The sequence below is a fragment of the Apteryx mantelli genome, chromosome 16, assembly GCF_036417845.1.
Source record: "Apteryx mantelli isolate bAptMan1 chromosome 16, bAptMan1.hap1, whole genome shotgun sequence".
NCBI classification, from domain to species: Eukaryota; Metazoa; Chordata; class Aves; order Apterygiformes; family Apterygidae; genus Apteryx; species Apteryx mantelli.
This window is the reverse complement of record NC_089993.1, coordinates 13534125-13822482: the sequence shown is the minus strand read 5'-3', so window position 1 is coordinate 13822482 and position 288358 is coordinate 13534125. Positions and strand designations below refer to the sequence as shown.

At 40.8% G+C, this 288358-nt stretch overlaps 6 protein-coding genes and 1 long non-coding RNA gene across 8 annotated transcripts; 2 read left to right on the top strand and 5 right to left on the bottom strand.

Moving 5' to 3' along the window:
• Positions 1-59208: 59208 nt before the first annotated feature.
• Positions 59209-70757, bottom strand: NPTX2 (neuronal pentraxin 2). The gene is made up of 5 exons (XM_013950865.2): positions 70108-70757; positions 68465-68681; positions 64546-64790; positions 62694-62873; positions 59209-60865 (listed from the first exon to the last, which is right to left on the bottom strand). The coding sequence occupies exons 1-5, from the start codon at positions 70549-70551 to the stop codon at positions 60638-60640; spliced, it is 1314 nt and encodes a 437-aa protein (XP_013806319.2). The 5' UTR covers positions 70552-70757; the 3' UTR covers positions 59209-60637.
• A 634-nt stretch (positions 70758-71391) lies between these two features.
• On the bottom strand, positions 71392-132106 carry LOC136993518 (uncharacterized). Its single transcript, XR_010885869.1, has 4 exons — positions 132056-132106; positions 131879-131972; positions 77629-77728; positions 71392-71585 (listed from the first exon to the last, which is right to left on the bottom strand). It is a non-coding gene; the product is annotated as an uncharacterized lncRNA (long non-coding RNA).
• A 1142-nt stretch (positions 132107-133248) lies between these two features.
• Positions 133249-177360, top strand: BAIAP2L1 (BAR/IMD domain containing adaptor protein 2 like 1). Of its 2 annotated transcripts, none has more exons than XM_067306437.1 (14): positions 133249-133428; positions 142815-142890; positions 146585-146671; positions 164877-164938; positions 165038-165109; positions 165429-165566; positions 166943-167095; positions 167574-167741; positions 168514-168574; positions 169849-170056; positions 170368-170445; positions 170808-170985; positions 176197-176237; positions 176776-177360. In XM_067306437.1, the coding sequence occupies exons 1-14, from the start codon at positions 133378-133380 to the stop codon at positions 176849-176851; spliced, it is 1449 nt and encodes a 482-aa protein (XP_067162538.1). In that variant the 5' UTR covers positions 133249-133377; the 3' UTR covers positions 176852-177360. The 2 variants fall into 2 exon arrangements, with proteins under 2 accessions (XP_067162538.1, XP_067162537.1); XM_067306436.1 differs by having other exon boundaries at positions 168514-168664.
• Positions 177361-178828: 1468 nt separating this feature from the next.
• BRI3 (brain protein I3) lies at positions 178829-196227 on the bottom strand. Its single transcript, XM_067306617.1, has 3 exons — positions 195921-196227; positions 194289-194403; positions 178829-179217 (listed from the first exon to the last, which is right to left on the bottom strand). Exons 1-3 carry the CDS (start codon positions 196084-196086, stop codon positions 179085-179087), a joined length of 414 nt encoding a protein of 137 aa, XP_067162718.1. The 5' UTR covers positions 196087-196227; the 3' UTR covers positions 178829-179084.
• Positions 196228-199766: 3539 nt separating this feature from the next.
• On the top strand, positions 199767-227742 carry TECPR1 (tectonin beta-propeller repeat containing 1). Its single transcript, XM_067306274.1, has 25 exons — positions 199767-199845; positions 202385-202617; positions 204306-204488; positions 204982-205104; positions 205770-205895; positions 207539-207713; positions 207811-207911; positions 209387-209488; positions 209885-210030; positions 210866-211392; positions 212315-212460; positions 213444-213599; positions 214137-214286; positions 214951-215108; positions 216405-216532; positions 216806-216908; positions 217598-217694; positions 218099-218178; positions 218505-218561; positions 220077-220251; positions 221455-221590; positions 222655-222747; positions 223496-223602; positions 224144-224263; positions 225595-227742. Exons 2-25 carry the CDS (start codon positions 202387-202389, stop codon positions 225793-225795), a joined length of 3621 nt encoding a protein of 1206 aa, XP_067162375.1. The 5' UTR covers positions 199767-199845; positions 202385-202386; the 3' UTR covers positions 225796-227742.
• A 5369-nt stretch (positions 227743-233111) lies between these two features.
• Positions 233112-233645, bottom strand: BHLHA15 (basic helix-loop-helix family member a15). The gene has a single exon (XM_013950863.2). It carries the CDS (start codon positions 233643-233645, stop codon positions 233112-233114), a length of 534 nt encoding a protein of 177 aa, XP_013806317.1.
• A 5597-nt stretch (positions 233646-239242) lies between these two features.
• LMTK2 (lemur tyrosine kinase 2) lies at positions 239243-283904 on the bottom strand. Its single transcript, XM_067306550.1, has 14 exons — positions 283772-283904; positions 269531-269655; positions 268348-268492; positions 266469-266542; positions 265849-265967; positions 264350-264437; positions 256779-256912; positions 253544-253628; positions 252771-252892; positions 251075-251224; positions 247908-250821; positions 246418-246553; positions 244470-244718; positions 239243-243319 (listed from the first exon to the last, which is right to left on the bottom strand). Exons 1-14 carry the CDS (start codon positions 283902-283904, stop codon positions 243291-243293), a joined length of 4503 nt encoding a protein of 1500 aa, XP_067162651.1. The 3' UTR covers positions 239243-243290.
• Positions 283905-288358: the final 4454 nt, after the last annotated feature.

The following is a 288358-nucleotide window of genomic DNA, read 5'->3' as shown; positions in this document are numbered from 1 at the left end:
CACACAAGAAAGAGCTACTGTATTACTTAGGGCTGCGCACGCCGATCCAGGCGCCTTTCAGCGCCAGCACTTTCATTGCCACTCTTTGCACCCCGGGTCTGCAAGAAGCCTCTTGCTGTAATTATGCATCGCCTTTTAGCTTCCCTTTCATCAGCTGGGAAGGATGACTCTGGCTGCCTAGCGCTTTCGCAGCCCGCTGTCTTCCAGCTCTGGTCACGTCCCCTGCTTTAGCGACAAGAGTGATATTTTGCCACGGCGCAGGTCATGTTCTGTGCATTAAATGTCAGCAGTGGGGTGTTAGCAGGAGGGGGGAAGGAGCACTGGGATTTTTATTACCCAAAGCCATCATCCTTTCAACAGCAGTAAATAGGGTACCTGAAGGCACTCTTTCATGGAGGTGATGATTTCGGCTGGATTCAGTCCTAGATTTTTTTTCTGTTTTTTTGACGGGGTCAAATCCACCAGTCTGGGTGAAGATAACAGTTGAGGCTTGGCATGCTCTCAGGCCCAAACTGCACGGGACCTCGAGGGGATCCCTCCATACACACCTACCCAGGCAGCAAGGGCGGTCTGGGCAATAATGCCCTGTGCCCTCATTCGTATTCAACATCACCAGCTCTTTCTAAAAGCAACTATCTGCAAAATGCCCTGTATTGCAATTTAGCATTTTTAACCTTGTGGGCGCTGAGGGGTCTTCTGGTGCTTCTCCAAAACCTCCCCCTTACCCAGCCCCTCTTTCTCCTCTTGGGGTCCAGAGAGGCTGATGCACACAGCGCCCTGGAAGGAGACCACCTGTGAGCGGAGGCCACGGTGGAAGACGTGCCGCAGCCCAGATCTGGTGGCCACACCACCACATTTACAGCGCTGCTGGAGCACACTTCAAGCTGCAGCACTAATTACACAGTCACATACCATCATGTCTTCAGCTGATGCCAATGCGGCTAATTTAAATCAGTTAGTCAGCCTTCCTGTTTAACAGCATAATTTAGTCGTCAGTATTTGCAAAGATGAACCACGCACTTACTGGAAAAAACAGATGTTATTTCAGTTCTTGGGTAATGATAATAGAGCACGTCTAAACCTCACATCAGTACCATATGCAAATAACACCTTTATGTTTAAAAAGCCCATAGAAGATTTAATCTGAAAAAATCTATGGCATTATAGCACCGTAAAGAACCTGAAAGCACATTGTTGAAGAAAGCTGCATTTCAATAAACATCAGCATTTTATGTACTAAGAACCTCACCAAAAATTTTCCATCTAAGGGGCAGGCATGGTGTAGCAAACAAATACTGTCGAGTTTAGGAGTTTGGGGTTCCCAAGCTGGGCAGTGAGAGACAACTAAATTCTTCGCAACCTGAATCAGAGGCAGCTTTCCATTGTGGCTCTACAGTGCTTATCACAAAAACAAAATAACGGTTGTACATAATGTTTCGAGTAGTTTTCTCAAGGACATCACTAATGTAAAGCAAGGATAAAAATTGGACAAAAGATTAAATTTTCTAAAATCTAACTATCAGTCAGATCTGTCAAAAAAGGCTAATAGGTAGGATGTTTTTAAGAAAGCCTAGAATATGTTCAGATAGAATATGTCTCTGTTTCGAATTATAAATACAAACAATTTAGAAATCCAGGAAAGGGCATTTTCTTTAGTGATCTAACACGTAACTGTTATGGTACCCTATACATTACAGTTATATTCAACAAAAGAGTATTCAAATACTACTTGATCCTCTGCTTATTATTCTTTTTATATATTAATGCATGAGATTTTACAGCAGACTATGGCTAAAGCTGCAGTTGAAGTATTTCTAGAGCTCTGCAAAGACTTTGAGTCCTTTCAAGAGGCATCAGAAAACATACAATTTACTCATCTAATTTCTAAGAGTGAGCCTAAGAGAGCTGCTGCAGCATGTAACGAAGAGAACAAAAAGACAAAGACCCAGCTAATAAGGCACAAAGCGTAACACAAAAACAGTCTATATTAGTAGGAAGAGGAAGGTCAAAGAAAGTTAATCTGCTGCTCAACAGGAAAGAATGTCTCAATAAATGATGTTGAGCAGGCCAAAACGTTTACTCCCTTTTCTACCTCAGTCCTTACTAAAAAGGTTAATTGTGAGTAGATGGGTAGCAAAATTGACCCAGGCTCACAGAGACAAGTGTGTGAACTAAAATAAAATCAGAGCTGGTTGGAGATTACTTGGCTAAATTGGAGATTTTGATATCTGTTGGTGAGACAAAAATTCAAAAGAGTATTTAGGGAACTAATTGTACAGTTTTCAAAGCAGAAAACAATTCTCCTGAGAAGTTGCAGATAGGTGAGAATCCAGACTGCTAAAAAGGAGGAAAGGATTTCCAGGGATTTATAGACCATTCTGTATGCAGAGAAATACTGGAATAAATAAACTTTGAGAAACTAGAAGATGATGTGAAAATGAGTAATAGCCAACACGGATTTGTGAAGAACAAATATGCAAGCCAAACATAATTTCCTTCTCTAACGTTTTTTAATATTGTTTTACCTGACATCTCATAAGCAACCTTGGGAAATGCAGTCCAGATATACCTGCTGTGGTCTGGACAAGAAAGTGTGCTCCAAGAGAAGCTGCCAGTGCTCCACAGTCCGAATGGGAGGATGCACTGAGCAGCCTTCCGGCAGACACTGCCACTCGGGGCTTTTGTAGCAATCGGATACCAGGCAGCAAGAAATGCTTCCCGGCGTAGATTCCCTGTCAGTGCTCAAGAACGCAGGAACACTTCATTAACTAGGAAATGTGCTTTCAAATTAATTGCCTGTCTTGTTTTAGTTGCTTGGCCTCTCTCAAGACCTGCATTTATGTCTTCATTTGTGAGTTTATTAGTCGCATGCCGAGGAGTTACCAGGAAATCTCTCAGTCCAAAAGGTTCCAGTTCATACAAGGAAATAATGTTCACCGTCTTTAAAAAACAGGCAATATTTCAATGTCACGTGCATGGATGTTTTCAAACATGTGATGTCACCTGAGGTCCTCTGCTTTGATGTAGGCTTCCTAACTGCAGGAATTTCCAAGGGAATGCAGAGCAGTCAGCGAAAGTCAGGAAACTATCGCTGAAATCTGCCATGCGGCAACTCCTCTAAAATAAATTCCCTTCATCTGATATCATCCTGCCATGATCTCAGGAGCTGTCGAGTGTCCTCAATTCCCAGCAAATTTAGCATCGGTTCAGGACGTTCAGCAGCTCCCGGGCCTGTGGGTCTGCGACTCACCAGGCTCAGCGAACGCGTTCCCAGTTCAGCACTGACACTGGCGCGGCGTTGCCGAATTGCTCGCAAAGAGCATCATCCCGCGAGACGCGGCGGAGCACGTAACCGCGAGACAAAGCAAGCTACGACTTGACGCGGCGCTTTGTGCTTTACAAGACGCGCTCGCTCGCAGGCCTCCGCTCGCTTGCCCTCGCCGCGGGAGCAGACCCGCTCGCAGGACCGGCAGCGCCCGCCGCACGAGGGGGCGGTTTTGCCCCGTTGCTCAAACCCCACTTTTAGCGGGGCGTTTCCAGAGGGCTCTGCCGGTTGCCCTCTGGCTTCCTCTGGAAACTGAGGAAAGTTAAGCTCCATTGATTTGTCTATGGTATTTAGGTTTACCAGAGATTTACAGGCTTTTGAAAATCCCATCTGCTAGCTATACTTTTCACAGCAGAAACTGCCCCTCTCCAAGTTTTTTTTTGAAGATCCAGCTTCTTAGATGAAATAGCGTTTTCTCCATTAAAAAAATTAATTGTACACAGTTTAAAAGAAATTTGGAATATTTATACTTTGGTTTCCCTATAGTATAATTTAGCACACCTATACATAATTTAGCCACGCACTAGACTCGCTTTAGGAAGTTTTTCTGTTCACCACATATTTTACAGCCCTTAATACATTCTCCATTGTTATACTGGTATTTAATATTAATATTCTTTTTCCCTCAGTTAGAAGGAAAACAATAACTCAAAGTGCCATTTCATCATATCATCGTGGCTTCTTTAGGCTAAATGCACTTAATTCTTTCAGTTTGCTCTTGCAAAATATAGCCCTAACCAAGTGGGTCTAGATTGGTGCAGCTCTTCTTGAACTTTTGAAGATAAATTTTATGTGCCCTCAAGTCTCAGACTCCTTTTCTTTTTCACAGATTTTCACATCAAACATCTCAGAAACATGGAGCGAGCAGAACTTCCAGTCTGCATTATAACACCTTACAAAATATGAACAGGTTTCCTCTAAAACATTGCTAGAACCAGTGACACAGTTAAACACAAACAGGCAAATGAAGCTATGTGGCAGGTAGAAGTAGCCCATACGGTTACCAAGAAGTTGGAAAGCAAAAAATATTTCCAGTACATATTAAAATAAATTCAAACAGATGCTTCTGAATACTGATCTCTTTCATTTGTAGCAAGACATGTAGAAACCATTTCTATTTTATTATACAGCAAAGGTTTTCACATAATTAGATTAGCTTTTTCTCTGTGTTCAAAATTCCTACTAATTGGTAGTGCTGGTTATTCCTAAACGAATGGCATCACTTTTTCTTCATATTTATCAGGATATAATCGTATTTTTATGCTGGGAACATTCCATTTGCAAAATAAATGAAGTCCCAGACACAGGTTAATGGAAGCTTCGGCACCAACTTCAAAGGCACCAGAACATTCCCCACAGATCTAATGCAAAATCCTCGGAGGTTAATGAGAGTCTGCCCACCAACATCAGCGCGGTTTGAGCAAGGGTAAGAGTTGCTCTAATTCACTGCTTTAGACCCTGATGCAGGGAAACACTTAAGCGTTCCTCTAAGTGTGTGCTTCAGTGCTTTCCTAATTTGGTCCATATTTATCAATGACAGAGAAGTGAACCAGATGCTTGCTTTCAGCAATCTTCACTTTGCTCTACGGGCTGAATATGAAAACATATTCTGGTCATATTATATTTTCATAAGGTTAGTTAGAAAGACAGCTGGGAACTTTCATTCCCAAGTGTTTTCATTTTATAAGAAATTCCTCTCAACTTATCTAGGTTCTAACACCCCAGCTGTCAGAATGCATCATTATATGTGCTGAAATAATAACTTATCCCCTGATTATTTCTTTTGGAAGGAATTCTTGCAGAATTGTCAAGGCCATGTAAAATTTAGCATTAATTACCCTAATTCATTTCAGACCAACACTTATTAAGTAGATCTATTAAAATCAGTGATGAGTTTTGAGCAAAACCTATGAGACATACATATATGGTCCAGTATCTATTTCAGCATAAAAATTTAAAAACCCTCTTCCTTTTTTTCCTCCCCCGATGAATATAATGTTTTCAAGATTCAGGTGGGGCGGTACTGACTGATAAAAGTTATCATGCTTAGTAGCATGACTAGCATGTGATAAATAGAATTGATCCCCAAAATGTTTTCTTATGAAAATTACATGAGGGATCTCATCACCGTCATACTAGCAGAACTGTCATCCTGTTATTTATTCGTATGACAGCAGCAAGCAGAAGTCCCAGTCATGACTGGGAAATCTGTATTGCCAGGTATTTTGCACACACATAATTTCCTGTCCATATTATGTATGATTTATACAGAGAAGACAAAGAAAGGCTAGGAGAAAGATCGGATTATTATCTGTGTTCTACAAAGGTGAATCAAGGCTTAGAGAGATCAAGTGACCATATCTAGTTTGCACAGGAACACGCCGGCTGAAGTGAGAATTCAAATCTTCAAACCCAATCCTAAATCCCTGAATCCTCCTAACCATAACAGCCTTCATCTTCAACCTTGCGTTCCCAGAAGCCTGCAGGGGTAAGTCTACTCAACAGCTGTAAAAGACTAAATATCTGAAACCCTGCTGAAGGGGCAGAGCCACGTCGTGAAGCATGTACAGAACGGTACCATGGTAGCAGCAGCAGTTTGCTGTGGTGGTAGGCTCAAATTCTTCCTATAATTTCTACTTATCTATAGGTCTCCAATGTTCTAGGTATCATTCATAAACATATTGCTGAGAAATGTTAGACCCTCAATACAGTTTGATTAAATAAGGCAGAAGCAAAGAACTCTTCAAAGGTAGTACGGCATGCAATATTTCTTTCCCAAATGAGGCAGGAAACACAATGGGAGAAACTCAGCTGGGCCTGGAGATGCTGCTTCTCTTGAATGAAAAGCCTCTGCTCAGCCAGGACATGTTATTTTGTCCCTAGGCCGGGGACAGTTCCCAGCTCCAAGCACCAGCTGAGTTCTGAAATCAGCAGAAACTCAAGGCACTAAGGCCCCGTTTCTGCCCTGCTATTCAAATCCACCCCACACGCCATCTGCCAGAGGTTGCTGACTCCTGAGATAAGTTTTATCTACCAACAATGCTGCAACGTCATTGCACTTGTCCTTTTGATTCCCAGCAGCAAAAGGATTTAAATGGCAGCAGTAACAAATCCCACAAAGAGCATTTCTGAAGCACTTGGGGACTTCTCAAGGTAAGACTAGAGCCAAGACATATCAGTAAGGAGAAAAACGGAGCAAAATTTAAGTGTAAACATCATCCTTGCCATCTCCCTGCTTCTGCCACCCAGTGTGGCAGACAAGGGACTGGCAGCAGTGGGAAGAGCTTTGCTACAAGAGAAGAGAAGAGACCTCGATCCCAGGCAACAGCAATGCACTGAAAACTCAGCACAGTTTCAGCAAGAGTTGTGATGACTGGTTGCCATCTTACAAAGTCATGCCTCATCCTGTGCACTGAGACATCTGGTCTTTGATGGGAGCTTCTAGACACTCCCGAGCTACAAATGGAGAGAGAAATGCAAGCCACAGTCAGCAACTGCGCAACACACTGAAGTCAATGAATCGAGTACTCCACTGGCATATCTTATAAGTCCCTTGGGTTACAATGCATTAGTCACGCTCCTAATGTAAGTTGTTTTTGTTTTAATTTAGAACAATTATCACATTTATTCCGTTGAGCAGGAGGGGGAAGCATTTCTGCCCTACTCTAACCTTATATAGTGATATGCAAAAAACAGAGCCATATGTCTGGGGGAGGCAGTTGGTAGGACGTGGGCTGTGCTGAGTATTCGACTGGATTTGTGAAGTCCGCGGGACACTAGGCACTCTGGGCCCCCATCCAGTAAGAGATAACTGGAGAAGAATCCAAGTGTAACTCAGAAGCTATTTTTTGGAGCTTCAGTGGTACAGAAGCTCTGTTCGGGGGATTTTTGTTTGCTTTTCCAAATCCAGGTCTGTCTAGAGATCTGTGCAAAATTCCAAAGGACTTGCAGACAAACAGTTCAAATGCTAGAACATGACAACCCAGTTTCTAAAAATAATGCCAATTATGATAAACGTAGCAGATATGGTCATTGAAGTATTTTCCAGAAGCTGGAGAAACACTGAGTTTCAGAATAGTGATATTTATCTCTATTCAACCAGAAATAATCTTTTGTGTATATTGGACTCCAGCTAGAAACTAGATACTTTGAGTATTTGGGCCTCAGCCCTGCTAAATGAAGCACAGATAAAGGTAGCATGGGGGTACCCATGCGTGCTGCCACTGGTACTGGTCCACAAGCCTCTTTAAATGGCACCTAAAGAGCCGCACACAGCTTAGCACAGAGTTTGGACCTGCTGCATACACTACTGCTGGTGATTCCCAAGCAAACTGAGCTGGGAACCCCAGATGTAGGAAATCAAACACTGAGCACTCTACGCATTGGCAGAAGATCGGCGCTTGGCATGCCAATAAACACATTTCCATTCTGAACTTCTGGGATTCTTTGCTTTGCAAGCACAGATTACATATATGGGGAAAGCATTATTCTTCTGTTCAAAGCTATTTCCATTAATTAATAAATTAAGCTAAACCCCCTGTGCATAATGAAACGCAAGTGTCGTTTAAGCGGGAAGCTAATTGTTTTGCAGACTCACTAGCAAGCTCTTCTCTCTATCCACCACATCCTGATTTCAGGTATATTTTCTGGTCAATACATTTATTTGTTTTTCTGATAATACAGCTCTGCAGAGATTTACATAATAGCATGATGTTTGCTCATAACATAAGCCCTGTGTTTCACTGCAATACCTCAAGCAATTTGCTGACAATTTTTTTCTGCAAAATTAGATATGGAATTTGGAGCAAAAAGCTGCTGCTTTGACAGACACAAGAATTCCCTTGCTGCTGAACAAAGGGTTCCACTTTATTTCATGGCCAATAATGAATCAAGAAGCTTTAAGGGAGGGAAACAACACAGAAAGATTAACAATGATGAACTGATTTGGAAAAACTCCAGAAGAATTCAAACTTCCTTCCCCCCCTCCATTATTATTAATGTGAAACAAAATGAAAAAAACAACCACAGAAAAAGGCTAAGAACTCCCCCAGGAGGATCCGAAACAACGAGACCGAAACAGCGGATCTGAGAGCGCGCAGCCGGGAGGAGGAGGGAAATGCCCAGGTGCATTTCAAGGCTCAGAGCGATCTTCTGACAGCTGGGAGAGCGTTCAAGCAGAGGACTCGGAGACCTCAGCTGCAAGAGCTCAGCGTGCCGCAAAGTGCCTTCCCTTCCCTTGCCTCTCCTCCTTTAAAGGCGCCAGAGAGTCCATGCAAAGGTGGCAGAGCGGAATGGGGCATAGGAGCCCATCCCAGCTCCCTGGGGTATTTGAGCTGCTATTTTCGGAAAGGAAAAGGGGGCTCCTGAAAATCTGGGCAACACTTTCCTTTTGAAGCAGAAATAGTCCAGCACAGTTTTAAATTTAAACTCACTGTAACGATGCAAAGGTGACTTTGTTTGGGTTTTTTTTAATAGGGGCACAAAGTAACCTGAAGGTACTTAATCCTGACTTGCACAGAGACACGTACAAGATAAGCCCAAGCATAACTGGCACATGTGAGAGCAGTGTCATTGCACCCGAATCCAAAGACGAGTGAAAACGAGTTATGGCCTATCATGTGACTCATGTGAAAATGAATTACGGGCCTATCCCTTGTCCCTCAGTCTCCGCACGTGTCCCACAGAAAGCAAGCTGCCATGAAGGAGATCACTACAAGGGAAACCACAGAACAACTTTCTTCTCTCCTATTTTTCCACCATAGCATACATTTTCCTATCATTTACAGTTTTCTTTTTGCTCTCTTCTCTCCATCTCTTGAAAAGCCTGATGATCCCTGCAGCTCTTCAGCAGACCCTGCTCCCTCTTGGTAGACCCACAGCTTGGTAACTTTGCTAAGACCAAATCCACCCATCACTTTCCCTGCAGCCTCCTCACAGGCTGGTTTTGCACCCATTGCCGCAGCTTCTTTCCCTGTCCCTCTCCCATCTCTAGGCTGCTCCTCCCCGATCCGGCAACCTTTCTCCGACTAAATTCCAGGGCCAGCAATCCCTTTGCTGTCTCACACAAGCTGGCTCCTCGCACTGCCCTCCCCAGTGAAGAAGTCCCTGTGGTTAAAGCACACACGAGATCACAGGCCTCTTCCCCAGCCCACTGCGAGCTTTGTAGCAGCTCCTATGGGGCTCGAGTCTCCCCTCTGACCACAGAGAGCCCCCCAGATACGGGCAGGTTTCCAAGCCTTTCCTTCATTTCCATAGTCCATCCTTATGCTTTGCTTCCAAGTCCAAGAGCTCAAAATTCAAGTTTGTGATGAAGTAAAACAATCAATGAAAATAGCATAACTGTGTTTTTTCCTTTGTCCTTCAGCTTACTCTTACACTTCTCATCAGCTCTGACCCTCAGAGCCCCTTGAGCCGACCTGCTCACTTCTACAGGATCGATGCTCTTCTCACCCTCTCTAGCCTCTGTGAATTGATGTGGCATTTGCTACATCTCCAGCCAAACCTGACCTGTTTACAGCTGCATCACTGAATTGCACAGACAACTTAAGGATGCCTTTTGGAGCTTTAGTTTCATCCTCCCATGATAATTCCCACGTCTCTTTATTAGTACATCAGGACAATCACATTTTGTCTTAGTGTTCAAGCAGCTTCAGCCCAGACAAGGCACTGCCAGCTGCAGCACAAAGGGGACAGGACGTTCCCTTGATCTCAGAGCTACAGCAAAACTTCACGGCTGACGTAATCCTCTATAAAAGAATTTGCAGAGCCCCGTGGGAAATCCCGGCTCTCTGCTTGGATTTACTTCTTGAGAGCAGCTATTCCCCACGCTTTTAAAGCTTAGTTTTCAATTATGGAAGGTTATTTGAACATCGCCCGTCCTTTTTTGTCTGTAGCTTTTACAGCAGGCGGGAAGGCTGTTTAGAATAATGCATTCCTGAGCACCCACACACTGAGCTGCGAGTACCTTCCTTGCAAGCCATCCTGATGAGCGCCGATATTGCAGTGATGTTCCCCCTTCTCCTACTCACTGTTTGTTCCCTCCATCAACATTTAACTCTTTTGCTTCTGTATCCAAAATTAACTGCCTTGGCATCGTGTCAGACAACACTGTAGAGCTCACTGGCTGACCAGAGCCCTCTGCTCCGCTCCCAGTCCAAGGCTCCCCAGCAAAACTGAACCCTGTCGTCCCACCACCAGAGACGGGGCCGGGCCAGGTCTCCCAAGGAGAGGGGGAAGGCACCGGTCTGGGACGAGGAGCCAAGACTGAAGGCTCCTGCAGCCCCCAGGGAAATGAAAGGCAGGGAGATGAGGACTGCTTCCTCAGGGAGACCCTGCCAACCCTTTCTCCAGAAATCACACAACTCAACTCATCCTCAGCTGGAGCAGCCATCAGCCTGGCTTCCTGGGGCTCTGTACAGGCAACGGTGGCAGTGGCAGAGCAGGGCGCCTTTGTCACCACAGGAACCTGCTGTCCTAAACCACTGGCTGCTGTGGTGATACCTGCAGCCACCTTTTCTTTGGGGGTCTTTAGCAAACCCGGGCATTTTCTTTTTCCACAGCATATGTCCAAAGCCCTTGCACTTTACTGAAAGGTTCTGCAACACACTCCTGCCGTCAGCAGTGAGCTCTCCTTGATTGGAAAGAGTTTCTAGCTTATTTCGAGTTCAAAAATTTCTAGCTCTTTCTTGGCATCACCTTTGTCAAGTAGAGCCAGTCAAAGCTGAGAAACTCAGTTTTGCAGAAAAGGGCTGAAAATTCAAACATCTCATTTTTTCTAATGGATGAAATGAAAACAATATATTTTCAAAAATTCCTACAAAACAGAATAGCAAAAATATAGAAAGTTGGATGTCCTAATTTCAACATTAAATCTATTTTATATTTTTGTGAAGTGTCAGTCTTTTTAACTTTTATTATTATCGCATTATGCTTAAGACAACCTGCATTGTCACGACACATCTATAATAGAATGAAGATATATCATCCTTTTCTTATTTATATATATTTTAAACAAATAGCTACTTAGTGCTGCTTGAAACCTCTTAGGTAGCTTCCAGTAATGATTTTTAAATATTTTGACTTGTACATCTGAATGATGTATCATACAAATGGTGTATCATCAAGTATTACAATATTCACAGAACATCACAGTAATATAGAACATCAAATGTAACATTTAATTCCATGAGAGCCAGAACTAACGAAAATTGGTTTTGAATGAACTTAAACTGAGCTACTTCAAGGGTGCAGCATAGCTCAACCCTTATACACTGGAGAATATATACAAAGAGAAAACCTTTGACTGCAGCCTGCAGTTTCACAATGAATCCTTTTCTTATCTGTGGGAAGTAATTTGGGTCTTGTTTTTCTCCTCAAAGATCTATCTTAATAGAATTCAGAGCTATCTCGTACCTTTGAGATCTCAGCCCCTCTGCCACACGTGGCTGTGACTGACCAACAGGTTCAAGAGTTATTAGTGACGCAGAGAGAAAGCTAGCGGAAGCTAGCCGTCACGCACACACACGCACACCCCAGGTGCGATTGCATGAGTCTCATTCCCTTTGGAAAGCAGGCTGAAATGTTCAAACTGGAATTTAATATTTCAAAGCAGATATATTAGGTCTGGATAATTTTCTCCCCTCAGGAAAATATGGCAAAATAGCTAAACTCGTGAAGAAAATCCCACAATTTGGGTTTCAGTGAAACAGTATTTTTCAGGTTAGCTCTGCTGCTAAGACTGTTCTTACTCCCATCACCTTCTGGAATAGACACTTTTCCAATTCCACATGAAACTATCCATGACGGATGCAGAAAACTCACACCAGACTAAACATACTCTGTTCCTATCTGCCTTCCAAAGCTCCTCTCCTTGTACCTTCAAAATCCTTAGCCCAAGTCTCTTCAAGTGTTCACAAGGCCAGCCAGGCCTGGGTAGACACTGCTGCGATTTTGTCAAAAGACAGGATTTCATTCAAGGTTCTTGCTCCTCAATGTCCCCTCGCATTCAGGCCTCGCATGCCTCTCAGCAGTACAAATACAGGCTGGAAAAATCATCCCTTCATTTAGCAACAACCCTAGCAATACCTGTACATTTTTGTGTTCTCCCCAACATATAGATGCTGCTCAAAAAGCAACAACTGTTTGCAGCTGAGGATTCATTGGGATGCTTTCTAGGGAAATGGGAGATAGAGGAGGGAGGGGGAAAAAACAAAAAGCTTAACCTTCTCAAGACACCTCTATAGAGTCATTGCCATATCACTCTACCAATGCCAGCACCGTACATTTGCTTTTCTAATTGCTGTAGTTATTGATAGCAATATCTGAATTAATTATGTCCTAATATTGAAGGTGACTGCTGCATCACCTGGGTACACTCCTTCTATTTTTGGTTTCACCATGATCATTCATTTATGCTGTGACTTCAGCAAATCCACTTAGCTTGTGCGGGGATATTAAAAATACCTGAAGCATATGATAATGGAACATTTTCTATTATCAGAGACTTTTCCCTGAACAGATTTTATAAATTGCAAAAATATATTGCACTTGCTGTAAAATACATTAGCTAAAAAGAACAAACAGACCAATTATTACACAAATGATTCAGCACAAAGTCACCTGTTACGCTATTAATGCTAGCAGTGCTGAGCTGTTCTGTGTAATTCCAAGAAGGTCCTTCCATTCACTGAGGTAATAACCTCATTTAACTGCTTATGACTGTTGCTCATGGTCATGGATATTTAAATGAGATTATGTAACTACGTGGCTATGTTTCCTTTTACTAATTGTGACCAGACGTGTATTACAGATTCCAAGATACATAGCTAACTAGCCAAAGACTAATTAAACCCTTGCTATCTAATTGTGTAACTGTGGTGGAATAAGCAAAAGAAAGTGAATACTGCAAAGCATTTTGATGAGCAAGCAACTGAAAGCAAAAGCTACGTGAACATGAAATACACATGCTAAACCAGCAAATTAATACTACAGGGGAGCACATGAATCTACCAGGTAGCACAGAAATAAGAAAAATGCCTCACCCAATGGCTGGCTAGAAAACAAGGAGAAAAAACAAAAGTGAAGCAAATAACCTGTCCCAAGCATGGGAAAACTCTGAAAGAAAGTACTGAAAGATGGATTGGAAGAACACCACTCAGCCCAATCCACATTACCTCTACTTGCTTTTCTGCTCCCGTCTGATCTGAAGACAGGATGGTCCAAAGAACAAGGCACTAGATTAGACTAGGAGAAGCCAGTTTCTGCTCTTAATTCTGCCACTGCATGGTTTTGCATCCCCAAAGAAGACATAACTTCAACTTTCTACTGGTTTTCTTTCCAGAGCAACTGCTCAGACTGCAAATGAAATAGAGACTAGCTCATGCAACCTTGATCTCCCTGAGCGCTCCTGAAATACAAACACAAATAATGCACAGGGGGGTTTTGTAGGACGGCCCCAAAATTTTGGTTCTAGAAGCAAGAAGTAGGATCTGACTTTCTCTAAGGAAATCACTACATTTTTTGCCCATGAAAGCAATAAGCTTGAGCTGATCACTAAGGCAAGGACAACTCCAGACACACGGGCAAGTCCCTCACCCATTCAAAACTGGGGTGCCTGGGGAAAAGAAGGATCCTAGGAAAACTTGAGTGGTTAATACAGGTCTGCCAGGACAGGATTGCTAACAACGTAAGGGTTTCTACTAACTAAGAAATTACAGAAACTCAGCTTCTTCCTGATGCTGTGTATCCAAAGACAGCTGGAGTGGTGGCTCCAGCAGCCAGGCTTACAGGTGCCAGTGCTTCCTGGCAAAGCACTCGCCCCGACATTGCTAAGTGCCCTTTAGTCGGCAGAGGGGGAGACCACTGCTCAAACCCCAAACAAACACTGCAGCTCTGTTTCTGGATAGAAACGAGACGGCAATTTTCTATGCTCATCTCTGTCTTTGCCAATCCTTGTTTCAGAGCCCTGCTTCCTCCTGCGCTGCTCAGGGGAGCCGGGAAAAGAAAAGAAAACATGCAGAGCCGCAGATATCACAAGATACACCGACTCATCTGTTTTGGTTATCAGGGAAGTCTCACAACAGTAGCAGAGGAGGATTAAGATAGGGAAAGGCTTGGCATAAACCAGAGCTAATTAGACACATGGCAGGGAGAGCTGGTCATACATAATTAACTCGCTGAAATTTGTTCAGCATAGTAGCACCAGAGGGCTACGAGCCAGGAGTCACAGTCCTGCAGGCTCCTCGGTTTACACCAAATTAGAGCGAGAGGGCCTGATCCTACTGCAGTTCCTGCCTTTCCTGCTGGTGCTTTAATGGCACCACATGCAGAATATCTCGGGAACAGCACATCCTGCACAAGGTTGCCAGCCCCAGAGCTGCTCTCCGAGAGGTGTTACCAAATCACATTAACAACGAGAGAACTTACAACTTCTTTAAAAAGGGCTGACAGAGTTGAGAGGCTTCGAGGCAGCAAAAGATTTTGAACTGTGGCAATTTGGGGGCAAAGACAGGGATGAATGAAAATTGCACTTTGAAGCGACAGCCATTGACAAGTGAATTTTTCTCATCCTCCATAACCTTTTTCCAAGACAGTCTAGAAAATTCAGCAGAAGTTCTTTGACTCTATTCTTTGCCCAGCTCCCATCGAACTGCCAGGATTAAGAAGAAACTTTCAAATTCCATATTGAATAATCTTATTTAAAAAGAAAAAGCACTTCAGGAACAGCTGAGTGCATACAGTGAACAGGAAAGAGATAACCAACCAAAGAGACAGATGTCTTACGAGAGGTCAAGAAGTGGAAAGATCCATGAGAGAAATGCAAAAAGTCAAGCTGAATCAGATCTTGCAAAAGATGTTAAAACAAGTAACTAAAAGTTGTTCTGACATGCAACTAAAAAGGGGAGAGCGGGGAACAAGGATATCAGGCAGCAAAGATAGAGATGGGAGACAATTCATCCATAGTCACTCGCTCCTTCCTCCTGCCTTGCTTGGGTGCTGAGAAGGGACACGGGTGGTTGCATCTGTTTAGTCAACCCAAGTGACCACAACGTGCTGCAGGACTCCTGAAGGGGCCCCATTCCCACTGAACTGGCTCACGCTGGGCTGAACAGTCCCACTGTGAGTTGTCAGGAAAGTGAGAAACACCTCAAATTCGAGGGCAACTTACATTCAGACAAATGCAGAATATACAGCGTGGTTGCTTGCAAGAGCAACATGCCCAACTCCTTTACCCAGGTGTCCTCTCCAGCCTGGAGCTCCTAACTTTGAAAAGCGACACCTACACTTTTAAAGGAAAGGAAAAAAAAACAAAACTTCATGACAGCAGAAGTTTCATCTTACACAGAATTACTGGTGTGCTTTATTTATATACTTAATTCAGCTACAAGTCTGCCAGGTGTCAGGAGACGGAATCGGACAGACCCCCAGGACTGCAGGGAAAAGCTCTTCGTGGCTATAGCGGTAAGAGGAGTGCTGGTATTGACCATTCACACCTGGGTGTGGTTCACACAGGCTTGCACCGGACAGACTACATAGTGCCGAATAAAAGCATCTCAACTCTTTTACGTACCAAAGAGCTTCCAAACTTCCCCAGGCTAAAGGCAGGGCGATAGCAATTTCAAATTCTCTGTCATGTTCTGCTTTTAATGCTAATCCTTCAGCGAGTTTTCTTTAGCCGCATCCACTGTAAAATGCATGGCATGTTCTTGAGAGTCTTTCAGCTCAGCTGTGCGTGCTCCTACTGCATCAAAAATAGAACCTGAAGTAAAAGAATCTAAAAAGATATAAACCTCCTTTATTGTGTCTGGTTGACTATATTAGCAGATGGCCATGCCTGAGACTATAAAACACATAACAACTATTCTCTTTACCGGGGGGAGGGGTGCCTTCCAAGATACACAGCATTAAAACAAACAGTCTTCATGCACCACCAGCACAAGCGCCCTTGGTAGGGACATCAGCTCAAAGAGCTTGGAGGCGGCAGATGTCCCCAGACCCCCAGCCCGCAGCACCACCGGGCACCGCTGGGTCCCGGAGCATCGGGTCCCGTCTTGCAGAGAGACCTTGCTGTCTGACCGCGGCGCGCACATGAGCTGCGGGCCCGCGCGAGGGCGGGGGACACGGCTCCGTTGGCCTGTGGGAAAAACAAACCCCCTGGAAAGAACGACGGTGACGTTTCTCGTGGCACTCGAAGGTCAGCTCATACTGCAGTACCCCTAAGGGCTTACTCACCTGCACGGGAAGCCAGGAAAAAGGGGCCGTTACTTGCCTGCGGAAACACGGTCCAAATCAGACATGAAATAAGTGTTTATGCCAATATAGACTTCCCCCAGCTCACAGCCGGAGGCAGGATCCTCTCGGCTTCGTTTTCAACGCCCACAACGTCACACCCCAGGGCCATAGCGGCAGCAGGCACCGAGATCGAGACCGCTGGGTCTTAACGAAGGAGATGCCACAAGACCTTCGTCGGCCAAGGCCACAGCAGGGCCGGAGGCCGTTTGCGCCCGAGCGGCAGCAGAGGGGACGCGGAGAAGGGGCAGAGCAGCGCAGCTTGCACGTACGTCACGACTCTCCATGGGAGAGAGGTGTAAACCGAGTTCCTCCCAGCTACGTACAGACCATCAGCGAAAATCCCTTGCTTCGTCTGCTGCGGCTACACAGATATTTCAGCTATCAAATCACATTCGTCTGGAAGTGCTGTCGCAGCATTTAGTAGTTGCAGTTTGCGCTTCATCCATCAGTCCTACCCTAAATATGCCGCTCCTTCCTGACGACATCTCCCACAGCGCAGGGTGCTGCCGGCAGGTGCGGAAAGCAGGCGGAGGGCAGGCGCGGAGCGGGGCAGGGGCGGCAAACACACAAATCACCCTCCCTTTGAGGGATGTCAGGTTTCTGCTGAAATATCCTGGGGGCTGTTTTATGCACTTTGATTTTTTTTTATTTTTATACAAACGCAACAACAGCATTTTTTCCTGGGGAAAAAAATCTTTCATAAAAACTAAGCAAGCTCATTTCTGATGAAAAACTACAACAAAACCTCCACTGGAAATGGAGAATTTGTATGATCCTACAGACAGGAGAGACGTGGCCAGACTTCCCCAGTCCCTCAGTAACAGACAACTGCACCGGTGAGCTTTCTGCTACCAAGCTTTCAGTGCCAGGTTCAGGTACCATCTAACCATCAAAAACATAAATACAAGCTTTGCATGATGGATTATTTCAAACAGATATCAATGTCTACATACTTCTCTACATACTGGCACTTTGCAAGAGCCCAGCTTCCCCATGCAGTTGAATAAGCGCTTAGGGGTATTATATTATGAAGTGACCTTTGAATGCCAAGAGAAATGTTATTGCCATTCTTTCCAGGGGTGTTTGCTTTTTTCCAGAAGGGATGAGGGAGGGAGAAAAGCTCATTCTGAAACAGTAACCTGTTTTCAAAATATAAATGCATCGTGATGAATGCAATTTTCATTACAAATGTGCCTGACCTTTTGTAAATAGACCTGCTCCTTTAAAAGCCTGCTCCAATATCTATTAAAGACAAGGGAAGGGCTCGCAGAGACTTCAGCTGTAGCTGCGTGAGAAAAAAACTGAACAGTGTTGGGACTTCAGATTGCTATTTAAGACATTTTCATTAAATTTTTATGTATTCTTAAACTTTAATATTATACAGTCAGTGCAAGCCACGTAGTAACTCAAATCTTTGAAAAAATTAAGTGTCAATAAAGACTATAGATTCACATAATTTTCCAGATTAATTTCCTTATCTTTTTCACAAGGCTTTATTAAGCCTGTATTCCTCAGCTATTTTTATGGTAAGTGGGGTAAAAAAGGAGCAAAGACAAAATCAATTCTTGCCACTCTTGCCGTGTTGGCAGATCCAGATTTTTTGCAGAAACACTGTCTCTTTATCTGAGGTGTTTGCATGCAAAATGGATTTATGCATGCAAATCCAGTGTCAGTCAGTAGGAAGGAAATGGGATCTTTTGCATAAACATTTGTAATTGTAACTGTCAGGTCTGGCAAATGGGGAAGGTTCAGTGTCACCGGATCTCCGTGATATATATGATGACAAGATCAGCAGTCGCCCTCCCTAGCACTTGGGTTTTATTCAGTAGGCATGCTCAAGCTCCGTTAACATTAGCTGGAATTAGCTGCATGCACTGAAGAAACACCGAACCCCTAAACATGTTTAATCTCAATTACCAGATATTCTCAAGTGATGTACCGATTTTCCAGACAAATTCTTTGTTGCTACTAAAGTATCATTAACTAACACATTCTGCTTCCTCCCAAAGCACAGATTTTGGAGAATGAGTAATTCTACCACTTTATGGGATCTACAGATTTTGTTCCAAACATTGACAGCTTTCACATAGTCATTGCCACTGAACTGCAATGTATTGCTCTTGAAACAGCATTTCCTTACCACCAAGAAATATTCACTAAGATATGCTACCCACATAAATATTTAAGTTGATATTTTATATCTTCATTCCTGTATTAACCAACAGAGAAAGATTATTCACAAATTACAACTGTAGGTAGCACTAAAGGTATCTGAAATCCTGGATCAACCCACTATTGCTGACAATCAACCTCTACTCAAAGAGGGCAAGACGTTGGCATCAACTTTCGTTATAAATCCCAAGGCAGCAGAAGTAAACAAGTAGCCAATATACATTTAGGATTCCTCAAACCAGAAATGGCTGAAGTTTTCTGAAGAGGCTTTTTCCTACTTTAGCACACGTCAACTTGTTGAAAATTTTCAAAGGGACCAATTGCAGTTTTTATAAATTTCTATTAGGAAATATTTATTTCATCTTGGATGATTCAATAATTAAAGTGGGATGGCAAAGCCTGAGCAGCCAATCCTGGGATAGAGAATAGGCTCAAACATCAGAAAGGGGCAAGGCACAGGCTTGGACTGAGGTCTCCAGTCCTCACGCTCCTATCGTCACCCTGCTCGCCAATGTCTTGTTCTTCTTCCACTGCCCTCTAGTACCCCCCACTGCTCCCAAAAAACACTTTTAAGAGGTTTAACCAAAGCAGGATATTTGCAGGGGGAGGACATGTGGTTTTGGAGCAGGAAAACCCTTTGCTACCCATCTCTATATTAAACTCTTAAAAGAAAGTTTTGGACGCAGTGGTTATTTTTATAGGTGGTAATAGTGATCCTACTTTGAATCCAATTATTCTGCCAATTATATTGAAGTAATTCCAAATTAATTCCACTAAACTTAGCAGAGTTGTTCCAGATCTAGGATAGTGCAAGTAACAGTTTCACACACCACGTGGTACCACAGACTTTGAAGCACGTTAGACCCAAGGGTGAGAGACTCAGTAGAGGAAGGCTGTGGCAGAGCAGTCCTCTGTGCAGCGCGTGCTCTCTCTGCCTCAGTAATCAGGGCACAATATTTATAAAGAAAGCAGTAAAACAACAACACACACATTTTTCTCACCAGCTGTCTGAGCCACCTCCTCACCTCTGCACAGTCACTTTGCCTACACATCTGGGCTAGGAATGGGACCCTGCCTGACTGGAGGAGACATTGCAAGACCTCCTCTATCGCCTAGTCCCCAAGTCTCCGCATCGGGCTCACTGGGAGCAGGACAGAGGGGAGCCTGGCTTGAACACCGGCTCATCGGAGGGGTGACAGTCTATTCACTCCCAAACTGTTAGGTGATGCCCGACAGAAGCTTTTCACCATGGAGAGCTGCTTTGCTCCCGGACTCCAACAGCTCCCCTTGTGCAAGCAGATCGGCTCACCTCCTCGATGCCCCTGCTGCCGAAGGGCAAGAAAAGATACCCTGCTCTCCTGCCAGAGCTGAAACCGCATCGGTCCAAAAGCCGTTCTCCAAGCCCTTAAAACTTTAGCATGGTCTGCAACAGTATCTTTTCCTTTTGAATATTCTCTTTCTCTGACTGACTTGCCTGCTCCAGTCAAGCACCCATGCAGAATGATAATCAGGGAGCACAAAGAGAAAAGCAAAGAAGCGGGTAAGTCTATCCCACCCTGGAAGGAATGAGAAACGAATCCGTGTGCCGAAGTCAAGCTGGATGTCACTGGCACGACTTTCCCCTTAACTTTTTTTTCCAGGCTGCGACTTGTCAGATGAGATGAGAAACCCTAGCACAGAATCACCTCCTCAGCCGCGGATACCCCGAGAAGACACTGGCGGCTCTCTCTGTACCAGTGGACATAATGCAGATATTCCTTTATGAAACAGGGACTTGTTTTCTGTGCCAACTGAAGTATGGTGTATCATGGAAACAGCTCGGATATTTTTAGATGTGAAAATGCAACAAAACAGTAAACTGGGGCACAGAAAAAGAAAGAAAACTAAGCCGGTGTCCAGTAGCATAGCGCCATGATTTATCATTTTGAACACAGTTTTTAAGGACTTGTATTAAGTAAAGTGCCATTAATTCTGCTCTAGCTGACATTGGTAGATGCATTCCTGAAAAGGTTCATCCTCTTTGCAATGGCTTGATGGTTTCTCTATGCCCCAGGAAAAGCAACCCAACTTAATTCAAATCAAGGCAAAACTCTAACAACATATTGCCTATAAAAACTGATTTTACTCCAGAGAAAAATCTAAACTGCTCAGGCATCAAACCGGACCAGACTCATCCTCAGAATGGCATTCTGAAGAACAACCAAACAAAAAAGCACTTTTATTTTTAAACTGTAACTGACCATGTCTAAGAGAAAAGCAGTTAACGATTAAGTATGATTTTACTGTGCTAATTTTAACCACACTTATTACTGTACAGGACAGCATTGTTATTTATTTGTATACAGTTAAGATTTGGCAATCAACTGTTAAATACCTTGCAAATTTTGTTAAGTACAACACAACAGCCATTGCAAACTGTACTTCAGTGTTAGTTAAGTGCTCCGAGATGAATTCGGCTCCAGGCACACGAGGACTTCATTTGGCTCCTACCACACGCAGTGTGATGACTTCCAAGGGAGCTGGAGCCCATCAGGATGGGGCAGTCAATAAACAAGCAAGAGGCCTCAAGAAAGAAGGGAAAATACTCGCAGTTTGCTTTTCTGAGATACTCGGTACTCGCTAGTCTCATGTCAGCTCCCACTGACACTGCTGAGGTCAGTAGGAGATGCCAGCACTAAGCAACTCCGAAAAATCAGGAGTTCAATTGACACACAAGATCTAAAAGAATGGGGAGCCCTTGTTCTGCCTGTGATCTCTGCAGCCCATTAGTTAACCCCAATTTAGGGAGAAGCAGAGTGCTGAGGGGATCAATACTTGCCTGTGTAGCCTTTTCCTAGTGAAATCCGTATCAGACCGGGACTGCTTTGTATGCTCAGGCAAAATCCTGGGCCATGAGCCCCATGAGGACCTTGATTTGATTTTAATGTTCACAAGATTTTACTTTCGGGCCCCTAAGCAAGCATGTTTGATTACAGATAACTGCACACAGAGGAGATCCCAATGTATGGGTAATGACGAAATAAGTACATAACTCATTTTAATTATACCATGTAAAGCACGAACAGAGCAAAGAAGCAAACACAATACTACACTATTAAAACGCACAGAGGACAGAAGAACAGAGAGAATGGAAGATTGGTGAATACAAAGCAAACAGCAATTTCTGCAAGATAATGTATTTTTAGATTTCCCTATATTTAAGGGCATAGCACTAAGGAAGACAAGACCTTTCCCCTCTCCGTGCCAGTGCCGCTTGCACTGCAGTACTGTGAAATCTCACCACAGCCAGGACCTGTATTTCTGTTCACAATAATAAGGAAATTTAATAATATGATCACCCAGGAGCAAAGCACTCATAAAACCTTCTCCTTAATTTCCAAATGTACAATCCTGCTCCCCAACTTGGTCCTTCGAACCATTAAAAAGAGCAATTATATGATAATGGCTCTGGATGACAGCTTGTTTTCCAATAGCTTTTAAAGCCCTAGATCAAAATTCTTTTGACAGCAAACGATCCCATCTTTAACCCCCTTCAACTTTCCTCCAGTCTTGAAACACCATGGATCACTTCGGAAGAGACGGGCTGATCTGGCAACGGTCTCATTGACCACCACAGAGATTTCCCTGAGGGATCAGCAGCAGCTGAGATGCTCATGACTGAGGAGCCGCCTTTGAAAGCGCAGCCGAGGCGATGCCCTCTGCTCTGCCTGGTCTCCTGGCCGCGCTTTGCTCCGGGCATTCGGCACCGGCCCGCGAGGGCGACGCCGGCACAGCGTGGCTGCCGTGCGCCTGAGCCCGCTGCCCGGCTGGGCACGGGAACGGCTTCCTCCCGGAGAGCCTCCAGGCAACGCTCCCGAAATTAAGCCTGTGGGACTCCCTCCTCGGGCTGTTCCTGAAGTCCGCAGCTTTCGACCTCCTGTCAGACACACACGTGAAACTGAAACGTGAGATTTCACTACAGCAAAACCTGTGGGCTCGGCCGGGCTTACCGGGGAGCCCCGCGGCAAACACGGCTGCCCGCGAAGCCCGCCTGGGAGCGCGGGAGGAGGCGCGCGCCGAGCGGCGCTCTGCGCTTCCCGGCGCCGAGGCAGACGCGGCTCCCGGGGCCGCTGCACCCGGATGGGGGACATCGTCCCCCTGAGCTGGGGACCCAGATTTGGGGGGATGTAAATACCTAACCTGACGGCGCTTTGGGGCCCGAGGAAGAGCACCTTGCTCCAGCTTCTGGGCACAACCAGCCGCTGCAGGAGGGTGCAAACGCTCCCTTTCGCTCTGCCTTGCACGTGCACCACTTAATGGGATCTGCAGTTTATAATCTGCTGAAAATCACGGACTGGACAATAACTGCTTCATATACCTCCAACATACAGTAAATGCTACAGAGCTCGCTATCTGCATTCAAATATAGGCCATGCCTAGAATTTATTCAAACTGAAATTTTAGTTGAAACTTTACTACATCTATAAATATCTCCTAGAGGCAGGCAAAGACAACTGCTCTTCTGTCCTTATGACCCTTTTTTCTCCAGCTCAGTGCATCTCGAATGTGACTTTTAGATGTTGCTGTTTCTTCCCCCCCACTGTAAATATTTGGTTTCATTATCATTACTTCTTGCCCCATATCTTTAGTATCATATAAATAGAAACCTGCACAATTTCTCCATTTACAAATACATCAAGATTAATTTGCACACTGAAAGCTTAAATCAAATATTTTAAGACCGGACATGGATAAAACAGTAATCCACTGCTGGGCTGAATTCCAAACAAATAAATAAAATAGATTTAACATCAAAGCAATAAACAACAGCATCACCAATTATTCATTAGAATTCCTGCTCTGCAAACATGACTGACAAATACTTTAATAGGAGCAACAAAAACAACAACAACAATCCCAAGCCCCCAAAATGATCATTATTCTTCAAACTTTGCCCCTTGTTTAGGCTACATTGGTGGGTGTTTCTCAAATACTTGGAGTCCTAAAGCAATTGAGGGTTCGAGTTCTCTTAAATACAGAAATCGGCATGCGATGGGAAGGGAATCAAAGCATTTCTGTTTAACTTGTAATTCACCTGTAAGACAGCAAAATGATGTGGCTCATTCACTTCCTGAGCCATGACTAACTGTTTTTAGAGTCATATCTGTGTTGCAAACACCAGCCTTTCTGCAGGGACGGACTGTGAGATTTTAAGTGCTGCCCTAAGCCAGCTATTACCAACCCAAGAGTCCCGGTGACTCACGCACGTCCACACGCCTGAGTCACAGCTCCTCCTCTGCTCTACTACTTGCTTCCAAGATTTGAGGGAGGCAATTCTCTCCCTAACAGTAATTACTGCCTGCCGGAAAACAGGGATGCTCAGGATAGCCAATCTGTAGTATTCAAATATTATGAGTCAGCCCCCCCAAAGTGATGTGGCTGGCTTAAAATGTCACGTAGTTTTAAAAATATTAAGTTTGTGGGAATATTTTTATTCACCTTCTGATTTGGGGATTTTTTAAGCCTTTTTTTGCATGCTGGCTTCAAAGCATGCTTTCCTCTACCACCTCCTGTCTCTTCTGCTCTCCTGCAAAATGAAAGTTGAGATTCTCATGTACTGACTTGATTCCATGCTTCCAAAAAGACATTTCATAATGTACCAAGCAGAGTCAGACCACGTGAGGTGGCAACACCAGGAGCAATGGTCCAATAGAGACAGTTCAAGCTAGGATGCCAAAAACCATCCCCAAATTTAACATCTTTAGATCCCATCCTTGACCCCTCTCCTTGCTCTGCTGAAGGAATAACGTTTAGCTGTAACAGCAGGGAGCATCCATCTCTATCAAAGTATTGTAGCGGGTTCAAGAATTTGTTTCAAGTCTGCAGAGGTTGGAAAACCTCCTGAGCCAACAGCTCTTATTCCTACCTGCAAAATCTCACTCGAACCTTAGGGCTTGCACAGGTATGACACAAACCTTTCAGCAGCATTTCCCCTTCATGCTTTCTGCTTGGGATGGCCCCAGTGGAGCCAAAATGCATTAAAACGATACCAATATCTCTAGCAAACTTGCTGTAGGAAGAGCTTCAAGCGCTGGGCAGAGCCAGCCAGGAACAAGTGACCATTTCAGGAGGCAGAGCGGAGCCACAGGGAGTTTGAGCATGCAGAGCCACAGGTCCAGCCCCAAAAAGTCCTGCGCCCTCCCGTGCTGCTGCTCGGGCCACCGAGAGATGCTGCTAACGAACCTGCAGTTACACGAGCCGAGATCAGGCGCTGCTCCGCGCTCCCGTGAAATCCCAGCAGCCTGCGGATCGGCACAGAACAGCCTTGCCAGCCCCTCGCTGCAGCCCGGTCACGGCTGAGCGGCCAGATGGAGCTTTTGGCCTAAGGCCTTGACTTCATCTCCAGCACAGAGAAGTCAGACCTAAACACTGCACATTATGGGGGGGGGGGGGGGTATTCAGAATTTATATGCTCCTGAGGGGAACGAGTACCCAAAAGAGCATCTCAGCAGTAGGTGACTGCCTTTTTAAGTGCCTGGCTTTAGGGCTTTTCTTCTTGAAGACAGGCATAAGGCTTCTGGTAGCCTAGTAATGAAAACCCTTCCCTTGCTGCTCGTACTTATCACGCTGCATGGCAGAGCTCAAAGCGAACCAGCACTGCCCAGGGCTTCATGAATACCGTAGCCTTGATCTCCTCATAGGCCCATGTGTATGTCAAAGAGGCTCCACGCTAGTGCGAGCGTGAGGATCTGTCCCTGTAGCCTGCAGGGTTGGGACACGTGGGGTTCAGGGAAGGAAGCTGCAGTGCGACCTGATATGGAAAATAAAGGCAAATGCAATCAAAGAAAGGGAGACAGGACATGCTGATGCTGTTGCAAATAAAAGGGAAGAAACCCAGTATTTTCCTGAAGTGGCATTTGTTTGCTTTTTCAACAAACCCAGGAACTGCAAAATCACTGCTTTTGTTCTGTGTGAAAGCTCCTGCCAGTACCCTGAGGCCCTCTGTCCTGAAATCCTGTTTGTGCCAGTGGATTGAAACCTTCAGTCTGGTTAATTTTCTGGCATTTAAACAAATAGTGTGTACAGGGGCTATGTAAGCACTCAGCAGCAGTTTCTTCTCCTCTCCATTCACAAGAAGGGTACAAAAAAGTCCACAAGAAGGTTGGCATATTCTACATCCCCTTCTCCTGGGAAAGGTGACAAGGTGCCTTTGGGTGTAACACCATCTTCCTTATTCTACAGGAAAGTCTTTACCAACTGCCAAATGAAAGTTGTTCTTCCCATGTTTCATTATTAGGATCACAAGACAACATACTCCCGTAAGAATTTTATCCCAGGTTTATGCTTATCCGGCTTCCTCATCCTAAGTTAGGATGAACAGGTAGGAAAGACTTGCCATGCAATGCTCTGTCTACTCTCACCCTGTCACAGCTGAATCCAGCAACTGCCTATGTTTGTGATTAATACACACCAGTGGAGACCAACCACTGAATAGAGAAACAAAATATTACACATTTCTGCTAAATAGCATTTTTCCACCAATGTCATTCTTGAAGGAACAAATTAGAATACCCTAATACTCATATGTGTTGAGAACTTGATAACAACGACTACTATAAAAAAATCACGTTGCAGCGTGAATGCGTAGATACAGACACCAGCTCTTCCAACCGGACTTTTGTGGTTGTTACACCAGGACACGTCTGCGACTAAGATGTAGTGAACAAGATGTTCCCAAATGTATGAGCAAACAAGAAAATCTTACAATAAGGTAAACAGTAAACCTATTTGGTGGGCAGTGATGTATTGCTGCCTGAGAGAACACCGCTGGCTTGTACGTGACCGCTGACTCACGCGGTCCGCCGCTGTCCAAGGAACAAGGAGCACGTCGGCAATCCGGAGCCCACCTCCCCCAGGTGTTACCCTGCTCTCAGGAGGTTGCCACACAGCCCGGATGGCCAACCTGCCCCATCAACGCCAGCAAAGGTCCCTCAGGACTTCGTACTCTCCCTGCAGAAAATCCTTCGCGTCCTCATCCTAGAAATCCCTGGATCTATTTTCCAGCAGTATCAATAAGATAACAATGTTGAAATGCTGTAGTCCATCGTTTTTAAAGTTTCTGCTGGGCCCTGCACGCCCCCAGCCGCGCGCAGGCTCCGCACCCGCGTCAGCGCGGCCGGTCTCTACCATAAACAGGCCGAACGGGCAGTTTTGCTTGTGAGCCTTTAAATCTAGCCGCAAATGCTCGCACCTTTGATGCTTCCTCCCACCATGCCTCTCACAGAAGCCCAGTCTATGCTGTGACATCTGGAAATACAAGGAAAAAACACGTCCCGGTTGAGCATGTTGCTGCTGTTTTTTCTCCCCAAGGGGCTGTAGCAGGAGGGGGAGGTCTTGCTCACTCACTTCCCAACAGGAGGAACTGGGCTCAGATAAATCAGGTATTTCTTTGGTGCCGTTCTGCTTATTTACCGAAAAATGGGGGAAGAGGGAAACTGCACATGCAATCCTGCTTCCTGAACACAGAAGAGGAAAAATACAGAAAGCTGCTTTCTGCTCGGGAATCCAAGGCTGTGTTCCCAGTAAGTGCTATTCCCATCAGTAGTCCTGGCTCTTCGCTTTCTCCCAGGCTAAGCACTGTGTCTTGCCCTTTTCACAGCGTTTTTCCTCAATTTTTGCTTCTCAGAAATAGGGAAGCATACAGCATCAATCAGCCAAGCCCCCAGCCCCTGCGCTTGCAATTAATCTGAAGGAAAACCCTTGTCAACGCAGCTCATTTTCTCATCAGTTTTGTGTAGCTCATTGCCTTGGGTACCAGCTTGCTGTTGTTTCATCTATCACCATGCAAAGAAGCACTTAATTGCTTTTTCTATTTATCGTAAATGAAAGAGGTTAGTATATCCATCAACTTTAACCAGCATTGCAAATGAACAAAAAATACACCCGACATAATAGCGGCCTTCAAGCGTAGCAATATTAAGCCCTTTTTTATTTTGAAAGCTGCATAAACAACACAATCACTAATTTTTAGTTATTAATGTTTCAGTCCCACAAGGCTCTCACAGCAGCATAAGATTTTACAGCAGAGTTATGCTTACTTGTGAAATCTTTGAAGGATCAGGATACAGGACACCAGAAGCGATGCAAGATTCGGCAGTGACAGCAGCAAACAACACAACGGTTTTAATGCTGTACAACATTGCATAATTACAATCCAAATGTCAGTTAACTAGTTGGCTTTGTATATGAAACTTCTAAAGGATAAAATACTCAGGAACATGCAATTTGTTTTTCTGCAAAAATATGCCACTAAATCTGCACAAGATAATTTCAAGTTTTTAAAATTTTTAATATAATTTTGCTACTTTTTCAAGGCAGTATGTACTTCTTAGGATTTTGTGCAACAATATATGATATGAAATAAATTCAAATACTGTAGAAACTTATGCTCAGAAGCACAGTTCAACAACAAGATATATAAATTTTAAAGAAAGGTTATGGTCTGGAGTACCTGCAAACAGCTTCCAGACCCAAGGGTACAGCTTGTTCTTATCCAAGTTTCTGCTTATAAGCATTTAAGGATTTGTGGATCTCCAGGCCTATGATCATGTATATGTGTGCTTTTCTTTATTCTCATGTCTAAAGGAAAGTACACACGAGCTTGCATATTCTGGACTCCTCTGGCAAATTCCTAGATGAAAATAAATAGGCAGCCGCCGCCGTGCTGTTTGCAAATCCCTGGCACTTGGCCAGCCCATTTGCTCCCATCCAGCTAGCAAAAGGAAAGCCGGGCTTTTCAGGAATGAACTTCTCACCAGTTGTAGCTTTTTGGCAAGGAAATGCTCCGTCCCTAGATTTCTTAGAAGAAACTCACAAAGTAGCAATGTACACAGCTGGTTTTCAGGACACAACACAGATGACAGCAATGAGTCGAGTGACTGGATCTTCTATCCAGACTGTATGCAGGTAGAAGATCGGCCCCATCCCAGACGATGGGAGGATGAGGAGCGGCAGATTAGCACAGCTGCATAGCAGGTCAGGTTTGAAGTGCCTTAAAAGACTGGTGGTGAAACTTATCTTGGTTCCAATTCTGGTCCCAGGCAGACCCGGGACAATAAGGGACGACAGCAGGCAATGGAGTAAGGTGGACCACAGTGTGGTCTGATGCCACCACCTGAGCATGTTTCTCCACTATGTTTCACCTCAAGGCCTTATTTATCTCAGTTAAAAAAAGGGTGCAAGGGGTTCCTGGAAAGAGAACCCTGTCTGGGTAAACTTACCAAGCAAAGAAAATCCCAGCATTTTAAATCTCTCACAAATCCATTTCTTTTTTTCCCCCCTTCTCTTTATTGAAAAGAGAAGATATGTTAAAAAAAACTTCATAAATTAATCAAAAACTGAAGCCGCTGGGGAAAAAAAAATCAGAGCAGCAATGGGATCTTCTTGAAAGAAAGAGGCTAAAAAGATCTGGAACTCCACATGGACAGGGGCAATTTTTTAACCCTTATCAGAGCTAAATTTAATCAGCCATCCCCTCCACCTTTGGTCCTCAGTCCCTTGTTACTCTTGGTGACAGCCATTGCAAGAAAGTATCATGGACACACAGAACATTAATCTGTATTGATTTTTCCTCTCAATAACAAGAGTATTCTCTCTAGTGATAGAAGACACACATAATACCAAGAATAGGTTATCTGGAATTTGAATAAGAGACATCAAAACTGAAGACCAGATTTTCAGCTGTCAAAAATTAAAGCCAACAGATCCATGCTGATTCACAGCAGCCAACAGTCTGGCCCTATACAGTTAGTCCTAACAGGGCCTTTATAAATATTGATTTTTAACTGAATTTGCTCTAATGTGTATTCCAGCTTCACCCACCTACATACATATACCTTGGAATATTTTATCTTTAATTGTTCCTTCTTATTCTAAATCAAGTCCTGAGAACTATCACACACAAAATATTTTTACTGCAGAGAAATTTGAAAGCCAAAGCATCATTTAGGTTCATTTGTCAATGAAAAATAAAAATAAATCAAAGCTTCGTTATCATGGCAGTATTCTTTTCAAGAAAGCCTCCTTTTAGCTTAAGGTTATACTCCACTTCTGTGCTTGTGGCACAGGAAGGTTGTCAGTTGAATTATTGGCCTCTGCATTGCCTTTTATAAATTTCAACTGACTTTATGGGTGATCTCCTGGGCAACTATCAGTCTCTTCCAACAGAAGAAAAATTCTGGTGTTTTGATCTATCATGCATATCACTCACAGTTTATTTATTTTCATTCAGTCATTTACTTTAGGAAAAAACTTAGAGAATGCCTGTTCAGGGAAGACAATTTCTGCTAACGCCTCCTCAGTTTTTCTTTTACAACAGATACATTAGTACTATGTCATATTTAATGAAGCACTTTGTAAGCATTCATTAATCACGCAGTGCCCCTGAGAGGAGCATTATGTAATGTTTAATCTGCTCAGCGGAGGCTGTAAGTACAAGAAACCTCTCAAAATTGTATCAGCTTTACAATAAGGAAAGACGTATTTTCAAGTACGACCAGCGTAAGCAAGCAGTCGCTCCCCACGCTCAGGCGGAGCTGCCACATCCAAGCCCCTCCGTCACCGGTGACTTTTCCCCCCGATTGCAACAAGAGACGCATTTAGGTTCACAGAAGGGATCCGCTCGCTGCTTTGCCAAGCCACCGCGGACCTTTTGTGCGCAGCTCCCGGCTGCACGGGGGGCGATTTGCAGAGATCCTGATCTCCCGCAGCTCTGGCACGTTTCCTCCCCAGCTCCGCGCGCGCCGGTCCCGCGAGCCAAGGCGGCAGCACCACGAAGCACCAGTTTAGGGGGAGTCTCCCGGAGCTCCCTGGAGCCGGGCGGCTCTCAGCCCAGCTGGACATCGCCAGCTCAGCCCCGGCGCTGCTCTGCAGCCCTTTCCGTGGGTGGGTTTCCTGAGGGATAAGGCCGCTGGCGAGCTCTGCCGGAGCCACCAGCGGGGTGCAGATGTCTGCAACCAACTGGCCACAGGGTCCCCGAACAGCAGCCGTGCTTCTGCTCCGCTGGCCCCCGAACCCTATCTTCTACGCAACCTCCTCGCCTCTTTCCACACTGCCAATACCAACAACCCCCTGGTACTTGAGCCCCCCCAAACTGTGCGGCAACCCCCTTATTCCCCACCACAGCCAGTGGGGATCGAGACACCCCACGTGGGCTCCTCGTGCCAACGTCGGAGCAAGCCTCAGAAAATCCACCCTTAGAAAACCCCAGAGGGGAAAAGAGGGTGTCTGTGAGCCTCAGGCAGAGGCTTTGCGCCATCTGTGTCAAACAGAGTCCAATAAAGATGTTGTATCGCCTAATGTTTTGTTTTAAGACTGGTTATTTAGTATTCATTTATAACAACTGAAACAGTAAAGGCAGAGGAACAGAATTCCCTGAACAATTCGTATGAAAGGTCTCCTTTGTATCCTCTTTTTTACATCTTTCTTATAAATCTGCAGCACGAGTACAGAAAGTATTTTATACAATGTTATAATAAACCTTCACAACTATTGATAATTTGGGCATGAAATCCTTTTTCCTTTTCCTACTTACTCTCAACAGACAATTTCTAAATTCAAAAAATCCTTCATTCCCTCACAGCCAACAGACAGACTTTGAAGTCGCCTTGACAGAGGAATATAAATGATATTTGTGCATGAACCTGAAGAAAGTCAGTCTTTGACACCACCTTTGGGGCTGAACCCTTCGTACCATTATGGTCACCTGCACCCACTGGCCTAGGACACGCTGAGCTGTTGTCAGTCACATTTAAATGTGCTCCTTTTCTTCCTGACATGAATACAATAAATACAGAGGTGATCCTGCTATTTTTTCCCACCTCATAGAATCTACAGAGCTACTGAAGCATTAAAAATTAGCATTTTCTAGTACATAGGCCAGCTCCACCTGATTTCTGTCAGCAAATATCAGTGAATGAGGGTTCAACTCTAAAGCCACAGTAGATCTAACAGAACTATTCTGCATTTAGCTGGTGTTTTTAGGTAAATAAATAAATAAATAATATAAAATCTATTAGAATTTAGGAAGGGTATAAGACCACTTGGTCCCTCCACCGGCTGCCATGTCCTTGTTGGCGGCAACATCCACCGCCTGCCCCCGAGGACGATGCCCCAGAGCTGTGGCTCTTTTGTGACATTCCTCGTTCCTCCTCTCCTTTTTATAACCTCCAGGCCAAGGAGGCAGGTAAACCCCACTGCACCTAAGCACCTCATTCAAGATGAGGCTTAAAGGTTTCCCCCTGCCTGATCAAATCGGCCATGCCCGCCTCCAAGGGTGGCAGTTTCAGCGCTTGTTAATGACTACAGAACAACAAAGTACACGGACAGCTGATCTGAGGTGGAAATAGAGGATCTGGGATGCAAACTGAGCTCCTGCCTGTGGGCAGAGCAAATGGGGAGTTGCTGCGGAGCTGCTCTGTGACACCTGGAGCTCCTGCATGGAAGACGTTTTACTCCAAAGCCACCCTATGGAGAAGGAGCTGAGCAGGGCTTTGGCCCATTCACTTTTTCCGTGCCAAGAGCCAGCATGACAGCCTGCTTCAAAAGGAGAGCCACTCCACTTTTCAGATAAGCTCCATCTACGCTATATAATCTGTCAGCAGGCTCTGCCGGAGGTTTTGAGACAGCTGCTGAAAGCACTAACCATCTCCAGCCTTTGAAGGACACGTGGTTTAGGGAGAGCGCTGCTCTGGAGACTAGCTAGCTCTGGCCAGGACTTCGATTAGAGGAGCTGGACCAGTAAAAAGCACTTTGTCACAGCAATGACAAGCAGCATTTGAGGGATGAAAGTGAAAATTAAGTATAGAAATAGCCCAGGCATGTGGTGGGAGAAGTTCAGCAGCAATGAAGTAGCACAGTGAGGAACAGGGCAACATGTTCACATGGACACACTGGCAGAGGCAAAGGGCCCCGTTAGCCATCCGAGACCCCATGAAGACCCCCAAGAACCAGCAGGTCCCGCTGCTCCCAAGAGCAGGGTGGGCCATCAAGGGGAGCAGGTCTTCTGGGTCAGCACCTGGCACCGCCAGAGCAAGGAGCATCTCCACAGCAGAGCTGCCCCTCGGGGCTCACGGAGACAGAGAGCTTGCAGAGGTGGCTGCAGCAGGGGTAGGACTGAAATGGCACGGGGAAGCTAAACAGAGTTACAGCCAGTTCCTTCCCTTCTGCTACTCACTTGCCTCATGTTTTCTGCAAGAAATGGAGTGCCTGGCTCAAGAGAGCTACATTTCCAAAAATATGCACACTTCTATTATTCCATCACTTAGTTGGTACATACTGATCTGCCTTCTGATCCAGACAGGTCAAGTTTAAATCAATTTGGCTTGAGAAGTGCCCGACTGCACTCATTCCAGAGTGCATTTAGCTTTCTGTGAAAGAAATCGCCACTTCTAGGCGTTCTTTTAGTTTCACGTAGTCCATTCCCAAATCCCAATTATTAGTATTTCAGTTCTGCTACTTAAAAAGTTTCATTGCCACTTGCACTTACTGTGTTGGCAAGAATCCCTACATAGCCTTTAAAACCCTCATTTTAACTAGTACTCTATTTAGAAATGTCTTGCTTTGTAGAATACAAAGCTTTTTTAAAAAATTCATTCTGTAGGTATGGACCTGCTTCCTTGTATTGCTTTTATTATTAGCTGGTACAGTCAGGCAAAAGCTGAATAGAATTAAACTATGAAGACAACAGAGCTGTATACTTAAAGCATGCTATCCATCCTACCAGCTCTTAAAAAAAAAAGTAGGTTCACACTTATGAGCTAGTTATAAGGGTTTCTGCTGCTCTCCTTCTTGAAAGAATCTATTTAAATGTTGTATGACATATATATTTTCTCTTTGGGAATATTTTTGTAGTGTTTCATCTTTCTCTGCCATCAGAAAAGTGCTGGACATATTGCAATCCACTGGAGATTACATATTCTAGGGCTCCCTGGCAGCTGCTGGCTGGTTTCACATTTTCTGACATCACCCCTGAATCTAGTGCCTCGTTTATAGCCTTATTCAGTAAAAGCTCAGCAAATACCTTCATTTTTGCTTGGCTTCTTGAATTCTCATTGTTCATCCATCACTGTATGAAGATGTCCTGGCATTCGCACATAACTTTGGGGATGTGCTGTCAATTAGCAAGAGCAGGAAACGAGGGCGCCTGAGTGCTCATCTCAGTCCTGACACCGGCATGGAGTAACTGCATGTTCTTTAGGGCAGGACTATGGGGTTTGGAAAGTGTTTCTACAGTGCCAATGAACAAGTTGATTTTTTTTTTTTTTTAAGACACAGTACAATGTGCGTATGTGTTTGTTTTTTCGCTTTTGGAAAAGGCAAGTCACAGGAACTCTGGCAAGACATGAATGTGGAGTGTCCTCTTTTCAGATCACGTGGGGTCCTCAAGACCAGACGTATCACAACACTGAGTCACAACTGCATCACCTCTTCAGAGGGAAAAAAAGTTACAGCAATGTGCAAAAACACCTCAGTAAACTCTAAGTGGTGCATCTATTCCTCTAGCATAAACTGCATTTGCCCACGTTGCAGTTCAAACTGCCTTCTTACTTAAATAGTGTATAACAAGTGGGAAATACAAGATGACTTGGGGAACTGAGGTTAACCCAAGCTTGAAGCAAGATACGATTCTTTAAGGCCAGGTAGTCGAGCAGCGGGGTACTCAGGCCCACGGGCATAATATCAAAGCACAGGGGCACGGATGCAGGCGCGCAGTTCAGTATCACCGAGCGAGTCCTCCCGCGGGTCGCCGCGACCAGCACGCCTGCCCTGCCCCGAGCTCGCCCGCGCTCCTCACGCCTACACGGGCGCAAAGCGGAAACGAAGCCCGTCTGAGGCAGCCCGAGGCGCTGTGCTGCTACGAGCATGGCGCGGCGGGAGCGCGGGATGCAGGGGGAGGCGAGAACCGGCTGCAGCCCTGCAGCGCCCGTGCTGCCACCGGGGCCAGCCCAGGGGCTCCCCCACCGCCCCGGGCTGCACCCGCCTTGGGATGCCGGCGGCAGAGAGCCCCGACGGTGACATCGGTCACTCGTTTCCATGATCACCGGTCTGTGTTTTAGAAACACCTTTTCCTTCAACACACTATACTGCAGGTTTTTATAGACTGGAGCTCTGGGAGCAGGGCGATCTCTTTGGTCATGGTAGCAGGAAGGAAAAAAACAAAAACAACAAAAAACAAAAGTGTCAGCTTGCCTGAGAGCAATTCAGATACCAGCAAAGGAAAATTTCTGCTGGCATCTCTGCTTATTTATCCCCCCGCTCTCACCTTTTTTTGTTTGCACAGCCGAAGAGAGAGCACTGTTGAACAGAATGCTGTTGTACAACATAACAGGCTACAATAAGCAGTCTGCAAAGGAAAGCAGCTTTACTTCAGAAGATCACTTCCAAATTTTATAAAACGTGGCAGTGGATGTGCAGGAGCAGATTAGTCACTTGGAGAGAAGACCAGCCCACTTCACTTACAGACTCAGACTGCAAATATACCTTTCATTATTTCATCCGAGGTTTATATATACACACACAAAAGCATCACAGTAAACTTGCATGCAAAACCTTTCATTAAATATAGCAATACTATAGCAAAAAAAAAAAAAAAAAAAAATCAGGACATGGAACAAAGCAGAAAATTAGCAGCTAGAATAAGGAAAACAAGCCCAGCTCCCCAGAGCCTGCCTCATTTCAGGCTTCCCCGAGAGCAGCAGGGACAGGCTCCATCCCTTCCTCGGGGAACCCACTGGGCTCAGAAAGGCTGCTCGTGGGAACGCCGCTGCCCTCGTCGGGTCACATCAGTCCCTAAGGAAACAGCCGGGTCCTGCCACGTGCCACCGGCAATACAACCAGGTCGGTCTGCGACAGCGAAGGGAGTGAAGCGCTGAAAGGGCGCAGAGCTTCCCAAAAAGCATCCCACCGGCAGCCATCCCAGCTGGGCAGAGCTTGCCAGGAGTGAGCTGTTAGTCCCCGGTCAAACAAGACACCAGGGAAAAAAAAGCGGCCAAAGTTCAGCAAAGCTGACCTGCAAACACACGGGAGACCTTGAAGAGCTGATGGGTCTGTTCACGGGCAGCACCAGGGATCCACCGTTTGGGCTCATCCCGAATTTCTTTTTCCACTCAAGACCGCTTACTCTCACGTTGTGAACGGGGGGATACGTGAAAACCCTCTCTGCACGCTGAGGGTAACCAGACCCCCAGGCAGCCGGCGAGCATGCAGCGGACCGGCCCTCGCCTGGGAATTAACACCGCTGCGCGCGGGCTGCCTTGAAACGAGGAGGCCCAAAAGACGTGCTCAGGTGGAGCTTTAAGCTTTGCCAGACGTGTTCGACTCGGAGCTGCCCAGACAAAGTGCAGTCAGCAGGTAGCTGCGGTGATTAGAGAGGGGGAAGAGAGAGAAGAAAACAAACGGGGTTTGGCAGCAGTGGCCTGGAGGCGACGGCGCATCCCGCTGCTCCCACCCACTCGCGCCGAGCGGCCCCACGTCTCGCCCTTCCCAGCCCCACGGAGGCCTCTCCTGCCCGGCCGCGGCTGTGCCCTGGCAAAGGGACCGTGCCAAAGCGCGGGGGAACGGAGGGATGTCGCCCCGGGCGGCTCCGGCAGCAGCCTCGCCGGTCCAGCAGCAGCGAGGGCTGGCAGCGACACGGCTCTGCAGCGCTACCTGCGCTCCCGGCACGTCCTCCTCCTCACTGAGGAGCGGGTGCAGGACAGAGCCTGCACCTGGGCACCGATTACTGTTACTTTTGATATGGGGAACTAGCAGCAGTGTTGTTTTTGACAGGGAAGCTGAGGTTCAGAGCAAGAGCAGCCCTGAACGCAGGCGACCCTCACCCCCAGCCTTTGCCCGAGCAGCTTTCAGGGTTCTCCACCGCTTTCCTTCGGCCTACGACTGACCACACGTGGTTTATAGCGGCTGACGGGTTCAGCAGGGCGGCCCACAACCCAGCTGCTGCCGAAACCGTTGCAGAGGCTCCGGGCCGGAGCTCCCATCGAATTCCTTTATCGCGAGGTTCGTTTCAGCTGCTTCGCCGCTAGAGCCGGCGGCAGAAATTACTGACGGGCGAGGCGGAGAGCGACTCAGGGAGGCGCAGCAGCCACGGGCAGGCCGCGGCAGCGCTGGCAGGACAGCGAGCGTGGCAGGAGGGGACACCGCCGCCGCCTCCTCAGCGAGCTCTCCGGTCTCTCCTTGCGACCGGCCCCTCTCCTGCCACCTGCCCGGGGGGAGCCTGACGCCGCCTCGCCAACCGAGCCCCCGCTCGCGGGGCCCCATCGCGCCCCTCCTAACTAGCGCCGCTGCGCGAGGAGCGCGCCCGCGTCCCCGGCGGCTTAACCCTCGCAAGGGCACGTTTTAATTACAGCTGCGGTGCAGCAGAATAGGTTATCTAATCAAGTCTAAATTAAATGCATGTTTAGCGATTTTAATTTCAGCATCCCCAGAAAAGTGATACTTGTGCAATGAATTATTTATTTTGTATACATCTCCAGTATTTTTAAGAACAGCAGCAGCAAACCAACACTCCAGGAAGGTGGGTAAATAAGTTAACAGCTTTTTTTCTGAATTACTGTCTTCTTTGCTGTCTCGGCTGCCATCCATTTAGAGCTCTCACAGTAAAATGAATAAAGAGCATTCAAAGCATATCAGCCAAATTAAAGCGTGCTTTCCCAGAGTAAACACGTTTGAAAGGATTCTTTTATTAACAACAGCCCACAGGTAATATTTGCTTTGTTTGTAAGGTTGGAGCTCCAGGGGCAGACCTGCTGCAGCAGCTCTACTAGATAGGCTAAAAATAGATATTTCCCTGTTAGAAGGTGAGCTTTAAGCTCATGAAAGTTGCTAGTTAAAATTACAGGGCAACGGCAGCAGCCAGATATTCTGCTCAATGCACTTAAGCTGCTTTCAAGGACATGTCCTCGTGTGTACACCGATTAGTGCCCCAGTCCAGCAAAGCAGTTAACCAGGAGTCCAGCAATAAGCAGGTATATAAATCCCATTGATTCCTAGTGGATTTTAGGAAGGACAATCTGAAAGTTAATTAAGTTTACCAGGAACCTTGGTTACACGGGCCCAGATCTGGCAAAATATCTAAGTGAAAAAACAGGGCTGGAATTAAACTTTAAGTTTTGCACGCGGATAATGCTTTGCAAGACTGGGTCTTTATTTTACATCCACGTGCGAATCTCTCTGCTTGTCTGTGCTCCATCTTACCCGTCACTTAAGCAGATATGATGGCACTTACTAGGGTGCGACAAAGCACGAGTAATACTGCAATGCTTCGAGATCCCAAAATAAAAAGTGATATGAGCACAAGTGCTGCTATAACAAAATAGCATTATGTTAAAAGTAATTAATGTCACCGCAGTTGTACGCAAGAATTTTATTTTAGTGTAGCATAGTTTTCTACTGAGTCCATTACCAATCAGTCGTTACAGTGGCAATAAATTACCTGTTACACAGCTTAAGTTTCAACCACTGCTTATAAAATGCAACACTTAACAGAAGCGACAGGTCGAATTCCCAGTGACACCCAAATTTTGCTCATCAGCTGCTTTTGGCAAATAGCAACATTGGGGGGGGATATCAATGTAGTAAAGCTTTCCCTGGAAATAGAATGATCTTATTTCGGTTATCCATCATAATCCCCACTGAAATCATTAAGGATGAGGGGAACAGAAATGTGTAACAGGATCTTGGCGTAAGCACAAGGGGATACTTTCTACAGTCCCTTAAAGCTACATAGCCCTTGTTGAAAATTATTAAGTTATGTTTTAATACCTAGATGTTGATGCCAATCAAACTCTATTCTCTGTGATTAAAAGTCTGTGTCCAAAGATATATTTTCCCCTAATATTCCAAATTATTAGTCAAATTCTACTGCTTAAATTTTTTAAACATTTTGAGTTGGTTTCAGACAAACATGATTCAGATTTTGAAGATCTTCACTTAAACAAAACCCACACATGTAAATGACAGATGGTGTTATACGCATAACACGCAGCCTATAGTAGTGTAGCTATATATGTATTTTGTATCTCTGCATGGTTTTCAAGATAAGAATAGGTTGCATCTCTTCAACAGTTAGCCACAAATCTGGCAGGGGATCCGAAAGCTACAGAGACACGGACAGACAGCTCAAAAGTGGGTTGGAGATTCCCAGACATCAGTGCTTTGTAGCCAGCTTGTTCCCTTCTTTATGTCCCAAGTTTTTGGGAGACAGTTTCAAAAAAGTCACCATAATAACCCTTTATAGTTATACTGCAATTGCCAGCTGACAGTCTCCAAGTGCACTGCTACACTCCTTGGTGTGATCTGGCATTTCTTTGAGAAAGGAGATGAGATATTGGCCTGGTTTCCGTGCCCTGTTTAGATCATACTGAAGACCTAAACATGCCCTCTCCTAACAGTCACCCGGTGTTTTTCCTAGAGAGTCTCCAGGTCTCACACCGACCAAACGCAGTGCTGGAGACCTATCAACAGCCCAGCCTGAAGGGAGGCACGACTCAGTACGTAGGGCACAGGTCTGGAGAGCGGAGCAAAGATCCCGTGCGCCGGTAAATGGCAGCAGCTGAAATCACGGTCCAACCTAACTTCCAATCTCAGAGCTATTACTCACTTTCACTGTTTGACCTTATATTCCTCACATCAAGAAATAAATAATGCACATTTCTGAAGGCTGACACGCATGTTTTTTTCTTTCAGCTTTGTCATTTGTCTGAAAAAAAGTTAAGTAATACCAAAAGACCTTGTTCCACAGAGAGGAAAGTTAGGCTACACCACCTCCTAGGTGATTTTTTTTTTTTTTTGTAATTGGATAAGCTTGGACTGTTTAAAAAAAAAAAACTGCTTAAAGGGAGTTCAAAAGGAACAGAAGAATACGCTAGTCCTGGATAAGCTTTGGGGACAGGGTAGAAGAGGGCTGACTACACTGTTCACAAACTAAAAGAGATAGAAGAAGATTCATGAAAAAGGGGCATTCGCTAGTTTAGTATGTCTAATCTGCTGGACGGCTGGTAAACACCTAAAGGAAATTTGGAATTTAATATTAAATAAGACTGCTATTCCCAGAGTAAATAATAGATAAGTCTCCTAATGCATTAGAAAACTCATTTCAATCTTTTGCAGCTGTGTCCTTTGCTACGGACCAACAACAAGTACATTGGGACAAAACTCTCCCTAGTGCCCCTCTGCTGGCAGCAGAGGTCAATGTGACCCACAGCGTTTAAATGAGGGTTACCCTACCATAAGGTCACCCATAAAGACACCAAGCCTGATTCTCCATCTCCAAGCAATGACAGATCTGAAACAGATGTTCCTGATATTAGCTATTCAGTTACCAAGCCTGATGCTATATTTGATACAGGAGCTACTTAAATCCTACCTGAGATTAGCTGGAACATGTGGTTACCTGTCAGATGGATTTTGTTACATAAATAGTCATGCCTTCCAAACGATAGAAGGTAGATATGCCACCTCCAGCACATAGAAAGGTCAAATTGACATCTGCAGCATTAGAATCAGCATTAAATGAAAGCAAAGTTTAAAGTGCATCTTTTTCATCCTGGAAAATTGGCTCCTCCACTGTTCCCTAAACAAATTCTGTGCAAAGCAGTAGTTAAGAGAGCATAGGGATTAACACGAATACTTACTAATATTTGTTTTCACCAAAGGATCATATCTTGTCTGTACAATACAGTCAGATTCTTTAAATACTGGAAAATTAGACAAGTTTCTGGAGATGTTAGAACAAGGCTAGACAAGGTTTTGGTGGGTATATTGTGCTGTTCTACACTTGCCTCATCCTAGACCACAATTTAGGAGTTTTTCCATGTCTAAGCGTATTCTAGGGGCCAGATTAGCTATGAGGGAACTGAAGTGGAGCTTTGGTCTACCCTGTGTGTTCATGCACCTATAGCAAGGTCCTTAGAAAAGTCTCAGACTTACCCTTACCCATCACAATCTCCTTACTTCTGAAGGTATGGAGGGAGTAAAGCACTGAAACTTTTGAAATGTAATTAAAAACAAGCATTATCTTCCAAAAAACTGTATGATCTTAGAAGGGTTCCAGGAGCATTTGTAATAATCTGTGCTCCATAAAAAAAAACAAGACAAAAAAGACAACAAACTTGAAGTATTAATGCAGTATTGTCCAATTAAAGTTAATTTAGTCTGGATTCATTAATGCACCGTTAGATACTGTTTGTCAAGCTTCATAGATGAGAGACATCTTCAGTGCTGACTACTGTTGTTCATTCAGTTATTATTGAGACAAATCCTGAAATGCTAGGACACCATTGAGCTACACTTAGATTCTCCAGTTAGCTCCTCAGAAACTCCTGCACACTTCTTCTTGCCTTCCAGTCATTCCAACAAGACCATTTTTGTGATTTTCACAGAGAAGTCAGGACATGAGCTAATCAATACTATGCTCAGGGTAAAAGTATTGTGATTACATAAGAACAACCACAGATATGCTTTTCTTCCTAATCAATTCTGCATTCATTCCTCCTTCCCAGCACCTTCAGCTTTCTAGGAAGAAGCCTTAGTTCTGCTACACAAAGTCTGGAGTGACACAAGAGTCTACAGCTGGTGCACAAGAGACCAAACCCATATAACTTACTGAAAACAGCACAGGCACTTCCCAAGATTCATGGCAATGAGCTTTTTGGAGGATTTCACATGGCGGGGAGGGGGAACCTTGCCACTGAGGTTTTATCCAGGGCCAAGGCAGCCGTCTCTGGATAAGAAACCTTGGTCAGTGCCCACTGAAGCCAAAGGAAAAGTTTGTGTAAATTGTGGAGAAGATGCTGGGGGCTCCAAATTTAGAGTCACGGCCTTAACTACAGAGGACATTTTTATTGCAGTCCCGTAGCTGATCTTGCCATAGTACAACTCCAGTCCCAGCAGGGCAGGAGGAACTCTTCAGCAAGGTGCATGGGAGCAGAGCCGCAGCAAAGGCCACATGTGTAAGGAGCCACTAACCAAGACGACGGAGGGAGCCACAGACTGTCCTGCAATGGCTAACTTTTCCAGGAAAGCTCACACATCCTCAAGGTAGAAAACAGCTTTTCTACACAGATTCCTCCATTAGTCTTAAACCAGCAGCAGAACTGCCGGAAACACCGTGATGGCCTCTCACGGCATAAGGCCAATAACCTGCTGTAACCTCAGTCCTGCCCTTAAAGCTGTGCTCACAGCTTCCCAAAATAGAGCACATGAGCAGATGTTTGGGAGAAAAGAAAGGAAACATCTGTCCTGTTCAATGTGTAAATCCTCTATACCCCTACCGCCACCATTCCCCAGCTGGGCACCAACCCACCCCTGATTCCTGCAGCACAGGGGCAGAAACAGGCACAGCAATCATCACACTGGATTTCAAATAACGCATAGCATGACGCACATCGCATAACGCCCGATGTCACTAATGCAAACCCCAGGCTGGCATCTATATTACAGCATATAAGCAGACAGGCTTGGAGTTATCTGGATGTCCTAAAAACCATTTACTGAAGGGAACGTTGCACGTGGCAGGAGATAAACTGCTGGATCCTATGATGCTGCATGCACACGTGAGCCATGTGTGTACATGGGATTACACTAGGCCACTTGCCCCACACAGTACAGCGGGACCAGTGGAAGAAGCCGTGCAAGTGCCAGCAGGAAAGTGCTAGCTGCTACTTTAATTGAAAGTGTGCTTGTTTTCTATGTTCTCTGCTGGCAGCTCAAGCATTTTAAATAAAACATGACCAGTAATTTATTTAGCAAGCAAGCCTTTGAAAAATTCTTTTGCACAGCTCTTACTAATTTATGTCACACAAGATTAACCCTGCTTTTGCTCCACATGCTTGAAATGGCTGGTGGCAAGCGTGGCATTTAGTGCTGCTCTAAAATGCAAATCTTGGGCATGTTTCTAGTTCCGTTCCAGCCAGCTGCACGCTTCAAAGCTTCTGAAACTTTGATTCAACCAAGGATTCATTCCCATCTTCCTGGGCTTGCTTCCTCTTCCTTCACTCTTATCCCAGTCAGTGCTTTTTCTTCAGAATTATCCAATATATTGTTCATTCTACATATTACAGTGCTGACCAAGTGACCATAGTATATAGGCATAGGTGGGGAATTGTGTGCGTATCTATGTGTAAACACACAATTTTGTGTGTTTTTATGTATATAGTACATACATATACATGTGATTCTGTGATATACATGTATATGTATATATACACATACACAAACACACAATGTTTATATGCATATACTTAGAAGATATTTTCTTGGAAGAACTGTAAGAAAAAATAATAAAATAATAATAGTAAAATAATAAAAAGACTTTCCTGTAAGTCCGAAAAAAGTTGGTCTATCTTTACTCAAAATTGAGATGACTTTCAAGTCAATAACCATAATTGGCTAGGAATTCTTTGGCATTTACAGCCTGGCTGTTCTTCCATTTTTATTTTCTCTCCTACCTATATTCAGAAGATGTTACAGTTTTCTTTGACCAGAGAAGCAGCTCCAAGTGTCAAAGGGGGATTAAAAAAAAAAAAAGATTATAAACTGTATCTCATTTTTGGTAGCATCTCCTTTCAGGAGATATTTTGGAAATGTATAAAAGAGACCTGACTATTAGAATTTGTGGGGGGGTGGTTCCTAGTATGTTTAATAAACATTTTAGGAGCAGATTGTAAAAACACTGCAAGTAGCAATTTAAAGTCATGAACAATAATACGGTTGAAAGTCAAAATTGCCACCAAGCAAAGCTCTTCAAGAATAAAACACCCCTACCACTCCCCAAATCTCACTTCAATGAGGACCACAGTGCTCATGTCAAGCAGACCAACTCTGTAAACACGTAAGTTTTTGACAGAAAGGTAACTGAGTAGAGAAATCTATTGAGCCATAAGTCTTGTTGCAAGAAAACCATCTCTCATATACAGCACCCTTTTTGCTGGAAAGAGTCAATTTGTTTAAATCAACTTCAAAAGAATACGCATCTCATTGAAAGTATTTTTCTTCTGTAAACACTCAGAGCACTTCAAACTTCACATAAAATACCAATGACTGAAAAGGGTTCCTCAAACAAGGATCATTCCCAAGATCCAACCTAAGTTTCCTCATTACAGCTCCTGAGGACAGGCCTCTAAAGATGCACAGCTGCAAATCCTGCGTTTCCTCTTAACAACGCCTTTTCCTGATACTTCCCTTCATAAAGAGAGATGTATATAAATACTCCAAGATCATCTAAAACTACAACTGATTGCTTCTAAAAAGTCATCTCGGTATACAATAGTTAACTGGGGGAAATCGGCTCTGGGGATGCTCAAGCAAACTGTCAAACTCAGAAAGATAATAACTGGTAAGAAGAGCACGTGGATACTTTCTAGAATGTGATCCAAATTAAAGTTATTTTTAAGAAGGGTATCACATTCAAAAACAAAACAAACAAAACCCACCACAGTTAGAGAGCTGGAAGAGACTAAGGGCACTTAAAATTTCTTGAATGAAGATCTCGGTCCAATGAAGCCCTGATAAAACCAAGAGGCAGTTTCAGAACCTAAACCAACCGCAGGCAAGGGTACTTCTCACTTCAGGGACACCTTTGAGTTTCCCCACGATGCAGACAAAGGGCGCACGGCCATTTAGCTGGGAATACGTAAGACGGGTCCGTTCTTCATGAGTGGTAGCTGCTAACAAGCAGCTCAGAGTCTTGCCTCACCACTGAGCAGATGGCAACAGTGCCAACAGCCCCACCTGAGTTGGGGAAGCTCTTCAAAAGCTTTGTTATCTCCTTCCATACGAGGAGGCATTAATCCTTCCCAAGAGAGGGATCACCTCTCACCCTGCAGCACTTGCTGGACAACATCTACTTGTGTCCAGTTGCTCCCCTGGCTCCGAGCACACCGCAGACTAGCACGGTTGGAGCCTGCTTTGCAGCTCCATGGTTTAAGGACAGAAACAGTAGCACCAACCCCTGGCGAGACACATTTTCAAACAGCTGCGCTTGATTATTAGCCAGGGTGTCAATGTGAAACATTATGTCTTCTAAAAATGTTTGTTAGCAAGCACAAGCATACTAAGTATTAAAGGCAGTGTTACATGATCTATTGCTTAATGTAAATTACTGAGAGAAAGCAGTACACTCATCTGTTGAACATATAGCTTGGTTCAGCTTAAAGGATCATTGAATAACAAATCAAGATATAGCAGTATTAGGCACTGTTTGTTCCACAGCACAGTAGAGAACATATTTAATGATAATAAAACAACAAGGAGGCCCATGATTTCTGTAGCAGTTGTCCTGAAGCCATTTATGTGGCAGTGTGTTTAGAGAGCCAGGTTCAATCCTACATAAAAGAAATTGTGCAAAATGTGGTTTTGGAGAGATTGAATCTGATTCTAATCTCGCCAGTGTAGTCAGGTGCAAATCCGTTGAAGGCTTTGGAGCAGCACTAGCATAAGACTAATGCAGGAAAGATCAGCAGTAAGGAACATGCTTAAAATTTATCATGGACAGAGATAAGGAAAACATCATCCATATCTTCTGAAGCCTCCTTTTCCTAAAACCAGCTGGTCTTCTGTAGAAGTAGGTATCAGCTCAAAATGCTGTATTTAAGATGTAGTGTTAGTTTAGATTTTTTTTTTTCTTTGTGAAGTGTGGAGGGAGAGGATAGGAGGGACACATTCTTAGATCCATATCTCTCCCAAGTTTTGAGTGCCCAAAACACACACAACTTTCTGTAACTTGATTCCATTGCTATTATTTCTTTTCCACAGTTACCGTGTCCAAGGGCAGCAACATCCCTCAGTTCCCTCCAAGAGGCCACACTCAACCCTTGTACTGTTGACACCTAGAAAATAAACCTACTTCATTGTGTCCATATTGATTTTTGTAGAGCAGGAACATCCCTGGGAAACAGAGTTTACAACTCGAATAAAGATGATCTGATTAACTCTGCAATTGTACTTATTGCTACTATATCCCTTTTTTCTTCTTAAATGGATTATTGATTTAGAATTTATAGCGACTTAAATGTAACAACAAGATGTGCTGTGCACAGAGATAAAGCAAAGAAAGAAAGATTCCCTTTAACAAGGAGGACAAAATAATACCTATCTGAGCATATAAATGAAGATAAGCAGAGCTCTTAAAATAACTGATTTAGAAGTATCTTCTTGTAAAATCCAGGGATTCATATGCGTGGCGGTGGTCTGAGGGCTGGGTACCAGCTTTCACCTGGTAGAGCATAACCACCCTCCCTGAACATGCTTCTGTCCCCAAAATGAGTGACTAGTCCTGATTAGACACAGGCACGGAGACAGGCTGGGCAGGGAGGAAAAATATGAGAATTGCCAGAGGTCAGAGGGTTCGGGCACTCAGTTTGGGGTAATGACGGCAGAGTCATCACCAATTTACATCAGCGCAAAGAAAACAGATCAGGCCAGTCACCTTTCCTACCTCATAAATTAGGTTCTTAGAAAAGCTGGGACTTAATACTTGCATATGTTAAAAAAAGCATACTCATATTTAACATTTGCCATTATTACTCACCCATGAAGTATTATTATTACTACTATTTTTAAATACACACAATAGCACTGGAACACAACTGCCTCTGGAGAAAGGAGCAGCAACCAGGTAGCATACATTGCGGGGGTAAGAAGCGGCAGAAAACCACAGCACAAGCTGTCCTCCTTTGTGGAGCGACTCTGCAGAACTGATTCCTCTACCAGAACTTGCATTAATTTGCGGGGGGGGGAGGGGGGGGAGAAAGAAAGAAAGAAAAGAAAAACCACACACATACACACACTTGGCTGGTCCTTCAGGAAGGAGGGCGGGGGGAAAAAATACACAAGAAGCAGCACGCAGAAGAAACCCCTACACTGGAATTGATTCACTTTCTTTTCCCCACATACTGGTGCAATTCAGATGTAACAAAGCTTGAAATTAATGCATCTACTTTAATAAAATACCAGTCTCAAGTCCAATTCTACAGTTAAGCACATGCTGAAGTGTTTCCCTGAATTAGGCTGGGGGTATTTATTAAAGATGCAAAGTGATCTTTCTAATTCAATTCCCATGAGAGATAAAGTTTAACATGCACATCACAAAAGTTTAAAAAAAATTTCAAAGAGAAATATTGAACAGGAATTCAATGCTAAACCTGAGCTTTCTGTAGAAATCTCAACAGAATGTTAATGGAGGGAACTATCTATGTATAGGGAAACAGTATACACTTTATTGAACAGTCTGAGAGATCCAGCTCCTAAATAAAGGAGAAGGAGAGGAAAAAAACATAAAAGGGAACAGGTATTGATCAGCTCTAGGGGAAACGCTGGGAGGAGAAACCACACACCAATTAGGTAGCTGAAGACTACTGAGTTTTGAATTTTAAGATATTTATTGTGCCATTTTGTATTTTCAATTAAAGTCCATGTTAAATGAATTAAAAGTGGGGAAACCAACAGATCTTCAAAGGCAGATGTCTACAGGGAAGTATCAAATGACTGTACGTTCCACAAGGATTCATACTAGGCCTGGCATACTCACCACTGTCATTTGTGATTTTGAAATAAGTATATATTCAACCAGCAGTGGACTCACAGACTACAGAAATGTCAGGACAGTAGTAAATAACGATGGAGGGAGGCCAAAAGAGTGGCCTGGATGGCTTAATAGATTGGGCTCTTTCCAATAAAATAGGTTTTAATAGAGCCAACACAAAGCTATATGTCTAGGAACAACAAACATGCAGCACGAGAAACCACATCCTGGAAAGCAGACTGAATAAAGGGTTTGGACAGCATAAAGAACAAGCAATTTGTTAGGTATTCTCAGTGGCAAAGCAATCTAACGCAATCCTTGAATATATGAATCCAAGAATAGTGCCTGGGAGCAGAGAGGTTTTCTGACTTCTCTGTAGGGCACCGGCAATAACCAACTCCTGCTTCAGATCTGGTGTCGAGGAAAGACTAATGATAGCACAGGAAAAAGCCACAGAAGTGATAGAAGGGCTGCAGAAGATGCTCAGAAATGCTTGTAATTGCTGATGTGACAGACAGAGGATGGCCACAGTTGACTCACAAGGAAGGTGTCCAAGAAACGAGTGTGACAAGGACCAACAACTGAAAACTGAAGCCAGACAAATTCAAATTCAGGAAAAAGGCATGCCGTTTTAATGGTACCCTGAGAGGACTGACCACTGGGACACACTGCAAAGGGAAATAGGGATTCAGTGCCTACTGATGGCTTCAGACCAGGTCGCTTTCTAGGAGATCCATTTTACGGAATAGATTGCAAGGCTCAATAGAGAAATAACTGGGACCTGTGAGGATCTACAGAGCTTATTACCAGAGAGGTATTTCAAGCTGAGAACTGCAATTTACTTTGGCTACTGTTGGGACCAAGGAGTTCTTACATTATTGTGTTAGTGTTTTTAGGAGTAGAGAGTGTTCAGTAAGGAACATAACCCTTCAAAACCCCCTCCTCTGTGCATAACCACACAAATCTAGCCCACCTAACGTTAGGCAGCTTTCTGGAGCACCGAAGTTATGAGCACACTCAGAATTGCCAGTCATGGAAAGAGAAAGAGGCACTTCCAAACAACAGCTCAAACCTTAAGAGCTTCTTCAGTACATCTCTCTGTTCCATTAGCTATGGAGAGATCTTACAATGACTGTGTTCTTAAGTTCCTTAAGAGGAACTGGTTCTAATGCTAGATAGGTGCGTGGGGTCTAAAAGGATGCTTCACAGTGCCACAAGCTTTAGGGCAGCCATGCCTGGCCTGGGCTGGTGACCTTGATAGGATTTTTGCAGCTACAGCTTTCTCCTAAACCAGGTTCTACTCAAATCAAATGCTTCTGTTTCACTTTTAACCCTTGTGTAATGACTTTTTTTTCTGCTCCATTGTGCACTGCTTTGCATTATTAATTTCAACACAATAGTACCTCCTAGTAAAAATTTCATAATAAATATCATTGCCAAGCACTGATGAGCAGATGCAAAGCAGCATTTAAAGATTACAGGACCAAGGTAGGTCAAGTTATTTTAGTTCTCCTCTCTGGAATCTAGAAAGCTCTTTTAAGCTGATTTTATGACATGAACCCGATTGCCTGCTTTCATTACTAGAAATTCACCATATATAATCCCCTTGTTTCATGTGACAGTGTGCCGAGTGACACATGAGCATTTCCTCTTGCTTCATTTTAATCAGCCAGCTGCAGTTGTATTCAATCACCTTTACTGGAGAAAAGGCCTTCACTCACTATGACTTCATCTAGATAATAAATTGATATGCAGAAGGAGATCAGACCTGCAGACAATTGTACTGCAATGTTGACTCAGACCTATAATAATAACAGTCTGTGTTTGCATCAGTGACCCAGAATGCGTGTAAAGAGTTTGGATAAGTCCAAAACTAATTGACAATAAAGCAAACTGTGCTTGAAGTTGAACGGAACAGTACACCATCTGCGTGCCAGTTCCAGAAAGCACCCAGGGACAAAGTGGCTTTCTGGATGGAGTATCTAGCTAAATCTAGCGAGAAAGCAGAGCATTCACAAAGGCTCACTTTAGCTTAGCAAGGCTGTTTGTCCTTTGTCAATAGTTGCAGGGCAGAGAGGGGGCACTTCTCCAAAGGAGGACTGAGAAAAGCAGCCAACAGATTCACTGCATAGCTCTCTGGAGGATCCTCTCTCCATAGGCAGCCCAAACATGCGTCCTTCCTGGTCTAAAGTTAACTTTTGTGACCTATCCCAAATCTCAGCTTCAGGGTGGACCTGCACATGACATGTCTAGGTCAAGAAGTGACATTTCAGCTATCAGGCAGAGGACAGTGTCTCGACTCTGAAGTGCTGCCTTAGCAATCAGACCTGGAGGAGACCTTCTACTCCTTAAGAAGAAGTACAATAACTCGAGCTGGAAGGGTTCTGGTTCCAAAGTCTGATCCAAAGTCTGTTGAAATCTGGACATGCTTTATCATCTTCCACAAGTCTTGGAGAATAAAGCAGAGTACCTGGCTAGCTTGACTGACCCAATTAGCTTGGCTGCTCCTCTTAATGACTTTTCCTTCCTGCTTTTAGTCTGCATCTGGCTTTCTCCTAGTTTATGTTCTTACCACCTGCAACGGTTGAAGCTTACGATGGCACGACTAGCTCAAATGGGGAGAGAAGGAAAGAGCAGTAACAGGTGCCATTCTCATCATTGTCATACCAGTAGGAAGTGCTGGGGTAACAAAGTCTGCCAAGAGGCACAAAACCCCTGGACAGATAGATCTGGTCTTTTAGGAGCTATTACATTGAGATTTGGGACACCTTACATGATTGCTTTTATGGAACAAATCAGTAGTCACAGTGAAGTTTCCCTTTTCCTATCCCCCACGTGTTTTAGAGGGAGATAGAGATCAAACCAGAATTATACAGATTAAAGTATTGCCTCTGCAACAGAGAAACAGCAAAACATAGAGCAGACATGAATTTAATGGTTCTGTTCAAGAAGTTTTAGCTCCTAGGGGATGTTTCAGAAACTCAGTTGAACTCAGAGGCATAGGCTTTGATTTTTTTTTTTTTTTTTTTAAACTCCCCCCTCCTCCTCTTCAAATTCAGGAAACAATTTAAATTCCAGGAGTGCTAAATTGACCTTGTATTCTCCTCTGCTTGCCTGCTAATTAGAGTTTAACAAGTTGTACTTCTAACCCTTCATAATGGATCCTGAGCAGAAAGTGATGCAAATGTAAACTGATAGGATCAGAGAGCTTTGCCCTACCATCAATTTTTATGTAAATCCAGATGGGACATCAACAGGAGTTTTGCAGACAGGGGATGGCCTAAAGCCAAGAAGAAAACAACACTAATAAATCTTACTGTGGTCATGTTGTTCTGTTATACTTCCATCCTTTTTGAGGTTTAAAATATTACAGCAATCCCCATGAGGGGCAAGGCTCAGGATGTAATTTCATTCTGTCCTAATGCCTTCAGCTGACAAGACTGTGAACAGGCAAGTTCTACTCAGGGAAACCAGCACAGCCTCAGCAAACCAGGAATGTTTGCACCCTCAGAGATAAACTATGCGTTAGCAAATATAGCATACGCTAGCATAGACCTTAATTAAAATCAACTTGAAGTTCCCATTTAAGCATTGACAATGCAATGTCTAAGTGATTTTTTGCAGGGACAAAGCAAGGTTATCTTCAAAAACACCACCCCACCCTCAGTCTTGATTTTCTTCTCTAGCTTGATTTCTTAAGTTATACCTGGAATTCATGCACCTTGTTATGCAGCACCCAACTAGACTATTCTTAGAGGTACAGATTGATTAAACAGAGATTGGGGGGGGGTGTCTTCTTTTGAATTCATATTTTTCAAAGCCAAAAAGCACACAGAAATGTTTCAGTAATTTCTGAAATTCTGCTCTGAATACAGCCAAATAACAAAGAACTCGTGTAACTAGATTTGTGCCCGCCACTATCATGGCATTGCTAACCCAAGATGCAGAGGTGTCAAAGGGACGCTGAGGAGCATCCATAGCAGGGTTTCTCATTAGCGACCTCGGTGGGGTTGCACAACATAATCAGGGAGCTCTGAAAGTGCCACAAATTTTTTTCTCCCCTCAAAAGAAAAGAAGCAGCCAACTCACCACCCCTTGCACACTGCTTGCTTTCAGAGTCAGTATCATCTGTCAGCTCTTCAATATACAAACACTTGTGACAAACAGGCTTTTATGTTTAACTTTGGGAAAATATAAGGCAGGGTCTTCAACAGCTTTTCCTTGGAGTTTTTCATATGAACAAGTCCTCATGGGGAGTGAAAAACATCCAAGATTCAGTATGCTGCATATTGCATAGGATATGGGGAACAGGGGGTCTCCATCCAAAGTTCATTGAAGCAGAGGGACTGTCTGCAAAGTTTCAACAGATCCCTGATCAACCCGTCATGCAGTTGATTCCCTGCCTTTCATAACAGCATACATCTGGCAGTTCCAGCTGCTTAAGTAGTGAAGAAACATTTCTCGATACCACTGGAAAAAAGATAGCCGAAGAGTCCTTCTTGCTAGCATAACCCTAGAACAGCACAAGAACCGTTCGCAAGTCTGACACGGGTTTCTACAGCAACCCGTTTTCCCCCGGGCATTTAACTGCTCTAGAGCAGTCTGGTCTGCATCTGGAGAGCAACTGACTATTTCTGGCAGCAGAAAGGGATTCCTTGCTCGCACCCACCCCCTCAACCCGCAGGGCGGCGGGATGAGAAGCAGCATACCTGAAGGCAGCTGCTGCAGCGCAGCCTCCCGAAACACAAGCTTGACCTTCAGGCAAAGTCAGGGTGCGAGACGGTGCTTTCTGTACCCACAATGATCACAACATCCTGGATCTGTCCTGAAAGGACAGTCAAGCAGACATTATCTCCAATTTCTACCGCTGAATTCAGAGACAACTTTTCCCCTTATCATGCACATTGCTTTGGACACAGTTTTCTTTTTTTTCCCCCCACCTCTCCTCCAAATGGGTTATGCTGTTTCACCCTCCTTCCCCATCCTTCAAGCGTAAAAAGTCTGCTACAACGAACTGGAAAAAATAGTTACATGAGAGAAACGACACTTCTTAGCTCCATGAATGTCGCTGAATTCAGCATCCCTCATGTGGGGAACAAGTGCCTGAATGACCAGCATTGGACTTGAAGCATTTGACAGAAAACCAGGACCCAATCCACGAGATATTAATATGAACATTGCTATTACTTATTACAAGGAAGGTAGGGTGGGGACTAAAAATAATTTAAGTGGGGACTAAACAAATTTGCCCCCCTTTTGGGGGAGGGAGTGGAGGGGGGAAACGACAAACAAACAAAAAACCCACAACCCACTGCCAACCAAAAAGGTTGCCCTGAGATTTACTAAGTAAATGTCAAGTATCATCCAGTTCCTCACAAAAACAATCAAGAGGGGGGAGAAAAGTTAATTTTTTAATTAAAAAAAAAAAATCAACTGCCTTCTCTTGCTTCTATAACAGCTTGATATAAGTTCTTATTCATAATTTTTTGTCATATCATAATAGGGACCCAGTAATTATAGCACAAAGCAAACAGTAGCACATTCCCCCTCTTGCACATATACCCCATCTTGAAAGACTCATCTTCTCACGGTCTCCTCAAAATTACTGTATAGAAATAAAAATATTAAATAAAAAAGGACGTAGGTGCCAGTGATTCAGAGTAACCCTCTCCAGCCTGTGTTTTCAAAAATAGCTTTAAAGTCACACCAGATTTCTGTTCCATTTTTACCAGCATGTTCAGACTTGTCTCAAACTGAGTCTCATTGAAACCTATGGCAATTTTGCCTTCAGCGTAACCAGAAGAGGAAATTCAGTCTTGGTTCAGGCATATTAACGTCTCCAGGGTAAATAAGCGGAAGGCGTTAAAGGGCAAACCCTCACGTTAGCACCGCTACGCGTATCTAAAGCTGGCTTAGAGCCGTCCCTTTCCAAACCCTACCCTCGCCGCGGTACGCGCCGGACCTCGCTGCGCTTCTGCGACCTGAACGACGCCAAGCGCCAGCTCAGCTCGCGGACCGGCTCGGGATCACACGGACGCCGCCGCCGCGGCCGAGCCCCAAACGGGCAAACCTCGCGGCGCCCGACCGGCCCTCCAAAACCTCGGCCTCAGCCGGCAGCGCCGGGATCGGGAACCGTCAGGGAGCAACAGGAGGTTGGAGAAGGCCCCGCTGGCCCCGACCGCTTCCCGAGGGCCGGGAACCGCGGCCCCGCAAGGCGCCTGCCCGGGCGTCCCGCCGCGCGCAGACCTGCGGCCGGCCCCGCTCCCCTCACCGGCGTTGTTTTCGGTTCGCACCGACGCGGCCGAGGAGGCCCCTGCTCTTCAATCGCTTGCTCCGCTTTGTGCGTCCTACTTCCACTTGTGCGCACAAAGCCCTGCCAGCCCGCAGCCAATTCCCAGAACAAATAGGCTGGTTTCTATTTTCAGCAAGAGCCACTGTCATTGCTTGGGCTGGCGTCAAGGCTATATATATATTTTTAGGGTTTTTTTTTTTCTTTTTTCCCCTCCAAACCCCAAGCGCAGGGAAAAAGAAAAAGACATTTCCCTCCACGTCACTTGTTAGTTTAAAGCCTGGCGCGTTGGCTTTAACAAGCACAAGTTGCATTCAGTCCTGAATACTTTGTTTAAAGCTCTTCCAAGCTGACCTGCGCAGTCGATGGCGCCTGAGTAACCATAGCAGCGCCTCCGAACAACGCCAAATACTTGTGAAACGAAACACAAAAATCCAGAAGTGGAACACGCAAACCGTGGATCTTGGGGAAAAGCAGCACAGCCACCAGCCAAAGCACCGGGCTTGCTGCTGAGCGCGAGAGCGGAGTTACAGCTCCTCTTCTCTGAGACGGAAACAAGAGGGCCAAATCCAGAAGTTATGATGGGTAAGTGGGAACACTAGCACAGCCACCAAATTAAGATGATAATACAGAATTATATGAGTAAATCTGGCAACCAAGCCAGGTCTGGAAGCCCCCAGAATCGTTTGGATATCAGCGACCACCACATTTACTCAACTGGCAAGTTACAAATAGCTTGTAAATGCCATTTTTCCCTTTGACAAGAGATCCCCAGCAGGCCAGAAGGCCTGAACACACCATATTGACAATTGTTGTCCAGCTACATTAGATTATACTTGCAGCACAGAGGTATTTACCTACTGCAATTATCCCCGGAGCTGGAAGTAGCTCCAAGACCCTAGAAGCCTTGAAAAAGCTAATTAATGCACTGCCATAAATAATTTGCTCTCTTAGGAAGATATGCACTCTCTAAACAGTAAGTAACAGCTTTCTTTAATGGAAAAAAGGATGATTTGCCAATGCACATCTGTATTTTATTATAGGCATTTATCAGCCACTTATAACTGGTTATAAAGAAAGCAATCTGACTTGTTAAAAAAGGCGACAAAAAAACGCCCTAGTCTGAAACACAGCACATTCCTGCCAGCTACACCATCCCTGGAAAGCAGATCTAGGTCTGCTCCATTTTGTCAGTCACAAACCATCTCCTCTAGAGAAATCTCACACTAAATTAAGAGCCAGTGCAGATTGTTTCTCCCAAGACCCCTTTGCAGTTAGCTGCAGGGATGGAAAAAGGTGGAACCGACAACCTCTTTCCAGCTTTGAGCCAACTGGGAGGCGACCGCCTTCTCTGTCCCTGCCGAAGCAGGGGAGGAAGCCAGCTGTGTCCTGTTACAGAAAAAACAGCTATGTGCAGGACCACGGCCCAAAGGCAGGGCAGGATTCCCACTGCGGATTGGCAGCGACGCCACCGAGTATAACCATGGGATGGAAAGTTGTTATAAATCACCTGCCTCGCTAGTGCTGTTACCCATGAGGTTTTAGCCTATTCTTTTAGGCATAAGGTTGCCCCCTTTAAGTGGGTTCCCTTTTGTCCGTGGGGCTCAGGAGGGCAGTCTTTTGCTTTTGTCATAAGCCTGAACTACCAACTCTATTGCAATAGCATAAGGGTTTTAAGTTAATCATGAAGCTGGTTCCAGGACCTTTGAAAGATAAGACGTAAAAGAACTTCTGCTAACTTAAAAGCCTCATAAGCCCTTCTAAGAAATATTCACCCAGTTACCCTTCTGAATACTTATGCATTAATTATTAATATTAGGATTATTATTAATCCTTATTAAGATAAACACCCCAAAAGCCCTGTAGAGGACTCAGTGCTCAAAAAACCAAACAAACAACACACACGCACAGTGGAAAACTTCTGCAAGCATTTTTTATTCAGAAGAAGAGCACATGATGTGCCACAGATGCTAGAGACTGCCCTTTTCAAGATAAGGTCTGCTCTCAGTGAACTAGTAGAAGCTGACCAGTAGCAAGCAAAGGAGCAGGCAGCTTTTAGAAACGCTGCTCCTCGTCCTTCGCGTGGACAAAACGTAGCTCCCGGCGTGCCTCAGCCCACGGCAGGCACCAGGAGCAGCGCCCTTCGGAGCTGGGCTGCTGGGAGACGCTGCAGGTGACATGCCATAGGTTTGTTTCGTTTTGTAATATAAAACAATTCCTCCCAGGTGTATCAAGCCATGAAGGAGCTTCTGTATTTGAAGCTTTGCCAGAACATCTGCCTTCGCACATCCCAGCCCTCCTGTGGAGGGCTGCCCCCCCCCCAAAAAAAAGGTGGTGTTTTGGTGAAAGTTTTCTGGAAAAGTCCTTTTATACCTCCAGGTCCCAAACCCCACAGATTCCCAGGCTTCCAACAGAGATCTTTCATTCTGACAGCGACTTTGACACTAGCTGGCTCTCTCCATCAGCAGAGCTCTACTTCAGCGGGGATCCTTGCTGTGCCTGTCCCAGCAGCACCAGGGAACAACGTCTGCCATAAGAGCCTCAACTAGGCCTTTTTCTCCCATATCTGGACTCCTCAGATAAATTCAGGGTCTCCTGGAGGATGACACAGTAGAGGAAGGCTCACCTTCCTTCCCGACCTGGATAACTGATATCAACAGGTTGAGGAATCCTTATACGTAGCGATAGATGTCATTAGCAAAGGAGAAATAAAGTCTAATCTGCAGTTATATAAACTCTTTTGGAGAACAATGACTATTCTGACTGAGAAAAAGTCAGCTTTAAAAAAAAAAAAAAAGCTAATACAATGCACCAGCTTTGCGCTTCACCTTTAGGGAAGACCCGTGAAAAACAGCTCTCCAGAACAAAACGGAATCGGTTACTCCCTTGCAATCTCGTATATTTGAATGCTGAGAACCTGTGTGTAAAAATGAGGGTAGAACTCTATTGGAAAGAATTACTGTGGTCTTCATCGCATTTCTGAGAGCTGAATATTGCTGTTACTTCAGGCTTATATCAGCCTAAGAAAAGACTCTTGCCTCCTGCTGGATCCAGCAACCACCACTAAGCTTCAATTAAGATGAATAAAACCCAAAGTATTCTCACAAAAACTGTCTTTTCCAAGTCACTCCTGACCAAAACTAATGAGCAAGTGACCCACCAGAAAGTCTTCTGAACAAGGGAGTAGGTCTATTCACAACAGGATCCTAGGGGCACGGGGGTGGTCCTTTTACGCTCAGGAGTAGTCAGCTCTACTTAGACCACGAGTGTACAGCTAAAGCCCTCAGACAAGTAAGCATACGTTGATGTGATTTACACTTTTCTAGTGGTCAGCCAGTTAGCCAAAAAAACCTACACGTATTTGAAGGAATATCACCTGGATTCAGACATACCCACCAAATGTCAGACCCTGTTTGTTGCTCAACAGCCATTAAATATATATGGACAGAACAGTGCAGCACAGAAACTGAACAGCGTTCCCAGCCAAGGGAGTCAGCTGGAGACTTAGCCAGATCACAGCTCAAGGGTGGTTCGTTAGGATCATGGATACTGCTCTTAAGAGCCCTAGCTCTATGTTTAAACATAAACAGATTTTCTAAAAATCTGCATTATTGCGTGTTCCAAGTGTTGTAGTTGTCAGCCAGCTCCCCATAAGTTATTACTTCTGTGTATTCAGAGCATTTTGGGAACTGAAGGTTGTCTCATCACTTCCACACTCCATAAACAATATAGATGCTGGAATATGGTAATATTTACTCCTGTTTTGCCATCTGCTAATATATGCACATAAAACCTGCGACTCCCGGAATCTGGAGGAGCAGAATAACAGCCATAGCTTTTCATTGCAAGATAAAGGTAGAAAAAAAAAAATTTTTTTTCCTCCATTTCTGCAAAAAAGGTAGCATTGCACAAAAGAAAGAAGAAAATAAACAGTAAAATATAGAGAAAACCTTCTCAATGGAACACATACTGCTTAGCTTTGGCTTTTACTAAAGAGTCAGTATCTTTAAGAAAACAGCAACAATAAAACAACCCACACAACAACAACCCAGTTTGGTTATGCAACCAGTCAAAAACAAAACAAACCCCCCCAGAGGACTAAGCTGTTTATCTTCAGCAGAGACATAGCCATCCCAGGTCTAAGGCAGATTATAACAGGACAGATGTCCCCAAACACCCTCTCACCTGAGCATCTTGACATGCCTTGGAGAAAGCAACTATTTCTAGTATTGATTTCAACACTGAAAGGAAGATCCATCACACTCCTCTGTAGTTTAGTCTTCATCTCATCCTTTGCACAACCAGAGCAGAGTCTGAGGAAAACAGCAGCCAACCACTCACCAGCAACAGCCTAACAGCAGTCCCACCAGAGCAGCTTCAGCCAGGTGCACCAAAGCAATTAGTGCCCCCACCCACAAACACCTCCTCCTGCTCGTGGATCCTCTTACTCAGGTGTTTAGTGTTAAAGTCAGAGTTAAAGACAGACCAAAGATTGAGAGTGTATTCAAATAACTCCCCAACTAAGGATCAGCGTGGCCAGCTGAAACGTAAAGCCCCTTTGCTTCTCTCAAAGAAGGAACAAATACAAACATTGAGCTAGTGTTTAATGATGGACCACTTCTAAAACACAGTGTCCTAGCACGCGGGAAAACATCCAAGATAATTTCACCATTGCAGATTTCAGCCTGGTCTGGAAGGGTGCAAAAGCTGTTTGCTGAGAGGGCAGACCTCAGCACAAAGTCATCCAGACTTCAGTTCCTACCAGCTTATTTAGGAAAAAAATGATAAAGAAATGTGGATTGATGGAGGTCTTGATGCCTCCGTTGCTCTCCCACCCACATGAGATAAGAATGAGATCTCGCACTGAAGGCTTTTGTTGGGACTTTGAGATCCTTTTTGGGGGGCGGGTGGGAGAAATCACTGTTTTGAGGAAAAAAAATTTTTTTTTTTAGACAACCAGAATGAGAACATTTGGAATCTAGCCCATAGCCCAGCACTGTATAACGTCGTTTCTTACAAACGTCAAACCTTCTGTGTCTAGAGAAGGGTATGTCAGAGCTGGAGCAATGGCTCTGTCCCAGCTGGCGGTTCTCTTGCGGAGAGGGAGCCATGAACCTTTGAGTTTATGAAGCAGAGCATTCGGTTTATTGTCAGACCCTGTGGACACCACACTTTACAACTTGCGCAGCTGTAATGACTTTGCTATCACCTTTCAACAACTGATTTCATTTTGCTTGCTGAACTGTTCTTTTTACACTGGTTGGAGACACTTAGTCACCTACAACCGCTACGTTCACCCAGAAGTAGTCATACTTTCAGTTTCTCACTACTGTAAAAAAAAAAAATATATATATATATGAACATAGGTCCCATCCCACTCCAATGAAACTGTCATATCTCATGCCACCCCACCAGAGTAGTGCTAGGGGTTTGGGCCCATCAGATCACAGTGGTAGGAGACAGGTCAACTTCTTGTATAACTGTGCTTCTATCAGTCTAGAAAGATATTAGCAAAACTCATAACAATTGTGAAAAAGAACATTCAGTGTCTTGTGTGACTACAAAGGAATTAAAGACTCATTTTACAGTGCATTTTAATTAAAAGTTCATTATAAGAATTTTCTTTTAAGAACAGCGTACTACATATTAATGGAAATATGTAACTTTATCCTACAAATGGGACTTTCACCATATTATTCTTACAATTCAAAACATATGAAAAATAAAATATGATATTTAGCTTTATAAATTCCCCCCCTTTTTAAATCCTTTTTCTTTAAAATAACAAAAGTATTAACTCTTTCCCAGTACAGTGCATTTGCTATCTGCGAGCCACAAACCAAGTAGTCACAACAATGCCAAGAAAACAGCAATATTGTTTGCAAAATATTGAGAGAAAATGATAAAAAATGTTGTAGTCAGCCCAGTGCTTACAGAAGAGACAATCAACAAGAATTGAAAAACGGCACATTTTCATATTACATAGGACCATTATAACATAGAAAACACTGTAGAAGACTTAGGTTGGAAAAATATATAGTGATTCTCAGCAAGCAGAAACTGAACTTTGGCACTTGCTCATAAAAAGGCCTTTCAAAGCAAAACAAAACTGAAATTCACTTAATCACAGCTTGTATACTTTAAAAAAATAAATAAAGACATGGACTAAAGCAAGGGAAACAATAGAGAAAAGTTTACAGGTCAGGTCACCACAAATTCAGTACATTCAGCCTACAGAAAATACAAATAAAATCATTCATCCATCCACCTATATGGGGATCCTGGCTAGGGAAAGACAGGCTTTGGGACCGAGCCTCACCTGAAGCATCTCTTGATTTCAATGGAGCTATGCTGATTACGCAGGCAGGGAATCCAGCCCTTTCTCTGAATTTAACTACAATAGCATTTACATCAAATATGTCACCTCTCTGTCATAAAACAAGGATTTCCAATTTGTAAATTAAAAAGCAAGACCATTGTACTCCAGATAGCAGCTGTTCTGCTCTACCCATGGTTGAGTCATAATCACTATAGTGTAAGGATTACATAATATCTTTAAAAAGGGCTAAAAAAAGTGTTGCTTGAATTCAAAGGGGGGAGGATAGAAGGGAGGGAGAGATCCACATTTAGCCCGTTAATCTTGGTGCTTTGCCAGCACTGCATGTTATCAAAAGGAGTACTATAGTTAACATGCACAAGGCTGCTCCCCTCCCTGCCAGAAGAACTGATGTACTAAGCTAGGGCCTAACCCAAAAGGCTATTGCAGACCAAAGCACATTTGGGACCAGGCTATAAGAAAGTAAGGGCTGCTCTAGCCAAGAGGTGCTTCTTTCATTGTGAGGCTCAACGCCCCAAATCACCAGCTTTCTTTGCACCCAGGCAGTTTACTCAATTTTTTTATTCTTCAGAGGAGTTAGGGAAGGGCAGAGAGAGAAAAATAAGTGCTTTAGATTGCACAAAAGATTGTCCTACTAAAATGGGGCACTTAAATGGGAAACGATTGCAGCTATAAATCTAGCAGGCGCTCTTCACATGTCTCCACAGGCCACTTAGTTGCACCTCCAAACACATCAACGTTATTATCAACCCAGGGTATGATGTTGCCAGGCATGTTGGCAGAGCAGTTGGCAATATTCATGATGTCTTCAGCTTTTAAGACTCTGTCCCATATATTGAATTGACTCATCTCCCCAACGAAGGCTTGAGTTGCATCAAATCTTCCTCCTACTGTGTCCTTTAGGCACATAAAAATTAGGATTAGATGAGCAGGTTATTTCAGCATTATTTTCTTCAAACTTGAAGATCCTCCCCCCCACAGCCACACTGCTAGAAGCAGGTGAATAGAGCACAGAGCTAGATCACACAGATGAGCAACTCCAAGTTTCTAGAAGGGCCACTTCAAACAAGACATTGCTCCATGAAACATTTAAAAGCTCAAGTCTGAAATGTGCATGTCAAAACAAATCAAGGCAAACAGTAGTGACTATGTACTACCACAGAAAGGCTATACCTAACCAATTCTGCAGGCAAGCAGTAAGGTGACTTTAAATATAGAGGCTGATGTAGGGCTCCTTTTGCAAACCTTGCACAGGACAACTTCAGTGAGAACTACACAGATGAATAGGATTTCTCCAAAAGCTTTATGGTTATAGATTAAATTGCAGCCCCGGACCAACTGCCTGCAGGGACTGAAGACAAAGCCTTTGGATCTAAATATACAGGCTGCTGCTGCCTATACCAGATCAGTTACTCTAATTGTCACTGCATAAACCTCAAATGTGTATTTGCTCCACCCACTACTCAAGGACAGCGATCACACACCTTGCGTGATCACACTAATAGTAGAGGCAAGCTGCATGGGAGAGTTAAAGAAAAGCTCTGTCAGCCCTTTAAAATTGAGCTGGAGCATCTGCTATGTAAATTCAGAAGCCTAATGCACTTTAAGTGTCATTTATGTTGGGGATAAGGTTCTACTGAAATAAGGATCAGGACAAAATTTTTCATTGCCTCACCCAGTTGTTAATCTGGGAATTCGGGAGAAAGCATATTTCCTGCTATTCATTATGATCAATGATTTTTGGTAGAAGAAGAAATAGTGGGGTATATAATCATATGCAAGAAGAGAAAGATAAAACAATTTATAGACAGTAGTTTAATGAGACATTTATTAAACAAAAGAGTGAGATTCAAAATCCCTTGTTTCTCCTTATTCAAAAAGGATTCAGCCTCATGAATGCTTTGTATTGGCTATACCATTTGCAGTGGGGGAGTTTACATGCTTTAATCAGAAAGCAAACATACAATGTGGAGTCCATTCCTTTGACTTTACACTTGCCTTTAAAGTAGATATCAACTTTTGAATTAGTGGCATAGACTCCACTACTCTAAAGCTTTTCAGGTACATAGGACAATTCTCCCTAGCAGACACACCTATAGAAGATGGTGATATACCCCACAAGCACTCCAGTGCCCATGGTTGCTTCCCCCACTCCCATACACACAGGCTTCCTCTGGTCTGTTCTGGGGCTCTAGGAATATTTGACTATGCTTGGGATAAAGGGGGGAAGGGAGAGCAGAGAAAAAAAAGCAATCTGTTAAGAGGGATGAGCAATTTGGCTTAAAAACCAACCACTAAGCAAGTATTGTACTTGGTCCACCTTCAGACAGCTCCTTCTTGACTGCACTCAAATACACGTAACAGGTATGGCCAATTCTGTCCTTTTCTTAATAGCCAGTTATCAGCAATCTAGTTCAAAGGACTTCATTTAAGGTATTAGTCAGATCACTGATGAAGTTTCACACTGCAGCATGAAGACTGGGAGTAGTTGCAACATGAATATCCTGAATATTTAATAAATGAAACAAAACATACAAGTGTGCAATTGCATCAAGTATTTGCTGCTTTGTAAGTTTTTCCAGATACTAGATATGCAGCAAGACCAAGGGTTTAATATAAATGAGAGAAATAATTTTCATGTAATTGCTGTTTGTTAGGGAACTCTGACTTATCTTTATTAAGAGGCTTTTTTAAACCCTTGGAACACACCATGTCTTTCACTCACCTGCTCCTGGCCAAGGATCAGGACACCTCCAGGTTTAATTGGGTGCCACGGAGCTAGATTCTCTCCAGTGCCAAGCTTCTCTCCATCCTGAAAAGCCTCCCACATGCCATCTCTGGTTGTCCATGTTACACAGATATGATGCCATTTTCCATCACTAACAAAGAGGGGGAGCTGGGCAACCTACCAAAAAAAAAAAAAAAAAAACACACAAAAAACCCCACCAAACTCTGAAGACTGAGTCTAGCAGTTCAAGCACAGTGCAGAGGCAGAAATTAGTTCCCATCCAAATCTTTATTTTGTCCCAGTTGATACTGACCGGGAATCATCTCCACAATTCTATATATGAATGCACTGGAAATTCAGGAATACAGACATGCTTTTTATTCCAGCTGTGAGCCACTTTGGCACTTTTATCATTTGATCACAGCTGGAACAGAGTCTAAGCTGCTATCAGTCCACTGATGCTGCAGATTGATCCACAGCATCTGTCGTTACATAAGTTTCAGTGCTTAGCCCTAACTTTCTGTCCAGTTTTTGTGCTAAGTTTCCCTTCAGTCTGGAGTTTGCCTGCACCATTTGCAGTAAGCACTTAACTTGACAAGTAGATCTGTCTGCTTCCAGCAAAGCTTGTGGGAGCTGTATGTAGGGCTCCAAATGAAGAGGGATTAGATCAAGTTCCTAAAAGAGTTTAAGACTTACTCAAGGCAACAGACACAAATGCAGCGGGCTACAGAGCAGCTCTATAACATGGGAGATAAATAAGGAAAACCATTTAGCCTCACAGAAAATATTAAGACAACTGACAAAATATTGAGGAGAAAGAGTTACAGCTACAGATAAGCAGACTCAAGTTTCCTTTTCTCCCACATATCATTAAAAATAACCAGCCTTTCACTATTACTGATTTGAGAGGATGCTAGGACTGTTAAGAGTCCTTACCTAGCCACGTGACTGAACCACCCGAGTTTGTGCTATCGCTTTGTAAACACCTGATCCCTCAGAGAGCAGCGAGTTACTAGGAAACCTATCAGACCAAGGAAAACAAGGGATGGTGCCTGAAGGCAAGTTATGCAACAATGTTGCCTGGCTAAGTTAAGAATCTAGTTTTGCTCATATTGATTCAAAACAAGCAATTTAGCTATCATCAGCTATTTACATTTCATAACTAGCCCAAACTGAAGGTGAGGAAAATAGAGTATTTATAATCTTATAAACTTCAACAGTTCTGGTTTTCCTCAGATTTAATTCTGAAGCTTGTTAGAAACCACCAGTGGTGTGAAGTAGTGAGGGACAGTTAATTGTTGCTTTTTGCATCTACGCAAACTCTGAAAAAGTAGCATTTAAATTTAGGTCTGAGAGTTAAACATATCAAAACCAGCCTTGGCTGTCTTTTGTTCTGCTTTGTGCCAAATTAGTTTTAACACGTCTAAGTTTCTAGTATTAGAAAGAAAAATACTGCAATTGGCTTAGATCTCACAGGTTTTGTAATAATGTAGCTTCAAAAAAAATTACTTCTTGTTTGCTTTTCTGAAAGAGAAGGGACTCAGACACAGGAAGCCAACATCTGCTCTTTATTTTAGAGGACGAGCATAGGTTTGTGCTCACCTAAATATCATGCTATCTTGTCTCAGGCAACACACAAATCTATGTACCATTTGACTGAGTACTTTTATGAACTTGCAACAAATATATAGACAGTCAAAGGACATGCACGCACTCATCTCAAAAGCCCTGAACTGGCTTCTCTCAGGGAGAATAAGAAAGTTGCCAGAGAGGTATCAAGGGTTTGGGCCTTGAAACACCCACTGTTATTCTGACCATGTAGACCAAGAAGAAGGTTGTTGGTTCTCACCTTATCATTAATTAGAAGTTCAATTGGATTATTTCCCCATTCTATGAGGACAATTTCATTAGCCTGCCCAGGAACAGCATATGAGAATGGAGTGCCAATTCCAGGAGAAGCACTTGATCTCAACCACAAACACACAGTGAAAGCATACAGCTCTGGCAGAGTCTTCTTGATCTTCCCATATAAGTAGTTTGTGCGAAGAGGAAGAGATACTTTGAATTCATCAGGTGATTTAAATGCACTGTTACCTAGAATTACATTGAGGAAGAAAAAACTTTAACATTTTGTTTAATGTGCACATAATTCAGGTTAAGAAAAGAATGTATTTGATATTGATCATCTTTCTAACTTTACTCAATTTAGAGACAAAAACTACTCAAACTACATTCAAGAAAACTGTAGACAAAAACTACACTCAAGAAATATTGTTGAATGTTGATTTTGCAGCACAGTTAAAAATACAAGAATTTGTATATTCATCATGCTAATTACTTAGCTTATTTTTTCCTGCTCATCCAGGGCAAGAGAATAAATGGCATGCCACTAATGAGAGGCTGTTAAATATTTTCCTTCTTCATTGCTCAGTTTATGGCTGGAGGCCTTCCTATTTCACACCATTCAAACTGTTTTAAAGATGCTCACTGTTATTAAACATAGATTCTCTGGTAGGCTCGTTATTAAAACAGTTCAAAAATATAGTGCTTCCTCCTACTACTCCTACACAGTGAGCAAGCAGTGTTATTCCCATTTTACAGACAGCTGGCTGAGAATCAGGTTGATTCTCATTTTGGATGGCCAATCCAGAATAACTAAAAGCTGATACATTCCAGAACACTTAGTAGAGCTAAATTCAGTAGAACCAATCTCCATTCCATAGGCAACTCCAGAGACCTGAATCAGAATGTAAAGCTAAAGTTCAAATGACATCAACAAAAATGCAATATAGAGTTGTGAACTATCTAAATATTAGATCTGTTTTACTACAAAAGCAAAAATTAAGAAAACTATTTTCTTTTTCTAGAAGATGTGATAGAAAGCCAGAAAAATTCCAAAGAGATATTTATGAAATTGAGAACTCTTACATCAAGACTTTATAGTAAGCTGCAACACTGCATTACATAGCAGTTTGTATACTGCCAACAACTATCAGAAGTAAAATTTTCTAGATTTAAAAATTAAACAGAAGAAAAATGTCACATTATGGCACAATATAAAAACCCACGTTTCTGCAGTAGAGTTAGTGCATCTCCCTCAGCTTTTTGTTCTTCTGTTTCCTACCCATTTCCTTTACTCACATTCCTGAAACAAATTCAGTCCCCCTGCCATATTTCACACTACGATCCTAATGGAGAGCTGTTGTCACAAAAGGTTGCCACAATTTTCATATGTAATTAACTGTTGGCATTCTCTCAGATCCTGTTCTCAGAAGCAGCTGAAGTGTTTTGACTGCATTTTTCAGAAAGAGGGGGTGGAAAAAGAAAAAGCTTGTCTGATGCTCGCATCTGTCTTGATGAACTTGTAAACCAAAGACTGAAATATTCCAAACTTACAAGCAAATGAAAGTAGGATCTTAGTTATTTCAGTAACCTCTACTAGCTGGCACAACCAATCTCAAACATAATGAAAGGAAATAGATATAGTCCATTAAGAACATTAGTCACTGTGTGAAAAAGTTAATAGTACTTGTTCTTTTCCAATTTGTTCTTGCTTCCTTGTTATACTTTATTTGTTCTCATGACTCAAAAACATCCAAAACTCCAAATGATAACAAGATCCTCCTGTTCTGGGCAATGTGCACATGCAGTGAGACAGTTACTTTCCCAAAGGATGTGAATTATTTTTAGACAAGATAGGCAAGAAATATTGTTACTCCCTTTTAGAGAGAAGCAGAACAGATTCAAAGATAGCTGGAGACTTGTCCATGTCTCCAGCAAAGCTAGGAAGCAAGCTGAAGCCCAGGCAACATCAACTGTAGGATCATTCTTCTATTCAGTCCAGCTTTTTAATGCATCATTTACCACACTAGTTGGAGACAACTGGTGAAGTTACCAGAGACTTTGGGAATCATGACAGTTGTACAAACTTCAAGTTCTTCTGCACCCGCTGGGGGCAGAAGAGCCAACCGCCACAGCTACAGGAAAAAGACCCCCCTCCCCCCCCCCCCAAAAAAAAAACCCACACAAAACACCCAGCCTCCTCCCAGAGGTCATACTTCAGCCACCTTATAGAAAGGTTACTTCTTCCTCCTACTTATATAGTCTCAGGACAACCATGAGGCACTCCAATCTGTTGACAAGAATAGATGCTAATGATACAGTATTTGAAATAAAAGCACAATAGCAATGCTGACTGTTTTCAAAGGATGTAAGATCACTTCAAATATTAATTGACTGAACTTTGTGATCTACAAAATCATTAAGTTCTTTGATTATTATAACCCTCACCTTGAATCGTCTAAGGAACCAAAGGCACAGAACAGCTAAGCAAACTGTATTTAAATAGACAGCAAATTACACAACCAAAAAGCAGCCCATGTCTCAGTTCCTGGCCCAAATTCTTCCCATCTTTGGGGACAAGTAGGAAGACAGCCCTCTCCCCACACAAAAAATATAGGTGGGAAGGGGCTATTTTTAACCTAGGTAAATTACACATTCTTGTTCTGATTCTCCCACCACTGCCTTTCTCTTTCTGATGACTTACTGATATGAGTCACTTCTTTCAGAGATCCTCATCTCTGAAATACTTGCTTTGGGAATCATGACAGTTGTACAAGCTTCAAGCTCTTCTGCACCCACTGAGGGCAATACTTGCCACAAGGCATATTAACAGACTACCAGTTCACCAGAATTTTAGTTGCAGTTTGGGTTTTATCTTTAACTCTCAGGAAGGCAATAAATGACAGAGCCATTAGAAGATCTCTTCTTCCTGCTTCTCTTTCCCCATCCTTCACACTTTTTAAATGAAAATAACACATACTGTATTATACAAATGGATCCATTAGGCTGCACTTTAAAATTTCATGAGCTATGTATGTCTGCACCATTTTGAAAGCATGTCCATTAAGTTGCTTTTAAGCAGAGAGCCCATTCACCTTGGGAAATCATTTAAGAGCAGTAAGATTGGGCAATAACATTGCAATAATACTCTAGTTACCACAATCCACTACACACTCCACTCTGCAAGACTATATTGTCAATACAGAAAGATAGTCCTGTTCTATAGCTCATTTCCATGGGCATTTGTGATTCGAATAAACTGACTCTACTCAAGCATACAGATCTCAGTAGTTAATCTACATATCTAATTAAGTGGCTAGAATTAAGAGTGTCCCCCACTGACACCATGTGTAATCTACTGTAAACTCCAAAGGCTGCATATTTGGGATAGGACACAACTCAAGGGTCTGCAGTAACTCAAAGACACAGCCAACAATGAAAAGGAAAGATTTTATCCCGCTTGCTCCTAAAACAGCAGGTAAGGGTTCCGGTATAAGATCCTATTCATTACTTCAAAGGCAGTTGTGCCAATTAAGTTTAGCCCATGTGATTTTCAGTGCACATGAAGCAAGGCAGCTCTACTTAGAGGTATACCTGACATTAGCTAGGTATTTATGACACCACTATCATACTTCCCTCCATTCCCACCCACCCCCTTATATATCTTTTCATCCCACAAGGGCCAAGACCTTAACAACCCACACAGTTACACATGCCAAGGGAAGAGTCAGGAAACCCAAGCCATGCAGGGGCCTGTCAAACAGGAGGTCTGCGACAAAAGCAAAAATAGAACCCAGGTATTTGTATTGTCACCACCTTAATCAGAAGGGTGCTATATGTCCCTCAAGGCACACATTTAGACTACCGTACTGGAAGGAGGGCTAATTAATCAATATAGGGAAGCATTTAGATTCTGTACAGATTACCTTTTTCTAATTCAGACACTCTTTCTAGCAATGCATTCAAGGCTGTCTCTGTCTTTTGTCGGTGGGCTGATGTCTCATTGTGAAGCAAAGACTTTTCATCCTCCAGCTCAGCCACTTTGCTCAGGAGTTGGCGCTCCAGGTCCCCAAGCCTCCGCTGTAGCATCTCTCGAAGCTCAGGAGGCAGCGCTGCATATGACACATTGGCTCGGAGTTGGTGCTTTGGGGAAGATTAAAAAAGTTTATGCTATTTATAAAACAGAAATTGTGAAATGGGGATATGCTCATGCCTCAAGAGGAAGAAAGGTCAAAGATCTTCAGCAGCTACAGAAGAGGCATTACTTTTTAGCCCTTGTCACATTCAGTGCCTTTATCAGCATTGTAACTAAACAGGTCCTGAAACAAAAGGACACCTTTATTAAAGGCTTCCAGTGTCTCATATCAAAGAGTCTTCATACATTTATGCCCAATAAAATCAATGTAGGAAGCCAGTTGCAAATGCATCCCCATTCATATGGGGACTAATGTGTAACATGCAAGTTTTAGCTTTACTTACTGCAAATGACATATTGTCAACTTAAGTAGACAGGAAAACTCTTTATTCTTTTTAAATAAAAAGTTGAACTACTTCTAAAGCAAGTTTACCAAATGAGAGTCTCCTCAGTTTTGGTTTGTCAAGTAATGAGCCAGATGTTCTTTAGATCAACTATAAATACTACCCAGTTGTTATTTAAACTGCAAAAAAAACTCTCAACACCAATATCTTTAAGGAACACTATCTACCATATTATTTTGGTCAAGTTTCCCCTTCCTCAGTCTTAGAAAGTAATGCCAACATGAGATGTCTCAAAAAGACAATAGCAGTATTAAGAGGATGTTACACAGCCAGATCATTCAAAACTGCACTTGAACAAACAGTCCAGTGTCCAGATCTTCTTACAGAACAGCCTTTAGGAAGTTACTCTAAACCCTCACAAACATCAGAGAGTGCTTGGAGGATCTCAGGAGGACACACACAGATCTGTCACAGTCTGGAAAGTGAAGCAACACGCAGCACCATTCCTGTCGCAATACCTTCTACCAGAAGTTTTTCCCCTCCCCTTGAGGGCCACTCAACCACGGACACAGTCCAAAGGCTCCTGGAAGTCATTTATCAGCAGGCTTGGACCAGAGCCCCTGTATATTCACACAATTACCCAGCACCGCATTCGTGCTGTTGGAGGCCAGCTCTAAATAAAGTACCTCATCTCCACAAGCTGTCCAACGCAGCCGCCTCGTGACCACCGCCACTTGTTTGGCCGGCACCATATGCCGAGGCCTTATTGCCCAAGATGTCAGCGTTACACCTAACGCCCTATGAAGCCACATTCCCAGAAACAGGGATCTAGATGTTATTAACATGGGAACTGAGCTGGTAACACTGAGGAAAGCCGCACACCTTCCCCCACCCAACAGGGGAATACACGGAATAGCCCGTCAACTCCCCTCCCCCTTAAAACAGAGGGATAAGGATCAAGACAACCGGACAAACCCACCACGCAGCCCCCTCCCTGCGCTCGGCCAGGCTCCGTAGGGAACAAGCCGCCGGTCGGGGCGGCGGCTGCAGGTCACGGTGCCGGGAGGGGCAGTCTGGGCCCCGGCCGTACCTCCAGGCTCTCCAGCCGGTCCTTCAGCGTCTGCATGGTGCGGCTCAGCTGGTCGATGACCTGCGCCGGGTCCCGCGGCAGGTCGCCCATGGTGTCCTTGCCCTTGCCCAGCTCCTTCCTCCACGCCGCCGTGGCGGCCTTGCCGTCGGCGCCCTCGCAGCGGCTCAGCTTGCCCGTGAGCTCGCGGATGGCCTCGCGCTGGCTCCCGATGGTCTCCTTCTGCTGCAGGACGGTCTCCCGCAGCTGCAGCACCGTGGCCCTCAGCTCCTCCTCGGGGGGCAGCGCGCCGCCCTGCATGGGCACCGGGCAGCCCGCGCCGGCGGCGTCCAGCGGCAGCGAGGTGCACACGAAGCGGCTGCCCGCCGGGCTCTCCGCGCCCCCCGCCGCCGCCGCCCGGCCGCTCGCGGCCACGGCCAGCAGCAGCCCGGCTACCACGGGCAACATCCCGGCCGCCGCGGGGGGCAACGGCTCATAGGCGGGCGGAGGGGACGCCGGGGCAGCGCGCTCCGTCCGCCGCCGCCCTGACTAGGGGTCTCGGCGCTGCTCGGTCCGCCGCCGCCCTGACGGGGGTGCTCAGCCCGGCGCGGCCGCCCTGACGGGGGATGCTCGGTCCGCTGCCGCCGCCCTGACGCGAGCCTCGGCGCTGCCCGTCCCGCCACACACGGCTCCCGCGTTCAGCCCGCTCCCGCCCGCTTTTATAGCCCGGGCGGGCGGGGGGCGGGGGCGCCGGGCTCGCGCTGCGCGCGCTGATTGGCCGCAGCCGCCGCTGACGCCGCGCGGTGCCCAGGGCCGCGCTGGGGCGGGAGCGGGCCGGAGCGGGGGGTAGAGGGGAGGGGCGGGGCCGCCGCGGGGCGGGGCGGGGCGGGGCGGGGCGCGCGTGGCTTTCTCCGCTCGGGACCTGAAAAGCTGCGAGGATGGAGGCGGCGCGGCCCCTCCGGGCAACCTGCGCCACTGCTGCGTGTCCTCGTGGGGAAAAGGCTTTCCCTGCCCGCAGCCTGAACCTCTCTCGTTCCAGCTTGTGCCTCTTGTCTCTCCCTCCCACCATGCGCCACAGCGAAGAGCCCGGCCAGTCTCCTGGAAAACCTCCTTATAGGTCCTGGGTGGCTGCTGTCCGGTGCCCCCGAACCTTCCCTGCTCCGGGTGGGATGAGCCCAGTTCCCTCAGCCTCATCTCGCAGGGAGATGCCCCAAACCCTGACCATCTATCTTGGTGGCCCTCCGCTGACTCTGACCGTCTCGGTGGCCCTCCGCTGACTCTGACCGTCTCGGTGGCCCTCTGCTGACTCTGACTGTCTCGGTGGCTCTCCACTGACTCGCTGCCGCTGTCGATGGCTTCCTCGTACCGGGGGGCCCATCTGGGCACGATGATGTCTAGACGTTGCCGAACGAGCGCTGAGTAAAGGCGTAATCCCCTCCCTCAAGCTGCGCTCCTAGTGATACAGCCCAGGGTGGTGGTGGCCCGAGGAGGAGCTGTTTGAGCTAAAAGAAGATGTCACAAAAAACACACAGTTCAAATTACACATCAGTATTTCAGTTTAATGGTGGAAGGGAAAGGGACAGGGACGTTTCAAGAAGAAGCTTTAGAAACTTATGCAAAACTTAGGCAAAAACTTATGACCATAATACCACTGTAGTTTTACCTATCTTATTCATGGTATCTAATCTTTTTTGACACTGACCACAATTACTTGGCATTTATACTCAATGAAGTATTACACATTTTTCCGAGTGCTGTACAAACATCAGTTGAACACTTTGCAAAAACTCCTTACGGATATGCAGTGAAGTACTGTATACTGTAACCTTTATTGGAAAAATGAAGAAACAATTTCTTTATGCATCAGCAGAGGCTGCTCTTAGGACTCTAAAACCTTTGACTAGAATTTCATGTTTTTAGATCATTTAAATATGAAATTAAAGACATTTTAGCATAGCACAAATCATTACTACTATTATGTAATTAAATTAATAATAAAGACTAAAAAGAATAATATGTAATTGCACAGGTTTTCAGCTTTTTTAATTCAAAATATGAATTGCTTTATGTTACAGAATGAGTTAGCAAGTTTCAAGAAGTGTGTATCCCAGATAGTTAAATCTGACTGTTTCATGAAGTCCATGCAGTTTATTTGTTCAATCCCTCCCACAATGCGCTGTTTGATAGTCATATTAGTCAAAGCTGGCTGGAATCACTGTTAAGTCACACAAGTGAGAGATGCAGCTGGTATTGCTTATTCAAGGGGAGAGAATAGAGGACCGAGTTCAGTAAGCAACCAGAAGCTCCAATTTGTCTGAACTCCTTTTGTCTGGAAACCAGGTCTCGTGAGACTATACTGCTTCCTGGCTGAATGGAAAAGAAGTAGCCATTCAAGTACAGAGCCTAAGACTAATTCCTGCTTAGACATCTAACTCCCATTGAAATCAACAGGACATCATTGCTTAAATAATTTTGACAATTAAGCTTTTGGATGCTACAATGAGGAAGACCATGCGAGTACACTGAGAACATCTCGCCTGGCAACTCAGTATCTTTCCAGCCCACATCAGTGCAAGAAATATTACAACATACATCCAATAATTTACCAATTTTATGCTTTACGTCTAAGATTAGATTCAGCCTGTAACACATTACAGCTTATTTCTTGTGAGAATGTCCTGTGATGCAGTATGAAAAGCTTTAATAAAATCATCATAAATGATCACTTTTGCTGTTTTTGCCTGTCCTTAAGGCCTGTTACCCTACTGTAGGAGAGAAGTAGACTATTGCTTTTATACAGCTTGATTCCATACTCTATGATAAGAACTGTGATAGTATCCTACCAAAATCACTGAACCTAAAGATAACCTGACTTCAAAACTCTGTTCCAGATTTTAAATCCCACTTTACAACTCAGGGGTGTTCCCAAAAAAGATTTTGACTCAAGCCATGACAGTGATAAAGGCATTGCTCCTTTAGAGGTTCAAGAAATATATAGCTTGAAGGTTTTGTTTCAGAATCATTCTTAACTATAGCTGGATTTTGTCATAATCTCTTATTCGGGTAAACGGGGAAATACTACTAACAGCAGTAAATAATGCACCTCTGACTTCCACAGTTCTGTACAGTATATGGTGGTAAATTGCTTATGACGAGAAAAGTATTGTCCTTTATTACTGTACTCCTTCTTTTTGACAGGCGAGATCAGTAGGACAGGAGAGAATCCCGACAGAGACAGAGCCGTCAGTCACCGCAATGAGAGCGAAGCGTGGAGGGAGGGAGGACGGACATGGAGAGAGGTAGATCCTATCCCTTGTCCTTTTTAACATCCTCAGTATTTTTCTGTGGCGTTTCAGTGCTTTCCAAAAAAACCCCAAAATTACCCCACTTCCAGATTCTGAGACCTACATTTAATGCATGTAGTAATTTATTAAAGCACTGCTTGTTACTGTAGACAGTTTTTTTAATGTTGAAATCCATGTCAGTCTTCATTTTGAGTGACTAACATGCATCAGTATGTTATGAGAGTGAAATCATAAAAAAACAAAGAGAAAGTTTGCCATTTTTACACCAGTATGTTACATGTTAAGGCATATGCAAGTTGAATACTTTATAATCTGAGATGTTTTAAAAAAAACAGTTGCAGGGAGGAGTTTTTTGCTTTTGACTGATGAACATTTTGTAGGCAAAGTGACTATATTTCACGATGGCATAGAAGTTGATTGGGGTGGAGGGCGAAGCACAGCGAGTACAGATAACTTGCTATTGCATTTGAGAGGTTTTTAAAACTTCTGGATGCTGTGGCTGTCAGGCAGCCTAGCGTCTCTGCAGCCCACAGAATGGATTTTTAATTTTTAATTTAACTTTGACAGTTTCTACTGCCTTCAAAAGGGCTTTATTCTCTTTGGATACAGCATTTGCATGCTAGCTGCTATCTTTCTTTATCTTTGATGCACAACTGTAATATCTAATACTGGAACTTTAATATTTAAAACGCAGTTGGACTGTCAATAATAGAAAGATTTTTGTATTTAGGATACTGGTCTTGAATTCAGGAGATTTGACATAAAACTTTTCTGACACGTTTCTACCTATAATACTGGTCAAACCACTACAAGAATCTTGCAAAAACCTCTACATGACTTAGGAAACTGTGCCTCATTTTTAAAGTGTGGTTTAGGCTTATAAAAGACAGTGTACAACTGACTTTCAGTGAAACATAGGCATCTCGATCTTTGGATACTTAGGGTTTGTTCCACTCATCCTTGTCCAGAAGTTCAAAGGAAATACTGGCCTAATTAGCTTGAAGGCTCTAAGCTCAACTTAGCCTACACCTATAGATGCAGGTTTAGATCATTTTTATAGGTGACTTAGAAACTCAGGTCTTATTGTGAGTTAATGGAAGTTAAGCATTTAAATGCCTAGTGAAATTTTCAAACGTGCCGAATGTCTAACTGTGTCAGTAGGTACCTAAATACATTATACAGGCTGGCCCTAGAGGCTTTTGAAAAAATTATCTTTAATTTTTCTAGGCCTCATGTCTCTGTGAAGTGAGCATATTCCTTTTTTCTCGCTACCCTTTCTCAGATTATAAACTCTCTCACAAGGCAGGAACCGTCTATTTCTGTATCCCTGTGCATCACCGTGGGACGTAGTCTCACTTGATGCTAATTATTTGTATCAGAGTTGTGTTTATATTAGTTTATTTAGTCCATGCACTTAAAAGAAAATCCTACTTGGGCTACCATTTATAACTCCCAGATTTTAAAACAATAAAAAGACATTTAAGAAAAAAAGAAAAAACATAAACAAATGAAAAATGTGAACATAATTATTGGGAAATACTGATTTCTCTGTCTTCAAAAGTCAAGATTTATGGATGGAAAAGCTGATAATGAATTTTAATGCTGAGTTATCCAAAGTAAAGAAAGGAGATTCACAGATTTAAATGGCATAGAAGCTTACAGAGAGAAAAAAGTTTTTTTCACTAAATTGATTCATGAATTTCTGACAAGTGGCCAGCATTTAGGGGGTGTTCAATGTAACAATAATTGCTGCAGAGTGCTAACCGCTTTGAAATGACTTCTTCATTTCAGCGCCTGAATGGGGAATAAACTCTTTTGAAACTCTTTGAAAAATATGGTCATTTCTCTCTAGAATAGTCAAAGTTAAAAAAAATTATGGACATATTGCTTATATTAAAACAATCTGTTTCTCTGAAAGAAAAACAGAAGTCTATATTACTACTATACATTTATTGTAACATTCTGAAGGTTACAGGCAGTGATCTCAAAGAAAATAATTAACAAAGAAATCTGTTCTTTGAATCTTGCATAATTTGAGTCATCCCTGGAGAATGCATCACTCTGTCAAAAAAGACCAATTTAATTTATATCATAACTCTAGCAAAACTGTGGAATTATTCACCAGCAATGCCTGAAATTATGAACTCAGTTCAGTGTCCTTCTTAACGTGTTTGCTAAGGTAATCAGAGCCATAAACTCTTTACTTAATCTTTAATATCTATTTCTGACTGCATAAAGGTTTCCTGGCTACTGATTAGAGATCTGCCACAAAACTGAACTCCGAAACTTTTAAGTATCTTTTAAGAAACTTTTGGTATCTGGAAGGGGGAATTATTAACCAGTTACAGGAAAAGAAATATGAAACGTGGGTTTGGTTACAGAAATAAAATTTCACACCAGCTAGGGGAACTGCAACATGAGGATTTTGTTTAACATACTTTAGATGTTTTTATTATTCATTTATATATTCTTATATAGCTTTTATGGATAAAATACAGATAGAATATTAGAAGAAGAAACCAATAGTTAAGAGATATATTCCCTTATTATTTCCATGTCCTAGGCTGTTCTCTGAAAAGCACAAATGAAAACGTATTCCCTTTTAAGTCAAGAGGATTTTTGCCATTGATCTGAATAGATTCAGGCTTTCTCTAGATGACCAAAATGATATATTACTTTTCTGAGAATCATTAATTAGGATGATCTTCCTTCTAGCAGAAGGGAAACAGGACTTACTGTAGAGGTAATCAAGGTAAATACTAACTTTGTCAGAGATAATCACTACAGGAACTTTCAAAGACCATAAGATACTCAGAAAGAGATCTTGTTGCCTCTAGTGTGCCCATATCCTGCTGGTGACTAAAGAATAGAAATAGGAGACTTTTCCCAGAACATAAGCTGTCTGTCACACAGTGATACTAATCACCAACCAAAGAAACAGTGGGTCAGCCACTGCAGGACCTTATTATCTTCCTGATACTCTACAGACATTTAGCCCAAAATGCCAAGCTTAGAAATACATTTGAGAAGTGAAATAGGTTAGCTGCATGGAGAACAAATCCCAAGACCCTTGCTGGCCTTTACTACTTAATTCTTACTAAAGCAAATCCACCTGAAATAGAAGGAATCTTGCCCAACTCCAAGTGCAGTATAAAACACAGAATTTGGCAAGAGATATCCAAAATACATGTTCATATATTTTAAAGCCTGCAGAAATATGTAATATATTGTAATGCATCAAATGATTTTACTGTTCGGAACTGGCTATTTATTGTTCAAGGTTCCTTTCAAAGCTCTTATTCCACTTAGCTCCACTTAGATTTGGGGTCTTTGCAAAATATGATGCTACTGTGCAAAGAGCTAATATTGTACTTCTTTCCGTAACAAGTGTTGAGATTATCTCCTGTCTACTGACTCCATTAGCACCATTTTCTGCATGGATTAGAGCTTGCAGTGCAGTAGCTATGACACATGGTTATTAAACTCAGTTGAAGGTGCCTCGGTGCTTTGTACAGGAGCAGGATAAATTAACTCTGTTTACATCTCTAAATACTGTCATAGGGATAATTATTACAGACCAAATACTCGGCCTGCTTTGGTGGGTTTCTCAGGTCAATAAGCTTATGCTAGCCCCTTGAAATCCTTTTAGTCCTAAAAACTTAAAGTTCAGCAGCAGCTGAGCAGTTTCCCTGTTCCTGGCAGTGAAATTTTGTTCTTTGACCAGATGGTTCACTGTCATTATGGTATGAGAAAGTTTTGATTTCTCTCTGTAACGCAGAGTTACATAGACTACAAATACGTGTTTATATAGTCATGTAGTTTATATTACTACGTGTGTGTATCAGATGTACACACACGCTCGCAAATATGCGTTAAACCGAATTTATTTTTGCAGTCACTGCTCCAGGAATACACACTTGGATTTAGAGCTAGAATTCGCAGAATAGTATGTAACACATCTTGTGACAAAGAATGAAGGAAAAGAATACGTGAGAGATTAGAAAATCCAGGACAAAAGGCAGAACAACTTTCTGTGCCTTTCCATTAGAGAACATTACTATAGAAGAAGCTAAGGCTTTCATGTAGTTAGTTTTTCAAATCTTTCAGAAATGGAGTGACAACCTTGAGTTCTATCTACAGGGATTTCCCTCCTCCTTTTGCTATTTTTACTATTTCTGTGGCTGACAATTAGAGATGCTATTATGACTTGACCCATACGGCATTTGAAATGGTAAAGCACCTGGCACTCTGCGATGATGTTAAGTCTCCTCAATAGGTTTCATCTCAAGTTCTAATGAGTGTGACAAAGTAACGATCCATAGAGGGTTTCTGTGGAGTCTCTGTAGGCAAAAAAAGAAAAAAAGGAAGTCATTGTGTGGGAAGGTACATTTACAAGAGACTAGAATGTGCCCGTGGAAGGAGACTGACACAAGAAAATGACAAAATACAGCTTTTCTCAATTTTTACCTAAGGATTCTGCACCAAGTTTTGTTTCATGATTCAGAAAAAACACCTGGGGCCAGGCTATAGATTTTTGTAGTGAATCTAGTGATTAGTTTATTTACATTGGCAGTTAGATTGTGCAGAATTTTGGCTTTACTGTAATCAATGAGGGCTCTACTGTTGACCTGAATAGGGTCAGTATTTCATCCACTGACTCTGGTAGGGTTATTTTTGCTAACAGGTGCTCATCTGTATGAAGAAGAGTTAACCAGTTCATATTTTTTTAGACTGTATTTGTCAAAAAATGGTTTTGTTTGTCATTGTGTTAACTCTATTTGGCCAGACGGCAATCATATTTTCAGAGCAGTAGATCCAAATAAACTTCTTATCATTTAAGATGGTAAGATCTTTGGTGAAGTGATTGTCCATTTTATATGTATTTTTATAGTGCCCAGCTAATTCCTCACTGAGATCACAATACAAATAATCAGTCTATATAATGGTATTACCCCATATATTATTGTTATATGAGATCTAAATCATCAGTAATTTTATATTCACCCTTAATTGCTTTGTTCAGTATCTTTCACATAGTATGCCATCATAAAATGATGCAACAGACTAAATTTGTTTCTTAGTAGATTAATATATATTCATTAGAAAACACATACCAGTAATGCAATTTAAAAATTCTCAGTATTTTGTATTTAACTTAAATTGGTTGGCACTATTCTATGTATTACGAAATGAATGCCATTGCATTAATTCATTTGTGAAACAGATCCAGTTTCAATGTTTTCATTGTATAATGCATGTAGAAAAATTGCAGTTGCAAATTCAATTGATTTCATTTTCAAATGAAATGAAAAATATTTTGTCAATAAATTCACGTTCTTCAGCCCAGGAAAAATACCCTGGACTATGAAAGAGCACATTCTAAATCCTTGCTGTGCCTCAGCCAGTCTGAACAAGGGCCTAAATGGGTTTGAGAATAGTGTGAAAAAATCACTGATCATCTGACTATCTGTCTGTAGGACAGGAAAAAAAATCCTACTCGTCTACGTTTGATTGAAACTTGAGTTAACTGTCAGTGCCCACACAAACCGGAAAAATAGGATTAAAGGCCAGAGAGATATTAACAGTAGACATCTTGTACATCTGTTTTGACAGATGATTTTCACACTTCACAGGTTTAACTACAGATCACTTTCACAGCAGCTCTTACAAAGCTATACCCTTTCTAAATGAAATGATTAAAAGACAACTGAGGATTAAAGCATCAAAGTCTAAGCTCTCATAAAACTATCTGAAACATTGATAGTAATGATGAATACAGATAAAGCAGAACACTTACTTACAAAATCTTAAATTAATGAGATGTCTATACATTAAAATCCAGTTAATCTGTTTGTACAATGCTAAGAGCCTTAGTCATTATTTATTTCACTAACACTGTGAAGCATTAAACACATACCAATCCTGTTTTTATCCATGATTATGGAAGTACAATATGATTTCATAGGTTGTTAAAATTCTAGAGAGGAGACTGAGAGAATCACTTATTCTTTCTGCTTGTGAAATGACTGCAACCAGATGCCTTCCAAAAATTATGGCTTGAAGCTATCCAATATATATATTTATGATGCCATTTTAGTCTGGATCAATGGCAAATAATGCAATACATAGCAGTAGAGATACAGCAGTCAATAAGTCAAAGAATTTCTTTTCTGTTGCCTTATCTGGTAAAAGGGCTTATTATCGGAGCTGTTCAAGCAAGTGCTACAAATCCAAAAGTGCAAGTTCAAATCCTCATCCTGGGTTGTGTGCCAAAGACCTCACTCGGACAGAACAGTGGTAGAAGAGTACTTAGTTGCTCGAGCTGGGAAGTCAAAGGCGGCCAGGCACAGTTGTGTGCCACAAGTTACAGATGTGCCTAGTTTGATGTGCCACCAGCATGCTGTGAAGAGATGAGTAAAATTCTTAAAACCAGGAGGGGATTTTGAAATCTTTCCCTTAATATAGAAAGAGATGGTAAATATGTGTTTTTCTGCAAGAACATTTTAAACATTTTTAAAAGTGCAAGAAACATTAGGCTGCAAAAAGGTTTATTAATTTGCATCCATGCTTTATTTTTTCAGTATTGTCCAGTCATACTTACATAAACTCTTGTTTATGAATGAAAGCCCCTACTTGAAAGGGAATATTCTTAAAATCTTGTCTGACTTACTTGCCTCTGTGCTATAATTCAGAGTTGTGGTCTATAGTACACTACACTGGGCTCAATCACTCAGCCTGTTCCTCTATTTTCCAAGCTGGAAGACAGAGTTAATGCAACAGTGATGAAACTAATTGCTGGGAAAACTGAACATCTTCTCTCCTGATGATTAAAGAACTCTTGTTATAAGTCATAATATTTTTTCTTAATCAGAAAGATAGTTCAGGTATGGAATTGGTTAGTTATTAGTAACTTTGGTTTTTTTCTAGATAGATTAGATAGTAGTACATCAGTTCTTGATGCTTAGGAGTTACAAAGATAAAAACAGAATAAAATGAGAACAAGTGTAAACACTGCTGTAGAGTAAGACAGAGAGAGGGAGCTCCTGTGAATGAGTTTCAATGTGCACACTCAGATTTTTTCCACAGTCTCCCTTCAATTGCAGTAAGGCCAAGATTCGTACAAGTTCATCATTGCTGACTGCAGCACTGGGACTCCTGAAAAAAATAGCTTGATCCTTATAGTAAGTGTACATAAATGCAACTTAAATACAAAAAAGACTGCTGAGAAGCAGCCAGAAGGTTTTAGTTTATGACAAGGAGATTATTTCAATAAGAACCAGTTAAAAGGCTACTGTCACTTTCAAGAATTTTTACCTACAGCACAGTTCATTGGGGCTGCTAAGGAGGGTAGGCAAAGCTGATGCAGCATTCTAGTAACAGAAAAAACATCACAGCTTATAATTCAGAGTCTTAACAGGTATATGTTCTCCCTTCAACACTATTCTCCTGAGCCAGTTTTCATTATTCTGCAGATACCTATTTTCAGTTCGATCCAAAATCCTGCGTACTGCTAAATGCGATGCTCATGTCTACAGTAGCTAAGGAACAGCGTAAAGCTTGGGGGTGTATCTATCTCCGAACTGCACTTGCTCAAAGTCAGTGAACGTTCGCCTGGGCATGCCTCCCTGTCTGAGCATGCTTTAAGTTACGGCCCCGCAGGACAGAGCTACCTCGTCTAAGGGCCACTCGACAACCCACGTTCCTAAGCTGAAATCACAGTGCAGATCTTTTAGTAAGAGACATTGTTGTATAACATGGTTTATTTACTCATTGCTATTCATGCAGAAGTATTCAGATCTTCTAGAAATAACTCTGTATATTGTATACATTGCTAAACAGATATTGAATGAACTTAAGCACACATCCTAAGAAAAGCAGAGTAGCTCCAACCTCCAGTAAGCAAGAGTCCCTAACTTGTCTGAAGCTAGTCTGGAGTGTACAAAAGCTTTCTTTGAAAGAGGTTTAAAAATTCAAGTGTTACTTAAAAATCACACATGAGAAAATTATTTTGGGATACTCTGTTTCACAGAATACAAGCTGATATATCCTAGGTGCATTACTGAACTGTCAGAAAGTACTGCAGTGGTAGCCTCTAATTAATCCATTGAGTACCATTAATCCAGCTGTCAATGTGCATATTGTTTAACTAATACTTTGGAAATAGCATCTTGCATTTGAGCCTACTGATGTGACTGAATGAGATACCTGCTATAACTTTAAAAGGGCATAATGTTTTCATTTGAAATATGATTTTAATAATTTTATAATTTTAAGGGAGTATATTATTTGCATGTTAACTTTCTTGATAAGTTTTCCATGTTTAATTGAAATGCCTTCATATTTATTTTTGTTAACTCTTCTTTACACAATTCTTATCTTTAATTCCTGCTCTACTTGTGTTTTCTTTCCTGAGCATTCACCAGTCTCTTGCAGTATCCTTTATCAGTCAGCTCTCCCCCTCCCCACTAGCTTTTTCATGGGTTATTTTTAGAATTTTCTTCCAAGCATTTAGTATCTGAAATTTGACTCATCTTACTTAATTCTTCAAAGATATATTTTTTGTTTTTCTCATTGAAGGGTTGTAATTTGTAAAACCAAGTCTCCCATGTGGATACTGTATTTTATGGAGAGTACTGCTCTGCTTACAGATATTCTGAGACCTTTTCTGTGAACATTCCCACTCATAATTCCTGTTGTCTGGAATATTTTTAAAAAGCAAATGCAAGGGGCACCAATATGGCTAAAATAAATTCAGCTCAACATTCAAACAGTCTCAAAACATCTGTTTTAAAGCCAACTCAGATGCGTGTGAAATTGCTGAAGCATGTCAAATTTCATTGTAGGGAAGTTAATACATTTCATTCATTAAGTCAGTGTCAGGCTTAAATTATCTCCCTTGTTAAAGCTGTATTTCAATAACCTAAACAGTTTGAGCATGTCTCTTGTTAAAGGGGTACTTCAGTAACCTTACCTGTGCATGCTGTATTTGAATAATCTGTAAGCATATTACAATTTACTACTTTATGTAGCATCTGTAATGTGTTATTAATTAATTCTCAAGTCAATTGCTGTAGGGTTAGAGTGCATTCAGGAAATCATTTCCTGAACCAGAAGTAAATGGCCATGAGTAAGATATATCAAGGAGTCTTTGTTTTGGTTCAAGAATACATTTTATCCTATAATTTCAATCAAAACCATGTCCTTAAGAACCATAGCTTAAGGGGGAGATGCAAAAACTCAGATACTTGTTACTTCCTAAAACCAGTTGTACAAGTAAAGAAAATTAAATGTTTGAAAGAGCTAGAAGAACAAGAAACGTGTGTCATTTATGGAAGAACAGATTCTCTTATCATTTACACTTGTGTCCAGATGAGAAATTCTACTTTGTCAGTGGATTTATATCAGTTTTGAGGATGTCAAGAGTGAAACTGAATATAATGCACTAAATTTTAGTTAAAAATATATCCCTCTTTGCCTAGAAAACTATTGTGATTCCACATCATTTGCAGGATTTTGTAGCTGGATGAATTTATCCGTACTTAATTATCTTGCAATAACTCTTGACATAAGAGACGTCTACTTCAGCCTTTAGTAGGCGTAGCTCCATTGACTTCGTTTTCAGCAATCAGTTACTAACCTCCCTCTGTAAAATGAATGGATGGTTTTATTTGGGTTGCTTTGGTCTGCAGAGCTACCTAATAAGATCCTTATATCCCTGTAGATAATATCAAAGTCCTCTCTAGTCAACGAGACGGTGATTAGGGCTTGAGCATGCAGATAAGCTTATTACAGCAGACATGGAATCTGTTCCCAGCAGCAGTCGTAGGATCTGCTCGTGCACTTACAACACTTGGGAGGTGTTTAATCTGCTGCCGGTGACTGAAATCAAATACTTCATACACATATTAATCTAATTAATATCCAGATAATGGCACTGGGACGGACTACTAGTCTATGCAAAAAGGGTCTGTATAGGGACCATGAAAATCCTGCAGGTTTCCTCAAAAAAATATTTCAAGGAATTAAGTTCTTCAGTCTCCAAACATGGCTGATCGCCAAAGGCCAGTGAGAATCTTGGTTCTGCCTGTGGCTCTGTACCACATAAATAACGTGTGCCTGCAGCTCTGCCCCGGTCCTAAAAAGGCTGCTCAACAGTTTCTCTTTCACAGACTTGCTTTGACAGCTTTCAGAAATATTTATGGTTTTATGTATTTAGTGAAAGTATTTTTAAAAATCTCTAAATTGGGAAGGAAAGTCAAAAGACAATGTACGTAAAAACTCTCCTTGATGGTGCCTTTCTTTCAGAGTGAAGAATGCCTACAATTACAGTTCCGCATGAAGCTACAGAGCACTAATGATTGAGTGGCATAAAACTGTATTTTAAAAGTATCCAGAGTGTGAAGAGAATCCAAAAAAGGGAAAGGATAGAAAATTTGGGACTGAACTGCCTAGCATACAAGCACATCGACAAGCAGTTAAGTAACTCCTAGTTGGTCAAATGGTAGGAACTCATAGAAAGCCAGCAAATAATTCAGTTACCTAGAGAACTAGTCTTAATATAGAGTGGCACATGCTATCTTGAAGGAGAACTGGGAGGGGGCTCAACTACATTTCTCTACTATTAGTTCTTCATTCTCCAAATATCATATCACCAAATATGATAAAGACAGTGATGTCCAGATTACTGGTGTCACAAAGAAAGAACATCCATACAAGAGAGTATGGATGATTGCCAAATTCTACTGAGATGTGTGTGTTGAGCAGAGTAGTATAGTCCCTAATGCACATGAATTTTCAAGCCATGTTTGGGCTGTACAGGATATCCTGTTACATGTGTTGTACAGTCATTGTACAACTAAACCATATCTAATCCTCAGTAAACCAGTGCATTCCCTCCATAGAAAAGCTGTTACAGAATGAAAACAACAAAATTATATGGAACCACTCAGAGAAATTCTTGTATAGGGAAATATTAGCAGGTTTAAAATCCCCATTTTTAAGCTAAATTCCCACAACTATAAGCATTCGCTGATGTTTATATTGTACTGATGTAAATAAAGATTTTAGAGATCCTATTTTCAGTTCCAGATATGCCTCTGAGCTATCACGGTAGCATTTAAAAGGTATTTTTTCATTGTACACATATTAGCATTTTATGAAAGAAATAATTAGCATATCAAATGCTGGAGATCAATTAGCTGCCAAAGCACCAGTCTAGACAGAAGCGACTGACACTTGTAATAAAATGAAAGCCAGGTTGGCCAAATGCTGCTGCTAACCCAGGACGGCTTCTCAGAACAGAAGCAGTAAACGTTCATTCATTACCCTCTGCACCACCAAGGCAGGAGCTGATCAGCATCCGCTTCCATTTGCTCCTATTGTTAAGCCAAATCCTAAATGAGTTCCCAGACTCAGTGACTACTCTTTTATTTTCTTTGTCTATTGACTGTGTGCTTTTATTCCACAACTGCCACTTGGTTCCAGTAACTCCTGCATTTACTCCTCAGCTCTCTGCAGATTCAGCTCAGGAACTGTCTAATTCTCCAGACCTGCCTGTGCTGGAAAACCGAAAGCTTCTATGCAGAAGGAGGGATGCATTTCTGGTGCACAGTACAGTTCAGCTGCCAAAGCTGTGCTGTGTCAAGACTCTTTGAGGTTGTGAAGGAGCCTGAAGAGGATTTAACTCATGATGATGAAACAGGACCAGAACACTGCACTGCACAAAGCAGAGATCAAACACATTTGCCCTCAAAAGAAGTGTAAGAAATTGTGAGAGAGCTGCAATGCCTCGGTGAGCTGAGAATGAGCAGCCTGAGGCAATACATGTCCAGAGAGCAGCAAATTCAGCAAAGCAGCAGCTAAACACCTCATTCTGCAGTCTAAGTATAACCCATTTCTCATGAGATTTCTCTATACCTAAGAGAGAAGGCGGCTGTTATTTGGGAGGGGGAAGAAAATGTAATCAAATTGGAGATCGAATCTCTGCTCTGAATTCACCGTACAGTTGTATGCTAAATACATTCTGACAACTGCGATTCTGCATTCATCACTGAAGCTTTGCCTTCATTGCAAAACTTCTTGCACTTATGCCTTAATCGCACTTCCAGTGATATAGATGGCTCAAATATCCATTGACTGCAGTGGGACAATAATCTTTAATGTGTAATTATCAAATTTCTATCTGCAGACACTATTTAAAACTGAGTCATGTTATATGACCGTGCATTCAGGAAATGAAGGCGACAGTCTCTGACTGGAATTTCATCTGTTTTAAAGTAGAGACAATTCAGGAAAGAAACTGTAGACTGTGGTTTAGCAATAGATTGATTCACATTAAAAAGAGAAAACTATGCAAAAGCTATAGCTTGCTATGATTTGGTTACTTTATGAATCTCACAAAGTATTCACCAACACGTAGCATTTTTCTTTTACTTCTTTTCACTTCATGCAAAGAATAAACAGCATGAATCTTTCAACATAGAAATTTATCATTGGTTTAATATGCATTGCTTTGAACTATATCTCAACAGGATGCTGACAAACAGACAAAAAATACTAGTTTACAGTCCTCAATTGCAACTCCTTTCTGAAAAAAATAGTCATGCAATTTGACTATTTGGGGAAAATAATTCTGTTTTCACCCTTTGTTAAAATGTGTAACGTCCATGTTTTTATTTTTAAATGCTGCAGACCCACCATACAGTCTTATCCAAATGCACTATATGTTTATTCAGTATTATGTACTAATAAAAAATTACTTCTGCAGTTGACTAACTCTCAGATCCATGCAAAGGAAGAATAGTATAACAGTTGCCAAAGAAAATCCAAGGCCAACCCAATCCTTGTTCCTAAGATTTCACTTTGCAATTTTCTGATAGGAGTTGCCTTTTTTGCTATTAGAAAAGTGTTTGGCTATTGAGTGATAACTGGTACCTTATAAAGATTCATACCGCACTTTTCAAAGGAAAGGAAGTTACAAAGGTTAGCTAATTTATCTGGTGCCTAGGATATACTGACATGCACCTTATACATTAAAGAAGCCAAATTGGAGGCAGTAAAGAACTCCTAAAACAATAGAAGTCAGTGTCACTGACTGTCAATGGAAAACTTAGTACACAATATGTCTTCAATTATTTTTATGGTTAGAAATGCTGTAGAGGGGAAAAAAAGGGCATGCATTTTGCTTGCATTTATTATTGACATTAGTAGGAATTTAATGTCATAATCAAGGGCAAATTATACCTAGGTACAACTCAGATATCATAAGTACACAAACAGCCTAGTAATAAAACACCTAAGTATATTTGTAATTTGGACATTTTGAAGAAAAACATGTATTACTTGTCAAGAGCACAGAAATTCCTAAACATCTGCATTGAGCTCATACAGAATACTACAAATTGCTCAGAACTCCCTGAATATCCATTCCATTTGTGTTTAATTTGCAGCATATGACGTTTTATGCTAGCAATTATATAAAACAAACAGTTATGAACACAGATAAAGACCTAGTTCAGAGCATAGTGCAATGTAACTATGTAATCCATTTAAAAGCAAAAATACTGGCATCATTTCAAAAATGTAAAGCTCTTCATGCAGCTGGAATAAGCATTTATTATTTACGCTCTGCAGGCTTTTCATTCACATCTACAAACAAGTTTACCATTTGGAATGAAGATGAATTAGCAAGGCAACAGTCAGATGATTTTTTTTCTCCAATGAACTTGAAATTTGGTTATACTCAAGCTAGCCATTCGCATACTTCCTCTCTAGTGATTATTAAGATATGCTTAGATCAGACTGGCAGAGGCTATGTCACTCTGTAATTTGTGGGTTTGGATCTGGATACATACCTGAGGTTAAATGCCATACCTTTAAGCTTGCCAAGGCAGGTTGGTGTCATGAATAATGTAAAGCATCCTACAACAGGAAAAAACATTTCATATCTATCCATTTAACAGCTGGTCTAGCCTGCCTGGGGTTTTTGACTGTGAAACACATGGCAAATGACTGTTCAGAGGATTGTTCTGTCTAGGTCAATAGTACCAGAAGTTGTCAAACTCACAGAAAACCATGCAGATGCTTTAAAATCTGCCTGCATAATTTGTATTATATTTTTGTCAGAAACAGTATTAAAATACAGGCATTACAATTATGGATGTACTCAAATGCACAGACAATAATGTTTTAACATATTGTTCAGAACCATTAGACTATTCCTCAAAGGAGATAATTGCTGCTGGAAAGCACATGTCATATAAAATAGTTAGTCTTCACTTTAAAATGTTATGTTGCAAAAAAATCTATACTCTCCTGTGGCCCTTGCTACTACTGTTGGAATACCCCAAATTCTAAAAATGAAAGTTTGTATGAAAATACAGTTTTTATAACAAGCAAATTGATCTTTCATCTCTCAAAAACATTTGGAAAAAAATTCTGTGGGTTTCTAAAAACTTCCTCTCAGGGTATATAAAACAGAGATACCTCAAGCAAGATTTGGGCAAAATTTCCACATCTAAATCTCAAAACAGTCTCGGCGCAGTTGCTTTCTAATCAGCGAGGAACTTCTACTGCACAGGCGCGTTACTTCTGACGTTAAAGGTCTCCAGACACTGAGAGCTTCTCCTCTGCGCACAGCTCGAATTACCCAGTCTGAGCAGTTCAACTCTCTTATTCCCCTCCAGTTCTAAAATCTAGGCTGCTGAGGGGTCTAATCTCAGGGTAGATTAAGACATGGATAATAGATGGATAGCGAGTTTTTCTTTTATGATACAGGAGCTTATTTTGTTATGTCTATTTTAATAATTGCCTGGAGATCAGAAAACTCATTCAGGTAGTAGGAGACTCTGATTCAATTTCCTCACTAGCCGGAAAGGCTACACACCTCCTCTCCCACCATCCAAGGAATAGCAGCTTCCAGGCTACGGCCGTTCGGAGGAGAAGGCAGCCTCCTCCTGACCTATATAGTCGTTTTTCTACTGTGCAGAAAAGAATGCAGGATTCACAGATGGAAGTGAAAAAGCAATTGTGGGACTATTATTCACACAAATTATTGAACAGAAATCTAAGACTATTTTACCGTTGGCTGTCTCTTGTGTACAGCCAAACTATGTGCGAGTTAGTATCAGCTGGAGGAACAAAGCAAATATCTGAGAACTAATACGCTGTCAGAGCCAATACTCAGTCCCAGCTTCAGCTAACTCTATATGATCAAATTTCTCGAATAGAGACTAATTAAGAGATCCTACTAATGGTGTTGGAGCTCCTAACTTGACAGCAATCTGCCTCCACAAAAACAAAATGCATTTACAAAACACGCTGAGTGGGTATGAGAAAGTATTTGTTTACTGATTACTATTGAATAAACGAAAAAAAGTAATGGCCCCGTCATGTTCCAGTTTTGATGTACTTCAGAAAAATACTTCTCAACCTTCAGGCAGGAAAAAAAAAAACCCACAACACATAATAAGGCATGGTTTCCCAGAATCTGATAGACAAAGTCCCAGAGCATCTCTTAAAAAAGTCAGAGCCTGTACTTTACAGATATCTATGCTCCTGGCAAAATACTAAATTATACTTAGCTGGAAAGCAAAATCTACACTGGGCATCAGGGACTAACTTAAAGATGTAACTGAAATCATTCCTTAGGAAAAAAAAGGCAAGATTTCTCATAAAGAGAGAACACTATTTGGCTTCATTAGTGCTCCAAAACAATCCCCCCGTCCCCACCACATGAACAACGGAGGAAAAAGCCTTTGCCTCCAAATACGATATTATGTTGTTTGCTTTTTCACCTGCGAGCTAGATCCGTTCATGGGCCCCAGCAGGAGAAGAAGGGGGCTGTAGCTCTCCCTGTCCACGTGGAAGGGCTCGGGGTGCAGGGAAGGGGGTCTCCTTCCACAGAGCTGTTACTCCCGCACTGATGCGGGCGAGCAGCAAAAAGCCTGGGGAAGAGCGTCCGTGACCCCGATCCCCTTAGCATCACCCCATTACCCGCCGGCAAGCCGCAAGGGAGGAGCAGCCCGCAACGCCCAACAGGCCCAGTGCAGAAAACGGTGAGGCAGAAAACAAGTGCAAGTGGGAGACAAGGTTTCGCCTTCAGCCCGCCACTGCCTTGCAGCGGTCCGGGCTGGTGCACTGCTCGGGTTGCCTACAAGAGTTAGCCTGAACAGATGCTCTTCAGGTAAAAATGGTTCAGTCCAGTTCACTGAATGAAGAGGTTCACAGCAGTTGTTCATAGTTCACGCAGCGCAGAGGTAAGCGCAGTCACAGCACTAAGATCATAGCTTAACGTACTTCATCCACCCTGGCAGTGAACGGTCCCTGGAGAGGTGTCCCACACCGCCCTCAGCCCCCGCGCGCAGCCGCCCCACTCCCGCGGCAAGGGTGCAGCTGGCCACGGAGAACCGGGGAGAAGCGTTTCCGTGTCAGCTTGCAGCTCCATCGCGTTAAATGAAACACTGGACTGCGCACCAAGAGACCTGGTGAACCCTTGGAAATACTTTACATGCTTTTTAGCATTTACTTTATTAATACATAATAGAATATTGTATTTAAAAAGGAAAATTGGAATAGACATGACTTCTTTCCAAATTCCTTATAAATGCTAACCTTAGAACCAGAAGGGTCAGCTCAGTAAATATCACTCAGAGTAAGATTTATGATCTCACAAGCTAAGCAGGATCATTCTCGAAAGGTTCCTAGCTGTATAGAAGACCACCGAGATAAAAAATCACATGGCTGTAAGAATTGACTGTGACAGGAATGAAAGTATTTCTCTTCCCTCTTCCAGCTGCACACCAATCACTTGCTGGAACAGTTATCTTTCAAACTGGAAATCAAATTCAAGTCATTATAAATACCATAGGACTTTTTGCTGGACCAGGAACTAGCAAATTATGTTATGCTCATAATCTTTACGCAGTTCTTAGATGACTTGTTAGGGGAAAACAACAGACATCTCTTATTTCTGGTTTAAAATGCTTTATAATTCATACTAGTATTGGCACAAAATAGGATGCCAGTTTAGTTCCATCTACTGCTCTACCATGTTCTTGATTTCAACACAGAACATGGGTGTCCAAGGAGTACTAAGAATCTCAAGTTTAGAAAATACTTCTGAAAGTTTTAACCTGTTCTGTAACCTTTTCTTAATGATCAGGATTGTTCTTCAAAGGAAAATCCAGTTTGAAAGAATGCGGCTTTGTTTTGAAATAGACAGTGACATTATTGGGTAAGATGGAAGTTGCATTTCTCTAACTTCTGCATACAAATAGATATTATATATATGTACATGGACATATGTATGTGTGCATGTGTGAAGATAGGCTTCTCTTACTGATAAATAAATGGAAAAATCAGCTTTGGCATTGAAGGTAGTTCCCTAGTCTCTAGTCCAGGAAAGATGAAGACAAAGAAAGAACTGAATATTCTGGACATCCTCTGTATGAATGGAAGGTGCATGTTCACATTAGGATGGATTTCAGCATGTTGATAGATGCTGAATGATTAACACACCAATATCTAGCTGGGTTCAGTATCCCAAGGATGGAGGGAAGGAGGCAGCATCTGGCTGGCTGACCATGAAGCTGTTAGAAGTTAACTTCTAACCTGGGAATACGTTATGAGCTGAAGTTCTCTATAATACAGATAATGGAGGGAAGTACCCTGGTTAGGATATTACAGACAGATTAAAGTTAGATTGCCTAAAATATCTTGAGAAGCAACTATATAAAAACAGGTCAATGACAAGCCAAAACATGGATGGCAATATTTTAAAATATGTTAAAAGTTTAATAAAGCTGTAATAGTAAACAAAAAGTAAGAATTTGAATTCCACTATCTGATTTTGGTACTGCAGGTTCTTTATAGCGCATTACGTAAACCTCTTTCTACTGATCTGACAAATCAGATTAAAAGTTTCTAAGCACTCCCCAAGCTGAAACTGAGGTCAGACCCACGGGGATTATTCTCTACAAGTCAAATGAACATTACGTTTCAATAAGTCACAAGTAATGCAGTGGTGGTGTGAATAAGGATATATATTCATTAATGGTGGATCAAAATATTAATGCTGGGATGGATGTTGATTACAGGTTGCCAAAAATCCAATTTTATTTCAGCTTTGTGAAAAACACTGGGCCTCAAACCTTAGTGAGTTCTGTGGTACAAAACAAACTCAATTTAGGCCCAGCAAGACTTTGCAGAGGAAAATTTCTTTGATATTAGATGTCTCCTTCACTTTCCTCTGTCTAGTTCTCAGTGCAGGAGGTGGACATGGAACGGACAACAGGGAAAAGTATTCCTAAAACCTGCAATCCCTGCGTGGGACTTCTGACACTATGTACAAATTACAACAGGCTTCTAACGGGGGACACAAGGTGCAACGCTCTAGAATAGGTGACACCCTGGCTGTAAATACACAGGCAGGAGCACAGATCAGCCCACCGAGGGCCCAGCTACAGTCTGGCACGGCAACAGGTACTCATCAGTAAGGGTAGACGACGGTATGTCAGGAACCTGTTGTCTTACACATGTCAAAACACAAGAACATGGGAGATCTCGGGAAGCTGCACAGCCTAGGGAAGCCAAAGAGGACTGACACACGCAGGGAGGTATGTATCTCCGTGTGTTTGGCATCAGACTCCGTCAACAATCCAGAAGCACAGGCAGATAACGCCAGTTTTCTTCCCCCTTCTTCTCCAGATCATGTTTCCATTGCCTTTAAAAAGCACCCTGACAATTAAGACAACATAAACCTCTGACAGCATTAATATGCAACGATGAAGAAACTGCTCACGTTGTCCTGAGAGCCCAATCAAACGGGTATGTTTTGTAGCATTACAAAAAAGTCGCAAGATTGCTGCTGCACCTGCATAGAAGCGGCAAGTCGCAGGTAGCAGCGCGCTGCCGGAGCACACCCTGCCGCTAGTCCTTCCCTTTTCATGCTTGCAAATGCCGAGTCCCGTTTGGGTCTCTCTGCTGGCTACAGCTGTTGCAAAATGCCATCAGGACACGGACAGTGTCTTAGTTAGATGTGTCTCAGGACTCTTTTTTTCACCTGTTTATTGAATTTCAGAAGACTGATACACTTTCCTTAGAATAAATCTATCTTGGAAAAATCTATACGAGTAGAAGAATCTCATTGTTCTGTCAATATTTCAAGGGTAAATAGTGTGACATACACCGCTATGAGTCACCCACCTCAACACTGATTTCTGGCAAAATCATGCGGTATCTGATTAAGGATTATTACTTTCTCTTCAAGGACTAAATATAATTTATAGTAATCAACAGGTTTTGGGGTAAAATAAGTCTTGTCAGATCAAATACTCCTACCAACAAATGACAGCAACTGTTAGAAATATATATCTGAAAATGTTTAAAGCTTTTAACTCAATACCACACAAGTTTCTGATTCTGAAAGACTGCAGTACCCAAACATTATATAGCAATATCGAATCCAAAATAGTTCCTTGATACTAGATTTCTTAACAAATAATTATCAATTATTTAGGCTGAAGGGCCACCAAGAGGATTGGGCTGCTCAGCCATAATGTATTCTTGTACTATAAATATAAAGATAAAGCTGATAAATTTTGCAAAAAGACCAAGGATGGATAGACTGGAAAAGAGTAAAGACAGGTCAGGTCACTAAGAACAACACAGTTTGCTTGGTAAACTGGACATGACTAAGCAAGGGTTTTTCAAAACTGCCAAATACCAGGCTTACAGTATTGACATTAAACATTGCAATCCCTGACCCTTAGAAGGACCTAAAGAATGATCACCAGTAAGTATCTGAATCTGCGCTCCAATGCACTAGTTGAACCACTAGCTAAAATCTATCATCTGCGTTTTTGTACAGAAACACACTAGACAGTCATCATTCTAAATTTACTGGTTACAAAATCTATGAGTAATAAGAAGTGCTACAAAAAAATCATGTGTGTTGAGTCTCCCCCATGTAATCTTTTAGTACTTTACATCAATCATAATGCTGCTGCTGCCATTATTGACAGATTTGTAATTTGGAATTCTTTCTGTAATGTTTTTGCAATTCTAACTCACGTATCTGGAGAATATCAGAAAAGAAGCTCGAGTAAACAGCTATGGGTTTGTCGAATATCTCACATTTGATTTAAGACAAAGCTGCAGTGAGTCTGATCAGTGATACACTATGTTCATCCTGGACACAATTATTAATAACATCACTGGCATTTATATAAATACACTTTAGCAGTTTTCCAGATAAATTTACAAACCAGTAATAATAGAAACTTGTAGGAACCAAGTCAATGTCAGTCACTTCACTGTATTATATGGATAAACAGAGCTTGTATATCACTTCTGTGTTAACTCTGTTGGCCTTGATGCAGTATGGCTTCCTATAGTACAAAAATGAAAACCTTTTTAATTATCACAATGAGAAGCAGAAGTAAGCAAAAATAATGCTATTCATTAACCCTGCCCTAAATAATTTTTATCCATTATTTTATCACATAAAGTATAACATAAAACTTGAGTATAACTATCACTATTATCCAATTTTAAGATTATTAACAAGAAAATCTTGCATTACTTGTATCGCATTGAAGAAAGGACATGCAGCTATTTCTTTACTCAGATACAGAATAAATAGAAAGAAACACAGATTCAGAGACCAAGCTACTGCAATTTGCAATTGTAAAACACAGATGGACTGAAGAATTGGGAGTAAGAGAGCACTGTCAAACCCTGAAGATTGTGGTTTGGAAGCTTCCTTCCAGTAATATTTCATATTATAGAAGGTATTTGGAAGACTGCTGCTAAACAAGTCTGTTCTCTTTTCGGGACACAGGATATACTGTGCAGCGGTAATGGTTCGAAGGCAGCTCGCAGTAGTCTCATCTTCCATTGTAGGAAAAGGCTAAAGGGATTTGTTTGGCTCTGATGGAGTCTCCACTTTTTCTAATCTTGTTAACTCAGCTCTGCCAGAAATGATTTATAACATAAGCTCACTTATGAGGAGCAAACAATTGTCTTTGTAATAATGCAGCACACACGATGTGTCGAGTATTTTCAGAGCATTTTCCCCGGCACATCACTTCTGCCCAGTTCCACCTCACCCTATTTCCTTATTCTCTGTGTTCCTCAGGATCAAAGGCAAACCATGACTATTTTCTGCATAGTACACAGAAGAGTTTGCTAGGTAGTGGTGCCTAAGTTTACGACAAAGTGTCAACTTCTAAGAGGAAAAACAAACAGACTTTTCAGTTCCTTTCTTTTCTCTGTAACCCCATTATAATGTTTAATTTTATTAAGAACTGATTTCTAAAAGAGTGGCAGCATCACCATCACTTGATGCACAAAGCTGGCGCAAGATAGAGTGGGCAGCCCAGGATAACGTCAGTAAGGCTAGACTGTGCTCTGAAGAGCTTGCAAAAACGATACGTTTCGATGAATGGTCTCCTGGACAGAGCAAAATGTATATTCTAATAGCTGGAATCACTGAGGTTTTGCAACATGTTTCACACACCCATTTCTGCTGAAGGATATTTAAGAGATACTCCTACTAAGTTCTGAAAATAAATACTTTAAACTCTGAGTTTACAGCAAAAAAGGATGGAAAAGAGAACCACAGCACACTTCACACCGATATCAGACAGTTCTTAAGATCCTCTAAAATTCCAGAAAATACTGGAGCATTTCTTTCGTGAAAATAGTTTAAATGAATATGTAACAGGCAAGTAAAAAACAAAGAGGAGGAGATTCTTAAATGGTTTCCTGATAAATGAAATGATCCTCAAAACAGAAATAAAAGATATATTCCAGGATAGGTTACAGACTGACTGTGAAAGTCTAACCTCAAAGAGAAACCACTTTCAGCCCGCAAAGAGAAAATGGATCCAATCCAATTACGGAGCATTAAAAAAAGATCAGGAAGGACAATAAGCAATACAAAGCTTAAAAAGAAGAAATGACCACAAGAACCACTTGTCTGAGGGTATTCGCCTACACGGAGAAGCAATATTTCAAGGCAGATAAACAAAACCATGATGAGGTTTTATTAAATCGAGTATGCTGAACACTAACTCCTAGCAACAAAATTATAGAAGAGCATCCTGTTACTCCTATATTCGGCCTGTGGTCAGTGGGGATCTTCCAAGCAGCTTTGTGCTGTTATGCTTACTTGCACCTGAGTAAACCGAAGGACAGAAGACGAGGGGATCCGCCAAACCTCGCGGGAGAACCAGGGCAGGGGTGCGGATGAGCAGCCGGGCAGTGAATTACGCTGCCTCCCTGCAGTGGTTGTGGAGCAGGAGCAGAGGGTGTTGAGAGGCTTGTGATGTTCCGGCTCCTGAACTGAGCTCATTAACGCAATAGCTTTTATAACGAGAAGTGTGAACATCTGGTAATAAGTTTAATAATACAAAGTGTGTCACAAAATTACTGTATCTTTCTTGCATATTGGTTACCAGTGCTTACGTCGCTATTATGAAATGTTCCTCCTTTACATACTCCTTTTTTTCCTTGTATTTACACTTCTTCCTTATCACAGTGTAACATATTTCTAGAAGGCATCAATTCCTAAACTGAAAACAATATCAAAATGTAGCTAATAAAAAGTCTCTGGCAACTGAGGAAAAATTGGGTTTTAAGAGTCTACATTAAAATTAGTACGGGACAATTTAATTTCTACAAAATAATAACCCTATGAATTTTCTCACTTTCCAAACCTTGTAACTAGAAGATGGTCGGTTGATTATTTTGACTGATAGGCAAACTCTAACCCATGATTAGTCACATGATCTAAAAAAAAGCCTACCGTATGGCATTATGCAACATTAATCTCAAGAAGAGATTCTACATTATAGGTTTTATTATCCTACAGAGATTTATACTCCCATTATCTCTTACACCCACATAAGATAAAGGAAGTGTAAATCTGCCTTTCTGCATACAGGGAATTTCGTAACACTGTATTAGAGAGGTGATTATTTTCTCTTCACATTTCATAATACTGTTATCTTAACAACCAAAAGAACTTTTATTTAATATCAAGACAGATGTTTTGACTGAGAGCAACTACGGAATCATATAGCTCTTTCAATTAACAACTGAAGTACATGAGCTTTAACAAGTGATTTATAGCATTGCCACTCTACTAGGACTCTAAGAAGCCGACATACTCTTGCCTTTAGGATCATTGCTACTGTTGGTCATTATGGGATTTAAAAGCACTCAAACCAGAAGCTGGTATTCCCGCACAGAGCTGCTAAGCCAAACTGATTTTCTTTGCCCTTTGTCTTTGCAGATGAATGCCTAGCAGAGAGTAAAATAATCACTTTCCAGCCAAAACAACTAAACATTATGAAAAAAAATGTTAACCTCTCTGGGCTCACACAGTTAGAACCGATGAAGGGAAGTGCTGCTTCTCAGAGGGTCGCCCTTGTCCTGAAACTCTAAGAGGTGAATTAAAACATACTTTCTTTATTTTTAAATTAGGACTGTATATTTAAGTCCGTGACTCATTTTTTTACCTTCTCCTCTGTCTTTTCCTTTAGATTCGCTACCCGTTGCTATCTGTGACTCATAAGAGTCATGATGCTGTGATTCCAGTTCATTCCCATTGCTTGTCCATACAGCTGCCCACTACTTGTGAGGTGCAAGTACACAAGCAAAAAGTGACATACAGTAATTTATCTTCCCTATAGGCAGTACCTTGATGGAATGGGAAGTTCTTTGTGTCCAAACAATTCCCAGGACTGTAGAGAAGGAAATATCTTTTTCACAGCTCACCTGATCTAGACAACTAAATGGGCACGGACCAGAATAATCCATTAATCCTTGATTTATATGTATCGGCAATAAATCAAAAATCTATTGCTGAAGAAAAAATTAAATTTATGCATGCTAAGCAAGAGAATTGCCCTGGCAAATAGCAATATAGGTGCAAATAGCGGAATCTTGTTCACGCCTCAGTGACATCTGAAAATTAGAGAATTCAAATTCAGACTCATTGAAATCAAGTTAATAGCAGCTTTTAAAGAAGTGAATGATGTAAACAGCTTTACAATGTGAAATAATACCATATATGAATTCAAAAAACCTGAACAAAAAAAGGACACAATTCTCTACACAGAATTTCTGTATATAGAAACCCTATCTGCATAAGACTTGTTTTGTCGTCATCAAAAAGAACAAAGTAAAAAAAGGAAATATAAATCACAAGAAGAAAAAAAGGAAATTCAGGCCAAATATTTGAATTACTGACTGCCTCATACTCTACACAATTACGGCAGTAGTGCAAAAGAGGTACAAAAGTAATGGCAAACAGCACATTTCCTTGGGCAGGAGCGTTACAGAGGTGATTGCTAGGTGATCACAGAGCACCCGAGTGGAAGGAACCTCTTAGATCATCAGACCTTGTCTGCTGCTGTTACAGAATCACAGAATCACTGAATCGCTGAGGTTGGAAGGGACCTCTGGAGATCATCTAGTTCAACCCCCCTGCTCAAGCAGGGTCACCTAGAGCACAGGATTGCATCCAGGCATGTTAAACAGCCAGTTGTTGGAGACAACTCTCTCAAGCCTGAAACCAAATAAAAGTCGTCTTTGTCTTCTTCAATAATACTGGCCTTGGTTGCTCTAAAGATAGATACTTTGACAAAAGAAACACCGGTAAAACATGTTGAATTCTTTCAAAACATGTTGCTTTCCCTTTAAATAAAAGACCATGAGGTCATCTCAACTAAAGGTACTTGGGTGTTACGTTTTCAAAAATAATGTGGGTGCCGGGATGTTTAACTCAGTGGGTATGTGTGCACAATTTAAATTATATTTGATAGGAGAGGGAGATAATAAAATTGGCTTGCTGCCAACAGATGGGTTTGTATTTTCCAGGAAACAAGAATACCTGCTTTCTAAGGGTTAGTCATTAAACGCCCTTGAAAAAAAGGAGCAAAAATACCTTTTGATATTTCCAGTAGCTTCTTTTAACCCAAGCACCAGTATGGGTGCAGGAACAAGAGCTTGCTAACAGAGCAGAACTATTCCTTAGGTATTATTCCCTGTCCATAGCACGGGGATCCTTACCCAGCTTTCAACATCCTTACCCAGCTTTCAACACTGTTCCCACGTTCGCTAGGCAAAGGTGCCCAAAGCTGTGCTGACAGCAGCAGTCTTCGGAGAAAGCAAAAAATACTGCCCCAACAGATACCCAGCATCTAGATGTGCATCATGTTATGCTCTGGGAAAAAAAAGGATTTAGATGTGACAAATGTGTGCTGAAACTAAAAATGAAAAACCCATATGAATAAATATTGACATTAATCCTTATTCTAAGGCTGATTTTCCGGCACCAAGTAAGATGTTTGGCCAAGATTTCCTGTAAGTATTTGCAGCAGCCTAAGGGATTCCCTTTTTATGCAACTTTTATAAATTACATTTACTCAATTTACAAAACATCCAATTCTTTCTTCTTCTGTTAACTGTACAAAGCGTAGGGGCATCACATTTGTACCGATTTACACGCATATAAACAACAGAAATACAGGCTGACTGAGACTAAATTCAGGCACGGTTTTTAACAACACAAATGGTATGAGAGGAAATTCTTGTGACTGTATCAAATTTTGTTGGATATATTTTCCTATGGCATCCCACAATATGACATCCATCATCAATTCAGCTGTGACTGGCTTCTGACTGAAAAGTTAGCTGCCCTCCATTTGAATGCTGCAAGTACAACTCTAACTATTAGAAAATTACAGCTGTCACAGTGTTCCCCAGAGAGAACGATATTTTCTCAGAGAGGTACGGTCAAGACTTTGGGGGATTATAGATTTAATTCATGCTGTGACTTAGACACAGATTTAATGGTAAGCCAGTTTAACCATTAGAAAATAATATGAAGGACTCCTAAAACCAATCTTTTTTAGTATTAGAAATACTTGTAGGAATATTATAATAAAATAGCAATACTCATAATCCAGAACATCCTAGGTTTCTTTCAATGACACTAAAGGGATATTCTTTGGTCTGTAACACTCATTAAGTTCATGAATTGCATAGTAACTGGAATGTAACTAACAGAAATGTACTCCATCATGGTTATATATGTCATTTTATAGACTTTTATATGAACTAACATTTTCATGCAGGAGAGAAGAGTTTAATGAATTGCAAAACCATGTACATGACGCAGTAGTAATACACCTTAGAGAATATTCTCGTCTTGATGCTTGAGAAGGTTTGCATACAAAACTGTACTCCTCAAAATGAAAATATAACTCTGCCTTTTTTAAGTAAAAATTATAATTCACAGGACTGAATTTTTCATTTTAGCTGAGATCACCCCATACCACCAGGAGACGAGGGGGCACGATCCCTCCTCTAACCCCACAGCCCTCTTGGCCCCAGCGCGCTAAAGAAGAGCTTCAGGGATGCCCCATATAGTGCCAGTCCCTCCGGTCACTGGGGCGGTTTGTGATCACCTGGGCACACCACCGCTCAGGCCAAATGTTTTTCCGTACCCCCCCAGTCAAGTAATCCCCTGCTCTGGTTCTGCGTCCCCCCAGGATAGTCTTCCACAGGGAAATCCCCAGCCATCTGGTTAGCTCAGCTTTCAACTAGCTTTGATCCGACAAAGTGGCTCAAAGCAGTGAGAAAAAAAGAAAGCTCTGCCTTTCGGTATTCTGTATATATTAAGCCAGATTCCTATCCCAGTTTGATTAATGTGAATGCAAGGAAATCCAGTGAGGACAGGGTCATGGGCTGGGGAACACTACTTTGCTGCTCTGCTCAATATTAAGCACAGCTGGTGTTTAAATAAACAAGAATAACACCACCACCATGAAAAAATATTCAGCTCCTGTAAATCAGTGTGGCTTCACTGAAGTCAGCTGAGCTATACTAACTCACATCAGCTACCGATTTTCCTCATTATAGGCTGGATCACCTTCTGCTCGCTCCCCCAGGTCTCAGCTCAGCCTCTATATGAATACAATAGATTTTTTTTCAAAATGAGTAGCAACCAATTTTCTCTTGAGTCACATATTCTTAACTTCTATATGCTATACATTGCCAAAATGATTAAAAAAGCTTTAAAAAGTAATTAAGTGTCTTTTCGATAAAGCACCAACAAACTGGGTTTCTTAGAAAACTTAGAGTACTCACCTCATTTTATTGTCATTTAATACAGCAAAATGCTAAAAAAATATTTTCTACAGAAAGTAGATCTCAGGCATATACAAAATACTGAATAACAGGGAAAAGGAAACTTTAACACAGGACATAAACAACACTTCTTAAAAGACCACACCAAATGTTGTGGTACAGCTGAATTTAGCCAGAAATTATAAGGAACAAGATATCAATAAAGTTATGATAAAAATATTAAGAAACTGAATGCATATAACTAACTGTGATCTTGAAAGCAGAAGTTGTTCTTATATTAATTTTATGCATTGAAATTTATGTACAAATATTCAGATTTCAGAAGAGAGAACAGACTAAGATCTCTGCCATTAAGATGTAGGACACACTACATCAATTTTCATGTAGTCCCAAAGTTGCAGGCCTGTTTTTCATGGAAAATAAGGGTCATATTTAGATCACCAAAAACTTCAGGCTATTATTTTTTCTTGGGAAAATTTAACATTAACATTTTCAAAACATACACAACATATAATCAAAACCAGGGCCTGGTATCTGTTGTAAAACAAAGGTTTTGCAAATTTCAGAAAAAATTGTAAATTTTAACTAGTCCAGACACTTCTGTGTATGCTATTGCATTGTCTCAGGAAAATTAAACCTTCTAAGCAGACAGGGAAAGGCATCTATTCATTTTAAGACAATATTGTACACACAGTCTGTCTTGACCTGCAAAGTCAAGTATCCACAAGTTAGTAAACATCAGAATTAGACTTGTGTGTATTCAACTTAGGTCTCCTCACATATATGCAGAAATGTGGTGTTGTTACCCTGCTTTCCACATTCTCTCTTCTTCTTTCAGTGCACAAGACAAGCATTGCTCATTGTTAGGCTTGTCACAGCAATATGAAAAGTATCTATTTAAATACAGGAAAGGTTTGACCCTTAAAGGCTTATATCTGCTGCACTGCCATTAACCAAATGTCAGCCAATTCCAATGGGAGCATGATTAGTCATATGAAATCCTGCTTGGAAGTCTACAAAAATTTGTGGTTTACTAATTCTGCTTGTAATCGCTGAGTGGTTGGCAAAGAGGGACAAGCTCACCTCGTTGCTGGTAGAGTTAAGTCTCCTGCAAATCCATTACGCCTTACTTCTCCTGAGCCACAGTGACACGGCTGAGTAGCCTCAGCAACCCTAGAGACTAAGAGACTAGCTAAAAGAAAAGAAGTTACCAGCTCCGTTAGACATGTGAAAATGCCTAGTTAAAAATTTCTCAGCCAGTTCTAACCAGCAAAGTTTCCATTAGAAGGCTTAAAATATAATTAAAATACATTTTTACATTAAAATACATTTTTTGTTATTGAACCTGCAAGAACAGCATTGTCTGGAGCAAACGGACTTTGCGAAGTCAAGGTTTATAACTGCAGTACTATGAGTTCACCAAGGAGTAGGGTATCCCTTGTTGAAATAAACTGAGCAGCTTCATGTATAATCAAGAACTATCAGGAAAAGTAATTCCTTTATATATATATACACATATATATATAACTTGAACTTGAATAAGAACATTATTTAACGTAAAGTCTAGATTCATCATAACTTTATTGGTATCTTGTTCCTTATAATTCTTGGCTAAAATTGGCCATACCACAACATTTGGTGGTGGTCTTTTAATAGGTGTTGTTTATGTCCTGTATCAAAGTTATTTAATGCGAAGCCTGTGGTCTGATTTTGCTTTTGTTACAATTTCTATGTATGTAATATCTATGTATATCTATGTACATGTCATCTATGTATATATTATCTAGATAATATATACACTTCTATGCATATATTAGCTGCTATTAATATTTATGTATGCATATATGTATATGGAATTTCTATGTTTATGAGCTATATTGTAGTAGGAAGTGTTTCTCTTTCTAAAGATGGAACATCAGAAATTCTGATGTAGAAAATTTGTGCTAAACTGCTTTCATTTACATCAGCAAAAATATACAATAATTCAATTAATTTCAAAAAACAACATTGGAATTACAGTGGTGTCAGATACAAAAAAATTTGACTCAAATGTTGCTGTAATATTTGAGCCAAGTGTTGTAATGTTGCTGGAATCAAACAATAAAACTAGAAAATCATGGAAGTAACATGGAAGTGGAATTAACAGGTTTCTCCGAATGCTTACCAGATTCTGGTTGGAAACTTTGGTGGGGATAACTTTGTGTTCTTAGGAAACTAGGAACAGTTGGAAGAAAAGGAGGTAGTACAACACACGGACAGTGAACTGGCCTGGACCTGTGCATACGCTGGTCGTCTTTCCAGCTGTATCATTAGCTTTCTAGGTGACCTTGAATCAACTGCTTCTTGTCTCTCTGTTTCAATCTGCACATCTGCAAACAGGTGTAATGATCCCTTGAAAAACCCTTTGAAATCTGCAGACAGAAGCGCTGTGAGGATTACGTATTATCCTTGCCCACCATTAACAACAGGCACAGTCTGTTCACAGGGCAACGGAGTCTGCAAGATCTTCTAAGCAACGTTTTCACGCACTTAATTCATATTTAAGACTCATTTAAGTTTCTGAACTCATTTCTGAGGTGTAATCATGTGCGTTGTCTTATAAGATATACTATCACAATTTATGATACTTTATGATTTAGGAATACTAATACGGTTCTGTGAAGCTATATGCAAAGTACCTCAGTGGCCCCTGGCACACCTAGATCTCTACGTTTGATTGCAAAACAGGCACAAAAGCATTAAATAATTAAAGCAAAATGGCAATTATCTGATAAAACTCCCACATAAATATTCAGAACATATACCACAACCACAAGCGCATTTTACTTCATTCCCATGTAATGATCAAATGTACGCCACTTCCACAACTGAGCAACAAATTCAGCTACCATTACCAGCATATACTCCTATATTTGAAAATCTATGTTAAATGACAAACTACAGAAAAAAAAACCCAGAAAGTACAAAGTGCAGAATCTGACTTCTAAATGTGGATATTTAAATACGGTATCCAAATATCAGACCTTCATAGCAGTCTACTAGCAAAATTCTTCATGCAGTCTCATGGTCAATGGTCAAGACCTTCCCACGACCCTCATGCGGGATGTGCAGGATGGCTGCGCAGCAGCTCTGCTGGCACACGTGTGATCTGTGGTCGGTAAGAGAAGCTGAGGTTCCCTTGAAGTTCCCACACTAACAGAGTTCAGCACGCGAGCATCACCCTCCACAATGCCCATGGCCAGCTCCACAGTGCAACAGAGACAAATTATTTTTTCCTTTTTCAAAGCTTCCTCCCTTGTTCTTTGGTCTATGATGTTCTACTTTTAGTGTTTCTGATGATAAAAAACAGATTCTGGTCATGTATGCCTAAATTTTAACTTGTTTACCCACATGCTTTAAAATTTGAGTCTGTTATTCCATTTGAAAGGCATTTATTCTTAATACTGGTATTTGCCCCCTTTTAATTACTCTGAGAAAAAAATGTGTGCAGCAAGCAATAGTAGCTAAAATAGCAAAGCTGTAAAATTCAGTGATTTCTCTTGCACTGCAGTGAAAACAAACAAGAAACATTACCAAAAACAAAACACACAAAGAAGACTGAAAAGTAATTTTAAGCTGCTTAAGTTTTGTAAACATCCAGTAGGCTGTAGCACCAGAAATTGTTTAAGCAGTTAGGTATCTGCTTAATATCTGAAAATAAAAAGCTTTCCCATTTCACCAGCATACAAAGGTAAAAACATCCCATGTTCACTCCTTAATGATTTGGCAGTTTTTGCAAATTAATTAGCAACCTGGGAGTTTAGGGGGTAGAATGAGAAAGCAGATCAGTGTCTGATACTCATTTTTCAGTAGTTTGCTTCAAAATAAAAATGTATCTTATTATGACAGAAGCAAACAACAAAACCTTACTGATACATCCGTTTCTGAACTTTGGGGAAGTTTTGCTTAGGATATCCTGCTTTGAGCCCCTCTCTATATATTTTATTTGGTCGACATTTCTTCAGAACTGGAGTCTACAGCATTAATTTCAGTTCCATGATTATAATTTTGAATATTGCATAGAGTATCCTCATGGAAAGCCAGACCTAAAAATCTTCAGACTTGCAGCAATTGCTAAAGACCCAAGAAATCAGGGTTGTAACTCATTACCAGAACAAAATACCATACCAGCACTTGCTTCTGTAGAAACAAGGAGATAAGGTCAGGCTCCAGAAATGTCCAGTTAGGATTTCCACCTATATTGGAAAAGATTACGGGATCATTTGCTTAGGTGAACTATCATTATTGAACATCTTACATCACGACTATATATGATGCAGTCTTATTTGCTTGTAAGTCCAGTTAGGATGCTAGTGTTAATTTGTAAAGTCTAGGCAGAAAGTTGCAGACGGTGTTTTTGGCACAAAATGCTCAAACTTGGCACATTCTCTGGGCTAAATTCATTAATTTCCTCTTTGCAGAGCCAAGCCCATCTCTTCCTCAGAATTTTGCATGAAATGGAGTTGGACTGAAGGCAAAGTCATGACAGCTGATGGTAGTTAAGTCACCTTATTGCACTTGTTAAAATAGAGTTGAGGAATATCTGTTCTCACAACAGCTGGTATTTTGCCATAACACTTTTTATTATGTGAAAACACTCACAGAATTGGGCAACGCATTTTTCATTCTTAGTAAGTATAGAAGCAGGAGATACTCTTTACTTTCTTTAATCTCTCCTTTAAAAGGATTAACAGTTCAAAGCATTTTTAAAAGGCACTAAAAAGTCATTTTATTCTCTTTTAAAAGTGATTTCAAATAGGGTGTTAACAGCTCATTTATTTTATTCCTCCTACATTCGTCTGTTTGTCTTCATCATTGCACTTTAAGAAAAAGCTGTTCCACTGTTTTAACTTGTGGGCTCTTATTTTTTTTGGACTGACTAGTGTTGTCACATCCAGTTTCTCTGTAAATCACTCCATAAGGCTCTGCACCTTTCATTAGTTTTACTTGTTCTGCTATTCTTATCCGTAAAGCCTCTACCACAACAATGACTCTGCTTGTCTCATTTAAACTGTTGTACCATATGTCAGTGATATGGTTCCAAAACGCTTTTAAGGTTTGGCACTCCAGATGAAGATTTTCACATGTGTTTGTTCACAGCAGCAGCTGGTTCAAGAGGTACCGTCATGTTGGGCAGCTACAAGTACTTAGCCTTAGCCAGAAGCACCAGTGATGATACATAGGTATTTCCCAACTGTTTCCATGTGAAATTTGCTGTCACTTCTACCATCCATCCTTTTAAGGCACAAGGTGAGCTAAGCATTTTTAAAAGATCCATTTCCACATGCCTCCCACCTGCTATAAGGGATTGCCTCCACGAGGAATTATTATCAGCTTTTGGGTAGGCAAAAGAAAACTATGCAGACTTCAGGAGAGCCACGCGGCCTGGGAACAGAAGCTATTAAGTTGAATGGCAAAGCCCAAAGCAGCACTTCATTTATGAGAATATCTTTTCAATGATACATTGTCTGCACCAAGTTAAAGAAAAATCTGATTTTAGTAGGTTTTACAAGTACCTCGGCATTGCTGTGAAGAGCACCCTATTTAGCAGTGCAGTTTTCACTGTGTTGTTTCATTCGATTCAGTTCTGCCTTTGAAGTAAGACGATGGTGTCAACATGTACTTTTATCTCAAATATGTCAAGGATTTTACTGCCTCCAAGCATTATAAAAAGCTGTTAGTTCTAAGAGGAGTGGAGGACAGTGTCAGGCATTAATAATTTGGATTCACTTCCTGGCTCTAACACAAAAATTTTATGCTATATCCAAGCACCTTTGCTGTAGTTTTCCAGCTGTGAGAGAAACAAGAACATTTTTGTACTTGCCACATAGTACCACTGTGAGGCTTTATTAAGTCAGACCTTGTTTTTTCATTTCTTACATTAAGTATCATTTCTGCAACTGGTCCCATTAATTCCAATGAAAATTCTCAAGTGGGCTTCTATTGCTCTGAGTAAAGGACACAAAAACTTTATTAAGATACACGATTGGCTTCCCCCTTCACCAGAACTAGAGTACCCTTTTTCTAATCAGAAGTACAACATTTGCTAGTCGACAGATGCTGAAATAAAACAAAGCTCTTCTCATGTTGTATTTCCTACCTGATTTTCTTAAAGGCGGAAAAAACTACCTTGCCACTAAATTAGCTGAAGCCCTGGCAGCAGAAACAGTAATTTTCCTTTCTGCATTATACTTACCAACATATACAAGTTCCCTGTTCTTTTTGCTTTAGCCTGGGGCTTCCAATATGTAGAAACCTGCTGCCTAAAATGAAACTTATACATTTAATAAGAATTCAAGGCTGTCAGAAGAGAATTGGCTCTTTTATTAACTACATAAGTCTGAAACTCAGTTAGACATTGTTCAGAGTTCTGTAAATATAGGTATATATTTCACCACGGACATGTTCAGAGACTTAACAGCAATATAAACAGGGTAATTCCCAAATGAACGTGGCATCTTTTTCTCAATGCAGTCATTTCCATCCCAGTTACTGGATACTTTACTTTATTATACTTTATTTCTTACAATGTTCTAGCAGGTTGCTGTATGGGAAAAGAAACTTGCAAAGAATAAGCAGTGCAAAGGGTATTGCTCATGGTTTTGAACAACATCCAGAATTACACTTAGTATATAGACAATGTTGGTACAACAGATCTAGGCATTGTTTTGGATGCAAATAGAGCTACAATTCCCATATAAGCACAGGGGGAAAAAAATTGAAAGAGATTCCAAAGGGAAAGAAATTCCTTTCCTGCTTAAATTGTACTGCCACAACGGCTCCACAGCAGGACACTATGTGCCAAACCTTATCACAGCAGTCCTATCTTCACTAAAAAGGAAAGGAAAGAGAAACTGCTCAAGTACAATGCTTCAGACCACTGTCACCATTGGCAAAAAATGGCCACGTACATAACGCTGAGCAATTCTTACATCTAAAAAACCTCTCACAAGGTTCTCAGAAACTCAGGGAAAAACAAGTGTTTCATCTAGGTACCTCTAACTGGCAATATTTCCCGACAGAAAACCCCGACTGTGTTTATACGGCCCAAGGAATGAGAGCAGCAACCTCAGAGCCCCGTCTGCTCGCCCGCACGCAGCAAAGTCACGCCGGCAGCGGCCACGGCCGCTTCCGTCGCGCGGGAGGAGACGGAGGCACTCGCCCCACAGCGAGAGGCCGCGGGACAGATCCCGCGCGGCGAGCTGGGGCCGCTCCAGGCCCCACGTGCTGCCCGAGCACCGCGGCCGGCCGCCGGGGAGGCAGAGGCGCACGGCCGGGCCCAGCGCGGTGCAGGGCCCAGCGCGGTGCAGAGCCCAACGCGGTGCGAGGCCCAACGCGGTGCGAGGCCCAGCGCGGTGTGAGGCCCAGCGCGGTGAGGGGTCCAACGCGGTGCGGGGCCCAGCGCGGTGCGGGGCCCAGCGCGGTGCGGGCCCCAACGCAGTGCAGAGCCCAATGCGGTGCGGGGCCCAAAGCGGTGCGGGCCCCAGCGCGGTGCGGGGCCCAGCGCAGTGCGAGGCCCAACGCAGTGCGGGGTCCAACGCGGTGCGGGGCCCAGCGCGGTGCGGGCCCCAACGCGGTGCGGAGCCCAACGCGGTGTGGGGCCCAACGCGGTGCGGGGCCCAGCGCGGTGCGGGGCCCAACGCGGTGCAGTGTCCAACGCGGTGCAGGGTCCAACGCGGTGTGGTGCCCAGCGCGGTGCGGGCCCCAACGCGGTGCGGAGCCCAATGCGGTGCGGGGCCCAACGCGGTGCGGGCCCCAGCGCGGTGCGGAGCCCAATGCGGTGTGGGGCCCAACGCGGTGCGGGGCCCAGCGCGGTGCGGGCCCCAACGCGGTGCAGGGTCCAACGCGGTGTGGTGCCCAGCGCGGTGCGGGGCCCAGCGCGGTGCGGAGCCCAATGCAGTGCGGGGCCCAGCGCGGTGCAGAGCCCTGCCTGGCTGCGCTTCGAGTCGTGGCACCACGTCAGCAGGAGCAGGAGCTGACGCGCGAGGCTGATCTGGCCCTTCAAACAGGAAAAAAAACAAGTATTTCCATGGACTCTAAAGATGTAAAGGATACGACATGAGACCCGCGCAGCGAATAAAGGGGGCATAAACGGGGACCACAACACGGGGAACGTCTGCAGGCCACGGGAAGGATTCTCAGTGTCCGAGGACAAGCACCGTAACTGTCTCCTGCTGCATGCAGACCCTCCTAACGACTGGTATCAAAGGATTTCAGTTAAAGATAGGAAAGATTCATTGCTTCGGTAATTTTACCACCGAGTTATCGGAGACCATTACAAGGAGTGAAATTGTAAAACATTTTAATGAAAACAGATATAGAGGATTTTCTCCCCAGATGGTATTAAATAACATAACAGCAAGCGGTCTGCACTAATCCCCTGTGTTGCAAAGCAAGCTGGTCACGTATTATTTGGGAAAGAAGGACAGAGATTTAGCTGTACCGGTGAAACAAAGTACAAAAGCAAAGAATTCCACAAAAATTATGTGAACGTTTGGACAAGGCGACCAATGTCCTTCAAGATGGCATCAAAACCTTACATTAAAAAATGTTCCTAATTTTTTCAAATATCCAGAGACGACCAAAAATAGAGACCGAACTTTATCATAATAAGTCTCTGGAACCACAGCCAAAATTAACTGCAGTGACTAAGCACACCTCTCATGCCAGCTACGAAAAAATTTGGGACATCCTTTATCTATGATGATTTGAAAATAGTTATTATTAACACAGAATTCAGGTGATCAATGTCCTCCCTCTGAAATACAGAACTTGTCATATTAGCTGGTGACAAGCATTCAACAGGGAACAATCTCACCAGAGCCCAAGGATAGACGGATACCCACAAGGAATATTTCACGCTGAGTGCACGCAGGACTAGGGAACCAGATGCAGCCTGCTGAGGGACCGTGGCGAGCAGACGTCCTCTCTCCGAGTCCTCCACAGCAGCCAGGTATTGATAAACCAACAGAGGAAATCGCAATAGTGTCGAAACCGTCAACAGGCACAACAGGCACTCTGTCACTGCTTCAGCAGACAGCAAATCAATGTATATATGATTTAAGGGTCACAGTTTTGCTACTGTCATGTGAATGACATTATCATAAGTGCTGAGATGCTTCTTTAAAGGATTGGAAGTTTTGGAATAGTTTGTGGTGAATTACATGCACATATAGGCAACTTTCCAATATTTGTTCATAACTACATGTTTTAGTCTTCCATTTTAATACCATCGTTATCTAACTGTGATTGTTTCCCTCTTTAGTTTAATTAATCTCTTATGCTTAGATGAAATATATTCTATTGCTTAAAATGTATAGGATCACATGTACTAAGTCCATCAACAGATAAAATCCATAAAGAGAGTTTCTACAAAAATTGTCACATATTCCATATTCCATTCAGAATTGCAGCTACATATACCCCTACAGCATACATAGTCTGAGAATTCAAAAACTGTTTCTCATGTCTACGGATGAGTCCGAACCTGATACTGACTCAGAAACCTTTTTGCCTGGATTTAAATCCAAACTGTGCAACTTCTAAAAATAAACTAGGCCAAAATGCTTATCCTTCTCATAAGAGTCCAGAAGTAAAATTCAACTTGCTGCCCCATCTTAGCATTGTTACTAATCTCTCTTGTGAGCTTCAGTTTAAAAATCTAAAGTAAAATAGCCCCACACCATTTTAAAATCTCATTTTTACTCTAAGTGATTCCTATAATTTTGGGAGGCCCCTCTTGCTTCAGAAAGCCTGAGACTGGCAGTACTACAATTGGAACTTGCATTAGTGTTTTGAGAACAAAAACTACCAGCATATGCACTACGTATTATCCAAATAATATTGCATCAGATGGAAGAACTGAGTTCGCAGTTGAATTCTTTGCTTAATGCCAGAAAAAAGTTATAGCCCCTGTCCTAGATTTTGCAAACACAGACTGTAATTTCTCCTCAGCCAAATTTCTCCGAATATTTAGAAATTTCCTTCTGAATGTATGATTCTGCACTCATATTTTTTTTCAACAGGTCATTTTTCCTTTCATTGTAGAAACATCAAAATCTGATCCTCCATCTTGGAGCTGTTGCTTCTGTAAGATGATGTTTAAAAGCACTGTTATTTTTATTAATTTCCTCTGCTCTCTTATGTTGGCTATTGATGAATCAGGTCAGCAGCGTAGCTTCTTCTCACTCTACCTACAATTTGGAAAGCCCTTCCTTCCCTGGAATTTTGGATTCAAAGTTTCCACAAAAAAAATACTTTTTGAAATAGCTGTTTTTCATTGGCAGTATAGCATACACAGTTTTCTTGGATAGAAATATCTTCAACGACCTCAGAAGAATCAAAAATTTGATTTCTGTACTGTGTAAACCACTGTAGGTTAAATATTATTAATTCCTAAACTAACGGTCCTTTCATTTCTTTTATCACAGAATCACGGAATGGTTGAGGTTGGAAGGGACCTCTGGAGATCATCTAGCCCAACCGCCCTGCTCAAGCAGGGTCACCTAGAGCACATTGCCCAGGATTGTGTCCAGACGGCTTTTGAATATCTCCAGAGAAGGAGACTCCACAACCTCTCTGGGCAGCCTGTGCCAGTGCTCAGTCACCCTCATCATGCCTTTTTTTCTCCTACTGTCATGGTGGTATCAGCCCTGCATTATTTTTATATGCTGTGTTTGATATTAATAGATTCAATTTATTGAATATGAAAGAATGGAATAAAAAGGGGGCAATAATATCAAGAGTGTCCATGCTTTGCAGTTTTTAGGCTTACAATGAAATATTTTCATATAAATAAATGACAGGTAGGAAACAACCTAGAAGAGATCTATATCCCTGCAACTGCAAATGAGAAATCAAAGGGAATACATAAGCAACTGTCTGATGTTTTTTTAACAAGATTATATCATTTCATTATTTATGTTTGGCTGTGGTACATTTTCCAATTCTACATCTTTCACCCCATTTAAAGATAATTTAAAAAGCTGGAAAGAGCCATAACGGCAAATAACCACACATAATCACCCACATACATATACAATACCAAGATTTCCTTGTGAAATCTGAAGTGACATTATAGTCCAGTCAAATTTATCTTTTGGCTCACTTAAAAACACTTTCTTATTTATATAAATACCTTCTGTAGCAAGCAGCAACAGGTTCCACAAATGAGTAAGCACAAAGCTATCTAAATATTTATACTATTTTTTTAAAGATAGTATCATTCCGCAGACAAGATCACATAGCCATTTTAAATTGGATTTACCTTTTTTCTCCAGAGGAGCTATATTATATACTAGCCGAAAACTCACGAAAGACAGGGTCAAATCTGCAACCAATTTAGTCCCAAGTGCTCTTACTGCAGTTATTCGACAGCAGCTACAATAGATAGGTTATGTCAGAATTTTCATTATAACACACAGGTTTCTGAAACTTGCAGGCTAGACTGAGCTTTTCATCTGCAGCAGAATTTCCTGCAGTTTTAGGGAAGGAGTAGAATTAAACAAGGTTGAAAAATACTGGTTTTCATCACTTGGGCTGCAATTTCCCACTTTTGGTTTCGGTTTAGAGCTGTTACTTCCAAACATTCAGAGATATGAATTCAGCCATCTTTCCATTATGGGAAGTGAAAAATGATGCTTGTAGTATTACAGCGTATTTACAAGGTTATTTCCTGCTCATGCAACTTTTTGACATTTTGAAGCTTTCAGACATTTATGAAAATAGCCTCCTCAAGCTTGGTTAAATCCAAGACAATTCAGAAAGCAGTTCTCCAAGAACAGCTAAAAATATAAGCATCTATATTCAGTCAACACCCATGGTTTGAACAGCAAAACTCAAGGCAGGTTCAGCAGCATTTTGGGGCCTGCTCCCAGCTAATTGGGATTCAGAAATGATTGGAAAGCTGCTGCCACTCTGCCTAAAACCCCGCAGAAGCCAAGCCAGGGGGAGTCCTCCTGGTTCTGGCGCTCGACTAGGTTGCATTCCCGGATCTCGAGATTATTCCCAAGTTCTGACGAATGACTCCATAATACAGCGTGTATAAACAGTCCTCAGTTCCAGGACTCCCTGTTTCCAGATAACTGCCCTCATAAATAGGTTGCAGGATGAGGCATTGCTATTCATGCTTCCTTCTGGACTGCCATTTTCCGGGCTTCACAGTGGGCCGGGTTCAAGAGGACGGGGGAAGACAACCCCTGCCACTCGGCCCACTGCCAGCAATGAGGACATCCACGATCCGAAGCGACAGAGCTGGCAAGGGAACTGAATCCCAGTCCGCTTTTCCTCAACAAGGAGTCTGAACAGGCAACTCCAGAAGCAAAGGTACGTGGCACTGCTATCTTTCAAAAAGGTTAGTGCTAAGCAGCCCCTCACTGCCCAGAAGATGGCTGCTGGGAGGACGGAAGAACAGGCACAGACACGCGTGTGACCTCCGAGGAGCAGTTAATAACACTCATCTGTCTCGTGTTAGCTAGCGCCAGACACCTCCCCGCTCAGCGTGTAGGCGAGCTGCATCCTCCTTCAAAGGCTCCTAACGCTCCTCGTCTCTTTGGGAAGAGTAGCTATTTGCTTTTCTTTTTTCTTCTATATCAAAAATATTTATTATTTTTGCGACTTTGTGGAAGTAAATTTTGCTGATTTGGGCAAGTGTGAAGCAGTCTATTATTGTAACTAGTTAGCATCACAGAAAACATCTGCCAAGATCACTTTCGACACAAACGTGTTCTTCTAGTTCAAAGATTATGTTCAGCTGTGCTTTTAAAGCTTTTACCAGGGAGGTGATACATTTTCTCTCTAGCTTTGAAAGTCTGCAGGTGTAGTGTCTAACATCCCACTGTCCTCTCAGGAGCCACAGCGCCGAGTCCGCGTCCGGAAGGAGACACCTCCCCAGATCTCGTAGGTCTGCTGTGGGAAGAGCGAGTTCTGGAAACCCTATGACTTCAATACAGTTCGGATTTTTTAACTTTTTTCCTTCTTGGAGAAAAAAGACCAAAAATTTACATTAACATCTGAACATTTACTTTTAAATCTATAATTCAGATACCAGCTTGCCAAGGTGCCCACTGTGAAGGAATTTCTGTGGTTTGAGCCCCATAAATCTGACAGGGCTTCATCCACTTGGAATACTTTATAGAATCAGCATAATTAATGATCAATAATCAAGCAGAATACAGAAAATCCAATTTTAAAATCTCTCTTCCCCTTTATTATTTTGTTTTCCTATAATCCTTAGTTACATAATAACAACACTGTTTATCGAATAGTCCAATATACTGTCGTGCACGTTTCTTAAGGACTAATTTAGAACTGAGCATGTTGAAGTGATTTATATTTTAATTCCCATGCACTCGTCTAAATTGAATTTGACATCTTATTACTAAGTTCTATTACATTCTCCTGGAGCCTGTAATCTTCTCTAATATTGCCTAATTCAAGTAATTTTATGTCATCAGCAACTATTGACATCCTGCTTTTCACCCTTGCTCTAGACAGATAACATAGTGATATATCAGTTGGTGTACAAAGCCCCAAATAATCCCAATATTTGACTTCTTTATAGACCTTTTCAGCCAGAGAATTAGCTCTTTATGTTTCCTACCTCTTCATGCATTTTGCATGACAGACAGAACTTTCCCCCTGCGTTAGTAATTCTCAATTTTCTTCAATAGATTTATATGAGTTATTTTAGCAAAAGCCCTTTCAATGTCTAAATATCTTATGGTTCTCAATTCTCTATAATTCTGTGTTCCGTGAAATCCTTCAAGAATTTGTAGCAGGTGAAAAGACATAATTTAACTTTATATAACCTATGCCAATCTGTCTGTTGTATTATTTTATATAATAAAACTCACGTATATATATATATATATATCCATACACACGTGTGTGTGTGTGTGTGTGTGTATAGATATAGATATAAAGACATTTTTCTTATCTTTTATGATCTTCTCAACTCCTTTCCTGGCTCTGAACTAAGGTTCTTCATATTCTTCTAAGATAAATTGTTATCTTTTTAAAAGATGACTACAAACTTGAGTACTCTTCAATCTCTGCCATAGATGGAATTGGAAATAGTAAGTTACGGTCTTGCTATTTCTGTTATTCTGAAAACTTCTGTAAAATTTCCACTGAAACTTCCACTAGAAATTTACTACAATATAATTTTGAAGCCTAATTTCTTACTTTTACCCCTCCTTTCTCTTTCTCAGTTTCAGCAAAGGAAACACTATCCTCTTGGGTCACAACAAATGAATAAAATGTCAGCTAATATTTCTGTAATGTTTTGAACATCTTTATTCTTCTCTTTCACATGCTTCTTCCGTACTTTCTATGACTTGATGAACAAACACCCTCCATACTGTGACTGAGTTTGGGCCCTGCTGACCACTCCTGAACCAGACACAAAATTAAATACGGCTATTGGCTACAATTATGAAACAACTAAAATCTGTGGAGTTACTCTAAAATTACACAGTCAGAACAGACTCTGCCTTCTCCTGCCATTTTTAGTTAACATATCTTAAAGTCATCGTATAAACGACAGATTTTCCTTACCTAAAACACAACTTATGCCAACATTATAAAAAAAGCCTCTAAAAGCATATCACTGGTATAGCTATTACTGTGATTATTGGTTAACACTCTAATGAACAGAATAACGATGCTACAGAGCTTTAAATATGAAGAATAACTATTTATTTGCAGAGTCTTGAGGCAAAAAACATTTTATACTCATCTGGGAAAAATCTTGTTTAAAAAATATCTTCTTGAGAAGGATAAAACTGTTAGCAATTCAGAGGCAAGCTGTGGGTAATACCATATGCAAAATGCTATTCTATTCTGCTAGACTTTAGATGGCTTGATGAAAGCAAAAAGTATTGCAGGATAATAAAGAAAAAAATGACAATAGTACAGAAGGATAGCAACCCAAAATATATGCAGTTTCTTCTAACCTATACATAACAATAAAAAGAGTTTCTTTTGTGAATTAAATTACTGTAAAGCTTTTACCATTATTAAGCTCAGGAGACAATTCCACATAATTAAAAAAAATTGTAAAAGACTCAGGACTTACAAGTTCCTTTTCCTGTTCTTGACTTTGCACTAAACTTTGCATGAGTCATGCAAGTTGTTTAAAATGAGCTTACAATTTCCTATCTTCACAGAGATTTGAAAAACCTAAAAAAGGCTTTCATCACAAACACCTACATTTGTGCCTAAAAGATACTACTGGTATGTAAAGAATTACTTTACCGTTTCCATCAGCAATATCAGAGTGTTTCTAAATTAATACAAATAAAAGGATCAGGAACAAAGCAAAACCACAAATTCCAAAGAGACAGAATAAGAATTTCTTACCTAAAATGCAGGCTTGTAATGAACTACAGCATCTGACTCTCACCAGCAGCAGTAACAGCGCTGGCTCAGAGAGCAACCGTATTACCTGCCTCAAAAGAGTCCCGATGAGGTGGCAACATACTGTCATTAACTGAAATACAAAACTCTTGTCAAATAAATCCCAGACTACTGTTATAAATCACACTAAAGTACTACTTTTTAAAACTTTTAAATGAAACTGCGAATGAGTATGGTAAGACAAAACACTACCTTCCTAGCAAACAACGTGCCCTGCAGCACAGATAATGCTCTTCCGCAACACAGGACAGATGCCTACACGTGCTGGGCAGCACTGAACACGCATCAGCGTGGCAAGGGCTTTAAACACTACAAAAGCCCGTCAGAGGAACGCTTCCTCGAGACGACGACGGTGACAGATTCTATACGAATTATTCTAGGATTGACTAAGTGGAAAACAGATCCTGTTCCACTGTAAAGACTACAATAAAGGAGCAAGGATGCAATAAGGGACTCGGAAACATAAAGGTTAAGCCCAATAGCAGTGAACTTCTAGGCGTCTGTGCACTGATATGCAAGTCCTCTATTCAAAGTACGGGGAAAGTGAGATCCCTCCAAATGGCATGCAGAACACGTCGAACAGTCGTCTAGAACAAAAAATTGGGATAGGTAAGGATAGGTACAAGCCCTGTCTAAATAAGGGGGGCTGGAAAACACTACAGCTGCAACCATATTTATAACAGGAACATCACACTACATGGATTAATGAAAAGGGTGTGGAGAGGTTACAGATACTCAGGTACTTCTCTCATATTTTTAAAGAATCTCGGTTAACTTAGAACTGTCGCCTAAATCCTGCTTTTAACAACAACACAAAAAAGGGTCACTACCCTGCTTTCATGATTACAGCCCTTACCCAACATACAACAAACCCAGGTTCGAGTCCTGCCTCAAGCTGAAGTAACTCAAAGCTACAGCTCACATCTCCCACGAGAAAACATGATTATACTCAATTAGAGCATCCACTGTTTCTGTATTTCATGTAAAAAAAGTTCCTGAATAAGCAGTAAGTAACTGGATAATATATAGAAACAGCTCTAGGACTAGGATCCGGATTCAAAGGCTCTCTGCTCACAGCTGACTTCACCATCACTAGAATATTATGACCTAGTTGATCCCACCCTTACACTCAGTTATAATGGACCTCAAATAGTTCTCATGCATAGTGGTACACTTCGGACCAAAACAATTGCAACTTCAGGTGTCCCAAAGTTCAGCTCTCAGAATTTCCAAGAGCACAATTTTAGGCAGGAGAGGCAGCACTTGAGCTCAATTCACTCAGCTTAGAATCTTTTGGGGATCTTACATTATAGTCCTGAAAAACTGAAACGCATTAACTGGCATTCTGTAACACATTCAAAATAAATGCCATACTTGGACGCCATTTGAAGAGTAGAGTTCTTCAAAGTTAAGGAGGTTTGTGAAGTTTGGCACACTTTAATAGATGTCTTGTAAATGGGAACTGAAATCACACACTGATTTGCCTCCCCTGTTCTCCTCCCTTTGAAAATATTCATGGTCAAAGGCGATGCTTGAGCTTATTGTAAAGAAGACAGATGTCTGTAGAGAAATGTTCCCCTTGGAGTTCTTAAAAATTCATAATAAAGACAATAACAATGAACATGGTTTGAATATAAATTGAAAAATGTATTTCAGTTCTGTAAGTTAATCAGACTTAAAACTCCAAGGGAGACTTGCAAGACTGTTCTCAATTTAAATGCTTCCCAACAATTTACAGCTTCATTTTGCAAAGTTCTTCCCAAACCAAATTCAACTGAATTTACACCACATAGAAGGCTATTCATACAACAGCTGTGCAAAGCATGCAAAGAAGAGGTTTAATATGCTGATGAGGAATCGTGCAGAAAAAGGAAGCAGCAGTTCCTGAAGAAATTAAAGATAATAATAAATAATAACAATAATAAAGATAATATATTATTATAAGTAAGTATATTGGGGGAGCTTAAATGCCACCTAAGTTCCTGTTCCTAGACACTTTTGAAAAGCAATGCAGGGCCCAGGGGAAGCTCTGAGCAGGAGCCACCTTGAGCCGCCTTGTGCCAGCCAGCAGGAAAGAGCAAGCACCGAGACTCGGGTGAAATTCAGACCCTCCAAATACAGCATCTCCTAGAAATAAACTATGCATAGATATTCACTATGTTATTTTCTCACACTATAAAAGATGCTAGCTCACCCTCAAATGCCACCTACACATTTGAGTCTACCTCCTGCCAAAATTTACGCATGTATATATACTTACACACATATTTACACTTTATAATAGGGTAGAGAGACTGAAAAATAAGCACAGAGGATGGAGGCAGGTGACAGTATATGTGATCTCCGATCAGGGCATAGGCCTGAGCCCCTTCCTCCCACCCTCCTGTCACAACACTGGGAAGCCGTGAGTCTCCAGGACTGAGAGAGTACAACAGACAAAATCCCAAATCCTGGACAAAACAGCAAGACAAAATAGCGGCCTGAAGAAAGTCTCCAGGAGACCATGACTCCGAGACACAGTAAACGACTATCATTGCCACAACAGAGCAGCTACTCACGCGACAAGCTTGAGCGGCAGACAACAGAGATAAGCTCACCGGCAAGTACTGGTGAAAGCTGGAAACAGTACGCGACTGTCCTGATCTTACTGTCTTCATGACTACTATCAATGGGCTTCTGCTCTAAAAACGTTATGCTTTTTTCTCTTTTGTTCTGAAATATAACCAGAGGGGAAAAAAATTTCAATCTCAAATTTGCCTCTGACTTCATACTTGATCCCATGCATGTAGACCTCACTACACGAGCAGAAAAATACTAGCGTAAGCATTGCAAAAGGGTAAGTGGGAGCAGAGATTAAGGGCCTCCTGCTTAAGCAGCTGAGCAATTGTCAGCTTGGACAAGCAACAGGAAATTTATTACCATATTTTTTAAAGTTTCAAAATGTATTCTTGTTTTACTGTAATATTCTTACAAGCACCGAAATAAGTTTTCAATTTCTATTCCAAAAACACTAGCCCATTTCTTTTATTTTACACAAATAATATTCAAGTTTACACAAATATTCAAGTTGTATGCTAGTTTTAAACTGCACTTCCCATTGCCAAAAGGTCTAATCATTTCAGTTCTAGATTAAATTAAAGGTCCTGCTTTATATTCAGATGAAAGATACCTCAGTAATGCATCCCTAACGTCTACATTTTAGATCACTGGCATATCAATTTTCTTCTTACATTTGCACATCCCTCCATGACCAGAAACATTAATTAGCACTAGATTTGTCTGACCTAAAGCCAATCATCTGCGTGAATGTGAGAAAAGTATTTGGGAGGGGGATGGACAGAATGACGCAAAAGCTACTTTAAAGATGAACAAAACGTATTAGTTTCTCGCACTTTGGGTAGATCTGCTAAATTGATTCTAGCTGGGAAGCTGATGGAGCGCAGAATCTGTTCAAAATCGCTGTTAGGTGGAGACTAGGCACACGAGGAAGCGTGAATCAACAATATCCTATAGCTTAATCTATTTATGAGCCGAAGCATAAACATGGAAGTTGCTGGAGTAAATGCCAACATTGCTGAGTTCATTGCATTTTATTTATAAAGTATGCAGGGCTCTCCGACCACCACAGCAGGAGGATGCTGCCGGTGGATCGGCAGGCTTTGATGATCTCCCTTCCTTCCCAGGAAGCATTAGAAACAAACAGGGCCATTATATGTTGGACTTTCTTAGCATGCCCAAAAAGGAAAGTTAATTCGAAAAGATGAGTTTTGCACTTAGATACTGTTTCAGTTCATGAAATTAGGAAGAACTGAACTAAACCATTAGTGCTGAATGAATGCCATGAGGGAGGAGGGCATCTGGACTATGAAATCTATACACGTACCCTTCTTCTGGAAAAAAATCTTTCTCCTTTTCTTTGTGTCCCTCTCTCGTAAGTGGACAGTGCTCAAGTTTCAGTACAATACAGTTGTTGTATAAATGTCTAAATACAGAAGGAAAGTGATTTAGCAGGAAACAGGGACAGTCGCCTGAAGATAGATGAGTATTAGGACGAGGTCCTTGAAATCAATTTTGTGTTCAGCAACAGCTTATTTTAATATAATCAGAAGATATATATATATGTGTGTGTATATATATATTTAATTAATAAATTTAATTAATATTACAGCTGAAAAACAAAGAGGAGTTTCAGCTGCATTTTCAGTACAAAGTTTGGCGCTTAAGATACCTGTTTCCACAGTGAATCAAGACAAAAAGGCAAAAATCTATTAAAAAAAAAACAACCAGGAAACGAAAGTTCTGTTCCAAACTATCCAGCAAAAAGATTTTGATGGGGGTGGATGGATGCTTCAAAAGATTTATTTCAGATTTTGATCTTCTTTTAAACAATATAGAGAAATCTAAACTTAGAAGAGATTTTAATTTTTATAAACAACATTTAAACAACCTCAGGATTAAAAAAAGGATTTTTTTTTCAAAAATTAAACCATCTTTCATGAAAAAGTTCAACTTCAATTAATTAGACTTCCTAAAAAAATTCAGAAAAAAATCAACTGTTCTAGCTATCAGCAGCTCGTATACCCCTGGCACTTATTGATAGCTTTCTTGGCTGAGACATTGGCAACTTCATGAGCAGCCACTAGCTGCTGAGTATCACATGCAGCTCTTCTGAAACTGCATTTTCATGCTTGTTCCCTCAAAGAAAGAATGAATTCTCCTACCTGCTTCACCACTGGTTGTATTCACTTCCTTTGCAATAACTGTACTTAAGCTGGACTAACATGCCTTTCCCAGGAGCAGTGTCTGTTGTTCGGTCAGTCAGTAGACTAAGTTCCTGTCTTATTTTAGAAACCTTGTAAGATAGCACAGCATTTGTAATTGCAGCCCAGAAGTCTGCATTTATATATAGTAATAACACTATTGCACTGACCTCTAACTATTAATTTATATACAAATAAGACCTCTTTCACAATATGGGCTTCTTTAAGAATATATCACAGCACCCTTGACAAAACTGGAATCAACTGTTAATTAGTATCCCATTTAACAGAGATGAAAGCCAAAGCATTCTGACTAAGACGATACTGCACAAAGCATTCTGACTAAGAGGATACTGCAATCTTATTTTTGTCTGATAAAAATTACATTAAGCTATATATAACTGCATCAAATGGAATATTTAAGAATTTTAACTCAAGCATTTTGTGCTTTAGTAATTCATTTAATTATTTTCTCTAGAGAACAAATAGTATAATATCATGCTGATGCATAGGAAATTATACGAATAAATCTTCAGGCATCAAGACAGAACCAGATACCCAAGAGCCTGACTTAAACAAATAAAAGCAAGAGGAAGTAGTGGGAAGGATGCTGCTTCAGGCTTATTTCACATCAGTGTATGTGCAGCAGGTATACAAAGCATCCTGGAAACCTAGTTGCCTTAACTTATAGTTAATAAAAAGCATAACTCAGATTTTCACACCTTCATAAAAAATAAAGAGCTATATATCCATGTTTCATACCCATTTAATATGTATCTGCTAGCCCTCTTGCCTCATGGCAATCATGCTCTAATGAATTTTAGTTATTTAGGTCATATTATGTTTCTACATGGTCACTACAGCCTCAGAAAACAGGTGAGAATGAATCAGTAAAAAGAGTGAAACGGCATAAACAAGAAACTTCACTAACAGTTCCCTGCAGATAAATAAATTCATGTGCCACTGCTCTCATTTCCAATACCTAACCCTACTAAGTCAACTAAAGCAGCCCCTCTTTAAAATATTTTCTGCACTGCAGCCTATTTTTATTGCTCTGAATTTGATATGGGGAATATTACATCTGTAATCAATGAGTACAAGGAGAGAAATGGAGATGGGAAAGAGCCATAAAATAAGCAGAAAAGGCGTGGAGAAAGGGAGCATAATAATATTAGAGATCTGAAAACAGGGAACCGAGTTGCTGTTAATTTGTGTGTGCGTGTTTTATTTTATACAATATTATCATTTTATTATATTGATAAACAGTAGCTGGAGGCAGGATAAGAATTTACAAATTAAAGAAATTGAACAAGAGACAGACTCAAAACTGCCGAAGGAAAAGGAGCTCAGAATCCAAGGTGTACCTGATCCAAGCGGCCCTAAGCCAAGGGGCTGGGTGGCAGCCAGGTAGCTCCATCTTCAGCCCTCAAACTTTATGGCAGCTATGGTAAAATCTAGATCACAGCGTGAGTCAGAGCAGCATTAACATCAAACAGAATTCGTGCTACGGCCTTGCTCTAGCTCCTGTGCTGCTGCCTGCTGTCTTGGTGGACTGTGCTGACAGCTAGGACTAACGCAGCAGAAGCAAATGTTCCTGCGCTCATTTTGCTCAGGAATTTCCCCAGGTTGGACCTGGGAGAAAAGTTTGCAGTCGGTATGCGAGTTGTCTAAGGATTCCTGCTGTATAAGCTGAGCTAGCTAGCCACTTTGTCTGTCTTTTCAACTACTCTGCGCTGCTGCTGGAGAAAAGACCCGAAAGAGCTAACAAAATAGTACACATTTGAATATTAACCCATTAACATTATCCAAACAGCACAAATTTTAGGCTGCACTCAGCAAGCTGAATATTTCTGAATATTTTGAGAACAATATCCAGCTGCTAGTTAGTGAATCACCCTAACAAATTGTTCATTTCTCTCTAAAGTTATCCATCAACGCAGGCAGTGCATGGTTTTAAATTCCTGGTCACATGGCCCATTTGACTCAGTCATTTTGATGTAATTCCTGACTTGACACTAGATAGTTGCCATAGTTCTCTCTAAGTCTTGGAAAATTCCCCACACGGAAAAAACATCAAAATAAATTAACTATCTTTTTTGCCCCTTATTGCCTGTAATTATTCCAGTACCTGTTTGCACTGCTGCTACTAATGGAGGTGTTCAAAATCCCCCTGTCCATTTGCTAATATGCTGCCTGTATTTCACCTTTTTCTGTTTACTGTGAGTACAGATTTTAGTCCTTGATTGTCAAGGACACTTTTATTCTTTTCATAACCATCACTCTATTATGAACACATAGGCAACCATAATAAACAGAAATTTCAGCCCTCCCCTTAGCCGGTCCTTGTAATGTTGCCATTTTTGCACTGACTGTTATAGCTCTTATCTCACCTTTTTCATTTACAATATCCCTTTTTGCCTAAAGAGCAATCCATAGGAAACAGATAGACCTAAACTGGTCACACTCCCCAGAATGCAGTAAAGATCTCACAGCACAGTAAAGCAGTGCTGCTGATGAAAGGCTATGGCCTTGTATAATAAAGCTCGGGCAAAGAGAGATTGTAGACGCCCTCCATGTCCAATTCTCCTGCAGTCTTCAAGCAATACTAACTGTATTGATATTTTCATTAGCAATATTAATTTTGCATACCATCTCATCCCTTAGGAGAAAAGTTGCCAGAAAAATCAACAAAACAGCATTATTCCCATGTAGACATAAAGGAGAGACCTGAAAAGGACCAGAGGTATGGGACTTCTTGTAGGAAAGATGCATCCCCAGTTCCTTACAGAGCAGTGTGGATTCTGAAGAATTCAGAAATTTTATGAGATAGAGTAACCATCTGTTCGGTAAACCGGGGGAGGAAGGGGACTTAGTACACTGATCCAGAATAAATTCCTAGCAAAACATGCCATCTTCTCTGGGTCTTCCCAGAAAGGGAACAATCAGAATTGTCTTTTTAATATTCATTACTATGTATGGTAACACTTTTGTTTCATCCTTATGTCTTGGTCTGTAAATGCTTTATACAAAATACCCCAGAGCAGAACTGGGTCACTTTTGTGACTTTTCACGCTTAATGTGTAAAACCAATATCAGATCCATGAACTTCTGGAAATTTCAAATCTAAACTGAAATCTGAATTTTGCAGCTTAGGCCTTTCTCTCTATTGTAAAGAGAGGGGTGGGTTTGGGGTTGGTATTTTTTGATTTACTTTAGTTGCTAAGCAGTATTACAATAGTAACAATGTGGGCAGAGAGAAAACTTTACATAAGGCTTCAACTGGAAAATATGATTCCTTCATACTAATGGAAAAAGGCTTAACAAAGAAATTCCATCTCATACACAGCACAATCAACTGACCGATGCACAGCAGATAATGAAAATGGGACGTGTTCAATTGAACTATCTGTTGACATTTCAGAGTGAAAGAAGGAAGAAATAGTATCAAAGTATGTTTCAGAGGCTTCCTGCTTAGTATTTAGGAGTTTCTAGAGAACTGTTTTCTCTTTAAAAACTTCATGTTACTCAAAACTTAACACAAACCAAAAGAGTAAAAATGAAAGATGGGCTTCACTGAAATAAATGGAAAACTCTCATTGATTCTAGTTAAACCAAAATTTTGTCCTAAATTTAACAAAAAATCATGAGCTTCATAAAACAAGATTGGTCAAAAGGAGGTCTGCTCCATGCCTTCTTTCTTAGTTTGGACAAGCAGCATTGTACAGGCTTTCCATATGTAAAAGAGCTTCAAAATTTAACATATCATCCATTTACAAACCACTGAAGTTAATGAGAATTTTCATATTAGCTTCAGTGAATTTTAGGTTGGAGTGGCAGTAAAAAGCAGCATAAAACTAATTCCATTTATCTCCTGCAGTCAGATTCAAGGTCCTCTTGTTCCAGGACACATGGTTAGCTCTAAAAAATCCCTAGGAATCCCTGGGGCTGAAACTGTAGTCTTTGCGTGAAAAGGATAAAAGACACTGCAAAATGTTTCTTCCTCGGAGGCAACACAACCAAGCAATGGTGACATTCAACTGTAACACAACAGAAAACAACTCCTACCTGATATCGATCAGATATAACTCCGATCACTCACTGGCATAGCATTATGGAAGAATTAGAAGCCAAGTGCTTTCCTCTGCTAGTGTGCCAGGTGAGGGTGACAACTGAGTAAGCTCCTTAGCTGCCTCCTAGATCCCAGTCCTCGGATCTTCCACATATTACACATTAGATCACATGCAGGATGTCTTCTGGCACAAACTTACCTTTAAAACGAAATCTAAGGAGCACCCCAAGGAAAGCTCGTTCCAAGAATCTGCCTTAAAGGCCGTACGTGCACGACCGCGTCGGATTTGGCTCCGTTCCCTCAGCACACTCCTCCTGCGGAGCTCGAGGCTCTTGAGGCAACCCAAGCGCAGACTCGCACACCCCGTGCCGTGCTCAGGGCATGCAGCACGTACCTGCACTATCATTCCACACAAACTCTGCTCAGGCAAGCTACAACACAGCCCTCGCATCAGCTCAGACACTTTGAACTGAAAAACACAAAACAAAGCAACAATTACGTCTTACAGCCCTAGGGCTGGAGCCCAGAGGTGCCCCAAACCAAGTGCCGGCCAGTGTGGACCCAGCCAGTGTGCCCCAGAGAGAACCTGCCCAGAACAGGGCGCATTTGAGCCATCTCGCACCATTTTGCCTTGAGGCCAGGAATCGCTCCTTGTGATATAGCTCATGTTTTTATTTTCAAACAAGAAAGCAGAGCAGAAATGATTAATGTCAAACCAAACTCCTTCAGCAAATCCATAGGAACTCTACTGACTTCAATGAAAATAGTTGATCGGGAGCATAAAATCATCCCTAGTCACTCTAACTTCTCTAAGCATTCTGTTTTCCCCATCCTGGTGTGATTGAAAATGCAGTAGTTTGACCCTGGAGCTGCCACCTTTCAGACAACCAGGATAATCCTCTTCTCCATTTTCAAGGAGATTCAGATGTTAGTCCACTTGTTGGACAAGCAAAGGAAGACTTTGAAATCTCCAAGAACACTGCCTTTGCCAGTCTAATTTGACCATCATCTTCTCATCTCTGCAGAACAACCCACTGTCTCCAACCATCGCCCTTCTCCGGCAGTTTGCAAGCCAGAAGTAAGACCCCAAACGGAGCCAGCAACACTGTCATTGCCATGGAGTCTGCTGTGGGGACAGGCTCAGCATGCACCATCAGGCTGCACAAACGCTTGTGATGGGTATGGTTACAAATATCCATCACAGGCCGCATGGACTGCTCCCAAGATTCATGTTGTTGAACATTAACCATCCTTGCCCCTACATTTTCTAGAAAGCATACGGATGCTTGGATGGGTATCTTGGGAGCAATCCATGCAGCCTGTGATGGATATTTATACCCATACCTATGACAAGTGTTTGGGCAGCGCGATGGCGCATGCTGGGCCTGTCTCCACAGCAGACTCCGCTGATTGCCACTGCCCAGATCGGTGTCTAGAACAAGCAGTGGTCGGGCACGGCAGTATCATATTCTACTTCAGCAGCTTTTTGGGACAGCAGGCTCATTAGGAGTCCATCCAAAGAAATCTCAGTATGGTTGAGCCCCAAAATATACATGTATGGTTTTGGAACCATCATTTTTTTGTTACCAAAAAAAAAAACAACTGATTATTGCCTTGGTATTAGTATAGCTTCTAAACAACATTAATAGCTAAATGATAAGTTTCCAGAAGAATGTAATGGTATTTTGAGTTGTTTATTATCAATACTACCTTCCCTGAACATTTTTCTAATTGTCCATTACTGTAAGGGTGCATAAAAGAGGGGGTTAATTAGGTACAAGTCTCTTTATAAGATGGAAATGTAGTTCCAGGATTTTTTTCACTTTTCAAGTAGAATCAAATTATCAATATTATCTACTTGTTCTATCTTTTTCTAGCTGTAAAAAAGAAGAGGTAAGAACAGCACCAAAATTTACATTCGATTCTTTGCAAATACTGACAAAAACTATTTTCCATCTGGTGCATGTTTAGTTCTTAGCACAACAGCAGTGTCACACCCTGACTGGGGCCCTTCTGTTCCACCCCATTACAAATACTGATCATTCTTACTCTGGTTTTAATACGCAATTGATATGCTATTGATAACAGTAAGATCAGCAGTGTTAGGCTACGTTTAGCTGCAGTACTCCACATTTTGCCTCTGGCGAAACCAGTTTATCCATTTGGAACAGAGTACACCTGCTGTTAGTTAATCTCCCATTAGACAAATTACAGAAGGAAGAATAGTAAGCAAGCAGTTATTTAAAATACTGTGTTTTTGGCATGACTCACATCATAAAACACTGGAACCTAAATGGATTAGAAGTTTGTGAGAAGTATTTCACCAGGATGTTGGCTTGCTACTAGTGCTGACCTCCAAAGGAAAGTTAAATCCCAAGGCATTTTCAGATTTTAATAACATGAACATCCTAACAGTGCTTATACTCTTAAAAAAAATTCCAAGGCTGTGTATGAGCAATATAAAGGCTGTTCCACTTGCTTACTACCCATATCTATCTTGTTACTTTATACAGCACTTTGAGAAAACCTTGAGCATAAAGATTATATAAGTTTATTTTGTCCTTCATGCGTAGCTTGCTTGCCATCTAGTGGACACAACATATGCATTAAAGCAAGCACATTACTCCTTTCAGTAAGAAATGAGCCATCACAAAATGTGTGGGTATAACAGTTTTGAATGAAATATTTCAATAAGCAATAGAAAAAGGTCATTAGTGTTATAAGTAGTGCCTGTTAGATTGCCTTGAACCCTAATTTTGTCTAAATCCTAAACAAATTCAAAAAAACCCTTTATCCTATAAAAAATACATTCTTCTACATTTCTGGATACATTTCCTGTCTCCAAAAATAACCACAGTGAAGAAATCAGATTATAATTCACTTTATATAGTCAAAATAATTTGCTAAGGGAGACAACCGAGACACAATATAAGTATCCAAAGCACCCACCTCAAAGACAAAATCATTGCTCCATTTCAAAAGTCTGGAGAAAGAAATAGCTTATGGGAGATTATAGAAAGCATTTTTCGCCTTCTTGAAATTTTTCCCCCATAAAGCTGAGTGGATTAATTATATGCTTAAATTAAGCATTTGATTAAGTGTCTTCTGTGATTAGAGCGCTCTGTATCTTGTTGAATTGACCTGTGGGTCTGAGTTACAGCTCATTTGCTTTGAAACAAACTCAGGACAACGGACGGGGGAACAAAGTGATGTTCTGCTTGCTTGTTCCAGTTTAAAAATGGAGTAACCCCATTCACCTAACCAGAGCAGAATTAGACCAAAAGGTTCAGTGAGCCTTCAAAATTTTTACGGACTCCTCTCGATTGACATTTTCACTGTGCTTTTCTATTGCCAGCTTGAAGGGGACAAAATACTTGAAAAATTCCTCAAAGACGTCAACAGAGTACCCCAAAAAAATGCTTATATTTTAAAAACTTATTCAGAGGCATATTGTTCAAAAGATTAAGAAGAGGAACAAAGTATATTTTTGTGTTCATCAATCTGAAAAACAAGCTGACAGTCACTTTAATTTCCTGCTCAGAAAATTTTATTCTGACTCTGAAACAACTCTGAATGTCGTTTGATATCACTGAATAATGTGCTGTGTGCATAATTTTTTTTCTTAATTGAGTTAAATGTCTGCTAATGACCACAGGGAATGAAATAGGCCACAGCTGGCTATATCATGCATATGCTATTGCTGCTTAGCCACAATTTATGTAATTACTTACAGTCACATTAAGCTGTTTAAAACACATGTTGAAGATTTAATGATGAGCTGACATTAATGGGTCATTACAGGACGCTTAAATAGTTTCCAAAGTATATTTGTATATGTCATTGAGATGCAAATAGGACACTTACAGAAAACAGTTATACATAATAAATATAATTGATTTTAATGAAATACATATATTTACTCAAAGGAATTTTTCTGAGTTATGTATTTTTTCAAAAGATACGAATGATACCACTTCCTCATTACAGTTACAAAACTCAAGAAAGCTGACAACTGCATAGGGAAATTTTTTTGTTGATACTCATGTTGAAAAGCTTAAATGCTACAAAGGAGAGCTGGCCTTCTGTTGGGAATAAATATTAGCACTTTTTCTGATTTAGTCTCTTGACTGCAGTTTTGCAGTCAAATCTATGTCATTCCACCTTTGCCCACATGGAATCAACTGCAGGATTCAGGCCAATAGTTTGCATTTCACAGAGCATACGGAGGAATATTGGCCCAGATTCAGACAGTCGAAACTCCACGCCAGCCGCTGTGCCTAGCTGCTCCTGTTAGCTAACGCCTGGGAAAGGCCTGAACCACCCGAACCGTTGCAGGGACCAGTTCACAAGCGAGGCTGAAGTCCACAGTGATCTCTCTTAAACTGCCAGTTTCAAAGGGATCTGCTGAAAATTATGCATGATCACAGGCCTACATATATTTCTGTCTGAGATCTGGAGAGTGTAATGCGAGGCAGAACAGTAGATAGAGAGGAAGGAGAGGAGTTTTGTCTTCTTAAAAGGCAGCGTGTTACAGGCTAATACCAAAACATGTAAACAATCTCCTGGTTATAACATGGAGGAGGTCTACTATGGATCAGCCACTCTGTTGGGTGGGTAACAGATATCTCGGGAGATAAGCTCCCATGAAACGTAACAATAATCTCTCCCAGAACACTGCAGAGGATTTTCTTTATCCACTGAGTTATAGGTTGTTGCAAATAGAGGTTGAAGAATAGACTGGAGCAGTTGCTCTTCTGAGTAGTAATGCTACTTGTTATGAAACCTCCAACTGTGGGGACATTCAGAACTCAACCAGACAAAGCCCTGAGCAGCATAAGGCTGAAGTTAGCCCTGCTCTGATGGGGAGCTGGACTAGGTGACCTACCAGCCTATTAGGTCCCTTCTGACCTAAATTATCCTGGAGAGGCAGTTATTGCTTGAGATGCTGTACAAAGATGGAGTCAAAAGACATAATTATATGATAGGGTGGCTTCACCACCAGAATAAGAAAATTCCCTTCTTCACCTTCTCTGACCATTGAAATAATCTGTATTAAAAGTAAGCTTCAAAAAAAGTAATCATATTAATTTTAATTCCAATCAGTTCAGAGAGCATATATGATCGATGATCACAGCTAGGTTCCTGCTCTGAACTGCTCCCTAGAGCAAAGTTAGCAAATACTCTTTAGAGTCTCTAAGAAACAATTACAAAATGCACAAACCTGAGTATTGAAATACTGCAGCAGCCAAAATTTGATGCTATTGATCAATATGATACAACAGAACATTCTGAATAAAAATAATATATCTCATATTAGTATGCTTATTATAAATGTTTATGATAGTATGAAGGCATACAGACTTATCCAGTAAGGTTTCAGTTCTGCAAGCTATGAAGTATTCTGCCCTGATCAGACAAAACACTTTGGTATGTTCCTAAAGAACGACTGCACACGTTTAAATTTAAGAGCATCCTTAAGTAATTTGCACAAATGGGATCTCTTTCACCCATTCCAAATTCATGTCGTTTGCACACATCAGGATTCATCTCAGCTAAGTCAGTAACATAATACTAATATCAAAACAATGTAAGATCAGAAAGCCCCTATTAAGAGAACAAAATACAAGAATTTGTATTATAAACTCAACTGTCAAGTTAAGCCTATGGAAGCTTGTAAACTAAGAATTGCATCTGCATGTCAAGTTTCAAGCATTTCAGTCACACCAAAAAACACAATAGTGAACTAATACAGAACAATACTACCAATTATGAAGATTGATACACAAAATATCTCTAATAATACACCAGAAAGGAAACACAGAAAATGTTTCCAAATGCTGTGTTACACATATAATATTCTCAGTATTTGGGAAAAAACAATATAACCCTATGAAGGCAAAGGAAAACATAAATAAAGATGAAAACTATTTTCCATACCATTATTTTTATATTAACATAAGATTTCCAGAGGAATACAGACTAGTGTTTTCTCTCAATAAAATAAAACCAAATCACATATTGGCTCTATAAATGATTACTTCTAATGCTAATTTCAAGAATCAGAAGTAAGCATTGTTAATTCTTTTATTTTTAAATGAAAGGTCAGTCCTGCTATTTTCCATTTGTTAATATTTTTTCATATTTTCATTGTCTCAACTACCTATGACTATTTTTTCTTTAATCTGTACATAAATGAATTAACAGAAGCAACTGTTACCCCAAATTAAGGATTCTTCTTTGCTAGCTATATTTCCCACTGGGGCATTCTTCAAAAACTGCTTTTTCTTTTCTCTTTTTTCCCCACTACTTTGCAATTTTATTAATTTCAATGTTTATTTTCCTCATTTTTTTACTCTACAGTTCTAAAAACCCAGAAAATATCATGTAAAAACTTCAAAGATTGTATAAAAGTAGACATAAATACTGCAGAAACTAATGCCAAAGGTTAAGAAGAAAATGGAAAATATAAGGTTCAGTAGACCTTTAAGATATTCACATATGTTTGAAAAGTAAGAGTTTTAGACTTTTAGAAATATATATTTTGAAATGTTGAGCATCCCCACGATACTTGAGAATATATTAAGTATCAGAACATTTTTAAACAGTTCTGTCTATATAAATTATCCTTTTCTTTTTGACATGCATATTTTATTAACACTTACATTGCCATTTACTATAGGTGAATATGGACATTATCCTAAAGATGCCTGAACTTCACGTGCCAATTAGAAACAAGCTGAATCCTAGGTGATCTCCCAGAGCTCCGTAATTTTCAGGGGAAGTAAGACAAACGCTTTACCCCTAAACAAAGTAATACACGTCCCGCTATAAAACTGCCAGCTCCTTTAGCAAGTGCAGTGTCAGGAAAGGGAAAGTCTTTTCCTGCACCTTCCTTCGGGTGCCTGCTCCCTCGGACTGGCATGCCAGGCAGGAGGAGGGATGTCCTCTCCCTCATTACTGTATGGTGACACAAAGGCTGGGCACAGTGTGTTTTCCAGAGTAATAAAAAGCTCTTAAGATGTTAAAAAGACTTTGGGAGATACAACCTGATTCTTCACGCCGAGCTCTGGCAAACAGCCACATCAAGTTCACACGGACCGTCTGCACAGGTAAACACTGCCTGGAACACAAATTGCAGACCTGCGCCCAAAACAATTCACTATAATTATAGGATAAGATTATAAATTGGATTATTACGGAAATGCCATTAATACAATAAATACCAGTAGTCTGAGGAGACTTTGCTCAGGAGGGTGTCGTCTCATCAAACTTCCTCATCCCTGGCATTTTAGCTGTGTTCAGGATAACGCTCCGCCTTCTCACTTTTTCCCAAAAGGTAAATTGTAGCTCTAAAGGCATAAACACCACCACACACCTGAATAAACTAATTTTTATGACCATCGAAACCTGATAACAACCTCCTCCCACAGGAGTCCAATGTTTAGGGTTCGGCTCCAAGTCCAGGTTTTGTTGCAATGCCTTCTGCGATTTTATTGGGGCAATAAAGCGGGATAAAACCTGGGGAGAGACAGGAGCCAAGACGCAGGTGTCGGACAGCAAGGACGCTTGTTATGCCTCACGTGTTCAATAGCTAGAGCCGGGTCCAAGTTTTACGTACGCAGGACTATGACATTCCCCCTAGCTCTTTCCGGACAGTGCTGATACTACGCTACCAGAAAGTCATGGCGACCGAGGTGCCTTAATTTCACAATCTCTGAGAGATTTGTGCGCCACAGAAATTTATAGGTTACCTCAGCCTTTTGTCCCCATGGAGTAAAGAGCCTGGGGGCACCGTCTTATACAAATATATTTTAAAAAACAGAATACATTAAAAAAAAAAAATGCTCCGCCATATGTGTGGATGCTCGTGGCCCAAGGATGCCCCAACGCCGCCACCTCCGGAGGCCGTTCCTGTGTGGACAGACAGATGGATGGAGAGTGCCTCAGTCACACACCTGGGGCGGCTCCGGCCCGGCTCTGGGCCAGGAGCTCTGGTGGGACGTGGGTCGGGATTTGGGAAAGAAAACCCGCTCCCAGGCCCGCAAGGCCCGGGGGGACCGGCCGCCCCGCCCGAGGGGCGCTGGCGGGGAAGGGCGAAGGGCGAAGCAGGGCTGCTCCCCGCCTTGCCACGCTGGGGCGAGGCGAGCTCGTTGCCCCCAGCTCCCAGGGCACGAGCTGTCCCGGGTCGCAGGGGCCGAGACGTCGCCCCCCGGCAACGCCTCGACACGGCGCCGCGGCCGCGCCTCGTGCCGGGCGGCGCCGAGGAGGAGGAGGAGAAGGCGGCGCCGCGGCCCGGGCGGCGGCGGCGGCGGCGCAGGTGGAGGCGGAGGCGGAGGCGGCGCGGGCCGCCCCGCCCGCCGAGCCAGTCGCGCCGCGTCAGGCGGCCCCGACCCGGCCCCAGCCCCGCCCCCGGCCCCGACCCGCCGCTGCGGCGCCGCCCGGCCGGTTCCACAAGTTTTTGACAGTTTCTCGGCGGCGCCGGGAGCGGCCGAGGCGGCGGCGCTCTGCTGGGGACGGGGCTCGTGCCGCCGGCCGCGGGGCCGCCATGTCGCGGAACCCCGAGGAGGTGAACAGGCTCACGGAGAGCACCTACCGCGTGAGTACGGCGCCCCGGGCCGCCGCGGCCGGAGCAGCAGGAGGCGGCGGCGGGCGCCACCTTTGCCCCGCTGGCGGCGCGGCGCGGCGGCCTCACGGCCGGGCGGGGGGGCTGGCGGCGCCGCTCGCCCCTCGCCGCTCCCGGGCGGTTTCTGCCTCTTCGCAGCCTCGGTCGCGCCGCACGGTCCGGGTCCCGGCGCGGCCCTCGGGGGCGTCCGGGCGCCCGCGGGTCGCGGCGGTCGCGTCTGCTTCCGCGGGCGTCAGAACTCCTTGAAACCCCTCGCTCGCAGAAGGAGCGTTATCCGGCGTGTGGGCAGCGGGCGCTCGTTTTGAACTTTCTCTTTTTTCCCTCCACGAACTCCCCGGGCACGCTGCTTCTGATCGTGCGCAGCCAAACGGTGCCTCCTTCGTGGAGCAAAACTCCCTTAAAAATCATAGTCTTGCTCGAGGAACGGTCGCGGCGTTGGAGCCGCGATCTTCATTTTGTGCCCTGTGTCGTGCTAGAAGAAGCACTCAGCGTTTGCAAACGCGTTTAACCATGCAAATAAAGCTGCAGCTGCTGTGCGTTTGCAGCTTGGGGCCCAAAGGCAGGCTTTCTGGGGACTGCGCTTTTTTCCTAGTTTACTGTTTGCTGAATCTTACTGTTTACTATCAAATGTTTCCATATTTCTGAAGATTTGTTCTTGTTATACTTCAAAAGCCTTTAAAAACACTTACCATTTCACAGTAAGTTTTGTTGTTCCCCAACACGTCAGCCAGCTTCATTCCTTCAAGCAGCCCAGCTACACTGGTGTCGTGTTGTATTTTCTGTTTACTCACTTTGGGCGTAGGTATCAAATTCAGGCAAAACTACTGGAAAAAAAAAAGTTTCCTTGGGTGTAGATTTTCTCCACTAGAATCTGTTTAAGCCCTGGACTATTTAAGAAAAAGAGCTATTTTATGTCAGTTATGTGCATGGCAAGGCCATAATCAAGCATAAATTCCCTTTTCTCAGAAAAGCCATCCGTAAATACGGGCTCAGGGAGCAGAGACGGAGGGAGGTGGCCGTTACGGGCCTGGCGAAGGGCGCCAGGGCTGTGCCCACGCAGGAATGTGCTGCTGTGGCTGTTGGCTCCCGCAGAGCAGCTACGAGAGCTCACAGAGGAGAGGGCAGAAAAACGCTTGCCTGTGTTTTTAATGGATTTTACATAAAATAGGCTTTAAAGTAATGACAGACCTCTAAATAATAATAATAATAAAAAAATTCCCTTCTATTTATTGCTTATTTCCAGGGAAAGTTTACCTGTTGTGTGGGTTTTGGAGTTGTTGTTTTTTTTTTTCCCCTAACTAATTCAAATGAATATTTAAGGCTGAAACAACCAGGCGAAGCACAGTAATACAAAGTTAATGTTGACAGTGTGATGAAACGTCTTCTCTGTGGGTATTTGGAGAGGTCTGGTATGCTGCCTCACACAGCTAGTACTCACAGGGCTGGAAACCCTCCTGCCCGGCCCTCCTTAAAAACTGCAACCCTATCCAGATAGGGTATGAAAGCTCCTTCAGATACAGAAAGGATTCTGGGTCTGGTTTAAAGTAGTTATTTCAATATCAAAGCTAAAATCTTGAACATAGTTCTTTACCTCTTAAGGGCAGAGAGAACTAGCCTGTGTGTTTGGCGTTTGCTGTGACTGCAATTGCATCTCGCTTGTTTAAAACAAATGATTGCCTCTTTATGCTAAGGCTTAGCCTGCATTGCAAGCCTCTCTCCGTCATTGAACAATATTTGCATAACTTCTACTCCTGCCATGTACCATCATAGCAATATAGTGCTTAAAATGCCAGGCCGATGCTGGTGAAGTTGGCCATACCAGTATTTGTTTCTCCTGCCACGAAGAAGAAAGGCTCAGGCTGGAGAAACCAATTAAATGTAGTATAATGACATATCTGTGTGCTGCAGGACCAAACCCAGGCTGTCAGCTTGTCAAAAAGTCAACTTTTGGGTGAGCTGGAAAATAATTGAAAAGGAAATTCAGTGTCTCACTAGTTTGTTTTCCATTCCTTCTTCCTTATAGTGCTAATCCACTGGATTTATTAAGTACATAGCAACGTACATTAAGCAAAGCTTTAAAATATACTTACAAACATCACCAGGTGGCTAAGTACTGACCCTGTATTTTTATCTTATTCCCCCTCTCTGTGGGCACCGACGTAGGAAAGTGAATACCTCAACATTTTTTTCGCTAACCGACTAAATAAACACCATAATCCACAAATGCACGCGTGCGTGCACACAGAAATCCCGGCTGGCATTTACTCTTTGTGCAATGCCTGGCGGATCATTTCAACACACAGTGGGAACGGCACGTGCAAAGCGCAGCCCAAGGGTGCGGGAGCCGACGGGTGAAGGAGGCCGGGGTGCGCCGCGGTGCCCTTGCCCTGCCCTCGCGCCTCGCCGGGGCCGTGCGGCAGCCCCCAAACCATGCCGGTCTGCAGCCCCAGGAAAACTGTGACTCGGTGGTGTGTCACCTCAGCTGATACGGCTTCACTTTACCCGCTGCGTAGGAGGGATTTGTCATCTCGCTGTGACACACGCTGTTAGGGAGGGGAGTGGGGCGCAGCAAGGAAGTACTGAACTGCAGACCTGTTGTTCTGCCTCCGCGGTCCGAGGAGCGCGCGAGCATCTCTGTATTGCTCCTGTGGCTTGAGGTTTCCCGAGCTCTTGATAAGTGGGATAAGCTACAATTCACTGGTGTTAGTAGTAAGCAGTGAAAGCATTGATTTTTAAAATTTATTCCTCCATATTCAAGTATATGTCACCCCAAACTTCTGATGATCACCCGAAGTGTATAATGAAACAATCAAAAAAATATATTAGTTTATCTTTCCCATGGAGCGCTGTGTTCTTCTGACTGAACAGGGACACAGAGAGTTATTTTACTGGCTAAATTGTTTTATAATGGGAATATATCTGATCAGTTAAAAACCTGACCTCCGTGTTTCCATATTTAAAAAAGACTTGCAGTTAGATTAGACTACGACACCTATTTATGGTAGTTATAATTCACCTAAGGTCCTAGCACGTGCTGCGGTAAGACTGAACTGAATTACTGAAATATAACTGCAGGGGGGAGGGAGGAGGGTGGCTTTGGGGTGTTTTTGTTTGTATAAAACCCAGTTTATCTGAGTGCAAATTATCAATTTTGGCCTTATTAGAGTTGTGCCTATTTAAATTGGGTCACATTTTCATAACCTGAAAAAGGTTTTATTTGAAACACATTGATAGGTAATGTATTAATGTTTCTCTTAAACAAGAAGTGTTCCAGCAAGCTGACTAATAATTACTCATAAGATTTAGTCTTTTTGAATAAACACTAGCATCCTGATTTTTTTTTCTTTCTGTTAAATGTGTTTTAAAACAAAATTATTATGCTAATTTACAACTGAGATAACGGCAGATGTGTGAAGGGTTTTATCCTGCACTTAGGAAAGCTTTGTTGTGGATTTCCAAAGCTAGAGAGGAAGATAAAGCATTTTGTACATTGTTGCCTCTTAAGTGCTACAGAACATTGTGATTTTTTTGAATCTTCTCAAGTGAGTTCTAAAACATAATATAGCAACACTAAAGCCTTTTCCAAAAAGTTCAGCTTCACTTTTTTTGTTGTTTTTGAAATGAGGAGTAACAATTTTAACGGTTATTAGTGACTACCCAAAGGTTAGCTAAGAATATCTGTGGTGGTAGTAATATGCGTAATATTAGACATCAAGACCTACTTTTCTGTGTCAGTTTTACAATTTCAGATTTCCACCTAAATACATTGTTATCCGCTGCTATAAAAGTGCCTGCAGGATGTAAACTTGCCGCTCCAGGGAGCCTGTGCATTGCGTAGCTGTGTCCATACCTGCTGAGCTATTGTTCTGCGAGGTGTGTCTTTGAGTCAAACGTAAAGCTGAGGATTTACAGGAAGGCACTCGCACAATCGCTCTCATTTGTTCTGAAGACTAATGGTGTTTATGAGTATCAGGAACTGAGGAAGAGATAATACGTATGCACAACAAGTGGAAATACCAGGCTCGTTCCTCTTCAGTCGGCTCCTTGCTACCGGGCTGGTGAACTCTCATGAGTTTCATGTGGCGAAAGGCACATAGCAACTTTCCTACCGGATTGTACAATGATTTATTGACTTGAATGACTAGAATACGTTTCTCTTGAGCTTTTTCATGGAAGGTCACTTCTGCCAACTATAAAATTCTCTGCATAAAAAGATGTTTCCAGGCGCCTATTTTGGAAGTGTTTCCCTTCATTTCCATTCATCCTAAATAACAGAAAGCTGCAGGATCTAATCATGTGCCTCCTGGTCTCTTCTAGTTAGCTATTCTGCTCGTGAGAGGTAGTGTGTCACTAGAATATAGGACACTAGCTTGGCAATTAGGAGGCCTAGGTTATGTTCCTCGCTGTAGAGGTGATGTGTTGTGACCTTTGATAGCTACTTCATCTCTCTCAGCTTTTTTTCTTATTTTGTCTTGCCTAGTTGGATAGCAACAGAAGTATTATTACTATGTACAGCACAGTAAATAACACAATCCTGATGCTATTTGAGGCTTTTGACAACTTTAAATTCGTGGTTCTCTTGACTGGAAATTCTTCTGTGTTCCTTTGTCCTTGCTGTTTTGGAAGTTTTCAGATCTGGATTTAATATATGACTTGCCATTTTGTACTGGTGTTCTGCTACAGTCATTTTCATGACCCTTTCCTTAAACTGCAAATGAGGGAAGCTGTAAAATAGTAAGGCATCGTTTGAAAATAAATAGTTATACAAACTGATTTTCAAGCAGCTTTTTTTTTTACCCTGTAACTTCTGAAGTTGAACAAAAATCACTTTAAATGATCTGACATGTCTTAGCCACACTAAATTTATATCTGATCCTGAAAAGGGAGTTGCCACTGAGCAGTTTCCCTTTTTGGAAAAAGTGCTGTAGATATTTCTTTTTGGAATGTGTCTTTTGGAATGTTACTACTTCAAAGATGGCAGCGATGGTTAACTTTATAAAAAGAGCTCTAAAAACAAGGTCAAGTTTTTGTTTGCTCTGAGGATCGAGTTTTCAGTAGGAAAAAAACATATTTTATGCCTCTTTCTAATGCTGAAGAGAGGAAAAATGATCTAAAAATTATTTCATTAGATAATCTTGGAGACCTGGAAGGTAACTATTTTAAGTTCTATGTCCTTCTATCAGATACAAAACCTTAATAGGAAAGTAAATGAGCCTTTCACAGAGCTGTGAGGATCAGCTAAGCGTAGCCTGTGTTAAACCAAGCAAATTCCAAAGAGGAATTTCCATTGCTAAGGTTTTTGCCATTTCTCAGGCGTTCACGTCTAGAGACTGGTTCAGACACTTCTGCTAACAATCAACCACTGTGGCCGTGCAAAGATTGAAAAAACTTCCAGAGGCTCCCTGGGCTGATGGAGAAAAGATCCATTAGTTGTATGCCTTCCAGCTACCGAAGGCATTGAGCTATAAATTGTTTCTTCATCTTTCCCAGCAGTTTTACACACACATTGAGCAGATGTACTGGAATTCTTCCTGAGACCGCTCTGTACTTCAGTGGACCCGCTGTGTTTTCACCATGTGGTCTGTATCTCCTGTACATGAATACCTGATGCATATCAAGTCTGCTAGTGAAAGTAAAGAACTGCGGTGTCTGGTTTCAGAGGAGGGAGCTCTCGAGGGCAGGGCTGTTCTTGCTGGGTTTTATTCACTTCTTCCAAAATGAAAACACTTAATGATGCAGGTGCAATCACCGTTTACGCAGTTTGGAATCTGAATTGGAAGATGCCAAGGAAACTGGAATCCACTTGAATCTTTAAGGCACTCATTCCAAAAATTGGAATTTCAAGAGCAACAGTTACCCTGTTACCATTAGAATTTTTGGGGAGGTGGCAGGGGCATAGGGGAGTAAGGGTTTTCATCTGTAGCCTCTTGTCGGTGATCTGTCTCTCAGGAATACAATTTTCAGTGTGGGGTGGCAACACAAGGTGGCATTGGGTTTCTTACCCACCATGCATGTGCATGCTCTCCACTTTCTGCACACCTTTCTCCTCCCCCCGTCCTTGGACTCCATATCCTAACACGATCCCCTAATTTACCCATTCTTTTCCCGTGATTCATTGACTCCCAGTGTGCAACAGACCTCTTCTTCAGCACTCTGCTGGGAAGAAAGGACAAAAAGGTGGGACTAGGAAGACACAACTTCGCACCTGGAGCAAAGGCACTGAGTAACACTGCTTCAGCTGTGGGGAGGGCAGCAGAGGCAGAGCAGCACAATTTATAGTAGTAAATTAAACAGTTGAGGGGCCTGAGAATCTGTCCTGCTAAGCTGCGGGAATAGCCCTTGGCATTGCTGGCCAGGCTGAGTCACACTTTCCCCAATGATTTCTGCATGTGGATTGTGAGTTCACACAGGTGAAGGACCCCAGGGACAGTAGGTGGTTGCTTGCAGCAGTCGTGTTTGGATGGGTAAGAGTTTAATAGTATAGATCAGAAACCAGTCCCAGCTGTGTTTAATTTGTACAAATAAAGGCAGTGGGGCTCAGTATTGTAGTCCTCTGTCCAGTTTTGTGTCATGTTCACTGTACCAGTATCAGAACCTAGTGGTTTTATATCTCTTGGTATCTTGTTCACTCGAAATTGTGATACCACTATGTAATGACGTATCAGCTGTCACTGTTAAAGAGTAATGATAAAATAATTGCTTGGACTACAAATTTCTCAATTCCATTACCTAGAAAATGGAAAGTCAGAGACTTGGCAACAGTTAAACTTATAGATTTAAAAGGAAACTCTTGATCTTATGTTTTTGACCCGTGGCTTGCTTGAAGGAAGCAGTAGTACTGGACCCCATGCAGAGATGCTGATGGCTAGGGTTATATCTTGGTGTCAGGGAGATGGAGAGATGGGCTTGTAGTGGAGGCCTTGTAGAGTGGATGGAGACCAACTTAAAATAAAATAAATACGTTGCATGCATTCTCAAAATCAGCTCTCTAACAGGGGTTGGGGGAGCAACAGGGTGGACATCAAATTCATACTGAAGTCCTTTCTTAAAGGATGTCATCACTCAGTCCCGTATGTGAACTTATAATTTTATCCAGTTCCAGCAAAACTATATACAGAGGTCAAGTATATTACATGGTACCAGTCTAGTATGTAAGGCAATAAGGAAATGAATATTGAAAATATTCTGAGAGTTTTGCTTAAAAAGAATTACTTAGCATGACTGCTAAGTATTGGTGAAATCTGAAGTAGCAGTAGTGGGGGCATTTGAAGTTAATTCTTTTCTTTGCTTTTTAAATTAACTAGAGGTCATCCTGTATGGCACTATATTTAAAAAAAAAAAAAAAAAAAAAGTTATAATGTCTAAGTAGCCTTGCCTGAAAATAAGACAAATGTGATGGTATTCCTTTTCTTTCTGGGTTTGTGTATGTCCTAAATATAAATATTTTCATTCTGTTAGTAGCAAAACGGACAAAAGCCTGATATTATTTCACTTGTTTGGTGCCTTCTATTTCTCGTAAACAGAAAGTGTCTGTTTTGAATTCCTTGTCTTAAAAGTTCTGCTGTTTGAACAACACCTAGAAAGATGCGAATTGTGTCATAAAAATAGTAACAGAATCAAGAAATTGGTGTCTTCAGATAGCAAGTGATCCTCCTTTGTTTTTAATATTTTTAGAGTAATGTAATGGCTATACGTTCGTTAGGAAATTTTAAGGTTCTACTCTGTGGAAATATGGGGCTTTTATATTATGATAAAGAATTAAAGAAGTCTTCACTAGTGAAGTGTTCCTGAGACTTTGTAGCTGGTTTTATATGGAATTGTGTTTTGTAGGGAAGAGAGAAAAGGAAGGGTTGGAACCTTGTGGCTTTACCAGTTTTAAATGACCAGGCGCATGTAAGGGTGTCAGGCAAATTCTGTAATACTTGTTCAGACGTAGGTAGACATTTCCGTAAGTGGAAGGGCTTGAAGAAAGATGCTGTATCTTTAAAGATAATCCAGACAGCAATTCTACTTTGAGAAACGGACCAGCCGCCAAACAAGAGTAACCCAGGGTTATCTTTCAGAAAGAAATTGAATTCTTATGAGGTGCTGCTCAAAAGTTCATTGCAACATTCAGTATTTTGGAATACCGCTATTTATACTACACATATTCAAGACACCTTAAAGAGTGTGATTCACGGGAGTAAAAAACTTCTGCATTTATATCGGCATATCTGCTTTTTTTTTTTTCTTTTTTTTTTTCCGGTGCTCATAATAAGATGCTAATAATTTTGGAATATTGGTTTGGAAAAAAACATAGTTATTGTCTTTGCATGGAAAGAGGAAAACAGAAATTTTCCTATGCAGTAGGGACAGCTCAGATTTTATGCTGACTTCTCTTTTTGGAGTGGGCAAAGCTTTTCCCGCTCCCCTTCTCTCCCCTTCCCCCCCCTCCCCAAACTTTGGGAAGCTTCAAATTTGGATTCCTACCTCATGGCTTAAGTTATTTTCTGTTTTCTGCAAAGACTTGAAACTTTTTTTGTTTCGTGGTGTGGCTGTTCTCTTGCTCTGCGGCACTGCCGGTCCCAATTGCTACCACTTGCTCAGCCGCTAGAATCTGCGGGATACGAGGGCAGACGTGCTCGGCGTTGCTGGACTTCAAATTCTGGCTGCTTCAGCCAGTAAGTGGATGTAACAGCCAGAGCAGCTGCAGCGGATTTTTTTTCTCCTTCCACTTAAACGAGGCCAATAATTTTCACTTTCCTTTCTGAAATACTATAGCTTCGCACAATAAAATACAGCATTTTCAAACTAAAAAATGTCTGAACTACTCTCCCTAAATGCTATCTGCAGCTTAAAAAAGACGATCTTTCCGTTTCCTCCATTGCATTTAAATAGCAAGTGCTAAGTCTGCCCCCAGGCAAGTGTCTGCTCAGTTTCTTTTTTTTCATTTTCCCAGCAATTTTTTAGCAATGCCCAAATCCTGAACAGTTGTCAGAAAGTTCTTGTTATTGTCTGATTTATTTTTTTTTAATAAAATAATTAGCAGTGGAGAAAAGGTATTTTTCTCACTCTTATTTCACCATCAAAATCTGATCGCGTTTGACATCCTTTTGCATAATAAACAGCCAGATTTCTCTTTAACCCCAACTGAAATAGAAGTTTACCCTAAAAACCTTTCTTTTCTGTTTTTTGATCTTAAATGCTCAATTTTCTTTTCCTTCCATCCTTTGCCTTCCTTCTCTTCCCACTGAGTCCACTAGGTTTCATATGCTGTACATATGAAACATAAATCTGGATCTAAATGTTATTCAGACAAAGATTTTCATCCATTGTTGAATTGTCTTGACTATAACACAAATTTATTTTCTATTCCCTAGAATGTTATGGAACAGTTCAATCCAGGACTGAGGAATTTAATAAACCTGGGGAAAAACTATGAAAAAGCTGTTAATGGTAAGTCTTCTGTATGTAAACTTTAGAAAAAAGGTTTAACTTTCATTTAAATGTACATATTATATGTGAGGGTTGGGTATAAACTTAAATTCCATGTTGTGTATTAAAAACAAACAAACAAGCACACCTCCTCCTTTTTTTTTTTGGCTGAGTTCAGACACTCTCCGGCAGAAACTGCATCCCAAACATGCATAGAGCTACTGCAAAATAAACTGAAGTATAAATAACCTCTATTAAAAACATAATATAAATGGAAAAATCAAACAGTAATGTAAATTAGATGTTTTCTTTTTCCTGGAAGTATCTCCCAAAGGTACTTCCCATTCTTGGATCTGTCCCTGCTCACCTATACACATGTAACAACCCAGGTAAGTAATCCTTTGAACAGAACAACTTTAATGAATAAGAGTTGCAGGAGTGGATTCGAAAATTTTTTTTTTTTTAATCCATACTAAATCTGATAGTATCTTTTTAATGGAGTCAAAATCAGAATGAATCAATTTGAATCTAAGGGCCTGATCTCTCAAACTTTTTATAATGTGGTTGCTTACTTCCATTATTGACTTCAGAGAAACTATTTATGTAAAAATGGATTTTCAAGACTGAGCTCTAAGTTCCCAAAGCTTATACTGTAGGACCTGTTAAAGCTTGCTCCATTTCACTTATGCAGACCTGTTGAGCTGCTTGATACCGTATTAAAGCAAAGTAAAATCTCTCTAATTTTACCTCATTTCCAGTCTGTAGCATCAGACTCACGTAATCTAGTACTCTGAGAAATGTGATACTGCAGAAGTAGTACATAGCCAATTAGACATTGAAATATCTCTTCATGCAAATTTTAGATCAGGCTTGAGAAAAAGATAAAACCAAAGCACGCTGGAGATGAAAATAAGGAAATGTTGACTTAGTCACAGGAATACCTAACCTGACTTACTAGCGAATATAATTTAGAGATTTTAGGTAGTACCAGAAGTAATAACAAGTGTTCCCATGTTTAACTGAAAGATCTCATACCAGTTCTTGAGAGTTCTGTTTCATTCATACTTTACTACTGATATGTTATATTGTGTCTTTTTTTATCATTTTTCAGTTCGTCATCAGCAATCTAGTATGAATGCTTAATTTCACATGAATAAATGTTTAATTGCAACAACTGATGAGAAACTACATTAAAGTCATCTTTGGGCTTTCATAAATTGTTAATCTGTTCTCCATAAATGCTCAGCAGCGTAAATAGATCTGTAACAAGGAGTAAGTATTCTGTTGCTGAACAGTCAGACACTTTGCAGCTTTCCAAACAAGTCAGAATGGGCTGACAAAGAACATAAAACTCACAAAAGCTTCTGAGAGATTTATAGCGTATTCTTTATGCATTTTGAAGTTAAAAGGTCACAACTTCTTTCCTTCAGAAATACGGTTTACCAGCCGCAGTACCCCTAAGGGACTCTACAGGTGGAGTGCTTCATTTACTGCATAAGCAGAGGAAAAAGTCACACAGTTTCTCGTGCCTCTCCCCCACACACACCTTATTTTTTGTGTGTGTGCCTACGTTGGAAGATAAGATTGGCATGGGGCTAGCCTGAGAAGGCGTTAGACAGGCAAAGATGGAATGGCTTAAACCCTTCGCTACAGGACTGCAGCATACTGCTCCATCAGTGGTGCCAATACAGTTCTCCTGTTCAGGAAGCTCGAATATGAAGCACCTATGAGAAGTAGCTTAAAAAGAAATGAGTCTTGTGTAGTGCAAAAGGGCCTGAAACCTCAAAAAGAATCTTGGTTTCATTTGGAAGACGGAAGCCATCTTTTCAGGCTTGTCAGGGAATGTACTGTTAGGTAACCAAAGGTGTCACCTTTGCTAGTAAAAACTATAAAATACAGACCTAAAATGGTATAGCTGGCAATCGCCATCTTCTCCAAAAAAGAATATTCTGAAGTCAAGAGTGACAGTCTGCTTGGACTGCATTTTGGCTACGCTTTGGGGTGAGAAATTAACTATAACAAAAAATGAATAAAGACTTAATTCAAAAAATATTTTTCATTGCCTTTTACAGTAAAACCTTGCCAGTTTTTCCTCCTAATTTCTTTATCTTTGCAGTGTGCAGATCAGTTCTAGATACCCTGAAGATGTCAGGAATCCACTGCATGGTGCAGATCTACTACTCTATATGTATCTGTTGCTCACTAGTAGCCTCCCTGCAGTTTGAATCTTGATGTTTCCATGTTCATTCCAGTAAAACTGGCTTCACTGTTTAAATCAGATATAACCAGGAAATGATTAACTGAGAATAATGAAACCTTAGTGATATATATTAAATGCTTCATGTTTCCTGTAAAGCTGGAATTGAACTATAGACAATAAAATTGTGGGAAAGGAGGGGGGAAAAAAAAAAAGATTGCCCTGAAAAGAAAGATAAGTGTCCAAGGGTTAACTAGGGACTGTCTGGTTGGGAATGTGAAACCTTCAGGATTCTTCTTAAATTGTGCATGCACCTGCTGACTAAGGTTTTATTGCTTCAAACACTTGCGATGCAGCTTTCCCTGCTATTCTGAGTTTAGCAACAAAGAGAAGGGTAGGCATTTCCCTGAAGAGTCAAAATAAATCAATGCAGAAATTATGTATATTAATGCTAATTTTTCACATCTATCCCAGAAACTAGAACTCTACCAACGCTTAAGCTGCTGCACAATGTAATTTATAATAATCTGAGAAACATTAATAGTGCCGGTTGAAAACTATGAGAAGAATGCCAAATCTGGTTATCTATCATAAGCCTTTATAACCCGAAGATCATATTTCAAAGACTTAGTCTTTAAAGTCTTACCATTTAAGGATTCTGAAGTTTCCTTGAAGTAGAAAAATCAGAGAGGATCCTATAGGATCCTGGCATTTCCTTGGCTCTGACTGTCTCACTGTCCCTGACAAGGAATCATATTTGTCATTGCAGTATATGATAATTGCACAGTGTTATCCATAATGGTAATTGCTAGGAGTGGCTGTATCAGATATTTTGAACCTTTCACATTTTACTTTTTTTTTTTCCATATATCATACCTGCCACACTTGTCATCATTTTGTGATGGGAGTTACTCTATTACAGCTTGCTTTAACAGTAAATGATGGTTTACTTTTGAAGGACTTCGTGTCTCCTTGTTGGAACTGTAGGTTCATTTTCTCACGGACAATAGCCAGTTCTCAGTAGCGAAAACTTAAAGTTTCTGGCTGGAAGACCTTTAACTTTGGGAATATGGGGCAGATACCTAGGGATTCCTAGGAAATTTGGGGTTACATTTTGCTTTTTTCCAACACAGCTCATCTGTATTGAGGAAATTTTGTTATGTCCTGACCAATGGCTTATCACTGGCACTATACTTACCACAGATGTTGATTGCTCTTGGATATACTTGAAAGTTGGAACTCAATGGCAGGCTGCAGATTTGTTAATATATTCTGCTGTCCTGTCTTTCAGTCACCTGGTTCCAGAATTTACTAGGAAGCTCAGGAGTTTGTGTGATTTGCTGTGATAGCAGGGTTCCCTTATTGCCATACACCTCTCTCTTACAATCTGTCCCAGACTCCAAAACTTCTTGGGATCATAGATTAGTGGAAATGGAAAAGCCTTTGATAACCTTTAATTTAACTTTCTTTCTTTTTTCTTTTTCTTTTTTTTTCCCCCTCTCTCTTCCTCTCTATAAGCTATGATAGTGGCTGGAAGAGCATATTATGATAGCCTTGCAAAGATCGGAGATATATCAGCTGATTCTCCAGTTTCTAAAGAATTAGGTAAGTGAAATCTCAATTTATTAAATTCAAAGCATACTCTTCATTTTTGTTTCCAGCTGGCATTTCACAGAACTAATGTGAACTAGAAAAGGATTGGCAAAAGGGCATGTTACTCTAAATATTGCATAGATGGAAGGGATTAGATCTCTTTAAAATATATTATTTCTTAGGCCATTAATGTTTTCATTTACAACATATTTTACATTTTTCACCTTTATAAACATATTTCTGCTATTCTTATGCATTCACAAGCTTGGTTTTTTTGAAGATCACATTATTCTATATTAAATAAGTACAGGAAAATGTGTAGTTTGATTTGGTATAAAGATGAATGTTTAAAGATTTCAGGAACAAAATGTTGGTTTTAGGAGTGCTAATGTATAATAGCAGTTCCTAGACTAAATCAGTTTTCTGGATGAGTTTCACTGTGAAGAGTTTACCTCAATATTTTGACCAAGAATATCACTAAAATTTCTCACATACTTTACTTTGTAGTTGAACTTTTGGAAGATGAACAATAGAGTCAAAGACGTAGTACGTTTGCAGGAATGTAAAATTAATCCAAGTTCTGTACTTCCCTGAAAGTAATAGCTGAATTTTTGAAAGAGCGTCTTCAGCACTATGCTTGATACTCCTTTGGCTAGCACTGAAATGATAGTGCTGCATCTCCAAAAATGACATTGTCATGGAAGCATTTGTAATGTTTCTGACAAAAGATTATAACATCTCTACAAAACAAAGAAACAGGAACTATATTGTAAAGAGGAAACACTTGTTCAAAGCCTTAGTCTGCTTTTTGACAAAAATAAGAACTTGATATAGTGTCTTGGATCTGTACTTTTGATTACAGGCACTGGAGGACTCTTACAGTGATGCATCAGGTATCTTCTCCTGTAACTTTAATTTGCTGTAGTACATGAACTTAGGTGATTGAAAGGAATACTTTTAGTAATTTTTTTTAGTGATTCGGTTGAAGGAGAAGTGAGGGAAAGACTGTCCTTGAATGGTGAATACCGGTTTCTTTGCGCCTGCGTGCATTTTTTACGATTTGTTCTGAAACCACTTTTGTGTGACTGTTAACATTCTGTGTTCAAAGCTGGGAGCGGCAGAACAGCAAACAGTAAAAAGCAAACAGTCCTCATGTAGTTGCTTTCTTTATTTGCTTTGCAAGCTGTTTATACAAAACAGAGTTGCTGGTTTCAAACTATACAAGAAAAGTATGAGAAAGTTTGAGAATGTGTTAACCATTCACAGTTTCATAAAACAACAAAAGCATAATTAAGACTTTTGTAATATTATTCTAATCAAGCAGTTGGTCAGATGCATGGAGTAACGTGTTTATTGAACTTTGTATGACTGTGGGATATTGTCTGTTTGTTTGAAAATAGCCTAGAGATGAATTCTGAAAATAACTATTTTTCCCTAGTAGTGGGGGCAATGCAGAATTGCTATTGAAAAAATATTTTTCATCTAATTATGATTTCTTCACTTTTTTCTCTCTATATAATATATATAGAAAACATATGTCCTGGCCTCCTTTGGGATTAGGCTTCTAACGCTGCAGCCTGTTCATCTTCTACTTAAACTGTTACTGCAGAAAAATCTTTCTTCCTAATGATAACGGTAACTCTGGATTTCTTCCAGTACACTTTATGATAGAATACTTAATTTTGAGATGCAGAAAGTCACTGAACATTGGAAGAGGCACTATAATATCTTCAGGAGTCTGTGAGAGATTATTCACATTTTCTTAATAATAATAATAAAAAAGCCGTAACAGGTCTGAAGCTAGGCTACAATATTCAACTATTTAGCAGAGATATATGATGTACTAGGACCCCAGGTGTCTTTTGTTAAAAGTCTAAGTTACTGCAGAGCTCTTACTTGTATTTAACAGTATTAAAACACACATGCTGGGCAGTATCAGGTCCGCAAAGGCCAGGCCACACGCTGCCGGGATCTGGGCCTTTGTGGACCCTCTTTCCCCTGGGGCAGTTCCTGCAGGCTCAGCCCCCTGCAGAACTCTCTTCTGTGAGAGCAGCCTTTAGATTTAGCAAAATACTTATTATTGACCAGTAATAGCTCGGTCATGCATGCTACTTCTGTCACCCTCGCCAGAAGAGAGGTCACTGGTAGTCGGCTAAGCTGTTGTTTTGTTAGTGCCTGCGAACTGCTGTTGCAGGCTGTATTCTCTGGAGGATTAAGTGAGCTACCACACTTGTTTGCTTTACAAGAGCACCAGTCTAAAGGTGACCAGCAAAGAAGCAGGGAGAGGAGCAATTCCCATAACTTTACATCTGCGCGTTATTTGTATCCAAATCTGGTGTTCAGAATATCTCCTAACTTTTTCGCTTTTCTTTCGAGTTATATTCCAAAGCCTTTTCCTGTAGCCTGTATTAATTGAAATCAATGGCAACATTCCCACGGATGTCAGGAGGAGATCATTATATTTTAAATATTTAAAACAATATCCTGGCTGTTCACAAGGAATCAGGTGAACCAGCAATGACCAAGTTCTAAGGGTTCTGGAGTGCTTTAATATTTGAGCCCAAATTGAGGTAGTGTAGTCTGGAGTTTGTGTTTAGCACTTCTGAAAACCAAAAAATTAAACATTTTTCTCTGAGTAGTGAGCAGTCGAAACATACAAAGTAAGTATTGTCTCTTGAAACTAACCTGTTTAAAAATAAACAGAACCCCCCATGGATTACCCATTTAACTATGCTCAGGACAATTGGCATATGGAAAGCAAGGCTCACATGTAGTCAGAAATCCACAGTGCTGTTTCTCTACTTCTGATGATGGCACTGTCATCTATAGCAGAAATGAAGGGAAAGCTAATTACCTATCAGCTAATTATCCTTGAGTCATCTAAAATGTGGATGCCTCCTCCACTGGGTTGGTATCTCACCAATCAGACCCTAAGTACCTTCTGGCTGGAAAAGGAAGTTTTAGAACAAGATTGACCCTCACCACCATCCCGAGAGCATATCAATGTATATCTTTGCAGATACAGTTTGAATTAAAATCAGTCTTCTGAAGATTAAACAGGGAAGTGAGGCAGGAGTCCAAGTTTTGAGTCTTCCCTGTAGAAACTTCACCTGTAGTTTTGGCAGATGGAAAAATAATGTGTTATTTGAAATTCAGTCGTGTTGCATCAAACTTCCTGTACTTAATTATAAATGGACTACAGGGCTTAGATGGATACAACACAATTTTCTTTAGAATCTATAGAGAATCTTTACTGGAACATTACACTGAGTCATTTTACAGCTCAAACCAAACCGGCTGGGTGACCTAGAGCACATTTACCACCAAGTGTGATGGAAAGATTTGAATCAAAAACACAGTCAGTCAATCTCTCCTTCTCATAAGGAAACAGTAGTATACATTCTTCCTGTAATGGGACAGTAAAATGGGCTTATGGTCAAGGATACAGCTGGAAATTTGCCAACTGTCAAGGCAGAGTAGAAACAAGAATAGAAAAGAAATAGGGAAGAAAATATTTGACAGAAAGAGTAAAATACATAAAGGGCAGAATCAAGTAAAATAGTCAGAAAGTGCAGGGAAAGAGCTTTCATCTGTAGAATGAAATTGGAGCAGAAGAGGGAAATAAGATAATGAAAAATAAATCTTTTTTTACTTATCGGCTGGGTATTGCAGCCGATACAGAGCTTTTGTACTAAATACCTGTGTCTTTCAAGTCAGGTTAAAGCTCTCTGGAATATTTTAATATAAAATAACTTAATATAAGTAAGTTGAGGAAGTATAAGAATATATTGCATTCATAATACATTTCTTATAAATAAGGGATAAGTTGATTTAAATCAACTTTCTTTCAAGTTTTTGATTTGCCTAAATTTCTAAGCTTATAGTCCCCTCAGTTAGCTGTGAGCATAACCTGAATTTGTGTAGTTCAAGTTATTCAGCAATCTGGAATTTCCATATCTTTCTTTCAGTCTTTATATGGAGTCTTCATGGAACAGAAGAACATAAGAATTGGTTTTGTGGTTTGGAGTTGTGGAGTTTTTTTAGTTGTGGAGAAACTACAGTAGCTTGAATAAGAATTAAAACAAAAGATTACTGCATCCCTTCTTTGGACTAGGCACCTTTTGGAAATTGCACAAAGAAGAAAAGCTAAGGAAACAAGAAACTGCACATCTTAAAATGTTAATATTTCATACCATTCAAATTACAACATACCACAGCAGCACTGTAAAATCTTGGGTTTCAATAATGCACTAAAAATAACTTCACATATATATACTAACCTGCTGGTACAGTGCTAAAAATAGTACTATTCATGGTGTGTGGCTAACCTTTTTTTGTCTTGCCCAAAATATGGGATTACGAGCTTTTGTCTAATAGGTTTTCAGTGCTTAAAATTTTAATAACCACTCTTCTTCAATAATCTAATCTGTCTTTCCCGCTTCATTGCTCAAGGAATCAGGAAGTTAGTTCCTGCACATTCATTGAATACTTGCTCCTCATATGTCCCTAACTCGCCTCTTGTAGCTATGATAACTGGCAGGTGCTAAACACATTTATAATATTGTGGGTGTAAAGTCTCCCTTTGTTGTGTGGCAACCGTATTTATAGGAGTCACCCACAGCTATACTGTGGGTCTGAACACAGAGCCTAGTATTGCTCAGGAAGAAAGCGTAACCTATTCCTTGTCTGACAACCTGCAAAAAACAAATTGTAAGGAAAATATTACATGGCATGGTCTTGACCAGTAAAACTAAATTGCAGAAGTTCAGCATGTTAAAAGGAAAGTTGGAAGAGACAATATATATATATATTTTTAATCTACTCAAGATTGGGGCGGGGGGATGTTTGTTTGTTTTAATTATTTTGTGTTACAGACTTATTATTTTCATAGTCTCATTCTGTTAAAACTTACCTGGAAACAGGTATACAAAAGCTGTTGCTCATCTGCAATCTGAAACCAAAGAACTTGGAAGAACGCAATTTTTTTTATTAGGAGTAGTTTTGTGGTTAAAAACCATTGCAGGTAGTTTATGGAAGCAAGTATTTGGCTAAAAGATTGCTCTGTGTTCTGGTCGTTGCAAGATAGGGAGAGGTGGTTGGGGGCTAACTGTTTAATGGCACCTACGTGAAATCCCTACTGGGCAGCATCTGCAAGATTTGGGGGGTTGAGCTCCTAATTTAAGGAGGATCACTGAACTCCGATTCATGTATTCTTCTCATGCACGAAAGACTCGACTGCCTTAGCTGTTCAAACATATTTATGTAATGCATATTTGCAGAAAAAGTATTGTAATTTTAAAGGTCTCCGCAATGTTGTCATGCTACTCAAGTACAAAATTTACATTGTGAAGTGATGGGCTATAACTCCTAGACTTAAAATATATAGATAGATAGATAGATAGATAGTAACGCTGGGATGTGGATAACTGGGGGCAGGAGGGTTCTGTATATGGATGTTTCCTGTTTTGAGAGCCTTTATACTTATTTGCAGTTAGCCAAATGTCTATATAGTTATCGGGGTAACTACATATTACTTTGAAAGTCTTGGTTGGCAAACCATAGGTTCATTGAGAATCGACTAATGATTAATGAATTAGGCCTACAATTTATCCAATAGTTTGCATTTCTCATTAATCTCTTTAAGTAAGTAAGATAGAGCACTTTCTGACAGGGTCATAGAGAACCTTTAGAGTCTGATAGCTATTTTCTAGTTTTTTCAAAACAAACTAGAACATTAACAATTTGATAATAATATAAATTTAATGTTAATTTAGTAGTGTAAAGCTAAATTTATAAACAGTACTGTTTGTTTTTTAAGTGATTAACTGTTTCAATTTACATGTGCAACAGATAGGAACCCAGTGGACTTTTCTTTCCCTCCTCCTTTTTATTTACAGAAATAGGAGATTTTCTTTATGAGAAACTGAGCTTAAAGAGGTCAACTTATACAGAACAATTTTTGGAGATAAAAAGGGAATATTTTTATTTTGCTAAAAAGAATGTATTTTCATGCTGAAAAATTTCTAATCAGACTGTAATGTAAGGCAGTATCTTCTTATCCTGTCTCCCTAAAACATGGTCTTGCAAGTATTTGTCATTCAAAGCTGTGTTTTTTCCTTCCTGATTAATAAGCAAAAGAGCCATTTGAGCCTGTACTCTTAAAAGCTAGGAGTAACTATCTCTTTCTGCCTCTATAATACACCACTTAAGTGTCAATCTCACTACTGAGAAAACCAAGCAGAAAAAGGAAAAATTACATCATTTGGGATAAATCTAGCTAGTTGCACTTCAGTTAATAAAAGGGGGGGGGGGTTGCTGGCTTACTTTAGCAGATAAATTGACTCTTCCAGCTGGAATCCAATTTCACTTGTCTTAGAAAGATGACACCTAGCACCCTTTCCTTCACTGGCGCATTTAATCTAAAGAAAAGAGATCTGTCACCTTGTCCTATCTCCGTGTACTGCAGCACATGTTCTCTCTTCTATAGTATAAATGTTTGGCTCTTGGAACAGGTTGTGTTGGACAGAAAGGCAAGGGAAGTGAGCCAGCAGCTGCAGCACCCCTTCAGCACCTCATCTGGGGAAACTTCTGGGAAACTAGCTTAGATGCTGCAGTTGAAGCACTTAGTATATCAGGCCAGCTTTTCTTACGGAGCTTTAATTATAATGAAATTAAATTGGAAGAAGCCACTGAATTTTTTTTCTGATAACAAGGAAAGTACATAGAAAGCTGTCTTGGAAATGAAATGCAAAGTATTTTTCTGTTTTTCAGAAGTGAACCTCTGTATCTTTAAGTTTTGCAGTAGCGTCCTGTTTCTGTGCTATATAGCCCTCCAATCTGCCATAAGAAAGCTAGAAGGAGAAGAGGCAGCCTTTTAGATAATTTTCTCCTGATGAAAACAGTAATTGGATTAGTGGAAACTTCCTCCTATTGGTAGCTCTACTCTTCAAGGTCATTTATAAATTTAAAGCAAACCAAACAATCCTATCAACTTTTTTTTTCCTCTGGAATCAGTACTGTGACTTTTCATGTTCAGTGTTCTGAATATAAACATATGATGAAAGTCTGTTGGAAGAAAGAAAAAGAAAAAAAAAAACTATAGGCTTAGATTCTTAAACATGAACAACTTAACACCATATCTAGTAGCTGGCCTAGGCATCAATTGCAGAGCTTCTGGAAGCTGTTTGTATTCCCTGATTTATAAATCAAATTAACTATTCAGGCACTATATATTACAGATTACTCTGTGGGTGTCTGTCAGGTGCTTAGAGCTTTATGCATGTAACTTAAAGTTTGGCTGCCTAAAGGAGCTGTGACCCTGTTTGTTAAAGGAAGAACATGTGGGAAACAAATCTGGGCAGATCTTGTCACCTGGATCACATGGTATTTTAATAGAGGGTAGAGGCTGTGGTAAACATTCACATTGAGATAAAATGCTGAAATAAGCCTACATACAGCGCTCATCGACAAGCCCTGCCGACGGCCTGGCAAAATCTTCTACAAGTTGGTGTTCAAAAGCAGTGGAGAAAACCTGGCACTGTACTATTAATAAATGGGGGGGGGGAGAAAAAAGTCAAGAGAAACCCGTTACCCTGTTGCTATCCAGAACCATAAATAACAAACAAAAAAGCATCACAGAGCAATAGATAACCAGGGAGGAAGGTTGCCACAAAACACATCCTGGACCATGAGGGAGAACAGCAGATCAGATGGCACCGTACAACGAAGCAGGACAATCATTAGTTTAAGACTTTATTCTTTTTCGAGTTATATAATCCTTCCCTCCCACAATATAAAACAGAAATGATCCTGCCAAGTGAAGGAGTGAGCAAGAGGTGGGAAGCAGGGCTTGTTATTAAACAGGAAGGAATGTACGTGCTTAAAAGTAGATGTCGCAGCTTGTTCTTGTAAGATTACCAACAAAAAAGCTTGCTCTGCATGCACTCATGTTGGTATACCTTCCATTATGAAGGTTTTTCAGTGTAAGGTGTAAACTTTATGGCTCTGGAAATGGCCGAAGGGAGGAAGAGAAAACAGAAATACACAAAGTTTTCTATGAACGATCTCGGGGAGCACTGGTGTTGCAGAGGAGTAGGAGCACCGGGGAAGAAAAGGAGACAGACGCTGATAAGACTTTTCCAGTTATTTTTCAGTTTGATTTCCAGATAATCTCTAGATCATGAGTCATGTGCCTCAATCAGTTTCAGGGACTTTTCTTAGCAGCAACCTGTATGCTAAAGCAGATCTCTCGGCTTTAGCCAGTGAAAAAGAAGAGGTGTAGCAGTCCTGCAGCCTGTTGCCCTGGATTTGTTGGGGTGGCTAACGTGCAGTCGTGCAGGCACGTTGGCAGCCATGTGCCTCGTGATGCCTTACCTGGCGAGGGGCGAGAGCCGCGCGCGAGCCTGTGACGGCCCAGGAGGGGTTCGCGCAGAACGTCCGTACCGATACATGTGGCCCCGCGCCCTCGAGGGGAAGAGGAGATATTCAGACACCCGCAGGAGGTGCGCACTTGCTTGATACCTTCATGCTGTGCCTCCGAGGCCTGAGAAAAGGGTGAAAATGCCACGGAGGGCCTTCTCGTGGGTTTGCTCTCTGTATTGGAACGGTTGAATTGCACATTAGCTTCGCAGGTAGCAAAGACGTCACCTTTGCAACCGAAACCCTGGAAAGGCTGCCCTGCGCTCCTCCGCCTGCGTGCGCGCGCAGCCTCTTCCCCAGTGCGGTAGCGGGGGCCTGGAGAAGGCCGGTGCCAGCGTGCGAGAAGCTTCGTGCTGGGGCCCCTGTTCCCCTGCCGCCCTCCGAACTCACCGAACGCGGGACGAGCGCGAGACCTCGGGGCTAGTATGCAAGCACAACAGGCAGGAGGCCGTTCTGCTCAGCCGATCCTTAGCAGCCATGGCTTTGCTGTGCTTTGCTTTTTTTTCTTTTCCCCCCTCTTCTTTTTTTCCACGGGTATGTCTGTTGGCAGACAAAGAAATAAGCTTGTGAGCGTGTGTAGATAAAATGTGCTATCTTAATTTGTTCATTGTATAATACTGAAACTCGTCTTGTCAATGGGAGAAATAGATGGCAACTGGAAAGTAAATGACATCATCGTGAAGAAAATGCCATCGTATGTGTAACTAGTTTGTAGATTCTTTAACCAAGGGTCTAGCTACGTTTTGTACATACAGTACAAAATATAAATAAATAAAAACCCAGTATCAGTTGTAGATGTCATTAGCATTCCTGAGAAACAAATACATTTGTCTTGAAATTCTGAGGAAAAAGAGTTTTATCAAAACTCTAGGTTCAATTTGGGTTGAGACTGGGAAACTCAACAGCAGTTCAAGGACCTACAGTAAAAACTGCAGTAATATGCTCACATTTCATTGATTTTTTTTTTTTTTTTTTTTTTTACAAGTATCACTTACAACTACAACTTAAATATTTTCCTCTTTATTTTGTTAGTACTGGAAACTCGTAAAGAACTTCAGTTTCGGCTGTTTAATATAATTTGCTTGTTCCAGTGCTGTTTAAAAAAAAAAGAGAGAGAGAGAGAGAGAGAGAGAGAGAGAGAGAGAGAGAGAGGTTAGCCCTGTTGTGTGATCTTCCCCAACTAATCTGCCTAAAAACAGCAGGGCCTCATACAGACGAGTTCAGGCTTGTGGTTGTGTTGTAACTTTTATTTTTTTTGTGCCTGACTTGTGTAAGGATTACAAGTCACTTATTTGTTTAACCAGACTGCAGCTCAAGTATGAAAAGCCATTGAATATAAGGCTTTCAAGGCCTTATGAAAGATCAGTCTGACATACTTATCTTAATAATAGTGTGTTTTTTATATGTTTGGGTAAAAAAAAAAAAAAAAGCCTGTAGCAGTCTTTAAAGATATTAGTAACTGGAGTAGCAGGTGGAAAAACAAGTTTGCCATTTTTCATTCATTATTTATGCGGCATATGCTTTTCCTTTCCTTTTTTAACATTAAAATTTAGTTACTATGCTTACCAATCATTTGAAAAAAGATGAATATTTCATGTTAATTAACATCTGTTCAGCATCACAGTAGCTTTAAAAACAATTCCAATCTCTAACTTTTTTTTAAAAATGGAGTTTATAGCAGTTCTTTAAAGCAGTCACTCTTCAGTAAGAAACCCACTGAAACTTTTCTTTTTTGATTGAGAGATAAAAACATAGTTGGGGAGGAGAGAAAGGGGAATTAGACTAGCAGATTGATCTTTGCTGAAAACATTAACAAAAAAAAAAGTCACACTTATTTTCAAAATAATGGAAGCTAATAATTTTACTCTGTTTAAAATAGTAGAGGCGTTTCATTCACCTGAGTCAAAAATGCAGCCCTGTGAGAAGGTTCGTCACCACCTAAGGCTCTTGGTGCCCAGCTCACAAACTTAGCAAGCGTCCTGTGCAACCCTGTTTGTTGCTTAATGGGTTGGTCTGGATATGGAGCCCAGATACTTAGACTTATGCAGCTTCTGGGGTCTTATGTACTCTGGAAGTTTCTCTCTTCTGTATCTGTAAGACTTTAAAATATTTTAAAAGGTTTTAAGTATTTGGAAGTAATGTAACTTATGAAAAAAAGAGTAATGAAACTGAACTATGGAGAAATAGAAACTTCTTAACCCTGAGTGTTGAACCAGTTTCAAATAATTACCTGAAACACTGTGGGTTGTGTAACTTGAGCTAACTCTGGAAGAAAAAGGATGCTTTGAAAGCAACTTCATATAAAATGCCTATATAGGTACAGGGATGCTGAAAGCATGAGGCTATTTCTATTTTAAATGAATAATTGCTGCAGTTTATTTTGTGTGGGAGCCTAATTTAAACAACTCTGACAACACAGGCTGTTAAGAAGACTTTTTTCTGTTTTTTTGGTATGAATTTGCTCTGCATGAAATGAGAAGTAAGGCTGTTCTGTGCCTGGCTTAGTATTAACTAAGATGGTATTAACTTAGCATTAACTTCAGATATAGTAGTTACTGGACTCAGGACCTGACTTTGGAAAATGTTTTCTTAAATTTATTGCATTTGTGTTTCGTAAATGGGGGGAAAATGCTGATCTGTCAGGAGTTCATCCTGATTCTGCACTCAGCACTGAGCGTATGCTTATTCCCCTAAGGAGCACATCTCAGTGGTGATGAGACCGACAAATTGGCAGACGCCTTCCAAAGAATTATTCTGGCACACTGAAGTGCCTGTGACAAGAATTTCAACGGCCTTTTTGGTGCACTTCTTTGGGATAAGCACAGTATTCAGTTTACAGCAGGGCAGATGTAGAGTCCATTACCTCCATCGAGTTGGGTTTCCCAAGGGTACAAGAGATGGTACAGGTACAAATTAGGTTTTGGGCTTCCAGTTGCTTTACAGCTCTTATGACTGTGTGGAAAATAAAATAGCTTTCTAATGGTTTATTAAATAGGAAAAATCTATTTAACCATCAAGTCTGTTGTTCAGTTTCCAATTTTTTTTCAATTGTATTTATTTCAAGTGCTTTCACTGCTTTCCCTTTTCCATATAAACAGTCACTCTTTGATTACCCTAAACACAATCTTGTTACTTTATGCTATATGCTGCCAAGGCCATACATCTTTAAAATATAATGGTAACATACTGAAATTAAAAGGATTTGTAACTGTATAATACTGTGCAATAGGTCCTTTGACTTCCTGGCAGCTCCTGCCCATGTGCAGAGTTAAGCAGGTACACAAGTTTTCACAAAGTGAGGGCTGGTTTTTAGATTTTACACTTTTACATGTCCAATAAGAGCAGAATGTTCAATTTCATTGCTAATAGTTTATAATCAATAGCACTTTGGGGTTTTATTGCACTGGCCTTGTGCATAAATATACAGATTTCTGTCACTGTGTAGTGGAGGTTTTGTTCATTTCCTCTATCCCACGTTTAATCTGTTTTAAATGAATTAACTACTTTGGTTAAGTCACAGAAATGTTTCTGTTGTTCATAGCTTTAGTGAGAAGTTTATTTACTTTTTTTTTTCCCTGATAAAAATTGATCTGATAATCCGTTTTAAAATGTGAAGTTCCCTTTGCTTGTGGCTTTGTTTTATGTAGGCATTTTTTGCTGTTCTAGCAAAACATAACAATTTTGAAGTGCTGCTTCATGTTACTTTGTTCTAGTATCCATAACGGACATCAAATACTTTATTCTGAAGTCTCTTCTCCTTTTCTCTACTGTAGGTTTTATTCCCTTTTTTCCCCCCTTCACCTTCTGCAGTCACCTTCATAAAATGGCATTGAATGGTCATGTGTCAATGGCATTTTATAAAATGAGCTATAGAGAGATTTACTCCTTGCTTCCTATTTCATGTTCATTCATGCAGTAAGGAAAGGCAGACTTGACCTAGTCCTATTGATTTATGTGCATGTTAGTATTAATTCTACAGATTTTTAAAGCATTCTGGGTGAGTTGTATTAGAAGCAAAGTACAGTTAGAGTTTGTAAACTTATATTTCTTTATCTTTCCTTCTCATATTATATTCCATTAAGGCTAAATTCAGGCTCTTTGCCTTCTTCAAGGTATCTGCTGCACAATTAAATCCTCCTTCTGCAATAAATCCTTTCTATGAGAGAATGATAATGCATTTGAGGCTTAACAGACATCTTTTTCAATCATATTTGTTATACTGTATTCCTTGCTATTTACTTTTCAGGGGTTAATGGTTTCAAAGGACTTTGTTTTCTAACTTTCCTTTGTCATAAATGCCTTTTTTCAGGAAAAGGGTAACTTAGGAAAAAAAGAGATCATCTTGACAGAAAAGGGATCTAATAACATACTTGAACTATATCGTCTTCATGTGTAGCTTTGACTCAGCCTCTCATTCTCTTGTTTAATGTAAATAACTGTGCGGTTTCATCTCTAAGACATTAGGTTATTAGACCTACCCTGAATGCAAAATGGGACAACAAGAGATAAATGAGTCATATAATTAAGCACTTTGTCCATTCCCAGATGCCTAAGAAAGTCTTACTAGAGTGACTTCTGAAATGTTTCCAGAGTGATCTCCTCTAAAGAAAACAAAATCTAGGTACATTTCAAGTAGGTGATGCAGTTAATAATACTTTTTATTAATTCTAACATAGCTATTTAATATTTTCAAAGCTTGTTTTAAATGATTTTGTTAGTAGCTGCTAATATTTGTCTGTAGGGCAGTACTCTATTGATCAAGAATTCTGTTTTTGGTTCTGCCTTGAACAAATTCATCTATTCTTCTGTTCCTAAGAACAGTCAACATAAGCTAAAAAGATAAACAACTGCTACAATCACCCAGTGTGAACATTAAGATTAAAGTGTAACTGCTGCAAAAATTCCATATTCTGGCTTTACAATGAATATGTTTTTTTTTTTTTTCCAAGTGACACTTTGTATTAGAAATTGTTTTTCATGTTTTCATCTACTGTGAAGACTTTATTTTAAGGATGTCTTCTTGCTCATGTGTTGCTTAACGCAGTGTGTGAAGAGTAAGGGTGTTGTATTTTGGATTAGTGATTTTTTTTTTCCCCCCTCACAAAACCAACAGAGCTTTAATGGGTTTCTAGTCTACCTTATTTTCTCAAGCACAATACGTGATGAATCTGATTAATCCTACTCTAGTAATGCTGTTGCCATCCAGATACAACTAGCTGCCTTGGCTGAGCCTAAAAATCTTCCAAATTCTTAGTTTCAGGTTAGAAGATATATATATATATTTTTTTTATTTTATTATTATTATTTTTTTGCCTTAGCATTGAACCTATTTGAAACTAAAATACATTTACCATGGAATTTGGCATTACTATTTGTGGTCATTTTTCAGATTATAGCTGTATTCTGCAGCCTAGTTCTAAGAAATATATGTGAGAAATGTTTGTTTTATTTTTAATTATTTTTTAATATTTGAGATGTTCTCCCAAAAGCCATGTCTGAAAGAGATTGTTTCTCCTCTTCCCTGCCTTGCAGTACTAAACTAATGGTAACATCATAACACAAGTACTTGTAAATGTTTCGGACTATATTTTTGTTTTCTAAAATAATATGGGTATATTTAATGGACCTTGTTTAAGTTCTGCCATTTTAGTCACTGAGATTTCACATGGGAGGTTAGAAAGCGAAAAATGGTATCTTTGAAAGGGAAGTATTTTAACAGATACTTATGTTCATCATCAGCACTGGTGTTTTTGCTTTATTAATTCATTGCATAATATGATGCCTAAAGCTGTTTCAAGTTTACAGTAGGTCTGTCATAAATTGGCCTTAAGTGGCCTGTTATCATGCAGTCTAGTCAAGCCATTACGTTTGCCAGCTACGTGGTTTGCCAGTAAATGATGGCAAGGTTAATATTTGGTTACTGTGTATTATGAGCTCTGTGTGTATATAAAAACTAATCGTGAGCAGATTTAATTTATGGCAAAATATTTTTAGTTGACATGAGAAGTGTTTGTCTTCACCTCAAGCAGCGCGTTTCCTGTCCTTTTCGCAAGCTGAATAATTACTGAACACCAGAGCCACGTCTTAGTTTGCACTGTTGTTAATCCAGAGTAACCCACTGTCTTTACTGGAGCTGTTCTATAATTCACTGTTTTGATTAAAATCAAAATATTACATTGCAGTTGTTCAATCCTGTTCCCTTCGGATACTGTTACATTTAGGCTGGGGGTCACCTTGGCTCTCTTGCATTAGTCTTCTATAAAAATTTGTCTCCTTGCATGAATCTTACTTGGGAGGGCCATCAAAATGGGGCCAACCTTTTACCTTGACCTGGTGATAAAAGAACATGGTATATGTTCACTTTAAAAGTGCTCTCTATTTAATCTGCAGTGCAGAGTTTGACATATAATTTAAATCCTATTAGGTCAGATTGTGCTTTCTATGGGTTCCTTTCAAAATGTTGATTCAAAACATGAAAGAGGAAATGAAATGGGTGAGCCGGTACCTAGAGTGCCACTGGATTACTGGTAGCGGTGGGGATTTGTAGCATGAAATGGGTTTTGTCTGATGCACGGCATCCAGGGAGGCTTTGGTTGAGAGGAAAGGAAAAGAAAATGCAATGAGAGAGACAGTCACTGATACATAAAAATAATATTTAAAAGTGTTCTAGGGTGTGTGAAGAAAATAAACTTGTAAAATATAGTACAAACTTTTTAGAAGGAAGTGCAGTTTTTAAAGTACTCTTAACGTCAGGACATGTTTTGGCAGTATTCTTTGTGTTAAAAAATAAAATAAAAAAGATGAAAAAACACTGTTTCTAACCAAGTATTCAAGGCCTAAAAGCCTGAAGGCTGCAGTCAGTTCCAGTGCTGTCTGAGACAAAAATAACAGCCTCCGAGCGTCAGGTTTTCCATTCTTGACGCACCAGGTGAATGGGTTGTTTTATTGAGCGTTTACACTGCGGTGGCGGCGTGGGCCGGAGGAAGGGAGTGCGAGAGCGCTGAGGGCTGCGTCAATGCCCGACGTTGTTGGGTGTCTGTCAGGACTGGGAGGCTGCGGCTGGCTGCCTTAGCGTTGCCAAGTATTAGCTAAGCGTGCTGCTCTGGCAGCAAATTCGCACAACGGACTTTGTGTGAAGAGTGAAAATAAGCTAATTTTAAAGAGAATAGAAATCTGTAAGGGCAGGTATTTTGATGGCCATTTCAACGTTCACCTTGAATTTCTGTAACTTCCTAAATAGCTTTCTATTTTGCATATTTAAAAACAGACCTTATTGTCTTGTATTTCTTGATTTTTTTTTTTTTTTTTTATTTAAGTGTTCTACCTTATAAGTTCCTGATAAGTGTTTACTAAACTCATCCAATTTAAAACACCATTCCAGTCTAAAATATATAGTATCTTTTCAGTTGAGTTTGGTAAACAGAAATACTACTAAATACTTTTAAAAATAAGAGTGACTGACTCATGTCAGCTACTTCACAATTGTTTCATGCAACTATATTGTATTTACCTTTCTGTTGCATATGAAATAACTAATTACTATAGCAACTCTCCCTTCTCATAGTATTTACCCTTATAATTCTGTATTCACCAGCAACCCTAAATACAAACCAAAAAAAGCATAGTGTTCCGTAAACTGTACAGAAGGACACATGAAAACAAAATTTTATATATATATATATAGTTTTATATAACTTATCTATATTTTTATATATTATTTCTGCGCACACACATGAATGCCTTAAAAAAATAGCTTCTCTCTCTCTCTCTCTCTCTCTCTCTCTCTCTCTCTCTCACTCATCTGTATCTCTGGGCTTAGAAGAGACAGTCCGGAGTGTAAATTCCTTTTTCTTGCTAATCAAGGGGTTGACTGTTTCCATTGTATTCTCAGCTTCCTGCTTCCAGGCCCCTGGAGCCTGTTGCACAAAGCAAAGAGGCGTGGAAATGGGGATAGGGGCACGGACAGGCTCTCCTGAAAAGACAGGAAAGGCACCTGCTCTTCTTCCTGACCCACCTCTGGTTTTCCCCATGAACACTGATACTAACCCACACTTTACATTATTTAGTTGAAGATCTACTGTGTCGTATTGCTTTACAGTATGGAAGATATGGTTCTCATTTCAAAGAAACTAAAATGTTAAGATATCATAAGTTGAGAATGACGAGAAGGGAGAAAAAATGATCATACGTTCCCAGGCGCTGTGGGAATGTATCTAGCTCCTATGGGAAGGCTGTTGAATTACTAACAGGAGTTATGGGGAAACAGGAACAAGATGATGAGAGTGATATTCTCATAGAGAGTTCTGCGTGTCACTCACTTTATTGGGCTGAATTTCTCCATTACCTGCACTTTTGGGGATCTTCTGGGACCTTCTGCTTGCACGTGAAGGATCTGAAGGATGGTAGGATGATAAATCTCTGCTAACTCAAGGCGGCTTCTTAATGAATATGGATGGCAGAAAACATGATTTGGAGAGCAGCAGGTTAAACAGTTATTCATCCAGATATTTCTGGAAAAAGGAAGTGGCGAACAGTGTAAGATTAACACATGGGGGAGCCTGGGCTCAGACTGCCGGTGACTACAGAACCAGAATTTTGTCAGTGGCGTACAGTTTTGTAGGGCCTGCCACCTGTATACTGCGAAATAACTAAATTGCTGGAGGAGGCATGCCAGGGATCCAGCTCTGGAACCGAACCTGCCGTTCTTGCCATGGAAAAGACAATGTTCAGCGACAGCAGAACAAGTCTGTAGTCAAAAGACTCGTAGGTGAGACGCGGCTTGGGCACCGTGTTGCGGCACCCTGCACTTCCAGCTTTTTTTACCGGCTCCCGGCTGAGATTTAGTAGCTCCTTATCGACAGTCCTAATTTGGGTGAAGTCAAACTGGGCGTTTTAGGCTATTGCCAGCTACTGCTCTCAGGAGCATGTTGCAATATCCCGGCCCAGACTGGCACCCCGACAGCCCGTCAGTGCAGGGCAGCGAAGGGGCTGGGTGACGTGGCCGCCCGCGCCTGGAGCGGGCTGAGGCGGGCCGCGTTGCAGGGTTTGCACGGCGTGGGAGCGAGGTTTCTGCTCTGCACCCTTCCAAAGCAAAACAGAACAGCCTAGCGCTTAGCAGCAGCAGGCAGAAGTCAGCGGTGTGACTTTGTGCTGGAAGGGAGCAAAGAGGAACGGGCACGTTTAGGGTCTGCTGAGAGGAAGCTGAGAAATCTGCCGCCCCTTGGCTGTTCCTTAGTGCCTTACAGGCAGGCTGCAATCTCTGATAAAACAGCGTGAGAAGTTAATCAGCAGATGTATGCGATGGGTTTTATCAGGTGTGCTGAGAATGAATGTGAGAGGTTACTTTATTAACGCTGAACATGCAGCTAGTTAACAAACACTAAGGTTTAATTTTCAGACCAAAAAATGAATAGTGGCTATTTGGGTATTAACTGCTATCTCTACTTCTTGTGTGCTATTCTCTGACGTGACAAGAAAAGAGGATCTTACTAAGTCGGTATGTCCTGTCCTGCAGAGAAGGAAGTATTTTATTTTGTCTGGCACTCCATGTCTCTTCTGCATAATAAACATGATTAGTTATTACTCAATCATTTATGAGTGTCTCAATAGTCTGTGGCCAGATGCAATTATTTAGTTAAATTGCTGTGATTAGCAATAGCAAGACGTTTCTTATTCCTCTTATGTATATACTCTAATTAATAAATATGTTAGTTAAATATATTTTATTGCTGCTCTTTTTTAACTAACTTCAGACATCTAAGAAAAAAAGAAACAAATATGGTTATATGTTTATCAACAGGCCAAGTTCTTGTAGAAATTTCAAGAACACACAAGAAACTTAATGACTGTCTAGAGGAAAGTGTAAGTTAAAAGATTTTTTTAATCTATTTAAACTTTTGAAATTATAAATTACTTTTTTGCTAATTTTTTTAATAACCCTTTATTTATTTGCTTTTAAAGTTCAAAAAATTTCATAAAGAAATTATATCTGAACTGGAGAAGAAAACAGAACTGGATGTAAAATACATGAATGTAAGTACGTTGAACTCTAATAGCAAAGAATATCATGTTTTATATATCTGTTACTAGTCATAGTATTTTTTCAGAAATTGTTCAGTAAGAGTCAATTAATACATTAGAATTGAGGTCTAAATATATAAAAATGACAAAAAATGTCAGGGAACCAATGCATGACTTAGTGGCATTTTTAAACTAAAGTGGAGAAAAGCAATTGGCAAATTTATTTGATGTAAATTAGCGATATATAATAAATATGGGTAATGCTTTCTAGTCATTTATATAGTTATGTTGCTGTGTGCATTATGAGATGTTTTAAATGCTTTGTTTGCAGGCAACTTTAAAGAGGTACCAAACTGAACACAGAAGCAAATTAGATTCTTTAGAGAAGTCTCAGGCTGAGCTAAAAAAAATCAGAAGGAAAAGTCAAGGAGCACGAAATGCAATGAAATATGAGCATAAAGAAATGGAGGTTAGTGTATTGTCTCATTGGTTTCCTTTGTATGAGAGCTGGTCAACAGAAAACATTACGCTGTTAACTGAGTCTTTTCTAAAATCCGACATATGAAGCTTACCACAACTTTTTTATATGCAATATAATTAGTTAATACACATAACTCCTAAGTTGTTTGGCAACAGTTCATCTCTAAAATCTCAAAGAACGTGGTGTTTTTCATTTCTCTAAGTCAGGTTGTATTAAAGGCACTTTCCAGCTGAAATTAAGCTTTGGACTGCAGTGCTGTTTATATTCAGAAACCTCTGCTTCAGTTTCTAGGATTAATCCCTTGACCACCAGTTCATTTTTTTTAAAGTAGCTCTGTAACTAAACCTTTATGCAGAGGCTTACACAGGGAATTAGCTATGCCATGTAAATTCAGCTGTAATGTGCTATAAATTTATTTCCCAAAGTAGGCAAATGGCAATTTCTGTTATCACTTATTATTACCTGTCCTACTGATCATAAAACACCATTGCCATCTTGAGGTGAAATGGAAAATGGCAAGATAATGAAGAGAAATTTTATTTGAAATATTAAGTCATATTCTGGTTGCCATGTATCTCACAAAAATATTTGTCATGGCTATTCTTATTCATACGAACAAAATCTTTATTTCATGTTAGTTTTTATGTTTTTTCCTCCTTATCTTTCTATTGTATTTTTCTCTTCAAAGAAAGCATTGGTTATAACCAGGTCCAGCAAACATAAATAATACTGGCTTGTTTCTTACTACCTATCTTTTAACCTGCATTCAGGAGAGTTCTTTTTTTGAGGTATTGGACTGAGAATTCAAAGACTGGCATTTAATCACAGCCTAGCCATGAACTTTCCTGATAACCTTCGATAAATACATTTTATTCTCTTTAGTAACTCATGTTCCCCTCTACAATGACATATAGATTCATCGTAGCTTTGTTAGGGTAAATGTAACTGCTATGAAGCAGTAGTAGATGAAGGTAATTAGTCTAATTAAAGAACACCTGTGGCCTTAAAATTGCTCAGCTCACTTGCTACTGCTTTGAAGATGTCTTCTTATTTGCTCCAGAATTTTATTCAGAGGGTAAAATACTTTTTACTGTTTTATTTCACTGAGTTTTATTTTTGTCCTCTAAATAGATTATTGATTGCCTATAATAAGCATATACACTTATCTGATGAGGATAGGGGAGTTAAGTGTGTGCATGAAAAGAGGAGGAGTGTGCAGGAAAGGAATAGAGCCTTCTTACCACCCTGTCCCGCTCCAGCTCCCCTTTCCAAAACCCTTTTTGAGGATTTTGGAGTTCACTTCAGTAATAAGGTAGAGTATCAAATCAAACTCAGAGGTGGTATATGATTTTTCTTTTACGTAGTATGTGGAAACTGTGAGCTCTCGACAGAGTGATATTCAGAGATTTATTGCAGAAGGCTGCAGAGAAGCTCTCCTTGAAGAAAAAAGAAGATTCTGTTTTCTGGTGGATAAACACTGCAGTTTTACTCAGCACATGAACTTCTATCACGTTCAGGTCAGTGGCATTAACATAAGCAGAAGTAAAACTCCTGAAGTCTAATAATCATACAGAAGATCTGCAGTACCTCCTGCAGGATGTTGATCAGACAGGCATAAATAGCAAAGGTGGCACAAGCAGCACTGTAGAACTGGACAAACTCTGTCATGACCAGTTCACAGAAAATGTTTTCAATGGAATGTTTTCTCTTAAATGCATTATAGCAACAATGAAAGATTGCTGTGACTTTTTAAAATCATACTTAAAAGAAATTATGGGCTGATCAAATAGTTCCAACCTCTAAACCTGAAAAAGTACAGTCTTTCTATCATGTTCTTTGTTTTAAAGAGATATCACTTAATTATGTGAGCCTTTTAAAAGACTTCCATTTCACTGAGGTTATATTATTTTGGTATAATGAAAATTTAGCAAATAGCTCTGTGCAATTTTATGAAAAGGCATGTCTTTGACTAATACCTTTTAAATTTGGATGCAGTGTGCAGACTTCCTCAACTCTAAGCTGCATGGGTGGCAGGAAATCTGTAGTGATGCCACAAAAGTGCCTGAAAAAGTTAAAATTATGATAGATGAAATAAGGACACCTGGTTCCACTCCAATATCAGGAACTCCACAGCCTTCACCAATGATAGAGAGAAACACCATGGTACGTATGTCATTCTCTGCTGCTTAAAGGTTCTGTCTCTCAGATGGGAATGGATTAGCTTCACTAATTTCTTTTGTACGTAAGCATTTGGGTTCAGGTCTGTAATTTACCTCTGTTGGAATATACTGGGGCTGGGTATGAAAGCAAAATGATTAAACTGATGCTCTACTACTGGAAATACACACAGTATAGTGGGCAGAAGCATATATCCAAACACGGCTCAGTTTTCAGGGGGGTGCATAGGACTCTTTCCACAGAGCCCAGCCTCGGGCCTACATTTGTTCTAGCCGCTCCATTTCCGACATTCTTATCTGTAAGATACAATTACATACTCAGTAGTTCAACATAAAAACTGGTATTTTCTATTTTCTTTCCCTCTTCTTTCCTCCCTCCGTGATTTTTATTACAGCATATTTAAGAACAGGTTAAATTCTAAATTTCACCTATTTGTATGTTGTGTTACCACTAGCTGCTGAATTTCTAAATGATATTAATCTCCAAAATTTTTTTAGAAAGCTACTAATCTAGGTAAGAATTTGTGGAAAAGGGGGTTTTCATAGCACTCCCACTAATAAATGTTTGTCAAGGGACAGAAGCCTCGTATGAACTATTCTTATCAACAATTCAGATGGAACACAAGGACTTTCTGAAGGGTCTATATATATAAAATTTAGGTATATTTGAGTATTGCTTTCTAGAATTTAATGTTGCAAATAACCTAAGATGTCACTGTCACCTCAATATTGTGTTAATCTTGTTTCTGTGACTCTAGATTGGAAATGATTTTTATCCTCAACATGAAAATGCATCAAAAGTGCCCCCTGCCCCTACAGGTAGGGCATACACTAGTCCGCTAGTTGATATGTTTAACAATCCTGCAACGGTTTCGAAGGTATCTTCCGAAAGACTAAATAATTCAGCAGGTGAGTGTCTTTGTTACAGACTATGTAAGTGCAAATGACGTAATGCTGAGAATTAGCCTAGGATTTCTTGACTTCCACGTGATGTGATGCCTGAATTCCAGAAGATACAGAGGAGTAGAAAATGGTCTTTACAAAGTGTTTATATACTAGTTACCTTTAAGTCACATGAAGGGAAGAACCGTTTGCAGTACAATGCAGGTCGATAGGCAGATTCTGTTTTAATCGCTTTCCAGGCCTTCCCGATTAACCAGCTTAAATGCTCTTAAGACTCCCACTCTAACAGAAGATGACACTCTCTGATTTTGAGCAAGATATATCTAAGTGATTATTTCAGTGCACACAGACGTAAACCAACATTGCAGTCTTGTTCTGTTTTGTGCGGGGGGGGGTTTTGTTGTTTTTTGTTTTTTTTAAGAGCATGTACCAGTTGGGGAAGAATACATGTGGGACAAAATGAACATACTCTTTTATTTCTTTGCTGAAATGCAAAATCCTACTGAGATTTGTTGTATTTGTTTTTAAAAATACTAATTGTTTTGCTCTGCTATAGGGAAGGAAAGAAAGAACAAACTATGTCTAGATCACTATGTTAAGAAATGCAGAACTCTTCAATGTGATAATAGCAATTTTAGCGTTTCTTGCTTAAAAATACCTTTACAATATACTGTACTGGTCAAATAACATATGGTTTTAACACCTCTTTTAAGTCTTCTGGTAAACATCTAATGTCTCTAAGGTGCCAAGTATCTGCAACTTTCATTGATTCAATTGAAGTTGAGTGCAAGGCACACTTGAAAATGAAATCTTACACTACATACACAGTGAAATTTTTTTTAGAATGGAAAATTTTCAGACAAAGGTCTTTTACGGATGTGTGCATTTAGCATTTTGTATGCCAAAAGAGGAAAGCAGTAGCAACAGTTAAAATTCACATAACTTCTATGTTTCTTGGTTCAGCCTTACTGTGACAGCATGCATATGTATAAATACACATACTATTAAGGACTTCGTGGTAATCAAACATTTGCATATAATTGAGAGGAATTCAATACCCAAAGCAACACAAAGTCAGGGCTTGATTTGCACTTCAGTATTCTGTAATCTTCTTCTTTGTCAGACAACTAACTATATTTGACTTTGTAAATGTGCGGTCAGTTTTGAATTTGGGCTTTTCTCTTTGACAGAGAATTCAGATGATGCCAGTTTATCACGTTCAACCTCTGTCGCCACAGGACTGAATATAATGAAAAGACAAAAAGTAAAGACAATCTTCCCACATACTGCTGGAAATAACAAGACATTACTTAGCTTTGCACAGGGGGATATCATCACACTTCTTGTAGCTGAAGAAAAGGATGGCTGGCTTTACGGGGAACATGACTCAACTAAAGTGTAAGATAATCAATATATTACCCAATTTGAACATTAAGGACAAATGCCTCTTATCAGTTTTTAGTAGCAGATATTGGTAAATGTTCTTCCATCTTTTTGCTCGCTGTCATTGACTGGGAACTTGGAGTCCTTCTGTAAGGTAAATCATTGCACTTATTTTAGGGAGACTTTGTACACTTACTTGGTATCATCAAAAGCCAGGTCTTTAAATGTTGAATCTTCTCACTTCATTGAGCCTACTGTTCTGTCCAGTGTTGTCTTTTAAAAGATAGGTCCAATTTTATGTAACATGAAATCTCTTCCCATTACAGAAAAGGATGGTTTCCATCTTCATATACAAAACTGCTAGAAGAACCGGCGGAAGAAAAAGCATTTGTCCCAGTGCCAAGGTAACATTTTAGATGAGACTTGCAGAAATGCTCAAATCTTTAAATTTCTCTAACCTTTACTAAAAATGTTGCTTTTCTGCTCATGTTCTTTGTTGCTCAGCAACGTGTACAGTAAATACTTTCTAACAGTTTGTAGTGTGATGCCTTGATTACATTATCATGTCTTAATGATTATCCGGGGACCCAAGAACTAGCATCACCCTCACTTCTTGTAGTCCTACCAACTTCAGTGGGACTATGCCTTTTATTAAATTTCAGTTCATGCACTTTTTGTGCTTTCTGGGGACTAAAGATATCTTTTAGGGGCAAAAGATGTATTATATTAATACTGAAAATATTATTTGTTGGGTTATGTCTTGCAGCCCTGCACCAATCAGAAGTGTTAGTTCTGTAAATCTTGCAGAAAAAGGTGGTGTTGTCCTCCCACCGCCAGACTATCTGGGATCCTTGCAAACAGGTTCAACATCAGACAAGAGAATGGAGTCTTCCAAAGTTACTGCTGTTAAAACACCAGCCGAGAGACCAGAAAGTGCGGGTCCTGTAAGTAATCAGACACCATGAATCCAAATGTTCTGCCCTTCTTACTTTTCTTGACCTACTTAACTGAGCTCTTAAATGAGGTCCTGGAATATTCTAGCTGCTCCACCTGTACTAGACTTAGCGCATCTGATGCAGTTTTCTTCAGATGTACCATACTTCTTGGCATTTCAGTCTCTCTGTTCATAGTAACAGGAAGGGAGAGGAATTGTTTAGAGGTATAACTAAGAGTACAATGAGACTTTTTTTTCTTTTTTTAAGCAGGTAGAATTATTCTGCATAGCAGAGAAAACTTCTCAATAATGGAATATGTGAAATGTTAGAACAAATCCTCATGGAAGGCAGTACAAATCCATCATCTTAAGTGACTTTAAAGCTGTAGGGGGCCAGGAGTTTTGAAGTAGCCTAAATTCTGTATTCAGTACTTTACGCAGCTCCATGAAAGTTGATATTTTTGTGGATGTAGTTGAGGGATAGATGTACTAATTAGAGTCTATAATAAGCAAAATTACAGCTGAGTAGAAATATATATTTTTTAATAGATAGTACTATATATATCTGGTATTTCTGCCACTAAGTCAGCATTCAAACAATGATTCAAGTTGAAAGTTAGTAATTGATTAATTTGATTATATTAGTCTTGCTCTTACTGCATAGCTAAATAAATACTTTGCTGATGTGCACTTAATGGTGATAAATATATTTGAGATTTTCTTCAAAAATTGATCTTTAAGATGATAACAATTTGATGGGAAAAAATGTACTGTGATTTATACAGATATCAAGTTGTCACTGCTAAAATTGAAAGACAGTGCCAGGGAAAGATGCTGAGTTCCATTAGTAGGTACCATAGCAAGCTTCTGAGAAGGAATCCTATAAATTACATTTAGTTATTTATTGGTAAAACTGAAATATTTTATACAGCGATATAAAGATCTAAGCAACATCTAAGCTGTCCCTTTTGACAGATGTTTATGTTTTCTAAGTGATCTGTTGAATTATACAGTAAAACTGAAGTAGCCTGTGTAAATTTGTACTTCATAGAAGGGAAGTTCTAAAGGAAAAAAAAAAAGAAAGAAACTGGAAGTTTGTTGCATCACACTCATTAATGGTAAAATAGTCCATTTTAAGTTCAAAGAATGACACAATGTATATAGCAGTATTTGATCTTCTTTAAAATGGTAAAGCATCAGAAAATAATGATCTTTATCAAAGAAGTCTCCTCTTTCTACTTTTTTTTTTAATCTGCTATTAGGATGTCAAGTTTGTTTACAGCATTTTTTACTTAGAGGTATTAGGCATTTGGGGGGTTTTTTAGTGTCTTTATGTTATATTGACAAACGTAGAGAATGAACTGTGTTTAAAAATAAGTAAAATAGAAACTTTCATTTAATAATGACAATAATAAGTAACATCCAAGACACCATAATAGAAAAGCATTACCATCTCAGTAAGACACCAGCAACCAGTGTGCACAAATCATATTAATTGTCTGAAAATAACATCTGAATTTTAAACTATTGAAGAATTTTAACAAATAGGGGGAAGGGAATTAAATGTATTAATTTTCTTTTTTGAGTAAACAGTATTTCTTTGAATACTCCATTTTTGTAATTAAAAAAATTAGACAAATCCATGATGTAAAGTAGAGCGTGTGATCTTGACTTTGCAAATAAAAAAAAAAGAGGAAAATTGCTAGAGATTTAGCTATAAAGGCCTTTCGGAAATGTTCCAGCATATTGAACTTGGCTTTGTAAAGCCACTGTACAGCTATGTTGGGAGAACAGCTATAGGTACAACACAGAGACACGTTTCTACTAACCATTGCCAAAATGTCTCTTGAAGTTATAGAAATAGAAACAAAAGGTATCTTTGCTCCAGTAGGAAGGCAAAAAAAGGCTACTACTACTCATGTAAGTATTACGGAAAATCTGTGATCCTCAAAATGAATGAAAAACTGTATGCTCTGCAGCTAAGATGAGGTTCATAATAAAGAGAATGAAAGTTGCTTGCCAGGGAGGTGGGAAACTCTCCTCTCATTAAGGAGACCTTTCCCCATTTAGACTAGAGTAGTAATGTTTTGGGATGGTTTTTATTTTTTCTAAGACTTTCTATTAAAAGTTTAGCTGACTTTTGTCAGAACACTCTAATATTAGCGTGTATATTTCAATATAGCATATTTCAGTCCACATCTCAGGAAGTGGCTTTATTTATCGGTAGCGAGCCCTGTTGTGTAGGAAGTATGTGATATAGTGCTTCCAGCACAATGTCTTTCTATGAGAATAAAGCTTTTCACATCCATTAAATGAGTATCAAGAAGTAAGATCTAAATTTTAGTGTTGAGCCCTTTCCAGATCAAGTATCTCGGAACTTCTAAAATTATTGTGAAGAAAGCCATCTCTATTTTGACCTATTTGTGGTTTTCATTTTTGGATAAAGCAGCAATGAGCCCTAACAACTATGTAATGTCAGATTTATACACTGGTTCATTTATTCTATGGCTAACAGTTGAGACCTGTGAGATCAATATGTCCTTCAAACGTAATTATGTTAGTGATAGTTAGAAGATGTATTAGCCTGTGAAAGTTGCCAGGCAAGCAGAACGGTGAGTTCTTTGCCCTCCGACAAGTAAAAGGTGACTTGCTGTACAGCTTTAAAATTATTGAATCTGTTAAATTGTCTCAGTGTGCTGCTGCCTTTTATATGGCTAACCGTCCTCTGGCAGCTCTCAAGAGCAGTCACCTTAAGAAAGGCTTTTTTTCATTTATGGCATTTTGGTTTTTATGAATAAATGTAAGGCTCATGGACTAGCATTCTTGTTGAACTGAAAAACCAAGAGGAGTGGCGAATCATTCCGCTGCTAGACTAGGACAGACTTCTAATTGGAACCATTTAGTCTCTTTGGAGGCCAGAGTAGGTTTATAGTCTTTTAAGAGTGGAAGATGTATACGTCTTTTTTTTGGTTTCTAAATTTCCACAGGGAAAGCAAGATCCAAAAACTGAGAAACTCTAGAGCGTAAGCTAATTACTTCTCTTGTTGAGGTACCCCATAACTCATAGCAGCTATATTTTTACTGTGATCCCCTGATCCTTCTTACCCGTTACACAAAAAAGAAGTGTAGAGGAGAGTCACTGCACTTGCACCAAAGGATTCTGCTCCATAATCGCTGTTTACTTCCATTCCTTTGAAAAGCTACAGTGCTTCCTTGTCTTTCCTGCTTCTGTGCAAGTTACCACCCCCACCCCCCCACGAGGCTTTGGAAAGAAGCTAAATATTACACCAGGCTGGTTTGTAGACTGGTTCAGGATTTGTATACGTGTGAAAGATGATAGTCTTTTATGTAGAAGCACAAAACGATTCATTGAGGCATCTTATTTTTGTTTCAGAATACACAGAATAATAGCTCAAGATTTCAAGTGGGAAAGATGAGGGATGGTTCTTGCAAGCTGCAGTTTTAAATATGATGGAATTTAAATTTTTCATGGTGTGTTATGTAGAACAGTTTTATACAGAACAGTTTCATTTAAGAAAAGAGTAGTTGATAGGTTTTTGATAGTTGGTGTTCAGTAAAAAAAGCAGCATGTAATTCAGACATTAATTCATCAAAGTATACAACTATAGGCCTGATGCTAGTTACAACAGATGTGATTCCAATTACATTGTTCATGTACATGTACAAGCTAAGCACAGGCTTTAGAAAGCTGCTGAATTAGGTCCTGAGTAAATACAGATTTCAAGGCACCATGACACAGGTGAAGAACACGATATCTAGGAACTACTGGTACAATAGATGATGTACCTCAAAAGAAAAGACTTAGACTTTGTTTAGCAGTGAAATTTTCAATTCAAGTATTAGCAACAAAATGGGCATACAGATTGAATGATTAGTAAAAATCAAAATGCTGTATAAAAGGCAAATGTATATTTCTGCTTCTACATGCACAAATGTGGTGGACAAATTTTCAATCATGTTTGAGCTTTATCTGACACCTATTAGAAACAGTGTGATTAGTTTGCAGTTCAAAATATGTAATTTTAAGCCTGACTGATTATTACTACAAGTTGGGGGGGAGCAGAAATCAGATGTTTGCCAAAACTTCTGCTTTGTGCAACAGGCTTGCCAACTATATTTGCAATAGTTCTTCATTTTATCACATCTGAAACATTGTATCCCGTAGTAACGCTGTCGCAGTGCAACACTGCCATCTTTTGGGTTATCTTAACTTCATAAAAATACAGTACATTTCATCACAGAAGTACAGTGCAAACTGTAGCTATAAAAACAAGTGTTTTCAGATCATGCATTTAAATGTGAGTGTAATTATAATGAAATACTAGCAATGGCTATTCAAAACTATTGCTTCTTTTGTATCATTGCTCTCATACAAACAATGCAAAATATATACATATACTATCAATCGGCTGTTTTCCTGCTTTTTTTTGTTACTGTTTCCTACCATCACCACCCCTGAAAGTCATGGGAGATATCTGAACTTGTATTTTTTAAATCAACAGTAGCTAAACATGGTAGCTGGTATAAAAACTATATAATACAGATGAGAATCTGCTCTCACCTCAGGCTTTTAATTTTTAAAAATGTTACTATGCTGGATGCTGCCTTTTTAACTTTGACTTTACGGTTGCATGACAATGTGTTGACTGTGCTGTCTGTGTATAAAATCTGCTCCAAGCCCAGTGTTCAAGTCCAGTTTTGGCATTTCACTCTGACAACTAGTAGTTTATAAATTATGCTATATAAACATTGTGGTAAGATATTCGTACTGCAGATACTTTTGCCTTTTTTTTTTTTTTTTTTTTGGTTGAGGACTTTGTTTCAGTGACATTTGCTATTTTAACCTACAAAAAGTTAATCTATAAACCTGTACAAAGGTTCTAGCCCAGCTAGAACTGAGACAGGTGCTCGATGATCTTGAACTTGAAAGAGCAGGCAAGGCCCCGCTGTTTTAGGGGCGCCTCCGCTCTCTCCCCTGCATGCAGGCAGCTGGTGCGTCTTTACATTTCGAATGTTGATGTTCCGAGCTAATTTTCTCTCCAACTACATCTCCACAGTTGAACTGCACCGTTATTACTGCAAAGGGCTAGATGTTTTATCTTGTTTTAATGACAGGGCCTCTTTTCTTTAGAGGACAGTTGAGATGACCACCTGTAGCATTTGTTTCTGCAAACCTATATAAATACTCTTTCTTTTACAGAAACCTGATATGAATGGCATTATAAAACCACCTTTTCTAAGGTATTTTTTTAAGCTTTTATAATACAGCTATATTTATTTGTATTGGCTAATATCACTGCATTAATTGTGAGGGGAAAAGAGGATGTTTTTCCTGTATTTCTCTAGGACCTTTCCTAGGCATTGGTAAAACATTATGGCTAAAATAAATAGGTTGTACTTTTCTCAGGAATGGCATTAAGTAAAATATGGCACTTTAGCCTGCTAATACACTTCTTGGGGAAATAATAAAGTGGTTTGACAGCGAACGGAAGTCAAACTACATCCTTAAGGGTTAAAAATAAAAATTCCAGAAGACTGGAAGTCATTTAAAGTATGTCCCAAACTACCTCAACATTAACTTCCCAAATTTTGGACCTCTGTCATATATAAGCTTATGTTTTAAAAAATCAAGTTAAACTGAGTTGCATAGAAGCTGCAGATGTAATTTAGTCTCCAAACAACTGTTGGATGAAGAAACTGCATGGCTTAAAAATTAGTCTTGCTTTTGATATGCTGTATTGCAGTGAGCCTTCTAGTAACTTTGTGCATTTCTTTTCAGTGGAGAAAATCCTTTTGCCACCGTGAAACTCAGACCAACCGTAACAAATGACAGATCAGCACCAATTATTCGATGAATATAATACTATGACTGTACCTCTTCCTTCTAAACACCATTTTCAGCAATGACAACTGCTATCTGAAGTTGTTCTAAACTTATTTAAATGTAATTACTGTACAGTAGAATGATGCTGGAGTGGATTTCTGATTTTTAAAGACCTGTACTTTCTAATGAGGTAACTGCTTTGGGCAAATGTTTGAGCATTTTGGCTTGATTTTGCAGTATGCCCTTTTTGTAGCGTGACAGAATTGTGAAAATACTGGAGATAGTTTGGGTACTCTAGTACGCCAGCTTAATAGCTCGCAACAATCAATCTTTGGCATTCCTTGTTTGGAAACTGCAATGGTAAGTTCTAGAATATAAGTCTGCATATGCCCCTTAAAGCTGTTTTTTTTTTTTCAAATAAAACAATATAACAACTGCCTTAATATTCCAGAGTAGAGAACTGCTTGTATAAAGTGATTATATTTCATTATTTTTGTTTAAGACACCCTAGGTTATAAATAAATATTTATCCTCTAAGAATAGGCATGTTTGTAATGCTTTGCTTAATGTTCACAGATACAAATTTTTAAATGTTATCACAAACCTATATTTAAAGTCAAATGTTGTACTGTAAGCACATTCTTCAATGATAACTTCTTTAAAACACTTTGTCAAACTTTAGTCTTATGAAAAAATGTCGTAATAAAATAGTGCCATGATTTTTTTTCAAATGCTAATATAAAAAGCTGCCTTTGAAGTTCTACATTACTGCAGCCCTTCACAAGAGACAGAACAGATGAAGGTTTTCAATTTTTTTTTGGTCAAGGAGCCTAGCAATGGCATTAATGCTGACAGGGTATAGTATCTTAGTTAAGTGAAATATGGCTTTTTAAAGTGCATAGCTCTGGACCTGAAGCTGTTACCTCAGGCTCTGATCTCCTAAATCATATAGAGTTAGTCTGAGAGATTTTTCCTACTGTAATAATCTTAGAAACTGACTCCTCACTCTGCATCAGTGAACAGTTCACATATTTCCCACCTACTGTATACAGTCTGTATCATTTGAGCACCCCTAGTCCTTAACCCTTACTCGTTCTACATTCTGCCTTACATATGGACATTCCCCCCCTGCAGCACCTCCTGGCTATTTGTTTTGTTGTGCCATGCTTCTACTGCTATAAACAGTGAATTCAAGTCATGGTAAATGCATTTCGGTTACTTAGTATATGAGCATGTGATGGCTGCAGAGGTAGAGTACACTCATTCCATCTCCTCCTCTCCCTTTCCGGATCAAGGCTGAGGATACTTCATTTGCTATGTCATCTTGCACAAAGATCTATCATGACATTTCAAAACACTAACAGTTTAGGAGTGCAATTTATACTCAAGCCAGTTTTCTAAAATGTACTAGTTAGAGGCAAATCAAACTATACTGTATCAGCCTTCAACAGTTCAGTAGTAGCATTAAATATTTTGACATGCAAAAGTATCTTTATCTGCTGGAAGCTAGTATTTGGCAATGCCATAGCTCTCTCTTTCGGTAAGTAAGTGCTCCCTGCTGCACCACCAGAAACTGCTGTTGGCTGTGGTACTGGTATTAATACGCAGTGTTGGGAAGCTTCTGCAGTAGGACATGGATCTCTGCTACCGCAACCCGCTGGGGGAGTGGTTGTCCCTATAAGCAAACACTTCACTCATCAATAGGGGTTCTCACTTGGTCAGTTACAGCTAAGTTCTTCAGAGGAGGGAGCAAATCTATTTAACCATGTCTATCCAGATACAGGACAAGAGCTGTTAGGGCATTTTTCTTGAAAGAGGTGTAGAGTGAAGAGACAGGTAGATTAAACACATATAGCCCTTAAAAAAAAAAAAGAGAGAGAGAGAGACTTTTTGCTGTAAGGACCCTTGACAAAGACTCATCCTACTTTGTAGCTAAAATTACTAACTTCACTTTCAGACTGTGTTATCAGATACAAGCTAGTCACATACTTAATAATCTGGCCACAAGTTGAGGATTGCAAAAAGAAAAGCAGTTTTATTTAGTTTTCAAGAGGTGCCACTAAACATGGAAAACAAGTTGGGTTTTCATGTTTTGCAATGCACATGCTCATAAAAGATTAAGTTTAAATTACATGCAAGAGACTAAATTTCTTCACACTTTACAAAACAGGTCTGAAGCAAATAAAATGATTGTACATGACATTTACATTAGAAAGAGTATGCTAACAGTTGTAGCTTCCATAAGCACGTCCACATTCATCCCCTTAGCCAAAAGCTGCCCCACAATTAGGGCATCTTCGCTGTCTCAGTGCAAGACAGAACAGAATCCCAATTGGAAAGAATACAATGGCACACAAAACACCGAGACAGGTGAAGGTGTCCTCCAACACGCCAACCCTGCAAAAATGGAAAACAGACTGAGTCAAGGGCATCCACATTTGACCCAAAGTTACCACATTGATCTTGCAGTAGCTAAAATGACACCACCTTAGATTTTAGAAAGCATGATGGTCAAAGCATTTTCCTTTTAAAAGGCTCTTATTTTCATGGCTTGCAGCAGAAGGCTTTGAATTAATTACACTGTTTAAAAAACAAAACAAAAAAAAAACAAACACGAGTTTGCAGATGCTCAGAGCAAGGAATGTAAATAAGAAACCTAAAGGTATAGTTCAGACTAACTATTTTCCCATCACTGTGGTCCTGGGCTGGTACTTAGAACAGAGCATAGCCATCACGAAGCTGAGCAGATGCATTTAACTACAACCATTGGGTAATTCCAGTACAATGAAAACAATATACAGGTCTAGCACCATATACACAGTGGGAGCTAGCTTAAGTCACATGCATTCTCAAAGTCAGAAAGGTTTAACATGAAAGCCTGTGCTACTGCAGCCTTCTGATGTACAGCTGTTACAAGCTGTCCTTGAAGGACCTGAAACTCAGTGCTCTTTTCCTGTATTCTTGCATCCCTCTCCAAGTCATTACACAGAAACAGAATTAAACATTCAGGACAGAAGTTATAAGCAAGTATCAAACATTATGCCTTGATAGCACTTCTTGGGGTCAAGTTTTTTCTTATAGGTAAGGATACACTTTTCTAGAACTAAACCTTACTGTCGCTAAATATTCGTCTCAGTAAAGTGAGAACAGTTCTGCTTTTAAAATAATCTACCGAATCTTCTGGAATGACACAGTGCCAAAGATTTAACTGAACAATGGTATACTGATTACTGCAAGTCAACCAAACAACTCCACTTCTCAGCTGTTTCGGTCTTTCACAACAGGCAGCAGTCACACTTGGGTCATATGCTCCGTCTACCTTGTTTCTACAGTATCCTGATGTGAATGCTCTCAGTTCGTTCAACCTCAAGTCCCCCCCCACAGGATAAATGTGGGCAAGAGCTCTTTCAGAAAAAAGAATAAATAAAATCCTAGTTTCTCTGAATGTTTTGATCTGATGATTAGGTGCCTTTTCTCAGCTTTTTCCTAAGGGAAAGATCTGAATGGGCAGAGAATTGTGTAACATTGGTTAAGGGCTTCTGATGAAACATCTAGCTCATGTTTTAACTAAGCAAGTTAAAACTAGGTAATTGTGTTTCTGTAGTGTAAATCAGTGTTTCATCCGCTAGGCTTGTCATTAAGGAAAGCTAACAGTTTTCTGTTTGGCTTCCACAAAGGTCCACTGGTGGCGAGTGAGCTCAAATAACAGTTGGAAGTGAATTAAAAAACAGAAGACAATATTTAGTTGTTTGTGCCCAGAAATTCCTAGGCTCCTGTGATTCAGTTCTAGTGCAAATAGTATTATTATACTGCATAGAAGAATGATCAGTATTTTACAGAGAGCACAAAGTTAATATTTCCAAGTAATCAGCTGACAAAAGAGGATGTTTTCACAATATCTGGCTTTTTGGTTCTGTGAAAAGAATCAAGACTTGCTATTTAAGCCATGTGATCTTCTAACTGCCTATCTGGCAGTAAGTCAAGTGACAGAAGAAAAACATTTAAAGCAAAAGTAACGCTACAGTTGCCTCATTTGCAATAGCAAAGGTTATATAAGCAAGCAGTCTTAATATAAATGATTTACATTTCTTTAGCACAAAGGCACAAAAAGGCCTTTCTGCTATGGAAGCACAGATGAGGAAAGCAAATGATAGCAATGGTTCAGGCAGATTTAAGTGGTTTAAGTGGTGAATTTTGGCCCGGTCATAACTTTAGTAGTTTTTAATTACCAGCATAACTTATGTCTGATATACCATGAGTCACCATGAGCCTCCAATATAGAGGCACTCCAAAATGAGTCCTTCTGTTGTAGATGCCATTCAGTGACTTCAGGCTTCCTATCCTAGTCAAAAGCGATTCAAATCTAGTTATCAACTCAATGGAAAGTAAGACCCTAGGGAAACTTTCTGGATATATAGCAGGCTTCCTTATACCTGTTTAGCACTGAAGCCATTTAGTAGTCCAGCTGTTCCCTAAAAACATGACTTGAATTTCTTGTCCTACTGAATCAAGATTGCCAGAAACGGAAGTCCCAAACAGCGTACAAGAGTTCCTCACAAAAGCTTTTTTTCCCTCTCCTATTTGGCACAATTACAGAGGTCAGTCTAGTAATTGTATGAGAATGTTTTGGAACCATCTCACCCAAAGCACTACCACAGCTGATGTGTGTCAGCAGCCTGCTGACTGGAGCATCCATTGCTTCCCGAGACCCCTTGGTTCAACAGTGAAGTGCTTTTCCTGGCTTTTTATACAAGTCCTAGAGTTTGGAAAAGAAAAGGATAAACCTGTTTGATAACAGCTTATTAAACCAAGAGCTGCTTTTCGTTAAACCAGCCTACTGCATTGAGCTTCAGAATGTCTTGTTGCAGGCAGTACAGAGAATCTTGCCACGTTCAGGTACAGGAGAGTGACAGTAAAGCTGTTCATCTGATGAAATCCAACCCAATTAAAAGCCACAGAAGTAGTCAAGAACACTTGACCTAATTTATGATTAAAGCTGACAAGAACACGGTTTAATTTTAGCAGAAGCCATAGACTCTTGTTGACCATGACACAAAGTATAGAACAGCTAGCACTTCACAGAATTGCTCAGGTTGGACAAGACAGGAGATCACCTAGTCCAACCTCTTACTGAAAGCAGAGCAACACTGAATTCAGACCAGGTTGCTTAGGGCTTTTTTCAGTCAAATCTTATAAAGCTGCAAGGATGAGAATTCCAGAGCCTCTTTGGGCAACCTGTCCCAATGTTTAATTATCCTCATAGTGCAAAATACTATCTTTATATCCAGTTGGAAGCTTTCCTGTTTCAGTTTATGACCACTATCTCTCATTTTCCTGCCATATACACCTCAGTAAAGAGCCTAGCTCCATCTTCTCAGTTATGTGCTCCCAGGTACCAGAAGGCTGCTGTTAACACCCCCCAGACCTTCTCCTGCTGTGGAGTTCTCCCTCACAGACACACACACACACACACACACACCCCTTCCTTGCGGGGCTGGGGGGTAACACACATTTGCTCTAATGATTACAAATTGTTGGCTCCTGTCTCAGAGACCTGCCGCAGACTGTTCAGAGTTGCGCTGAGAAAGGACCGCTCTTTCTTTTAGATGGAAGTATGAAAGTATGGCATAGAAAACAAGTGTCACTTGGCAGTTTTGAGGGTTTCTATTAGAGCTTTTAGCCTCAGAGTGCTCCCAGACTAGATAGATTACCATGGTGTATTGAACAAAACTGGCAACTGCTACAGGCAAAGACAGTCAGACAAACAGCCAGGATGCAAATTTCGAGGTACAAGATGCATAAGGATTCTGCCTCTTCTAATGCATTCAGGTGATCCTGAGCCAACCTAAAAGCAAAAAATCCTGTAAAGAGTCCATGCGGCCAGCCAAAAGGTTTGTTTCAGTCTGTTACTTCAAGTTACTACGCACATTGGCAATATCTGGTTCCTGCAGCTGCCAACATGTTCTCTCCTATGGGTCACAGATCCCTCTTAAGAGGGCACAAAACAATATGATTAACATGCAGAGGCCGAGGTGCACTAGTCATTTAGGGCTTACCGCTTTAGCAGGATAAGAGAGAGACTTAAAAATTCTGGCTGTAGATTTACAATGAAATAGTACTTTCAGTATCAACACTTCACTATGGAAGGTGCCAATTAGGTAGGTACGTGAAGGACTATACTAGCTATTCACACTTAGACTTCCTAAGTCACCAGAACATATCAGAGATGCAGCACCACTGTCAGAAGCTGTTTAACAAGTTTACTTCTGGTAGCTAGAAAAATCCAAAGGCCAAACATGCATCACTTAAGATAACCTTCAGTGTTTCCCATTTCTATTTCCAGAACCAATGTCCCCTTAGAGCTGTATTAGGACCTGCTATTGACGTAGCTCAGCTCCAGCTCTGTTCCTATTGAATGGCCACCTCACATAACAAACATTGTTTCAGCACAGCATGTCATATGACAAAGGACCCATATGACAGCAGAAAATTTTCTGGATGGAATTTTAATTTCAGAACCTGGCTTCTTTCTGAAGTGCTGTATCTGAATATCCTCCAACATGAAGACAGATAGAAAAGTCCGCATATTCAGACTTAAGAAATTTGAGCGGCTACACTAGTCATAATTCGGAGTTCAGCAAAACACTTGAATAAGATGCATCCTCTTAGATTCCCTGGTGCAGTAAAAGCCAACACAAACAGAGCTAGAGTGACCTTGAAATACATGCTTCAGCAGGCAAGGTGCCAGTGCCAACGAGTTGTTGTTTCCCTACAGGGCAGTCACAGACAACCTATTGTACAAGTGAATAGAATGAAGGAAGGTGCAGAATCCAGACCATTCCCCTGTTGCAATTGCCTAAAATATTACATGTTGATTAAACCTAAGAGCCACTCCCCTTTCTCTGAAACATCACTGGAAGCTAAAGGCTTTTCAAAGTGTTCTTGATATTCCATTTATGCAGCTTAATGTTAAGTTTAAGCTTTCAACATCAGTCCCCTCCCTTTGATAAACTTACTTTACTTCTGTTTACAGAGTTCTTGCAGTAGCTGCTGACTTAACATTTGGTGTAAAGGTATTGTCAGACTACAGCTGATCCCAGCAGTAGTTTTCTGCTTCCATACCCCCCAGTAAGGCTGCATTAAGGAAACAAGTTAAAAGAGGCAGAATAATGCTCAAGTCACCACACGGATTCTTGTCTCAAAACAAGAGTGTCCTGAGCCCATTTTGTTGTAGTCCGTGCTGCCTGTTGTGGCTACTCCTGCCAACCCAGCATAGTGTCACCCCTCTGCTCCCTGCAAGTTAGGCATGCACACTACCAGAGTTACATCTTCCTATCAATGTAAAAGCACTTTAATCTCACATTGCTATTGCAAACTGTTCTTAAACACTGACATCAGTGCGTCCAGGGACATTCTAACTCAAAGCAATGATAGATCAGCTCTGCAAAACAAATGTTCAGCTATTATGACAAACTCTCTGGGATTTAAGATCCTTCCACTTTTCCAGTGGCATGCTTTTGTAGAACTACTCTCACCAGGGTAGGTACCACCTTTTTTTCCAAGGCTCTAAAGCACTTCATGAAAGCCTCCTCAGCCATGGGAAGTTTCACATATCTTTCCAGTCCCTTTTAGCTTCTATCCCCACAACTCTATCACCAATCACAAATCCATCTGCTTAAAATACAACTTAAGAGTGTCAGTGATACTGCCCAAATCCATAAAATCATCTTTCTCCAGGAAGGAATCTCCATACTCAGCACACTGATATAGTCAACACATGTGGAAAAGGACAATAATTCTGGCTTGCCACCCACAGATACTAGAAGTATTAGTAATAACATTCACTGGGTACATCGAACAGTACAAAGTACTTTGTACCAATCTGATTCTCCAACTGAAGCAGAAGGGATGCGTCACAAATCAAGCACAAGGCGACAGTGGGCCCTTTTTCTTTGCAAATCTTCTTCAAAAAGACATGACAGTCTGCACTGAGTGCTGATATACAGGGAGGCTGGCCCACCAGGAAACAAGCAGACAGCCATACCCAGGAAGTTGCTCCAGCTGATCTGCCGGGGTTCTGTATTTGATTCAAACAACTTTACTGATTCTTGCCACAATGAGTTGCTGACTTCGAGAATGTATGGACTTGAAGCACAGAATTACACTTTTACCTCTAGTATTTCTTCTGTAAGTTTTAACACTGACCCTAAACACACTCATCATCAGCAAGAGCAAATTTCAGGCTTCTTGGAAATAGGACAGACTACTGCTTGTCTTCATGATGCAGTTTGCTAGATCTCTCTTGCAGGTCAGATTCAGCCACCCTCACATCTGTCCAGCAGATACCTCTGCAAGTGTTTCTTGTGGGGCTGATGAACAGAGTCTTGTGTGCCATCAAGTCTTTCACTTCTGCTGGCTTGATGACAAGTATTTCCATTGGGTTTACGAGGGCTGGAGACACTTCATGTCTCCCTCACCTGGCATGCAAAGCACTTCTACCTCTACAGTGAAAGCGCTGACAAACTACACTACAGCTACACACTATGCCCACAGACAAGGAGGAGCCAGGCCATTTCTGCTGTTAAGCAGAAATTCACCTTCAGCTTGGCACATCAGCACTTGCCCTGCATCTCCCCTGCATCACCTCAGCAAACAGCACTCGGGGAAGTTAAAGGCACTAGAGTTGCTCAGCTTGTTTAATATTTTCTCTTTAGTCTATGTCTAGTGTTCTCCAGCAAAGTACCCTAGCCCAGGACCCCCATCAGGCAATGAGAGTGGTGCCTGCTTCCCTTCCCCTTCCACCACAGACCATCCCCCACAATACTGAAATACAAGATGGAGAAAACATTCACAGAGGTGACAGCACTGCAGGAAAAGAGACAGGGAAGGGGTTATTTAAAAAAAAAAAATTATGAACAGAACAGCAGTCGACATTGCCACTATTGCAAAAGAGGCAAATATCATATAAGGGTATATCTGGACTACAGCCTGCAACTTATGTAAAGTAAACCTTTTATATATACCCTGGATTATTAATGTTTCCTCTGGACCACTGTATCCAGAGTAGATCTCATCTCAGGAAAGATGTAGATCAACGGAAGGGAGTCAAAAGGAAAGAAAAATAGTAGAGAAAATGCAGTCTGCAACAATTTGCCTTTTCTACTCAGCCTTCAAGTCCTAATCCCAAACCAATTGCTACACCATTAACCTACCAGGAAACCTCAAAAGCAGCTCCCTAAGTAGAGTTCAGAGCATACTACCCCAAAGCAGAAATGCTTTTATTAGACTGACTTTTCAGAGTGGGAGAGCTTCCTAGGAACACTTGTTTCCAGATATTTTCCCTAGCTGTCCTACTTGAGCACATTATTGTGTGTAAGTGGGGGTTCTGCAGTATGCCTTAAGGCTAACAGGAAAGCTTTAACACAGTAACTACTTTGCTTTACAACCTCTTTGTCTGGGACATATGTGGACATTAAAACTGTAAATTACATTGTAATTGGCTCTCAAAAATAGACTAATTAAAGAATTGAACAGTAAACAAGGCTCTCAGGCCTTCGACTTCATTCACTAGGGAAAAGATGTGCTACTAGACGTGCCACCTTCTGGTAAGAACCTAATAGGGCTGAAATGCGGAGAGATACAAAACTGTTTGGACGCAGCCAAGCTGGTTACAGAGACAGTGATAGACAAGATGTTAGAATTAAAACAAAAATGGCAAGCCTGGATGTAGAAGTTGAATTTGCTGACTTGTATTTGTGGAAATGCACAAAATGCTTAGCACTCTCAGGCCAAATAAAAATCAGTGGTAACAGCTCAGGAACTCCAGATGAGGCCACTGCTTCCTCCTCACCCCCCTCCACAGGTTATCCAGGTAACATATTACATGCACAGAGTGGATAAGACACAATCTAGATGTTTCTAAGTAATTAAAGATTTGGGCTGTTTTCAGTACTAGGGATACATCCAAGAAAAGCAGAGTCCCTTTCCCATGGATTTCAATTACACCCAAAAGACCTTACTTCAGTAAATGCATACTATCTATCCAAGTATGCAGTGCACAACATGTTAAGGTTCTTGTATTTCCTGCCTTGTTTTGCTATTACACTAATACCATCTTCTTCATTCACACACAGTGAGCATTTCCTTCCTGTAGGCATAAAACCCTTGCTTTGTTAGTGTTTTTAAGTCTTCTCCTTGTCTTTTATTAATTTCATATTTGGTCCCTGTCCTCAAATCCACCTTTGTGACCCTCAGTAAACCAGTGTGTGTAGTTAAGAGAATAAGCAGCCTAACTTTGATCTGGCCTTATGGAATAGACACACTAATTAAACATTAAAGAGGGATCAATTGGGGTACTTCTGGTCAGCCCCGAGTAGCTACAAACCCAAGCATAGATGACTGCTGCCTAACCCGCTACAATCAACCCTCTTAATCAGCTTGCAAGGGGCAAGTCTACTAGTAAGCATATGTCCCTGGCACTTTAAATAGAATTTACTTCAAAGTCCCTTCCCTCCTAAACAGGGTTATTGGAAAGCATTCCTTATGCCAAGCTCAACATTTCACCAATTCAAAAAATCACCATCCATATTCAACATCAAAACCGGGGAGAAGGACCATCGAGGGACAAAGCGAGCACAGGACGCGTTCCAAGGCCAGTGACAGAGGAGCACCGGAGACAGCAAACCAACTAGCAGGCCAAGGCAGTTACACGTGACACTCATTTGGGAAGCGTAACTGAACCATAACTATGTGACCTCCATGATAACATACCTATTATTTCAGGGTCAGTTCCCATAACAGATCTATAGCAGTGGGCTTACTACAGCATTAACTACGCAAGCACTTTTTGGCTTCTGTTGATTTATGTCACCACCTAATTTTAGATGGAACACTTCCCCAATCACTCCCTGTTTAGCCAATTACTAAACTTAGAAGAAGAAAAATCCCTACTTTTTTTTATAAATGAGAATATGAATATTTTAGCTTTTGTATCCTACCTGAGCTGTGGAGTAATTAGAGACTCCATATTCAAACTGTAGATTCATTAATGTAACCAAACATAAATTTTGTTCTACGGTATAAACCACATAAAAGCTGATTATAACTGCACCACTCCCAATCTAAAAATAAAGAGGAAAGGTTTATTTATACTGCAAGCAGTGTCTTGGATTTAAGCTATACTGCAGTTGCCAACTCTGTAAAGTAAGGTCAATTATTCCCATTGACAAGCATTTAAAATCAAATTACTTTCCAGATAAACCTTTTCTTGAAAATAAGTCTTAAACCATTAACATCTTAAGTCAAACACTCAGTATCAAAGGGCCAACAGTCAGATTTAAAAACACAACATCAGAACAATTTAACATGAGCATTTTTTTAGACTTAACACCACCTTTTTATTTTTGTTGTTTTGTATGCGTGTTGCTTATCAGTATTTTTCATCTCTTACAAATAAAGGCCAAGGGGTCATCCCAGGTAACCAGAGACAGTATTTTGGTTGTAGGACAAGCTCTGCAAAACCTGAAAAGAAAACTATACTCCACTTGAAAGGTGTCTCCAGCTGTCTTCTACAAAGATACTCCCTCACTGATCAAGCAAGACTAGTGGAATTTTTCAGAACAGTATCCCATCTCGGTGCCACTGACGTTAGCTGAGCTTTTAACTTCAGATTTAAACAGAGTCAGACCAGTGACGAGCAAGGGCTTTGGAAACCGCCTACTAAATCTTTAATTTTGGACATGAAAACAAACATAATAGCCTCTGTTAGGTTGGTCCTAGCTAATGCAACAACAGCATGGTTGCTAATACAACAACGGCTAGGTTAAGCACATTTACATCTTTAGCTGCAAGTAAAACAGGAAGAGAATTGACAATTACATATGCAACTGAGTAAGCAAGGGATGCTTACAGTTTAAATTTTCACAGAGAGAAGCGCCAGCTCCCCTAGCCTCAGCTTGAAAGCATGTTGAATGGTTGTTGATCCATATTTACAGAAAGGGGCCTGCATCTATACATAGCCATCGGCCTGCTCTCCTCAACACAGGCTGCACATACATGTAAACACTATTATCCTTAAAAGTCACTTTCAAGCAACAGGCACCAGAATATTTGCAGACTTACCTGAACTTCCTTAACCTTTAGGCCCTATTTCCTATAGAGAGGGCAAGCTGCAGAGCCAGAGAAATTCTGGCGATGGGAGCAGCCTGTACGTAACCGCCACGTTTCCTGGAACGCCGGCCTTCTCTAATGAAGTGAAGCAGCACCACTGCTTTAATTCCAATTCTGAGAACACACTAATTGCAGAGACGAGCTCTATAGCTTCACACCAATGACCTCAGCCTCACAAGCGAGGCTGAGCGTGCCAATTAGAGTAATTTGTGCACCGTGGATACCTATCCACGTACTGGCTTGAGACCTGGTGTTGTTCCCCCTCACCACCAGTGTGTGTACACACACCTCTGGTTACCACTGTCACCCAACAGACAAGACCGGTTTCCTCCTCTCTCCCAAAACTCCTTATTGCTACAAGGAAATCCTAACTATCAGATTACAGACACCAAGACAAATGGTATACTCATAAAAGAATGCTCTCAGCTCAGGCCCACTTACAGCCTGGGAGTTTGGGACTACGTTATCATTTTTATAGGGACCAATTAGGGAATACATTCCTGCTATATCTTGTTAACTGCATGAAGTGTTCAGATTATTGCCCTCAAATCAGTTCAGACCAGTAAGACTAAAATTCTCACGGAAACTGCACTAGCGATGCTGTTCTCACTTGAGACCCTATTAAAAGGCTTACCACCTCCCCTCTTCTGGGCTTAGGTAACAGACCTTCCTCTAAGCAGCTGTGTGCCTCTGCTGTAAGACTGGCAGAAAAAAAAAAGGTTGCAAGTATCCTAGTCAGTAACTCCAAATGGCAGACTCATGGCATCTGCTCAAGTCTGCAAAGAAGAAAGACTTGATACAGCAATCACATGCTTAAGTCATTACTGAATTTCATGCCCTAACTGCTCCAGCCACCAAATTACAGCAGAGCAGGGATGAACGCCCCAATCTGTCTGCACAGCATACATTTACAAAAGCTGTATGCTATAGTATAAGGGAGTTTTTTTGATTCCCATCACAGGCTGATCTTGTTTTCATGACTAAGATCAGTGCCAGGAGCTGCTGCGCTATTATGGCTATTCTTCAGCATAGCACTCTTGAAATGGTAATTCAAAGGTGGCTTTACTCACGAGATTCACAAGGATCTCTGTAGCACGTCAGCCTGCTCTTAGAAACAGAAAATCCACAGGTTTCCCTCAGGATATTAGATGTTCTCTAAATAGCTACATCTTTTTTGACTCCTTGCATTTTCAACCAATATATATTATGAAAATATATTAAGAATATTTACATAAAATTTAACTATATTTGTTGTTAATAACTGTAGAAAACCCACATCCTGAATGAGCTTCTATCAATTTCCACACACCGTGTTTGTGGTTGAAGTAATTGAAGCGAAACCAAAAAATTCAAATTTTGAAGGAGTTCATCTAATTGCAGTTTTCCCAGAGACCATTCTCTCAGAAGAGATGCACTTAATTGAAGAAAAATCAATTTAAATCAAAACCTGAGATCTTACTACTTTGTCAAGTCAACAAAACAAAACAAAAACACACCTAGGGCAGGGAGAAGGCTCTAAGAGATTTGGGAATAAACACAGTTTTAATGCCACTTGCTTCATCCTCCAGTCCTGGAAGGGGGTTCAGTATTATGATAATTGGAGATCCACTGCAATAATTCTCAAGAGAAAGCCATCATAACGCAGTGGCTTATGTCCTTTCTCTCACCCTTTCTGCCGAACAACTGAATACTTGCTAAACAGGAGAATAAAAACTGAACAGAGCCCATCGCAGGCTTTGCCCCAGATTTTGAAAGAACCAGCTTTTGCAAACTTCAGATCAAGAGAATGTTTTTATAAAAGAAGAAAGATCCCGTGAAAAAATTAAGTAATAGGAAAACAAATACTCCTTTGCGGTTTGTTCCACCCAAACGAAGCAAGACAGAAAAAGAAAATGAAAGTGACCACATGAGCAGTAGCCATACTGCATTCTCCAAGCTAGAAAGGTAATTACATGGCTGGATCTCTACAGGTAGTGTCTGTAATGACTCAAGCTGTTCTTTGCAAACACAAAATAGTTTAAAAGCATAACTTGGCCAATCATCAGATGTCAACTACAAGCAATAAAATTAACTGACAACATTCTGCATCTCAGTTTGATTCTCTATACATCAGGATTGGGTGGGGAGAGGCGTTCACACTAAGTCTGAGAGAACAGGACTGCAACTACCACAGGCATTATAACAATACAAAGGAAGAACAAACACACAGCAAGGACCAGAGTGTGTAATTGGAAAGCAGTGCTGACCAGTGACGAGTGAGGGTGATCTGACTAAGGAATAACTTAAGCTAGAGGTATGGCACACAAGACAGGAGACTCATCCCTCAGGTGCAGCAATGTTTCACAGATGAAGAAAAAAAACTTAATACATAGTGACCAGGTGCATGCAGTGCTGATACTACCCTACTTCTATAGGGGCTACTTTTAGAGATATATTACGAACTTTTTACAACTTTGTACCATAATTTTTGCCTAAAGATCCACTTTGCTGTAGCTAGCCTATCAACCCCAAGATCATTCATGACTGTGCAGCACAAGACTCCTACCCAAATAAGAAACAAATAGCACATATTTCTCCTTCTCAAACACCATATATTTTAAGTTGGAGTGGTTTTGATTTGAATTAGCAACACATACACATGCCATTGCACAGGAGACTGGTTTGTGTTTCTCATGATAGAAATCCTCATGTTGGGCATTAGCCCTCTCTATCACTGATGTTATTCCACAGCCACAAACAAGGCTTTTTCCTCATGGCCTAAAGCAAATGGACTTCTCTAATAATCATGCACAGCATCAAATCAGAAGAGTAACAGAAATGCTGCTTTATTTAATAACCAAATTTTTATGCACTATTAATAGTTTTGTATGTTATTGATGCCCTCACATCTTTCTGTTCAGTGTTGTATCAAGTGCATAGTTGCATATTGCATTCCCCATGTAACAGGTTTCCAGGCCAAGGAAGTAAACTAGAACTATGCTTAAGGTCTTGAGAAGTCAAAGAAGATTATGAGCTCTTTTTCTAAGAGAGGCAGTCAACGTAACCCTTCAGAAAAATGAATGCTGACCCTTATGAAGGGTTACACTGCCGATATAATGCTTCCCATCCAGCCGCCCTGTTCTTTCTAATGATCTCTTAAAGTAGCAGACTATCAACTCCTCCATAAAGTCAAAAGACAAGCAATCTGAGATTTTTCTCTCCTATCATTGACACCAAGAGTCACACTCTGACTCTTCCTCCAAAGAGAGTCAGCAGAACTTGCAATACAACCTGGCATTGTGAAGGCGGCTATGACACACCACTACGAGATACAGTTACTGGCCCTTGGGATTCCCCCCTCAAGAGTATTTCAGAAGTGCCCAGAAGAGTCTTACAGTTTAAGCAGTGCAGCACTATGGCCCAGAGTAACCAACAGGTCATAGTAATCCTCACAGCTTAACTTTTTTCATAGCCAGAGACAAAACCTGAGGATCTAAAAGTGAACGAGGTTTGTGTAGAGGGTGTTTTGTTTTAGAAGAATGGGAGGAGTCCAAGGACCCTACTTCGGATCAACACTAATCTGACAGGAAGCAATGTACACAGCACTGGGTACCTCCAGGAGTGCAAGGCTAATACGGGACTTATTATCGGATAGAAAACACCTTCCACAAGGTTCAGACTTGCTCACTTTCCCAGATAGGGCTGAAAGGATACTAGAGTTAGATATTATACTTGCAAACGATTGTTTCAAAAGGAGTCTCCTAGAGCATCCCAGGATAACTGCCAGAAAAAGAAATAAATCCTAAAAATGTCAGCAAGAGTCCACCAACCTAAGGCTACTGCAGAAGACCATTTCCATATTAAATTTACTTCCAGATTTATGCTTTAGGGCCAGAAGGCCCCCATAAGCATACTGCTTGCCTTTTACTGAGTAATGCAGAGTTTTTCCTGCCTTCTGCTTGAGCAAAAGCACAAGCACTTTATTGTAATCACTCAAGGGGCAGGATCTACCACATCCTCTGAACAGCTCAGGGGCTACGTTCCCTCATTGTTTAAAACATACATCTCCTTCTAGATCAATAGCTCTAGCTGCTACCATTTTTCAGCCTTAACAAGTGGAATTTCAACAGGCACCTGCTTTTATACAGCACAAGAACTTCTTATCATTTGAATCCGCTTTGGAGGGCAGGTACTGACTCTTGAACAAACATCAGTTTTAGCAAAGCCAGAAGGCATCCAAGACATAGCATCTGACACTATGCCAAGCTCCATCACACTCACCACACTGAAATCTGGTATCATTTAAACTATTCTGGCAAGTCTGTTTCCTATGCATGTTTTGAAATGGATAAGCAAGGGCTCAGGTCTGCAGAATATTAAGTGCCTCCTTGCAAGATGCTGCAAGGGTAACTCCCATACATCTTAACAGAAAGGGAATGATACTGCATTTGAGTCATAAAGCTGGACAGATGCACAAGCGTCTGAACTGCACCAGCAGCAATCTGACTGCCCTCACCCATTTGTTAATATCCTGGATGACAAGAATGGAGAAGTGCAAAGGGACTACAGTAGACTTACAGCATTAACGTAGAACAGAGTGACTGCTTCCCTTTTTTACAGCTGTTGATCTCTAAGGGGGAACTTGTTCTTTTGTTGCAATTCCAAAAAGCTGACCACTCTTTTTCTGGTTTTCTCCCCTACATCAGATTAACACTTTGAATCAAATCTATTAACCTCCCATGTCTTCTGCAGTAAAAGACTTTAAAAGTCTTATAATACTGATGTTTTTAACCAACACCAACAATTAACTCACCCAGTTTTGCACAGCATGGATAGTGTTAGGATGGGGGCAGGACACCTTCCACAGGACTGCCAGATAACCAGAAGTGACTATCGCCAAATATCACAGGAAGTTTCATTATGAAGTCATGCTACTCACTACATCTGGTCACAAATGCATCAGAAAGGACTCCTGTCTTCCCCTCCCTCAAGAGCTGAGGCTTTATATTTGTGACTGAACTGCCTTTTCATTGAAAATATCACTTACAGATCTTCCTCCATCGTAAAGTACAGATTCACGTTTATATAGAACCTACAACATTAATTGTAGTAGTGGTCAAGAGCCCATCAGGACAAGCCCATGCTGAATAAATGAAAGCACTCCACTGCTTTATTTTAGTACTTTTTCAATTAATTCAATTGTACTATATACACACATACACAGAAAAACTATTGAAAAAAATCAAGTAACTACTTGCATACTCGCAAACAAAAAAAACCATCCAGATTGAGTTTATTTCTCAACTAGAGAACAATTTTACCTGCAGGCAGGACAGCCTCCAACTACTACTACAGAAGTGGTGGTAGCAGGCTGTTGAATAATGGTGTACGTGCTTGAATAGTTTGGCTGTGCTGACGGTGGAGGAACAGCATATCCTAAAATGAGAAGAAACAACTGAATCACTGCGTGTGAAGCACACAACAACAATAAACCGGTTAACAGTATGGAAACAGAACTGTTTAACGGGGGGAAAAAATAAACAGAAATGTAGTTTTGATGGAGTACTTTACAAATCTGTATCAAAATAGAGTTGGAACATACTATTCAGCACACCTAATTGCAAAGCCACTTCATAAATCCAAGCATCTAGTAAATTTTAACCACCTAAAAAGCACACTGAGCTAATAATTAACTCAGAGTTGGTTTCAATGCCATTAGAACACCAGGAAAAAACAGTTTAAACAAAGGAGGATTACAGATTTCACTTCCAGAGGTTATGTTTCAGGTATGTCCCACTCCAGCATAGAAACTAGTGAAACTGAATGAACCTTCCTCTGATTTCCAGCTTAACTTCCACACATTAAGTTTATAACTAGAGAATCAGGCAGGGGTAGCAGGATGCAAGTGGTAGGGAAGCAAGTTGCACAGCACAGAGGGAAGGCTTTCAGAAAACCCATGAGGCTAACTAGTGAATGTGTCATTTTAACAACTGTATTTAGAATACTGAGAAAGCTTTTGGCTACTGCATTAACATTAAAAAAAAAAAAAAGAAAGAAAAACCCAATAAATGCTTCCTAAAGGGATGGTTAGAGATACGCAGCATAATCATACAGTCAAGGTACACTTTGCCCAGGTATAACCTAGCTCGAGTTTCTCTTCAGTGCAGTTCTCAGACTTTCTTGAATCAAGTTATGTACTGAAAAACGTAATACTTCACGATTTAAAATGAGAAGTCATCAGCAATTTTCGTATTATAGGAGAATGTGCTCCACGTTACTAACAAGGAATTATCTATGGCCTCATGAGTCAACCCAATGCTTGAGGATTGGGGTCTAAATACCCACTGCATTCAGAGCGCTTTTTGCAACTTTTGAACCACTCCCTTAACTCTACAGTCTCTCCTCTCCGGAGAGGCTACTTTTACTTTTTCCTTCGACGGCAACTGGCCCTAATTCAGTTAACAGGAGCGTTGTATCCACTCACCTGCGTTAAACCTCCCCGAGACTACTGAAGTGTCTCAGAAAAGCAAACATTGGCCAGAGAGCACAGTGAAGCGCGTGAAAAGGGCAAGGGTTTTTTTTTTTTTGTTTGGGGTTTTTTTTTTTTTTTTAAGAGCCAAACTGCTAACGCTGCCGCGTCCCTCTGCCGGCGTTTGGCGGCGGAAGAAGGTTCCGAGGGCAAACTCCGTAAAACAGGGCTTCGCGGGGCGCGAGGCACGGGCGCAGCGCCGCCCCCCGGGGCAGCCGGGCCCCGCGCACCTGGGGCTGAGCCCCAAAACCGGGATTACGCGAGCGCGGCGCTTCCGCGGGGGGGGGAAGGTCCCCTCCGCCCCCCCGGCGCGGAGCCGCCGGGCGGCCCAGGCCACGCACCGGACCCGCCGCGGGCGCGAGGCGCCTCCCCCCCCCCCGCCCCGCCGCCCCCGAGGCGGCTCTGGCGGCCCCGCCGGACCCACCTGCGGCCGCCGCGGCGCCCGGGTAGGGGTAGGGCGGGGGCGGCTGGAAGCCGGGCTGCGGGGCAGGGATGGCGCCGTAGTTGCTCTGCCCGTACTCGTAGCCGGCGCCCTGCGCGGCGGGGCTGTAGGCGGGGGGTCTCTCCTGCAGCAGCGGCTTGTTGTCCATGCCGGGGCCGCGGCGCCGCCCGCCCGCCCTCCTGCCGGAGCGGCGAGCGCCGGGAGGCCCGAGAGGAAGCGGCGCCCTCGCCTCAGCGCCCAACTTGGCGGGCGCCGCCCCTCAGCGCCGCTGCGCCGCGCCCCGCCCCGCCCGGGGGCGCCGCAGCTCGGCGGCAGCGGCGGCGGCCCGCGCATCCGGGGGGGGCGGGGGAGGGGGAGGGGCGGCCCCTGGCGAGCGGCCCCCGCCCCGCGCCCCGCAACGCGCTCGCGGCCCCGGCGGCGGCGCTCGCGGCCGGTCACGAGACCGCGCGCCACGTGACGCCGCTGCCAGCCGCGCGGGCGAGGGGCGCGGGCCGCCCCGCCTTAAAGGGGCCGCGCGCCCGGCGGCACCGCTGCTCCCGCTGTTCTCCCTTTTTTCTTTTTTTTTTTTTTGATCTTGTGACTGCAGCTGAGGTTAAAGCCGGGCGGCAGCGGCCACTGCGCCGCCGACCCTCCCTGCGGAGGGGGTGCCTGCTGAACACAGCTTTTTACATCAGTTTTGGGGTTTTTTTAATGGATTTTTATGGATTTTTTAAGGTTGGGTGGATTTTTAGTATGCTCGCTGAGGCCCTTTCTAACATCTCTGTCATTCGCGTACCCCTTGCCTGAAATGGGCAGCTCGGCCACGACGGCATAACCTCTGTGCTGTCCCCGATCCTGCCGAGGCCTTTCCTGCCGCGACCGGGGTCTCCCCAGCAAGAGGCCCGAGCACGGGGAGCCGAGGGGACACTGCCCGTGGTACAACTCCACTAGCGCAGCCAGCCGCTGTCCTTCGTGCGGGGGCCAAGCGGGTGCTGCCTGGGGAAGACAAGGGCCGAGCAGGCGCACGTGTTGCAGAGTTCAGGACGGATTTTGAAAGGATCTTAAATGTCTCTGAACAGGGTTAAAACTCTTCTCTCCACACCTTCGTCCCTTGGGATGTCTGATTCACCACTATTTTATTTTTGAAATAGTCACAGGTTTGTCTTTCAGTACAGGTACCAACATGGCTCCTATCTCCATGGCAACTGCATTCGCCCAAACACTGAAGAATTTACCATTATAACAAACACTCTAGTGCAGTAGGGAAGGTTTCTCCCCATTTTACAGCAAGGAAAACAAAAGCAACAAAATAAGAAAGAGGTTAAACCATTTGCCTCAAAACCAGACATGCCTGGAACAGATGGGGAGGGACCCTAAATGTCCCAGAACCAGAGGCTGTGCCAGGATCACATGGCGGTGAGAGGCTCCTGCCCTCTCCGTCTCCTCCCCGCAGCTTGCAGTGCCTGACTCATCTGGCAGGGGCACCAGGCGCTCTGCAGCTACACTCAGAGACTGCTGCTACGCCCAGAAAAGATTTTGCTTACTGTAACTATATCAGAATACATATTGCTTGAGGGTTTTTTAGAAAAAAATCTTAAAACACAAATGCAACGCAGCACTTCCTCATTAGCGGAAAGATACTTCCCTAAAATTACTGTCAAATGACAAGGAGAAATCCCCCTTTTAAAGAAGTGAAATTTGGGAAAGTGTGGAACAAGCAAAAGAAGGAAGAGAAACCAACTATGTGTATGAACTAAGCACATAAGGACGATGACCACGAAACAGTGAAAAGATTTAAAACATTTTGACTTGCGGCAGGGACAGAGCAAAGTCTTTCATAATAACAAGAGACTTAAACACTCACAGAGTTAATTCCCAAGCACTCTAACCTTGTCCAGGGTCAAGGATCTGCCCCAGTTACCTGGGCAGACCTCCTCTAATTGCGCTTCCTATCCAAACAGCGGCCTTGCCATGGTACACTAGAGGTTGTAGACAACTACAGCTGTGAGCAAAACTGAAGGAAATCTCCCGAGCAGACAAGGCCAGCAGTCGTAACTAAGTGAGACTTTATTCATTGAAAATAACTGTTGCCTCCTCAGTTGAGCTGTAGCCACAAGACTAAAGGACAGAAAGGAAAGGATATTTAGATTTTTTTCTCTCTCTTCTGCAAAGCCTCAGAGCCCTGTTCATGGGAATATCTGGGCACACCCTATACATGCTGCGGACTGAAGGTTTCCCCTGGTGCAGACATGGTGCTGGAGAACTTCACATGTGCATCACACCCTGCTCCACAGCACAGGGCAAGGGAGAGGCGCTCTCTGACCCGCCACTACAAACCTCCCAAGCTACATTCAGCACGGATCTTCAACTCCCTTAGAAAAGGGCCCTTTCCTGAGTCTTAGAGATGCATGGAGATCTGAGGTACTTCAGTGTTTGTGGATCTCCTGCCCGTTTGCTTATTTGGAAGCATGGGAGCTCGTCTATCTTGTCAGGGATTGTGACTGACTGCAGAAAGAAAAAGAAGTTGATGCTGAAGGCCCAGGGAAGGGCACATCAGCCTCTTCCAAGAGCTGGTGTTGCAGGCCGACAGAATAGTGCTTTTGCTCAGATTTGCTGCTGCATCCCGCACACACACGGCTCCCGACCGTCCCTCCACACGCACACACGGCTCCCGACCATCCCTTCACGCACACACTGCTCCCGACCATCCCTCCACACACACACGGCTCCCGACCGTCCCTCCACACGCACACGGCTCCCGACCATTCCTCCACACGCACATGGCTCCCGACCGTCCCTCCACACGCACACACGGCTCCCGACCGTCCCCCCCACACACACACACGGCTCCCGACCATCCCTCCACACGCGCACGGCTCCCGACCGTCCCTCCACACGCACACATGGCTCCCGACCATCCCTCCACACGCACACACGGCTCCCGACCATCCCTCCACACGCGCACGGCTCCCGACCGTCCCCCCCCCCACACACACGGCTCCCGACCATCCCTTCACGCACACACGGCTCCCGACCGTCCCTCCACACACACACGGCTCCCGACCGTCCCTCCACACGCACACGGCTCCCGACCGTCCCTCCACACGCACACACGGCTCCCGACCGTCCCTCCACACGCACACGGCTCCCGACCATTCCTCCACACACACACGGCTCCCGACCGTCCCTCCACACGCACACGGCTCCCGACCGTCCCTCCACACGCACACACGGCTCCCGACCGTCCCTCCACACGCACACGGCTCCCGACCATTCCTCCACACGCACACGGCTCCCGACCGTCCCTCCACACGCACACACGGCTCCCAACCGTCCCCCCCCCACACACACGGCTCCCGACCGTCCCTCCACGCACACACGGCTCATCACCCCGTGCTTTACACCCTGGCCTACAGCCGGGCACGCACAGCCGTGACGCAGAGTCACTGTTAAGCGGCATCTTTGTTTCTCCCGCTGAGCTCGACCGCTGCTGCGCAGTCTCGCAGCGGCGGCTTTTTCCCTCCTTGAACTTGTACCCCTCAGGAAGGCGCGTGTTACGGGATCAGCGGTGAACGCGGCTCCAGCCTCCTGCCCCCCGTCCTCTCCTGTCTCCCCTGCGCTCCCAGGGGAGGGCGCTGACAGGGGCGATGCCCCCGGGCCGCCCGGGCAGACGCGCAGCCCACCCGCGCCGCCGCCCCCCCGCGTCTCCCGCCGGCCGAGCCCGCCCGCTCCCCCGCCCCGGCGCGGCCCGGCGGCCGTGACGCGCCCGCGCCCGCCCAATGGCGGCGGCGCGCGGCGGCGCAGCCAGTGGGAGCGCGCGCGGCCTTCCCCGCCCCGCGCTGCCCTCGCGCCGCTGCGGGCGGCCGCGGCGGCTCCTTCCGCCCGGGGCGGCGGCGAGGCCGGGCCGGGCCAGGCCGGCGGGAGGCAGGTGAGGGGCGAGCCGCGAGCCGCGCAGGGCGGCGGGGCCGGGAGGGCGGGGGGAGCCGCTGCCAGCCGCCCCGCTGCCGCCAGAGGGGGCGTCCGGGCCGGGCCGGGCCGGGGCCCGCCGCTGCCTCCCGCTCCCCTGGACGGTGCCCCCCGCGGCCGCCGGGGCCGGAGCCGCCCGGGAGGTCGGGGCGGGAGATCCGCCTACGATCTGCCCCCGGTGCTGTTGCGCTGTGTGAGGCGGTGGCGGCTTTGCGAGCCGGCGCCGCAGCAAAGGGCTGCGGCGGCTCCCCGCGGTAGCGACTCAGCAGTTTTGTTTGTATCCCGAATCGCCCGGTCGCGCCGGGAGAGGAGGAGGAGGAGGAGGAAGAGGAGGAGGGGGAGGAGGGCGGCTCTGGCTGGTCTGGTGTCTCCAGCCCGAGAGCACCCGGCAGCCGCCGGCGCTCGGGCCGGGGCCGCGCTGCCCTGACCCGCGGCGGAGCGGCCGCAGCCCGGTGCCTGGAGCGGTTTGTAACCGCCAATTCTTTTGGCATTCCCATGATTTTCCCCACACTCTCTGTCTCAAAAGCTTTTATAAAAAAGCAGAAACTGCTTCTCCCTTATCTTTGCTGCCTTGAATATCTTAAGTCGGTCCCATCTGCATTTTTCCTAACTCCATACTCTTTGGAATACTTGAAACTTTACATTTTTGTGAGCTGCTCCAGTTACTCTCTTGTCTGCCTTGACTGTCATTGAGTTCATCTGTATATTTGCTCACCTGTGATACACCCAAGTATCACTTTTCTTTATTATCTGACTACTCTAGGCAGGTATCTTCACTGCATTATCCGTAATGCTTCCTTGACTCCAGACTCACAGGCATTCTGGTTATTTAAGATTAAATGCATTATGTTTTCTGCTCTTATACAGACTGTTTTGAAGAATTTTAAATGCTAATTCTGAAAGGCTTATTTTCGTGAGCTTTGTTTTCCCATTGGTACATGCACAATTTGGGATAAAGCACAGAGTGCTACTACCTCCCAGCAACAACAAGCAAAACCTAAAAAGCCAAAACTAGAGGATTCATCATAGGAGAATTTTGAGCCTTAGTCATTCTGTATTGCTATATATTTTTTCCCACTGTTACCCTTTTTTTCCCGTTGGGTTAATTTATTTTAGAGTACTTACCATCATCATCTCTCAGAAGTGAAGGATATCAACACAACAGCAGATGAGACTTTGTGCACCTCTGGCCTTCTCCCTCCTGCCCTCTAAAACATCCTCCCTGGGTTTCCATGTGAATTTACTGTGCTGTTCTTAGATATAGGCCTCGCTGTTTCCAAATTCTCAGCAGTTTTGCTTTCACCATTGATGTGCCCAGGACTAGTCAGTCCCTCTGTATCACTGCTAATTATCAGTCAGAAAGCAGGCAGGCAAGTCTGCTGAGGCTCGTGTTGAAAGCAAAGTTGCCCTTTGACAACAACGAAGCAGTGCTGCAAGCTGGTTCTAAGCAAGGATTCCCCTTGTCCTTCATTGGTTTGGATGTGAGTCCTCTTTCTACCTTTGCTTCCAGTTACATTAGCTACATAGCTGGGGCCCAGGAAGGGAAATTCAGAATACTCATTGATAGTCCTCACTGTCGCTCATAGAGAGTAATGGAAATTTTTTCAGTTTAATGGCCTCCAGAAGGCCAACTGACAGAAAAGGTCTGTAATGACCTAGAAATAACCTAGCCCTTCTTGACTTCTGAAAGGGTTGGCTTAAGATAAAATGCTGACCCCTCCATTAAGAGTATGGCTGCAGTTCCAAGAAAATGGCAGCTGATATGGGATAAAGTTGTAAGTGAAAAAAATGGAATGAAACACAAACAATTCTGTGCAGTCAAACAGTGCTTGCAGAAGGAATAGTTTGTATGTACATTTAGGTGTATGCATGTGTATACTTAAAGATCAGATCCCAAAGTGGTCACCAGAGTACTTTGGAAAGAGGTTTCCTGGTAGCAGTAGACACTACCCAGAATAATCTATGATGACCATGGATTAAAACTAGATGTGCACCTACAGAGAAGCTCCTGTCAGCTCTTTCCCTTCGCACTCGTGTGGCTACGTTGGCACGTGCCAGGAGGAGGCTGCTAAGGAGATACAGATACTCCGGACTGGGATGAGCAGTGTGGGCAGGGCATTACCAGTTCTGGAGAGTGAAGCCTTCTGCTATAAACTCTCCCGTGCTACTTCATCCTTGTGTCTCAGTGCAGCCTTGCCTTCCGTACTCAGCCTGCTAAAGCTGCCATATTAATGTTGTAAGGCTGTGTAGTATTGACAATAGCGTGCTGGCAGGAAGACCTTTAACTTGGATTTTTAGAGCCATCTAAGTGTTTAGATGCCCAGCTCTTACTGAAAGAGATCTGGTTATCTGCTTCATGTGGGCTCTTTTCAAAAGATCATTCTTTACTTTTTATTTGATATGACTGATGATGGCTCAGAGTGGAACTGATCTACAGTAGGTTCAAGATCCATTTCTTAAAATTGTCATTTCTATTAATAACTTGGTTTTTTGCCTTTCAGACATGGCCATGTCCAGTTCCCTTTTGTGGGCTGTCGACATTTTTGGGAGGGTTTACACTCTATCTACTGTTGGCCAGTATTGGGAGCTCTGTAAGGATACACAGCTGGAATTCAAACGGGTCTCTGCAGTCAAACAGTGCTGCTGGGGAATAGCCTGTGATCATCAAGTATACACCTACGTATTCTCAGGTGACGTTCCCATTAGATACCAGGAGGAAACCTATGAGAATCAGGTATGAAACGTTATGGGTACCTCTGTTAGATTGCCACGTATTCTTCAGAAGGGAATGGCAGCAAATCCTTAGATCAGTTGTCTCTGTGTGTTTTTCCCATAGGAAGATTGTTTGGTTTTGCTTTTTTTAATTTCTTACCACATGTTTCTGAAGAATATGCATGTACCATATAACAGGCTATTCTTTTCATACTTTAATTTCCAAATGAAGATTATACTTCCCCATTCTCACCAAAACTGGACAATAGTGTCAACTATGGCCTGTTTTAAGCAAGCCATTTCAGACTGGGACATTGCCCCATTACACCTCATGTGTTCCTTTCCTTAGTGCCAAACACACAACCCCCTTAAGAAAATTCCAGTCCAGTGTAGCTGCCAGGCAGTAAAGTTACATCATCAAAAATATATTATTGTTAAGCAAATACTGTTTTTCTGCATTTCAAAGAATTCTATAATAAAAGCTTAACTATCTGTTAAAGTACAATGTATTTCCAACTTCTTTGCACAGAAGTGTGGTTATGTGAGATGGTCCTTTCTATGTGAGATACTTCAAAAGAATGCCTTTAAAATAATATTTTAAAGGAAATCTATCTATTTTGTTTTTAAGTAAACCAAAAGTCATTTGAGAGAGAAAATTAAAGAATTCTGTTCTGCTCATTTCTCTGCTTTCTGAGGGGTAACAGGATAAACAGAGGTTGAGGAGAGACATTAGCTTACCTGCATAGGTAAAAATACAACAAACTAATTTTATAAATTGTTTAACACTGATACAACTTTCCAAGCATTAGTTATATAAACATGTTCTTTAAAAAATGTAAAACTTTAAAATCTATTTGTTCTTTTTGTTTGTTTGTTCTAAGCTATGAAAAGAAGGAAAACAAAATACTAGGAAGCACAGAAGGAAATATTCTGCAAAAGCTAACAACAAAAAAATTAAATCTTGAATAATTTATAGATAACATGCAAAGCAATTTTGCCAGATTCCTAGTAAGCATATATAATATTTTGCATAACAATTGTAAAAGGATCTTGAAGCATTCATTTTCCTCGTACCGTAAGATGGAGGGCAGTTTTACATGACAAATTTTCCTAGTATTTCTATAGTGGTTGAGTGTTTGGACAAAAATATCACAGCTGCATTGGCGAAAACTCTAGTGAGTTATTTGTTCTATAAACTGGTTAAAGCCAGATTTGCAAAAATTCTTGGTAACATGAGATACAAGGAAAAGATTTATTGATGTAGTTATCCTGACATACTTTCTGGCATAGCAATTATGCTGTTTTTCTAGGATAGGCAAGATATTAGTTATCTTTCTCTTGGGGATTAGATTAGAGATCCCAAAGCCATTTATACAGCATTATTCTAATGCTACAGTTTCATGGTGAACCACATCACCAAAGGAAAATGCACTACTTATTAGTAAACTATATCATCAGGTGTTCCTCTTTATGTAGTTGCAATTTATTGGACTGGGGGTTAGCTCTGCAGTCAGCCTGCCCTTGATATTAAAAGCAGCTTCCTCCAAGGACGGTGTTAGCTAGGGCCTAGAGTATGAACTCTCATTCACCACAGGAATTCTTCCTCTTCAGTGCAGAACAAAAGTGTATCCCTGATGACCCCTATGGCTCTGTATATGTCCAATGAGGTGATGTGATCTTAAATAAAATAATTGTTATTATTTTTGGCAGCGCTGGAATCCAATTGGTGGCTTTTGTGAGAAATTAATGCCCAGCGACCGCTGGCAGTGGAGTGATGTGAGCGGGCTAAAACATCAGCAGCTTGATAGTTTCACACTGCCTTCACCACACTGGGAGTGGGAGTCTGACTGGTATGTGGATGAAAATATTGGAGGGGAACCAACAGAGAAAGGGGTAGGTGAACAATACCAAAAAGAGATCTGTTCTGGGAATCCTCAGTCTGTAAAATAAAAGGCACTAACTTCCCATAGCCAGTTCCTGCTGGGAAATAGCTCAGCTGTAATACCGCACAAGGAAGGATTTTGTCTGGAGGCTTTTGAAGCCTATGGGGATGTTTCTATTTATTTATTTATTAGACTTGAATGAACTTTGGATCAGGCTATGAAATGTTGGCAACTGGATATCATTCCTGTTTAAGATCTTTACTGTAAACAAAGTAAAATGCTTTACTGTGTCCTGTTTGTTCTGTATGTATCATGCAGAGGCATTAGGACATGATTCGTAAATCATTCATAGAATTAGTTGATCTGTTAATCAGAGTTGTTAAGACATGCACAATAATTTGTATTATGTTTGTAGGAGTGACTCTTGTGCACAATTGCTCTGAGTTATGATTTCCAGTTTTCCCTTAGTCCTGATTTTCATAAAAGAAACCCTCTGTTTTCAGGGTTGGACTTATGCCATAGACTTCCCCAGCACCTACACAAAGGATAAGAAATGGAATTCTTGTGTCCGACGCAGGAGGTGGATCAGATACAGGAGATACAAATCACGGGATGTTTGGGCAAAGGTTCTGGATTTCATTTAAATATGAACTAAACTGATTTCTGGAAAAAAAAATCAACCGGAAGTGCTGAGAAATTGGCTTTTTATCACTGCTCTGTAGGCTGGACATGGATTCTTTGGCTTCCAATCTTGTAATTCTTGCAAATTGGGATTTTTCATAGAAACCAATGGTAATAAGGTGCCAAATCCCTTGGTAATGCAGTGGGAGTTAGAAGCCCAGCTCTTTTGCAGATTTGTTAAGTTCCTTTGGTTGTATGACCAAACATTTTTCTTTCAAGGTAGTACCTGTTTAGCATCATTCACCTAGCTATGTCCTTTATCTGTGTGAGTAATTATTGCTTACTTCCATTCTGAGAATGTGCAAAACTGTAATCTGTGATGTTCCAGCTTTCCAGTTCAATAAATAATGCCTGTATAGGGTAGTCTGTGAGCAAAAATTTCCTCTTGGTAGGGGATGAAACACAAATTCCTTCATGCTGCTTCAGCTGTGTTTCCCCTCCCTTTGCATATAGCAGCCTGGAATGAGAGGAAGAGGCTTCATTCTCAGCCATTTTAGAAAGTGATATATAAACTAATTTACAAAAATTGAGTTAAGCCACCAGCCATATCACCACGATCTATTTGCAGTGTCTCTTCCTTTGTTCTTAATCTTCCTTCTCTTTGCTTCAGATTACATCGCATGATGATCCAGATCAGTTACCAGACCCTTTCAATGATATCTCCATTGGAGGATGGGAAATCACTGATGAGCCTGTTGGCCGTTTATCAGTGTGGGCGGTTTCTTTACAAGGAAGGGTATGTGCATGTTCCATCAGTTTTCTCATATCAAAGTTAATATTGAATGGGAGGTAAATGCTTTTAAAGCAAAGCAGGTGCGTTACCATCTTATGGTGGTAAGGAACTATGCTGGTGGTGTGTCTAGCAGAGGATGTAAAGCTGCTTTAGGACTGCATTATTTAACAACCTACGTTCTAAATGGAAAGGGAGGGTTCAGGACTAGTATCTCTCAAGGTTACGGAAGCAATAAAACAGTATAAACAGCTGAATCCTAAAAGTCTGTGCTGAATAGTGTGCTATATTCTGAAAAATGCTCATGAAGACAGCAGGGCTGCGTGCAGAGTATGGCACCACTAACAAAGAGAAGGAGCCTTAAAACCTGATAAAGATTGTTGCAAAGCATTGCACCATGTCTCTGTGGTGAAGAGTCAGAAGTTAATTCAAGGAAGAGATACAAAATGGTTTTCCAAAACTTATCATTGATCAGGAAATGTAGGCTAGCCCTAAGTGGTGTTTTGAATTGTTAGCTAACTGGATTTTCCCCTTAGTCCTTCACAGACTGGCCTTTTGCTTACTAAAACTCTGGGATACTAGGTGTGAGATTGCTATTAGAATCTCCTGACTTGGCAGTGTGGAATCCAGCTCTGGAATGCTTTTAATTTATTTTTTGTTGAAAACGACATCTTTCATTTTTTGGTTTTAGGCCCATCGTAAAGTCTTTCCTATTTTGCTGTGTGCTATAAAGATTTGATTCTGCTTTCCCTCCTTCATTCTTACAGCATGTATCTGAGTAGCCTTCCTTTGTCTCTAGACAATTCCTAACTTGCGGTCGTATGGGGAAGAATGTAATAATCGTAACAGGTAGTCTGAGATTTCATTCACACTTGTCCCTGACTGGAGAGGGAGGCAATCTTGGTTAAATTGTTTAGAATAAAATTCCCTGTGCCTCAGGCTTCCCAGTAATAAGTCACAGCATCCCACTCTGCAATTTTACCTAACGGATGTTGTAAAATGTTTTAATTTCCCAAGCAAAAGTTCCCAGAGAAAATAAAATATTTCTAAAAAGGAGGATTTTGCACTCAGCAGTCATATTTTGGAACACTCATATGCCCACCACATGGTGCTTTCTGTTTGACCTTCCTATTTCCACCGTAGTCTCCAGGAAAGTGCACAGACAGTAGGGCCAGACTAGCAAGTGGGCTGGATGCCACTGAGGGCTGTACAGAGAATGGAAGCTCTGCTCAGTGAAAATGAGGTTGGGCTCTCATCTAACGATAATGTTTTTGTGTTATATCTTTGTTCATTCCTGGTTTATTTAACATGCCTTGAAATCTACTCAAGTGTTTTTAAATGTTGATATATACGCGGACTTTGTAGCAGTAGGTCATATGCTCAGTCCGGATTCACTTGCATGATGAAAGACAGGCTGTAGAAACACCTCCTCCCTTAGTACATAAGGAAATGGACTTTAACTGCGTAACCAACATCAAAAACTATCCTTAAAGGTCAGTGTGCAAACACTGTTTAAAAAAAAAACCTTGTTATTAAAGGCGGATTATTCTTTCCAGTCCAGGTTGTCTTCATGCTTGTCTGACTGGTTTCATTCTTATATTGGTATTTTTCCAAGAAGTGGGGTTTTTTTTTTCTTTTTCTTTGTCTAGGTATGGTACAGGGAAAATGTTTGCCATCGCAATCCAGAAGGTTCTACGTGGTCCTTAATCGCCACTCCTGGAGAAGTTGTACAGATCAGCTGTGGACCATATGACCTCCTTTGGGCAACTCTTTGGGAAGGACAAGCTATTGTGAGAGAAGGAATTGACAGGAATAACCCTCAGGGTAAATCTTTGTTATATTTAGCAGGGAACCCCTCTGATTTGTAAAGTGTAGAATAAGAAACTAACCTACGATGGTTTCCTGGTTTTGTTTCTTGCAGGAATTTCCTGGAGTATTGTGGAATCACCAAGCTCTGAAAATGGGATTATGCACATCTCTGTGGGTGTTGACGTGGTGTGGGGTGTTACAAAAGATAGAAAAGTAAGAGGTGTCATGCTACGTTTTCCCCTGTTTGTTTTGCCCCTGCTTTTTCAAGCTTGCATGTAACTTTCATAGGAAATATTGGTGATTTGAACTCCCTACATTCATGGGGAGTCCCAGTCCCCCTGTTGTTATGGGAATGCTCTGTGCTTTGTAATGTAAATAGTTGTGTGTAACTCCAAGTAGACTTTCTGCTTTTCTCTGAGAAGGAATTTTCTAAAACCAGGTCACACAGATGTGGTAGGTGTGTATGTTGCGGGGGAATGTGAGGGGCCTACTATTAAGGGATATTAAGCATCAAAATTAAACGGAATTCTGGCTGCCTTGCCTTGTCTGCAAAGAGACAAAGCCTTGTCTCACTTGCTTCCTAGGTTTTTAACTTAAAGTCTTTGAGAACGTCCTAGAGTGCTTTTGTGCTGGTGGTAATCAAATCCCTTCATCTGCCATCCGAAAACATTAATGATTTCTGCTTGGGAAGAAAACAATTTTTGATTTCAAACACTAAGACATTGTAATACTTCTAGATTCTTACTCTGACATTGTAGTTTTCAGAATTTACAGACAATTTAAGATGGATAATATAAATGAGATTCCTTGTGGCCTGTATGGCTTAAGGGCTTCTTTACCTGAGGAAATTACATAAGTGAAATACAGGAAGTGATTTTAACCAAAATAGCTATACCACTGGTATAACTCCCCCTTTGGCACTTGCTTTGGCATAAGGATAGGTATGGCAGCTGTAAATAATTGAGTTACCTTGGTTTAATGAGTTACTGCTTGTCAGCTGAGCCATGGTAACTGACTGTGTTCAGCCTGCTCCATCTGCCAAGTAAAACCACTGTAAATGTGGATAAGCTAATATGTTTTCCTTCAGATTTGCCATAAGATAGTCAAGTCTGTTATGTGATTCAGCTGACAAACAACTTCCACAGTAGCTGCTTCCCATTATATGGCCACATCCTACTTCTAGAGGTACCCAGCCCACAGACAGACACTTTCTGATAAGTAAAAGTTAATCTAAGAGAGACAATTCTAAAAGCTGCACCTCTAAAAAAATCTGCAGTTCTCTCTCTTAGCATTGCTTTTCAGGTTTGAAGGTAGAAACACTATTTGGAAGTCCATTCAGAGTGACCAAAAATAGCCTTATAGTTAACATGTAATAGAAAATATTTTTCCAGTGGCAGAGAGACTAAGACTGTTACAGAAAGTCATAACAAAATGTCTAGATCATCCTTGTGGGCTTTTCTGGCTCTAGTTGGGTCACACGTACACAGAGTCTGGAAACTACTAAGAGAATTACTTTATCTTTACCTGATAAAGGAAATGAGCCAATGCTCATTAAGAAGGCTGTTGCCTTCTTAAGGCAATGTGGCAAGTTAGTATTGGAGATTAAGAGTAAGGGACTAAATTCTAACTGTCTGCCTGCTAGTACAGAAGGAGCAAACTTTAGACTTTTGTTGTTGTTGTTGTTGTAGGTGTGGTTTAGAAGAGGTGTGAACTCGCATAATCCTTGCGGAACAAGCTGGATTGAAATGGTTGGAGAAATGATGATGGTAAATGTAGGCTTAAATAACCAGGTAAGACAGCTGTATACCAGTTGTGAAGACACTTACATTCCTCTTTATATAGGCAGTATTCACACGTGTCATAAGGACCGTCAGCAGTGCTATATGGACAGCTGAACAAGAGGTCCATGTGACTGAGCTTCTAGGAAGGAGTGCATAGCCAAATTATTTACCAGAAGGTAACAGTCAGCATGCCTCTTGTATGACACATTCAGGTGCAAACAGTCTTCTCTTAGTGGTACAGACTTTTATATTTCATCTACAGTATCAGCACTATAGAAGAATGCAAATGGTAAATGCAGAGTCCAGCAGATTCCTGCCCTGAATTTTCCAGCACTGCACCTTTTTGTGGATGGTGTCTATCTGCATTCCATGCCATTTCCTTCCTCAAGCCCTTTCCTTCCCTAGGTCTGGGGAATTGGCTGCGATGACAGAGCTGTTTACTTCCGTCAAGGTGTCACGCCAAGTGAGCTCAGTGGGAAGACATGGAAGGCAATTGTATCTGGCAGAGAGAGTGACAGATCTCAGACTGGGAGCTCAACAAGTCTGCTCAGGTACTTAATAAGATACCTTCTCTAAACTCTATAAGCCAGGGGTTTCAATGATGGGAGATATTTCTGTACATTCACACAGTACAGACATGGAGGAGGGGGGAAGTGTCTCTAACCATTATACATGCCAAAGAGTATTTGGGGTTTTTTGCCATTAAAGTTCACTCTGAGTAGAAGCTGATATTCCCACTTTGGAATTCACTGCATCCTTACAGTAAAGTCTATGTCTCTGGGATTTGCTATTGCTATCAAGAACCAGTCTCTAATAGGATGGAATGTTACCTGTGAAGGAATGTCATCTCTACTTAATGATTTTCCTTCTCCTGAGTGTCACGGTCCCATTTTCTTTCCTAGGGAGGTTAAATCAGCAACTCTCTGCGGACTGCTGACCTGTTGGCTGTGCGAGTGGTGCCAGCGAAGCTGGGAGTGCTGCAGAAGCCATTTGTTTAACCTTATGAGTCAGAACGTGCTCTGAGTAGAAGCACTCGCTAGCTAAGAGAAAAATCACAAAGTTAATGGGCTCTAAAAAATCCTATTTATTATTTGATATTCAGAAAATATGATGTTGTTTCAATGTTTTCCTGAGATTTGTAGGCAGTCAACACTGCTGATTGTAAAGATCAATCAAACATCTTCCTATGTCTCAGATTTACTAGACTGGTGTGCAGAGTTATGTTAGACACTTTCGCCTTGATGATAGTTTGACCTTTAAAGAAAGAAGTCTGCTGTTTCTTTCCTAAAGCTGAAAGGCTGTGTCTGTCTCTGTATGTCTGTGGTCTCAGGCCTGTGCTAATTTATAATGCTTTGAATGATAATTAATTATCAATTTGTCTTTCAGTGCTGGCTGTTTCTTTACTGATGATATTCAGAACCAAGCAAATGCGATCATTCATGGTGATGCAGATACTTCCTCTGATACAGAGCTTCCAAGTGTATCCATGAACCTTGCCAACACTCCCCCGTTGGGAGCTGCAGCCAGCAACAGTGGTAATGCTGCAGGCAACCAGACAGCAGAAATAAGTGCAAATTTGACGGTGGATCCTCTGGATTCTGATCAAAGAGAAGCCGGTGTTGCTTCGACTAGTAATGAGAAAGCTAATCTTGAAAAACATAAATCTTCTACCAACCAGAATCCTTCTGCAGAACTGCAGTGGACAAACATTGACTTAAAGGAGGCCCAAAAGCACCCAGTCCTCTCCGTCAGCACCTTTGCGGAAACATCCAGCCTGACTTCCCTGGGCATGTTCTCTGTGGGAGCTGAAGAACAGTATGGAGCTGATGAGCATCCACTGTGGGCCTGGGTGTCGGGGGGAGGCTGTCTCGTAGACTCACACAGCCCGTTGAAATGGTTCTCTGTTCCATCAGGTACTCTCCACTCACCACAACCGACCCTAAGTCCCAATCACAATTTATCTTGCTGCTTTAAGAAGGATGATGATGATGATGATGATGATTTTTTCAAACAACCACCATAGCTCAGAACCTCCTAGAACCCATTTGCTTTTATTGCAGTTTGTTGTTACGCTCCATGTCTGAGAACAGTGCTGCATGCACTTAGCTGCAAAGCACTTTTGGATTGAGATCTGATATAAATGTAAAGGTGATATTTCTCTGAGTTTCTGGCAGAATTATGCAAAATAATCAGTGTGCTGGAGATGCATCTAGTTTTTCATGGCACTGAAACTGGAACTTCGGGCAAAAGAAAGCCATAATATCAGTTGGTAGTAACTGAAAGCAATTAAGAGGGCTCCCTTGAGAGATACAAAATACCACAGTAATGCCTTGCTGCTACCATTCCTACTGAGACAAGGGTAAGATAGAGAAGTTACTTTAAGAGGCATTGCACATGTGAGCCCAGCTGATAGTTGGATAGGGTTAGAATGTAGATTCTTGACAGACAGTGGAATAGAATCACGTTTTCAAAATAAACCAATTGTCATGAACTGTGGCTTCCTAATATTTAGTAACAGTGTAACTGTTCATGCATTATGTTATCTAATCTTGCAGTTTAGTCACAAAATCTGTAAGATGTATATTCTACCTCCCCCTGCTATATAGTTCTAGCTCTGAAAGATTCTATACAATTATCTAGTGATCCCATTTATCTGGATTATTTATGAAGTCTAGCTATAACACACTGATTCCAAAGTACTAACTGGAAAAATTACATTAGATTGGGTTGATTTGGTCCAGTGTTCAAAGCAAGATTGTGTTTTTCCTTGAGTGCCTGTTTCATGAAATGGTATTCAAAGCTCACTGGAGTTTATTGGTTTTGATTCTGTTCTAGGTTTGACATCCTCTGTGCAGTCTCTTTCTCTGTCTATCACCCCAGCACAGACAGCAGCATGGCGAAAGCAGATTTTTCAACAGCTCAGTGAAAGGACAAAGCGGGAACTGGAGAATTTTAGGCACTATGAACAGGCTATTGAGCAGGTAAGCAATGAGGACGCCTATTTGTTTCTAGTAAGCACTTACATCGGTCAGTGCTGGGCATCAACAGTACTTTTCAGATGTAGTGCTCTGAACTTTGTCTGCCTTATGTTCTTGTCCTTATTTCTGTCTGACTGCTGCCCTGGAGTATCACTCTCCAGGCTCCCTGTGGAAAACTAGCAGTCTATCAAACCTTCAGCAATCAGTATGTAAAAACATTAGCTTGACCGTTTTGTTCAGGAGGTAATGCAGCATCAATCAGCATTTTTAAATACACTAAAGCCTCAAATCCACAGACATTTGAGAAATGTTTGTGAGCAGTGGAACAAGTATGAATTATTCTACCACAGGATGAGGCTCCTTAATTGAAACACAGACTCAGGTGAGCTTTTTCTCTCTGCAACCATCAGGGGATTAAATAACTTGCATAAATAAGGCAATGATAGTAATGTCAATAACAGTATTTAAATAGCAGCACTTCTGTTTAAAGTTCTCTTTGACAAGATTCCTACTGCTCTCTTCAGATTCCTTCAGGTTTTTGGTCCCTTCATTGCTAACTGCAAAATGACATATGCAGTTGATCTGATTAAAAAACACTTGGAGTTCACAGTTTTAATCAAGTTTAAAAGGACTCTGTCAAAAGCCTTTAAAGTCAGAACAGAAATTGTGGTATTTTCCTTGCTAAAGTTAACAAGGAACACACCAGAGTTGATTAGTATCTGTGTGATAACACGGTATCTCTGCAGAGAATTCATTAATACTGATGTACCCATGCTACTTATACCTTATTATCCAGTTTTACCAGTTTTCATTTTGTTTTCAGCTCTCTGAATGCTTTGGTATACTCTGTGTCAAAGTTAACTGATACGATAGAGACTAACCTGCAGTAGGGATTCCTTGTTATCACAAGAAATAATACTTGTGAGGAAGGAGAGGAGTCATAGAGTTTGTTTACCTGTTCTTGTAAACTTGTGTTTGTGTTACAGTCAGTTTGGGTTAAAACTGGGACCTTGCAATGGTGGAGAAATTGGAAGCCTCATAAATGGATGGATGTTCGAGTTGCACTTGAACAGTTCACTGGGAGTGACGGAATGCGAGACAGCATCCTGTTCATCTATTACATGTATCATGAGGAGAAAAAGGTGTGCTCATTTGAAACCCCTGGCAGAACTGCACTTGGCAGAGGAAACTATGAAGGGAAAACAAAGTTTTCTAAATGGAGGCAAATTATGATACACTGTTCTGAATTTTGGGAACCAATTCAAATGTAGCCTAGGGTAATAGCAAATTAAAAGCTTTTCTAACTATAGCTATGTTACCCCCCTGTCAGAAATTCCAAGTCAGCAAGCATCCACATCACTTAAACCATCAGCTTTGCACTAATTAGGAATTATTTTGGAAGTACAAAATGCTCCTGTTTGTAAAGAAAGAACCATGCATGGCTGGCCAGGGTCTTTGTAAATTGGGTTGATGCATATTGGCAATATGACACAAGAGCTAATGAAGGATTGTATATTTAGCCCCACTTCATGAACGGGATTCTTCCTGCACTAAGAATTAATTCTTTGCTATACTTGGCAGGAGCTGAATGTTCATAGTCCTGAAGTGCAAACGTGTTGGTGCTGAGGAAGGTATATCTGAGTTTGCCTTAATCACAAACATTTTTTCTTTTGTCCTAGTATATCCATGTGTTCCTGAATGAAGTCACTATTCTAGTTGAAGTTCTGAATGAAGCCAAACACTCCTTTGCCCTGTATACACCTGAAAGAACGAAACAGAGATGGCCAATCCGTCTAGCAGCCACTACAGAGCAAGAAATGCATGACTGGGTAATACTGTGAATTTTCCATTTCAAGCTGGCAATATTTGAAGTAAAACATAAAGCCTAGTCTCTGAAATCTGAGCATTACACTTACAATATCTAGGGTCCTTATCTATTTTGACAATAGGATTGGGTATCCAAAAAGTCCTGTTCAAGTTTATTTAGAGGCACCTGAGGCTTCCTGTCTCCTCTAGAGTTTGCAGACTTCCTGATGCAGCAGTTTTCTACGGTAACACCAAAATTGTTTTCCTTCTGGAAATCTCTGGGTATGGATTAGGCTACGAATGAGTTAGGAGTTAATTCGGCTAGTCTTTTCTTCTGTGTTATCTGTTGTCACTGCATAGCTCAGAAAAAGCTGTTTTTCAGTGATGGATGTAGGGATTCTTATGTACAGACAGTCATGCATATGTACATGGAAGTAGTGGAACACCTGAAGGATACTGCATAATGATCGGATATTGCAAATCACAGTAATTCCAGTGATTCTGTTCATACTTTCTAAAACGCTGAATTACAATGCCTTTGAGCAAAAAGCTGCTGATTTACTTTGCTGATTTGCAAAAGCCTGTAAAGGTGAAGCTTTGTTTTGTAGTATTAGAGCATCTATATTAAATGCTTGTTCACATTGTAAAAGGAGCCTTCTAGTTCTCTGCTTTTTCCTTGATTTGTAGCTGGCTTTGCTGAGCATGTCCTGTTGCGAGAGCAGACGGATTCAAGGCCCTCCTTCCCACCATGCCATTTGGTCAGTTACTTGTAAAGGAGACATCTTTGTTAGCGAGCCAAGTCCTGAACTGGAGGCTGGACCACACCTGATGCCATGTGATCAAATGTAAGAGCTTCCAGAAGCTATTCTCTCTGCATGGGAGGCCATCCAGCAAAGACGATCTTTCATGCCAAGTCAGTGGCTTTGCAGGGCTGTTGGAATCTCTAGTACACTGCAGATGTCTATCCATGACAAGGTTAATGGCTGCCTTCATATTCCTGAGTGCATCTGAAGAAATTCATTAGGTCATATTTTAATTCTTAGATGCTGGAGCTATTCATGTGATTTCAAAAGCCTTTCTGTTTAAGATTCCATCAAGAATGACTTGAAAGGTTTTCTGGATTGCATCTTAAATAAAATAATAATCAAAATTAAGAGACGGCCTGGACTGAAAGTAAACCTAATCACTGTAATACTAAGGTAGTTGGAGCTTTTGGTAGTATGAGTCAGGAAATCTGAAATTCTGAATCCTCCATATTCACAACAGTCCAGGAGCAACTCCTTTACAGCTGAACATTACAACTATGAAAACACAGTCCTGCATGCTCTCCAAGCACAGAAATAGCAGCCTCAGAACTGGCAGGTTAAAGACGGATCTTCAGTTTGAAAAATGTCTGCAGTTGCAAGTTATTTGCATAAAGTGTCTTTGAATAATAACACGTGAGAAATGCTTTAGTCATTTTCCTTCCAGGGCAGGGCACCTCGAGCATCTGGAAAATCACAAATCATGGGGGATCTGTGACCTAGATCTTCTCTTATAGCCGTAGCTGAAGTACTCCTCTGCAATCACTTCTGTTTCCCCATTCTTCCCAAGACAAGTACCATAGCCAACTGGCTACAGAAAGCCCCAGTAAAGGATTAACCTGCTGAGATGGAGATGACTAGCGAGAAATCCTCTATGGCCCCTTGTATTTTCCAAGCTCCTTAGCAGATCTATAAATCATTTTATTTTCTTGTTAGATAAAGAAGATTCCTAGGTTTAAAAAAAAAAAATTGAGGGTGAAAGTAATGCTGAGGCTGGTGGTGGCCACTAAAAGGTAAAAATACTAGCAAGATCATCATAACTAGTATTTTAATAAAAAATATAAAGCATAAGCCACAAAATTAAATGAAAACAAGACTTCAAAGCCTGAAAATTCAAAGTGAAGGCAGAAAGGTTCCTTCCAATTACTTTTCAGTAGTTGTTTAAAGGAAATACTTTCAATTGTCAACTGCCTTCACCCACTGATTGGACAGAGGTCGAACAAACTGGCAACTAAAGCTGCCTTTCTTTAAGACAGTTAAGGTGTATGTGGGGGGAAGCATGCATTCCTGATGGTTGTGGTGTGGACTAAATGTAAAATACTGTCCCGTTTCTGGCAGGTTTTGGCGTCAAGTTGGAGGTCATCTTCGAACGATAGAGTGCAATAACCGAGGCGTAGTGTGGGGCATAGGATATGATCACACAGCCTGGGTTTACACTGGTGGATATGGGGGTGGCTTCATTCAAGGTAAGGATGATTGTTCTGCTGTGGTGTACACGCTTCTTGCTCTTGACTGGTGTCAGCTATTCAAACTACCGTCCTTCTTTTAGCCTGTCTGACTTGCAGAATTATACAGTGGACATGTCACACATGAGGAAGAACTTGGCATTAGAGTTTTATATTTTCAGCTTAGAAGTGAGAAATAGGATAACTACCAACGTTACTGTGGCTACTGGAATTTAAAATGCAGTGTCTTTAAGGTTTAGCTTTGTCATAACCCAAATGATTTATTTCTCACAGGACTGGCCAGTAGTGCTGATAATATTTATACGCAGTCAGATGTGAAATGCGTTTATATCTATGAGAACCAACGGTGGAATCCAGTCACTGGATATAGCAGCAGGTTATTTACTCTATTTTTTTAGCGTGTTTCTTACTGTCGTCAAATGAAGCATCAAGGGGTTCTAGCTTTTCAAAACAGTTATTATAGTTAATTCTATCTTCAGTCTTCTTCAACATTTATTATTAACCTGAGATTGAATATGTACAGTCTTTGAACTTCCTAGATCTGTAAATATTCATTCAAAATGCATTTATAGCAAAGCATTACACATTTGTGTTTTGTGAGTGCACAAAATTTGCCTGCTTACAACATATTTCAGTATAAAGGCCATAGATCAACAGTTTGTATTAGGAGCTATGTATTCATGTATATATTGTGCTAAATATGTTGGGTCCTTGAATACTGTATTTGAACAGAAATATCTAAAAAAATATTCACGTCTGGATGTCTGCGTCAGAGAAACTCAGGACTCACATTCCAGTTTTAAATCATAGTGAGAAATATTACTCTCCAAAGAAAAGTTTGACGTTGACTTCGAGTCTGGTGTAATTGGAAGCATTTGTACAGATTACTTCCCACTACCCTCCTCATTCATGTGATATTTCTAAATATAGAGATTAATGACTGAAGACTGTTTCATATATGAAAATAGGAAGTGCTAGGAAAATAGGAATATGCTTTTTTCCCCCCTTTTAAATTCTCTGTTGCTGTAAATGACCTTGCATTCTTTGTAAACTGTTTCATCACAGAGGTCTGCCCACAGACAGATACATGTGGAGTGATGCATCTGGCCTGCAGGAGTGCACCAAAATGAATACAAAGCCTCCTTCACCGCAGTGGTCTTGGGTAAATTTTGTTTTAAAATTCCTTTTACTAAGAAAGGAAGGGAAGGCTTAGGATTTGTCTCAAATGACCCAGATTTTTCTTTCTGTGTTTATCATAATATTTAACCTTGGTTTCCCATTTATACGTTAGCAGTAATTTCCCATAGTTAAAATAATGTTAAGCACTGAGTGGGATTTTTTTTGTTTAATTGTATTTAGACTTCTGTTACTCATATCCCTTGTCTCAACTGAATTTCTAAAAAGACAGACTTGGGAACCTTTGTATGAATTTATATTGCAAATATTAGAATGTTTCTAGCAAGCTGTTGCAGTCCAAGCAACAGAGAGGAAATACTGAAAAAGGTTATTTTTATTATACATTAGGGTTTTTTGTGTTTCTTATTGAAACTATCCTTTTGACAATAGGTATCCGACTGGTATATTGATTTTAATACATCGGGTGGAACTGATCGTGAAGGCTGGCAGTATGCAGCAGACTTTCCAGCGTAAGGCGATACCTTCTTCTACTTAAAAGCCTAGCAGGCAAATAGCATATTCAACTCCTCATTTCTTCTAGTTTGCTGGTTTGCATGTTAGCCATGCTTTAACAGGGGAAGTGTGTCTTGATTTCTCCCTCTGTGTGGAGACGCTAACACTGGAGTTTGCTGGGGAGGTAGGGCAGCAAGGTGAACTTAGCAAACTGTCGAGTTTCAAGTATGACAAAGTCAGCGGGTGTCTGATGGGCAGATCCATGACAGTCCTGTCAGGCTGCCACTGAAGTCACAAATGTTCTGACATCCTTGTGAACATGTATTTAAATCTGTTCTGGCAGGTCCTACCATGGTCACAAGACAATGAAAGACTTCGTCCGACGGAGGCGCTGGGCAAGGTGAGGAACTAAGATAAAAATACAAGTGTGGAACTCAAACACCGACTGTTCCCTAAAGTCCCCTTTAGTTATGAGGGGAAGATCTTTTCACACAATCGACAAGAGCAATAGCAAAGATATGTGCAGTAAACAACCCATCTCCGGTAGAGAAGCTCACATTCTTTAATATGTAGCATTATGGCTTTCATTTTAAGCCTTAAGAGGCAGATATCCTATTTGCTTTTGTGGGATCTGTAGATAAAAGCCAGCTAGTTATACTCTGTATCAGGTTTTCCTTATGGTAAATGATTACTGTATGGTAGAGTCTAGATACATTAGTACTTACTAGGTCACTTGTAACAACTGGTAACATGTACCTTTTATATTAATAGTTTTAACCTATAAATTCCACATAGCACGTACTAGGCCACAGATAATCCCAACTACATTTAAATCAAGAGTACGCTATTCAGATGGAACCAGAGAAAATAGCAAACTATCACCATATTCTATTAAGCAGGGAAAATCTGTGCATTCACTGTTTTTCTGGCTTTTCTATGCTTTCTTGTACTAAAGTGCCTAATAACTATGCTAATAAATTGCTGTGAACCTACAGTTACACACTGTTCTACAATGGCCACAAAGCTCGTATTCTGGCCCTTGTACAATACCTTCTAAGTAAGGCCCTGGGGCATCAAACTGTTGTTGTTCCAGGATGTACAACAAAAGAAGTGGCATCCAATCAATCTAAATGGTGACTTGAAATAAAATACACAACTTGAGAAATACCCTCAAGCCTAAACATTTCTCTTGTTTTAACTATTAATTTAAAATTGAAAACAAACAGGAAACAGCTCAGGGCTGGATCCTGGTTTTCAGAACTGAAGAATGGAGGAATGTCCCAAGTCTGTAGGACGTTCTTTATACATAGAAATAGCTATTCTGATGATTGATTCAATATAGTTTCCCTAAAAAACAGCACTAGTTTGTTGCAGTTCCCACAGAAAAATGTATTGATTCCCAAAATGACCCAGCTCCAACTCTTTAATATAGAGCTGTCGTATCTCTGCTTACCTTGGAATGCTCTGTTTGCTTTTTAATGGTCCCCACCAAAGAATAAATTGTAAAATGACTCCTGTAAGGAATGAACCAGGTATAGAGTTCTTCTCTCTGCAGTGGAGTTCTCAGCTGGGGTCAAACATTCATTATCCAGCTGTTGCCAATGAAGTTTTAGAAAGATAGGAAGCAGTGTAGCACAAGCTGCAGACTTCTTCATGGGCCTTGGTTTTAGAAAGTAACTTAAAAAAAAAAAAAAAGCTTTGTGAAATCAGAACAGATTTAATATTTGTCAAAATTCAAAACTTGACTCAAAACATGAGTTGATTGTTGTAAATCTCTTCTGAACTAAAAGAAAAACTAGTTCTTATAATACCTAATTAATGGGAGGACTTGGGCATTGTTTGCACTGGACAAGGGAGTAAATTCAGTTGTAGAAAGTGCATGCTTCTTGATGGGTTTGGGGTTTTTTTGCTTCAGAAAATGTAAGATAGTCACCAACGGGCCATGGCGGGAAGTGCCTCCTGTTACCCTGTGGGACATCTCCATAATTCCCAGTTCAGATGCAGATGATGAAGAAGCAGTAGCACTGTGGGCAATCAGTGACAAAGGAGACGTGCTCTGCAGGCTTGGAGTGACACAGCAAAATCCAGCTGTAAGGCTCCCTGTTTATTTTTATTGCCTTATTTGTCTATTTAATGTAATTATTTGAGTACATAAACACATCATGCAGTGTCCTCTCTCAAAGCACCATGTTAGCTTTTTTTCCCTTTTGTGTAACAGATTTGAAAATCCTCATCCATCAACTATAATACAGTTTTCTGCACGTTTCTTACAATATTGCTTCTCTTCTATAATCTACCTTAGCTTGTGCTACTTCATTTACAGTAACCTCTCTCATCCATTGTATCTCCTGGAGAATTACATTTCTTTTATTTCCACTTTCTGCACTGATAGCTTGGTTCCTTTCTTTTTTCTTTTTTGAACTGTTGATAATGTGTATATTCCATTTAAATAAACTGCCCAGGGATAGAGCTTATCTAAACTATGACCCAAACCTAATATCCATTGATATCAATAGGAGTATGTTCGTTGTTGATTTTTGGGGGGGGTTGGAGGGGGCTTGGAACTGACTCTTCTTAAAAGACAGGTAGACGTGGATGTTCCTATAGATTTGTCTTTTTTATGAGCTATGACAGAAATAGCGAGTTAATGTCCAGTAAAACATGCAGAAAGATACATATGGCCCCAGTAACTTCAATAGCAATAGTTCTTTCCTAACAGTAATAAGCATATGTGGGAACACCAAATTAAGACTGATATGTACTAATTTTAAGCCATATTTACAACAGGAAAAAAATAATAAATGGAATTTGAAGAAAAACTGCAAAAAATTGAAAAGTTCTAGGGAAGATTTTTTTCTTCCTGTCAGACCTGTTACAATAGTACAGATCTGTACAGCAGTGCAACAGCAAGAACTGGAATTCTGTGTCTGGAATCTGACCCCCCATGTTGGTAGACTTTTGTAGGACTGTTGTTCTGTATAATCAAAAAAAGAGGTTATTTAAAACAGTCTCTAGCCCACCTGTTTAGAGACATGTAGGTGCTTAAATTCCAGTGATCTCAACAGAAAAGGCCCTGCTACAGTTCAGCCCAGATATTAATTTCAAAGAGTTAAATATCCAGATATCTTTGAGGATCAGGCACCTTGTTTCTGTTCAGTCACAAAGGTATATAAAAAATATTTTTCAGAATCTTTTTCACTGTCTAAGATTTTTCCTATTTGGTAATAATCAGCAATGTTTTGTCATGGAGTTTTTAACCACTGTTTCACAACTCATCTTCCATGATTTGTTAGGGAACATCCTGGCTTCATGTGGGAACAGATCAGCCCTTCATTTCCATCTCAATTGGAGCATTTTACCAAGTGTGGGCTATTGCGAGAGATGGTTCTGCATTCTATCGAGGTTCTGTGTCTCCAAAAAAACCTGCAGGTCAGTACTTGTAAACTGGAGACTGCCATTACAGCGGAGCTCATTAGCCTGATGCAGCTAAATAGCTGCTGTTTCACTACTTACATGCACCTGTACTAGGAAATTTAATATATTCAGATCCATGAAGTGTTTTTTTTTTTATTATTATTATTATTTTTACAGATTCATTCATGTCAAAAGTGTTTTCCCATCTCGTGCTCCCTCTTTATCCTTAAATTCCTGAGCTCAAATTTCCATAGAAAGGTCAGGCTAGAGAACCAAAAGAGGGAATGGAAGGCATTGATTTATAAAAGCAGATTCCTGTTCTGTACACGTAATTGGAAAGGAGATGACTGACTTCTTCAGTGCTTCCTCTATCCTTCTCACATCATTCAGTTGCATTTTTCTGTCTTCAGAAGGGCTGGGAGAGAATCTTGTTAATATAGCATCCACCAGATCTCCACGTACTCTCTGTCAGACAAGTGAAGCCCTTCCATTGTGGCAAAGCTGACATTCACTGGTTCCTGCAATTTCAATTGCTTTAAAAAAAAAAAAAAAAAAAAAAAAAGCTGGAGTTTTCAGAAGAGCCTAAGATAGATGCCCAAATTTCTTTGAATTCCAGTAACTGTTTCTTTTTTGCAAAGGAGCAGACACCAGATAAAGAGGACTTTGTGCTGTTTTTCTCAGTACTTCAAAAGAATTATTTCCTTGTTACGTAGATCTATCCTACTAGCTAGGAAATGTTAACTTTTTTGGATACAATCTTCCTCTTGCACATTGTGCAAGCTCTGCTATGCTACCATGTCTGAAAAAGACATGTTTAGCACAGGCCTTTCCAATAGGCATGCAAAACAGTGCATATGAATAATAATCCTGTTAATTATAGCAGTTAATCTGCTTTTCCCTGTGGGATGTTTAAAAACAGTGTATGTGTCTGTCAAGACCAGCTAGTAAAAATATATCAAGTATAATGTCATTCACCAGTTTTGTGCACTGCTGCATGTATCAACTGCAGACTTTCCTGAGAATTCTCATAATATAATTGTGTTTTCTCAATGTTTTATTCAAGTATTTTTGACTTTTAGGTGACTGTTGGTACCATATTCCTTCACCTCAGAAGCAAAAGTTAAAACAAGTCTCAGTAGGACGAACTTCTGTGTTTGTGTTGGATAAAAATGGTGAGCATTTTTTAAATTATTTATATTTGTTAGAGGCACTCAGAAAAAAAATAAGTATAGATCAGATAGATTGATTTAAAAGGAGAGTCTTAAGTCAGATCATCTGTTTGGACAATTTACTGTTGCTCTAAGAGGAATAATATTTCATATTCAAAGAGATGGAGTAGGCAGCCTGCTTCAGTACTGTTTTTGAAGACTTGTATTTTGATACATTTGGTGCCTTAAATAACAATCCAGCATCTGTGCTATTTTTTGGAAAATATCTAATGAAGATGAATATCAAAGAAGAGAATTGCATGGAAGGATTTTTGTCTGAAATCCTAGGAAGTACAAAACTGGAGAAGAATACCTTCCTTTTGCAAAATCTAAAATTACACCATCAATACAAGACAAATTGTGAGGGCTCCTCTTGTAAAAGAAAAAAGCCTTTAACACTGGTCTCCTTCAGAGATGTCCATCTCATTTGTTTTACTTCTCTAATGCATAGTTCTTTATATAAACATTTTCCCCCAAGAAATTTTACAAAATAGAGTATCTGCTGTTTTTCAGGAAAGTTATAAAGAAAAACTGTAGAAATATAACTTCCAAAGGAGGAAATTATATCTTCCTTCACTTTAACACATTAGTCAAAAGCATAATGCATTTCCACAGAACATGGCAAGTATTAACTACTGATTTCTTGTGTTGTTTACTAGCACATTATACAAGTAGTCATCCAGAGTTGTAATTAAGACTGTTTATTTTATAGGCAATCTTTGGTATCGGCAAGGTATCACACCAAGCTACCCTCAAGGATCTACTTGGGATCATGTTTCAAATAATATCCGTAAAATGTCTGTAGGGCCGCTGGACCAGGTGTGTATTAGGCTTTCTTGCATCTTATTAGTTTATTAAAAATTATGTTTAACATATTTTTCTAATTAAATTAAATGTTCTTCAGAAACAATGTTTTTTTGGTTTGTTTGTTTAGTTTTATTTATTCCACAAGGTGATTGTTTAAATACTGGCATCCTGACAGCAACACAAAATCAGGCCAATGAAATAGCGATACAGCCAGCCTTTTGCTGTAAACACCTTTTTTTTTCTTTTTCTTTTTCTTTTTCTTTTTCTTTTTCTTTTTCTTTTTCTTTTTCTTTTTCTTTTTCTTTTTCTTTTTTTCTTTTTCTTTTTCTTTTTCAGAAAAAAAATGAGAGTAAATCTTTCCTGCGAAGTCTTACTGTTTAGCAATGTTTTCACTACAGCTCCAGTGTCTAGTTCTTTGGGTTTCTCTCTGACTGAACTGAGCAGTATTGCTCTATACAAGGGTGAAGACTAATTTTAAGAATTTTTAGAACTTGAATTTCTGGGAAGAACAGCACGTAGAATACATTTTATTGCCTTTTTTTGCTTTCTTAAGGTCTGGGTGATAGCTGACAAGGTGCAAGGAAGTCACAGTCTGAGCTGTGGGACAGTCTGCCATCGGACTGGTGTTCAGCCCATGGAACCTAAAGGGCTCGCGTGGGATTATGGCATTGGGGTAAGTGCTGGGGGCATAATACTGCTTTAGAGCTGGTATCCAGCTTCCTACTGATTAACTGGCACTGCCTTTGAAAGGAAGGTGCCACGCTGCTTCAGCAGGTCAACTTTCTAAGGCTTGCGTATAGCTGCAGGAAAGTGACCTGTTCTTCAGTTTTACTTCCTTTTTTAACTTAATAGAATGGGTTATTCAGTTATAACTGCAAAGTCATTTATTTGCATTTTACTAAACTTTAGCTTTTTTATAGTGGTTACAGAGTTCTGAACACGGAAAATTAAAACTGGGTAGGAGAAAGTTAACTGATAGTAAGTATTCATTTTGACTAGGTCATTGTTATAGTAGAAAAAATAATAAAGTAACATTTCAAAACAGTAGATTCCTTCCTATTCTGCACAGGATTATTCCTCACTGTTGTTGCTCTGTATTACCCTCAGTTTTGAGAAAGGTTATTTCAAGGTCCTGGCCCCTCTTAAATTGGTGGAAAAACTCCCGTGGCTCTGGGTGAATGCCTGACCCCGCTCAACTCCCCGTAACAAAAATCACCCTCAAGCTTTCTCTTCATGTATCTCGCTGTCAGGGAGCAGCAAAGGCTGGCTGCTCCCTCGGGGACAGGAGCCGGGAGCTGAGGGCGGTAACAAGGCTGGCAGGGCAGGGCAGCGGCAGCGCCAGTAAGGGTCTGTCCCGTAGCCCTGAGCGGGGCAGGCCTGCGGGGCAGCCCAGAGCCCAGATCATCAGACAAGGCAGGTCTGAGGTGAGGCCGGGAAGTCTGTCCGTGGGTCCGGATCCGTGGGCCCATGGCTAGGCACAGGCACGGCTGCGACGCAGCAGGAGCGGGACCAAGCGCTAGAGCCTCAGCTAAAAGCGGCTGCCCCGGGAAGGGAAGGGAAGGGAAGTTGGCCCTGGCTGCAGTCGCCCCGCAGAGCTGCCTCGGAGCTTCTCACCAGGTCACCAGGGCCCTCAGGGGCACCAAGCTGCCTCTGAGCCCAAGCAGCCAAACTGCTGGAGCGGGGGCCCTTACACTCGCCCATTTTAGGTGTTTTGGTCAGAAAAAGCAGCAAATGGGAATGTTGAGGTCTGCACGTGAATTTTAAAAGACTAGGTACATATGCATGTTGGTTCTTTGGGAGTTACATACGCTGTCACGTTTTTCGTTTTGTTTTACAAGGAGCCTTTTTTCTGATTCAGGCCAGAGCAGGACAATTTTCCTTACAAAGAACAAATAGTATAAAACAAATAGTATAAAACTAGCAGTGTATATAAAGCATCATACCAAATATTTTAATTGCAGGGTGATCTTTTTTCTTTTATATTTCTTTATCATTCTTTTATAGGGTGGATGGGAGCACATTACAGTCAGAGGAAATGCAACTGAAGCATCTAGGGTCATTACACATGATACTTCGGAGGAAGACCCTGCAAGATCAATGGATTTAGAAGACGACGAGAGTAAAGGGAAAACAGAACCTTCTAAAACCACCCCTTTGATGGTCAGCGAAGGACAAGAACTGGACAGAAATGCTGTCAATTGTTAAGTTCTCACTGTCTACATCTTGCAAACAAACAGTAGTCAGTATAATTTAAAAAGAAACAAACCCCAAATGTGTACTGCTGAAAGAAAAAGACAACCCTTTTGTGCTACTAATGTATTTTACATTAGAACTGGAATTTGTAATGGAGTAATTTAAATAGTGGTTTCCTCTACTACATCATTAGTAAAATGTGACTTGATAGAACTGCTACTTTTGTCAAAGCAGGCAGGCATTGTAGCCACAATGTATTTCTGATCCTTTACCATAGCTGCTACAAAACTATATGAATGTGAACATCTTTGCAGATGCTCACTACGTTTATTTTATTCTTTATGAATATTACACTTCCCTTTACTACGTTTCTCACATACTCAGGCATCTTGCACACTATACTTTACATTCATTTTTGAGCAGGAATGAAGATTTCAAGAGTCATTTCAGAGTCACATGAGCACTTTGCTCATGTATGTCCTGCTTATATAAGCATGTAATTTGGTCATGCTGGTCTTGCTTACATCAGTAAAACTACATACCTGCATATACACACAAACTTCTGTACAGCTCAGCTTAGGGTGCAGTTACCAGGAAGGGCCACTTTCGGCTATCTTTGCTCACAGTGAGTGGTACCTTCCTCAGCAAGTGGAACCACTGGTGTCAGTGGGACTATGCAGGAAGTAGAGTACGGTCCTATTTCGTTTGAGTAAAAGTGATAAGGTCTCATTCTAAAGTGTCAGACCAAGGCAGATAAAGCATGTTTTTTCTCCCTCTTAACTGAAGCCCCTGATAATCAAGGTATACAGGTGCCTAAATAATGAAGTTGGAAGGAACCAGACACTTTTGAGGAATTAGGCTATGTTCCAGCTGATTAAAAATTATGCTTTCATCATAAGAGGAGGTCTTAAATAAGATTCTGACTTCACAGTGGTAGGAATGCGAAACAACTTCATTGATATTAGTGGGGTTTTGCCAGGGTATACTAATGTGGGTTCAGAACGAGGCTCTGCTCTTTGTTTACTAAGCGATTGATTTCATCCCTTCTTCCAAAAAGAAATAACTTTTTATTCTCAGAAATGCTTTGTTTCTGTCTTGCTTAGGAATTTTAGTTACTGTGACGTGAAATTATTCTTTAAAATCCACTCCTTGAGAAGTGCTGGGAAAGCTTCCTCTCCCACCTGCTTCAGGAGGGTACCAAGTTTCTCCCCGGCAGCCGTTTACAATTGTTTCTCCTGTGTGTGCGTGTGTGTGTGTGACTGTGTATGAAGTTATTTTTATATGAAGAATAATGTGGTGTGGTCTCAAGTATTGTATTCGTAGAAGTAAAACTAATGTTTGCACGTACTTAAATATATTTGTTATTTTAATGCCATGGAAAGCACTGTTTCCAAGTCCAAATGTGAATTAAGATTCTTTAAGATGCTTTACTGTTTAAAGAACCTGTTAATTTTTCCAATATGTGATTATAGGTTTGTTTTATATACATAAATTGTTGCAAGTGTCGTAAATAACATTTGTGTTTGCATTAATACCCATGAATAGGTTTTGCATAATTCTTGCACAGCATCTTGTCCAAATAAATATAATAGCTTTATCATGTATTTTTAGAGAATTATTAGGATTGTATTTCCTCTGCATCTTATCACAAAGTCAGATTTTGTTTTTTCTGTTAATATTTGGTGTTTACATGTTCAACAGTCAAACTGATACTATACAATAAGCTTTCTAATGTAATTTTGCATTTTCCCTGCATTGCCAAGTCTCACCTATTTTACTGTAAAAAGTTGGGTTTAAGTGAACAAAAGGTAAATTATAAAATGTTTGGCTACTAAACATTTGCCATCTGAAACAATTAGAAAACAGAGTAATTTCAAAATAATGTCATTGTTATGGCTAGTTAAAATAAGGAAAATTTACTGTAAATTTAAACAATTTTGAAAAATAAAAGTAATTTATCAGAAAAAAACTGCTTTTCATTAAATCCCTTCCGAGCTGTCCACGAAAGCAGCACTTTGTTACAAAGTACCATCTTGAAAGTAGCCCTTGTCATTCCATTAAAACACACATGTCGTGTCTGACTGTTAGAGATGACTGTTCAGAGAAGGGGTAGCTTTCACCTTTCTCATCTGATACCGTATTTACTGCTAGATGTTATGTGCCATTTTCGGCTTAATATTTGAATAAGGCCTCTTTGTTTGCAGTAAGTCCTGCCAATAATACACTGCCACAAGCATTTAAACTCTGTATTTATAACAGCATCAGTAATCTGTCATCAAGGGTGCTGTTAAAATACTGGCTTTCCAACTCCTGAGTTTTCTTCCTCTGCCAAAGTAGCCAAATAGAAAGTCTCTTCCACAAAATACTTCAGGGCAGACGTTTAGTGTCTGGAAACCCTAAAAATTTTCTTTGTAATGCATTGATTTAGTAGACTAATGATCTTTAAAAAATCCTACAAAAGTTACCATAACCTGCAAGAGCTTAGTCATTTACTGAATGACACAGAACCATACAATAATTTGGGGTGGAAGGGACCTCTGGAGGTCATCTAGGCCAACCCCTGCAGATCTGATTTGATCAGGTTGCTCAGGGCCATGTTTAGTTGAGTTTCGAGCACTACCAAGGATGAAGACTGCACAACCTCTCTGGGCAACCAGCTGTATTTGAAGCACTCCAGCCCCGGCTGGGGAAGAGACCTCAAGCTCTCTCTGCAGCCCCACACCAGGGCAGCAGCATGCCCCCCTGGAGCTCCGGCTGGGTGGACATCCCCACTGTGCCATGGTGCCCCCCTCTTGTGAGACTAGCGGCCCACCACAGCACCTGGCACCCATCAGGCCGTTGACCAGTGGTGGCCATCACGCCCCCACACAGCAGCCGTCCAGACTGAATCACTAAATAACATAGAGTCGCACCTAGCTGGGAGCGGCGGGACGGTATTCACTGCTACTTTGGTTTAAAGCCTATATAAGCTGCAACAGCGCCATTAAGACAGAGGGCTTTTGCTGGCCAAGTAGGCGCAGACTATGGCCAACCTCTTGTTCCAAACAACAGGATGAACCCTGAAGAGTTTTGTGTGCTCAGGGAAATAGTTAAGTTATACAACCAACCTGCTGATCATCAAGAACGTGTCCAGAAGTGTCCAGAAGAAGCAGATTGTGAGTATCAACACTGGCAACAGCAAATCTGTGCAATCTGAACAGACCGGTCACCAGTGCAATTTGAATGGACACTGGTGCAATTTGAAGAGACCAGTCACCACCGAGTTATTCTCTACCCAGGCCTATAATTAAGGAAACTAAAAAATACTGGGGGGAACCAGAGAGACTCCAGGGAACTCCACAGCCCCACGCCAGGATCCAGATCATCTCTGCAACCTCCTGGGATTCCTGAGATGGCAAGGAAGCTGGACAAGGCAGAAACCACTACATTAACTTGCCCAGCTTCTCTTCCAGATTGTGCTGTCTCTCACACAGATCAGGGATATCACGCAATTTGTAAAATTGCATACATCTGTGACTACACTATTTTGGTATCAAAATCCATTTAGTCTTCACACTGCAATTTAGTCTCAAACAGCGACACAGAGAAGGTGAGAAGAGCTGACAAAGATGTGCCAAGTCTCAAAATGATGTGAATACCTGCATTTGCCACCAATTTGTGTCATGGGGGGGAAGAGAAACATGAGACAATGTGACACTGCTAGGCTCAGCTCAGTTGCTTAGTGGATCAAGCAAGGGATAGGCTGTGTCATAAAAAGCTTCGCCCACACCTAAACACACAGAGTTAACTGAGACCTGCCCCTGTTATCACTCCAGTAAGCCAAAACAGCTGGGCCTAGGGGAATGCGACTCACCCTCCAACCAGCCTCAGAGCTGGGCTTATGGACAGCAGCCCGCACCAACACGCGACAGTCCTACCGCTGCTACTCTGCTTCTACGTGGTGTTGGATGTCCACATACCAATGTTCTCCCACAGTTTCTATTCCTGGGGGGGTTTATAGCCAGATGTTGGCACAGGCCAGCAACCAGAGCAGTCCGTGATGACACCACCGTACACCTTTCCAGCAGTTCCAGGTACTGCTCTGTCAGTTGTTGATCCATAGCCTGTACCAAAGCTCATCATACTCAGGTCTTGTTTGCACTGACCTGTCAGCCATGGCTCATTACACTCAGTTTCTCCACTCCTGATCAAGGCAAGGTCGTGATGCTCCCATGACAGGGCTGCATACAATTTGCTAGTATACCGAGTAAAGTAAGAAAATCAGACTTAATGTTCATCATAATACCTTATGCTGTCTGCCAAAGTACGACTGGTATATGGTAGAGTCGCTCCAGACTGAGGATCCAAAAACCATTATAATTTCACATGTGTAAATTGCCTTATAAAGAGAAACTTAATTAGTCCATTTATATATGCATGACTCTTCTGTGTGTGTTTAATTTCTGGTAGCTCAAATTCTCCCATGCCTTGTAAAATAGATTACTGTTACCAACGTATTTATTAAACAGTAGTATAATAGTGTCATCCATTGTTCCTACGAGATGCAACCAGAACACTTTTTTCAGAAATGCAATCATTCAAATGCAGATGTTGCTGCTGCTTACTCAGAAAACTTTAAAAAGTAGTTACCTTCTGATAACTACTATAATATTTCTATGCCTGCTGCAATAGGCTCCACCCAGGATTTCCCAAGAGAAGCAATACACAGGCTCTTCCTTGGTGAATTCCTCTCTAAACATTTCAACAATCATTCATCAACATTATTCTGAGGGATAAGGCTGTAGCCAATAAATCAGATAGATCTGAGGGGATTCTCAAACTACTAGAATGTAACCTTTTAACCTGCTGCCAGATCTAGGAATAGTGAGGTATATCCCACCTGATCCTTTGTGTATTTAAGATGCAGACAATAAGGAGGAAAAAAAGGGCTTCCCCAGAGAGTAGGCAAGTTTGTACGCTGCGCAGTGCTTGTCATTTATTCAAATGTGTCCACTGCAATTATTTAAAAGGCCTGACTGCTTCCCAGGTGCTGCTGAAGCCCTATTCCTCCGAGCAAGCTTTCTTCAGCTTCCATAGAGATCATTAACATTTTTTGAAGGAGACAAAATCCTACATGTAAATATTGTGACTGCTGACAATAAGCATTTACTAAAGCTTCATCTTGTTGTGACTGTTACATGAACAGACTAGAAACCTCACTCTAATTCACTGGGGGCCAGTGGTTGGGTAACATGTTTTGTTTTCAACATAGGCTTTAATGTCCAGGTCCCTGACCCCAGGAGGATACGGGATTTTAGAAGTTAAAAATGCAGGGAAGATGTTACATGTATTTAAACATGTTTATATACTGTCTGATAGTTTGGCTTCCCCTTCTGTTAAAAATCTCCATACCTGCTGCTCCTTCCGGTTCATTGTAAAACAGTAGAGAAGCACAGTGACCTCTGAGCACCTAGTAGATATTTTCCTATTTTAGCAATCTGCTTCTGCAACAGAGAGGAGGGTGTTCTATTAACAGAAAACTGCATTTGAAAAGATGACCAGATAAAGCCCAATAAGGCATCTCTTCAGATAGATAGAAGAGGAAGTAGAACTGAAAGAAAATGCCTTGATGCCTAGATCCTTTCTCCCATTGCAGTCAGACAGCATACAAATACGCTAAGGAGCAGCAGTTGTATGAAGTAAGATACAGCACAGCTAAGGCAAAGCAAATCTGCAAGACAGACTAAATACTACTTCCATTAACATTAAGTATTAGGAGCGCTAACTGCAACCATTTTAAAGTCTGAAAGCAGTTCAGAACCTATGAAAATCCAGGGAGGCAGGATCCAAATCCTTTCTCTCCAGTAAGAGCCACACATCTGACACACGTTACATTGCGCTATAGCATACCTGCAGATAGCTACAGTGGGGAATTCTCATCCCTTATTGGCATGTCTGTGAAACCTTACGCTTTGGTCCAAATGAAATCGTCACACTATCAGCCCTGCCAGAGCAAAATAAATAGCATGTCATAAACCATTAATTGCAGCAGTTCTCTTCAGTCCCCTTCTTTGACAGGCCTGCTAAACCCTTCCCCAGCCACCTTCTCTCCTTGAATAGCCCTACGTAACAGGGGGAACAACTACTTAAGATGCTGTATCAATCCCACAGGTGCACGAGATCCCAAATTCTACCTTTGCTATCCACACCACAGAGTAACAGTTGTCCTGCCATCGTAGGACTTTCGGGATATGAAGAGCTGTAACACAAGGGCTTCACATGCAACACAGTTCCAAAAAAGGGCAGGTATAAAAATAGGATATAGGAAATGAGAGTTTCTCAGTCACATAAAACTTTTTAGAATGAGATGGGAAATGGAAAAAAAAAGATCCTTGTCCTGTTTGAAGAGCTCCTCCTTCATTTATTGTATTTCATAATATCAGAATGTAGCACTAGCCCAGAAAAAAAACAGATTATGCTGCAAGCTTTATTAGCACATAATTTATAATTGGATAGATCACTGTCTAACTTGTGCCTCTACTAAAGCTTTTTTATCACCATTTTTGCAAAGATCATAAGTAACTTGCCCATTATTTAATAATGTGTATTACCACAGCACTCAACGACCCACTAAAGACAAACTCCATGAGGCTGGATGCCTTAGACAAAGACAGGAAAATGTCCTTACCCCAGAGAGTTTACAATCTAAGAGTTTTGTAAATGCTTATATTAACAAGTACTTTCAAATGTTTAACACGCTCTGCAACATTCAAAATTATACTGCACATTTTAAGTTCAGTAATACATCCCTGTGTTTGGGACCCCGTGAAAGTAAAAGGGAGTCTTCCGTCGACTTCAGTGAGCTTCGGAATAGATCCAAAACACTCGAGATAAATATTCAGATTTGGTGGCAGGGTTCACACATGTACCACTTCACTCAACAAGTTAGTCATGATTTTTAATCTTCCTCAGTAGCAAAATAGCTAAGGAAGAATCAGTTCATTAAATGGTTGGCAAACAGCATTACAGCCAAGTACAAGTGAACTCAGGTGACACAGGGCTTAAACACAACTCACAACACTTCTAGGGAGGGTAATTTTCAGAAGTTATTAAATCTTTACTTTCTGCAATTCAACTATGGTATCACAGAATAAATTCCCAAACCCTGAGGCGCCACAAAAAAGTATCCATACATAATTTTTTATGTGCAATATGAGCTATAACCACAAGTGTCACCTGTTTGTCTTTTTAAGAAAAAAAGAGCAATATGGAAAGGCAAAAACAATCTCTTAAAAACTCTAGGTACTGACATATACCATCACAGGAAGGAAAGAGAATGAAGGTAGCAGCTAACTACAGCTGTTTTGGCTGAAGCTATGAATCTGTGTGGAATATTTTTTTAGATGCTCCTCATGTTCACCATCCCCATGCTGCTGTTGGTAATGCTGCTGCAATTTGGATCCACTGGTTCCCCCCATTCCTTCCGCAGCTGGAAAATGTCCATTGGACATATTGAGTATAATGGAGGTCAAGGATTTAATGTAATTTTTGGCCAGTGTTAGAGTCTCTATTTTGGAAAGTTTGTTCTCAGCTCTCACATGGGGGATCACCTCCCGCAAGGCCTGGAAAGCGTTGTTGAGCTTGTGCATTCTCTGCCTCTCGCGTTCATTGCTTTCCAGTCTCCTCAGCTGTCTGTCTTTATTGCTCCAAGCGTTCTTGGTTCTGGCTGCAGGACTCTTGCTGCTCTCCTTGCTCCCCCCTTTCCTCCTTTCTTTGCATCGCAAGCGTTTCACCAGTTCTTTTTTTCTCACTGTTGACTCCTCGGAAAATGCTTCTTTATCAACAGTGAGCCTTTGCTTCTTCCCTTTGGTTTTAGTCTTCATGTTTCCATTGACATTCCAGCCTGATCACCCTTAAATGAATCTTCTGGTACGAAGCATCAATATTCTGTAAAAACATGACACCAAAATCTTTAACGGTTGCACAGTTCCATGCTAAACAAATGCTTGGATACAAGTGTGAGATGTTTGCTTGCTCAGTACTGGAAAACCATCATCAGCTGTTTTAATTCAGCGATGTTCATTTCAGCAGTGAGTGCCGTTAGACAAGGTGACCTGTGCAGATGAACACAGGAGAAAAGCCTTTTTTAGAGAACAACAAATACTCCTTCCACTGGAAGGAAGGGGGTACAGAGGGTGCAGAGGCCAAATTAATTGGACCACCGAAATAAAGGTGCAGTGAACATCACCTACTGCTATCCTTGGGTATGGAAAGCCAAACGAAAACCAGACATTTCCCTTTACTTTCTCATAAGTATGCCACAAACTGGAAAGATCTGTCTTCTCTAAGTAAGAAAATGGTCTCCAAGCTCATCCAGCACTGATCATCCATTTGTATGTCTACTAGTATGTTTTAAACTGAAGTTAGATCGGTTTTTGCAGTGTGCAACTGGATTTAAAACCAGTAGCTCCATTTCATGTATCAGATTGACAGCACATTCAAATAGTGCTGAAGTCACTGGGTAACAGCTGTGCTGGAATCATTCTCAGACGGTAGAAACACTCTTTTTCAAATTCTCCTCTCAGCCACATTGCTCTCATTAGTTTACATGCAAAGAGGATTTAGGCAGTCATGACACATGACAAGAAACACTGATGATAACTACATAAGTATGCCATACTAAAGCAAGATCTGCCCTCAGAGAATACAGGACAGATATTTAAAAAAACAGCTGAGATGCTGCTTGTCCAATTTAAAGACCTCAATGAGCAGAAAAAAAAAAAAAAAAAAGACTGTGGGAAGAGTGAACCAAAAACCAACATGAGTAAAATGGTCAGTTAGGTTTGACAACACACTGCCTCTGTTTTTTGATCTCAGCTGTTTCTCTTTTCTCCCAGCTCTAATTACTGCAAGTTATAATAAAACCACATGCTGCATCATCATACACACACAGACGTACATAGGAGCATTAGACAAAAGCCTCAAACTCTGACTGAAAAAGTAGCTTCTCCTTGAGTTCCTGGTAATCTGCTTTTTGTAGAAATAGGTTGCCACTGTGTATATATATATAGTCCCACTAGAGGGAAACATGACACACAAACTCCTATAGCAGCTCAGGTGCTTCTCTTAAACAACATGTTCTCTCCCAGGTTGTCTTTGCAATCTGGTCTAGCCACCACCACGCACACCTGCAGAGACACACACGCTTCACTGTGGCTTTCTGCACACAGCCAACTTCCCTCTCAGCTAAGCAAAGCAGAAAGGAAAGCAAAGAGGCCAGCTACTGCCAGGAGATTAGCAGTCCTCAGCTGAGGATTTTTTTCTTCTCTACCCAAGCCCCTTCATTCCCCAGGTCAGTGTCTTTGCCTGATCGTTTACTTTTACATCTCATCCTCGAGGTGCCAGCTGCATCGGTTATGGATAGCTCCAGCAGCTCTTCCTTGTTGGTGGTCTTCCCAGCTCTCTCAGTTCTGCTCTTTGAGGCTGATATACAGGTGAGAGAAAGTCTAGGTATTAATCACACCCAGAAGAAAGCAGTCAATTTTAAAGTAAGGTGTCACCTTAGGCACAGCAAGGGATAGAGTGGAAGCAGAGCAAGCACTTGGATGCAGCACAAACAGGAGTTGCATTATGCACTCAAAAGTAGCATCTTGCCCTTCTGACATGATGGAAAGCTGCTGGGAGAAAGTAGCTCCGTCCTTCACCAACAATCAAACAATGGTGGGGTATAACTGCAATTTCTGCCCTGGTCCGATAGCAGCAGAGCAGTATTTACTCTCCAGTTTAACCAAAAAGACACAGCAATGCTCCTTCCTCACGTGTTAACATGGCAGATGATGGGCAGTGAGGTTTTAGCCTCCCACCAAGCCCAGACGCTGGGCCAACACTAGGTTTGAAGACAGCAGCCTCACAGCAATCCTTCCTCTAGCACCAGTGCTCAGTCAGTATTGCCAAAACACTTTCACTTTCTTCCAGTCCACCTACGCAAAGAAGCTTAAGACTGAAGTCATATGAAAACACCTATATTTATTCTGATGCTTCTAGGTAAGAGTGGTTAGAGAGTTGGTGAGCCAATTGAAAAAAAAACAAAAAAAAACAAACAAACAAACAAAAAAAAAACCTGGCCGCAGGTGCTCAGCAGTCCCAGCACAGGACATCACCCGTCAGCCGCAGGTGGTGCGCAGTTCTCGAGGAACCACCATCCGCTCTCGTTTCTTTAGGGCATCCTCAGTTGCTCTGCTCTCACAGCAGCTCAGCTCACTGCCCGCCCAGCTGTCCTGGCCCTCTCGCCCTACCTGGATGCAGCTTCGCCCGAAAAGGGTGGGAATTCACAAAGAAGTTTGGTCAGGGAACCAGTCAGGCCACGAGAGGGGCAGCTCCAAATAGTCTGCTGCGGGCGCCTAGAAGGAACGCGAGAGATGCGCAGGTAGCTTAAGCAAGAAAGCGGGACCGGAGCCAAGCGCTAGGGTTTACTCTGGCCTTCCCGTCCGTCTGGCTCGCCGGGCAGAAAAGGCACAACCGAAGGACAGAGGAGCGAAGGCAGGCACAAAGATCGGCCCGTTCTGTTCCCCCGTGCGGAAAGTGCCGTTCGGAGAAGAGAGCAACTGCGCGGCTGCTCCTTAACGGGGCAGCGGCCGGCGGGACGCAGCAAGGAGGCGGCCAGGGAACGGGCCCGGAGAGGGGAGGCCTCGGCAAACCGAGGCAGCTGGACGGCGGGTTGGGGGAGCAGGCGGGAGGGATGAGGGATCTTCGCTGGCTGTTTGCTGTCGCACCGCTGCGGTGCCTGGGGGAGCCAGAACCAGGCTCCTGCGGCGCCAGGGGAGACGGCGCGGCTACGCGAGGAGGAGACGAGGATATAGAGGGGACCAGGAGCAAGAGACTGGGGCGGCTGAGAGAAACCACAGGGAGAAGCCAGGAGCCCGCGAAGCGCTTCCAGCCTGGTGCCCACCCGCCCCCGGCCGCTTACCGCTGAGGAGAAGGTGCCCGGAGCCGGGCAGGGTCCGGCCAGGGGGCCGCGGGGAAACACGGGCCGTTGGGGGAAGGCGCCGGGACCCCCCGCCCCGAGGGGAGATGCCGGCGCGGGGCGGTCGCCGCCGCGTGTCCCGCGCTGCCTGAGGCGGCGCCCCGAGGCGGGAAGGCGGCGGCGGCGGCCCTGAGGCGGCGGCGAGGCGGGAAGGCGGCGGCGGCGGCCCCGCCGGCAGGTGGCTGCTCGGCCGCCGCGACACGTCGCTTTAGCAGCGGCGGCGGGGGCGGGCCCGGCGGGCGGGCGGGCGAGGTGAAGGTCTTCAGCAGCTTCCCTCGCCTCCACGGAAAGCCTTAGAGGTGTTTTTTTGTTGTGGGTTTTTTTTAAGTTCCCCAGGTGGAGACGGGGCTATAAGAGGTGACAGATCTTCACCGCAGCTGCTGGACAGATCAGCAGATCAGTAAGAGTTAGGTGATGGCTAAAACCACGGCATTTTGTCCAAAACCTGCCTTTCTAAAACACGATAGGGCAGAAGATTTACAATCCTGCACTGCACGATCAACCCCTCTCCAAAAAGGTGATCCAGGTTTTAAAGCGCTTCCCTGTGGGAAGCGGGGGTCCCAGCAAGGCTGCAGCGCTCGCGCGGCCCCTCCGTGCTGCGCTGCTCCAGCAGCCGCGCAGGGGTTTGCCAGGTCTCCACTCCACAAGCCCACATACGGGGTGAAGCAGTGAGCCTACACCGCCGGGGCCTGTTCCCCTAGCCGCACGGTGAAGAGGACAGCAGCACAAGCTGCTGCATACAGGCAATAGGGATTTTCCACATGCCACCCAGAAATAAAAGCATAAAACAAAGCACTACCTGACCTTAAACAGTCATTTTACAATATAAAAATGTCTAAAAGCTCTGCAGAAGTATTCTAGCCTTCCCCTCCTGCCCCAAATGACATGCCCCCCACACACCAGTTTATTCTTTAAGTGGTCCTTCAAAACCTCCCTTAAAATCAGGTTTAGCTTTCAAAGACAGATGGTATGAAGTCCTCCCTTTTCACTTTAAGTGAAAAATTGCAGTCTTAAATCCTAATAGTATCTTAACACAAGCACCTCACAACCAGCTCATCCATGCCCAGATCCAACATCGCAGCTCCCCTTTGCAAATCCAAGGAACTGGTTTCACCTGAGGCAGTTTGCTTACACCTCAGCATTTCAAGGTTTAAGACAACTAAAATTCAGCCTGGCCTCGCAGCACTGATCTGCCAGGTTTTGGGGTCTTCTCAATGAAGACAAAGGTGCAGCCGGGGCTGGACTCCTGGGACAGCACCCCAGCAGCAGAGATGGTGCTGGCACCAGGCTGGTGGAGGCTAAGCCACACAGATCAAAGCATAAATGAGTATTTTCACTGTAGGAGGGGTAAGTTTATACTTACTTCAGTAGGTGAAGTGTCCAGGGGTGGGAGAGGAGGAAAAATCTGGCTCAGTTCTCTGTTCTGCCCTGGGCTGTGCAAGTTATCCTATTGCCCGTGTGACAGAGACCCAGAGACGAAGCACTTCTATCCCATACAAGATGGTTGATGATGGTCGAGATTGTGAGTACTCATCTTCTTTGGCAGTAGGTTCTGTATGAGATGACCAGTAAGTGCCATGGGATCTTTGACATCTGTTCTTGATAGTGACCAGTGTCTTGGTCAAATTTCAGTCCTGTAGTTATATTTTACCTCATTAAGTCACCTTGATATCAGTTTCTCATTCCAAGGTTTCAACAGTTGCCAGGACTCAGAACAGCTGTGATACAACTGGGGGGGCTTCTACAACAGCCTCCACTAACTACTTACACCATGTTTCATCACAGTCTTAGTGGTTAACAGGTTAAGAGGAAAACACAGGTCTTTTCCCTCTCCTGCCTCAAGTAGTGCCAGGACTTAAGTAATCTGAATCTCATGAGAAAGAAGCTACCAATATGCATAAGTACTTCATTTACCTGGAGATCTTCAGTTAGTTCAGCACATGACTTAGATTTAAAAGAAAAAAAAAAAATCTTACTCCTCTTCTAGAAATAAACTCAATATTAACAGTGAGAACATAAATCATTAATCTGTTCTCCGAAGGGTGAAACTGTGAAATCTGCACTCCCTTCCTAGAGAGGCTGAGTTATAGGAATAAAAGCAATAATAAATTTCAAAAGTTATGTTCTGTTTGTATTTTGAGTATTGCTTCTCTACTGACAGCATATACATGTCACCTGCTGGTCAATTAAAGGTGACACTAGAAGAAGTTAGAAGGTGACTACACTATTTAATAAAGACCCATTTGCAGGGACTGGAGCTTTGAGCATTTAAGGTACAAAAAAGTATGTTCTAAACCTCTGGACACTAACAAATATCTCTTATGATAACCAACTAGACTATAGTGTAGACCTAATCTACTGTTGGTATCTGTGTAAGAATGAACAAACATAGACAAAGAGATTATAAATATATAACTGTATTTTATTTTAATATTAAATATTTTTAAATTACAAGCAATTTATTGAATCACACTATGCATGATAATCAATATACAGTAGAAATTACAATTTAAAAATGTACACAATTTAAAGACATTTTGACCTGAAATTTCATTAACTATGATATATTGCCATAAACCTCATACCTGTATTAAATTACAATAGGAAAACCTCATACCTATGATTTTGTTACATAGTTTCTCATTTACAAATAGAATTAAACATTATATATACACACATCAGTACCATTTATCATTTAAGTTACACCTACAACTGTGCAAGTTCAAACAATTTCATAAACAAAACTAACTGTAAGTCATATTCAAGTTTCTGAAAAACAGGCTGCTGGTATTACAAATACTTATTTTCAATAAGTTTATATGATGTTTGACTCTCCTCTAGATTTCTTCCAGTCTTGTACCAAAACCCATTAACATACAAGGATATTTCTGTATGACTTAAAGCTGAAGTAATTTTGTACACTCCATTCTTATTTTAAGGCTATTTCTTATAAGGCTAATATACTTTGATTCCACCTTTTACCAACTTCAACAAAAATAGCCATGTCACTAACACCTGACAATGCTGACATTTTAGCATAGTGCTTAATCATTTAAAAAAAATGTCTTCCTACCAACCAGCCTCCTCATGAAAAAAGATTTAGTACTACATAAAAATCTGCTAAAAATACTGATAAAAAGAATGAGGCTTAAATGGCTTTCATTAGTGCATCAACAAAGATATGAAAAAACAGTTAATCAGTTTGTTTCCATGGAAATGGCAGTTTCCATAAATGCAGTTATACATGCAACTTATCTGCAGCTTTGGGATTGGGGAGAGTACAGGTGCTTCCATTAAAACAGGACACTTCTCATTTCATTGGCTTCTCACTACAGATCCTCCTTTTTAACAAACTTCCTTAGGTGGGAAATCAGATCATTTAAATAACTTTACTAGCCAAATTGAGACAATGCCTTCAATATTTGAGTAATCTAGGTTTTCTACTAGAGAAGGAATTAAAATGGAACCAGTCCTCATAATAAACCATTGAAAATAGATACATGTACTTCTAAAACAGAAACCATGCTTAAGTAGCTAGTGCAAGAAATTACATATAGTTTAATGTATGACTCATGACAAACTCCCTTATTAAAATGTAAAGTGTTGGAATTACTAATTTATCTTCATTGTGCAACCGACTGCTCAGTGGATTTATTTAAATATTGCTAGTAGTTGATCTGATTTTAACCATATATTTTTTCCAAAAAAAGGTCTTTTAGATTATTGTAATCCAGCCTATTGGATTACTGAAATTAAAATCCATAGTTTAAGTGTGGTGCGTCAACTTTAAATATTTCTTTTTCTTCATTGTATAGCTAAAAAGGATGTTACCTTGCTTAGTACCATACGCATTCCAACCCATTCTGGAAAATATGCTCCTTTGGCAATTCATTAGCGAAGAGTCCATTTGGACAAAGGAGTAAACTTTCACTTTATATAAGATTTTCTTTAAACCTTGGTAACTGGAGAACAAAAATCACAGATTTTCATTAAGCTAAGGAAATTCCTTATGTGCAGGATGAAATACTGCACATTTGTATGAGATTAATTTAAATATTTGACTTCCCGGAATTACAAGAACGAAAAAGCACAACCAAGTTGTAACGTTCAGAAGTATAAGCTTTTATTTAACCTTGAACTGTGTTCTAAATCAAGCAGTTCAAAATTAAGGTTGAACTCCAGGTCTGATCCTTTAGATTTTTCACTACATGTAAGGCAGATAAGCCCACACATTCTTTGCAGACCACTTACGGAGTTTCATTCTTAGGTTTGAATTTTCCTGCTTAATTTCTGATAACATGAGAATTATAGAAAACATAGATGAGATATCCTAATCTAGCTGTATTCAAGGAATTTAGTGTTGGTATTATGGAATTAGTAAGCTATAACACTTTGTGCACCAAGTCTATTACCTGTATTTCAGCAGATGTTGAGTAGCACACAGCTTCTTTAAGCCCTCTAAAGTACATACTGTAAGCATGTACTAAGAACTACTTGGCTTTGCCTCGTAAATCATGTGTTGGGAAAAGTCCATGAAAAATTCTGTTCCTCACTTCATACTGAAGTACAGTTCTGACCAAGTTCTGAACCCGAGTGCCTCATCAGAACAGCTCATCTCAACAATATATTGGCAACTTTAAATAACTTCTGTAACTAAATAATTTCCTTTTGATTGGTATGGAAAACCATTCTAGTCTTAAGGGCTAAATAATGCTGGAGAAAAAAATAACTTTATAGTCCTGTCATTTAAAACACATTTAAAAAAAAATCAAAATGCATATAGAGGTATACCACACAGAAGCTTAACACATGTGAAAATATCTAGTCCTCCCATGCTTTGGGTGATCAAAATTCTCTGCTGACTGGATATAAACACAGAGCACTTGGACTAGCATTACACTGAAGGCCTGACCAAAAAAGCCACTAAAATACCAAATGCTTTAAAACCAGGTAGACTGTTCCTGTCAGTGTTTCCCACAGATCCATGGCTGCATAAGGCATTCCAGGAGGCCAGAGATTTGTTCCTCAATTGAACTCACTTTGGGGTAGTAATTAAAGATTTTTTCAAGCAACTTAAAGGATTAAATTAGCTAAACATATGAAGGTTAAGAACAAAACAAAAGAAGAAACACAGATGAGAAAACCCACATTGTATTCCCTTCCCTACGGACAGCTTCAGAACAAACTTTACCTTGCCTCTTTGGGTCAGTGCGCGTTTCAAGATACACCATGGAGCCCTGCAGACAATAGGTCTGGCTTATAAAGGGTATGAAATATGAGCGCCAGTTGACTACCACTTTGGATCAAGACTTTATTCAAATGCTTGAATTATTAACCATTAATCTAATTCTCAATTGTAATAAAATCACTGAGAGGTAGATATACCACAGGCCTCTGAATGGCAGCTCCAATCTGCAGTCAGGAGGAGAAAACAGAGGGCTTCAAAATTCACAGAATGAATAAGCAAAGGGCCAAGTATGCCTAAATCCAGTCTACAGAAATTAATTTTTAGAAGATTCATATATTCCATCAAGTTTTTTTTACTTTTTTTGTACAGTTTTTCGCCCTTTTCTCTCCAAAGCAGAAATTGTAATGAAAACTGGAAGTCCTTTAAGTATGATAGAGTCAAATGCTATCACTGTTTAAGCAGTCAGTAAGATCATATTCAGGAATGAAGAGACATCATCTCTCATCTAAAAATTAATTCCAGAGTATATCAGATATTCTTTTCCAGTTTCCTATAAAACATGAACACTAACAATTGATAATCATCATTTAGAAATGGTACTGAATATAAGATTTCAGCAAGTCTAACGTAACACTCAGAAGTTATGTATGTTTTACAAGTACCGTGCATAGCAAAGGCTACAAAAAGGACAAATTAAACTGGATAACTGGGCCAATTCAACTTGTCTTATTTTCCTTGAAAAATTTAAGATTTTAATTCTGTACATCATCAGGAAATAGAGGAAGAATAATCCATAGTGCAATTGTAATAAGCGAAGTAATATGTAGTGATATCTTTTTGAATAAATATGGCTCACTACTGATCAACTATCATTCATACAGTTTCAGCAACACAGCCACCTGTTGCACAGGACAGTTATACACAAGTCTACAACAGGTGTATGTTCAAATAGATAATGAACTACATGGAAAAATATAAAAAGAATATTATACAATCTCATACATAAACCAGACTGTAGTGTAATTGCTTTACTTATTTCTTAAATTATCTGAAAAATACTTCAAGTACTTGAAAACAGCGGCAGAATTATCTTTCAATGAAAAGCAAAATTGCACTGATTTAAAAATACATTACAAAGTTAAATACACATTCAAATCAATGTCCTGATTTAACATTGCTTTCAGTGTTTACTTTCATTTCTTAGTACTTCTTGATTACCTGCGTTACTCCAGGAGATCCAGAGTTTAGATAAAGAAGTTTCAGACACAGAGTGTATGTGTCCTATGTATGTAATCCCAGGAAGAAGTTTTAATTCATTTAATCTTTTTCTCCATCTTCACTGCTTCCTATCAGGAGAGGAAAGGTCATAAGGTACAGGGGAAATCCTTCTGCACAAACTCTCACTTCTTTGCAAGAATTTTCCTAGAACTTGGCATTCTGCAGTTTTGCATTTCCAAGTATTGGTTAATATTTCTCTAGAGCTTTCAACTACTGTTAACATTTGGTACATTTATACATAGACATCTGCTTAAATCACACAGTTCAATGTCACTTCTTAGGACACATAAGGCAATGTAGTATCTCCAAAATAAACTCTTATCTGTCAGTTATTAAGCAAACATTTTTTAATCAGTAAGCACAATACAAGAACAATACAACTCTATATAACACTGATTACATTTAGGACATTGACCATCAGCAAGGCTCAGCACTCAGTAATATTTATCTTTATAATACAGTATTTTAATCAAGATTAATAATATGCTAAACTGATTTAAGTCTGCTCATTTTTTCTCATAACCAAAGATATAAAGCTTAAAAATCATTTTGTTAGAGGCAAGAAGGTTCCGTTAATAAATACTGCTACTACCCAACACTGCTATGAACAGATTGTTAGTCTCCCCTAACAAGGAGACTATCCTATTCACAGCTCTAGAAAACATGGTGCAATTCTTGATACAATTCTTGATACAACCTCAAGAATGCACTTCCTAAAAAGTAATTATAAAGAGAAACTGAAATGTAAAATAAGTTTAGACAACAATGGCAGCCAACATATTCCTAGCATCCTCACCCTCTGCAATAAAAATAAGTTGTGACCTCTGACAAGGAAATAACAAGAATTATTAGCTTTCTCTTATTACATTGCCACAGGGTGACAGCTATACAGAAATGCCTAAGAAAGGACTGCATAGATTTCATTTATATAAATATAGTACTAGTTTGGGGAACAGAAAAATTGTGAGTTTGTCCTGTAAATATTCTAGAGAATATTCAACCACTAGTTATTAGTGATTTGGATGCAAATAATCTCAGTCTAATGAGAAAGGTATGACCTACTGAAATACAACATCAGATGCAACCTTTACAGAATTAAAAATATGCTTATAAATTAAGTATAAAATAGAACAATATTTATCATCTACATTGTTCACATCTGTGAACAAAGCTTTTAATTTGAAGTTTTAAAATAGTTACTTGAACTAAATCACTTACCTCCTTGCTCTATATCTGAATCTGTAAGATGTGTAAGAGAAAAGCTTGCTATGTTTGCAGGAGATATAGAGAATCTGGAATAAGGGGATGAATGTGACCAGTTCTGTTCGAGAGTCCGGGAGGGTGGAGGTGGAGAGAAGTATTTTGATGACTGAAGAGGTGGTTTAGAGCTAATAAGACTATCAGCTGCCTTTGATATAAAGGAGGGCTCTGGAGAAGAGAAGTCATCATCCCATTCAAAACCCCCACCTTAAAAAAAAAAAATGGGGGGGGGAACAATTTACAGTCATATAAAATTACATATAGTTTTAAAAGCAAGTCCCTGAAGACTGCATTAACCCAAAACAAACCTTGTTATAATGTTCCAGACAAAATCCCCTAAGCAGTAGGAACAACATTCATTATCACAGGATTACTGAGGATACCGGTGAATTTTGGAAGCAAAATCTAAACTTAGGAGGCTTTTGATATACCATACGCAAATCATAATACAGCCTTAAAAACATTAACCCTGTCTCCCTCCCCCCCCCCCAATGAAAAAGTGTTACTCTTGTTGCAGACACTGTTACTGACAACCATCAGAACTGGAAACTATAGCCTTCTATCTGAAAGTGGTTGGAGAACACCAGCTTTCAAAGCATAGAATATAAATTGTTAAGATAGGCCAATTTGTGTCAAAAAAACCAAAAAACTTTAAACCACTTTCATATGCTCAGTTTTAGATACAGTGTTTATCAATATCAGTTTAAGACCTTATTACACTATATACACACAAAAGTATTTACATGCATGTTCTGAGGAGCTCTCACTGAAAAACTATGGATTCCCAGGCTAAGAGCATTAAGGGTTTGCTTCAAAAGCCAAAAAGGCCAAAGATGATCCAATGCAGTGAGAAAATATTACTTACCGTGTTTTAATATAGAAGTGTTCAGATAACTCAATTGCATTAAGAGAGACTGACTGGAGAATTTATTATTTTATTTCCACTGGAACAATTACAAGCTTTTAGAAATCAAGTTGTTGATGATTGCCATTATTTTAATAAATTGGAAGAGACTTACGGTCTTAGGCCTTTGAATCAGGACATAAGGTACAAAGCTTTCCAACAAATCACACAAGAGATTAAAGAATGCTCCATCAAGTGGTTTTATGCTCACTGCACATGCCTCGGTCTCTACATTTCATTATACTACTACATAATAGAAGAAAGGCTTAAGGGTACTACCTTAATGCAAACAGGAAGGCTAAAGAACTTGCATTTTCCTGCAAGTGGGGGCAGGGGGAATAAAGAGAGAACTTTTGCTAGAAACTTTTGCAGCAATTCTTAATTCCTCCTCTTTGAGCATGGAGTATGTTTACACATAAACAGAGAGGGGAGAGATGGGAAAAAAGAGGAGGTCTGGAAGCAGTGAGACACCAAACTGACAGGGAGAGTCAGTAGGAGACTACATTTGAAACTGAGGTGCACAGCAACTCCCCAGATGCATGACTGAGCTTGCAGAACACTAAACCCAGCTGCTAAGGAAACTGAATCATTTTTTGTTTTACTGAATCCAGGTTTTGGCAGTACAGAAAGAGTCCTCAAAGTCACGAGTGCTCTAGTGAGATCGCCTAGTAGCACTGGGATGCTGTGATATCCAGACCCACTCTCTAAGTCCAAAAAGATCAAGTCAACCCTGTTATAGTCACGTGGCTCAAAGACTTGTTGTCGACAGTTGGGTTGCTTCTCAAGTTAAGACACACCGATCTATAAACAACCAGTATTATCTTCCGAACACTGGTAATCGATAGGGCTAGTATCTGAACCTAGCTGAAGTATTCCTTAAAAAGCAAAACTGAAGCCAAGATGATGCAGTGAACTTATGAATCACATATTTTTAGGAACATTTCATCAAAACCATGCATAAAACATTCTCAAACACTGCTCTGTATAAATATATTCAAGTACCTTCTTCATCTGTTGAGCTTTCTGAATTCGTAAATCTGTTTAAGTAATTAAAACCCGAAGAAGGAACAGGAGTGCTGCGAGAGCCTTGGCTGTTCAAGTCTGTTGCATGGTTTCCCAGCTCTTTAGTTGGTGTTTCCTAAGGCAACCAAAATAATTTATTTAATTCTTGTGTACACACAATGTACCCATACAGTTGGCTCCTAGGGTTCCAAAACCACCTTATTTTCAATCAAATCTGCTATGGAATTAAGTAGTCTGCTAGCATCTAGTTACTACCATACAACAAAACTTGGAGTTGTAGACTAAGCCTATATAAATACCACTTTCTACAAAAGTTGTATCAAATCTACATTAAAATGCATGCAAGAAATGACTATTATTTATAATATAAAAAGGTATAAAGGAACAAAGCTAAAATATCTTCCAATTAAATAGAAAATAGTTCTCTAATCAGCATGTCACAGGTAGTTGTTTTCTATTAAAAAACTTGTTCAGCTCCATCTCCCAACTTTTTTTTTTTTTTGGCCCTTTAATCATACAAATTCTGTCTTCTCTTTATCCTTAAGTATGACTGGTATTTGAAGAAGTCAACATTTTATCAATTACTGCAACGATAAGCAAGAGCTCAAAGAGCACCTTATCACAACAGCTAATTTTTGCCTTCCCCTCTGACAAAGGGATTACTGTTCTACAGAGGCAAAAAACCCCAAACCACACTTGTTTTCTATTCCAAAACACATTGATTCCTAGTATTTATATGCATCATCATAAGCAACATTTTCAAAGCCTGACAATGTGAATGTTCTTTTAAACTCACTACTGGTCTAGCTGCCATAATGTTAAAACACAATGCTCTGTATCAAGTTACTGAAGTTTAAAATTGGTAAAGCAAATAGGGAAACATTATCTTATTGCTAAGTAATGCATGATTATTTTTTTTAACTTCTTTTTATAAAAAAAACATTTGAGCTAAAATACCCAAAGTCCTCAAACTCTTTAAACAGATAAGCTAATTCTACAAAATTACATCAACAATTGGTAAGTAAAATCGTATCTGGTGCATAATGATTCTGGCTCATGTATTAAAGTTAAATGCAGCTCTGTGAGCAGCATCAGAATGACATTTTTCAAGAGCAGGTTTCATTCAGTACATGCCATCAAGGTTCTAGAAGCAGTGGAGATTTAGGACTTGACAGCAAACACACACCCCCATGCAAAACCATGTTTCACTAAGTTAGTGCTATTCTACCATCAGCACACAATTGCATCTAGGTTAAAAAAAAGATTATTATTTTTTCTTAGAAGTTTATTCTTTTCTTAAAGTTTAGTCTTTTTTCTTAAAAAAAACCCACCTCACACACAAGACTTATCACTTTTCTTTTTTGTCTTGATAAGGTTCTTTATAACAATGTATCTACAAATATTACACTATTTCACCATGACTTGTTTAAAAAAACCTGTAACTTAGTAATTAAAAAGATAAAGGATACCTGATCAAACAGATAGACTGTGACATCATCGAAGAATGTTACAGTCTTTCTCTCATTTTTCCAGTGCTCAAGTTGACTTTCATTTTTAGGAGATTTTGGAAGTTTCAGCAAGCTTCTCAGATGCTTCCCATCATCCTTGTCAGTAAGTATCTCAGGTACTTGATGAACAGTTTCATCTTCACTGTCAGAACTCAGACTATGCATATGAAAAGTCCTCATATCATCCTCAGAATCACTGTTTTCATCTTCTTCATCTGCATCATCACCATCTTCTAAATCAAGCATTCCAGAAACATCAAGTTTGCCGAGGTATTTTCCTTCAATATCTGGCTCTTTCAGTTTTGGACCTTCAATGTGACAGAAGGACTTCTCACCGTTACTTGAATCTGAAGGACTGTGCATGTCATGCACTGACTTTAAGTCTCTGTGTGAAAGAAGTTCTGATGTATTAGTGCCAACACAAGAGACACTTTTGTGGGACACCTCAGACAGTTTTATTTCATTCCTGAAGTTATTTTCCACTGATTTTTTCAATGAATTAATCGTTGCCTCAGCCCACTTATCAGGACACCCCTGTATCATTACATCTGTCTCTTGAATCTCTAGCTTGTGATTTAGTTCTAATTTTGTATTTTGATTATTGGTATCCTGGTAATTTCTTAGATCACGCTTTTGCTCTGCCTCTTCAAAAGAGTAATCTTCAGTATTATTCTCTTCTCTATTTGAAGAAATAACATTTGTAGTCTCTCTTGACAGATTTACAGTCTCTTCTGTTTTTTTATCCGGCTCAGAATCATTATCAGAGAAATAGGCAGAGTCTCTATATGAGTTTTGATTTCCACTTACAAAAATCTTTGGGGCTATTTCAAAATTGCTGTTTACTGCATCTACACAAGCTACTTCAGAAACAATTATGACTGGATTAGGAGGTAAAGCACTGACATTGCTGTTGCTGACAGTACATAGTGCAGTATCTGTATTAGAAGCATCCTCAACAGTGATATGGGAAGTCCATTCTGGAGACTCCAGGTTCTCTGTTTCATAGCCACTGTCAGCAGGTTTATCTGGTGGCAAAAGTTTCTGAGGACTTTGGGCTTGTAAAGATTCTAAAACCTCATTTACATCTAAAGAATCCAAAGAGTCAGGTGTCTCTAAGGCTTGTTCTACAGTTTGCGTAGGAGACGAGCTGTCTTCCAAAAGACTATCCTGACTTGTACAATCTGAAGTAGCAACAGAAGTTAGGGTCATCTCTTCAGTAACATCTTTACAGTTCTGAAAATGATTTGATGTTTGTCTTTCCTCCAATAAACCTTCATCTTTTTTTAAAGTGGGTGACTCATTTTGCAAGTTTTTTTTCACATCTTCCTGATCATTACATTTTTCTCTACCAAAACTACCTAAAGTTATTTCACCAGAATTAATAAGCATTCCAGGTTTTATTTGTCCCTCACACTCCATTTCAAGTGCAACACCATAACATGGATTGTTTCCAATATTATGATTTTTGGCATTATTGAATAGCTCTTCTTGACAGAGATTATCAATATTACAGGGCAAGACTTCACTGACTTCCACATTTAACAGTTTTCCTTCATCCTTCAAATGGGAAAGATTTACATGTTTATCACATGACTTATGTGCTACAGATGGACTAGAGGGTGCCTGCATCTCTATAGCAATCTGAGAGTGAGTATTCAAATCTTTATTTATTGTCATTGGATTAAAATTTTCATCTTTCACAGTTTTGAGATTTTCCTGTATTAAAGAAAAGACTTGTGCATTTTCAGCCAACATAGGCACAGGCTCTACAGAGTTCCTGTTTGAGGTTTCTAATATACTTTTTAGAACAGCTTCTGGTTTTTGCCTGAAATCACTGCTGGTTTTGTTAGACAATATCCCCGTTAATAACTTTTTCTCTTGAAGAAATAAGAAATTATCAGAAAGTTCTTCTAAAGTTACCAAGCCAGACTGGTTAGAGGTATTTTCACACAAGGAAACAGTTTCATTTTCACAACTAGAACGCTCCTTCTCAGAAGAACCTACTGCGTTTATAGCGCCCATGTTTGAGTTTAAAGCAGTTGGCTTAAAATCTTTAGGAATATCATTCATTTCAGCTAAGCCAAATATACTTCTATTCATCAATTCTTCTGATCTGTCAATGTCATTAAAGATATTCTGGAAAGGACTTTCTGGACTATCAGCAGCAGGCAAAATTTCTTCTTTAGGATCTGTATTATAATGGAAGAAATCCCCATCAGTACTGGATTCTTCAACATCAAGATCCCTGAGAACCATGAAATGAGAATTTTTGTCTTGTAGAGCCTCTTGATGATCAACTTCTGTAGTTAGTACAACTGACTGGTTATCAAAATTCATGCTGCAGCCACTACCTTTCTCTTCTAATTGGATATAGTAGTCATTTCCAACAGAAAGTTTGTGGGCATCAAACACAGGTAGCACCCCAGGGACAGCAAGTGATGTTTCCTGACCACTTCCATCTTGTGCTCCTGGCCCTTGCTCTGAAAGTGACCTCTCAAAAACCTCCACTGGAAAGAAAATATTTGTGTATGCCATTGCTTCATCAGGATTCACATGACCACATTCATCAAAATGATCATGCTTAGCTGCCTCCCAAATGTATTCAAAGCTGAGACCCTGGCTAGTTTCAGTTACAGTAAGAACTTCTTCCATTTCATGACCAAGTCTATCTCCTGTGAAGTGATCTAAGATTGGAAATGCAGAAGTATTTGTTTCTCTATTTGAGGCATTTGGTTTAAGAGCATTCCACTGCTGCTCAAAATCAATCTCCGAGTCCCTTTGGCTTTGCATGCGAAGGTAAGTTAAGAGTCTATGTACTTCTTCTGCTGTTGGTCTCTTTTCTGGAGGTAGCCAGCAGAACTGCAGAACTTCATACCTATACAAAGAAGAAACATGTTTCAATAGGTTCCACACGGAAAAGGAATTTGTAAGGATCAGATATGTAATGAATTGAAGGGTAACAATTAGTATTACTAGCATGAATTTTCACCCATAGCAACTCTTTTTACTGGTTTCTTTGCCAGGAACATGATTTCATGCAGCAATTTTGATGTATTTCTAAGAGAACCGAGTAACCTGAGGAACTTGTTCAGCAGCTTTAAGAATGAATACAAACTAAAAAGAGTTACCATCTATCAGAGTATGGCTGTTCCAGATGTGGCTTGAAGAGTTTAACCTGCTTTTCCTTTATGACATGGAAAAGGACTTCCCTGTCAGAGAAGTCTGAATAAGGTTGAGCAGCATTCTCAAAAAGCTCCCATAACGTTACACCCAGTGACCTGAAAAAGAACAGCAAATGACAGTATGTTTACATTCTAAGGACTGTTTTCAAGTTGCTTTGCTAAGAAAGTAAGGGTTATAGAAAGCATAATTGTCAAGATGGAACAAATACCACTTTCCCACTGGCTTCACAATAACTTCAGAACTTGTAAACTCATTTCAGCTGCATCTGACAGAATGCTAGAAGCCTCAAGAACAAAGTTCCTTGAAGGCAACGCCAAGGAAGGCAAAGACTACAGGCCTCAAATGAGTCAACTATGGAAGAAGCTTCTACATATTAAAAAAAAAAAAAAAAAAAAAAAATCAGCAAATGCATATTTAGGAAACAGAAACAAGAGGAAAAAGCCTTACAGTTAGCCTACCAGTAGGAAAAACTTTGATCAGAAGTCACAGGTGTGAGTCAAACCACTAGGAAAAACAATCTTTGTTTCAGTACTTAAATAAGTACTTATTACATTGCATATTTAATAATAAAATTACTTATTTTTAAGCTGTAATAATCAGAAGCTTTTTTTGCTCAGTGCTGTATACATACTGTATACAATGCTAATCTCATTTTCAGTGATTGCATTTTGAGCAAGAAGTTGTTGCCCAAAAATCAGCATCAACATTAAAATAATTGATTCTGCATGTATTACCATAGAACAGTTTAGACTGTAAGGGGTCTCTAAAGGCCAGCTAGTCCAAAGCCCTGTTCAAAGCAGGTCTGTATTAGAGAGCCTAAATTCCAGTTTGGAATGCTTAAGACCTTAGCTGTTTGCAGTTTAGATGAACAGCATGATATGATGATCTCTGCTTGAAGGATGCAGAGAAATCAGTATTTAGACCATTTCTGTCTATCCTGTCTTCTAACTCAACAAATAAAGCCTAGTTTACTATTAGATACCCTTAGAATATAAAAGCAGGAATTTAACTACAATATTTTCAGAAATGCAAGTCTAAAAGCCAGTTTCCCTTTCCAAAATTTCTTGGGACTTGAGAATTGAAGTGGAGCTTGGTAACTTCAAAAAAATTTCCTCTTCATTATTTTCTCCAGCCTTTTTCTATTAACTCTTTGATAATAGAGACAAATAGTTAATTGCAGTCCTCAAAAATGCTACAACATGAAATTAAGATGCTACTGTTCTACCATTGTAACTTAATGGGGCCCTAGTGGGATCAACTTCACAATTTTTGCATCATCCACAGCTAGTATATTAATTGAAAAGTCATTTACCATTTCCTTCCTTTATAAACACTTGAAGGCATTTGGCAAATACACGACAATTATTTTTTATTAGTATAAATATCTATTCTTCTGCTAAACATTTTTCCTCAATGTAATTGGTCTCTTAAAAGATTCCCAAGCATCTTTCCAAGGCAGAATATTGTTTCAGATTTCTTTTAGAGATTAACCTACTACATTGCTGTAAAATAAAAAGCAGTGTATTCAATTTATAATTAAACATACTCAATTTATAATTAAATCTTTACTGTTTTTAGTATAACATTTAAAAATGTATTCCCAGATCTCTTGCTCAAGTTATTTTAAAGCCTACTACATACCATATGTTACTGTACTTGTTTTGCTCTGCTGATAACAGCCTGTCTTGAAAACTCGTTACTAACTCAGGTGCAGTCCATCGGAGAGGGACAAGTTTCTTCTCATCTGTCTCAATATAATCTTCCTATATTATTGATAAAAGAAAACCAGAAAAAGACTGAACAAACATTGCATTGACTCCCAGAAGTTGGCAGCCTCTTTCCCTTCATTGTTTTTTTTCCAAAATTAATCATTTTGTGATTTCTGTGTGCACCTTAAAAAATTAATCCTATTTTTCCCAAGTGGCAGACATTAATACTACACAGGAAGGACATATCACTGTTTAGTACATACCAGAGAAACTGAACACCAACTTCTTATTTAAGGTTTGGCACTTGAAATCATTTTCAAGTGTCTTGAATTTTGCACTCTCTTGATGTATGTACATAGGTTAAAAGTTTTCATTATTTTTTGATTAAATTTTTCCTTCAAAAAAATCATTGAAAGTAACTTCTGCATGATGCTTGCCATTATTATTTTAGGAATACTGAAAATATGATGTATAAACATAAGTTTAACCAGAAGCTTCCTTCTATAAGCATAAAATCCACTCATTTCCAGAAAATCATATATTTTGTTACACAAGCTTGCTACAGTTATTTTCCAGTCATGCTTTAAAAATCCTGCATTCAAATAAAGGATGATCTAGTATCAGTTCATAACCTTATTGTATTTTTGTTGCAACTTTACATCCAAAATCCTTTAAAAAAAGCAGTACATGACTAGATTAACCTACCTTGTATCTACTGAATCCTATACCATAATCTCCTACTTTGACATTTAAATCAGATGTAAGAAAGCAATTCCGTAAGGCCAAGTCACTAAAAAAAACCAAAAACATATAGTGAGACCAAACCAAGAAGAAATCTTCAATCCAAACTAGGACAATTGGGTTAACATGTTGGTGAAACTTTTTAGAATGAAGCTAGAGCACAGCTTAAAGTATCAACTGAAAAGACAAAAATTATGCATATTTATAGGTTACAGTAGCAAATAGCAGGCCATAATAGGAGCAGATCAGTAATATGAAACTGGTGCTATGGATTCAACATCCACATCATATGCATTTCAGAGAGGTTTATCCAGAAGAGCTCCAGTCTGGTATCATAGACCAAATGCCTAACTAATTGCTGCAGCAGACGAGGTGTCCTCCTGGAGCTCCCTACCTGATTCTTTTCAGATGAAACTAAACTAGCTCATGCAGACTAAAAGACCAATTCATAACGCAAACCCAGGAACAGTAACTAGGTCAGTTCGGAAATTCATTTCAGAAGCACAATTTTGATCCAGACTAAATGTTAAGATAGTTCTTTTGCTGCTTATGTTTTTATTAAGTTTTAAAACCTATCCCAGCTTACATTAGATCCCATCTCTCACTGGGATACTGTAGACAGAGCACTTTTCCAAAAACACTTATTACTGCTAGAAAAAAGGAACAGTGATCTAAGGGTCTCTCCTTACAGTAGACTGATTTGACATGGTTTGTTTTGTGGTCATGGGCTTATGTTTGCCCATAGCCCTCCCCCATTTTCAAAACTAAATCAATTTAGAGCCACAGAGTTGAGCGAAATCTGTATTCTGGAATCAAAATACAACTGAATGATCCTAAACCTAGTGACGACTTAAAAATATTTTATACAAAAAACCCATATGATACTAGAAAGTGACTTCAAATCAGTCAACTACATTAGTGCAATTAAACAATTGTACACTAAGATGAAAGAATCATTTTCAAAGCTTGATACAACTCCTTGCTGTGCTTTGTAAAGGCGTTCAAAACACAGTCATTTCCCTTCTCCACAGTTGCCAAGCATGCTCACAAGCATCCTACCTACACAAAGAATTACATTCTACTAATAATCCTGTAACATTAGTCTACTTGGACAGGTCGCACACTACGGCCGTGTAGGCCCCTCTTTACCTAAAAGGCGTCATTGTCATAAGCAAGAACTATCAACAATTCATATCAGGTTCAAACACTTAACAATTTACAATATGATACTAAATTAACGATGTCTGACACCTCCAGTTGAGTTCCTCTAAATAACGAAACTGCACATTACATTTGAACTAGAACGACACCTTCGGAGGAAGGAAACATTTTCCCTTCCAAAGAGAACTTTCGTTTTTCACTGAACTTCATGGATCAGAAACAGATTTGCAACCTTTTCAAGTACATCCCCAAATTTTCCATCTTGTTTTATACTATTTAAATAAATATCCTGGGGGAGAAAATAAATACAACTTTAGCTGCTTGAATTTACCACTAACAACAAAATCACTGATGCTGGAGCTTTAGCACTTACTCTGACAGCATCAGGATAGTGTTGCTAGAAATAAACATTTAAAGTGATAATTATTTATCAAGTTTAGCTGTATTCCACTGAAAACGTACTGTTAAATATAATACCTACAAAGCCATGCTGCTGCAATACAAGAAATGAGTGATCACGCAGCTTGACAGTTAAGACTGGTACCAGCTTCAAGTCATTCAAAATTGTTAAACAGGCTAAAAAAGCCCTGATCATCAGGCACCAGCCGAGTGGTGCCTGAGAGTTCTGTGGATTTTCTCAGGGATTTCTGGTTCTGTTTTACACTTGCACTTTTTCAGATTTAAGTTTAATAGTTCAGCTTCTCTCTAAAAACAAGATCTCTGCTGTCTTTGTCTACAAGGTAAGATGTGCATTGATGAGCTCTAGAACAAGTTCCAAAAACTGCTGGAAGAAATAATTCAAGTGCTGTTTCTACAGCAAAGAACAGGCTGAGCCAACACAAAAAAACCCCTAAAGTAAACTATCTTGTGATGCCAACAGTTTCATCAAGCTAAGCCCCATTTAGGGAGTAAGTACTGTTTAGTCTTTTAGTCATGACATGTCTAAGGTTGATGGCTTCCAGCTCCTTAACACCTTTTCATTTAAGGTGCCCCCCCACACACACATCTGCATAATTTGAGCATTAGTTTCATGCATACATTTTTTTTCTGATATTTTAATATCACTGCCATTCTCTTCCAGTATCTACTGCACTAATTCTAATTAAAGAAATCTAGCATTTTTTTCTCTGATTAAAAGGAATTTTTTCCCCATTACGATTTCCTCTAAATTGAAGATTAATAGAAAGTTAAATATAAACAATATTTAGTGAGAGAGCATCTGCTTCAGTCAGCAGGTGGTTGCTCTAAAGTCAGCTTCTTCCTTAGTGAATTAAAAAAGCAGCAATTTTATGGTTTTTTCCATTTTTAGTTATAAAGGAGACAGATCACTAAATAAGAGTTCTAAATTGGTAAGAATTATAAAAAACACATAGCAGGTAAGATTTTAACAACTTTTAAATGAAATAACTATTAGTATAACTGTTTACCTTGATTTCCAACTGTTTTCCTATTATATTCAAATTGCAAAAGAAATATTTTAAACAGCACTTGAGGACCTGAGGCTCGAGGGTGAGATTTCTAAGTACAAGATGAGCACCTTTAAGATTTATGTAACTATTACTCATGAGCCTTTTGCAAAAGATTTATGACAACATTCTGAAATTTCTTGCTCAGTATATCAGCCTGAGCAGTTACTGGTCCTTAAAAATCAATGAGCTGAAATCTTGCAAGATACAACATTTGTGTCTTTTGAAAGACCGCCATTACAGCAACACCCTCCCCTGCCACCCCAAATTTAACTGGTCCAAAAATCTGTTCTACAATCACATCTTCTGGATTGGCCCAGCTGCAAGTTGTGCTCTATGGGCCGCAAACCTAAGAAGTGATCAACTTTTAAACAGGGGAGAGCTGTAGGACCATACTACCACAGTTAAATTAGCATCTCAATAAGCATCATACTTTCATGACTTAGGTTATGTAAAATTAGACAAAAGTTTGTGTTTAAAATTCGTGTAGATCCTTTTCACTAAAATCAGTGTGTATTAAAAGATAATGTTTTGAGTGCACCATAACAGAAAAAGTTATCTGGAAAGCATACCTATGCACAAAGTTATGTTTATGCATTACAGCAAGTCCAGCAGCAATCTCACATGCCATTCTCTGTAGCAACATTATTTGTGAATCTCCTTTAATATGCTCCTGCTCATTGCAGATATAGGTTTTTAGGTCACCCTGTAAAAGAAGTTGAAAATATCAGTCAGTCTTATATGTTGGTTGAATTAAAAAAAAAAAGTATATTTAATGAAGAACCAACTAACCACATTATTTGTTTATCAGTCAACAAGGTTAGTAATAGTTATAAATAGATTGGAGCTTAATAAAGAATCTCATCAAGTTTCCAGTCTCCATAAGGATTCTTACAGAAGGCACCTAAGGCATACAAGGATTGTCCTTTTAAGGGTATTCAATCAAATCACTTAATAATTAACATTCCAGATCACACTTCTGCATGTAAACACAGTTAGCAAACAATAATAATTTTCATTAAAAAACAGAGTTTGATCAGCTTCTCTTTTTAAAGAGATCAGTTTAAAATGCTCCAAATCAGCAAAGCTGACTGTCTGGAATTTGCAAAGAGATGCAAGGGAGGAAGCACAGAAAACTGCTTCCAACGTCCCCAGCTCAACAGACCTTTGATATAAAAAGCACATTAATACCCACCACTCTGGTCTAGGAATTCAGGCACCAGAAGACAGTAGCAACTCTACTGGACCTAGGCAATGCTGAGTACCACCCACGCAATTAATGAGCCCACAAGAGTACGCCATAAATTATTAAAAAGAGAACAGCTTTGCAATAGATAGTAACCTACCACTTCTATCTCTGTATTTTTTAAAATACGGTCTTTCTGTAAGTCTCAGTTTAGCACATTACTTCAAAGAGTTTTTTTGTTTTGTTTTTAAAAGAGAATGAATTGTATTGAGGCTGCACAACACTTCCCATCAAGTCCCAACTTGTTTTACCATCTGAACATCCTGGGCTCTTAACTCTACATGTCCACTGTTCACATAAACCATGGCCTGGGAAGGACACTGAGGGGAAGCCATCGGACTGACTAGACAAGAACATAGTAAAATCAAGAAGCTAGAGCTAACTGGAAGAAGATAGAAGTGTTTGCACTGGCTAAAGTATTCTTATCTTCAGAAAAGAGCTCAGGACTACTAGATTTTCTATTCCTCTGGTGTTCATGTATATTATAGAACTGTAACTGAAACATCTCATTCCTACTTAACGTGGTAAACCGAAGGTGACAATTTACAGTTCTCTTAATTCAAGTAGTAGATGTCTGTGTGGGGCATTTAAATGTTACAGTCCAGCGGCAGCTCAGGTGACTGACTGGATATTCACAAACTTGAGTTATCGTGTTTGATAAAATAAGCCATATAACAGTTGCTTAACAAAAGCGGACACTACTCCTATAAAGAACAACTTGATTAAAGTTTTTTTAAAACATGAATAGAGTCTATAGCACATGCAAGTAACTATTCCATTGACATTTGCTTTATAAATACCATTTATACTCTAGGTAGCTATACCACTTTGAGTATGCATTTGTAACTCCTAATATCGTTTAATATTTTAAAAGTTTTTCATTACATTCTCTTTGTCCTGCTTTAAGCTACTAATTAGATAACATTTAAGTATTTGCATCATACAGAATTACTTTTTTGAAGCGTTTCCCTGAAGGTTCCTTGTGACTTATGATTACAGCTTTAATATGATACTGGCTCACAGTGTATATGTATATATGCATATATATATATATATATATATACACACACACACGCTCCCTCCCTTTCTGCCTTACCAGAGCAAGTTTACTAGAGCAGGCAGTTCCAAAGGAGTATGAATTAAACAGCATCCAGAAGATGCACAGGTTCCAAACTGGCTAATCTAATGAATACAAACAAGTACAGAGCATATTGCTCAGCCGACTGTAGATGGCAGCAAGTTGCCGAAGAAAGTCAAACCATCCCCTGTGAAATTGCTGTCATTCATTAAAACAGCAACTGGTTATTTATGGTTTGTCTCGGTGGATTAAGCTCCTAGAATGCCTGAAATGCACCAAGGAATTACTTTTTAATTTTTAAATGCATTAGTAAGAGCAGTGCTATGCAGCATCCCTTATTTAGTAAATAATTCACATAAGCACTTTTCTTATGAAATACCATTTGTATTAAATTCAGCATCTTAAAGCATATTGGTTCTCTTTTGCCATCTTATTCTAATTAAGCCAACAATCAAGGTTAAAATTATAAAACAAATCACAAACAAAAAAATCAAAAGGGGCATTAACAAAGATTTTCTTTTTGGTATTGGTTTAAGAGCATTGCTTATGCCAAATTGGGGTGACAATTTGATACACTCAAGGGTTGGGCTGCCATCAGGAGGGACCTAGAAAGGCTAGAGAAATAGGCCAAAAGGAACCTTATGAAATTCAGCAAGGACAAAGTCTTGTACCTGTGAAGTAAAACCCCCTTGCGATAGTACAGGCTGGGCCCTGACTGGCTGTATCAACAGGAGCATAGCCAGCAGATCAAAGGAAGGGAGTATCACCTTCTCTTGGCACTTGTTAGACCATATCTAGACACCATGTCCAGGTTTTGGCTCCCCAAAACAGGGAAGACATCAACAGTTGCAGTGAGTCAGCAGAGGGCCACCAAGATGGTCAGGTTTGGGGCACCTCCCTGCGAGATGAGGCTGAGGGACCTGGGCTCATCCCGCCTGGAGCAGGGAAGGTTCAGGGGCACCGGACAGCAGCCACCCAGGACCTACAAGGAGGTTTTCCAGGAGACTGGCCGGGCTCTTCACTGTGGCACATGGTGGGAGGGAGAGACAAGAGGCACAAGCTGGAACAAGAGGGGCTCAGGCTGCGGGCAGGGAAAGCCTTTTTCCCCACGAGGACACGCAGCAGTGGCGCAGGTTGCCCGGAGAGGCCGTGCCATCTCCATCCTTGGAGGTTTTCAAGACCCGACTGGAGAAAGCCCTGAGCAGCCTGGCCTGATGTCAAGGTGACCCTGCTTGTAGCAGGAGGTTGGACTAGAGACCTCCTAAATTCCCCTCCAGCCTGGATTATCCTGTGATCCCTCCCTGTCTATAAGCAGACAGTGGCAATACATCAATACTATTCCAATTTTATGAGCCAGAAAATGACTCTGTATTGTACCAGGTTTAACACAGTCAGTATCAAAGGGTGTGTATACATAGCCGAATAAAATACAGTTCTGCAAAATCCATTGCTCAGACACTTAAACATATATCATGCTCATAATCATGCTTGAGGGAGGCTCCACTTTCTCTCCAACTTCCTCTGCTACAGCCACTTCCTCCTCTCCTGGGACTCCGTGAATGACTAGATTTTGCCTCCCTGCCCTCCCATCCCTCTCAGTTCTCAACAAGATCAGTTCAGCTCTCTTTGTAACCAAGTCTTTTAAATTGGAAACGCTTTTTCTCTGCAAGTCAGAGGCCTGAGGCATATTTACGTGCCGTATTCCTGTAGTTTTCTTGACTGTGCCAGTTCCACAGCTGGCCCATAAGAACACCCCACACAAACAATAGCAGCTCACAAATCACTTAGTCCACTGAACACTTGCTACCAAGTTGGAAAGCTACCTGCCAGGTCACACACTACCTTGTCATTGCCCCTTCTGAAGCTTTCAGGCAAATAAAAACACATTCCTTTCCCTCCATCCAATACTGCTTCACAGTGTAAGTACCTGTGGTCATTCCACACACTTTCAGACATTTTAATGGCAGTATGACCCTTATACCATCAAAAAGCTGGTTAAGCATATGTTAGAGTTCAAGAAATACTAAACATTCCCGAGACAAAAAGTCTTTGAATCCAAGAGACATGATTTTGAAACTGTCATAATGAATTGCCAAGTTTCACTTTTTTTTCTTTTCTTTTTTTTAAACACATCATTGACACATCTAGTATTTACCTCTGGTACTGACATAGTTTAGGATTTTAAAATAGATTTTTTTAAACTCTGGTTAAGAAGTTTTCCTTGCAAAGACTTTTTGATTTGAAGATAATGGTTTCAAGTGGCAGTAATTAGAAAATGCCTGAGCAAATTATAAACTAGCCACAGCTGGCAAGCACCTCCTAGCAAGGGCCACATCCCTAGCATGAGCTACAGAGCATTTAAAGCAAACACTGCATTCAGCTGACCTCACCTGCCCAGGGAATTGCAAGACTTAAAGAATTTTCCTAAGAACAATTTGATAGGCAAGTCAGCCTCACAATGTACATGCTACTTCCACATTTGGATAACTTTTACTCATAAATTATGCCATTCCATTAAAAGATTTGCTGTGCTGACAAAAGGTTGGCCACACATGGCTGGGTAATATATTAAAGTTAACAAGCTAGCTACTACTATTTTTAACCTGGCACCATCCTACAGTGTTTAGCAGTGGATGGTTAACTATTCATAGAAGGCTACGCCAACAGACTAAGCAAACTAATACAGGGTTCTTTTAAGAACTTATTGAGCATTTCTTTTATTGTCACTATTTAAAGAAATGTAAGCAATTTTGAAAAACAGGTAAATGAAAATTAAGTTTTGAATATTATAATCACTCATGTGCAACTGACCATCTTTGTAAAGCAAGGGACACAGAGCAACCTGGATTACATTATAAAATAGTCTAAATGGTAGCAAATATTGTTAATGCACATACAACCAAGCAAGCTTGAATACCAGAAACAGCCAAGAAAACAAGTTAGCCCCCATGACATTCAATGTAGCTACCATGACAGTTAGCTCTGGTGTATTTGCAGCAGTTTGCAGTGCCCCTGTTAAGACCTTTCAGGCCCAAGGAGCCTGAGAACTGATAATCCAACAGGACTGATGAGCAGCTGGGACAAGGTCAAGTGTCCCTGTAAAGGCTAACAGAAGGAGCTGCCAAGGGGGTGCTGTGATATGCCGTGAATCTGGAGGAGCCTGACAAGAACGGCCACCATAACCTCTAGACTCTTTGCAGGAGAATAACTGTATTTTTCATTATTTAATACACCAAACTTGAAGCCTACATTGTGAAAGAGCCTGAGGAAAGCTCCAAAGACATGAGAACTTCTTCTCAAACACAGCTGGTACATTAGCCACCTTTTCACTAACCATCAGATTCTTAATCACATAAGTACCAGAGATTAAAATAAGTTTATTCTTTGTTGTATATATGTGTAAAATGCCACACAAACAAGGTAAAGATTATCACAGCATTTTGCTACTACTAGCAAAACAGCAGTGCTCTTGCCACGCTCCCATTTGAGCAATACACAGTCACCGCAGACACCAGAGCCTGCGGTCAGCCACCTCCACTGAGTCTCTGCCTGCACTCTTTCTGTAAAGGACCAGACTGAAGGTGCATTTTGGAAGCGCCTCCATATCCCCAGCATTAGCCAATTTCAAAGAAAGGTACAGCAGAACCTACCGCCTTTCACTGTTACCTACTCAAGTCCTGAAAAATCCCAGCAGTAACTGCCACCTCAGCCACAACGATAAAAGCAGTTTCCAGAGTATCAGTCTATGAACTGCCTTAAAAAAAAAGACAACTAGCCATACCCTCTATTCCAAATGCCACTCTCCAGCTTCATGCACATTTCTCCCTTCCTTCTTCATGTCTCTCCTCTCCCCTCACTCCAGTATTGCTACCTCCCACACTAGTTCCCAGGACTACAACAAAATTAGTGACATACAGTGACACTGAGCTAACTTCTTCCACTCACTTGTCTCTCAATCTCTGCATAAAACTATGGAAGTGAACACTGTTTTGTCTGCCTAGGCCCTGTATATTTGTGTGCAGTGAACAAAAATACCATGATCCCTAGGAGACGCCCAGATCTACCAAATAAGAACTCTTCAAGTAAGCCAGACTTTCAGTATGAAATATTAGACAAGTTGTGTTTAACTGTATCTTAGTAAACTATAATATATAATTACTCAAAAACAAGTTTTAGTTTGCTTGCAGTAGAAATCAGCACAGACATTTATTTTCCATGCCAATGAGATCATCCAGCTACATTCAAATTTGTAAGAACTACCACTTTGGCTGTCAAGCTTACTGCCCCCAGTTACAGTGAAAGTCTATTTTATGCTCTTAAGTAAAATCCTTTCCAGATTACTTTGCAGGATCATGACAATTTTTGGCATTAATCATCAGGCATCCAACAAGGTTATCAATTTTTTGTATGCTTAAAGTAGGGCAATCTTTAAAAGTTACTCCATCTTCAAATGCTAAGTCAGATTAAATAACGCAACTATTTAAAAATGTCAACAGTTGAATCTGATTAAATATTTAGATGCATATCTATTAGCATAAACTATATAAAATGCAGTTCTTTTTCTAGAGTCCTTCTGAAGAACCTCAAACTCGATAGCAGGTTTAAAATCAATATGAACTATTCCATTTATGCAGACTGAAAAATATCAAGAATGTTATCTGCTTAACCTTAGGCATGTATTTTCTAATTCTTGCCCAAAACTGAACATTTCACTTTGATGAGTCACTTGAAAAGTTCAAGCCTTTCTTTTGTATAGGGGGGAAAAAGAAAAAAGAAAAAAGAATGATTCTATCAGCACTTCTTCTGCCTCATTAATTTACTGCAGCTAATAAATTTGAGCAAGAGCAGTAAAGAAGAGTATAGTTATTTAAGGACACACATTAACTGATATTTCTCAATAAAACTCAAAGTTCCTGTTCATTCTTATTTAAATTGCTTGAGGCAATTAATGTAACTAGAGCCATATTCAGGCACTTGAGTTTAAGGGAAAATTCTGTAGTAATAAAGCTGATTAAAAAAGGATTGTGTTGAATCTTATAAATGCAAACTACTTTACTTCTGAAAGTCTTAAGCTTTAATAACATATATATGCACTTGAGTTCATTTCTCTCAAACTTTATCAATAAACTCTGCTTTAAATGCCGTCTAGACAAAAAATTTCTAAAAGTGGCTATTCAGCTGACGTTTAGATAGACACCTGAAGTTAGGGTTTTTCTTTTAATACCATGTTATGCTGCAGTAAAGGGATTCTTTACGTCTTTCCAGACCACGGATCCATTGCCATACCCAAATTTCAGTTCTTTAAAATCCACTTGCATACATTCAGTAGAGACTTGATAGATTGCAAGAGTTAAAGTGTCTGAAGACTCTGTGTGTACTGGGCACAGTTCAAGGTTTCTGCACGTGCACGTCCCCTCGCTCACAAAGACTAGGTGAACTTCAGCACATGCCCAGGAATGTTGGGGGCTGAGCAAGGTTTTTGTGCAACTACCCCTTCCCATCTTCAGTGGGTTTTGTAGCGCTAACAGTGGAAAAGAAAGCCATGAGAAAACCCTTTCCTGTGCTCTTAGCATTTCTCTCAGTGCTCAGGAAGGAAGTTGCTGCATTCAAACAGAGGCAGGGGGGAAGGAGGATAAGAAGGTGGCAGGGCTGGGGTGGGGGGAGTTAGAAGAGGACGTAAGAGAGGGGATCAGGAAGAGAATAGGATGATGCTGAAAATCATCACAAGAATGATTTCATGAGTGAAGGGCAGTAAATATACTACCTACAATTCACACCAGGCAAAAACCAACTGCTGCCTTTTCTGTAAGTGTGCTTACCAAGTCACAGAACTCAAAAACTAGAAGATAAGGAATGGCTTCCACACACTGCCCAATACACTGGAGAATATTTGGATGCTGAAGAATGCTGCAAGGAAAAAATAAAGTTGGTTTAAATCAGAAAGACTACAGTATACATTTACAATATAATGGAACACATTTGAGATCTCCACTGGAAGATTCAATACATATGGGGCAGGGGGAGAAGGTGCAAGTATCCATAGCCACAAATTCCCTTTGCACCTTTACATCTCCTTTGCATTGCTGCAATCAGAGAGCAGCTGAAAAAACTCTCAAAACCACATAAGCCAGCACTGCCACAGAAGAGTCGCACCCATCCTCCCACCTCCACTGTCCCTTATACTATACACAAGTGTTTGTGCATGCAACTGATTTGTGAACTACACTAAAGAACCAATCCAGATAAAAGCTAAACCTCTTTTAGCCAGGTTTAGTTTGCAGACAGAGCAGTTTTTTTTCCAAATCACTCCAAAAACCCTTATTGCCAATGCAGCACGAAGCTAGAGACTGCTTCTCCTGATAGCTACCAACAATTTAAACCTAAATGCAAATGTAACTAGGACATTAGAAAGCACGGAGTGTAGAAAGCTCTTTGTCACCACTCATTTGTGCCATATTCAGGCAATGTAAGCCACACTTTGAGGTACGCCTAGTGGACCAGAGTGTGCCCCTCTATACCAGTCACCTACAGAAACCATTAGTGTGCAGCAGCCAGCACTTCAGAGAACTCTCGCTACTGCCGAAACATAGAAAGAGGATTACACTCCCCTTAATACACCAAATTCCTTTCTAGTGTACAAAGACTAAAGCCCTAGAAGGACATACTTCTGAGTGTCCTTCAGCCATAATACAAGAAGAAGAGAACAATCCAACTTTATCTGCATTTCTGGTCAGACCAACACTTTATGGATTGTGGAGTACTACTGGATTGAATTTAGTATAATTCTAAATTCCATCTTTTTTTTTTTTTTTTTTTTTTGCACAAGCCCTATTGCAAGTAACCTGAACACAATTAGCTTTTAGCATCATGATGCATTTCATTTTTTGAAAATGGGAACTTTAAAGAAATTATCATGCATCAGATGATAGAGACTTGCCAGTTCACACTCGTAATAGAACATACAAATATCAGGAATTAAGCCTCAGCTCTTGGAAACAAGTAACTAGACAAAAGGTCAGTTTACAATATCAAGAGCTTTTGTCCTGAAACTGTGGAAAAAAGTCTAATAAATCAAACCAAGTGTATTTTACAGTCATGAATAAAGACTCCCAAATACATTAAATTGAAGAGCTTGTTTTTCTTTTTAAGCAAACTCAACTTTTGCTCACTTTAAGAAGTGAAATACAGTTAATCCAAGTACAATCATTTAAGTTAAAGTGAGGGCAAGTAGAGACAACCCTGAACAAAACAGATTTTCCTAATTCATATACAGTAGTATGAAGTATTCAAGTTAGCCAAACTATGGAATATTACTTACTAATACGGTTCTCCATTTCTTAAAAACTGTTCTTGCTCCTTGAGACCTGCGCTTGCCTTCAACTCCTTCACTATTACCCTTGCTACACTAGTACCTGTGTAGATCTCTCCAAGCAGAACCTGAAAAATGAGAAACACTGTCTTTAATCAGAGAGAAAGATATCGGGAATTGCGTTACAAAGAAAAACAAGAGCTACTATATATGCACTGTAAGAAAGATTCTCTTTTGTCAATGCATGTAAAGCTTTGATAATTAAGCACCCATACTCTAAAATAAGTCTTGACAACTATAATCTCCTTATCAATTTTCAAAAAACATGTTTTTTAGTGAAGACTATTTATTTACTTTCAAGATTTTTCCCTGAGAAAGAACTGGTAATAACAGCAATGTATTAATTCAGTCCACAGAAGTGAAATGTCAAGCTATTAAGTAACTCTGCTAAGAATCTTCAAGTAAATTAAAAGAGCACAAATCACAGCTAAAAGGTGCATGCAACAAAACATTTAATTTCAGCTACAGTTGTTCTTATGCTATTAGTATTATTTAAAGGAAATACAGTAGTCTACTTAGTTAGACTAAGTAGTACTGCAGTACTACAGCACTAAAGGAAAACATCTCACCTTTCCAAACCAGCCATTTCCAATCTCTTGGATATAGTTTAGACTCTGACGCGAAACTTGAGACTTTGATCCCTCTGTCATACACAGCAACAAATAAAAAGAAAAACACAAACCACTCAGATGGACAAAGTTATCTGTACAACTGTTGAACAATAACGCAAGCTCATACAACATTTGTCCCCAGTCACACGCACACCTTCAGGCTAAACGCCACAACAGTCAGACATGCATACCGTATTAAAGTAACACTGTGACAAAAACACTTGGAAAAGTAAAACATTTCTCAGCCTCTAAACAATCTGCTTTAGAATATCCCACTACAAAAAGGATACACGGTGATTCTGCATATGACATGTAAACGTTGGGTTTTTTTAATATGTTCAGTAAAAGAGAAAAAAGGCTGAGTTTTAATTCCAATATAAAAGTATATTGTATACCATAGTTGGGTATAGTAAATAACCTGCTTACACAAGTTTCCTACATGAATGAGAGAACCAACCCAACACAGCACCCATTGCTTTTGCATTATAACATTTGTAGTTATATAGAGAATTACCATTTTCAGAGAAAGGTTTCTACTGCTTTACTCTTCAGCCCAACTGCCCTGCTTATAGCTACCCTCTGAAAGGAGGACATTTTCTGACTAAAAATACTTCACATAAAGAGCCCAGAGAGGCGAAGAATAGAAAACACCCCACAACAAGATCCTGGCAGAGGACAGGCAGTAGCAACGACAGACTCTATACAATAGAGGAGGCTCAGCAGCATTTATCTCCCTGCTGTCCAACTCATTAAACAGACATGCACAAAAATCTTCCATCATCTTTTTAGCTGGCCCTGACTGAGAATCCTAGGCCACATTTTTATTACCACAAACTTGATTTACATCAGGATCATTTTACAGGAACAGCTATACTAGAATAATACACTGTCAACATGCTCCTAAGTATGGAGAAGGGTGTATCAGTAAAACTACACTTTTACCAGTGTATCACTCAATTGCTTCCAAGCAAAATAATTCATAGTGACAAAAGCATAGTTTTACCAATTATATCAACATAGAAGAGCTGACACAAGATACAATTTTTCACAAATAGATATTTTTCTCACTCATTAAAACACTGGTAAGTTACATTTCTTTTGCATTACAAGACACATTGACATGTAAAATTTCTACTAGTTACTGGCATTTAACTAGAAGCTTCTCTGAACATCTAATGATTATGTAATGCAAGTAATACATGTAAAGATTGTATGTGAAGTGATAATATGCAAACAGCTACTTTATGCTAAACTATTCCTGTAATATTTAAGATGTTTCAGTTTCCTTTTATGGAAACTTTGCCTTTTCAAGAATACATTCCAAATAACTTATTTCGCACAGGCAAAAGAAATCTAACGCCCTCTCATACCAGTATCACATTTACAACATGGAAGGTTTACAGTGACATGAAGAAAGTGATGCAGCTGAAACAGCAGCACAGCTGTCGTATAAGAGATTCACTCTTGCTTCCATTCAAGGCCAATGGCTAAAACCCAATGACAACTCGGCCATGAAGACAAGTACTGAACAGCGTAAGTCACAAACGTCCTACAGTACTTCAAACCCTTAACATATACAAATGCATAAAGAAAGTAGTCTAGAGAAGCTTACATAAGCAAGTCTCATTCTCTGAAGCTACCTCATGTGGCACCTTGCCATCAGTTAGCAGATTTTTGAAGAACTACATTTCATCTTAAATCCTATCAAAGTTATTTATCAGTTTAAGTAAATTGTAATTGGACTCATGTAGCAAGGAGTCAAGCATAATCAATTCTACTCCATTTCAGACACTAAATTACCTACTTTTAGTTTCTCATTTAAAAAAAAGTATTTTACCTGAAAGAGATGGAAACTGGGAGGGAGTTGGTAAAGCAATATTGGGAACTGACAGAGTAAACACTTCTGCTGGAGACTGAACAGAGGGAGTATCTTCTGCTGGAGGTGTAAAGTCTATCTCATCATCAAAGTTATCTTCAAATTCCTGCAATAAAATCTTAGTAAACAAACTATTTTTTTCTTAAAATTAACACTAATACATTTCTTTCTTAGCTTCATATCTGAATATACAAACCTGACTATATCAAAATAACTGGCTAGAGGCAAAACACTACACCATGATCCATTATAAAATGAGAGCTTGATTTTTAAGGCAGATTTAAACCCAATAATTATTTAAAAAAATACCTGAACAAGTTAGCTGAACAATTTTACTCTTTTTAACAAGATTTTTAAAGCACTTCATTTGAACGAGCAATATGTTAAGGAAGTTCAATTTCTTCCATGGACAATGACAGGGTGTTTTTTTTTAAATATAGTTTTCTATTCATTATTTTTGATTTACTATTCATTTAAACAGATTACAGTACCAAGTATTATCTTTATCAAAAATACTGAGTGGGTATTTCGGCCTTTCGGTGGGTTCTTTCATTTATTTTTTTGCTCTAAAGGCAGTCTATGGCTTTGAATGAATAATCCTAATCTATTCATTCCACATATTCTCCAAGTAGAAGTGAGAGCAAAACTCAAAATTAGGGTTGCTGATAACTGAAGTTCCAAAAGTAACCATTTTCTGATGATAGCAATTTGTCATCAAGAATTTTGCTACAGTGGATATGTATCTTCAATATCCTTATTTATTTGACAGGAACATGTTAAATGCTGTCAGCATTTTAAAAAACAAATTAAAAGAAAACATGGGAAAATATAGGAAGAAGGATCTTTAACTACAGCAAAATTGCCTTAAGTGTATACTTCTACTACTGATCCCACTAGATAGTACTGATTTTGAAAAGACAAAGATCCTTACTGCAGCCTGCACCCAGTACTGAAAGTTACTGGCTGCAGCAATGTTTCACAGCATGCAGATATACAGTTATTGGCCATTTCAGAAGAGAAAATGTACAGTGACATAGAAGTGTCAATAACTGCAGACTATCAGCGCAAGTAATCAGGTATTATAGATATCAGAACGCAGCCAGGAATAGCACTTGTATATGCATTTGTAGTTTCAAATGCTTACCTTGAAATCTATCTCGGGATCTTTACAGCAGGAGACACAGTTCGCAAGCAGTATTACCAGTACTACTAGAGTACATACAGACAGAATCACAAAAGATGAGGAAACTTCAACTGTATCTCCTTCTCCTAGAAATTAAGACATATGCAGCATTAAATATATTGGAGCATTTAAAAAAAAGTTTTTCAAAATATATATTTTGCCGATCTGTATTTATTTCAAAACTGGAGTTTGAAAATTTAACTCTACGGATATGATCAAAAATAAAAGAGAACTGAACAGAAAGGACATATTGGCAAAACATTTCTATGCTCTTCCATCTGCTTGCATAGTTCTGGACTTATTTGATTCAAATGAAGTGGCCATCGCCAACACAATTAAATGATAAGCAATGACAGTCCCAAGACTCAGGATTCTGGTTTTAGTTGACAAATTTTTATAGGTATCTAAACAATGTATATTAAAAGTTTGGTTTTTTGAAGACATTTCCCATGAGCTAAAATACCTGTCTGAAGAAAAAGGCAACTAGAAGAAATCCTCCCTTAACACTGTGCATAAATTTACTATATTCTGCTATGAGGCAGTCCTGTGTCTTTGACTAAATGTATTAATGAAAGACTGCCAAACGTGCAAGTTGCTTAGGACAAGTGAAATGCACCTGATCAACCCCCATGCACACACAGGCACACACACACCAATCTCAATCTCTCATGATTCCTTAGATGATCTGTCTCCATTTCAAGAGTCTGAAATGACCATTTTGTAAACATAACCCCAAATAGCTTCCCAAACTTATATATATTAAAAAACCTTTAGTACATTGTCTATAAATGAGTCAGGTTATCATTACTTGCACAGGACTAAAAACCTCACACAGCATTTTATCAAAAACTTAAGTCATTGCCAGGGAAACTAAACCTGTTTTTAATCCCTGTTTTGATCTTAAGTTGAGAACAAACATATCTGTATAGTCCCCTAGGAGACCACCAAACACATCTCGAGGGGTGGGGGTGGGCTTTTTGGTTTGCTTGCTTGTTTGTTTATAACAGCTACAGCCACAGGGCTTGAGGAGTAGTTGCACTGTATTTGATTACGGAGCATTTAGGTATTGCAGCAGTGTTAAAGAAGTTATTCAATGACAGGCAGCTTGGATTGCCTGGGGTTTTAGGTAGGCAAGTGTCTAAGTACCAATGGGAACGTCCACGTATCAGTGCCTGATGTAAGGAGACAAAACACAGAATAAATAGAATTTCATTAAATACAATTCTTTTTAGTCAGTTGATCACTAGTTAGAGGAAGGACATACAAACTTGCCTAGCTAGCTCTTTGAACCTTCAAAATGCACTAGGAATGGGCGTTAAGGGATTCATGGGAATAGCCACGGCTTCTCACTGTGTTCTGCAGAATATTTGCGTAACTTAATAACACGTAAAGAGTAAACTGACACAATCAAAATACTGCTAAAAAGTGTTAGCTTTTACTTTAGGAAGATTAAATGTTTTCTGTACACTAAATTACAGATTATCTATACAACAGTAAAGCAGTTAATCCAAAAATGTAAGGTTTTCAAACAAGTGATACTGGTTTTAGTTTCCATAATAGCTCTGGCACTCTAACCTCATTGGGAAGAGCGTGAATACTGCATTTATGAATACAGGGCATCGTTTGAACACAGTCCAAGCACCATGTGAGGCTACACGGCACCTTCTAGTCGCAATTCTGCAGAAAGAATCTTTTAAGAGGGCTCTCAGAACAGTTTATATTCATTTAAACCAAGTCTTCTACATAATGTCAGTATATTTTTCATTTGTAAGCATCAAAAAAAAAGGAAAGGTAGCAGCTGACAGACTGAAAATTATCTATTCCATAAAATGCTTATATTTGCAGTTTAAGTCATTAGATAACTGTAATAAAAAACACACAGGTAATACAGCTTTAGATAAAGTTCAAGAGATCTCCTCTGAACTTTTAATTGAAATCAAGTAGTAAAAGGCAGCTTTACTAGGAAAAAAAATGGATGCATTTACATTATCAGGTATTACTAATTAAAATTACTGTTTTAAAGACATTTTCTCTAAAACCATCCCACCTAGCTTCCAAACAGCTTCCTCACCTCCACCCAGCTTCACTTGAGATCAGAAACCAGCTCACCACAGGCCAAGTACCAACGAGATACAGATTTTCCCTGACTAATAACCACCACCTGTGAACACATCACCCCAATGACAATATATATTATATATTATTTGCAGTAGCAGAACAAAATCCCTGAACCCTACTCTTGCACCAGAGGCATTCATGAAAATTAGCTGAGCAAAATTAAGTCACCAGGCAGAATGAGCTCAGACACTAATAAAGTACCAGCACATCTCAAAAGACTGCTATTCAAAGACAAACACCAGCCCAGATCCTTAAGAGGGAGGTGTAACACCTCAGCTATCAACTCTACCCAACACTAAAACAACCCACATATTTGGGGTTTATGGCACAGTATAACATCTCCCGGTTGTTGCCTACATAGCTGACACTGCATAGCATGTAAGAAGCAACCTTCGCACCCTTTCCCACAGGAGATGAGCATTATCAACCACGACTAGCATTGTCCCTCTGCTCCAGATACCAGCTAACTCTTCTTCTGGATGGTCTTTTTGGTGAGCCTCTCACTCAACCTGGAATAATTCTTCCCAGCTTGCATTACAGCTGTCAAGTTTGCCGCTTCTTTTCAAACCTGACAAAAGGCTTGTGCATTCAGAAAAACTATGGATAAAACTATTACCTATTCCAGTTAAAGAAATTATTGCTACCTATAAAATTCTCCTCCTTCACGTCGTTTGACCATCACAGCTATAACATCACGATTCTTTTATGTATTTCCATACAGAAACATTATCATGCTCATATCAACTTGGGATCCCAATTTTGACCCCTCTGGAGTCATCCAGTTGCAAGTTATCACAGCCTACCCAACCATGAGAATTCAAACCCTTGGTTTTCTTTTAATATTTTTGTTGTTTCCTCAACTCACAATGAGGCATAACAAGCACCCATGATCATAAGTTCCATTTATTGTAGAAGTTAGATACAGTGCATATGCAATCAGCTATTTTACATGAAAAAAATAATGCCAATATATTTTGGCTGTAATTCCTTCTGTAAACAAATCTGTACATTATCAAGCCTAAAAGCTAAGTGTTTTGTGCAAGCTGTATTCCTCCCTGTAATGTAATTAATTCCTTTAAATGCTCTGGAATGAATACAGAAAAAAATTGCTGCTGTTCATTATGTTACTTCCTAATCTTACAGATCTTCTGCAAATCCCAAGAAAGAGCATGAAGTAACAGCAATTAATTGGAGAAGGTAATGAAATAAAAAAATAAAAAAGGTAAGGACCACATTTGAAGAGACAGCTAAGCATTAACAGTTCATTAAGAGGAGGGAAGATATTTAAGCTTCCAAAAGCACAAGGAAAATTTCACATACCCTGTTATAAAAAGATGCTTTAATGCAAGAAAAATGCCAATTATCATGGGAAGTTTCTGCAACATTTACAGAACAGCATTTCAGATAACTCATGCAAATAAGTTCTACTTGAAGAATTACAGAATCTACTTCTATTTGGATAAACTTTGAAGTCTCTCATACAGTCATTAATAAGTGGTATTTTTAAATTTGTGCTTCTTTTGAAAATATGAGTATAAAATTAAGTTTGAATTATAACAACTTATAATTGGGCTTAAATTTATAAGTGAAATTATTTTAATAGCTTGCATAAGCACATACTCAGTAATGCAAGTCACTGATGAAGCATTGGAACTCGTGTTTGACAGAGTGCTGAACAATCTGTTGCAGTACTAACCTCTTTTGCACTTTTCAACTATTTTCATCCAATGATTAATTCACAGGAACTTAGTAAAATGACTGGGAATTGAAAAGGTAGGAGATGTGTAATTCCCTCCTTTTGTCTGTGAATTGTGAAAGTATGAAAGAATGACAGCTATTTATTTTAAAATCCTGAGACATAAAGCAACCAGAAAGAAATTAGTTCAATTAAACACAGGAGACCATTGTGTATAGTTATTGCAGGAAATAACTTTGCTTCCTCTAATAAAAAACTGTTAAAACGTATTTTAAACTGAATTCATTTTTAACTTAAACCTAAATAAAAATTTATGCAATATCATTCACAATTTCATAATGAATGTAGAAGTTAAGCATCTTAAAATATTAGATTCCAAAGGTACAGAATTCATCAAGTCCACTCAGCATTATCATCTCAGTTAAAAAAATAGCATTTAACATAACCATACTCAGCAACAAGCTACTACATCTTAAGATGTATCCAGAAATCAGGCTCAGGTCCTCAGGAAATTAACTGCCAAACAGATGCAGAAAAATACTCTATATAAAATGGTAACAATATAAGGCTTCCTATCTGTTAATATACACTATCTGGACTACTTCAGTCATTCAGCAGGAGGAAGAGGTATGGATTTTATCACTACTATATTAAAATAAGAAGATTCAGTATGTTTGTGTTACTATATGTGTTATTGCATGGTTAACACAATGTTTTGCACAGAGTTTTACACTAGTAAATGCTGAATCTCAAAATGACATCTAGATGACCTTAAGTAATGGATATCCAAGACAAGAAGGACTTTTTTTTCAAAGCTTCAGTGTTGCATACTGATTCTATGCTGTTATTTACCTGCTTTTTAAAACCACCTGGTATCATAAATAATCCAAAGCCTAGGTAGATAATAACAGCTACTGAGGCAAATTCTTCAGCACCTCTGGAAATCATTACGTAAGTAAATCTCACACTTTACATTTGAACACAGCAAACATCTGAAGTCAAATCCTGTACACAGGCAAGTGCACGAAGAGGCTCACTGAAAAAACAAGGATGATAAGCTATGCTGGCATTCTCAGGATGAAGCGTAAACATGAGAACATGTGCTTCAACATGTAGTAGCATATTCCAAGGGGTAGAAAAGTGTTACTTTCATGCAAAGTATTTTTCAAAGCAATTTATATAGGCCAGGATTCTGTTCATCTCTCCAAGTTTCTCTCAAGTCTATTTTCTTCATACGACAGTTCACTTATTATCTACCAAATTTAGCAACTATGCAAAGAAAAGTTGGGTTTTCATCACAACAGTCTAGAGCTGGTTTCTTCCTCTATCCAATCAATTTCCAAGTTTCCCCACAATCCTCCCAAATTCCCACTTACGTCCTCCACCTGTGGCATCCTACACTTCCAGGAGCTACTCAAACCAGCCAGCCAAACGGTCCGCTCACGCTTGCTGGCCAGCCCACGGCCACCTCAGAACGGAGATGGGACCAGAAGCAACTGCCTGTCCCCTACTTGGCACAGTATCACTGCCTCTCTTTCCCCAGACAGTTAGCAAAACTCATGATACTTGCAGGAGCTTGAGCTCCGCCTCTCTCAAATTTGGTTCAATGTGATTAATCATGTTATTAAGAGTGGAAAATGCAATCGCACAGACCTCATTCTTCAGAAAATCAGGCTAAAAAAGCATGACATTGCACACAATTCTCAAGCTTGGGGAAAAGGAAGAGTAAACATACACAACAGACTCACTAGTACGATAAAGGCGGTGCAAGGCCCAGATAAAGTAAGCATTCTTAGGGCACAGTGATCTTCAAGGGAGCATCTGATTTTAAGCTTTCAGCACAGTAGTTGCTATGCGACAAGTCTCACTGCATAAGCAAGAGCCCCTTTTCTTTCAAGAGCAGCTATATAAATGGCAGTTCTGTACTAACAGCTATAACTGTTTCCAGCACCAACGTAGCATGACAGCAGTCACTTAAAATTGAACACCCTCAAATTGTACGATCACAGACAGAGATGTTACTTTACGTCACCAAGTCAGAACAGCCAAGCCTTTAAAATACTAGTGAGTGACTAAATCTAACTTTGCTCACTATTTACTTCCATAGTATCTGACCTTGTCACACATTTGAACAGTTTACTTAATTGTGGGAGTAAGTTACTAATGTAACTATACTCAAAATGTAGTACCACCCTAATTTATTGTGTTTTTTGTAAATATGACTTTAAAAGCTACCCCTAATTTCCTAAATAATGTTGTCATCTTCTTCTAGGCTAGCAGTTAAGTGGGAAAGCGCTCCTGAACCCTACCCAGTGCTTCACAAGTGAATTTTAGATCATTATCTTTTCTTACAAAGCACTTTCCCTGCATTCGTTTACTCTGCGAAATCTTCAAAGGTTTGCTAGCTAGTATGCACAAAACCAATACACATAAGCCTGTAAATTTTGAAGGCCTACAGGTAACATGCAGAACCTTAAAACAAAAGCCTCTTTGAAACAGCTTCAGACATCTCTACTGCATAACGTCTGATTTGTATGACAAGCTACAGCACAGCATGCAGTGGAACCCCTGTCCTTCCCCCCAGAAGAACCCTAGAGCACTTCCCAGCGGTTACTTCATTCCCTCCATCTCACATTTTTCCTCTCATGCTCCATTTAAGAACTAAGTCAAAAGCAGCACCATTTTTGAGAATAAGATTCAATAGAGATTTCCACAGTACCATTGTTCAGTTGTGCAGTGCTATATTGTAATAGGCTTTAAAAACATCTTTAACTTTACATATTAGAACTGCATTCAAAACACCATTAACATTCAACTGAGATGCAAAGTTGAAAATTCAAACTGTTGAAAATTAACTGAAGACAGTGATATTTTAAAAACTTTCCCTCTTATGATTGTGTTATCACTACCCTAACATCAGACAAGGCAAAGTTTGCGTAATGAAGTAACCTTTGGTATGGTAATAGAAATATATCTTTATGCAAAAGTACTTTGTCACCTTATTCTTTTTCTTTCTTCCTTACTACTGTGGAAAACTCTAATTACTAGATATAATCTCAAATAAAAAAATACTTAAAAACTTGAAGCTATAGCTGTCCAAATTACTTGTGCACATTCATATTTAATCTTTCAGAAAACTAAAGGCAGCAAGCAATAGTTTGCCAGCAAGACAAACTATTTCCTGCCTAAACCTGAATTGCCTTACATGGCCTAAATCAAAGTCCCAACACTTAGAAAGATGTGAATAAGATGACAAGACCTTCAGCAGTAGTGGAGGGGAGGAAAAAAAAAAGAAAATCACATTCAAGTTATTTTGTTACTATATTCTTCTAGGCAGAACTTGAAATATTTCACCCCTCTCCACACAACTTGGCCATCACAATCCCTGTTTTATCCTAGACCCCTATTATTTAAGGCCCTCATGAGGGGACAGGGAGGAGGCAGAATGAAAGGCCAATGCATGTGCACAGGCGACTCTTTTGAAAAACCACCAGCTTTTCTTCTTTACAACAATTAATCATCAGAAATAAGGGTAAGAAAGACAGAAAATGGCAATTTGCTACAGAGGTTTTCCCATGAAGCAATAAAAGCCTTTGCTTCCCCCCTACACACACACCCTTGTGCTCCAGATGCAGCTCTACAGTGACAAAAGCCAGTTTCTTAACTAAATGTGTCTTGTAGCTGTGACCCTGAAATCACTACTCTCCTATGCAAGAAGTTTCAGTGCATTCCAGAAGAAACATTAGCTACTTCACATCATGACTGGATGTATAATTATGTCAACAGTTCTTGGAAATCGTCAGTCCTCCCATTTTTTCTTAGAAAGAATGCAAAAAGTCTATCCAGCCATCTAAGTCAATACCTTTCCAAAGTATTTTATCCCATGCTCTCCTTAAATATTTTTTGTAGCATGCTGTTACTGCTAGGAACTACAACTGCTTAAGTCCACTTTACAGATGAGGCTGGCACCAGTTGCATGTCCTAAAGCAAGAATATCTAGGACAATGCCGTATTCTCATCCAATTCAGCATCCTCAATACCATACAGCTCCAATCTCTTTTTTCCCCAAAAAAACCCAGCCCACCTGAGTGTTGGCTCAACAGTTAGCAACTCATAAAATCATGAACTGGGTTTAGCATTACATTTATGTCCTTAGTCTATTACTCTAATTCTTTGACGTTACTGGGAAGACTTGTACTCACACAACAGCATACTCCTTTATTTTAATAAGGATTAAAATACAGGCTAGTACTTTTAAGTGTTTACAGAGCATGATCTGCTTGAAGACTTGCACAGCCTTAGAATCTCATGTTTGCACACAGCAACACAGCTTACCACATGGTAAAAAATATACATGTTCAAAAATTACGTATCCTATGTTTTCATGGCAATGTATGTGGAAAATCCAGGTAGCATTAGTATCTTGCAAAAAGTACTATCTGATTCTTAACTGTGAGGGGATGGCTGTTTTTAAAGAATTCTGCAAAGCTTGCTTTATCCTACACTGCTAGATACTGCTTTTAACAACCAATTCCTGGTCAAGTACAGTAGGATCTCATGTGCTGTACCATTTCTCCAGTAGTACGGCACTGGAGCTGAAAGGTTTTCGAACAGAGTAGACAACAATCACTTCAAGTAGCATGGAAAGATTACACATCTTGGTATCTCAAAACATCAGAAGTACCTGCAGCATGCAGATCAGATCAGAATCTCTCACGTTCCCCCACCACTTCATAGGTATACAACCTATTAACATATATCCTTTTTGTTCTGTGAAAAGAGTCCATACGTGCAACCCTTCACATGATGAGATTTTCTGGAATTTTGATCATGCAATAGATGCATTTCCAACTCCGACATGAGAGACTGGGATAAGAAATGTGGAAAAGGCAGCAAGAACCAGCAGTTTGCCAAAAGAGCTTATTCAGCTCCATTTCTCATCCCTGCTCATATCTGGAGGATCCCTAGGAGAAAGATTAGCAGAGAACAGGCCATAGCATAGATCATTGATTCTGGAGAAGCGGATCTGGTCTACAGGCTGAAAGCTTAAAGCCAGCACTCAAGAGTCTACTGTCAAACTTTTTTACACCTCCTTCATGCGAAATAAATTTCAGGTTGCAAAGGCAGACTTAAAAATTCACATCACTGTTAAGTCACTGCAGTGAGTTTTCTCAGCTGTAAGAAAATATAAGTGCAACATTGAACAAGGTGTTACTTTGGACCAGCACCTCATACTGACAAAAGCCATCAGAAGAGAAGTGGCTGACAGCCTCCTTCACTCAATCACCTGGCCTAAGCTATATCTGGCCTAACACCTTTTTGCTAGAGATTGTGCTTACACCAAACATATGGATTGAAACAGCTATCCTGACACAGTCTGTATGTTTCCTATTATAAAAGTGTATCTACAGAACATTTCTAGCACCACTGATGTCGCTCAAATCCTTTCACAACTGCAGTACAACAAAAACAAAGGGTTTATAGAGAGCAACAAAAGTGACAAAGCTATTGCAAATTGTATCCAGAGCCTTATCATACTCCAGATACTAGATGCATACCTTAAGTATGAAGGCAGATGAAATAGTAAGATCTGAAGAAAACCCTAGTACAACATGCTCTGTCCTACAGCTGCAGAAATAGAGCATTAGGACTGAGTAAGATACAGAAACAGAAAACCTGATTTTCACAGCCTCACAATCACGATACTGATTGAAGATCCCTGTACCCTGCACAGGTAATGCATGCATAGTGACTGAACCCAAACTAAGGGTTTTCAAATAGGCCGTCGGATCTGACTATATAAGATAAACTCCTTTTTTTATAGGGGACTTGTGGCAAAACTAGCACTAACCAATGGGGACTTTCAAACTGATGGCCCAGGCCTGATGCACATCCCTGTAGACTGTTTCTGACCAGTGTAATCTTAATATGCTACAATGACACTTGAGGAATTATTAAACATACCCAGGCATCAAAGATGTGAGAAATGAATTCAGAAAGTGGCCTCCTATAAAACTGTCAGAGTGCTTTAGCTGATCACAAACTCCAGACACTTTACGGCCAGAGGCAGAGAAAGCAGACCAAGCCTGCGAACAAAGCCTTGTACTTGGGAGGGAAGTTCCTGCCAGCCAAAAATCAGGGTTGGCTTCTTACCTTGGAGTCAAAATCACAGACAGAAACAAAAGATAAAATACAACTTAACAGCTCTAACTCTACAATTATTACCCATCTGGGACAGAAGTTAGAAAAAAAATATAGGGAGAAGTAAACAAACCTAATGCTTGAAAGGGAGGAGAAAGGTTAGATGAGCAGACTGCTCCGAAGAAAATTAAACCACTAATTAAAGTCCCCACTTCACAACCAAGATTTTTCTTAACTTCAAGTAGTCCGAGTCTCTAACTTGTATATACTTAGAAAATTGTTTTCCTTATTAGGCGCAAATGTCACATAACTCTTGCCTGGGACTAAACCACAGATCACAGCCACAAGTGGGCCAGACAGAATTCCTAGTGAAACAGCACGCCACAGAAGCAAGTTTTCCCAAGAGCATATCCATGCTAAAGAACTCATCTTAGCAAGTTAAAAAAAAGAAAAATTCACCTCATAATTATAACCTGTCATCTGTGGCCAATTGAAGATACTAGATATAGTTGCACAAACATCTAGATACTCTATCTAGACGCTCCTGAATACTATACACCAATTTCTAAGTGCCTTTTCCTGGATTTGTACATGACCAGGCTTTTCAACAAGAAATCACTGCCACTATTTTCAATACGTCCAAGAAGAAAGTCCCAAGACTGAGGTTCTCAATACAAATCAAGAGAGCATGTAGGCATCAGCCCAGCTGTCTCAATTCAATTTAATAGGCTATGTAATTTATCATAAATGTAAAATTGAACACACCCTTTAAAAATGTTACCGCCTATTCAAGTTTTACAGGAAAATAGAATATTTTTTGAGACCGTTTTCCTTTTTATTTGGAAGGACTTCAGATATTACAGAGATGCTAGAAATATTTTGTCTGACACTACATACAAGTGATTCAGATTCCATGCTTTTTGGAGAGGCAGCTGAATTAAGGTTAAGGATGAAAATTCAAGTCAGAAGAACAGAAAGAAAGCCTGAATTTGAATGTAAAGCTTTATCACAGTAAAGCAGAAGTATCAGATTATAGCACAGTATGTTTGCTTGCAAAACACCATTACTAAAGAGTATTTCTTAAATGCCTTTCCTTCAGCCACACAACATAAAAGCCTTACTAAAAACGGAAGTCATCTTAGCCTGATGCACTCAGGTAAAAATCACTAGTGCTCCACAGGCTCAAAACAACTACACCACCTCATTCTGTGAACCTCCCTATTTTGACAGGCTAGACAGTGAAATTGTGCAGAGGCTGACATCCAGCAGGCCTGCCCCCAGCCCTCACCTCCTCTATCAGGTGAAGTGTTTAATTTCAGAACTATCACAATGCATATTAGTATCTTCTTTTTCCATTCACAGAATGAATCAAACCTACACTGCTCAAGTATTTTTAGCTGGTAACACCTTCAACATCTTGGTTTTCCTTTTTCCACGGTAATTGCTAGGAACCATACCAGGGGAATGATTCTAAAGACTAATTTCTTTTAAATCCTCCTCCTATTTGAAAGATTTTTTTCAACAAAGAGGTTAGAAATAAAACCTAAAAAAAGCAAGAAGAATATACAACACATCATCAATGCTTTGCTCAATCTGCAAATACGACGAAGCCATACTTACAAAGAACTACCTCATTCGTCTCAATTGAGGCCCTGGGAGCTTAACAATTCTGTGGCCGTAGAATCTGGCATACTTCCACAATACCACAAAACGGAGCATTTTTAAACAAGGAACCCAACCTAGTCTTGCTAGAACCTGCCCACAGCCACTTCCTGCTTTCCAGTTTCCTCCCCAAGAGAAGTTAATGTTATGGGTATAGTCCATGAATTATTCCACAAAGTTCACCAGAACAACTTCAGGCACATATCCTTTCCTCCTCTTTCTGTGGATTCCCATCTTTCCTATAAAGTGCTCTGGGCAACAAACATCAAAATGCATCTCCCCTGTCACAGAAGCAAGCCTTCTTGCTAGGCAAAGAATTGTGGAACCTTGAAATAACTCTGAAACAAGTTATTAATTTTTTTTTATGAAAAGCCATTAAAATCTTCACAGGTTTACAACTTGTAAGTATTACACTGAGGCTTATGGTGAACTGCAAAAATTGCTAAGCCCCAGAATGAAAAGCAGTATTTAGGTCCCGCATTTCAAAATCATCGGCCTAGTACAGGAAGTCAAAGCAGTCTGTCATGGAATAGATGAGCGAGAAACTCACAATAGGGCTGAAGCTGTTCTCGAACAAGTCAAATACTTCCTAACCCCCAAAAAATCAATCCAAGGGTTTGTCTACTAGGCAGCTTTTACAATTTGTCTACAGTGACTGAGAAAGTTCAAGACAAAAACTGTTTCATTGTCCACTGATAAGCTACGCTATTGGGGGGGGGGGTGGTTCTGAAGCTTTCCAGCCGGTTGCTGTTGTATCAGTATGTGCATTGATGATACCACAGTTATGACAGGACATGTTGCAGACTAAGAATCTGTTGCACACAAAACCACTTATTAATGCACACATTATTTCATTCAGTAGAAAGCCTTGCCAGCAAAAGTGATGCCAGTGATATTGGAAAAGGTCCCTCTTGAGGCTTTAAAGGCTTAAGTAACAAATATCTTTCAATAAAATATAATTCAAATGCATAACTTCTTACTATATGGGCAAAGATACAGTACCAATCAGCATTTTCATTTCCCAAATTTCACAGTTTTTCATGACAGGTTATGACCATTTGCTGAACTTCAGGTAATATCCTATACCTATATATTTTGACCTAAGACTATAACTGAAGATAGTATATAAAATTACAATATCCCATTCATTTCATATTAGTCTACAATTACATCACCACAAGTATTTCCCTTTAACAATCCTGCACTTAACATACCTGGTTTGCTTTTGGGGGGGGGGGGTTGTTTGTTTTTGTTTTGTTTTTTAAATAACTTCAATACTATCTCTTCCACTGTGTTCAATCAACTTTTGATTCCAAGAATGACGTTTATATAGAAGTTGTCATAGAAGTTAATGATTTGGGCTCCCAGTTATGTAAAATACACAGCATAGCCCTGATAGCAAAGAGGAATTTAAATTTAAAATAAGGTAGGCTACCCTGAGAATACGTGATGCATATAGTCTGATGTCTTCTACCTTTAAATAGAAAGGTCACCTGCATTTCAGGGAGAAATAAGATAAAGAAAGGGGAAAAACTCCACATACAAAACTAACTTCACCATCTTATCTTATGGCTTGATGACAAGTTAATATTATTTGGACAATCCTGAAGCAACTCATTAAGTGAGAAAACTTTCATTCGGTCTCAAAGGAAATACACATTTGACTGGCAATTTTCTCTTTTTCAAAAGTTTACATTTATAGAAAACAAGACAGACCTCAAGGAAGGCTGATGGGGGGAAGTAATGAGCAATTCAGACATTTTCTTGGGGATAAAAAAAGAGGGGGGGGGGAGAGAAAAAGGCATAGTACCAAAAATAAGTTATGGATTCCACTCCCAGCTTTGTTACTTTCTGCAAAAGAGCAGACACATTACCTAGTCTCTGTGCTTTAGAGATCTCTCCTTCCCCCCCTCCTCCCTCTGAGCATATTGTCCATTTCAGCTGCAAACTCTCAGTGCTTGGAACCGAGTCTGGCACGCATCTGAACGGTGCCCTACCAAACTCAGCCCCAATCTAAACTGATGTTTCCAGGCCCCAGTGAAACACCAACAGAGATGACTGTCACCTGTCAATACTAATAAGCTCTTAAGCAGCCATTCACAAGACGGAGAGATCACATTTTTCAGTTTGTGTTTTTAACACAAACAGGAAAATAAGTAAGATAATCGAAGGAAGGAAGTGTTACTTAACACAGGAGACAAATAAATGTAAATTACATGACGGGGGGATTCGCCTAATCTGACCGGAAACGAGGGAAGCGACGTCTGCCCTGAGGAGCCTCCACCCAAGATCGGATCTCAGCGATTCACAGCCAAAATGAGAAAAAGCGACACGGCACAGAGACCCGCTCAGGCGCGGAGGGCAGCCGCTACGGAAGGACGTGCGTGTGTGCAAGCGCACCCCGAGCGGGCAGCGCAGCGCAGCGCAGCGCAGCCCCGGCACCTAACGCCGAGGGCCGGCAGCAGGGCACCGGCGTGCCGGGGCGCCGGCCCCGCCGCGGCGTGGGCAGAGCGCGGGGGCGGCGCGCGGCCCTGCCCGCAGCCCCCCCGCTCCCGGGCCTCCCCGCGCCGCCCCCCGCGCCTCACCTGCACCCGCTGGCGGAAGCGGAGCCGCCCCGCCGCTCCCCAGCAGCAGCGACACCAGCAAGCCGAGCGCCAGCCCGAGCCGGGGCGCCAGGGGCAGCGGGCCGCCCCCGCCGGGCACCCCGCGCCGCCGCATCCCCTCCGCTCCGGGCCCCAGGCTCGGCGCCGAACGAGGGGCTCGAGGCTCTCAGTGCCCCCGGCGCGCCGCCGCCGCAGCCGCTGCCCGCCGCCGCCGCGGCATCGGAGCCCGCAGCCCCGCGCCCCTCACAGAACCCCGCCGGCCCCGGCAGACACTGCCGCCGCCATCTTCCGGGCTACCTGACCGGGCGGGGCGGAGCTCGCTGCTGATCGATAGCCCAACAAGCCAATCGGCCTGCGCCGCCCGCTCAGGAGGTGGGATCATTGGCTGGGACGGGGCTAATCCCTGATTGACAGCCAGCTCCGCCAGTCGCTCCGCACGGGGCGAGCGAGGCCGAGCGAAGGCTGCGGCGCGAGAACGGCAGGCCGCGCTTGCCAATCAACCCGCCCCTCGGGAGAGGGAGAAGGGCGGGGCTCTCTCCCAGATTGAAGGCGCGCTCCGCCAATCGGTTCCCGAGGGCGGGAGCGGGAGGCGGGGCTCGGCCGAGCCCGTGCGGAGGCCATGCGGGAGCAGAGCGGCGGGCGGGGGCAGCAGCGCCGCCTGGAAGCGCCCCCGCGCCCGCCCCGGCGGCCCCCGAGAGGCGCAGCGGGAGGCCGCAGGCCCCTCGGCGGGAGGCCCGGGGGGCTCAAAGCCCCGCCCGGCCCGGGACAGACCCGGCAGGGTGGTGGCCCAGCTCCCCGCCGGCGAAGCCTGGCTGAACCGGCCCCTCTGCACCCGGAGTGCGACTCCCGCCAAAAGCCGGGAGAGGAAACTCCAGGGCAGGAGGAAGGGGCAGATTCCGGTCACCACAGAAGCCCCGGGGCGTTAGCGGCCACAGCTGCACCGGGCTGTTCCTTGTGCCGCGGTCGGACCGCTGGCCTGGGTCATTCACGCTCCTCTGCAGGGGCACGAGGAGGCTCGGACGAGAGGGGCGTCAGCGACTCCACTAGTGACTGCGGCAAAAGAGTGGTACAGGCAGGGCTCGGAAATAAAGGTTCCTCTGGTCTAGGTTCGGTTTGCAGGTCTTCTGAACTCAAAGCACGTGAAACAAGGTAACAGTTATAAGTGGCATAAAGGGAAGCGCTGATCCTAAGCAATGGGTCGCTCTACATAGCGAGGAAACAGGGAAGTACCACGTGACCGACAAACTAGATTTCCATTTTCCCAATAATTTAGCAGAAAGGCTAACTATGTCAAGATTATATAATGAATTTGAGAGAACAACTTGCCCAAACAAATGTACAATGACTGCACCCCTGGGACTCGCAGTAGTCCTAGAACACCATGTCCAGGAAGACACAAACATAAACCTCAGTCCTTCTATGACTTTAAGAAATTTTTTTCTAGAGTAACTTTTCTTCTACCACAGGCATCTACTTAAAATCTAACTACTTTTCTGTTATCAAGTCTGCGTCTATGCTCAGCTCTCCTCTCTCTGGCTTGAAGACACTAATTGTATAATCAAATGACCCATATTTTTTAAAGTGTTCTAATTAGTTTTCCTTCCAAGGGAAATATTTTCTTGAATAGTGATATGGAAGACAAGCTTCTCTTTTGTTGGTTTAATAAACTATTATTAATACATTGTGCTGCTTATTGTGAAAATTTAAAAAGATGCAACACGAAACAGTAAATAGTTCCAAAGCATTCCTTGTCTGGCTGCCTGTAGATTTTATGGACAAAGGCAAAATTTGATCCTTCCCGTTTAAAATCAATGATATATAATATGTTACTCACTGTTTTTTTCATGTACAAACAACCACCACCTCAATTTAAACAGGTCGGTACTGATGTAAAAATGCACTCTTTGTCTAGATATAATGAAATATCTAGTGAAATATTTCTGGAAACTTCAAGTTTACTCCTTCAGTGGAGTTCCTCACTCCACCAAATCTCCCTTCCTTGAGTATGGCCGCCACGGCTGAGGCCCCTGTATGTGAATGTGTCTCCCTCTAGCTGACGTTATACCCGCATTTTTTATGATGGTTTTTCAAACTACAGCACATTTGTTGTACGACTGCATGGGCAAATCTAATGTACCTGTTACTACAGCATCTAGAGTCTAAGGTATTTCTGACATCTATCACTGACCATGCAAATTACATAAGGAAATATTTTTGAGGTTCAGGGCAGCAACACACATTATGTTTAAAGCTTCATTTATAGCCTATCAGCAGGTTTGCAATGTAAGAGGGTTCTCATTTCAATAGTGAAAACAATGCAGTGCATTTTAAACACAGCAGACTGCTTTATTTCACAACCCACCCCATCCTAATTGAATGTTGGGCCTTTGATGTACTTCACTGATAAAAAAAATCATGTTATGATATCATCTGGGAAGTTATGTTAGCATATCATTAACAGGACTTGTCAGAGTGCTATTTTATAATGATGGTACATTTATGGTCAGCAGTGAATTAGTCACTGGCAGAACCAGGAGTAGAAGCTAAATAACCAAACCTTCCAGTCCTTTGTTCCGTATGTGAGTCACAGCTACTCCCTATCTTCAAGCACATCGCCAACACTACAAAAACAAAGCTGCAGAGCCTATCCTCCCATCTACTATCAGCAGCGAGGTTACAATTTACCCACTACAATTTCTGTGGTTAAACATTTGTAGCAACTATATGAGACTGATGGGATGAACAATGCAAGGCCAAATAGTCCAAAAGGTACTTAGAAAGAAAATGTGTTTACTGGAATAAAATAAAAATCTTCTTGTGCACAAAATGGGATATATTACCACGTATCACAGTCTCATGTTTCTTTATTATGCACTGTTAACATTGCCAAATTACTGAAGCTGCTGTTCTGTGTGGGAGGTGTTAAAACCTTTTTTTAGAGAGGGATAATTGAATCAACTAAAGATGTTGATGGTTTCATTTTCAGTTGATTTTCTTAAATATTTTTTATAACATTTTTGGTATGGAAGGAATATTGTCTAGCAGACTAAGCAAGTTGCTGGAGGGGTGTTAGGGGTCTTCAACGTAACTGTGAATAAAGCCCCAAAAGATTCACAATTTTCTTACTACAAAACAGAGCATCACTGAGCATCAGGGGCAGAGCTGACACCAGAACCCAGGTCTCCTTTTTTCCAGGTCACTGTTTTAAGCATAAAGATTAGCTTCCTTATATATGAATGTTTAGAATTTTCCCCCACAGGGAAAAAAAAAAATCCCTCTCATTATTTTATATATAACCTTTTATTTCATATGTTGTCTTTTTACCTTTAACAAAGTGATTTGCTTCTCCACCTGATTTAAATAGAGACAAAATAAATATCACTGATTTTAACATCCACTTCCATTTGTATGTGACCTAATTGTGTTTTTATATAGCTGGGGATAGCTTTCTCAGTTCACTACCGTGCCAATACTATAGTATACAAAATGATTTTATATAGCTCTCAAGGAAAATGCCTAAAATATATTTAAAGCAATCAGTAAAGGAAATCTGCTTATTTGAGTCACATATTTTTCCCTTAGTATCTATCTGCCACTTCAAAATGGATTTAGAACAGAATTCCTTGATTTGCTCCCACAAATGTTTAACCTTGCACATACAGACATGGACCCTTGAAAATAAGGCAGCGTATTTTGAGCACTGGTTGAAAATTCAGGTTACATTAATTTAAAAATGAGTTAAATAATGGTCCAGAGGCTCTTGGCATGATGCTTTAAGGAATTACATTCTTGTTTGGAAATATTTCAGATTTGGATTTGCATCTGTCACTAATGTCACAGAAAATTTAGTACAAATTTCATTTCTGTTGACTCAGAAACACATACTGTAATGTGGTGGGCCTGATCTGGAACAGTGCTACCTACTTTTGTCTTCAAACAAGCGATCTTAACATGAAGACAAGGAGTTGGATCATAATTTTAAATGCATCTTATTCAATTTATTTTATTCCACTTAGTTAAACTTTATTATTTTATTTATTAAATCAGATTCATTTCACTTTAGTCCACTGAGCCATCCTATGGAATAAATGGAATTAATCAGATGAATGAATTTACTTCTTGTGAAAACATTTAAGTACCCTCTTAAAAAGGCATAAGAAGTGCCAACATCTGTATAAATTTTTTATCAACAGGGTTCCATCCTGGCTTGGAAGACCTACAGCCAAAAGTGGGTAATTTTCTTTCCCTGTGTATTGCACTCTGATGATGCTGCCAGCCAAAATATCAATTAATGCCAATTCTGAAACTTTTTTTATGCTGCAGACAACTGTCTAACACTGAACTAAAAGCCACATCTGTAGTAATACATCTGTATCCTAGGCTTCCTATAGAACCTCTCACCAACTGTTTAAGAGAAAGATTATGTGTGTCCGTTCTCTCCTCCGTGAGAGAGGAGATTTAGCTAAGTAATTTCCATTAACACAAAAGGAAATGCAAAATGATGACCCTCCATGTAAAGACGTTGTTGCAGAACTGTCAAAGTTATATTAGAAATTCTTTGCTATTCTA

What these genes read in the sequence shown, in the direction of transcription:
- BRI3 (XM_067306617.1), bottom strand. Translation starts at nt 196,086, where the DNA reads ATGGACAACAAGCCGCTGCTGCAGGAGAGACCCCCCGCCTACAGCCCC. An exon ending in GGGCGCCGCGGCGGCCGCAG is followed by an intron (nt 194,404 to 195,920) that starts GTGGGTCCGGCG and finishes TTCTCATTTTAG; the next exon opens with GATATGCTGTTCCTCCACCG. An exon ending in GGAGGCTGTCCTGCCTGCAG is followed by an intron (nt 179,218 to 194,288) that starts GTAAAATTGTTC and finishes CCATTTTTGCAG; the next exon opens with GGTTGGCGTGTTGGAGGACA.
- LMTK2 (XM_067306550.1), bottom strand. Translation starts at nt 283,904, where the DNA reads ATGCGGCGGCGCGGGGTGCCCGGCGGGGGCGGCCCGCTGCCCCTGGCG. An exon ending in CCAGTTTCCATCTCTTTCAG is followed by an intron (nt 266,543 to 268,347) that starts GTAAAATACTTT and finishes TGTGTATGACAG; the next exon opens with AGGGATCAAAGTCTCAAGTT. An exon ending in TAGGATTCAGTAGATACAAG is followed by an intron (nt 252,893 to 253,543) that starts GTAGGTTAATCT and finishes TCAATAATATAG; the next exon opens with GAAGATTATATTGAGACAGA.
- BAIAP2L1 (XM_067306436.1), top strand. Translation starts at nt 133,378, where the DNA reads ATGTCGCGGAACCCCGAGGAGGTGAACAGGCTCACGGAGAGCACCTAC. An exon ending in TGATAGAGAGAAACACCATG is followed by an intron (nt 167,742 to 168,513) that starts GTACGTATGTCA and finishes CTGTGACTCTAG; the next exon opens with ATTGGAAATGATTTTTATCC. An exon ending in GACCAGAAAGTGCGGGTCCT is followed by an intron (nt 170,986 to 176,196) that starts GTAAGTAATCAG and finishes TTTCTTTTACAG; the next exon opens with AAACCTGATATGAATGGCAT.
- BHLHA15 (XM_013950863.2), bottom strand. Translation starts at nt 233,645, where the DNA reads ATGAAGACTAAAACCAAAGGGAAGAAGCAAAGGCTCACTGTTGATAAA.
- TECPR1 (XM_067306274.1), top strand. Translation starts at nt 202,387, where the DNA reads ATGGCCATGTCCAGTTCCCTTTTGTGGGCTGTCGACATTTTTGGGAGG. An exon ending in TGACAGGAATAACCCTCAGG is followed by an intron (nt 207,714 to 207,810) that starts GTAAATCTTTGT and finishes TGTTTCTTGCAG; the next exon opens with GAATTTCCTGGAGTATTGTG. An exon ending in ATGTAGGCTTAAATAACCAG is followed by an intron (nt 209,489 to 209,884) that starts GTAAGACAGCTG and finishes TTCCTTCCCTAG; the next exon opens with GTCTGGGGAATTGGCTGCGA.
- NPTX2 (XM_013950865.2), bottom strand. Translation starts at nt 70,551, where the DNA reads ATGTTGCCCGTGGTAGCCGGGCTGCTGCTGGCCGTGGCCGCGAGCGGC. An exon ending in AGTGTCTGAATTAGAAAAAG is followed by an intron (nt 64,791 to 68,464) that starts GTAATCTGTACA and finishes ATGTAATTCTAG; the next exon opens with GTAACAGTGCATTTAAATCA. An exon ending in AACTTCTAATTAATGATAAG is followed by an intron (nt 62,874 to 64,545) that starts GTGAGAACCAAC and finishes TTTTTTTGGTAG; the next exon opens with GTTGCCCAGCTCCCCCTCTT.